Source organism: Pyrus communis, chromosome 3, assembly GCF_041283825.1.
Source record: "Pyrus communis isolate YQ-2024b chromosome 3, ASM4128382v1, whole genome shotgun sequence".
In the NCBI taxonomy this organism is placed as follows: Eukaryota; Viridiplantae; Streptophyta; class Magnoliopsida; order Rosales; family Rosaceae; genus Pyrus; species Pyrus communis.
The window spans coordinates 2198288-2471515 of NC_142567.1; the positions used below are offsets into that span (position 1 = coordinate 2198288).

Consider the following 273228-nt stretch of genomic DNA (forward strand, 5'->3'; position numbering starts at 1 on the left):
CTAGAAATTTAGAAAATTCAACAAGTGAAAATTCCAATATTCAAGAGATAAGACCGCGGCGATCCACGAGGCTAAATATGACAATAAGTGGAATGGCACCACCACGACGAGTTTCCACCACAGGAACCACCGCAATGGCCACCACAGTAGCCACCCACGATGAAGTTCATAGTGTCACCACCATGGCCTAAGTCGCGCCATCTAAGCAAACCCAAGCTGTATCACCCAAGGCTTACGGCACCAAGGTCATGGCCCAAGCCATATCATTCCACGCCCAACGCGAGCCCAACACGATGCCAAGCTGAGCCTAAGCCTCGCACTCGCGTGCATCACACGTCGAGCAGCACGCTCCCGCGATCTAGCCTGCTCCCATGGTTTCCCAAGCAGCCCAAGTCGACCCGAGATTATCTCAACCATCCGGACCAACCATCGAGCCGAAGACATTCTCACCATTTTTCTATGCGGATTTGACATTTCCTAACATAAATCTCGTGCCCGGAGTCTATCACCCTTCCACTGCTCAATGAGGCACATTTCTTCCAAGCTCTTCCAATCCGAATGACGAACAACACTTGTCCCGACAAGTCATAGAGTTGATGAGCGCCCTTGCACAACAGACGACCTTGGTGAATCAGCTCTTGCAACGCGCTGAGATCCAACGTGCCCCAGACAAGGTGTCCCTACGTAGGACGAGGGCAGACGAGGAACCTCTCTAGCAGCGTCCTAGCAAGCAGCCACTCAACCAGCCACAAACCGAGCATTCGGGCAGCGTACAATCCCGATTAGACCTTTGAGATAACGTATACTCCTGTCTCAGCGCGCAAATGAGCGTGCATTCTCAACTAGGCCCACATGTAAGTATACACTTACGGTTGGGACCACACACCGGTGATCAACATGAGCAACCTTTTAGGCAAATCGTTCATTTGCGACTAGGCTAGCAATGAGCAACTTCTATATCTCATCGAAGTAGGTAGCACGACAAACAGAGAAAAACGGTCACTTAACCCGGCTCAAGTTCAACCGACAGCTTGCAAAGAATTCCCTTGCCTACTAGGAATAGACCACATGCACTGTCGCAGTGGCATAGACAAGCCGAGAACATAAAAGAGCAGCCTAGACCAGCAAATCAAAATCAAGGACAGCCAAAAGCTCTGCTACCCCAACAAAGGCAAATCCAACAAAATGTAGAGAGACTCCTCAACGAATGATTACATGATTTCCAACGAAATGAAATGGCCGATGAAGCACTACAGCAGGATATGACCAACATGAGCAGGTCACCCTTCATGGACGAGATCGAGCAGGTAGTGCCTCCACACTAGCTTAGCATGTTACACTTCACATCTTTCAAAAGAGATAGAGATCTGGAGAATCACTTGAAGCACTACCGAAGCGCGATGGTCTTTTATCAGAACAACGATGCCCTTATATGCAAAATATTCACCACTACCCTATAAGGCGAGGGGCAAAATTGGTTTCACACCTTGCCACCATGATCTTTCCGGAATTTTGATGATATTTCCTTGGTTTTCACCAAATAATACTCATTATACCGCTCGATCAAGAAAAAGTCTGACCATTTGTTCAACATGAAGAAAAACCCAAAGGAGTTGCTTTACGACTACGTAAAGAGGTTCAAAGCAGATAAAGCAAAGATCATCGGATGGGACGACTCAATAGCAAGTACAGCATTTTAAAAAGGACTCCCAGCAGACCACCCACTGTTCGGAGAAATGATCATGAAAGAAGACTTAAATCTAGCATATTCCTTTGCCCTGGCAGATAAACATGCACTTTGGGACGAGAAATAAGCTTTAGCTGCCATAGTCTTCACCACTTCCTTGGTAGCCTTGGTATATCTGCATCATAGCAAACATATCAGTCATTTTATATTGGGTCGTATTCTTCGCAAAGGAACTTGGGCAAACAACTTTTCTAAAACCATCAACAAACTTGGTACAAGCGTCTATGTCTTCAAGCATATCTGGTTTCAAAAGCACACAGATCTCAACAACCTCCCCAGAAGCAGGCTTAGTGGATTTTTCACAGATACCCACGCGAGTAGTCTCCTCCTTCCTAACAGGTGAATTAGTCTCAGTAGCAGAGGAAGTGGGCTTTGGCGCCACTTTAGCAACAGAGTCTGCCTTAGCGCTCTTCATAATAGCAAGCATCCCCAAAGGTGAACCAAACTTAGCTCCCAACAGACGTCTTGGTACAGATTTTGGCACTGGGGGCATGACATGACCTTTACGCTGAGCAATCCTATCAGCAATCGTACTAGCCATTCTCGACATGGTAGGCGCCACATGCTCAGATCTAGCAGCCTCATTTTTCTTCTCATTGGAAGAAGTCATGTCGATCACAAGCCTCTTGGCAGCAGGCGGACCCTCATAAGCAGCGCAGGAAGTCTTCAGTTTTTCTCAACCGGCATCTCTTAAGCAGGCGGGGAATATCTATTCTTTCCACCTTCATTCATAGTAGGCTCCACGACAACGTTCAGACAAGCCAATGCATCTGCCTTGATCCTCTTTACCTTCTCTCTCAGGAGCAGCCCACCTTTCTCTTGGCAAAGAGGATTAAGCAGTCAACGTCATTCATAGTACTTAGCAGGAGAGCTCAACCCATACTGGCATTTCCCTTATTTTTCTCTCAGACCAGCAGGCAGAAAGCCTGCATGCCCAGCATTTCAGCAGCCCATAAGGCCCGCGACCTCCTTGTTTCTCTCAATCACCGACCTGGCCCGCATCAGGTCCAAGAGCCCAAAGGACATGAGTTATGCGACTCACCTAGCACCTCGCCCCAATGCCTCAATTCGCAACCTCGGCCGCACAACTGCCCTTGCCTTTAGCCAAACCAAATAGCCCAAGCAATGGTCATTGCCATAATATTTCCTCAGCCTATGCCGAGCCGACTCCTGGCCCCTGCCAGTCGACGTGCTACACTACCTTGACGACTGACCCATGACAACATTATCCAAGAAGAAGATAAGGAATTTTTTTTTTTTCTTACCTCGGTGTACCACGGAGAAGACAAAGAAAGCAACAAAAGACAATCCTTTACACGGGTAAGTATAGAAGATTGCTAGGGCCGGGAATGAATATCCTCTAGCTTTCTCTATCTTGCAGGGTAGAATAAATTGTTCTCCAAAGTTGATTTAATAATCCACTTAAGGTGGACTTAAATAGGTTTTGAGAGAAATTTATTTCTCTTTCCTAGAAGGATCTAATTTCCAATTAAAGAGAGAATTTACATCAAAATAGGAAGCAATCCTATGTTTCCTAGAGCAAGAAGATCTCTACACTTGCTGTCCTTTTCTACGAGTAACCCAACATGTGTGGGGGCACTTGTGGAGTCAAAAATAATCAAGAGGCGACACGTGGATTTTTGGATGAAAAGGACAAAAATACCCTTGTGGCATATCGGGATTCTTATGCGCGAGCAGCGGGCAATTATCCCTCAACCAAGTCAAAAGTGCCCAAAATAAGTAACAATTCAAAACTTATTTCATCCATCCTCATCAAATCCTCTCCACAAGGTAACTCCCAAATCTTTCCATTTTTATTATATTAATTAGCTAATCCATTAGGCAATTATTCTATTAATTGGCTAATTAATTAGTTAATTATTCAATTATACCCAATTAAACACAAATCAAGAACCGGGCCAAGTGCCCGGTCCTCTCTCACCCAAGATGGCCGGCCACTCCCCTATAGAAGGCCTCACATTCTCTCCAAAACTCACTTCCAATTCTCTTGTTAAAATTCTCTAAATTCTCCAAACATTTTTCCCTCAAAATTCTAACTTTGGCATCGGAGGTTCTTCAGCCAAAGCGCCCCCCCAAATTCATCGTGGGCGCGTGATGTGACATCCCACATCACCCAGGGGAGTGATCCTTATTTGTATATTCCCATCCCTACCTAGCACGAGGCCTTTTGGGAGTTCACTGGCTTCGGGTTCTGTAGGAACTTCGAAGTTAAGCGAGGAGGGGCCAGAGCAATCCCATGATGGGTGACCCACTGGGAAGTTGCTCGTGAGTTCCCAAAAACAAAACCGTGAGGGAATGGTAAGCCCAAAGCGGACAATATCGTGCTACGGTAGTGAAGCGGGCCCGGGAAGTGATCTGTCCCAGATCGGGATGTGACAATTTGGTATCAGAGTCTAACCCTGGTCGCGTGTGTGCCAACGAGGACGTCGGGCCCTTAAAGGGGTTGGATTGTGACATCCCACATCGCCCAGGGGAGTGATCCTTATTTGTATATTCTCATCTCTACCTACCACGAGGTCTTTTGGGAGCTCACTGACTTCGGGTTTTGTAGGAACTTCGAAGTTAAGTGATGAGGGGCCAGAGCAATCCCATGATGGGTGACCCACTGGGAAGTTGCTCGTGAGTTCCCAAAAACAAAACCGTGAGGGACTGGTAAGCCCAAAGCGGACAATATCGTGCTACGGTGGTGGAGCGGGCCCGGGAAGTGATCCGTCCTGGGCCGGGATGTGACACGTGAGGCTCTTGGCCTTGACCTAAGGTGTTATTTGTTTTGTAGGTGCAATTTTATCCAAGAATAAAGAGGAAGAAATTTGCATCCACAATTATAGTGCAAATTTTGCTTCATGAAATAAAAGAACCATGCAGTCACATGTAAAACAAACAATCATGCCATCAGTTGCCAAATTGAACAAAAAACCTTTATAATTAATACACAGCCTGACATACTAAATGTTATAATACAAGTGGTTTGAAATTTTGTTTTTTCAAGTGTCTAACCACTTGTATTATGACATGTAATGTGTCAATAACGAAAAATCTCTCGTCATTCACACATGAGCATATGAGATGTTATGATTAATTAGTTTTCATATTTATAGACACCGAATTTTGGTACACCTATTGAAAAATGCATAAATCAATAACGAAAATAAAAAGAACAATGCAAGAAAAGAAAACGGGAGTGAAAATCACTACCCTTGAATTATGTTGATATAAAACAAGAGAGCAACACAAAAAACTTAACTTGCATTTCAAGTATATGTAAAACCCCAAATAAATAAATAAATAAAACATAACTTCTATTCATTCTTCCAAGCATGCAAGATCAGTGAGAACCCAAAATCCTGCAACTGATTATCTCTCAACTCCTGAGAGGAGGATGACCAACTCAACACAGAAGGATCCAGAACTGGCAAACCAGTCCATAACTTCTTGCTTTCATCTGCTGCAACATTGATGCAAGTTTGGAACATGAAAACTGCATCTCCCATCGGATTCCCAAACAGCCAATTGTGCACATCCCAAAACACCTCAACTTTCATCCCATCTACCACAATTGTGTGATTGCCTCTAAACTTCCAGTTCAACCTCTTTACCTGCATCAGGAAATTTGGTTTAGGTCAATAAATATTTTCATAACTCGGGTTTTTGTGCGTAAATGTTTTATTTTCAACACAATTATGATTTTAGAACACATTTAATTTATTTGTAACATACGAAATAGTGTTGATTGACTGAACCCTAATTTTGAAAATGTACCTGCAACACAGTCTTGCTGTCAATGCTGATTACAAGATATGGCTCATGGAGGCCCCCGGCAGTTTCACACTCAATTTTCAAATCATGGATTTTGCCCAAATCACAAAACTGTGCCTTTGCTCCATAAAATTTTTTCCCAAAAATGTGCTCTCTTTTCGCTACGAATTCGGCTTTGGATTTGGATTTGAACTTGGAATTGGACTCAGCAGGGCTTTTGAAATCCTCCCTCCTCAAGTCCCCAAGAAACAGAACCATTTCTTGATCAAACATAAGAGCTAGATAAAACTTCTCCAATGGCTCAGGTCCTGAACCAAATTTGGCATTTGTTAAATCCCAAAAGATGTCGATTTTCGTAGAGTCCACCTCCAAATTCTTCAACCCTTTCCTCTTGGAGAAAATCCATGGCTTAATCTCAACTCTGCAGAGGCAATGACCGGCTGCATCATCGATTTCGATGGCGAGGCTTTGCCCCATCAGATTCTTGGTCCATGTCACAGTGATCAAACACAATCTGCTCTTTAATTTGCATTGGTAGACGCAGGATACCAAGTTCTGGGCAGTTTTTGTGGCTCTCGACGAGGAAGATGATGACGAAAAATCTGCAATTTGAACCCCATTTTCACCAAAACAAGAAGGGAAGTCCCTCATCGTAAGCATCAATCAACAAAAAGATGAAAACTTGCAGACGTATGTTATGCCAGTTCGCCAGGTAGCGTGTCTGCTCTTTTGCACCCAGTACAACCTCCCTCCCGGTAAACTAAAGCTGTTTAGAATCTCGCTTTTGTCGAGTAAACAAAGATGGCTGATTTCTTTCTGATTCTTTCGAGTTCTGCCAATAATTTGAGGTGAAAAGAAAGAATGCAGCCGGCAGAAAACTGGGTTACACAGAGAAAATGATTCCTACGCTGGTTGGCAAGAACAATTTGTCCGCCACTACAACCGAGTCTGAATGCATGCAACTTGAGGTGAAATGAAGGAATGCAGGCAGCAGAAAATTGGGTTGCGAAGAGAAAAGGACACCTACCTCAGAAAATTCAAATTTGATATGAACCTAAGCGCCCATCATTCAAATTTTCCAACTTGCAGCTTAGCTTCAGAAAGCTCCATTTTTTCCTCTGGGATTTTGCCTTTTGAGGTCCAGAAAAAGACCCAGAATTTCGATAAGAATTTGAAAAACTGAATTGATAGAGAGAGAGATGAAATCACATGGGGAGAGATTAGAGAGAGAAAAATGGAAAAAGAAAGGGGGTGCAAAAGGGTTTGGATTTTGCTGGGAAAAGGTTGGGTTTGCATAAATGACCAAAGAAAAAGGGTCTTTTTCGTTAATGGGCAATTGGGCACTGTTTTCTTTCTTTGTCCATAATTGAAAGAATCATGAATGGGACCCCTACCCTCCTCCCTTTAACTGACTTTACACATGCATTGCATTTTTGAAGGAATTCGGATCCTTGTCGGATCTATCAATCTTGTCTGTTCATCGTATATTATGCGGTCAGAAATTATTTTAAATATTTTTATTCAAAATTAAACACAAACAGTACTTGATAAAAACTGACCGCACGATGTACGATGAACATATACGATTCACGAATCTCTAGTATCCTCACCAAAATGATCCAAAGAGGATCTTGTTGGTTTTTGGAGTTGAAAATACAAACAACAAATACTCGAAACACAAACTTGACTTAGAGTAGCGTGTTCACTTCGTTGTTTTCAAGTTTGAATAACAAACACACCAACACTTAGAAATTTTCGTCAACATGGAGTTGTTAGGGGGATAAATTCAGCAATGCCTCACAACCTTATGATTTTGTTTTAGTCTATGTTCACAACTTTTAATTTGGTTACGAATCTCGTAATCTTTAAAAATGTGTCAATTTTCAATCTATCGTATGAATTATCATACTTTTTTGTTGGCTTTCTCCATTAATAGATGAAAATAACTCTTAATTTAACGAAAAAGTTAAGGGATTTGACTATAGAGGGCAAATTGGTTGTCATCTTTGTCAAGTGAGACAAAGAAAGTTTCTTTAGCAGAGATACAGCAAAATCAAAAGTTGTTTTGTTAAAGTGAAAAAAAAAAGGAAGAGACAACATAATGAGATATTTACATGCTTAACTTGATGTGATGAATTAGTTATGCCTAACATCTATCTATTCTATAATATATAAAGCCAGAGCCCCACTTTTTGGTCACGGTTTCGACAAAAAATAATAGGACGAAATTGTCCCTCAACCAAAAAAATCAAAAGGAGCCTAATATAATATATCAAATAATACATGGGTAACTTGGTAATTTGGTTATTATAAAATATAATATAAATATAAGTGGGAAGAGAGAAAAGAATAAAAAAATGGAAAGATAAGTGAAAGTTAACGGTGCCTATGTGAAGGGAAAAAAATATAATAAAAAATAAGAAAAATCATGAATATTGTGTTTAAACATTTTAAGAGGCGTGTAATGCTGATTATAAAAAAAAAAATCTTTCGGACGCGGATAATAATGTGATTAAATAAGTTGTCAAATGACTATTTTTTTTTTTAACAAACTATATTATCTACACCAAGGGAAATGAGATGGGCTTAGCCTCACAACGGGCTAGCAATAATGTGATTCAATCAGTTGTTTATTAAATATTATTTTCTTTATAAAAAAGGTATTTCACATGCAAATATTAATGTGTTTAAATTAATTGTCAAATTATTATTATTATTATTATTATTTTTTAACAAACGATATTATTTATACTAAGGGGATAGAGGTGGGCTTAGTCTCATAATGAGCTAGAAATAATATGATTCAATTAATTGTTTATTAAATATTATTTTCTCTATTCTTAATGTAAATTCTATAGAAACCGGCTTTATTATGTGAATTCAGCTGCTTTAATTGGTTTATGAGGAGTTTCTTCTGGTATAATCTAAAATTATTCACTTACTTCAAATATTTGACTTTTCTTTTGTCAATTTACGCATATAAATACATTTAAAATATGTAAGTCATGCGTAACGCACCGTGATTCAAAAAATGTCTTTTCACGCTCGTGAATGCGTGCATAAAGGCTAGTTATATATAAAGAGAGAAGAAAAGGTGAATGGTGTTTTGGTGTCACCAAGCTTCAACAAAAATTAGTTGGACAAAAATGCCCCCAAAATAAAAAACTTCAAAGGCATCCCAAAATAATGTATCAAATAATGCAGGGGCATTTTAGTCATTTTAATAGTAGTTTTTTTTTAATAATAATTTGTGTGTGTGTGTGTGTGTGTTTTTTTTTTTTTTTTTTTATAGTTAGTAACTCACAATAGGTTAGCAATAATGTGATTCAATTTCTCTATTTTTAAACATGTTCAAAAAGTTTTAAGAGGGGTGTAATGTCGGTTATAAAAAAAGGTCATTCGCATGCGGATAATAATGTGATTAAATTAGTTGTCAAATGATTGTTTTTTTTTTACATGTTCAAAACATCTTACGAGGCGTGTAATGCCTGTTATAAAAAGGTCATTCGCACGCAAATAATAATGTGATTAAATTAGTTGTCAAATGATTGTTTTTTTTTTTTAACAAATGATATTATCTACACTAAGGGGGAGTGGCATGGGCTTAACCTTACAATGAGATAGCAATAATGTGATTCAATCAGTTGTTTATTAAATATTATTTTCTCTATTTTAAACACATTCAAAACATCTGAAAAAGCGTGTAATGCCGATTATAAAAAAATCTTTCGCACACGAATAATAATGAGATTAAATTAGTTGTCAAATGATTTTTTTTAACAAACGATATTATCTACACTAAGGGAGAGGGGGTGGGCTTAGTCTCACAATGAACTAGCAATAATGTGATTTAATCAGTTGTTTATTAAATATTATTTTCTTTATTTTTAAACATGTTCAAAACATCTTAAGAGACGTGTAATGCCGGTTATAAAAAAAAGGTCTTTCGCACGCGGATAATAATGTGATTAAATTAGTTGTCAAATGATTGTTTTTTTTTTTTCTTCAAATAAACGAGGTGGAATGGGTGGGCTTAGTCTCACAATTGGCTAGTAGTAATATGATTCAATCAATTGTTTATTAAATGCCTGTTATAAAAAAAGTGTTTCGCACGTAGATAATAATGTGATTAAATTAGTTGTCAAATGAATTTTTTTTTTTTTTTTAACAAACGATATTATCTACCCTAAGTGGGAGGGTGTGTGCTTAGCCTCACAATAGGCTAGCAATAATGTGAATCAATCAATTATTTATTAAATATTATTTTCTCTATTCTTAATGCAAATTCTATAAAGACCGATTTTATTATATGAATTCAGCTGTTTTAATTGGTTTACGAGGGGTTTCTTCTAACATGATCTAAGATTATTCATTTACAGACATAGATCCTCTCCGGATCTAATTGTTTTAATCCTAGGGATCCATCAATCCGGACCATTGAAATTTAATCCAATGACTAAAGTTATTATAACTTTTAAAGTGGGCTCTTGTTTGTGTTCATTAGATTAAATTTCAAAGGTCCGGATTGATGAATCCTTAGGATTAGGACAATTGGATCTGGAGAGGATCCATGTCCTTCATTTACTTCAAATATTTAACTTTTATTTTGTCAATTTACGCATACAAATACATTTAAAACGTGTAAGTCGTGCTTAGCATACCGTGATTCAAAAAATGTCTTCTGCACGCGCGTGACCACGTTCATGAAGGCTAGTTTTAATTATTTGGTTTCAATTTGTTCTCACCATCAATGATTTCAAATAGTAAAAAGCATAACCATAGGCTATTTTATTCTAGTTTTACAATTTATTCTTATTTCCCGTTGTGTGCACAATTCTTTATGTATCTTGAGTATGGATCTAGGTGTCAACAACAATATGAGCTCGTTTGAAAGTGCTTCTAAGATAACTTAAAGAGTTTTTAGATAAAATGTTTTTGGTTTCAAAAGCACTTGAATTGTTTTTCCAGAATCACTTATGTATTTTACTTAAGAATTGGTTCTAAAAACATTTTCACAAAAAAACACTTTCAGTTATTTTAAAAGTACTTCCAAACGAATCCTACATCTCTACATTTTTGTAGCACTTTTCATATATCTCGTCATAGTATGCTACGTACCAATCTCTCCATAATTTAGTGTTTCATAAGAATACCGGATGCCGACTTACGAGCGCTATGGGGGAGGAAAATGAAGGGTCTATTAGTTGTCATAGGAGTCCAAGCCTTCCCTATTGCGGTGCCAAAACTGCCTATTTTAATTTAGGAACATTAATAAAAAGAGCATGAAAATTTTAAGTTTTAATCAAAAGGATAAAAGGTGTTGTAAGTGAATAGTTCCAGGAATGATTTTTTGGAGTAAAAATGCCATTTTTTGTAAAAATAAACAGTATCGAAAGTGTTTCGTTAAAACTCTATTTTAATTTAGACCCATAGTTATCATTTGCTATTTGGGTAGAAATCTAAGCCAAGGATTACACAGTCCACTCAACTCCTTCCTTTTTTTTTTTTTTTTTTTTTTTTTTTCCTCTTTTTGGTAGGCATTTTGGTTGGTAGGAAATGAAGAGGTCCATTTGATAATCATAATAATTATGGATGTTGTGGCAGTGATTAACTTGGTTTAACACAATAAATTGTAGCACCAACAGTTATGATGATTTACTCATACATTTGAGAGGCTTGACGCCCCTTCTTGAGTCATGACACATGTTCTATTAAAAGATGGGCTGATGATATGGTATGGTGTCAGTAACGCGTCACTTGACCAATAAGTTTAAAGAAATTCAGTTTCTGGTTAGTTAAAGGAGATTTCATATTCAACTCACAGTAACACGATGACGGTATTTGAATGTCGTTATCTGACATAAATATGAAAATGAAAGGGTTTGTTGATGACTTGGTGAAGGGTTTGCCCCACCTTGAACTAACTGATTGGCCTAACATAGTCTATATAAGTCTATATTAGAAGAAATTTTTTAGTGGCTAGAACAGGGCCCGTAACACCAAATGTTGTCATAATACAATTGGTCGGAAATTCTTTAAGTTTCTAACTAATTGTATTATTACATGTAGTGTTTCAGGCCTTGTTCTTGGCACCCTAAAAATCTCTCCTAAATTAGGGATGGACCTACAAAGAAGTTCGTACAAAAATGATAGACCATTCAAGCTTAACAGAAAATCATTAAGATGTTGTATGCACTCATTTTTCTATCTTACTTAAGAGAGCAGCAATTTTTATGAAAAAAGTTATCATTCTCCCTCTCTGTATCTTTCTCTCTTTCTTTCTCTGGAGCATGCGTGATGAAAGGGAATTAAGGACTTACTGTATGTAATCAAGGCAATTTAGTACCTTTTTTTTTACCTTTACTGGTACAATGAATGTGCATCCACCTTTGAGATCCCAGCTGCATGCATCCAGTTCTGATTTCTAAAGACGGGGTTTTGGATCCGAACTCGACGATTCAGGTTTGGGTTTGGAAACCCCAAGCATCGCGTCCTGTGACTAGATTGCGGTGCATATTTGTAATTTGCTGACGCAGAGTTGCGAAAGAGAGGAAGGAGAAAAAATATAAAGAAAATTAATGAAAATAACTTAAAAATTTTAAGTTTTAACAATAAGGACAAAATAAATAATAAAATAAATAATACTAGAATTTCTTTTTAGTGTAAAAATGTGATTTTTCATTAGAATGAACAGTACCATAAACTTTTCGTTAAAACTCTAAAAAATGTAACCCTATTGGCGAGAACGAGTTGGGTGACGGTAGATGTCGGCTAGGTCCAAGGTTCGAAACGTGAAACATGTAACCGAAAAAATATCCTGCAATTCCAGTTGTGTCATGACCCCAAATAGATTGTATTTTTCTTTAACCTATTGACCACATCACGATTCATGAGCATCCAAGCAAAGTTACATACACAAATCTTAGTCACCTTCGATTCAACCGGAAAATTAGGAGTACAAACCGTCAAAGAAATCCGACTGCACACTTGTGCATTCGTAAAAGTCTCCGGTGTCGTTTAAATACAGAGGTGTTGTTTCCAAATTTGCTCACATCAACATTGTTACATTAAGGCTTTAATGCTATACAGGAACGGTGAGTGTGTGTTTTGTCCATCATTGAAGTCCAAGTTGGAATGCTCGAAACTGTGTCCATCCGATGCTGTAGGAACGATGCTTGTCACGCAAGAAACATGTGATTCCAACAGTGAGCTTCCGGCTTTTAAATTCTCTGGGTTCCCCAACTTCAGATAGGTTTGATATTCGCCGGACCATAAGTTCCAACTGCACACAATTTGAGATAAACAGGTGAAAACCTATTACATAATGGTCAAGAGAAAAAGAAAGCATCGGATGTAAAAACATGCCAAGAATCCGGGTTCCTGAGCTATTTTTTGAAAACAGGGTTCATATCAACACGAATTCTTGATAGAGCAAGAAATTTCAAGGAGGAACCTAATATGATATGATATGATTTTCTTTTCATTTGAAAAAAGTACATGAAGAAAAAAAGAAAAAAAAAAAAAAGAGGTAAACAGCACAAACATCTTCCTTGTAAAAACAGCATAAACGTCAAAACCAACCAACACTTCCCCCTCAACTACCCAAACGAAAAGGGGGAAAATAAAAGAAGATTCAAACAACGGAAAGTCAAATTTATATGAAAGAAAAGCATAGAAACCGTAGTAAGCTCCATGAAAATATGAACTCCAACAGACCATGCTGCAAAAAAGTTACAGTTCTTTGCACTGAAACCAAACTTTCATCGAAACTTGTGTATTATGAACTCCAACAGACCATGTTGAGCAGAAAGACGCACCAAAAACCACCACTCAAAGACAATGTACTTAACACTATTACTATTACATGTCCCTAATTGAAAGTACTTAAACAAATGACCAGCCACATGTATTCTGATATACCTATAAAATGTCCCTAATTGAAAGTACCGATACTTGGAATCCAATAGCTAGTACTTATACATATGACCAACTACATATATTCTGATCTTACCTATTACATGTCCGTAATTGTGAGTACCTATCTATGCCTGACATTTTGAGCTATCTAGGCTGCCTCCGTCTCATTCAACAAGTAAACAAAAATTTAAACAGATATCTACTCCTAGTTCAGTGATTGCATTTTTAATACTGAAATCCCCCCAGTTCAATTCTTCCTCATGCACGACTTATCAAATTCAAAACGCGAAGTACAAGCTCCTTCCTAAACATTTAAATTCTCTGCCATCACATGAAAATCTACACAGAACTCCAACAAGACGTGGCAAGTAGTCATCAGTTTCTATATACATTAGATCTAACAAACTCCAACAAGATGAAGGGAACGAAAACAAAGAAGCAACATTCCGAAGCTCAAAACCATCAACCACAAGAGTGACTGTTTAGAATCTGTAGATTCAACTTCTCGCAGTAGCGAACAGTGGAGTTTTGCAGGGATTGAGAACTGAGAATGCAATCACTAGCTTGGTTGATTTCCACAATTTGATATCTAATGCATTAAAAAGTTAATATCCTTAAGCACCAAAATACTAGATGCTAAACAAAACAAAGCATCCAATTCAATACTGCTCAACATCAACTAGTAACATACATGACATAATTCATGAAATAGCGAAAAAGAAGTAACATCTCAGGTAAAAGTAAACATACATGAAACTAAGTATCAGCAAATTCAATCTCTTTTTCCTTCCCCGAAAAAGGGTCGTGAGTAGGCCCAACATCCTGCCCAATATGGCGCTGAACCAGTCGCTGCAAATCCGCCAAAACCTTGTGCTCGCGCTCCGCTTTCTCCTCGTAGTTGAACATGGCCAAAGCCTGCTTATCCTCAGCACTGTAAACCTAGTTTTCCTTCCTAATACGAATGGCATTCATTCTCTGGTGCCTACTACCACTCATTACGTACTCAAGATTCTCAAACTTCTGAATCTCGTCAGCCGAAAGACCCACTTCTCCTCTCCACGGAATAAGTTTCCCCTGCTGAACATATTGTGCAATGGCATCACCTTCACCAGGCCTAAGAGCCCCACCATAACTAATATGCCCTTCAGCTCTACGCAACGGCATTGGCCCAACCACTGGTTCATTGTCCAGTGACAGCATCTTCTGAGCCTCGAAAATATGAACTCCAACAGACCATGCTGCAAAAAACTTACAGTTCTTTGCACTGAAACCAAACTTTCATGGAAACTTGTTTATACTAGAGCAGAAAGATGCACCAAAAACCACCACTCAAAGACAATGTACTTAACACTATTACTATTACATGTCCCTAATTGGAAGTACTTAAACAAATGACCAGAGACATATATTCTGATATACCTATAAAATGTCCCTAATTGAAAGTACCGATACTTGGAATCCAATAGCTAGTACTTATACATATGACCAACTACTTAGATTCAGATATTACCTATTACATGTCCGTAATTGTAAGTACCTATCTATGCCTCACATTTTGAGCTATCTAGGCTGCCTCCATCTCATTCAACAAGTAAACAAAAATTTAAACAGATATCTACTCCTAGTTCAGTGATTGCATTTTTAGTACTGAAATCCCCCCAGTTCAATTCTTCCTCATGCACGACTTATCAAATTCAAAAAGCAAAGTACAAGCTCCTTCCTAAACATTTAAATTCTCTGCCATCACACGAAAATTTATACAGAACTCCAACAAGACGTGGCAAGTAGTCATCAGTTTCTATATACATTAGATCTAACAAACTCCAACAAGATGAAGGGAACGAAAACAAAGAAGCAACATTCCGAAGCTCAAAACCATCAACCACAAGAGTGACTGTTTGGAATCTTTAGATTCAACTTCTCGCAGTAGTGAACAATGGAGTTTTGCAGGAATTGAGAACTGAGAATGCAATCACTAGCTTGGTTGATTTCCACAATTTGATATCTAATGCATTCAAAAGATAATATCTTTAAGCACCGAAATACCAGATGCTAACAAAACAAAGCGTCCAATTCAATACTGCTCAACATCAACTAGTAACATACATGACATAATTCATGAAATAGTGAAAAAGAAGTAACATCTCAGGTAAAAGTAAACATACTTGAAACTAAGTATCAGCAAATTCAATCTCTTTTTCCTTCCCTGAAAATGGGTCGTGAGTAGGCCCGACATCCTGCCCGATATGGCGCTGAACCAGTCGCTGCAAATCCACCATAACCTTGTGCTCGCGCTTCGCTTTCTCCTCGTAGTTGAACATGGCCAAAGCCCGCTTATCCTCAGCACTGTAAACCTGGTTTTCCTTCCTAATACGAATGGCATTCATTCTCTGGTGCCTACTACCACTCATTACGTACCCCAGGTTCTCAAACTTCTGAATCTCGTCAGCCGAAAGACCCACTTCTCCTCTCCGCGGAATACGCTTCCCCTGCTGAACATATTGTGCAATGGCATCACCTTCACCAGGCCTAAGAGCCCCACCATAACTAATATGCCCTTCAGCTCTAGGCAACGGCATTGGACCAACCACTGGTTCATCGTCCAGTGACAGCATCTTCTGAGCCTCGAAAATCTCCTTAAACTTCAATGCGTCCGCATTACTCTCATCCTTCATCACCTCCTCTTCCACTAAAGCAGCAGCCTTAGCATCAACCTCAGAATCCAAACCCTTCTCCTCCGAATCCGATTTCTCACTCTCCATTTCAGTTTCCAACTCTTTCTTCTTACTCCGACTGCGAGACTTTCGCTGTTTCTTCTTCTTCTTTAAATCTGAACCCTCACTTTCACTGTCTTCGCTCTCATCGGACTCGCTACTGCTACTACGCCTGCTTTTCCTCTTTCTTCTCCTTTCTCTTCTGCTCCTGCTTCTCTTACTCCTACTTTTCGACTTCTTTCTCTGTCTCCGATCCTCCTCTTCATCCGATTCATCATCGCTTTCACTCTCACTCTCCGATTCGCTATCACTATACTTCGATTTCCTACTCCTACGCTTCGAACCCGAACTCTTCTTCCTCCTCCTCGACCTCAAATCCTCCGAATCCGATTCAGATTCGGACTCAGATTTTTCCTTCTCTTTCTTCTTATCCTTCGATTCCATCTCCTCTTCCTCGCCATACCGTTCCGAAATCTCATCAGCCTTGCCCACCAATTCGAACTCATCGTTCTCAACCCTAGGCGGGCTGGGAGTCAATTCCCAAATACAAAACTTCCCTGATTTCCTCATCTTCTGCCGCTTGAGCCTTCTGTATTCCTCGAAGCTCAGCCCCTTCAGCTCCTCGTCGGACTCCTCCGCTTCCGACCGCCTCCCCCAGTCCATATTCCCTCCCCGCCCGAATTTCTTCGGCAAAGAGTCCGGCCCCCCATTAGCCCTAGGACTTCTTCTAGGGTTTGGGTAATCAGGCGTGCCCGAGCGATTTCGGTGGCGTCGGTTGTCGCGTCGGTCGTAGTCCTCATAACTGGGGCTCCGACGCTGGGCCAAAGAGTCTGGGCCTCCCCTGTTGACCCTAGGACTTCGTCTTGGTGGCGAGCCCGAAGGGTTTCGGTGGCGGCGATTGTCGTAGCTTTCGTAGCTGGGGCTGCGACGCTGGTAGCGGTTGTCGCCGGAGGAGTCGGAGTGCCGTGGGTATCGCCCGTTCTCGTGATCGGAACGCTGTCGTCTGTCGGGGACGTGGATGGTGGATGATGGCCTCCCCATCAGAGAATTTGAAGAGGGTCGGTAATGAAATTTCTGTTTCGGAAACATCTGGTACTTTGAATCTAATATTAGGAAAAAAAAAAAAAAAAAAGCTTGGGCTGGGCTTTTTTTGTAATTTTATGGGCCTTAAAAAGCCCGACTTGTGATTATTCGCCGGCCCAAACATTTCAAAAGATGGGCTCTACCCCTATATAAAAGTTGCACAGTCAAATTCCGAAACCCTAAAAACCTCTCATCGCCGCCTCCTCCGCATACGCGCAAACCTCTCGCACAGACAGTCCCATCCGAATACAGAGCGGAGGCGCAGAGAGAGAGAGAAGAGACAGACAACCATGGCCGATACCAAGGCAGTAACGATTCGTACGAGGAAGTTCATGACCAACCGCCTTCTGTCCAGAAAGCAATTCGTGAGTCTTCTATCTTCTACTAGTGTACTTTCCCTGTTTGGTCAACTAGAAAATGCAGGAAAACGAGTTAGAACATTACGCGGATGTGTATTTTTTTTTTTTTTTTTTTTTTTGCCTGTTTGGTTGATTTTACGCTGTGTTTTTGTGTTGATGCAGGTCATCGACGTTCTGCATCCTGGTCGACCCAATGTCTCAAAGGTGTGGTTTCTTTCCTCGAGCTTTCTGGTTCTTTCAATGGGGATTTGGCTCTGTTTATTTGATGTTATTGCACTAGCTAATAGGAAATGATGAAATTTTAAATCACGGGTTTTTTTTTTTCAGTGGGATTTGATTCTGTTTATTTGATGTATTTGAACTAGATCTATTTCTTTTATGGCTTTTATGTTTATGTAAGGTAGGTAGATTGCTTCTCTTTTCTTTTTTGTTTTGTTATATTGTGAAATTAAATTCATTGGAGAGATGGGAAAAGTACAATTGTAACAATGGTGCAAAGAAGTGTTGATTGAAATGGGTTTCTGTTTCTTTTTCATAATGAAGGCAGAGCTGAAGGAGAAACTTGCGAGGTTATACGAGGTTAGGGACCCAAATTCCATCTTCGTATTCAAGTTCCGCACCCATTTTGGAGGGGGGAAGTCCACTGGCTTCGGTTTGATTTATGATACCGTAGAGAATGCCAAGAAGTACGAGCCCAAGTACAGGCTGATCAGGGTAACTTTATCTTCCTATCACCCATCCCATTGTGTTACTTGCAAGTATTGTCATATAGCATATACGTGTGTTTAACCTCAATTGTTGTTCAAAATGTGCATTAAATGTATCTTTATACTTATCTGTTATTGGCGGTTTGCTGTTACTGTGTTGGATTTGGGCAAATCCAATAGGTATTGGGGTTGAAACTGGCAGAGAGAGAGAGAGAGATTAGGAGAGAGAAATATGATCTTAAAATAACAATTCTCGCATGTGAGCTTGATACAAAATCCCTGTGAGGCCATTCGTTAACTGTTGGCGGCGGTGCATCTGTCTGTTTAAGTCTGCTGATTTAGTCAGTATCAATTCCCTATCATGGTTTTTAGAATGTGTTCATACTTCATATTGTTGAGTATAATGTGTTTTACAATTCCTTTTGGTAAGTTATGATACTATGTAGTTTCACAGTTTATAGGCATCTTTCACTCAAAGAATCAGTCATTAGTTTGGCATGAAATACATATGCCTCTGAAAGGTCGTTTGTTGGACCTTATAAATTTTGAGATCTCTCCTGCTCTCTCGTTCCACACACACACATGTTTGTCTATTGCTCTCTCAAACTTGGCTACTTGTGCAGAATGGACTAGATACAAAGGTTGAAAAATCAAGGAAACAACTCAAGGAAAGGAAGAACAGAGCCAAGAAGATTCGTGGAGTTAAGAAGGTAACAATACTGTCATTGTTTTGTCCTGGTTAGTGTTAGTAAAATGTGATGGTGGTAGGGTCAGGGATAGTGTTTTTACCTTAAGCACTGGGTAGACCTTGGAAACACTGGTACTCGAACCTTGTCATTGTTTTCTACTCGAAGTTTTACCCTGAACTTTTCTTGAGTTGGTTTAACGTTTTCAAATGTTATATGTGCAGACAAAGGCCGGTGATGCTGCCAAGGCAAAGAAGAAATGAGCTTCTGCATGTTTTGGGATCGTATGTGTTCGCAGGTGCAGGAAGGTTCCGTGTCATCAGCCTTGCTGCATCTTGTTATTTCCTTTTGTTAGCGAAGCATGAAATTTTGGATGTTTTAATTTTATCAAAAACGTTATGATGTTTTAGTGAGTTTTGCGGAGTGTTACGTATGTTCTAACTAGTCATTAAGGAAATTTGAAACTTCACCCTACCATGTTTCGACTTATGAGTGACATTGAACTTTTACTCGTACAATTCTCAATTCGCATGTTTATTTACTTGGAACGCGGAAAATGGATTTGAGAAGTTAGGAATACGGGGGAGAATGAATTCGAATAGGATCAGTTGTTCCTCCTAGTCGATATAATTCTTTGTGTCCAATGTTTTCAATTTTAGCACCATAACTTGAAGTAAGTTTTGGAACTAACACTATGTTTGGGTGAAGAAATTTAAGATTACTAAGGAATTTAAAAATGACGGAAATTGAAATCACGAGATTTTATTTTCCAGAATTTGTAAATTTTCTTGTTTGGTTAACCTAAAAGAACAATGGAATTGAATACAGAATTTGTTATTTTTAAACTCTCAATCATAGAAATTGAGAAATGACATCTATTTACATGGAATTTGAACTTGGGATTTGGATGTCCCAAATTCCAAGTTTTTTTTCCATGCGGAAATTTTAAATTTCTATGCTTATAAATCCAAACAAGAGAATTGGTGCCTGTTAATTTATAAATTCTGACTTTTACCAAAATTCCATGTTTATTTCCCTCATCCAAACATAGTGTAAATGTTCGACTCTTGGAGGAAATGTTTAGTTGGGTAGCTTGATCTACTAGGTCGGTGTGCATTGGAAGTTGTACTCACGTGGATGAAGCATTGGGCCGTGTTTCTTTATGAGAGTGTCTGACCAACTAGTAGGGCATGCTTCTTTATGAGGGTGCCTAAACAGCTGCGCTGGTGTACATTAGAAGTTTACTTACGTGAGTTTGGATGGGACCAAATACAGCAGGTTTTGTTTCTTTGTGAGAGTGCATGACCAAGCTGGATAATCAAGCTGCTCTACCTGAATTTACTCATGGTTTATGACTTTCGTTGCGTTTACAATCACATATGAAATAAAAAGGTTTGTAAGTCTCACGATGCAATCCACATTCGATACAAGAACAATGATGAATTAGAATGATGGAGCAGTCAATTCTCAATTATTAACTTTTATTTTTTGACGGTTTTTTTTTTTTAGTACATCGATATTTTTATATTAAAAAAATGACGAATTCGACTAAATCACGTAATCGGCAGCTTAATTTGTTTTGATTTAAAGTAAATAAAAATGTCAGTGGTGTCACTATTTTTCTTTCCATAATCCATTCATTTATCAATTTGCTGTGTAATTAAAGGCATGACCATTTCATTGAACCACGTACCATTTTATCTTAATCTCGTAGGTTTACTTCCCATGTCCTGCCAAACAGAAAGGATTACTTACCTTAACCATGATGTGAATGTCTTTAATTCACACAAAGTTTGTCTTTATCGTTAAAATTCAAGTCTCTTTCATAAGTTTTCCTAAAAAACATAAAAAAAAAGGGAGCAAAGGACATTGGAAAGTTGTGTTCCTAACTTGACCGGAAGAGTTGTGAGTTTGTTTACGTTTGCGTCGACAGCGATTCACCAAAATCCGTTGGATCATGTCCTGTAATACGCGAGCTTCTAGGAGAGTGCGTGGGAGTGGACCAATAGACTCTGTCACCCACCAAGCAAAAGGGCAAAGCATAATTAGGAAAGTAAATAGTACCATAATTGACTTTTTAGTGTAAAAATTTGATTTTTCGTTAAAGTGAACATTATCGGGAGTTTTTCGTTAAAGTTCCTTTTTTTTTTTTTTTTTTTTTTTTTTCTAAAGAGACTAGTTGGTGACTCTATCACTACAATTCACTATTTCGGAGCCAGAAAGACTCACATAAACATTTTAGCATTCCTTGACTACCATTGCGTGAGTCACCAACGTTAAGAATCAAATTCATAACACGTTTTGTGGAATACGAACCTAAAACTGGAATGGCGTAATAGTCAATATATATGTGAGTTGTGTCGGTTACATCAAAGTTTGAAATTCATAAATTATGATACTTTAGAATTTTGTATTATTTAATGACAAAAAGGGGCTAATACCCAAAAATTTGGAATAAACTCAAGTATATTGATTGACAAATACTTCCTAACGTAATGCTTCAACTAAAAGGCCATACGAATGTAGCTTGTTTTCTTCACGATTTATATAGGGGTGGGGCTAGCCACACTACCCTTTTTATCTTTCACATATTTTTTCATTTTCGACTTTCGCATCAGTGAATCAAAAGGATAAAAAAAAACAGAAATTAACAAAAAATACATGAGAGATAAGTAGAAATATATGGATAACACCACCATTTATTTACTGGCTTTAGTACAATTGTACATAGTTCTCCGGTATGTCATGCCTCATGTTTATGTGATGGGAAAAAGATTCTCGTTAGATTCTTTTCTTGAGGATTTGAGGGATCCTGTAATCATATTCGTTTATCATATATTGTACGGTTAGAAATAATTTAAAATTTAAAATTTAAAATTAAATATAAATAGTACCTAACGAAAACTGATCGTACGATATACGATAAACGGATATGATTACGGAATGCCCCAGATCCCAGGATCCTTTTCCATGCTGATGAGCATGAACGTCCACCTTGGGAATTACGTGCATGTCTAAAAGTACTTCACAGGATTAAAAAAAATCAATCCGACAACATTTGACATAAAAAGTTAAAAATATTTACGCCTAATTGTGTTATGTTGCATGAGTATTCAATGTGTTTCTAATAAAAGCGATCTTGGGTTTTCTACGTAAACATTCTCAAATGGAAGACCTAGTTGCCTTTTTATTTTGCATGGTAGATGCATGGATGTATTTTGTTAGTTTTATTATTTGCACACTCTCTTTTCTCTCTCCCTTCCATCATTCTTTATTTAGGCTATCTCCAACTGAAGGCTGCCCAGATGACTTGTTTTAACTCTCTGGCCCTTCAAGATATTAATATTTTAATCAACAGTACATTATCATATTTGCCTTCATCTCCAATCAAGGGTCAAACGGTCATAGGGCTCGTTTTAGCCCTGTTACAAAAAACCGTTTCCAACCAAAGGTCATAGGGCCAAACATAATCTATTATTTAAAATTAAAAACTACAACAACTTAAATTTAAAAACAACAACAACTTTAAATTTTAAAACTACGACTTAAATTAAAAAACGACAAATAAATTTAAAAACTACAAATTAATGGTGTAGGAATGGTGAAAATTTTGTGAGGAATGGTGAATGAATAGTCTAGGTATTTATAGGAAAAAAAATTAGAATTTTTAAGAATTTACAAAAAAAAAAAAAAAGCATTCATGTCGGTTATATATGACAGGATTGATGTATTTTCTGGCCAGCCCTTTGGCCCTTTCAGACTCCATGGGGCCCTCTCAGATTACACGAGCCCTCTGGCCTAACACTTGGTTGGAAACGATTTTCGGACTATTTTCGACCCTCTGATCCTCTGGTTGGAGATAGCCTTATACAACTTCTAGATTGAATAAATCAAATAAAAATCAAGAGAAGAAAAGAAGAAGTGCTAAAAACATTAACGTTTAAGGCTAATAGTAACAGACTAAAATCCATTTAATCTAATTTGACCAATAGTAAGAATTCAAAAGTTACTTCAAATCTTCAATACAAAGGAGCATAACTCAAAAGAAAGATAATTAAGAGCATGTTTAGAAGTGTATTTTAAACGTTTTTAGTGAAAATATTTTTAAACTAATTCTTAGTAAAAATGTAAATGTATTTTTGAAAAACGCTTGAAGTGCTTCCTATAAGAAGCTTGTAAGAAACTTACAGAAAGCACTTTAACATTTTAAATACTTTTCGAACCAAAAACCATTTTCTGTAAATTGATACACGACATAATACTCCATGAATAACAATTGAACATCCCTCCTTTTGAACGACAAGGTTTGACTCATAAGCTACTCATGTTTTTTTTTTTTTTTTTTTGTTCTGATATTTTTAAAGATAAAAAAAAAACATTTTGACCGTGTAGATATGAATTAATTAATAGAAAAAGGTCCTATGAGAAAAGGACATAGGGCCATGTGACCAAAAAAAGAAAAATAAAAAATAAAAAAGCAATTTTCCAATTGGGATGTAATTTATGGAGGGAAAACCACAAAATCCCCCGCAAAAATAAAATTAAAAAAAAAAAAAAAAAAAAAAAGCAAGGGAAAGCTTTTCTCTTAAACCTTGCAAGCCCCAAGGCTCCCTGTCTCTATCAACAACTCCTACTCTCTCTCTCTCCTGTGTCTTTCTCTCTACCTCTTCCTCCCGTTAAACTCCTTCAATTCCTTCCCCAATTTCACAAAGCGCCATGGCTGAATCGCTGAAGCTACTGTATGACGTGCCGCGCACGTGCTCGTGAGGGAAGCATCAGAATATCTCCGGTGTCTTTGCTTGCATTGACTGGGGGCTTCGTCAACCCATTGTCGCGGTTGGTGATCTGGTCAGTCCGTACACGTTCAAAAACATCACTGATTTCATATATCTATGTATGTATATATTTTTAAATAAATATTTTCTTGAATTTTTGGTTACAGGGTAGGGTTAGTTCTTGAGAGACAAGCTTTCTAGCTGTTGGGTTTGTGTAATTAAGTTCAAAGCTGAAGTGGGTTTTCTGGGATTAGGGTGTACTGTGAGAGATGTTGAGATCTGGGAAGGTAAGGGGTGAGAGGGATAAGCAAATTGGTGTTCAGATGAAAGGGGATGAGTTGAAGCAGGGAGGTTCGGATTCCGGCGGGGAGAAAACCCGGCATTTGGTTTCGGGTGGGGCGGAGGAATCTGAGAAAGAATTGGTGGGGGAAGGTGGAGAAGATGGTGATGTGGGTGGGAATGAAAATGGTGGAGCAACTGAGAGTGGGAAGAAGAGGTGTGTTGGTAACGGTGAAGAAATTGGTGATGATAAAAAGAGAGTAAAGGAAAAAGAGGCAGATGGTGAAGTGCGAAGTTTCGGGCGGGTTTTGCAATCACGGTCAGCGGCGAATGGAGGGGGTGATAAGGAGGTGAATGATGGGGAACTGGTTGCGGAACATAGAGAAAACGATGGGACTCAGAAACAATGTAGTGAGGTTAACAACAAGGGGAGGAAGGAAATGGAGGTGGATGGTAAAGTGCAAGCTATTGGTCGGGTTCTGCGGTCACAGTCTGCGGTGAGTGGAGGGTATGATAAGGAAGTGAGTGATGGTGGTCTGGTTGATGAAGGTAGAGAAAATGACGAGTCTCATAAACAACGTAGTGAGGTAAACAATGAAGGGAGGAAGGAAATGGAGGTGGATGGTAAAGTGCAAGTTGTTGATCGGGTTCTGCAGGCACAGTCAGCGGTGAATGGAGGGCGTGATAAGGGTGTTCTGGTTGCCGGAAGTAGAGAAAGTGATGGGTCTGACAAGCAATGTAGTGAGGTAAACGATGAAGGGGCTGATCTGTTGGGCCAGAGTGAAAATGTGGGAGTAGGTGAGATTGGGAAGAAGAGGAGGTGGGGTGATAATGGCGAAGAAATTGATGATGATACTTTTGAGGAAAAAAAGGTGAAGGAAGATGAGGTGGATAGTAAAGTGCTAACTACAGTTAGGGTTCTTCGGTCACGAGTTGTGGTGAATGAGGGGTGTGATAAGGCAGGGAGTGATGGTAGAGGGAGTGACGGGTCTTGCAAGAAATCTTCCAAGGTTAATAATGAAGGGGGTGATCAGTTGGTTGAACGGTTTACGAAGAAGTTGAAAGGCAAGAGAGGGAGCCCACTCAAGGTTGAAAAGGAAGAAGGTGATGGTTCGGGTGCTGGGCTACATAAGATGAAGAATTTGAAACGCAAGCGTGGGAGACCTAAGAAGGTAGAAAAGGAAGAGAGTGATCTGTCAGTTGGTCAGTTGAGAAAGGAAGAAGGTGATGGTTCGGGTGCTGGGCTACATAAGATGAAGAATTTTAAACGCAAGCGTGGGAGACCTAAGAAGGTAGAAAAGGAAGAGAGTGATCTGTCAGTTGGTCGGTTGAGAAAGGAAGAAAGTGATGGTTCGGGTGCTGGGCTACAGAAGATGATGAATTTGAAACGTAAGCGTGGGAGACCTAAGAAGGTAGAAAGGGAAGAGAGTGATCTGTCAGTTGGTCGGTTGAGAAAGGAAGAAAGTCATGGCTTGGGTGCTGGGCTACAGAAGATGAAGAATTTTAAACGCAAGCGTGGGAGACCTAAGAAGGTAGAAAAGGAGGAGAGTGATCTGTCAGCTGGTCGGTTGAGAAAGAAGTCAAAATTGAAGCACAAGAGACCACTTAAGGTGCAGAAGACTAATGTGGCTTTCAAAGGAAAGCTTGCTAAGGAAGGCAATATGGTTTTGAGATCACATGAAAGAATCAAAGCGAATATGACAACTAATGGTTCATATCTGGAAAGGAGGATTATTGGGAAAGAGCTGGATGTGAAGGCCTTTTCTCCAGCTAAAACGGATAAAAAAGGAAATGATTTGGAGACTGAGGATAGTGAGGATGGAGAAGGAAGTAATGAATGGAAACAGAAACAGAAGGGAAATAAAGGACAGAAAAATAAGCAGAAGGGTTGGGATGGAGATAGCGCCAGAAGTAGGCAAAAACAGTTGGTGAGAGATAAGATAGTGGATCTAATTATGCGTGCAGGTTGGACCATTCAATATAGGCCTAGGAATGGCAAAGATTACAAGGATGCAGTGTACGTAACTCCAGCAGGACAGACTCACTGGTCAGTCACCAAGGCTTACACAACTCTTAAAGTGCATTGTGAAAATGGTGAAAATAATTCCAAGTTTTGTAAGCCTGGCTTCAAATTTACTTTGATACCACCAGAGGAAATCGACATGCTAGCAAGGATACAAGTCGTGAAAAGGGTGGGGAAAAAGAAAGGGAAGAAGGGTGAAATTAACAAAAAACAAAAGAAGAAAAAGGGTGGGAATACAGTGGATGGAGTTACCGAAGAGAAAAAGAAAAAGAAATTGGGTAGGCCATTCAAAGGGAAACGTTTGCTTCTTGAAAAGGATCATTCAGCACGTGCAGCATGCAAGGGAAGGCGAAGTTTATATAAGACAAAAAGTAGAAAGCGATGTGCTTTACTGGTTCGGAACTCTGAGAATGCCGATTCAGATGATGATGGCCATGTACTATATGACGGGAAAAGAACAGTACTTGCCTGGATGATTGATTTGGGAACCCTATCACTTAATTCGAAGGTGAAGTACATGAACAGGAGAAAGACACAGGTGCTTCTTGAGGGTAACATTACTAGAGATGGAATTCATTGTGGTTGCTGTGGAGATACAATCTCAATTTCAAAGTTTGTAACCCATGCCAGAAGTGATTACTCTGAGCCATTTAAACATATATATCTAGACTCAGGGTCTACCCTTTTGCAATGCCTGCTTAACTCATGGAATAAACAGGATGAATACGACCGTCGGGGATTCCATTTTGTGGGTGTTAACAGGGAAGACCCAAACGATGATACATGTGGAATCTGTGGAGATGGTGGGAACTTGATTTGTTGTGATGGCTGTCCATCAACATTCCACCAAAATTGTTTAGAGATAAAGGTACGTTTATGGTGCCAATTTATAAATTGTTCTAACTACATGGATAAAGTGCTATTTAGATTAATTTAGAGTAGGCTGAAAGCTCTTAAGACAGCTTGCTTTCTATCCAATTCGATATTTTTATCGGAATTAAGTGCTATTTCAATGTCTTTAGTATACTATGAGGGGATAATTACTTGTTTTTGCCTTCAATGCTAAAGTTTATACTTTCCGTTACGTTGCACTTATTCTACAGTAGCATTTATGGAATTAAGAATTGATTGATATGCCTAGAAACTGAAAATGTTTATGTTTCTGGTTTGTTTAAGAGCAGATGAGAACTCTATTCTTAATTTTTGCAGAAGTTCCCCTCAGGTGATTGGCATTGTGTATATTGTTCATGCAAATTTTGTGGGATGTTTGGCGGTAATATATGCGAAACCGATGGCAATGACAATGAAAATGTAGCTGCATCAGCATTAATTACCTGCCATTTGTGTGAGGAAAAATGTATTAACTCTTCCTCCTATCCTTTTTCGTCTTCCTGGGTTACGTAAATTTAGTACATTTGGCAAAATTTCATGGAAAACGTTTTCTTTTTAGATCACAAATCCTGTATTCAGGCAAAGGATGCTGTAAATGATGATGCCAATGATCCATCCTTCTGCGGCAAGAATTGTCAAGAGGTATTACATTTGTGATCCATTGCTGTAATGTTAGCTTGGATTGCAGTATTTGTGTAGGCTTTGGTGCATGCCTTCGTATTTTCATGTACTATTTATAGTAGTAAAATGATATTGTGCTGCATGCATTCGTGATCTGCATGCAACAAGGGCTAAAGGATTTGACAGTTTGTCTCTTAATGCTTCAGTTGTAGGAAGATTGCTTACACTATTTTTAAGAGATGCTTACAAAGCATTATTTAGGTATTTAGGAATTTTTAACAATGCATGCAGATTTAAATGTTCATTTATTTATAAATCTGAGTTGTTTTCAATTTTCAGTTTTAAGTTTGATGAGATATATAAATTCTTTTGATCAATTTCTCTACCCATTTTGTATTGTCAGTATGTAATTAATAATGTTTTTGTCATACCAGCTATTTGCGAGTCTTCAGATGCTTCTTGGAGTGAGGCAAGAAATCGAAGATGGATTTTCATTGACTCTGATTCACCGATCTGATACGAGCTCAATTTCTATTTGTGACACACCACAGATAGATGATTGTGATTCAAAGCTAATTGAATGCAATTCCAAGCTGGCTGTTGCATTTTTACTAATGGATGAGTGTTTTTTACCTATGGTTGACCACAGAAGTGGAGTCAATTTGATTCATAATATTCTGTATAATCGTGGGTAAGCATACTTTAATCTGCAATTTTGTGTGTGTGTGTGTGTGTGTGTCTATGTGGATGCCAAACTACTTTTGATTGGTTTGGAATAGTTTAATGTCTTTGTCTTGAAATAAGTACGATCGGTGTGCAATATGTCACTGCAAACATATAACTGATGTTCATGATATATGATATTTCGAGTTCAAGGTGGTTGCTGTTGGGATTATGTACCTAGGAAAATTTTTTGGTGCTTGACCATATGAAAATCAATTTCTGTTTCTAATCGTGTATATCTAATTTTATGTAAAGATCTCTACGTAATTTACTTTGTCCTTTTATCTTCTATGTCGCTGTACTTTTTGCATTCAAACAAGTTTGAAAGAAGCTTTCCTTCCACGTATTGCAAATTGTCTCTTCGACTTTTTGACATGTAGAAAAATAGACTTACCGTTACTTATTTTTTAATTTTCTATTATCAGGTCAAATTTTAGTAGACTGAATTATAGTGGTTTCTTGACTGCAATTCTAGAAAGAGGTGATGAGATCATATCAGCGGCATCCATCCGGTATGTTACTGCAAACATATCACATTTAATCAATGCAGAATTTCTAGTTCTTGTGGTCAAGTTATTCTGAAAAATATAGTTGACATGGACTGCAAACTAAGTCTTATTGTAGAACATTTCAGCCAAATGAACAATAAATAAAAAAGAAACATTGAGCTGTACAGGTTGGTTTTCCTTGTATCTTTTGATAGCTATGTTTTTTGTAAATGATGCCAAAACTTTTGGATGTCTCTCGGAGTCTTTCTTCCAACCATAACTTTAGTAATTAGCAGTCAGCACTGGTTTGGAATTCTAGTTTTCTTAGAATTTATTTTCTGCTCTTTTACCTCTCCCTGCAAATTTCTTAGAAGCAAAAGATCAGAATTCGAACTTTAGATTTTGTCTCGTGACACAGAATCGAGCGCAATTGCGTTCTAGGGTTCATATAGCCGACCCCACTTAGTGGGAAAAGGCTTTGTTGTTGTTGTTGTCTGTTTTTGAATTCTGATACTTTCACCTTCTCATTGCTAGAAGATTTACTGTTAAATAATGGTTGTGATCATTCTTTAAAACCCTCTCCCCTTGCTGTTTCTTTATTATTTATCCATAAACCCTCTCGTGATTGGGTTACATGTTGCTGTAATCCTAATCGAGTAGAATTGCTTTTACGAGTTTGTGTGCTTTTTGCTCTATGTTCTGACACTATGTTGCTGCTTGGTCGATCAGGATTCATGGGAACTATTTAGCAGAGATGCCATTTGTTGGGACCCGATATATGTACAGGCGTCAAGGAATGTGCCGTCGGCTTCTAACTGGAATTGAATCTGTATGTTCGTTGCTAAATAGAAATACATTGCTTTTTTTCTTGTCCTCACATTTGCTTACAAGTCAGTTTCTTCTTAAATTTGAAACTCTGTTTTTATGCGGAGATATCTTATTAAGGAAAATCATGAATTTTCATAATCTTGCAAAGAATCATAACTTTCTAGTTCTTTTGTGCCATTTTTCTGATCCATGATTAGGCTCTCAGCTCGTTGAATGTTGAAAGATTGGTTATACCTGCAATCTCGGAACTCAGAGAAACATGGACTTCTGTTTTTGGTTTTAAGCCCCTTGAAGAATCAAGCAAGCAGAGGATGAAGAGCATGAACATATTGGTTTTCCCTGGTGTAGATATCTTAGAGAAGCCAGTGTCGAAGCAGTTAACAGAAGCAAATATGATTCCCGCTGAAGGTATTTATGAAATCAGCAGAGACGAGCATGCGTGTGTTTGGCACATCTTTCTGTCAGTTGTATCTTCTTATTGTATAACTTACGCTGAATTTGCTCTTGTAGGTGTGAGGTCCATTGAACTTGAGCATCAGCAACTCGAGCAAGAGGTTTTATGTGATACTAATGACAAACGTTTGGTTGCGTCTGGAATTGAAGCATCTGCACCCTGTGGAAATGAGGCAAATGATGAACTTACTGATGTTAAATCCTATACACAGCATCAGTGTGGTGTTTCTCAGGATAATCTAGAGGAGAAAAGCAATACAATTATGATTCCTCCTCAACCAACGTGTGATATTCATGAACAAACTGAGGAGGTCAATGAACACCAGAGCTCTGCTTCAGTTCCTGATGTAGGGACAGTGCAAGTGGACACCCAACATGTCCAGCATATCATGCTTGAAGTCGAAAACAAATCTTTGACATCACATCATAGTAGTTCTGTTAGGAGCCACAATTCTCATGACGAAGGATCCATTTGCCGCTCTACTGAAAATAATACCACCGAGCAGCAGCACATAGGACTTGAAGTAAGGGTTTCCGATGAATTTACTGTCTGCCATGATTCAGCGACTACAACTGAGGCATCTCATGAGGCAAGTGACCTTAAGCATCAGGATTCTCTAAGTGTGCAGGTTGCAGGATCTATTTCCTGTCCGGATGGAAAGATGTTTGAGACTTGTGAAGCGGAATGTAACCATCCTTCTACTCAGCATACACCTGCAGTGATAGTCGAGGAGCATCCAGAATCTATCAAGTGTTATGGCTCTGAAATTCTGACCGAAACTAGTGAGGTCGCCAGTGATGTACTTCACCCAACTCCCCTGTTGCCTCACCAGAAAGCAGATGAGCTTGAAGGTAACAGGCTCAACACTCATAAAGTTGCAGATGGGTTTGAAGGCAACGGGCTCAACACTCGTAATGTTGCAGATGAGTTTGAAGGCAATGGGCTCAACACTCAAAAAGTCGACACTGCTCTCACATGTGGACATGCCAAGTCCCCGGAGGTTACTGATTTGAATTTAACTCCCGAGGAGTCTCAGAACACAACATCCATAAAGCAATCTGAACTCGATTCTCAGACAAGTCCCACACAGTGCAACTCGAGCAATACGCCTGTTGTGGCTCTTCACTGCGCATCCGGTGGGGGTACTTCGGGGGCGGTTATTCTATCAAATCAGGCTAGGTGATATCTTATCTCGATACACCGACAGAAGTAAAGGCAGGAGGCTTTTTGGTAACAGCAGAGTCTCCAACCGAAAGAGTAGCAGAAGTATTTTGGCAAAGGGTTGAAAACTGTTTTTATCGCTTGTTAGAAAGCAACCCAGTTTTTGGTTCCTTCGACTAGCTGAGAACTTGGGAGTAAATATATAGGTTTTTTCGGGAAATGATTCATGCACGCCTCTTTTTACCTTCTGCACGCCTCTATTTTTTTCTAGCCACTGGATTGAATAAATCAATGGCCCGATTTTAGAGAACTGTGCGGAAGCTGCGAAAGAGTGTTCATCAATCACTCCCATTTTTTTTTTAGCATTTTATGGCATCTGGGCAGTGGCAGGATAAAAGTGCCCTTTGGTGGGTTGTATAATTTTTGGCCTCTAAGTGTAGTGACGTTCGAGGATTCATACAACCAACGTCACATAGCGGGGTAAGGTTTTGTTGTTGTTGTTGTTTGGTGTTCATTGTATTATCAAAACATGCATTGCTTCAACCCTGAAAAACCAGCCTATCATTTTTGTATAGATCTCTTGCTATGCATTGTTGAAGTTTGCTTTTGTTGGTATTAGTAAAAACTTGTAGCAAGGAGAGATTCTTTGGCGCCACCGATTGTATGCGGTCGTTTTTTATTTCAACTGTTCACCCAACGAGACACATGATTATGTATAACTAATTAAACATTAATGTGGTAGCATTGGCTTTGATGAAAAATTCTTCAAACCAATAGTGATATGTAGTGAGTATCTTGGTATGTATTTTTTTACCTCTTCGTCCTTTCTCGTGTTTGTTTTTGTGCACTTAAGTTTGAATCCTTATTATAATCAAGATTAATTTATGATAATATTGCTTCTATTAAGAAAAAAAACTTGATAAACAAAACCCCTTATGGAACAAGCTATCTTTTATACAAAATAACATTTTAAACTACTTTAATTTACGTCGAAAATGAATTTCAATTTTGTCATCAAGGAGAAAGACTTAATTTGACCAAGTACAACCACAATGGCATCCTTGTCTAATTACACACAGTAATGTGTAGTGAGATCAACATGTCACATTGTGTTAATAGACCGGGAAGCTACCGTATCTCATAATTGAGAGGATAGACATGTTACTAAACTAACTAACATAACTCACGTATGTAATAAGACGTAGCCTTAATTAATGTTGTTGGACATTTTATCAATTGGGCTTGAGATAAAAAGAACTACAACAAAACATGAAATGGGCTAAAATATTTACATTGGCCCAGACCCACAATTGGTGGGTATATAAAATCATTTACAAAACCCGCGGCGCCCATTTTTAGGGTTTCGCTCTGCTTCGCTTCCGTCTTCACGGCACACAGAGGCGTAGAGCTGTTCCAAAAGCTTCAAGATCCGAAACCCTAGCCATGGTCATCTTTCTCTCTCTCTCTTCTTTCTCTCTCCTTGCAAACCCTAATATTTAAAATGTTTGATAATGTATGAAATTAATTTGTGTGTACGTGAATTGGAATTTGCTGCAGTCTCTGGTAGCGAACGAAGAGTTCCAGCACATTCTGCGTGTGCTGAACACGAATGTGGACGGGAAGCAGAAGATTATGTTTGCCCTGACCTCCATCAAAGGTATCGGCCGCCGTTTCGCCAACATTGTCTGCAAGAAGGCAGACGTCGACATGAACAAGAGGTGCCCTTTCTCTTCAACTCCCCTTCTCCAATTTCATCTGATTTTATGTGGGTATTGGAAATTAAGTTGCTTTTGCGTGCCATTAGAATTTAATGGAAAAACGAAAACTTAGAAGTGATTTTTTATAATAAAACTCTTCAAGTGCTTCCTGGAAAAGTACTTAGAAGTGCTTCTCGAAGAAGCATATAGCAGGTGCATCTCCAGAGTGCTTGTACGACCCAGAATGTCTTTCGAAACTGTACTGCCAATCATAGGTAGAAGCTCTTTTTGTTGTCGGAAAGCACTTTAAGCCCAGAAGAAGTCCCAAACAGACTATTAGATTAGGTTTAGTGAAACTTTGGTTGTGCATATGCTTATGGTTGCATTCTAAGCACTTTTATAACCATATAGTTGGGGTGCTTATCGTTTTTGCTAGACATTGTAATCTTCTGACAAATTATGGGAGTTTATTTTTCCCTTTGAATTGTAGAATTCGTATACATGCATAAGTTCGCAGTCTGAATTTAGTTGTGGTAGTGAAAGTGCTTGTGGAGAAGCTAGTTTATTGTTGGAAGACTTATTTCAGCTTTGGAAATTATGGGTTTAATGTAAGTGATTCATTGCAGAGCTGGTGAACTGTCTGCTGCGGAGCTTGATACCCTCATGACGATTGTTGCGAATCCTCGCCAGTTCAAAATTCCAGACTGGTTTTTGAACAGGAAGAAGGATTACAAGGATGGGAGGTACTCTCAAGTTGTTTCCAATGCATTGGACATGAAGCTGAGGGATGACCTTGAGCGCTTGAAGAAGATCAGGTTTGTTATTTACTATTAAGTAATTGTCACCATTTGTGTGCGTTTGGCAGTTGATTTTGATTGGGTTCTTATGTTAGGCTGAGGCCCGAGGACAACCTTGGCTTGCTTTTGCAGCTTTTTAAATGTTATTGAGTTGATAATTGTCTGTACTGTGGCAGAAACCACCGTGGTCTCCGTCACTACTGGGGTCTCCGGGTGCGTGGGCAGCACACCAAGACTACCGGTCGCAGAGGAAAGACCGTTGGTGTCTCCAAGAAGCGATAGAGTCTGCCCTTGCATTTTCCATTTCTTAAGCTCGTTGCGTATGTTTACATGTTAGCTTGAGAACTTTTTGCTTCTTGAGTATATCTGAGAATGTTTTTGAATTCTGAAAATGCCATTTTGGATTTGTTTCTGGGATTTATTTTCTTATTTAAACCGAAGGCATGTTTTCGTTAATTGTAAGTTCACTAATTTCCATAGTGAAGGTTTTCAAGTTTATATTCTCAAATGCTCCGTTTCTTGTTTTTCTTATCTCCCTTGCATTTTTGCCGGCCTTGGTAATTTAATCTTCATGAAACCGCCATATAATTGGTTGTATGCGTCAATTCTCTGATCTGTCTTATCACGTGGCTAGTCATATGTTAAGAATTGAAACAGAGATGCCCGTAAGTGCGGGCTTCGGCTTGGGTTTGACCTTGGTCTGTATTAAGCTGTTCGTTTTATAGCTGGTGTGTTTGTATGTTGGATCACTGTGGTTAGAGTCCTGGTCTATCTTGAAGACATCTGAAGCCCTTAACATAAAATCAGTGGGCACAGCGTGACCCTAAAATTTTCTATATTCTGGCTCCGCCACAAAAAAAAAAAAAAAAAAAAAAAATCATTACTACTATGTTCGTTTGGTGGTTGCTGGGTTGGAGAGATTTTCTTGCAACTAAAATAGTCTTGGCGGCATACTTGCATGTATTCGGAAAGTGCACAACCCATTCTAAAAGATGCTTGCTGCATAGTGCATCTGGTTACAAGGGAGTTTCTCTTCTCTGGACGATATTGGTAATGAGTCTAGTCCATTCCAATCCAATAGGGTTAACTGCTCTTAGCCAATTGGGCTACAAACCCCATTGGTTTATGACAATTCTTTTTGGGAAAGGAGGTAGCAAGTGCAATATACTTTAAATTTTGATATTAAAAGTGGAGAATAAATTGATGTGCTTGTAATGTTTTAATCTTAGTTCTTGATAATAAATTCAATGGTGAGTGGCGATAATGATAATGATACTACGTTAACACGAGGTCCTTTCCGACCCCAACCGGCCCAAGGAACACATGCCCAAAGAACACCGGTCCAAGGAATACAATGCTCAAAGGAAGAGGCCAAGACTTGACAAGATTAGGAGGACAATTCGGAGCGCTACAAAAGACTGTTTAGTGGTCCAAATTGTCTATCAATAATGAGGCTAAATGTTTTCCCAAAAAGTACTTTTCGACCGTCGAGAGCAAGTTGATGTACTGACAACTTTATAGTAAGAAGTCCCAGGACATAGGACATGTCTGCTCAGACGTCAACTCTAGCCAAGAGAACGAAACCCTATAAAGGGACATAAAAGGTTGACAGATAGGGGGCTTGGGTGCAAATTCACCAACTCTAGAGCTGAGCAAGGCGCTTGGTATGTGTTGTCCCAAGAAAGCATGCAAGTAAACCTGAATGGATGTCACTTTGTTGTCATGTGCTATAAAGAATCGAGGGGCAACTAGCATGTCAAGTCTACGTATTTGGCACATTAAATGCAAAGGTAGGGAAAGCTTGAATCCAGGGACTTGTGATCATTGAGTGCCTATACAAAGAGGATGAATACTCCTTATGACAAGTCCAACAAATTGAGAGAAAAGAGGTAGTGTTCATCTGAGCGCTATTTATAACCTCTAATTCAAAATATACGAGAAATTTAGTTTATGTAATCAGTTTGAAGGATAAACTACTTAAACATCGTTGTTCAGTTCTTATTATTCTAAAGCCTGAGCCCACTAAAAACTGACACACGACCATTTTGATTTTTGTTGACCTCACTAATTTTGAGCGCCAACAAATAATAATAATACGATGCATCTCATCTGTCCTCATCCTTCAAGTTGAAGCATAAACAAAGATATTTGGGCAGAATCATTGAGGTAAAAAAAATAGAGACAAAAACAAGATTCCCTGATTTCTTTTTGCGCTTAAGACTTTGCCAATCAAACAGACCCACCTCTGAGTCTGCACCCCCTCTCTTATTCATAATAATTTGTCTCCAGGTGCATCGTTTAATTAATTTAATCCCCACCCCCACCCCCTAAATCAGCATCAGTTACTGCCAATTAGACTTCGTGATTAGAGTTTATAATGTTCTTAATCAAGGATTAACTTCTGATTGAGTATGAAACCATGGGCTCACAGAGGATTTGCTCTTTAAAAGTTAGAATTCAAGTACGGACCTCCTTTTGTGGTTTGTGTTGGATGGAAGAGTATTTCAATATTTTAGTGTGGCTTATATGATTTGTGATGTATTCGGTTTAATGAATATTATTTTGGAAGCAATCCTATTAGTTAAATGATGAGATTTGGTTATTTATTTTGTTATTGTGATAGGTGATAATTAATTATAGGCTTCATTAGAAAATGAGTCATCTCGATTGTCTATAATAGTGTACATACTCATTTAAGGTATAAAAGGAAAAGTTTTTATGGAAATGAGAATGCAAAAATCATTGCTTTCTTATTTTACTTTGTGGGAATTAATAGATTTACAAGAAAAAATGATCATGTTGCTTAAAAGTGAAGTGTGAGTCCACATCAAAGCATATCAAGATTAAGAAATGTTACCGAGCAGTTATATTATAAGGTGATGGGGACTAAACAAGCATAAATAATAGCAATGACATGTTTGTTTATCTTTAACAAAATGTTTTAGAAAGTAAAATCACTCTTTTCAAACTTAAAGTGTAAGAGCGACACATACTTCTCTGACCAACTTGAGTTAATGCACATTTGCCAATATGTAAATTAGATTAGATGATGGAGAGCGGATCCAAAATTATATTGAAATGCACAAATTCGATAGCAAAATCTAAGCTTTGCATATTTGAGTTTTGATGTTTATTTTGGACTCATGACTTCTCGTTTTGAAGAAAAAGCGCTACGAGTCTAACTTATAACTATGCCATGACATTTAGACTTTTAAATATCGTGCTCCACTACATGTCGTTTTGTTACTTTCTGAGTTGGTTATCTATTTGTACTTCTGTCTAGGGCTACGAGGCACCATATAAGCATCTCTTAGGGTGATAGGGTTTGTAATCTTTCATATTATTTAATTAAGGGTAATTTCAACATTTAATACATGAAGTTTTTTTCGTCTTAGAGTCATACCTAAAATGTCAATTTTGGGACAGTCTCATACATCCGTTAGTCTGGCTGTCAAGTTTTCCGTTAACTGATGACGTGATGCCCAGATGTCAATAAAGGTCCTACGTGAATATTAAAAATAAAAATAAAAATAAAAATTAAACATTAAAAAAAATAAAGAATTACAAAAAAATAAAATAAATAAAAGGTCTTCTTCCTCGAACTCCCTTCTCCCTCCCTTCTCTCCTCTGCACCTACCCAACCTCTGCACATCCATCCTTCCCCCTCCCTCTTTGACTCCACCTACTCAACCTCTTCGACGGCCCCGTGACCTCGAAGGAGTGGTGATTGACTGTGAGCGGTGATACTCTTAGATCTCGGGGCAGAGATCTTGAAGCTATGGGGGCGTCGATACTCCCAAATCTCGGGGCGGAGATTTTGATTTCGCTGTGCTTGGTGATCGACATTGCCTTCTCCTTGGTCCAGTGGATGTGTGTTTCACAGGTTAAGCTCTTCCTAGGAGGCCCAAGTCGTCCTCGAAACTCAACAGGAGGCCGGAGTCGCCGTTGCCGAGCAGGAAGTACTTCTCTGCGTGCTGCTTGGGAATTGGAGTTGGTCTGATTCGTTGGGGTAGACGGCGTCGTGGTGGTTGAGGTTGAAATTGAGGGTGGCGGTGGGGGTATGGAAATGGGTAGAGGACATGGGGAAGACGAAGGTGTTATGCGCCTTTTTATTACTTTTATTTAATTAATTATTTTATTATTTTAATATTTTTAAAATTTTAATATCCACGTGGGACTTTATTGACACGTGGCGCCTAATCATTGTTTACATGGACGCCAGTTAACTGGAGACTTAATAGCTAGACTAATGGATGTATAAAACTGTCCCAAATTTAACACTTTCGGTATGACTCTGGGAGGAAAAAAAAACTTCATCTACTAAATGTTAAAAACCACTAAATTTAAGAGTAGTAAACTGAGATTTACCCTTTAATTAAATACTTTGAGGTTTTTTCAAATTTTCATGTAAATTCCATTTTTTCTTGTGCCTTAAGGTTATCGTTGAATGCATTTTTTTTTATTTATTATTTTAAATTTTTTATTTTATTTTATCACGCTGCGTTAGAAAGTAAAATTCATTTTAATTGTTATAAATCCAATCTGTCTATTTCATTAAGTAGATGGAGGGTGCAGCATGAAGCCACGAGTAGTTGGACTTGAACATGCATGGTTGTGTCTTTGCATACCACAAAAGGCGACAAGAGAAGCAGTAGGCCCCCTCAGCACATGTTTTTCTATCGATCCAAGTTAGGGGTATTGCTATTTTCTACTTGCTCCTATATACACACAGAGAGGCCGACTTAACCTAATGGCCATAGCTAGCCAAAAAGTACTGGAAGCAGGCTCGCAGGCTTTTTAGGTTGAACACTTGAACCCTCGTTGTCAACTGAAGGTGTGTAAGATGTTGAATTTGGTGAGTAGTGAGTACCACTGTAACTCTGTCTCCACATGTGTAGGTTGCACCATGATCCACATTTCCCAAGAAGTTTAACTTTATCATTAGCTTTCAACAATAATTGGATGTAGTACTTTATATAGTGTTACATACGCGTAATGCTATTTACGCATATTTTTATCGTTTAAATTAAATAAATAAATAAATAAAGAAAAAAAACTTTATTATTTATTTTTATTGTCTAAATTACTTATTAATAGAATCTTTTTTGTTAATCAAATAATAGTGAAAAGATTACGTAATCTTCTATCGCATGAAAAAAAAAAACTAATGGCCAATAATGTAATTTTACAAAACCAAATTTTGTTGTTTTTTTTATTAAAATCTAACCTATAGCCTATAGGCTATAGGTGATGAATTTAGCATATATCTAATACTAAAAAATAAAAAATAAAAACCTCTCATCCCCACTCTCACTCCCACGTTCTCTCTAACTCTCTCTTTCCAATTTTAAAAATAAAAAATAAAAAATGTTCACACACACAAAACAAAGACGTATGCTGGTTTAGAATAATAAAACAAAAAATAAAAATAAACTAACTAGTCAATGTTATAGATTTTTTGTGAGAAAATTAGGCAATGGTCATGTCAAAATTCATTTTCCTAACAACTCGAAAATATACACGTGGAAGTTGAACTACCCAGCTTCAAACGTTTAATCAAATCAGTCCTGCTCTCCTAATGTCTTCATTTTGAGGGACATGACCAAATGCATATTAGCCACAATATTGTATTAATTTAGATTTAAAGTCTTAAAATATTTGACAATTTAATAAAGAAAACCAAATCAATTTAATGATTTGATAATAAACATGTTAATCAATACTTATCTAATAATTCATTTATTAACAACTATGTCTTTTGGTTGACAATTTCCCTAACATTGCACTTAATCAAAACATACAATTGGAATGTAAATTTTTGGGTACATCAGAGAGTTCAAACCCATGCTATAGCCTATTCTTATTCATCATCTTATATATATGGTTCATTGTTGGACTAATCTCAACATTAAAAATAATACTAGATCATGCTTTATATATTGACGGTTTATTGTCGATTTAGTGTCCCAGTTCCAGTTACTTTTTGGATAAAATTTTACAACCAGTCAGTCATATATACAGCTAAAAACAGCTAATCCTAGAAACAAGGACAAGGACCAGATACTGGAGAAGAAGAAAATGGGGGGACAAGATTCAATAAGATTTGTCGATTGAAAACAACAAAAAAAAGATGGACTGATCGACTTCAATATTATACATAATAACAAATTCGGATATTTTTTAATTTCCACTGAATATTGACAAATAATGAAGTCAATATTATAACCGTTTAATTACTGACTAGACGCACCGTGAAACCTCACAAACGCCGGCGGTGAACTCCGGTTCTAATTCAATGCGGGCGCCTCCGCAGGGAGATGGCATGAGGCTGACGAGAAGATCGGCGAAAGCGCCGATAATAAACTTGTGAGTGCTCTTAGGATTCAGCGCAAGATAGCACAGGAGGAGCTCATGCAAAAACTCCCAGTTGGATTTCTTCTTCACGTCCTCCGAATCTGGCGTTCTCTCACGCGCCTCCACCATCTCCTGCATGGACCGCAGGAAGTCCCGATATGGATCGGGGGAGAATGTGGGGACCGCCACGCTGTGGTTGATGAAGAGCTTGCGGTCTTCGGTCTCGGAGGTTGATGTTTTGGAGGATGATGAGGTGGCGGCGAATGATGATTGGTCGACAATGGAGTTGGAGAGGCCGGGAGAGGAGAAGAAGAAGCGTCGGGAGGCGAAGGCGGTGGCAAAGTCGGGGGCAGGGGCATCGGTGTTGGAGTAGTCGTCGGGGGTGGAGAGGAGGGAAGAGCTGAGGGATTTTGAGGTGGTGGTGGTGGAGTCGAACAGCGTGGATTTGTCGTCGTAGAGGGAGTTGAAGTTTTTAATCATGGACGTTGATGTGGATGCGGTGGCGGTGGCGGTTGGTAATGGACGGCTGTGATCGTTGTCATCTAGGGTTGTACTCATTGGTGGCCGTCGGATCTTTGTGAAGCAAAGATTTAGGTTTCTTCCCAGTGTGTTTTGCATTTTTTCTCACAACTTAGAAGCGACTGCAGAGAGAGAGAGAGAGAGAGAGAAAGCGTGTGTGAGAACATTGTGTGAAGTCTTTATATATAGTTGGTGCCTTGGTGGTATGTAACTTGTAGTTTGGGTTCAAAGCGGCGACTGGACAGCCGTAAGAAGACTCTATAAGCTTGGAGAAATTTTTTCATGTAATTAGAACACAAGTTGGTACAACACGTGTCATAATATAAGTGAAGCGATGAGTATTTTTTAGCGTGTTTCCGTTTGTATCATGAAACCATTAAATTCATATCAAACCGCAAGACATCTGTTAAACCGTCAAAAAATAAAAAGATAATTTTAGTAATTTCTTATAGAGTTCACGTAAAACTTTTGATTGTCGTACTATTCCCCAGCTTCCTCTCTCCTTTTATGAAGTACATTTTAGCAGTAGTTTCGGTTCATGTTTTTCTTGCATCGAAAATGGATTAAATTTGATGTTGTTACTGTGATGCTATCATCTTACGTTTCACGTTATAGTATGTGTACTTATTTGTTATATATATATAATTAATATCAATCATTTTGCCATTAATACTGTAATTCTTTCGTAGCGTATAAACAACATGAAATTGTGACAGATGTATTTGAGGAGGGATGGAGGAGTAGTACGTAGGCCGCATTTACTGAAAATTGAGGAGCTTTCACATCATGGGATGGGAGAAATTATCTGTATCAAGTTGAGATAACGCAGATCAGCTACATGAGAGGAAGAAAGAGATTGATCAACAACGCTTGGATTTCCTTATCACTTTTTGATCTTCCAATTAGGACCTCTCATATTACGGGGTCCCATTTATGTAGTAAACTTTCCTGCAACACAGCCTCATTTGTCAATTATCTTTTTTCTTTATCTGCCCCTTTATCGCGTAGTAATGTTCTTTCAATGTGAACATGTAATGTATAATATGCATATTCTGAATATACATGCAATGTTCAAATGTTCTAAACTACACTAATTTAATGATCGAGAAAATTCAAACTTGCATGCAAGTGGGATGAGATTGTTTGGGCAAACTCTGTTGTATAAACAAATATTAGTAAGGATTATGCTTAACTGTAGCAAAAACGAGTAAAGTATAGGATCATCGGAAGGACCATGTATTCATCATATAAAACCTTATATATGTTCTTGTATATTTCATTGTTTCTCCCTTTTTGGTCCTAGAATACAGAGGTCTCATAAGATAAATACATTATCCGTACGAGATCTTTTTATCTCATTTTTGCTTATAATAGAACGGAATTCTTGTTAAGAAAAGACTTGTGATGTTATAATTAATTATTTAATTAGTTTTTGTGCTAAGTTTGAAGAAAAATATTGAGTGAAGTTGAAGATTTTAAGGAGGGAATAAATCGGCCGGGGGTACGAACTCACATATGGATGTAACGAATGCTCCAACTCCAAACCAAATCTCAAAATAGGGCAGACACCATGCACATGGTGGGTGACACATTTAGTCACAGAACCAACTAATGTATTGCGTAAATTCGTGTTCCAAAACCGTATCCGCCATTTTTCTGGTAGCAATGTAAGAAAACTAGCGCTCTTTCCTTTTGTCAATATCCATATGAATTATTAGCTTCTCTTTCGTCGGTCGGTACAAAATGCAACCTGCTATCCGTAGCCTGAGCATGAAGATCGATCCATGATGATAGATGCATGCAACACAGAAAAGTTGTGTCTAAAAAAGAAATACTTTCACTATTTTTCAACGGGAGAGAAGGACATTGCACTGCCAGAAAACAAAACTAGCCGTGTATGAATGATCAACATCACCTGAGGTTTGTACACGATCGCTAGTAAAAGGTTAACTATTAGTGTTACATTAGTTGGCCAGTCAGTGGTCACTTTTATTTTTTTATTTTTAATTTAGTTAAAAATAATGCTAAGTAGATCGACTTTTTAAATTAAATTTATAAATTATATAATGTGTGACCAATAAACAATAAGTACATTTATTAACACTTAAATAATAATTTAATTATTTCCAACCATATCATGTGTTTTAAACAATTCGGTTTAAAATTTTGATCTCCTTAACATTACATGTGTAGATTATTATTTTACCCGAAATGTAAATATTTGGCATTCTGTTTGTTTAATAACCATAAATGGCTTCTCTTCCACAATTAGGATAACTGACCACTTGCTTAAATTTCTCCAAATCTCATGTCTTTAATTTCAGAGTTCCACGAGGAATGCCATAGACCCTACTAGGGTTTATTATTCGTATATGGACAAAATTAAGTTACAATGACGATCAAATTCAGAATTTACTGCATGTTACCTAATATTTATTAGATTTAACTGCAGTTACTTTTCTTATATACATTCATTATCCGTCAACACATATTCTTACTTCTGTCTGCTAATTGGGTTAAATATAATTTGTTTCCTGTCGAGTCAAAATAATTGATATGAACCCCTCTTTCCTTTTCCTTTCTGCATTCTGACCTTGTGAGGTGTGGTGGTCATCAGGATATTATAAGTAAGCCAGAGTACATAATAAACTAAGCCTATTTGACACGAAGCATTCAATAATTTATACACGCATGATCTCTTTTATTAGAGAATAACTTGCATGTGACACAAAAATATACTGTAACCGTGAGGTATCGTGTTAATAATACAGTGGGATGTAAAGGAAATCTCAAAAAACCACCGTGTCAATATAGACCTATCATAACGTTTCTCTCATTCTACTGACTTAAGGATTGTGCGAAGCAAGGAGGCAAACACAAGAAGATTACAATAGAAGCAATTTCAGTGGAGGTTCTTTTGGCATACAAGATCTTGAGATCTTAGAGATACCGTGGATGTTTGCTGGATCAAACTATGTTGCCAAAGCCAAATACCAACAGCCAACCAAGCCATATGTAACGGGCAACAGCAAGAGAAACTTCCTCAAACAAGAGTACAATTATTAGTATTATCCGATCCTCCTAAATTATTTGGTTTTATTATAAATGATTCATCTACTTGCTGCTACACCCTACAGAGTGTCTCACTCTTCTGCCACTAGTCTTGAACTTCAGTTTTGTGCCTTAGCTCAACGTAGACGTGCAGTTGACTAGAATAATATACTACCCAATAATATATACTCTGATAAAAATCGCATCTCACAATACAGAGATAATCAAAGTTGACTATAACAATATGCACCGTCAAATATGACTATTAGTCAAATGGATTATAATTGCATTTACCAGCATAACATCATAAAGTTAACATTTCTAACAAAACAAGAGAAACATGTTGACATTAAACGAGATATTTACATAACAAGGTTGATTTTTTATGTCCACATTCTTGTAGAAACGTAGTAGTACAACAAAAGTAACCGCGACTTATCCACACAGAAAACTTTCAACCCATATTCTTACGCCCAAACTTCAACATGCATCCGTATATGTACAATATTGAAATAGTAGTAATAAGTTTATCCCCCATTCTGGTTAAGCCCAGCCGTGCCGCCAGCGATTCAGCAACTCCGCCTGGAGTGGTGGCCATATTTGGACTGTTACGTATCTCTGCTCCTATCACCGCCCTTGCATCCTCTCTAGTCACAGGTTTGTCCGCAGGCAACTTCTCAGTTGCATCCTGCATTATTTTCACGAAAAGAGAAACGAAATTGATTAAACCCCCTAGAATGTTAAACATAATTACTGATGTACCATATTAAATGTTAATTTGTACCTCTAACACGTCACCAAGTTTCGTTTTATTGACGTCGCGCGGGTTAACCGAGGCTGCATACTGAGCTACAGCCGCCACACCTCCGGGTGCTATCTCATTGCGTCCAGTGGCTCTCATTTCAGCAGCTTGTATTGCAGCGGCGTCGCTTTGTTCAATTGGTTTGTCTCCTGCCGTCAAAGCACTGGCCTCCAGCGCTTCACCAATCGTAATTACATCTCGATCAAGCGCTCCTCCTGGAGATGCCATTGGCACCGGTGGCTCCACATATTGGGCCACAACCTTCAAACGAAGGTAACCAATACATACAGTCATATACATATGCATAAACGCTCACTTTGTTGTTTGAAGCCAACAACGTTCACTATCAATTAGATGTTCCAATTCTTGTATTCTTAAAATATATATAGTGTGAGACAGAAAATAAACACAACATGTAAAATATCTGAAGATAACATATGTACAAAGTTAAAAGAAAAAATTGCAACTTATCTGTTGAGGCCCAACGGGAAATTAGAGTAATTACATGCGCTTATAAAGAGTTTTAGCTATTGTCAATATCCCTAATTAGTTTTATATCGACAATTATATATACAGAAAGAGTTGAGTTACTCTTGATACTCGACTTTTTGCGATTATCGTATTAGAGCAGGTTAACTTCTATTATATGTGAAAATCCCGACATATTTGTCTGTGATACACATAAAATGACATGTGACATGTGCTCTTTATGTGCTTAATTACGAACTAAGACTCCTTTCTATGTAACCAATATGGTTTTACGTTGGAACTAGATCAAACGAAAATAAATTGTAACGATACTACAAATTGAAATAGAAAAATATATACCTGTCCAGCAACTTTTTCAGTGACAACGCGGTTGCCATCGGGATTAATTGTTTCAGTAACGGTGACACCTTCCTCTCGGGCGACTTTAGTGGAGTCAAGGTGGCCAACAAGGCCAAAGCGCTCGTTGTACGTAGCTGCCGACTGCATGACAGCAGCTGGGCCACCCCTCGGATTCTCTCCAAGGACTAGGTTTTCAGCAGCTTGGGCAGTGGCGGCGTCGCGGGGCGCGACGGGCCTGTCAGCCAATTCGCCGGAGACATTGAAGACGTCTCCGTATTTTATGGGTTCCTGAACCTCGGACTGGTCCGGTCGGCGTCTTTGTGGCTGTCCCTGGCTCATGTTTTGGGCTTGAATATGACAGATTATTAGGTTACTTAGAATGTTATTTTACAAGTAGTGCAAGTATAATGTACGTTCCAAATCAAGCAATATATATATATGAAATTTGTTGTGGAAGGATGAATATGTATGAGTACGGATTGGGATAAGTGAGAACTGGACAGCAGGATTCTTCAAGTATACAGGTGGCGGATGGAGAATGAGGGTTTTGGATATAGCTCACAGGTGGACGCCATGTTTCATGTTGAACACAAACTCCGGCGACACTTGGACTTGGGTCGGTGTACGGCTTTATACTACTATAAGAGCTTTGACACATGCCATAATTGGCCTCGATAAGTTAGTTAGGGCAACTCTTGTAAGAATAAACTAGACTTAAAAGATTAATACACTAGCCAAGAACACAAGGATTAATCAACTAAATCACAATCCTTAAATTATGTATGTAATATAAGTGTAAGAACTGCAGCAATTATACCAACGCATACCTGCAGACATGTTCATGGATGAAGAAGCCATGAAAACCTACACACAACCTTCTCTTCTCTGCAAAACTCAATGCTCTCCAAGTTATAGGTAATTAGAACAATAAGAGCATGCTTTGTGAGAGCAGGGGCTTGTGGTTTTATACTACAAGACCTGGATTGCCCTATAACAATCCCACAAGGAATACAAGATTGCATTCCTTATATCAGTATGAGTCCTATAAACGAGCAAACACAAGAGTCCTCAATATACCAATATGATTGGATTAACTCTTGTCAACATGATTTAGACTTCTTTATAATATCAATTATCCCAAGACTTGTAAGAATCATACTCATACTCTTACATTCTCCCACTTGAGTATGATTCATCACAACAGAGAATCATCTCAAATTATTATAAAGGTGATCACAAAAATCGTTCATCAACACACTAGTACATAGACACAACCAGCTTACATAAGCCAAAACAATGAATTTATAATTACATCTGCAACACAAAATACAGATTTAACTTACAAATCATAATGTCTAGTTCATGTTCATAGCAATGTATCTAAGCTCAAGAGTAAACCAAGACGTCTACTCCCACTCATATAGCCCAAAATTAATATAAAAAAATACCAAACATTCTTGACAGTAAGCTGTCAACTTAAAATTATTCATAATTGTTTGAATAAACACACCTATGCATTTTAAAGTATTGAACTTAAGAATCTTTTCTGTTACATCATAGAATTAACTCAAAAGTCACAACATACTTAATTTGCACTTTGTAATTATGTGAACCAATATAGTAAAACCAAACCAATTTGCTCCCACTCATCTAGGCCATACTTAACACAAACAAGTTAAGTACAAGTTAATAGCAACTATATTAACTAAAGTCATTCCAATACAATGAATGACTAATCATAATTCATATGGAAACCAAATTCATTTTCTTTTGAATGCTAACCGACATAATAGGACCCTTCTCATTACTCAAACAAATTAAGTAACACAAATAATTCAACCAATTGCTTCAATAAAACCAAAAACTGGTTTTTAAGCATCCAAATGAATTATAATGGCCGGCCTAAATACTCTTAGCCTTATGCTTACATTCAAACATACGGTTCTCCCACTTAAGTATAAGCAGAATGTACTGCACAGCCAATAAAGAAACCAGAGATATGAACCAATTGGTTCCTGATTCCTCACCAATTGCATAATCTTAGTTTAGTCATATACACCTAAACCATTATACAAACAGTCTATGTATCAAAAGATAGTCACAATCCATTCGGAAAAACTTATCTCACATAAACCCAAACTCACTAGTTTCAACAACGATCAAAATCTGAATTGCAAGCACAATATTTTTGCATTCAATTTGATCCTAACTAGTTCAATATCCATCGAGCAAGATCAACTAAAATTTGATACTGTTTGGACATAGAAGCACAAGTTATCTCGATTAAAACGAGATAATCAAGATCTCAACTTTTTAACAATATGATTTACATATAATAATTCTTTAACAAGATCGACATGTATCATAATTCAATCTAGTCCAAAAATCAATTGCAAAAATACTAATTGACGCTTCAAAATCTCAAACAATTCCAATCAATAGAAAACCCATAATTTGTCAAAATTTCAAAATTAATATCTTATGAACTTTGAGATCGCATCAGATATGAATTAAAGGATACATACCAATTAATCAGCAAATTTTCATTAAGAGTAGCGGAAGTAAACGAGAAACGAAAATTTCAGAGCAAATCTTGTCAATCGATGAGTTCCACTATCACAGCGAAATAGAATGCATTCTTGCCAACAAGACTTCACCAAAACAATTTATATCATTCCATACAAGGAATAAGTACAAGAACCTTCACATGTTTTCGGTTATACACTGCAAAGATTGACATTTATCGAACCCAAAGATTCCAAACTCCATCATTCATATCTACGGAAAGCCCCCAAAACATATTATATGTAGTCTAACCAAAACTGGGGATATGAATTACACTCATAATTTTAAAGTCATCATTATGGATACTTGTATAATCTAATTTTGCCTTCTTTTATTTTTATTTTTATTTTTTTTAAATAATAATTCAAACCAGACCAATGCATTGTAACTATATGTATCATAAATACAAACAATGGCATCGAAATCCATTAGTTTAATATTAGAATCGCTTGATCATTAAGCATACTTGCCCAGACAATATCAATTCATGGAGTACTTGTGCAGTCAGATCGATTCCATTCCAAATTGATATTCATCATATATGTCCCAAAACCAAACAGACAAAAGAGAACGATAGGTGTTGTATATGAACAAGTTTTATCCTCCACCAAGACTAATTTAATCAGAACCATAAACTCTTTAATGAAAAATAAAGAGTATACATAGACTAAATGTTACACTAATTTATTTATGCAGCAAAATATGATTTCAGACATCTCACATAAATCACAAGTTGGCATCCATAGGGATTTCGAGTTTAATCATGCCCTCATAGTATATATACAAATAATTAAACAGGCATACTCGAAATAGCAAAAGCCCTAATTCATCATGTTCAAACACATCACACTATAATCATGAATATAAGAAAACAATTAATCATGCATGATACAATGAACTAAGTTACCATCACTGGATTCATATTCGTCAACCCGATTGCAATTCCTCGGCTCTAAATCAATGAAACAAATTATCCATCAATGCCTGAGACCCATCCATGCGGATTGCCATCACTTCAAATTCCCATCGACCCCATATCATTGAGAGTCAGCAATAAACCAATGTCTCGCCTCCACTTCTTGTAATTACTTCCCCAATGAGAATAAGCACACTTGCAAGATTAAGTGAAACTGCAGACAATTGAAATCTCAAAAGAAGAACCAAAAGTTCTTGATTTCAATCTACTTTCACTTAATACACACTGATATGAACCAACTTAGTCATATATATAGATTTTTCATTATGAATGAAAAGTATATATAGATTAAACAACTCATTAGTAAGAGACAACTCTCAATGCAGATGCAGATTTCAATTTCAATTAAAATAGGAAACAATAAAACAATAAATGAGTCAATACCAATATGAAGAATCAGAAAGATAACACGATCTTCGTTCAATGATTTTTAACAACATAATTAGTTGATCAGAATACAAGTTTATTCATTACACTAATAATACAAGGAGGATTAATAAACCAAAATCATCTCAATCTGCAGACATCATAATCAACACAGCGGAAGCAATAATTTCAAAAATCAGAATTATGATGTTTAAGAGAGATGTATACTGCTATATTACTATACTTATCATCAAATAAGCAAGCATGAAAAGGTTTTCTCAACCCCATATTGAAAAAACACGAGTTTCTCCCTTTCCAGACTGATCACAGTCAAAAATTGAACTAAAGGTTATTTCTTAAACGATGTTGTACCACTCGTCTTTAAAAACCAATTAAACAGACTTGCTCTTCAAACCAGTTCGTTTTTGCAATTTTTTAGGAACCAATTTATGATCGAATTTAGTTGTAAAATCCAATGGCTCTAATACCACATGAAGTATAAACTAGACTTAAAAGATTAATACACTAGCCAAGAACACAAGGATTGATCAACTAAATCACAATCCTTAAATTATGTATGTAATATAAGTGTAAGAATTGTAGCAATTATACCAACGCATACCTGCAGACATGTTCATGGATGAAGAAGCCACGAAAACCTGCACACAACCTTCTCTTCTCTGCAAAACTCAATGCTCTCCAAGTTATAGGTAATTGGAACAATAAGAGCGTGCTTTGTGAGAGCAGGGGCTTGTAGTTTTATACTACAAGACCTGGATCGCCCTATAACAATCCCACAAGGAATACAAGACTGCATTCCTTATATCAGTATGAGTCCTATAAACGAGCAAACACAAGAGTCCTCAATATACCAATATGATTGGATTAACTCTTATCAACATGATTTAGACTTCTTTATAATATCAATTATCCCAAGACTTGTAAGAATCATACTCATACTCATACTCTTACAACTCTTACACGAGGTGAGTTACAACAAAGTCGAGTGTTATGGATGACACAGTCGGGCACCGATTTGATCACTCTCAAGACACAATCACATCACCAGTAAGAGTGTATTTAGTTTTGATTGTCAATTCAAAGAAATATATAATTTATTTCATCTTAGGAGAAGAAATTGCGCTCTTGACCTAATCTTAATTGTTTAGTGTCTAAAATTTTGGATTTGGAATTTGGAATTTTGGCTTTGCAAATAAATATTTCCAAGATCTCGAGTGAAAGTGTTCAATGACAAAAAGTTGATGGTTCCATTTACCATATCATACATAATAGGCATCCAAAAAAAAGTTAAAATGTGATGCAGAAGAGAGAATTTTCTTGGAACATGAAATCAGTGGAAGTCTATTTTTTCTTTGAGTAAAGTACAAAAAACTATCTCAACTGGTGTCACGACATTTTCATACCTTATCTTTTAAAATTGACAATGTCCTACCACATCTTTAGAATTTGTGTCAATGTTCTACCTTCCGTTAGCTTGGCCGTTTATTTTTTAGTTAAATGCTGACGTGACTTGATCCGAACCTATTTTTTATTAAAAAATTATTAAAAACAAAAAACAATCATTTTATATTATTTAAATATTAAAATAATAAAAAAAAAGTACATAAAAAAAACCTCTGCTTTCATCCCTCCCCCCTCTCTCTTCCCCATCTTCCTCCAACCCAGAAAGAAGAAGAAGAGGAAGAAGAAGAAGAAAAGGAAAAAAAAAAAACCCAAACCAATCCCAGTTTGTCCCCCCTCCCCCCACCACAAACCTAACCCCCTGCAACCCAGAAAGAAGGAGGAGGAAGAAGAAGAAAAATTAAAAAAATTAAAAAAAAAATCCCAACCCAACCAGATATATATATATATATATATATATATATAGGAAACCCAGTTCGTCCTCCCCCCCCCCACCCCCACCCTGCAGAAGAAGAACAAGAAGAAGAAGAGAGAAGAAAAAAAATAAAAACCCAGTTCGTCCGTCCCCCCCCCCCCGCACCCACCCTCTTCCCTCCACACCCATTCCCCCCCCCCCCCCCCAAAAAAAAATTTCTCTGCGCCCAGGTTCTCAACCTTTGGAATCGGGCTGGCGAAGGTTTCCCAATTCCACCTCAACGGGATCTGGGTTTTTTTTTTTTTTTTTTTTGGGTTGCAGGTAGTGGGTGCGAGGTTGGGTGCAGAGGGTGGGTGCGAAGGTGGGGAGGTTGGGTGCGGGGAGAAGTGAGGGTGGGGAACGGGGAAAACAAATTGGTTTTTTTTTTTTTCTCTCTTCTTTTTTTCTGGGTTGTAGTTGCAAAAAAAGGGAAGAAGATGTAGATGGGGAGAAGAGAGAGAAGGGGGGAAGGGACGAACTGATGTTGGTTTTTTTGTTTTTTTGTTTTTTTTTTTAACTTTTGTTTATTATTTTAATATTTAAAAATATTAAATGATTTTTTTTTTTTAAGTTTTTAATAATTTTTAATAAAAAATGGGTCCCGGATTAAGTCACATCAGTATTTAACTGAGAAATTCACGCCTAGCTAATGGAAGGTATAACATTGACACAAATTCGTAAGATGAGGTATGACATTGTCAATTTTAAAAGATGAAGTATGAAAATGTCGTGACACCAATAATTAAAGTAGTTTTTTATACTTTACCCTTTTCCTTTTCTCCTCCCAAGACTTAGCCTAGTTTAGAAAGGAAATGGCCACATTTTGTATTCCCTTGTCAATTCAACAAGAAAGGATAAGTCATTTTCTAAGTGCGTGGCTTGCACAAGGTGGGTGGTGAGCAAGCCAAATTAAGGGTCCACAACTTTCATAGCAATCGCATCCATATTTTGTGAGTGGGTGATATTTATACGTATCTTTTTTATTTTATATTTTTTTAAATTTTTAATTGTCGAATCGAATTAATTGAAGATAATTAAAGAACAAAAATTAATAATTTATGTGTTAAAAGTACAAATAGTGTGTAGATAGCACCGCTATGTAATAAAAATAGAAACATTTTGATGATAATACCTTTTTAATATTCGATCCACCAGCATCAATCCAAAGAAAAGTGAATCAAAAGATAAAGATGAAGGTGTTTATGAACTTACCATAGGCAAATGTACGAAGCACATGAACAACCCGACGTAAGTAGAGTGTAAATTAACCAAGTTTTTGTACGTAATAACATTGGTCTAATTTTTCTTCATTCAAAACGATGCTTTAGGTGTTTCTGACTATGAAAGTGAGTTTCACAGACTATTGTGAAAAAATAAAATAAAATAATTGTTTTATTTAAACACAAAAAAACAATACGTCTAAATGATGTGGAGTTCTGAGTATATTAAATAGCGCGTCGGCAATTGTGTTAATTTTGTCCACTTACTCAAAATAATATTACTCTTACTGTAACTTGACCCTCAATTGTTTTTTTCTACGTCTTAGGTGATGAGCTTGTCAAAATTTTTAGATACAATTTAGTAGTTTACTATCAATCAATATCGATATTATTGTGGGTGTAAATTTCTGTTTTCTTCTTTTTGGACGAAAATGTATCTGCAAAACAATTAATACTTTTGGTTAAGACCAAAAACCTCACACGCCCACGATGAATGGGGGCGCCCCGGGGGGGGTGTGGGGGGGCTTTAGCCGAAGAACCTTCGATGCCAAAGTTAGAATTTGAGAGAAAAATGTTTAGAGAAATTTGGAGAACTTTGCGAGAGAGTTAGAATTAAGTTTTTGGAAGAAATGGGAGCTATTTATAGGAGTGTGGTCGGCCCCTATTTGGAGAAAATGGGTCCGGCCACTTATAGTGATTTTTGGGTGTAATTGCAAGGTATTATGTCAAAATAATATCTTGCAATCAATTAGGAAATTATTCAATTAATTTAGGTAATTAATCCTATTTTGAATGAATAATTGAAGGTTACCTTATGAGGAGGATTTGATGAGATGAATGAAATATGTTTTGAATAAATACCTATTTTAAGTACTTTTGACCTTGATTGAGTCATGATTGTCCGCTGCATGCGTGTAAGAGTTCCGGTGTACCTACGAAGTTCGAACCCATGTCATCAAGAAATGACTCAACTCATTTCCACCCATTATACAAGAGATTTAGCATACGCCTCTACAGAGCCTACTATTCATACTATGATTAACTTCATGTCCGCATGAAGATAATTTAGAAACTCATCACATATGAATATTACAACATTCATATGCAAAACATATTGTAGCAAATAACAAATAATTTTGAAAAATTGATCTCGAAACGTTCATATGCATTATTATTAAGATATTCCAACTTGAAAGAGAAGTATTAATTATTGTACAAGAATTAGCCTCCCATTTTCTTCACCCAAAACCTCTTCTTCGGAACTGTTACAACCAGTTTTTCCCCAGTACACGTAGTCCTGGCCAACTCCGGTCTCGTCGAAGCCGGCAGCCGATACCTCCAGAGATCAAGATCGTCCACTACTCCTCCGTCCAACCACCACAAATCACTACCGTCCGTTTTCCTTATCACAGTCTTTGTCACTCCGGAATAAATCTCTGTCGTGTGAGCCCGCACAGCAACGTGGTCGCCAGTTATTCGTTGGGTGGTGGGCGACTGCACATGCGTGGGCATGGAGACGGAGAAAATGAAAGAGTCAGAGGTTTCTTGGATGGAAACGTCGGCGTTTGAGTGGAAGGGGAGCTCGAGGACGCTGGCGAACAGGTGGGGGAGTCTCCGGAGCTTCTTTGGCGGCGTGGAAGAGGGGTGGACTTTCTTCTTCATGGGTTACTGGCTTTTTTTTATTTTTTATTTTTATTTTTTTGCAGCGAAGAAGATGAAGAAGAATTTGGATTCAAGTTTGTTCACAGTTCGCTTCTTGCAGCTCAATTGCAAGGGTGATAATTTATTGAGGGAATTTGCAGCAAGTTGTGAAAATTGGGCCCTAAAAATGCTCATGTTGTTGTAGATTAAACATAGAGCCCAAATGGATTGTTTGAATCCAATTTTTAGCTCGCTAAAGAACCCTTAATATCACTTTCGTGGTTAAGAGGATTTACTCTTGTAATTACATCTAAGATCTTATGATCGAATCATTTCGTTACCCGTTATTATTTGTATAAACAAAAACACATACAAGTTTTTTTTTATCAATCTTAGTTACAAGTTATATCTCCATCCAAATTTTGTCCAATTTTATCCATCCAAAATAGTGAAAGTCATTTAAAAGTATTTAAACTTGGTTAAGCCACTTTGTATTACGATAGAGTGGTATTTCTTTTTATTTGCAAGTGAGAGATCTTGGTATTTCTTTTTATTTGTAAGTGAGAGATCCTAGGTTCAATTCTCGCAAAGGTGAATTTGAACCACATTAGCGCTAGCTCATTGTGAGACTTAGCTTACTCTCCCACCCCCTTAGTATAAATAATATCGTTTATTCTGAAAAATAAGAACACCGTGGTAACCTTTAAACCATTCTTGAATTAAAGTATTTGTTTTCAATTTGAATTTAAAATAACCACAAGGGTATTATTAAAACTTTATTTTAACTGTTTTTACCACAATAGTAAAATTGATATAAGACCAACACCATAGAAAAAAATGGACAGAGATTGTACCAAAGATCGGTTTAAGGGACACTATATTTAATTTTTTTTTTTTTTTTAAAAGAAGATATTTAAAAGGAACATGTCTTGTTTGTCACCTACCACTACTATTAACTGCAAAAGGAATTATGAAAAGATTATGAGGAAAACTAACGAAAAGTTTAAAAAACTTTAGTTTTTAAAAAACTGTTGTGCCCTCGTTTGAGGGTGCCATGATTGACTTTTCACTCTCTGAAGTAAAGGTGCCAATTGGCAATGGAATATAAAAAAATGGAGAAGTGGGGTATCGATCCCCATACCTCTCGCATGCTAAGCGAGCGCTCTACCATCTGAGCTACATCCCCGTTTTGATTATTGTGTCACATTTATAATTATTCAAAGGATAACTGTGGTAATTTAGGAATATTTTCTTGGGAGCTTTCCACTTTTGAAACCCACCCACCGAAGCAAAGATCCCCGCACAAAGATTGTCTGCCCTCCCATTTCTGTTTGTGTGGTCACGATTAAACCACGTCAATATTTTATATTATTATTCATTTTTGTCTTATTATCTTTATAAAAAAAATAATATAAAATATTGACGTGACTTAACCGTGACCATACAAAACAGGAGGGCACAGAAGGACACCGGAAGTGAGAGGGCAAACAATCTTTGTCCGAATTCCCCACTTTGGGATTTTATTGGTTGGGAAAAAGAGAAAACCCCAAATCTGCTTTTACTTTTCGCTACTAACGGGTCTAAGTTGATAACCCTTTCTTGAACTGTTCAGATGTTTCAGTTCATTAAGTTTTAAAATGTACCAAGCACATGCTAGTGCTTGGATACGGTTTTCCGATTGGACAATATTTTTTAATTTTCTATTTTTCTTAGTCCATGCATATTTTTGTTCATCTTACACACACCAAAAAAAAAAAATCCATCCTGCTCTAATTTTAAAATATTACATTACAAACACTAAATTAAAACGCTAAGCTGACGCTAAACGTTTTATACATAAGTTGTATTCTTATTGAAAAAATGTTAAAGAGAAAAAGAATGTGGAAACTACAATTTTTGTTATTGGAAGTGTTATTGGCACACCAAAAATCTCGTTTTATACTCTTCATAAGTTTATTTTTCTTTCTAAATATAGAAAATTTGAAGTGTAAAATAAAAATTTTAAAGTACCAATAACAATTATCTTTTTTAATACGACAATATATGTAAAAGATTAAAAATTTAAATTAAAGCATGCATTATGATAAAAAAAATTTAAAGTCATAATAGCGTAAAAGATTAAATTTATAATTTAATAATAAAATAGATACTACTAAAGTTGGAGAGCAAAATGCCTTCAATCGTGACATTATGTGACCGACCCAAAAAAAAAAAAAGCAACTTTATCTTCAAACACAAGTTTGACAAGACATCAACTACGATACTTTCATTTTTTATATAAACACATGTTTCGAACCATCAATCTGTCAAGATTGACGTAATAAGACCGATGGAACAATAAATAAATAAAACTATTTTTAGCGACAAATCTTTGTTCCTCTAGTCAATTGTGGAATGAGATTCTTTTCGAATTATTTTTGTGAGGATTTCGGAGATACTTATATTGTGTTTGGATTCGAAAATACGAAATGATCCGAGGAAGAAGGTTTGGCTGGCCTTACATTGATTGATAATTGTAGGGTCAAGCTGGGAATTAGTAGGCCCTTCCTGCACTGCTGACTTTGATCGATGATATCTTATCGAAGAACCCGACGGCCGAGATGTCATCAAGTGAGGAGAAGGGAGGAGCTGCAACTCCTTTTGATCATCTCCTTCCATTGGAGATAAAAAAGAAGCAAATGAAAGGTTTTGAGTACAGATATGACTAATGCAAAATAGCTTGTGTGATATTCCAAAAGTTGTGTGCTATACACGCAACCCAAGCATGCCCAAATTACCATCATGCCCATATTTAATGTTAATTTTTGGATTATTCAAGGGGATAATGGAACTCAGAAAGGTAATCTAGAAAGTTAAAAATACTAATTAAGATAGTCGTTGTCTATTTATTATCAAACAGTCTCACATGTTATATTATTTCAAAATTAATTATTTAAAAGAGAAGTCAAGGAGATTAATCAATCAAAAAAAGGCATAATGGGTAATGAAAATAGGTAACGAGGATATTTAACATATAATTTGAGAGATATTCTCGTGTCAAACTCTCTCACATGTTATATTCTAAGATCTGCCTTAGACATTTATAACCTTCATTCGCATATAGTTCGATAAATGTTTTATGGTCAAACAGTCTTACATATATCCAAGAAATGTTTACTGTTCAATCCATCTATTTGTCAAACTCATCTCATTACTGCTTGTTGGGAGTATTGCGGAGGAATTGGATTAGCTAACCTTCACATGTGTTATCGTGAAAATAATAAAATGACTGATGGCAGAATTAGGCTATGAGTTTGACATTGGTCTTCATGTATTTTATGCTCCTCCTCCTCTGGTGGATGCATTGATCTTTGAGGATGCAGTTGGGTTTCCTCAAACCCGTTTTGTCAATAGTAATTGTTGTTCTTCGGTCCCTTGACCCCCAATTTACTAAAAAAACATATCTAGTAAGAAAACGTTACTCCACATGAGTTTTAAACGTCCTACTCTTAAGTAGAAGGGTATATTGGTGAATTTACACAATTTTAGAAAGATTTGAACAACGGTAATCCCAATGTCCGTTGTAGAAGAGCCAAACCCTATGAAAAAATAACGGATCACGTAATTGGGGTATGATTTGCCTTTTTTGTGTTCATGTGGACTTATATGGAATGGTATTTCCTTTTTTCCCCTTTATTCTTAATATTTAATCTCTTTGACTTTTTCTTTTTGGAAGAGATGAGTAATCGAGATTCTCCTTGAATTTATGTGTTTAAAGTTTGAGAATTTAGAGATTCGAACTAATGAAGAGAGAGAAAGAGGGACTTGGACTCTTAGTTCGTGCACGGTAGACATGCAAAATGCATTAATAAGAACAACGCAATTTAAAATAAATAGTCTGAATTTCTGAATTCGTTGTATCTAAATACAGAGATCCGAAAAGAATTGCAATTCAAAAACAAGGAGGAAAGGGCGTGTAATAATTACAGTCGCAAGTGCGTTTAGGTTTTGGGATGGGCTTTTTGTTTTCCTTACATTTTTTTTTAATTTGTTTTTTGGACGTGGATTTATAAGCTTTATTGGTAGGCCCAAGGTTGCCTCTTGTTCCACAAAAGCGACCCACTTTCTATCTCGGCAGCTCACGCTTCGGGCAGATTGGCCGTGGGGATGGGCTCACCCTCAAAGTGTGAACCATGAGATGAGGACCATGATTGGGTCTCTGATCCTGCCACTTGAACCGTTGGATCACCGGGTCCCCCTTAGAGACCCCTCTTATTGTAACATCGTGTGATTGGGAGGTTCACCGAAAAAATGGTGGCACGCAGTTGAACGCACAACTTTGCTTTACTTTAGTACTTTATGTGACCGACCCAAAAAGATGGACACGTGTAGGTTGCCAAACCCATTACACAACAAGTCAAAAAGTCTCCAACAGCTCTTTTTATTTATCTTTTAATTTTACTTTATCTTTTTGTCCCCGATATTTTTGCCACCCATTCGTGGGTCCGAGCTTTTTGATTCATAATTATCCAGGTTCCCCAAAATGCCCTCATCACTCATCAGTTTTTATTGTGTTTTTTGATATAGTTTTTAAAATAAAAAAAATAAAGAAAGAGATTTAATTAAAATTTGAAATCTCGAATACCACTGTTTCCATACAATCAAATTTAAAGCTCTCTTGTTCAAAAAAAAAAAAAAAAAAAAAAAAAGAGAGAAAAAAAAAAGGAAGCTCTCCAAAGCCGAAATCAATAAACAATACTACCAAAAATATTGGTTCGCTATAGCAAGGTCAAAGTCAGCTAAAGTATTAGCTACACAGTTTGTTTCCTTGAAGATATGATTCCGCCTTTTGCAATGAAAATCAGAGGCTAGCCATCTAATATCATCCACAATTGGTTTGAGATGGGCACTACCTGAATCACTAGTTGCTTGGAGTCCCCTTCCACTGTTAAGTTCCTAAAACCCTTACGTCGGACATACAAAGGACCTTCTTTTAAAGCAATAAGAAAACTAAGTCAACTACTTGCATTGTTTACAGACATGCGTAACTAAAGACGATACTAAGCATTTTCTGTAAATAAATGAAGTTAGCGTCCAAAGTTGTACTGCTGATATATGTTCAAATGTAGTTACTTCAGCAATCTTGAGGATCCTCAAAGCAACATTATCAGTTTCCCAAAAAAAAAAAAAAAAAAAAAAACAAGCAACTTTATCTTCAAACACAAGTTTGACAAGACATCAACTACAACACTTTCATTTTTTACATAAACACATGTTTCGAACCATCAATCTATCAAGAGTGACGTAATAAGACCGATATGACAATAAAAAAAAACTATTGTTAGCGACAAATCTTTGTTCCTCTAGTCAATTGTGGAATGAGATCCTGTTCGGATAATTTTTGTGAGAATTTCCGGGATTCTTAAATTATGTTCGTTAATTATATATCATATGATTAATTTTCGTCATATACTATTCATATTTAATTTTAAATAAAATAATTTTTGACTGGACGATATACGATGAACATACATGATTTGAAGATTCCCCAGGATCCTCATTCGTCAATTATGCTTGAAGCTATGACATAAGTTCCAATTTTTTTTGAACAAATGATATTATCTACATTAAAGAGAAGATGGTGGGTTAACCTCACAATAGATTAAGCATTAATGTAGTTCAAATTTGCCTTACCAAAAATCAAATTTAAGACATTTCACTTATTAGTGTAGCAGAATACTACTATATTGTGGTACTAAATGGCTACGTAAGTCATAATTTAGGATTTGCATAATCACAAATGATTCTTGTTCGCTCAAAAGGGCAATTGCATAGGGTATAATAGTAAATACACAAATGGGCTCCCGTAAATCCAACGAAAACCAGACCCACTTGTTTAACTATGCTAACAAGACAGTTGTAGTGTACATTTCTTATATACAATGCAAGAACTGTAGATAGTCATTTCAGATTTGTGCTTTCTTCTTCTCTCTTTTTTCCTCTCTCTCCTCTTCGGGGCTCAATTCCCCACTTCATTCCGATCCCCAAAAAATCAGTTTGCGAGAACCAGTAGCAGAGCAAAGGAGAGGTGATTACTGCCTCTGGTCCAAGTGAGAATTTTCTCGCTCGATTTGGTAATTTCCCATCACTTTCTAGAGAAAATAATCATGGGTTTTCATTTTGAATTTTTAATTTTCATGGGTTGTGTTTTTCGTGTTTTGGGTAATCGTTTTTACGCCGTTCTTGAATCTAATTTTCAGTTTTGATATTTTGATTTACAGAGAAATAGGTGATTTTTCTGATCTGAATCTGATCCGGATCTGGGTCTTCGATTGGACTGACTTTCCGTGCGATTATTACCGTAAATTTGTAATCTTTGAGCATTTTGAGCCCTGGGGCTGAGTTGTAGAAGTGGATCTAGTCGTTTACTCTGAAAATCGGACTGACTCGGCCGAGTTATACTCGTTGACTCGCTGAATCTTTGGTAATGGAGACTCTTCATGTTGTGGCGCAGCATAAGAACCAGTACTACAGCCGGGGGAAGCCACACGGTCCGGGCAGAGTCGGCCCCTCGCCGTCCAAGGGCTTCCGAGGGATCAATTGCCGGACTTTCCATTCCGGGTCAGGTATGCTCCCTACCCCATCCAAGGCTTACTCTACTCCTGTATCCAAACAGAGAGCATGCTCTGCTTCTCCTTCTCGTAGGATAACTGCACCTAGTCCAAACAAGACGCATACACCTAGTCCAGTTTCACAGTATGATAGCAGGACACCGAGTAAAAGCACCCCAATTGCTATCGATGTCAAAAACTCGAAGAAAGGCAAGCACTTCAATGGAAGATTTTCATTTTCTGAGCTCTGGGCCGGCCCGGCTTACTCCAACTCTCCCCCACCGAGTTCGTTGCCAATTCCCAAGTTTTCAATCCGTCCCAAGAGAACCGTGTCGCTCGAATTGCCCAAGTCGCCTGCTGACATCGAAATGCACCACCCAATTGCCAAGTCTGCACCTGCATCCCCATCCAGGGAGCATGGTGGGTCTGCTGCTAGAGATCTCTTTGACAATGCTGACTCCGCGACCAAGACTCTGCGTCGCATTCTGAATCTCGATGTTGACGATGAATGAATGGCGGATGGAGCACTAGGCTCCTGTAAATAGGTTTAGATTGTTTATAGAATGAATAAATTGGTTGGTAGACTTGGTAGTCTTGGGTTGTGATGAGTGTATTTAGTTTTCTGTGGTGTTGCTACAAGTTAAAGTCATGGTTGTGGTGGGTTAACGATCTCTGGCTGTTGGATGTGGAGTTGGTATTGGGAGATGAATGGTTTGTTCGGAGAAATTAGCATGGTATGTGTAATACGGGATTTTCGACATGGATGGAACTGACCCAAATTTTTAAGGAAGCGGAAGGAAATATTGGTAGGCTTGTACTTTCGAAGCGGATGGTTGTCTGCACTATTGAATGCGGGAGATGAATGTTGGGAAGAATTGGCATTGAATGTGTGATATGGGATTTTCGACATGGAACTTAAATGAATTTTTAAGGAAGCAGAAGGGAAATAGTGGTACAAGGCTTACTTTTGAAGCGGATGGTTGCCAGCAATCTGGGATGGGAGGGATTGTGCAACTTGTCATTACATATGAAAGCAGATGGAAACTACATTAGACTTGAATGTTCCAATGTAATCCCCTCACAAGTTTGCCAATTCTTGTTAACCCTTTTAGAGTTAGGTTTAGGTGTCTTGTTTCGTTTACTGCGTGTATACTGTAGAATGTGTAGTGATCTGTCCATACAGAACTCTGTAGGTTTCTATTGGTTTCGTTTTTCTTCTGCATTGCGTCTTTGCTTCCTTAGGATTTAGAGTTAGGGTCCTTATAAATAGTCTAACATTGGTTAGTCTCTTTGTTCCGTAGTTCAGGATTGTCCCAATAGCTGCTTAGGTAATCTTCTTTCATTAAACTCTCTGCCTTTGTTGTTATAGCTTCGTTTGCCTTCATATTCAACGTAACGTTCTTTACTTCTGATAACAATCTAACCTCTTTAAGTACACTCTTATCAAAGGGTGTTCCGCCCCCTCCACCATCTTTTCTGTTTTTTAAGAAAGAAAAGAGGGAAGGGGGAGCGATTGTTCATTCGTACTTCTGCTTCATTGCTTCTTCAGTCTTTAGGGTTGGTCAATCTGTGGTTCTGTCCTGTAAGATGTCCTGAGTTGTTCTTGTAAATGAAATGTGCCGGTCATGGTCTTCACATCGTTTTCATACCTGGAGGTTGTTAATCTCGCCCCGCCATCAACAAGGTAATAAATCTGTTTTCCAGTTCCCTTTCATTGTTTTGTTTGCCGACTATTCTTCTATAGTTTGTTTCAGTTGTAACTAATATCTTGTTAATGCGTGTGAAACAGGGTGCAAGTTGGGAAAGTATTCCGGAGGTGTTTTCGTTAGCAGTTCATGATGTAGTCCTTTACGCGTATGATGGTTCCTTGGTGAAGGCAAATGCAGTTCCAGCATATCATCACTTGTGTTGAGGAATGGATGATGTGTGGAAAATCTCTCTGTCTTGTGTACCGGGGATTCCATCGATCGGACAATTGTCTTTGTCGGGTGGAGTATTGTAGCGTTGGACAAATATGTGGTCGCCATTTATATCGTCTACTTAAATTTCAATGTTGAGTTTGTTCTTCTGTTGTCTAATTTAAACTTGGATGCTAGCTTGTTTATCTTCGTCTTTCGGATTCGTACTTTAATTTTATGGAAGTTAACATTATTTATCTTTACAGTTTTTATGTTTGCGAATTATGTGCTTTGTTGTTTGAAAGCTTATTACTGCGCTCGCTGATTCGTACAGTTTCAAGGGTTTGAATCTGCGAGTTAGTGATGTTTTGTTGCTATGAGAATTTGAAACTTGACACTGTTCACAAAAAATTTCAGTCCGAATGACTGCCTTCTGAGAGATTTTGGCAGCCCTTCGGGAAGATTATTGGGTACGGCTGCCAGTGTCACAACCCGCTGCTTTCGAGTCCCATACAGACATTTTGCGGGACTCGACATGAGGGTCGTCCAACTGGCAAATTGTGAAAATTCACCCATTTAGTTAAACAGTCTCGCAACTCTAATTGTGCAATGTGCAAACCGGTTCGTACACAATTGCGGAGGTTGTCAAGTTAAACAAGATTTTAACAAAACGGATTTTCGTTTGAGCATCTCCTACGAACCAAGCTATTGGTGCTCTTTCCATGGTTGATTTGTCTTATCAACAAAGTATTCGAGTATTAGGAAAGCGACTTATGTGAAACAGGGATGCTGAGGTGGGCGGTATCTTAAACATGTTATGTGTGTTCAATGTATGATGTGCGGCCACTTTAGAGTCTCGTTTCATGATAGTTTTTCAATAGGGGAGTGATGGCAGTACCCTTTCTATCATCTTGCACACTTTTGTTTTTTATTGTTTTTTGTCTTGGTTTATTGATCCAATCCAAGGTGTGAAAGGAGAAAGTGTGTTTATCATTTCCCTTCTCGATAATTTGTATGCAATTTGCTTCTCTGAATTATTACAACTGAGTGTTCTTTTCCTTTTCCTAGTTTTTTTCACTTCAATCACTGCTGCTCTGTGGTCCAATTTTTCACTGTGGTATAGGCGTGGAACGTGAACAGAAGAAAGGGATGAATGCCAAAGCCAAATTTGACAGACAGCCATCCTTTTTGTTCGATCCCTTTAAGCACCCCTTTGGCCTAAACTAGTCTTCTTTTACCTCTTCCCTCTTCCCTCTTCACATCTTCAAAGTGCTTTTGGCTTTTCTTGGTAAGCTGGCCTCATCATTAGCTTTGCTCACTCATGCGAAGAGATTCTGTCTTGCAACCGAGGACATACTCTATTGTTTTTAACTCTATTATATACTTTCATCTCGTGATATTAGATATAGGTATAAAAAGATATTTTATCGAATACACTATAATCTCTTCATTTATACATCTGTCGTTAGCTTTGCTCATTTACACTGAGAATCTATTGTGTAACCTAACTACCTAAGATATACTGTATCCACCCACCATCCATCCACCACAAGTTTGTTGATACAAGGAGGATATATCTTCAGATGTACAACGTAGTTTCTGTACTTATACATCCATCACAAGTTTTGCTTACTCACACAAGAACTTATATTGTGCAACCAAAGATATACCTCTCATTTAATACATCACCACATGATCATAGACGACGGAAAAATATGATATCCCGGATACGCAGCAGAATCTCTCAATTTGTATACCATCATGGTATGATGGATGATGCAAGCAGAGAAGTTGGTAATGATAGGGCAAACTAATGTAATAAAAATGACAGTAAAAGTTTCGATATTTGGGACTACCTTCTGCAATTTGCATCACGGTTCTCAACTGCTACCGATATTTAATTGTCCGGGCCATCGAGTAAAGTATAATATTGGTCTGCAACTTTGGATCTATTTCTTCTCTATTTATTTTAACTTTATCCCATCAAAATGTCGCCACTTTTTAATTATTCTGATTTGTTTATTGGAGATGAGAGGACCTCATTGTTTAGAGTCTAAGGGTTTACCATTCAAAAGAGAAAGAACATGGATTCTTAGTTTACGTGAGGTGAGCTATTAGAATGAGTTAACGGAAACTGCTAGTTTTAATTTAAGTAGTTCGAATTTTGCTGTCCTTGGCCTTTTAGACAATAAGATCGGAGGGGATCCCAAGTCTCAACTCTGTATATTGTACAGTTCAAAATATCATGATTGATTAGAAAAAACAAAAGTTTGGGCAGGTTTTGAGTCTTTCATCCAAAGCAGGTGGGGAGGAGAAAATTCTACATATAATCGGGACGTCGATATTACAAGTATATCACTCGATGTCAGGTAAAAATGTTCAAATACATAACAACTCGTGATAGTTATGAGGAATTAGCATCTCGATTGCATGTAAGTTTCACTTAAACAGAAGAGTAGCAAAGACAAATCAAATAATTTATTAATTAAATAAAATCAAAACTCTACAAACTTACAATATCTCATCCTCTCTTATTTCTATCTGCAGTGGAGAGGGTAAAAAAAGGCAAATACAAAACTTAAATAGCAAAACCTTACATTTTTGGTCTCTTTAATCAATCATTCAAGAACAACTCCTAAAAGAATCATCCAAGTTCTGTGCTCCCAACTTCATCCAAGAGCATTTCTTGGTTGCGGCATTCTCGACTGCAAAAAGCCTTCTCACCTCTACACGAGACATTAAACAGACAATGAATCGTTATTTGAATAAAACAATCGAAAAAATGAGTTAAGGGTAGGATACACACAACGGCTATAAACGTTTAATTAAAAGTAGAATTAGAAACACTAAACAAACAATAAGTTGTATATACACTTTTTGTGATTATTAAGAGCAGCATGCAATCCAATATCTTTTTCTTCAAACATGAAACTTCTAATAATTGACTAAGAACTTGTTTGAGACGTCTTTTAGAAGAGCTAAAAGTGTTTTTTGACAATCAAAGCACTTTTGATTACGCTAGACAGGAAAACTTATAAACATCGTAGTAGGTCGTAGAAGTGTGTTCTAGGATATTCTTTTAAGAAAAAGCACATACAAGTGCTTTTAATAAAAAACTTACAAAAGCGCTTATGGACAGAAATACTTGCCACAAAAACAGTTTCAAAGTAATCATCTGAGTAAGAAAGGGGCCATTGAAACAAACCTGTAAATGTAGATGTCAATCTTCTGCTCAAGATTCTTCTTGCATGTGTAACAAAAGCTAAGAAAATTCTCAGAACAGGAGCTCGACTGATCTGACAAAGTATAGTAACTTTCCACAATGCAGTTATCAAATATGTGAGTCGTTCTCGGATTCGCCCCACGAGAAATCACACAAGTGTAATCCTCAGAAAGCTCCATTTCACTTTTCTCACTCACACAACCACACCCTGAAGCCGAATTCGAACCCGAATTCAGGTTCTCTGTTTGGGTGCCTGAGTTAAAAGTTCCAGTTTCTGAAAACTGGGAACTCTCAGTCTTGGGGATTTGAACTCTGAGCTTAGTGCCAAACAGGACCTTACGGCTACTGGGTTTTGAATTTTTGTCTTCAAAGTTTTCATCTTTTAGTGTTTGAAGCATAGCAAGGCCAATGCCCTTGGCCTCAGATTTTTCCCATAAGGGTTTGTTTCCGGATTGAGTTTTTGGGGTTCTGGGTTGGATTTGATCACCCGAAAACGGGCTTTTTCCGAAAGCAAATGGCTTGGTAGCGTCAAGAATTGAAGTTGGGCTGATAAAATTTGGATCGTTTTCAGAACTGCCCCTTATTGTGAAGGCTCTGAACCTTGGAGAATCGAAAAAAGATGGGATGTTTGAGTAGTTCCTTTGAGTTGGAGATGGTTGAGAATCCGCCATCAGAGGTTGCTTGCTGGTCACTGCTCTGGATCTGTTCCTCAGCATTACTTTGCACTATAGCAAATGATCAAATTAATCACCGCAAAACAGGGAGAAAAAAACAAAATTAATCCGAAATATGCATGAGAGATGGTAACAATATTCGAAAAGCAGTAATTGGGAACTTACCCTAATAGTCCGGCTATGGAGCACCAAAGGTAGAGCAAAATTAATCCAAGATTGCCATGAGAGATACTATAGCAACAACAAAGAAAATACATATGAGAACTTAGTAGTTACTTCACTAGGTCAATAATTCGGCTATGAAACAAACGTCTGGCTCAAAAATCACTTTGAATTTGAAAAGTAGAGTAAATTAAAGGGTCTTTTTTATTTTCAAGGAAGAAAAAGGAAGAAAGGGAAGAATCTCAGAGGAAAAAAATGTGAAATGGGTTTTTGCTAAATCTCAGTGGCCTCCATGGCTGAAAGCTTAAAAAAAAAAAAAAAACAAAAACAAATTGAAGTGGGGTTTTTTTTCAGTTGGAGTTAACTTTTTGGGGGATTGGAACAAAATTGGGACTCAAATTCCCATCATAACAAAGGGCATGCATGCCATGTGATCGGGGCAGGGAAATATAAGAAGAGAGCAGCTCTGCGATTTGCAGCACAAGAAGTTCTCTCTCTCTCTCAAAAAAAAAAAAATTCACCTTTTGCTTAGTGGGTTTTGCATCCCATCCATCGACTTCACTTCCTCTTTATTCAGTTTTCAATTCCTGTGAAAAAAACATCAGGGCAGGAATTTTCAACTTGGCCAACAGAGAAAGTGAAAGATGAGAAGGGACCAGACCCCATGTTTTAAAGGGAAAGAGAAGGGTTGGGTTTAGTGAGCCTTTTCTCCTTTTAAAGAGTGAGAAACAAGATCTTCCAAAAAAAAACAAAACAAAAAAAAAAAAAAAAAAAGAGTGAGAAACAAGATACAATTTTTAGCTGGACTGGTCATGTCATTTATAAGACAATTATCTAAATATAAATGAGAGGTTGTAATCAATGGTGAATTCATAATTTGAACATTGGGTGGTCCAGATTAAGGTACATTAGACGCTAGTCGAGGAGCGAGCCGACGTCTAGCGCCTATGCACCTAAATGAGGTCTAAACAGGGACTTAGGCATATTAGACGGATTTAATTAAATTTATTATATGCCATAAGCGTCTAAAACTATATTTGTATTGACAATTTGAGTTTATTATTCTAATTAGGTATATTATTTAACATATGGTGTCACATCCCGGCCCGCGGCGGATCACTTCCCGGGCCCGCTCCACCATCCGTAGCACGATATTGTCCGCTTTGGGCTTACCATTCCCTCACGGTTTTGTTTTTGGGAACTCAGGAGCAACTTCCCAGTGGGTCACCCATCATGGGATTGCTCTAGCCCTTTTCTCGCTTAACTTCGGAGTTCCTACGGAACCCGAAGCCAGTGAGCTCCCAAAAGGCCTCGTACTAGGTAAAGATGAGAATATGCATTTAAGGATCACTCCCCTGGGCGATGTGGGATGTCACAATCCACCCCCCTTAGGGGCCCGAAGTCCTGTCGGCACATTTCCGGCCAGGGATTAGCTCTGATACCAATTGTCACATCCCGGCCCGGGACGGATCACTTCCCGGGCCCGCTCCACCACCGTAGCACGATATTGTCCGCTTTGGGCTTACCATTCCCTCATGGTTTTGTTTTTGGGAACTCATGAGCAACTTCCCAGTGGGTCACCCATCATGTGATTGCTCTAGCCCCTTTCTCGCTTAACTTCGGAGTTCCTACGGAACCCGAAGCCAGTGAGCTCCCAAAAGGCCTCGTACTAGGTAAAGATGAGAATATGCATTTAAGGATCACTCCCCTGGGCGATGTGGGATGTCATAATCCACCCCCCTTAGGGGCCCGACGTCCTCGTCGGCACATTTCCGGCCAGGGATTGGCTCTGATACCAATTGTCACATCCCGGCCAGGGGCGGATCACTTCCCGGGCCCGCTCCACCACCGTAGCACGATATTGTCCGCTTTGGGCTTACCATTCCCTCACGGTTTTGTTTTTGAGAACTCATGAGCAACTTCCCAGTGGGTCACCCATCATGGGATTGCTCTAGCCCCTTTCTCGCTTAACTTCGGAGTTCCTACGGAACCCGAAGCCAGTGAGCTCCCAAAAGGCCTCGTGCTAGGTAAAAATGTGAATATATATTTAAGAATCACTCCCCTGGGCGATGTAGGATGTCACATATGGCATACTAAAATATCATAATTTTTACTTTAGTAGTGAATTTGATGGTCTGCAATGAAAGTTTAAGTGACTATGAGTTCATAGTACGTTACGAAATATTTTTCAAATTTTTTATGAATTTATAGTGAATTAAAAAACTAACAGTGTTAAACCTTTGATATAAAAAGTATTATTTGAGTAGTATACCATATCTTTATTAATTAAATACTAGGTGGCACAATCTGATTGGACAATAATTAAAAAAACAAAAGAGAAAAATGAGGAGTTGGTCACATGAAAAATAGAGTCTTTCTTCTACCAAGGTTTAAGAACAATAGAGCCATGTGGTTCTTCATCTAAAATTAGATTTTTCTTCTTGGTTTAAAGTTTCTATTGCACAACATTTGCACATCCATGATGATCTTCTCTCTCAGCATATGCTTAAACCGTTGGATGGTCATTGAAAGGTCCTCACAGACGATTCTTGGGCTTTCGAGGGGTCCCGGGACCACAACATACATGAGTGAATCCACCCTTGGTTGTAATGGACATTTGTAAAATTGATGAAAGTCTTGAATTGGCCAATTATATCTAGTTCATCGGGGTAAAATAGCTAAAAAGATAGTTCATAAAGGAAATTGACAATTAGGTTATAGACTTTGAGTAATCCTCTGTATCTAGTTTAAGAGTAATCGACAATAAAAGGAGTAACTTAACATATAAAGCAAAATTCCTTAATCAACCAATGTAAAATTCAGGACTCTTACAGATTTCCTATATTTTAATATTTTATGTTTCACCGTTCGGATACGGTCCTCATGATAATAAAAAACTTAAAAATTACTTGCGAATGACATGATCAAACTGCCATATGCCAATTTTTTCGAGAAACAAAAGGAGGCGTGTGCATGAGAAATTGTGGTTTTGACCACACAGCCTCAAAACCCAGAAATTCCATTTTTTTCTTCTTTTTAATAAGCTTCTTTTTGTAGTTTTCTGATATGATTAGCTTTCTCTCTAATAAAATAGGCATCCCATTTCTCAAACAGATAGAATTTTGTCTTTTGTAAAGAGTCTTTGTGAGTGTATTTTGTCGTGGCTGGCTTGGACTTTGTGTGAAAGTCTCTGTGTGGACTGTGCAATTAGGAACGCAGAAATAAACGCACGCACTCATAGGAAATGTTGAGCTCATCCCTACGTTTCTGATTCATTTTTTCATATATATTCACCATGCAAAATTGTTATATATTTAATATTTTGGTAATTCCTATGCACAAATTATTGGTGCTATTTCTGGACTTGAGAAACAGTTAGTGTAATATCGGATATATCTTTTCTTATTACGTGATTAAAAACGTGATTACAACCTGTAAATCATGAGTATATCATTATTTTATTGGAAGAATTGCAATTAGTAAGGCGGAGTCAATTATAGGCTTTTTAGGGATCGATTGCGCGAAAAAAACATTTTAAAACTTAGAGTTTGAAAAAGCTACTGACTAAATTATCATTCTACAGTTGGACACAACATGATGGCACGCGGCTAAATACTTACTTCAACTCCAACAATCAACTACAAAATCATATTTCGAAAAATCTAAAACTTAGATTTAAAAAAAAGCTATTGACTGAATTATATCCAAGAGTTGGACAAAACAAAATAGCACACGGCTAAATACACTTTTCAACTCCAACTATCAACTATGCTTGGCTTTTCTTCTTCATTTCAAAATCATTCACCGAAATTAACTCGCTTCACTCAAATCTCTCCATCTAACTTTTTTCCTTAATCTCTCAAGCGGAACGATCGCTAGCACTTACCTACCGAATAAGGAAACTTAGACAATAACCACCAAGCTTTTATACTTTGCCCAATCAAAGAAAAAAAAAAGTTCTGAATTCGCCAACGACAATTAGTAGGTTTCGTAGTAAGACCAACCTGTTGTATGATAAAATCACTTCCACGACTCATCTTCTTGATTAACCTAGATTAGGTTAAAAATTGGGAGAATACCAAAATTTCATGAAGCAACAGTTGAAAAGATTTTTTTTTTTTAGTACATCGATATTTTTTACACTAAAGGGAGGGAGAGTTCGGCTAAGCTACACAATGAGCAGCCGAATTTCGTATTAAATTTGCCATCCACGAGATTCGAACCTAAGACCTCTCACAAGATCATAGTACTAAATGACAAAAGTTAAAATACTTTCAAAAGAAGAAGTTTTATACATACGATAAAATGAGCATATCACATGTGCTACATTACTTGTGTAGTACACACTTACTCTTCTTTGCACATAATTAGAAGAGTAATGCAAAGAGAACTCTCTCAAAGTGAGACTCTTTATGGACTTTCTGTTACCTCATAGTTTAATGTCAATTATCGTGTTAACATTATAAACCATTGTGCCAAAAACATAAGGTGGCAGAAAGTCTCACTTTTAAGAGGGTCTCCATAGCATTTCTATAGTTAGAAATATTAATCCATTCATCCTTTAGCGGATTTCGAATTTTGAGTTTAGTCTAAAATGTCCGGCCTTTCCCAGTACTATTTAAATGTCTTCAGTTATATGTTATCTTTGAACAATTTAGCTTTGGGACCCCAGAGTTTACAGAGTCTGGAACTTTCAGTTTACTCCAATAATAATCAAGTTTTTATGGAGGCCATGTCCTCGCAACATGAAAAAGTTGGTCCAGAATTAACATGGTAAATGTATCCTATTCTTGACTTTGTTTTTCCTACATTTCACACTCTATTTCTTGATACAATATTTAAAAAATTAGAAGGTGCGTTTTATAATTATCTCGTTTTTAATTTTTGTGTTGATAAACAGAAGGAAAATACATAGAAAATGATGGATGAAGAATATTGAATGAAGAATTTTGGGAGAGCGGTGGAAGAACTGTATAAGAAAAAAATACAGTGAAAATTAAAACAAAAAATAAAAAAATATTAGATTTTATTTTCATCCATTCCTCTTTGTTTCTTCCTATCCCTCTCATTACCTTCTTCACCTATCATTTCCCCTCATATTTTTTTATATTTTTTTTAGTCTCAAGCACGTATAAAAAGTAAAAACAGAAAAGTTATCAAACGAGCTAAATTGATTAGGTTCATCTACTTTGCCGTATTTTTTATGTTTCTGTATTATATCTGAGTAAGCATTCGTGTAATTCACCCCACTTTTTCCTTGACTTGAGAGATCAAATCTTAGAGAAGTTACACAATTATATTTTTATATACAACCAACGGTGCTCATTTCTATAAGGATTTTTAACGAAAAACTCTCGGTATTGTTCATTTTAACGAAAAATCACATTTTACACTAAAAAGTCAATCCTGGTATTATTCACTTTATCCTTTATTTTGTTCTTATCGCTAAAACTCAAAATTTTCAATCAATTTTTATTAGTTTTCCTTGTTCTAAATGAGTTTTTCGACTAAGTGATACCAGATAGACAACGCTAATTATCAAGTATTGTAATTAGTACTTGTCATTTCCATTTCGGTTTTAGTTTCAGAACCGCATCAAACCAAATTGCAAGAATTTTTTATTTTAATTTCATTTAAAATCGCATCAAATTGAACCATGCCTATTGCCTACCCCCTCTGTCAATTCCGAAGAGGGGTGGGGACTCTGGGTTTGGCCCAATTATGTGATTAGGGTTTGTGGGGATTGCTTGTTTGTTAGCTCTCGAATAAGTGACTAGTGGGGCCCTTCAAAATTAAAATGGGCGTGGCTAGAGTGAGTGGGTGGGCTCATTGAGAGTAACGGGTAGCGAGAAAATTTTCGCTTTTTTCTTTCGCACCGGAGGAGACGTACAAACCGATCCCAACTCCTTTGCCGTTGGTTACGTAAACCTGTGGGGGCCTTTGACAAAAGAAACATAAAAAACTGTGGGAGCCGTTTTGTTTTTTCAAATGCAAAGGTTTTGAGGTGAGCGATTGGCTATAGAACATACGAGGTGAACGATAATTTGGTATTGAATTGGTATTCGTAATATTTAAATTTAAGATATCTTATTTGTAAATAAAGATGATTCATCTTGCATTGGTTTTCCAATACAATAACAGCCTCACCAATTACCAACTTGCCATCGTCCTCATTGGCAATAGAGGTGGACTAGGCGAACTTGTTGAAAGTGATCATATCATCGCCTAGTGCATCTTTATAGTTATTATCATCATTGGTGGTAGAGATGCAATAAACGATCATGACGGATGCGCTCATATCATCATCGAAAAACTATTGTTGAATATCACTAGATTGTAATGTTAATAGACCTGATCATTAACTCTACTAAAAAAATCCATCTGGATGTGTATCGTGAACCCCACTATGGACCCGGGTCGAACACTTAGGCCTAAGTTTTAAGTTTCAGTCAAAATGTGGGCTCTATAGTGATACAGGACTGCACTCGGTACTTTCTAACTCAAGACAAAGTGGTGATATATGTAACTAAGAAATGGGAAACAGAATCATTACTAATTGTATAAGTGGCTTTAATAATTTGCTTTTCTTGACAGCTCAGATTTTTACCGAAATGACACAACAAATAGGAAAGCAAACAAAAGGTTGTTTATGCTCAAATAGTTACATTCGAAAAAGAAAAAAAAAAAAAAAAAAAAAAAAAAAAACTCAAAAGTGCTTTTAGAAAAAAAAAAAATGATAGAATATGATTGTCAATATGAAAATCTCATTTATTGGTATTATACGTTCACTTGCCTTAAATGAAAAAAACGTTTTGTGAGAAGTATGTGTAGAGTTGCTTATGCTGTTTTGAATCCATAATTTTGAAAAGAAAAAAAGTTTTTTTCTTTTGTTTACCAAACACAATTAAGTTCCCAACTTTTCTTAGAAGCTGCTTTAAAAAAAAAAAATATATATATATATATATAAGCCATCCCAAACCAACGAAAAATGTGATACAAAAATTGGCATAAGAGGAAATTGATCGTGTAACACATCTCTTACTACAACTGTGAAATAGTTGTCGTCTTTATGATTTGCGATCTTTGACCACCCTAAATACGAGATATTTTTGGCGTCATTAGTTAAATTTAACTATAAATTTATCTTTACATCTTATAATAATTTCTTCGAACAGAAACGTGATAAGAGAAATAGACGTAGATTTTCTCTCAAAGCCTAACTCTCTCTCCTTCAATGATATGAAAGGAGTAGGTGGCAATATGTAAATGCAACACACTCGAGGCATCGTCCAAATGCAGGGATGGATAACGAACCACTCGAGATGTCTTGATCGATGGGGTTAAAACTTACGATAACAAATGAGCCCGCTGCAATTGCTATCAAACAAGTTTCAGTCACTTTCACCGTTGCCAAGCGGCATTAATATGATCTCAAACAAGAAAGAAAATTTTCATCGTGTTGAAAATAGTCATTCAACACCAAGTGTTATAATATAAATGATTAATTTTTTTTTAAAATATCTAACCACTTGTATTATGATATTTTGTACACGCATCATGTTCCCGACCCACTAAAAAATCTTTCCGAATAAAATAATGTTGTAAGTCAATTGTTTTTTGGTAAGCCTCAATTCTATAGAGAGAAAGAAAGAAAGATAAATACAATGCATATTTGGTTTATTGACTTTGCTCAATTACTCAAGGCATTGATAATTTTTTCATGGATAAGATAGGATTATATTGTTGGCACCAAGTCGACTGATTTGGACATTTCATCATCCGCGTAAAAATAGAGTTTGAAAAAGAAAATGAAAAACTAGTTACATTTTAAAGTCTTTGTTTTATGTGACTTGCGGGATTTCAGTTTTCTTATATTGCATCATTATGATTTTAAAATTATTTCAATTTATGCTTTTTGTCTCTTTTGATCATATGATCCTTCATTATATTGTTGACGTGACAGAAGTAAGATCTCTTGGTATGCACATGTGTGATTGATTTGTCATTTTGAAATATGAAACATAGAGTTAGAAAAGGCGAAGCTCCAATTTATGTCTATGTTGTGCAATTGCGGCTTCCACCTCAACTCCCATGTTTGCTATGTCATCAATTTAGAATGACCAGACAATCAAACAAGCGAAAGATACAAAGTGACACAATTTCAGACCTCCATGATGCAATGTGAGAAAATCTAAACCTCGTAATTAACCGCTTTTAAAAATTACTCCAAACTTAAAAGGCGTAATATAATTAGGCAAGAAGAAAAAAAATGTTATTGGATTAAGTAAATGATTAGTTTAATTAGACATGATTATGTGATCCCCTTGACGTCTTCCATTTGTTTTTGCGTGATGATTTGTAATGACCACGTGGAAGGAGAGAAATGAAAGAGGGCAATGAAGTGGAAAATGGGGTCCAAATTTGTCTTTTGGTGGAGTAATGCATTAGGATAATCAACTTTGACTAATTAGGATAATCAACTTCGATTAATTAAGATAACCAACTTTTCGAATAAGAATAAAAGAAGGTACTTAACGCTTTTGGGGTTTATTAAGATGATAATTACAAAATGTTCAAAACACCTGGTGGATACAGTAGACAATTCCCGGACGGATTTGTCTGTCTGTATTGTGATTGTGAAGACCTAATTAGGTATTGGATAAGGTGTTAAATTTTCACCTATGCGTTCTGAATTCAGAACTTTTCTTCCTCCCCAAAAAGATCAAAGAATAAAATAAAACCACTAACTCGATTAAAATTTAAGGAAAGAAACTTACATGTCACATGTGAAAAAAGATAAAATATAATGGTGTATTACAGACATTTCGTGACAGATATGTTAATTTTTTCTGCATTGTAGTCAACTTCAAAACCATTATGTTTATATAAAGAAGCATGAATGTCACACGAGAAGAGAGACGGACACAAGGTGTATTACAGACCTTCTGATGGGTTAGTTATTTCCCTATGTGCGGTAGCGGACTTCAAGACCATAATAGAGATGAACAATAAAGGTGAAATAATCCAAGTTACGAGTTAAATTAGAGGGTAATTAGTACAAGAAAAACATCGTCATTTGTATTTTTATTGAAATTAAATTTTAATGATTTCAGGTTTGATTTATTGTTTTTCTTCTAAAGTCAATATCCAAAACATGTTTAGGCAGGATTTGATTAAATATCGATACCAATAATCTTCGCTTGTAACTGAAAAAAAAATGTTGACTTTGATTTTTTTTTTTTTTTTTTTTTTTTAATAAACGATATTATCTATATTAGAAAGAGGGATAAACTTAACCTTATAATTGACTAGCATATGATTCAAACTCGCTTTTGACGAGATCGAACCTAACATCAAACTTATAAGTGAATATAAGCATTATTAGATCGTAGTATCAAGTGGCCGTTGACTTAGATTGTTTGACTTAAAGCAGATACAAGCCCTTCATTTGCTGTGGTAGGTCCATAGTCTGTATTTTGCGGGTAGTAGGTTGTACCACACAGGATCCACTATATTGCACACAAAATTTATGGCATTGGAAGAATTGACCAAAAAAATAATTTTTCAAGAAAACTTAGGAACGGGGCGGCTCCCATCACGTTATAGGTAAGTCAAACTTTCACAAATGCATAAGGGCCGTGTATTTTGGTCTCAATGATCCCACATTGGTTTCAAATTGTATAAGAGTAGCCCTACTGAAGATTCTCTACAAAACTTTACCAGATAACAATTACTGTAGTTAAAAGCAATCACTTGAATACAAACATGAGAGTAGAAATCCTCTCCTAATCTCTATGTCGGAGCTCAAGGATCCAAAGATCTAGGCTATTGAAGAAAGAGAGATTCAAACCCTTGGTTTGTCCGAGGTGAGTTAGTGGATTAGACTGTTAAACTAGAAACTTAAAATGAATGGTTCGAATCTCTAGATCCGTTGGTTCCAGACACATAGATCTGAAATGGATCTCAGTTGCAAACGCGGCTCAAAATTGTTGACTTTGAGTTGATTGCAACTTGCAGAGGCGCAGATTTTCTAATCTCTCAAAACAATACAACCATTTTCTTACAAAGATATGAAAAAAATAAATATATATGGAAAGGGAATATGATGATACTATTGTAGATTGATCTATATTAATCTATATTAAATTAACCCGCATTACAATACAACTTTACACACTACAAGAACAATACTAGATACATTAGACACTTTTTATGAATGTCAACTAAGTATCATAAGTAAATTACTTCCGGTTGTTCAATCATTTGATCACCAAAATCATTTTTTGATAAATGATTACTATGAGTTAGACTCAATAGAATTTGATCAATCATTTTTTCTGTCATTAAGGTAGAGATCTGAACCAAGAATATGAAAAAAATAAATCCCTAGGGTTACACAAGCTAATAGTAATACAAGTAGTTCACAGTAGGCCTTCTCAAAACAGATTTCTAGAGGAGCTTTTGCCGGTTTTGTAATCCCATCACTGCTTGAGTTTCTTATCATTTCTGGTTCTCTTTCTAAACTCTCGATTCTCCGTAGAGTACTGCTTTTTTATTAACAAATTGCTCATGGATGTTTTCAAAGCCTCAGCAGCTGTCAAGAAAAAGTTATCGTCAAACGACACTCTTCCCTGCAGCTTCTCGAGCAATTTCTCACCTCCGGGGATCTCAGCGTCTTTCAATACAATTGGCCCATGCTCAACTGAATCAGGACTGGTTTCCTTAACGCCAGAGATAACCTTGATACGGGCCACACAAGGGTACTGAGAATCATGCAAGTTAGAGGCACCCGTTACCATCCACAATAATCCTGACGATAAGCTAGTTCCCAAGCTTGTAGGAATAAAGGCATCTCCCTCGATAGAAACCACCTGTTCGAATCACACGAAATGTCAATGTCTACTTGATGTGCGTGTCATGATAGATCTTCAGCAATTTAGCTCCAAGGAGCTATATTTCATGCTAATGAGGTAGTTAAGACTTAGGATAAAGGTGTTAACAGGAAGGGCAAATGATAAAAATCAATGGTAACGCTATGCAAGATGTAAAGTGTATAAAGAAGAAAAACTCTTGTGAAGTAAATTCAACTACAACTGCCTGATAACAGGTCAGCGTGTACTTTTGTACGGATGTGTACTTACAGTTCATATTACTTAACTAATCGAGGTCCTTACCTTGGCGACATGGAGTGTTTTAGCAGAAAGATCACAGCTCAATAATGTTATTCCTTGCAAACTACAATGGAATATCAAATTGAGGATCAAGTAATGAAATAAACAACCGCACAACGAAAGAAGAGATAAAGTCCAACAGATAGAAACTTGCCTTTGAACAGCCACTGCAACAAGGGTGCTATCTGGGATGGTGCACAAATCTGTAACGGCCCCATGGCACTCTTCTATTCCATTGGACCCTAAAAGTCCTGCCTTCAGAATGAAATCAAGTAAACAGCATGCCAACAGAAAAATTACAAGACTCTCATAGTGCTAGTAAGTATCAGCTAGAGAAATAGGAAAATTTTAGCCGAACATGCTAAAGTATTTCAGAAACAACAAAAAGGTGAATGGGAATCCCAGGAAACATAGAACTATTGAAGTACCTTTTCTCTGATATCAAATGTGTTTAGGAGAGATCCTGAGGAAATATCCCATAGACGAACCTGCAAAATCAATGTGGATCAATTAATCTACCGTACACAAGATGCATGTGGAATCAATTCAAAGACCATGAGTTATTACGATTGCTTACTGTCGAATCACCACTTCCAGAGACAAGAAACCCCTGGGGGCATTCCTGAGTGCAAACAAAGGCAAGGCATGAGACAAACCTGCCAATAGATGCATGAAAGTGAAGATAAGTGAAAATTTAGTAACCAGAAGATTTCCTAAACATGTTTTAGATCGAATTGCCAAAATTAATAAGAAACACTGAGCCCTGTATATTTAATTTCGAGTTCACTGCATGTTTTGTGCATATCGGGTTGAAGTTTAAAGGAAGGACTTGACTAAGTACATAGCAAATACGACTGTTTGCATAATGCTTCTTCCTTTATCTATATAGTTTCTCCGTTGTCTTATAACAGAAGAGATAGCCACTCACTCTGTATGACCAAGGGAGAAACTTTGTATCTCGTGAGCTCCATCTAAAGGCTTCTTGGGAAACACTGTAACCTGCCAAAAGAAAAATCATGTAAACTATGTGCAAATGTAGCTATCAGATTATTCAAAAGGATTGTAATGTTGGATTACTCGAATTTTGAAATCCCGGTCAGCACTAACGAAAAATCGTCCATCTGGTGAAAATTCCTGTCAAAATTACAATGTTAATTACTACTCATCTCATGAATACCATGCGGTCATAGAAACAATGTTCACCTACGATATAAGAACCACTATTATCTACGTGTGAGTAAGATACAAAGAAATGCCGAGCAACAGAAGACAACTCACCAGGCTTGTTATGATGCTACAATAGTGAGAAAGCAGTGGTGCCGCGTTCTTACTAACAGAAGCTTGATGTCCATCAGACACATCCACATCCACAACCCAAACAACCCCAAACTTGTCAGCAAAACAAACATAGGAACCATCATTGCTTACGGCAACTGCACTCACTCTTTTCTCTGAGCACCTATAACAAAAAAAGGCGGAAATAATATCAGATGATTTCGTTGATATGATCCTCAATACCATTCATAAGATTACCACAATGTCATGGGTGTTTCAATAATTTTTATTTCTATGATGAAGTTTGAATAATTTACACAGTAGTAATGCAGCGCCAAGATTCAGTCGACCAAATCTTGACGGTTTTATCATCACCAGCCGACACAAAAAGCTTCCCGTCTGCTTCGTAGCGAATGGCTCTTATCGAATCCTTATGAAGAGGACTACCAGAATTATCCACCAAAGAAACCGCACAACCCCCACTGTCACAAAACCATATAATCAAACAGTTATTTTGCCGAAATTGATTAATTTTCTCATAAACTCACATAAAAAAAGCCAATTAACTACATAAATACAACAAGAAACTGAATTAACAACTTCCAATTTTCCTGACAAATTAATCAGAGCCAAACAAAGCTTAAAGTTTAAAACTTGACCAAAACTGACACTGTGTTCAACATGTACAATTGAAACTACACAGAGACCGTCGACGTTTCAATCTTCAGGGACTCACGATTGAACCGTGTTGTACTTCAACGAGGCCAATTTTTGAAATCCAAAGCAACAATGCACAGAGACTGGGGGGAAATTGCTTACCGGAGGTCGAAGACGCGGAGGTCCGACCCGACGGCGACTGCGACGGAGCTCTGGGTAGGGTGGACTGCAATTAAGGCTGGGGCCACCTCAGAATCCTTGTTGGTCTCTCCGTTTTCCATCGGAGTGTCCTCCATTGTCGCTCAGAGATGGCTCTGGTTCGCGCTCGTACCAAGTTTGGGGTTTATCTTTTGGGTTTTGTAAAAAGCCCATCTAATTGTATTTGGGCCCAATGGCCCAATAGAAAATAATAAATATTCGGTTTGAAAAGGGTTTGATTGCAAATTTGCAACTACGTAATTGTTTGGATCACTTCTTGAAGGGTTGAAAGTGTTTTCATCGGACTTTGTTAGGCAGAAAACTTTTAAGCGTTTGTTTGGAGAAGCACATAAATTTTAATGAATTTTGTGACATTTCATAATAAAAACACTTTTAACAAAAGAGCTTTTGAGCATAATTGATTTTAACAAAATCAGTTTCAAACGAGCCTATGATATTTAACTTTAGTTAGTCGTGTAACTGGCGAAAGAAACTTTAGTAGAGTAGCTCTCTCATGGAGCGAGGCTAGTGTGTGGCGGTAGGCAACTCTCACACGGAGCGAGACTGGTGTGTGGAGTTAAATGAAACTAGAATACAGGGGAATGAAGTGGCTAGTGTCCCTATACCCTAATTGGCATCGTGTTGGATCAACGTATCATAATTATAATAAACAAACAGACTATGAAAGTGGGTTGAACAACATAGGTTTCCCCATCTAGTAAACATGAATGAAAGAAATTTAAATAAGATGCGTACATACATTAAGATTCTTTGTTCAATTATCCGGGAAAGAAAACAAAAGAAAACAAGTGCTTGATCCATGAGATACTTCATATAATTCTTGTACTGCTAAACTGTACCTCTTCCAATGGCGCTTCGGCCTTTTACCGTGCTACCTTCGAATATAGGAGTTCCGAGGGGAACTCAAGTCGTAACATGACACAACGCCGACCGGCAATAACAAAAAGGCAGCTGGCATATGGCCAATTCCTTCTAGCAGGAATGAAAAGCATCAGGAAGAGCACCTACGAAACAACAACAAATAGCGACCAGAAATGAGACCTAAATTCTCAACTGTGCACAACCATAAACACTTCCTTTGCACCGTGTCATTGGTGCTGCCTGGTGCCAAGTTGGTCTTTCACCTCCAATCGTGAGAACATCAACGTCTGATATTTGCTTGATTTCAGATGTCCCATGTTCAGAGAGGATCACCCCACCAATCACATAAATTTCATCTCCTAGCCCAGCCATTGCAAACCCAACTCTGCCACCAAACTCAGAAGCCGAAACCAATACCTTCACTGATTCTCTGTCTTGCCTGGAGATAACTCCATGGCTCATCACATAAAGTGCACCCTTAATGACTGTCATTGGACCCTGTTGCCAACCATAATCCTCTACCGTCCATTGAAGCCCCACATTGTTGAAGACTTGCACCGTTGATAAACCCCTGTGCAAGACGTACATCTTTTCTCCAATCACTATCCCTGAGCATGCAGCATTATGAGATAAATGTAGATCAGGAATTGGAGCCCACACATCGTTGTCAGGGTCATACATTTCTGCTAAAGAGATTGATTTCCGACAGCTGGTTAAACCCCCTGCAACCACAATCTTTCCACCTAAAACACAGCATCCAAACATTGCACGAGGAACAAGCATAGATGCACGTGGGCTCCATCGCCTAATTACAGGATCGTATGACCAAACCTCATTGGTTGAAAAGGTACCATGGTCACCAGTCTGTGGGTCAACAGCATCACTGCCACCACCAAGAACAAACAGTTTTCCAGCAGTTGAGACAGTGCCGAAGTTGGAAAGGTTTTTAATTTTAGAGGGGAGAACAGGGAGTGTAATCCAAAGGTCTCGACGAGGATCATATAGCTGCCATAAATTATCTGGTTCATTAGCAGACACGCATAATAGATCCTCACATGAGCCAACTTCCTGTCGAGCTCTAAAAAGTTCAGCACTATGAATGGCAGCTTGCCAGGAACGAGAAACAAGCTCCAACTTGGGATGGAGATAGAAGGGAACCCATGCAAGGCACCTAAGGGCAACAGCGTCGGGAAGACCTTCTATCAGTTGTTCAGACATAATAATCACAGTTCATCTGTTTCAGATGATTCTTCACTGCTGATTGTAGCCACGCGAGCGCAGCACCGCAAAACAACCTGAAACAACAAAATATGAGGTTATGCCGAGAAGAGAATATTCATTTCGAATTTTCAAGATCAAAGTTTCAATGAAGGTGTATTAAGATCAAAGAAGGTGCACAATAAAGTTCAATGTATTTTCTATCAAACTTCATAAGTAATCCGCAAATAAATGCGACACGTTACAACAAAAACTTTTAACAAAACCTCAACATTTGAAATCATCTCGTCAATTGTGTTGCAATTTTCAATGCCCTTATGTGCATATACTGCTACAAAAGACAATCACAGTGTAACATAATCTAGAAAATGAAATGGGTCTGATTGTCAATCACCAAAGTTATCACCGAGCCCCAAAACAAAAGATAAAAAAAAGTCATCATTTACTAAAAGCATCCAAATGAGACTGCTAAAACATCCTGAAGGACCTTTACATTTGAATCCCACACTGCATAAATGACAGCATAAAGAGCATAAAACGTTCATCAATTTTCAAAATGTCAGAACATAATGTGCTTCATTCAAATGCATGCTATCATGTAAACTGAATGTCATAGAAAAGGCAGTTTTCTCAACTAGAAAAGAGAGAAAAGGAAATGTGGAGCAAGAAAATAAACCGTGATGCTCAAAAGAAATAGGAAAAGACATAACAACTAAAACAAAATAACATAAGGTAAAACTAATTCTGCACAATACAGTATAAGAAAACAAACGCCAAGCTTAGAAATCTAAGCCACAGAGATTTGTTAATGTACTGATATCGTAATATAGCCAAAACATAGCTGCATATGACTGCTCTCTGTTACTTACCAGTTTTAGTGAGACGTAAACAAAACAATTCTCTTCCCTATGCAGAAATCCCTACAAAAACAAAAACAAAGACAAAGTTAAAAAATTTGAACTTTGAGGTATAATAGCTTGTATAAACGATGTTCAAAACATTAAAACTAATAAGTAATTACAGATATCTCACAGTACAAGACTACCCGCATTCAAATACATCAGACAAACTTATAGCATTTCAAATAAACTTCTTGTCGGTCCGAAAATTCTCACTCATTCAAGGATACACCACTGTCAGCTATGGCATAACTATTTGGCTTAATGTGGATTTACACACTAAACGAAAACGCATTGGTGCCAATCCGATCAGACTCCATCTAAGAATGACCCAGGACTCGTTCAACCAAATTGGTATGAACTCACATGCATTACTACTTATGCAACAAAAGCATGAAAATTTTGATTTCAAATTTCAATCCAAAAAACAGAACCAATCAGATTCATGCACCAATTGATGCACAAAGCACACAACTTTGAATCTCAATCCCCACTATTACACTAAAATTCTTGACTTTTAACACAAAACCCACCTCCAATCCCACATAACAAAAACTGGGCAATCAATAATTTCAGTACTAACTAAAAATTTACCACAATTCACCCAAAATTATGGTAAAAAAATGCAAATTACAACTGAAACCACTCTAATCACATATTACAATTTCTTTTTCCTTGCCCATGAGAGAAAGGGAGAAAGATAGAGGGAAAGTGGATGTACCTGTAACAAGGGAACCGGGTGAAGAACACAAAGATTGTGCTTTGCTGCTCAAATTTGTAGAGTGAGAGAGACAAAGAGGAGAGAGAGAAAGCGAGGTGGCGTTTGGTTTTCTTGGCTGAGAGGATGACTTATCAGAGCTGTTATTTTGTGCGTGCTATTTGTCTGTAAGGCAACGCGAGAGAATTCGAGCGTTATAGCGACGGATTGGAAATTGGGGAATTTTCTGTGTTCTTTTCTCTTTCACTTAACCCTAATAACCGAATAAACATTTGTGGGTATTCCTAATTTCCTAATTCCGGTTCGCTTCTGATTTCCTTGGCGCTTTGCCATGGCAATTTTGTTAGTTTTGGTTAGGTTGAAACGTGCATGGCACATGCTTTCAAAATCTTACCAAAAAGATTAAAACTTGGGTAATGGCATCCACTTACGTTATTCGTGCAGTACTTTGCAGGAAAGTATGGGGTTTTTTTGTACTTTTGTTTATCGAACTCTATGATTGTCCCACAAATTGCGAAAGCTGCTACAATAAAGTAGTTTTGTCGATCGTTTTTATAGGGAGAAATCTTTCAGTGTGTCAAAAAAATAATTAGGTATATCAAATGTTTTTTTTTATACGAGCTTGTGTTTTTATGTGGGAGAACTTACTTGTTATCCAACTTACGATTAACAAAATTTTACCGTTCAATATTTATGGATTGTCTGTTCACATGAGCAACAGACTACAGTGAGAAGACAATAGGAGAGAGCCAAGAGTGATAGAGAGATCAAAAGCAATGTTTTGGGGTTTAGCATAAAGGTTGTAGATAAGTTGTTGTAACCGACTTATTAATAGTGCAGATATTTTCTCAAGAGAGATCACACAAAAAGTAGGGTAAGTTTGTTGAACTTCACTAAATTCTTTGTGTTTATGTGTGGTGTGTTTCTTTTATTTTTCATATATTCCCTAGCATTATTTTATAAATTTGTATAACAACGAAGATCATCGATAAACAAGATCAATTAAGAGATATTAAAATCAACGGAAGGTTGGATGCATTCATGTTTGACTGCAGAATAAGCCTTCCTTCCTTGGCATAGGGGGCACTGTGACGATCGGTCGTTTGCTGCGTGTCATGGAGCAATTTGACGGACCTACAAAAGTGCTTTTGTAGAAGAGAATTTTAGCATTTAATTTTGTGATTAATTTGCTTAAAGAACACGATTATATTGGTCAAAACTCATATTTTGTAGAACATTTTATCATTTAATTTTGTGATTAATTTACTTAAAGAACACGATTATATTGGTCAAAACTCATGATTTTGTAGTTGATATGGTTGTTCTTTCATCTTCAGGATTGAAATCAACGTTTTACTGGTGACAAGTTAATTAATCTGTTTGCTTCTTTTGGTACAAGCAATGATTCCAGTACTTGGTTTGTATTGTACATGGAAAAGTAGAACTCAGTGCCTGTTTTATTTCAATTACATAAGCAGATAGATAGTGAAACTCACGTGACAACAAAGATAGACACGAAGAGATATAACTCATGTGATAACAAAGATAGACACGAAGAGATATATAATCAGAAATAATGTAATCCATATATACTGAGCAATATACAAACCAGAAATAACGTACACTTACTGCTATTTGCTAATATAAAAGATAACCAATTCCATCCTTAACCCTCGATAAATTTTACTGTGTAACCGATGATATCCCGCTGTGTATAAGAATGAACACCAAAAGCCTACATTATGCAAAAATTGGACAACAACATGGCAGAAAAGCTTAGTAATTGGATGTGGAAGTTGAGGCATATGATGCAATGAAGAGCAAGAAGAACAGAAGAGAAAATGCCATCTTGTTAGAATTTCCATCTGAAGACCGCATATGTGTTGATGGCACAGTTTTAAATCCACTCCCTGAAGGAGAAGTTGGTGTTCCTGAAGAAGGAGAATCTGCTGGAGTGGAAGACCCTGAAAAATCGTGATTAAAACTTAATCAACAAGTTTAATAAACCCTGCACAATCACAAAAGATTAACAGTCATGTTGCACTCCTGTGTTATAGAATTACATAAACGGATAAACCGGAATAATAATGTTATTCACGAAAGTGAAAACACTACGGACACACTTTCTAATAGAACCGTATTAGGAACGTGGTTGGTTTTGTGTGCCTAAAATGCAGTACACAAAAGAGAATTGGTACTCAGAGGAGTACAAAATGATTTTTTTTTTGGAATGACAAGAACACTTCATTTTGTATACCCAGCAGCTAATTGGGGGACATTGCAAGCAGAGGGGAGAGCCAAGGCCTGAGTCTGATTGATGTTCACACCAAGTGAAGAAGAACTCACTGAGAACCTCACAGAGGCAATGTGGCTGAGAGCTGACCACATTGGAAAACTGTGAGCAACATGAGGAAGATGGGGATGATGAGTTTCCTGTTACATAATTAAGGCAAACGGACTTGCTAATATCACATCGGTGCAACTTGAAGATTGAGCAACAACGATGTCTCCTTCCCACAAAGCCATACAAAGGCCAAAGTTAGCACCATGAATTCAATTCATTAATCCTCCTCCTAATTGCCATTTGCAAATGAAATTAAATAATATTTATGTGAAATTTGAGAAATAAGGAGATGTTTGGTGATGGGTTTATCTGGGTTTTGTGTAAGCAAGAGGGGTTTGGGATTTGTATATATAAAATGGGGAATTGAAGGAAATAGAGGCAGCTGGTTTTCTTTTTTGTCACCAACTTTTCCGACTTTGCAATAGATTTTTGTTATTTATTAAACTAAAAATTTAGGAGGGGTTACCACTACGATTATAATCTATCTATAGTAGAAGATTTTGCGTTCAACTATCACACATGACAAGTTCGTTACTAATTTATTAACTAGCACATTATGTGACTAAACAGTCCTACCCCATAATTAGTTTAAATATTAACTTTATTTGTGTAAATATAAATATATTGTTGTATAAAATAAACAATAAAAATTAAGGAAAACTAATGAAAATGATTTGAAAATTTTAAGTTTTAATGATAAAAACAAAATAAAGGGTAAAATGAATAGTACCAGGATTGACTTTTTAGTGTAAAAATGTGATTTTTCATTAAAGTAAACAGTACCGTAGAATTTTCGTTAAAACTTTCTAAAAATTAAGAGGTGCAAGGAAATCTTTGGACCACATAAGTGATTTTTCTTGAACATGATGTCGCTTTAAAATGGCCCAAATGGGAGATTAAGATCAAGCTTTGGGCCCTATACCTATAAAGGGTTGGGATTGTGTCTACAAAGTCGAAGCATAGCAAAGTAAAAATCGAGTACCGCTAAATCAAATGGTCATCTTACATTAATATCAATCAATACTTGGTTAGTGGTTACATTTTCTTTTTATTCCTATTTTGTTTTTGTAGTTTTTTTTTCTTACAATATGATATTCAAAATTATTCTAATCTATGAAGAGTGGTATTTTGCCTTCATTATCAAATGGTAAAAGTACAAATAAATGGTATAAAGAGAAACACACAAGTACGAATTGTGATCTCCATCGTCAAGATTCAAGAGAGAAAATTAAAAAATGATCAGCTCTTAGAGAGCACTCAAATGAAATGAAATGAAAAAAAAAAATGTAGTGAAATATTTGTAGAACTAGATCGCATGCTCCAAATATCTGCAGACAAGAAGACTCAAAATTTGGCCAGAGAAGAAGCACATGACATGACGAAAACGAGGAAGAGCACAAAGTGAAAAGGTGCTCTGTCGACGCTTCCGTTGGATGTGTTACCGTCGGTGGATGGTACTGTTTTAGACCCTCCTCCTGCATTAACACATATCATATTATCAGTATATATGTCGAGAAGTAAATTGACATTGTGACAACATAACATAGCAGACCGTTAGAGGATACAACATTGCTCGATGCATGTCTATTTACTGAATATATTTTCTACCTGAAGCTGAAGGAATGTCCGAGGCCGAAGGAGAAATGGCACCTTCAGGAGTTGAAGCATCTGAAGGTGTTTCATTGGAGGAAGCTGCTCGGGAACTTGCTGTAGGAGTTGATGAAGTTGAAGGTCCATTGGCACCTGCTTCAACAATAATCAAATCAGCTCCAACTTATTTGTATTGTTGGGTCAATATACCTAAATAAGAGTAGCTATTTTGGCACTCTTAGTTTAACTTCTGACACTTCAAATTAATTATTTTATAATTTATATATTATCTGCATTCATTGTCGAGTGCGAAGAAATAAACTGAGACTGCAAAAATCACTACTAAATAATTTCAACTGACCACATTGGCTAAGGGGAGGAGTTTTCACTTTGCAAGCACCGGGCAAAGACAAAGCAAGTGTTTGGTGATGCCCAATGAGGCGCCGCCACCGTTGAGTAACGAGCAAAGGCACTGTGGAGAAGACTGGACAACATTGGAGAGCTGTGATCAGCAAGAAGATGAGGGGTTTGATGAGTTTCCAGTAATGAAGTTGAGGCATGGAGCCAGGCTTGTGATTGAGCTGGTACAGCTTGACTGAGCCATGGCTCCACCCAATAGCATGGACCCAAGGACTAGGGCTAGAGCGATCTCAATCCCCTTGAATGACATGGCCAACTGGACTTGTTTAAAAATAATGAGAAGAGATGGACTTGGTGATTAAAATTTTAAAAGATGTGTGTGTAATTTGTATATTTCTGATTTGGGTTTGAGTGAGGAAAGACAAGGGATGGGATGGAAATTATATAGGGAATTCTTTTTTCTGTAGAGACAATAATTAAGATTGGTATTTTTTGTCAAAAAAAGATTGGTGTATTTGGGTGGCCAACTTCAACTGAATTAGTGTTTGCTGGCAACTAAAAATAGCTTTTTAATAAAATAAGATAATAAATTGTCATTAATTAATAATGTTCATCCTACTAGAATATAATAATAAGCATGCCCAATGATATGCTCCAAAATCAGATTACCTACCTTAGTTTTTGGAGCTACCCAGTAACAACTTGATATGTCAAGTATAAAATATTCATATTTGAGGGGAACACGCCATATATAATTGAATAAAATTTACATAATTTGATCATCAATTATCCGGTAAATGTTTGTAACTCAAGTTGTTAAACGTGCTTATCTCTACACTTAAAGCATCTCAAGTTGTTAAAATAGTTTACTACTGAACCAGAGGATCTATATCCCCCAATGTGTATGAAACCAATGGTTTTGATTTATACATTAAGGCATAAATCAAAAGTTAATTAGGGAAACTCTCGTAAAAATTTATACCACTTTATTTATTAAACACTTTTCGCAACAGTATGAAATCTCTCTATTTTTTTAGGATGGGATTCTCTCCCCTTTCTTTTTCCCTTCACCACCCCACTCTTCTCTTCCTCCTCTCACAGGTTTTTTTTTTTTTTTTTTTTTTTTTTTTTTTTTTTCATTCTTTCTCTCTCTTCAAGATTTACAAGATGAAATCTTGAGCATTCAAATATGAGGGAAAGGGAGGGAAAAAAAAAAGGAGAGAGAACCTTGTCTTTTTTTTTTTTTGATAAAAAAAATCCTTATCTATTTTTTGGTTTCACCTAATCTTACATGATATCCCACTTGAGATCGACCCAGTCGCACACCCTATTGAATGAGAAATTTTTCTCCGTGTTCAGAATACGGAGTTGTACGCTATATGTTACCATATAAGTAGAAGGAAGTTTTTTTTTTTTTTCAAGTCGAAGGATTTTTTTTTTTTTTTTTTTTTTTTTCAAGTCTGTTCCTCTACTTAACATATGGCATATGTACACACTGAAAAATGTCTCCTTATTGAATATCTTCTCGCTAACTAGAAGTAAAAGAGAATGCTATAAGTAAAAAACGATTCGTCCAAGTAGGAAAAATAACTAGTTAAAGTTGTTGAACTCCAAAACCGACTATTCATTTTTATATTTTCACTCGAAACCTCTCTATTTTATCAGCTATAAAATACCTCCTCAACTTGAGCCAAACCCAACTAAGTTCTAAATCCCAGTATTTCAATTCCCATAGCCTTCCATTGAAGACAAAATCATGGAATCATTCAAGGATTGTCGATTAAGTCTAATCCCAATTACCCTCCTAATCATTTCACTAAGATTGGTTAATGGGCAGATTAGTACACCATGCACAGCCACAATGATAAGCAGCGTCACTCCATGCGTAAATTACATCACCGGGAGTACCAGCAACGGCGGATCACCGACAGCCGGATGTTGCAGTTTGTTAAAGTCGTTAATGGGCACCGGCATGGACTGTGCCTGTCTTCTTATAACTGGTGGTGTTCCTGTCCAACTGCCCATTAACCGAACCCTCGCGCTTTCTCTTCCTCGAGCTTGTAAGATGGGAGGCGTCCCACTGCAATGCAAAGGTGCGTACTCACATAAGTTTTTATTTATTTTTAATTGTGTTATACTTTAGGTGACAATAATTCACTTGTACAAGAAATCTAATTTTGCGATTTTTTCCTTCTCAATCTGCAGCCTCTGGTAGTCCTCTACCTGCTCCAGGTATGTTCAAATTCATGTTATTCTAAGAATGTAAAAATTTAAACCTCGTTTGGTGTTGAGACAAGACAAGACTAATAATCCATTAAAATGGTCTCTCGTGTCTTATTCTCGGTTAACTTGTACATATTAAGACTAGACTTATTAAATTGGGCAATTGTCCGACATATTGTGACTTACACAACCCATCTAGATTGGGTGAGACTTTGTAGTCCTGTCCCGGGCACCAATCAGGTCATTTCGCAATGTGCCAATGTGTTAACTAGTACTTGAACTGGCAGGTCCTTCGTTACTAGGGCCAACTCGTCCACCAACAGCTTCTTCACCTTTAAGTCCAAGAGGTAATATTTATTGATTACTAGCTAATTTTCTATTAAATTTCAAAGAAGACTTACTCTTTTTTATGAAGGCTATAGTACTAACGTTGATATCTTGGAATTGATGGGCAGCTTCTAAGGCAGTTGCATCAGGTCCTGCACCAGAATCTGGAACATCCGATGATCTGCAGCCAGCATCTCCATCAGATGAATCAGAAGCTCCAACACAAAGTACCCAAGGAATCGGACGACCACAGCTGACCCCATCAGCATCGAGTTTATCTTATGTTTCCCCACCATCAGTCCTACTGATAATGTTGGGAATTATGGTTTTCAATTCTTACTAGTTATTGCTAGTTACCTCTGTATCATATGCATATTTTTATGGTTTAAGATCTTTAATTTTATATCATGTTGATCGGGATCGTGTAAGCTTGATAAAAATTGTTACCTTGGCTTATTAGATGTTTAATTGTTTGGGCTAGTGATTGTCGTCTAATACGTGATAGCTAATCAATTGTGTATAATGGCGAATTCATTGTATTTTCCTCTTGGGAGCCAGATTGAAGTCCGCATGCCATTTTGAGGCATTTTGATCTTGCCGCTCCATGCTTAAGGAAAACATCAAAGAAGAATTAGACAATTTCATGTTCAACAATGGTGACGTGGACAATTGCATAAACTTGACCAACCCTATGCAGATTCCGTCGTGTATAATCAATATAACATAAAAGAGAAACCCTAATCGCAGTGAACCATGCATGTGCAAAATATGTCACCGGACACGCTGGGGGCATTTTGGCATTTTGACGAGCTGCTGAGGTCTTGCAACCAACATTTTTCTTCACATTTCTCGTCATACCGTGTATTATTAATTGCAGCGATAATCCGCTATCACCACTTTGCATCTCTTGACATCAGTAGTAGCTGCACATATATATGACAAGTTAATTTGGCATGCATGGATATTTGCTATAGGACGTCGAGAACCTAGTAGTTACCTGAACACAGAAGAACAAGAACGATTAGAAAGCTGAGGAGTGAAAAGGATTTGGCCATCTTAAACATTTAAAATGTAAGTATTTTGTGAGCAAAAGAAAACCTACAAATAGCTATGAGCCTGTGAACTTGTCTTTGTATCACAATATTTCTTGACATACATCGTAAATTAAAAATAAAAATTAATGGGCAAATCTATAAGGATCCATTCCTTTTTAGTTGTGAATCACAATTTGTCACGTATACATAAATAACTCACAAAAAGCACAAAAAGAAAAAGATTTGTATATATGTGAAACTGTGATTTAGCTGCAAGATGAATGTATTCTTACAAGTCACCAACAATGTATTAATGATTAATGCTGCATAGGAGATAAGGAAAAGTTAAACAAGCACATATTATAGCGAGACCTACATGGTAAATTACAAATAAACACTACTAAATTAGCTCCTTCATGCAAGGAGTCATTCCGTCTTACATGTAAATCAAGCATATTTGTCACGTACACATAAATAACTCAAAAAAAGCACAAAAGGAAAAAGATTTGGATATATGTCAAACTGTGATTTAGTTGCAAGATGAATGTATTCTTACAAGTCACCAACAATGTATTAATGATTAATGTTGCACAAGAGATAAGGAAATGTTAAACAAGCACATATTATAGCAAGACCTACATGGTAAATTGCAAATAAACACTGCTAAATTAGCTCCTTCTATGCAAGGAGTCATTCCGTCTTACATGTAAATCAAGTGTACCAAGATAACTCCAATAAGCACAAAAAGAAAAACCTAAGTATACTCGCCTAATTGCGATTTGTTTGAGATGCATGCATACGTGTTGCATAGGCTACAAGGAGATGTCTAACAAGCACAACCCGATTACTTCGCTGATGTTGCCTATATAGACGGATTTCTTTCTGTTTTCGTTAATGAAAATCACTTGGTCGCTTGTCGTTGTGGTAGTACCAGCATAAAACACCGTCGTTTACAACGGCGAAGCTATAGGTTTTGATAAAGGGGTGGGCTAATGGAGGCAATCGACCTTTTGTATTCCAAATCAAAAGGCAAAGGCATGTTTTAGTATAATCAAGGTCAAAGGTACTTCCAACCTAAACCTGTCATGCATAAGTATACTCCTGGAATTTTGGGAAATCCATCTCAACTTCACACTGGAGTATCCTCATCTACAATCACGTGCCAATTGTGTGCTCAACATGGACACGGTGCGGCTAATTGTGTTTACAGAAACACTGGTTCTTCTAAACCTTGTCAAATTTGCAACAGGATAAATCATAGTGCTGTCACTTGCTTATACAGAAATAGGAATTATACACCTACACCACATATGACTGCTATGCGTGCTAGTTTCCCTGGAGAAAATCAAATGTATGCAATGCCTTCTCATATGTCTACTGTCTTGCCACCTTCTATTCCATCTCATGTGCCAAATGCTATGTCAAGCTCTATGTCTGCATCACCATCTGCTCCACAAGTTTGGCTCACAGATTCAGGTGCTACAAACCACATGACCACTAATCTCATCAATTTGTTCTTGGCATCACCTTATCCACTGAATGAAACAGTGCAAACAGCTAAAGGTGAAGGTTTGCAAGTGTCCCATACAGGGAATTCAGTCCTTTGAACTCAAGTTCATCCTCTTAAGTTGAATTCACTGTTATATGTTCCAAAGTTTCATAACGTACTGTCTATAGACTTTGTTTGGACAATAACTATTGGTTGATTTTCGATGCATTTTGCTTTTAGATTCAGGACAAAACCACATGGAGAATTCTATTCAAGGGCCTATGAAATAATGTGTATCCCATCTTTCTCTCGCTTCCTTCGGTCCATCACCAAAGCATCAAGCCCTTCACCCAATTGCATATTAAGTCCAAAGTGACATAGCAGACTTACTAAGTCATCCCTTCAAGTCAATACTAGCTCTTATACTTGTTAAGTACAAAGTGCCAGTTGTGAAGGATTTCTTACCTACAATGTGTCAAAGTTGTTTAGAGGAAAAATTTAGAAAACTTACATTGTGTCAAAGTTTTTTTGTTTTGTAGTTGATGGTTAAATCTCGGGTGTTGGTTCTTTCTGATTGCTTTGTGCATGTTAGAGATTAGACTATTTGTACTTTGACAATCAAACTTTATGAGTAGATCGACTTGTCTAATCCTTCATCATCATCATTTATAAAAATAATAAAATAAAAAAAAAATTTCTAACCACACGTTATCTACTTGATCTTATACATTTCTTCTTTATCTCTCTCACTATTCTTTCCCACTCTTACTCAATTATCCTCTCTTCTGTTAGGAATGTCGGTACTACAAGATAGAGAATGCACAAAGTAAAGTAGAAAATGGACAACAAGAATTTACGTGGTTCAGCTACCTCCACGGAACATTAACAATCAATCTTCACTATATGAAAATGATGAGTACAACAAGTGTAGTCTTACCAAGCTAAAGACAAGACTTAATGGATATAAGAAAGTATAACACACATTTTCTATCACTCTCACTCTTAAAATAGGAACTCTATCTTTAGACTTGATCCTTTGCTACTCACACTATTGCTAGCAGCACCCACACACCTATTTATAGGTGAATTTTGCCGACTTAACCCATGCCCACCAACTTGGGCTTTTGATAGTAAACTCTCATTTGTTACAAGATGCTAGAACTTTCTAGAGAGTTAAATATGCATGCACCACCAGACTTAAACTTTGCTAGAAGTATCTAGCACATGCATGCTCTTCATGGGAACCGACTTAACACATGCTAGAATTGTCTAGCATGCTCCAGTCATCTCGCTTGCTTTTTAGAATAATTTAGAACATTTATCATGGGCTGGACCATACACCAACATCTTCCTCGTACATTCTCCTCATATATTAAACAAAAATTAAAACGTAAACACTAAAAATCAAATAGATATCAAACATGCTATAGATATTTTGTTTTATTTCTTTCTTATTGATAATCCATGAAGAGAGAGGAAGAGAATCTAGCACGGATATGAGCATGAGCAATATAACATATTTCCAATTATGGGAAGCTTATAGATTTCTTGGCAAATTCCCTTAGTTGCGGGATACTGAGGAAATCTAGAGATACATTTCTCAGTGCATGATTGACTCGACCCTGGAATTTCACATTTGACATCTTCTAACGTTGAACCGCAAGTGCCTTCATCCATCGGTCTCGTTGCCACCAAACTAGAAGCTACAAAAAATTGAAATTGAACATATTATAAGAATACATTTTTTCAAAGGAAGAAAAAAAAAAAAAAATGAAGTATACAAAAGTATACCCTTCCCATGTGCAGATAATTTGTTAACGTTACCTGAACCAAGAAGAACGAGAATGACCAGAAAACCAACGAGCGACAATGTATTAGCCATCTTATATAACTTTACAATACAATAATATTAGAAGAATAGAATCTTACAAGGAGCTCTTTACTTGTCATTTCTCATTCCTAATTGTATTTATAGGCTTGAAAAGCGGGTAGGTTTAAGGAGATAAATATGGTATTCGACGTTGCTCCAAACACAGAGAAACAAGGTGTTAGAACAAACAGAATCAGATTACCCTTTGTTTACATTAAGAATGTCGCATATATAGGTCAAACACAATCCGATTACTCTCCTTATTTTGTCAAAAAGGAAAATGAAAATTCTCCCTTGTTTTGGCTAATTGCAATCAGACCGATATTGCGTATAATCTAAAGGTTTACAAAGAGAATAGTGCTATTTATATATTCTTGTTAAATGGGACGTGCGTAAAGAGAAGAATTGATCCTTATAGACAACGACCCTCATATTTTCCATTGAAAAATTAGAACATGACCAATTAAGCGCATATTAGAACCTATGTTAAATGGGACATGTGCGGTGTTCTTTTATCTTTATTTAGAAGTTTTGTCTCACGCATTTTTTTAAAGAAGGTTTTTAATACTAGTGTTCAACGCCGAAGTTCGTTTTAGCAGTGTATTATTTTTTGAAGTTTGTCTTCAAGATGAGTGTTTTATTTTATCTTTTGTTTATGCTCCGTAGTTATCTTGAGGCAATGTGTCCTTTAATTACGAACAAACTTTTGTTTATTAAAAAATACAATAATTTAGAGAGAGAGAGAGAGAGAGAGAGAGAGAGTTCTGAACCAGGTACGTATAAATGGATACCCAATACCTTATCCACTAAAATACTCGTGCGAGAAAGATGTTAAAGACTTGGACTTTTAGATTGTGCAAAGAAATTCATTTACATTGTAAAAGTATACTAAAAATCATAAGATATCTACGAAAGAAACAAATTCATAGAAATCTATAATACAAACGCATATAAACGTGTGAAAATCTATAGAAAATTGTTCGAATCTATTAAAATTATTTAAAATCTATCACTTAATAAAATTCTCTTAAAACCCTATGAAATCCAAATTAACTACAACCTATAAGTATCTGAATAAAACCGACCAAATTCATGCCAAAAAATACGTAAGCGACATCGCATTAGTGTCTTTCTTGAGCATGTTGTCAAAGAATTGAATCTGGGCCCAACCTGAAGCCCATAGAAATCCTTCTCTTCGCTCCTCTTCCCCTAGATCCTTTTCCAAACTTCGTCTTCTTCCTGTTCTTCCGAGCTAGCTCTTCTGGGATAACTCCACCGACCGTGCGGACGCAGACGCCGAGTTAACAGTATGTAATTTCGGTTTTTACTCTCACTGAGGTGAGCTTATTGTTGCTCGTGTAATAGTTAGCACCTGCTTATTTGGATTTACTCGTTAAGCATACAATGCCCACCAAGCGTTCAACGAAATGCCTCAACGCTTTTTGACAAGTGGGAACGCGTTTGGAAACTGGGTTCTTTGCTTTTTTACTTGGAAATCTAAGTTTTGCTATGAACAATTGTATTTAACAGGAAAAATTCGATGCACCCACTCGCTGATTTTAGGAAATGGGGTTGTTTCTTATGCTGTGAGATTTAATGTGAGTGTTATGCTAATCTTCCATTGAAATATCGCATCTTTTGGTTGTAATGTTTGTTTTGGCTTCTGCAGATATCTGGGTTTAATTTGAAATGGGTTGGAAGGCGGCTGAGAAACTCATTAGGCACTGGAAGATTCTCAGAGGAGATAATGTGAGGGGGGAATGTGTATCATTTTCTTTGTGCCTCTTTCTTTATCCATTATTTATTAGTTAACAGTTTTTCTAATCTCATTTACAGGTGATGATAACAAGAGGCAAAGACAGGGGCGAGACTGGTGTCATCAAGCGAGTCATTCGCTCTCAGAATCGTGTCATCATAGAGGGAAAAAATCTGGTATCGTTCTGGCCCTATGAATCCGTTTTATTCTGGTCACTTCAATCAGATTGAGATTGTAGATGATCTCTATCATTATCATCAGAAATGTGTGATCATGTTTTTGGGTGTGTGCTCATTCCACACGCGTACTGTTAAGCAAATAGAATTGGCCAGTGTAATGTGGGTGATAGTCTGTCGACAGTATACTTATTTATCAAAAGTATCTTTAATGGTTGGAAGGTCCTCTAATGATCATGTTGGTAGTGAAGTCTCTATCTTGTGCAATGCATATGGAATGAGTCCTGTTGTGTTGAAAAAATCCATAGGTTTGAAGGATACCATTCAGACGAGAACCATGTAGCATATGATGTTCAAGGTTCCGATGAATTATGTGGATTTTGGTTGCCACTGAACAAGTACTCTGTCGTTGCAGGTAAAGAAACATATCAAGCAAGGCCAAGGTCATGAAGGTGGGATTTTTACTGTCGAAGCGCCTCTCCATGCCTCAAATGTTCAAGTTGTTGATCCAGTGACAGGGTAAGGATGCACTCGTCTTAACATTATGTTTTAAAATTCGTCAAGTCTTCCTCCTTTGTTTCACTCTTGCAGTGTGGTGATCAAAATCTTCATCCTGCAGGAGGTCTGTTAAGGTTGGTGTGAGATATCTCGAGGATGGAACGAAAGTTCGAGTATCTAGGGGATTAGGCGCGTCGGGATCTATAATCCCTCGTCCTGAGATATTGAAGATAAGGACTACTCCAAGACCTACAGTTGGTACGTATCTCAAGTCCTGAGATCTTATATTCTTTTGTTGCTACTTGTGAACACATATCTCAGTTTGCCATATTTTCCGCTGATAATCCAAACAAACTTTGGTTGCAGCTGGCCCCAAGGACACTCCGATGGATGTCGTGTTCGAGAAGACTTACAATGCTAAGACGGGGAAGGGCATGCCTGAACTTTGAGAGAATGAGTTTCCTACTATCATTCTAAAGCTCGGAGGGTGGATTGTAGCAGAAAGAAATGGGAGCATATTAGTTCTCGTATGTTTGGCGAAAATGGTTGAGAAGTTTGTGTACTGAACTTATGCTTACATTTTGTTATTTCGTTGGTAGCATTGTACAAGCGAAATGGTTTGATTGCTATAGGATTGAATGACTTATTCTTGCATAAGGAACATCTCACATCGCTATACTAGTACATGGATCCCAAACAATGGATAAAATTGTGTTTAAATAGTGCAACACGCATTTGGATATGTTTGGCAAACAATCTTAAAGGAGATTAGAAGATCATTTTTAACGCTTTCTGGAGAAACACATTGCAGATGAAAAGCATTGTGACCTTTTTCTCAAGTGGCTATGTTTTTAGTAAAAACGCTTATGAGCATAGTTATTAAAGAAATCATGAGCTAATACAGATAATGAGGAATCAACTACGTTACATTATGTGTGACGATATTAATATTAATATAATTAAAAACGTATATAAAAATTTAACTCAAATTTATAGTTAAAAAAAACACTTGTTCTAATCAACATGATTACACTGATCTCAGTAACGGAATTTTGCAAGCTATAGTAGTGAGAGAATTCTCTGACAAAGAAAAAAAATTAAATAAGAAAGAAAAGAAAAAAATGGAGGAAGTCAATAGATAAATTGTTTGGTAGCTAGAACCTTACATGTCCGTACAGGCGACTGCCATGTGATTCACATGGACATGGTGAGCGCTGCAGAAGACACCGATCAGACGTCGCATCCTTTTTGCATGCCCACCAAAACTCCCCAAATAAAAATCCCCCGACCTTTTGTCAGTCCCAAGCAATTGAAGTACAACGCAAAACAATTCAATGCAAATCCAAAACCAGAAACCGCTGCTACAAAAGCTTACGAGGCATACCAAAGTAGTCTCCACTGGAGCTCTGGATTGATCTAACGATCGGCACGTAAATCGGACACTCGTCGCCATGCATGGCTTCGATCCCACTTCCTTATCCCATAATCCCTCCATATTTATAGAGGCACCTGCGTTCATCATCTCCATCAAACACAAGATCAAGCAAAAAAATAATTTCTGCGTTATTAGAAAAAAGCCATGGAGTTGAAAAGCAAGGTTTTCATGGTTTTATTGCTGTTGTCTGCTTTTGTTCTGAGTGCTTTTGCGGCCGCTGTGGTTTTGGAAGATCCGGAACTGAAGCAGTGCCAGCACCAGTGCAAACACCAGCGAGGGTTTGATGAGAGGCAGAAGCAACGGTGCGAGAGGAAGTGCGAGGACTACATTAAGCCGAAGAGGGAGCAGGAGGAGCAGCGGCGGAGGTCGGAAGGCGGAGGAGGAAGAGGAGGAGAAGGGGGAAGTTTTTACACAGGAGAGAGAGAGGAGTTCGAGGGGCGAGGGCAACAACAACACCAGCAACAAGGAGACGAGAATCCTTACTTCTTCGAAGACCAGCATTTCGAGACGAGAATTCAAACCGAGGAAGGTAGGGTTCAGGTTCTGCAGAAATTCAACGAAAGGTCTGATCTTCTGCGTGGGATTGAGAACTTTCGAGTCGGGTTTCTTGTCACGGAGCGTCATGCATTCGTTGCTCCGACTCATCTTGATGCGGATAGTATCCTATTTGTTTTCCAAGGTAAGTAGGTCACTTGTTAGTAATTCTTCTAATTATTGTGAATTACTGGAATCCCAGCCACATAATCCATTTCTTTTCTTTTTTGATCAATTTTTTTTACCTTGTTTATTGGAATTAAGGCCGACCAACAATTACTACGGTGAGGGGGGAGAAGAAAGAGAGCCACAATCTTGAACGTGGAGATCTCTTTAGGATTCCAGCAAGCACCCCATTTTATGTGCTCAATAGAGACGAGAATGAAAAGCTCCATATTGTCGAACTCTTCAAAACAGTCTCTACGCCCGGAGAGTACGCGGCGTTTTCACTCATCCGGAGGCCAAGACCCCGAATCCTTTTTCAGAGCATTCAGCCCCGAAGTTCTCCAAGCCGCTTTTAAGGAATAACATACTTCAACTCCGTTCTGTTGAATATTTGTGCTTTATTGCTAATTTGGTGAGTTAATTATGTTTGTGCTTCTAATTAAACAGACGGATATGAATAAGTTGGATAGGCTATTTGGGCAGCAGAGGCGAACAAGTACAGAGAATGAGCCAGCAGAATGGTCACGGCGGCGGCGAAGGCATTTGGCCGCTGCCTTTCCATGGCCGTGATGAATCATCTTCAAAAGATTCTTTCAATCTTTTCAAGAAGCATCCTTCTCATGAAAACAAATTCGGCCGTCTCTTTGAAGCCGATTTCAACGACTTCAAACAGCTTCAGGAGTTTAACCTCGTCGTCTCATTTGCTAACATCACCCGGGTAAGAATATAAGAATATAAGTTTATAAATTCATCCCTTCGTGTTTTTAGTGGTTTATTTTTGTATATAAGTCGATTACAGATTGACTTCTTTTATATAAGCTTATAATCAATCGTGTTTTTAATCACTTATTCTTGTATGTGTTAAACTGTGATTTTTTGTACGTGTCAATATGTGATTTTGCAATTCCTACTTACACATGACTCGTCCTTTTTTGTACGACTTATTTCTAGACATCATACTTGTCGGCATAAATTCGTCTTTTCTTTTGTGTTTTTAATTGGTCTAACTTATTCTTTACATCTGTTTCAACTGTGATTTCACTAAATCACGCTTTATAATAAGGTGAACAATGTAACGGTTAATATCTTTAGGGTAAATTAATAAAAATATATAAACATATTATGAATTATGCGGAAAAGTAACTCAATTTGAATCACATTATTACTAGCACATTGTGAGGCTAAGCCAACCTCCTCCTCTTTAGTGTAGATAATATCGTTTGTTCAGAAAAAAAAAAAAAATAATAATATTGTTCATGATTTAATTACAAACAAATAATAATTCTCGTGGCATCACAAGAATACATCTACAAAAGATCCAAACAAACAAATAGTTCTTAGAACAAGAAACGCTCCTTTATACCGAATGACTTTGTTTCGTCGGGTCAACTGTGTTCGCCAAGCGAATGCTTATATTTCGTCGGACAAACCTTTAAGTGATGGATTTTCCGCTACAAACTTTGTGCCATGGAATGTCTCGTCAGCCGAAGACAAAATTTTGGTCTGAGGGTTTTTTCTGCAGTGGCGGCTAGCTAGCCATGCATGAATTCCTCTTTTCTAACATGACTCCTCAAGAATAGTCGCAAGAAATTGGAGTTCCTTCAATTTTTCCTCCAAGTCCCCGTCACTGCTCCTCAAGAACTGGATGGGTTTCTCCAAAAACTTGCTAACTATCTCTCTGCTCAAATCTTGCACTGTCCTCCTTTCTTCGTCTGATAGTTCTAACCCTTTCGTTTTATTCTCGAACTTCTGGGTCTCCAAATCTATGGCTCTCTCCGCAAATGCCTCCAACCTCTGGATTACAGCAGCAATTTCTTTCTCCTGTCCTCCAAAACACTCTTTCTTACTTCGCTCGGTTTTCAAGAGAATGTGAACGTCCAACCCAAACAAACTTTGGTAATCGCTAACAAGTTTATGTTGCGTGGGCTCTTGAAACTCGACTCTTTGGAAAAGGGTTTGTGGTTGATGTGTTGTGATGACCGAACTGGCCTTACAAACAAGCTTATGGCGACGATGGTGTGGTACAATGGAGAATGGCATCGGCAGAATGGCCATTTTTCCTTCTCTGGTTGCAGGTGATTTTTGTAGTTATCGAGTTTGTTGAAGTACGTAGTAGCTAATTAGCTAGGGTTTGATATGGTAGTAGCTTTGCTAATTTGCTAGGGTTTTAAAGGGTATAAATAGGATTAGAGTCGGTCACTTGACCGAAAGAAAACCAACACAAAAAAAGATTAGAGTCGGTCACTTGACCAAAAGGAAAACCAACACAAAAAAGGATTAGAGTCGGTCACTTAACCAAAACGAGTAATTATTATTTCTAAATGGCTCACTTAAATTTAAAAATAAATAAAAATAAAATTTGTTTTGCAAAATAAATAACAAACAAAATTCTTGTTAAGGATCTTGCAACTAGCTAGTGTTACTAGCAACTGACTTTTAATATAGTTGGTTAAGAGCATTTGTCCTTACCTTCAATTCGAGGTTTCATATTTGAATCCCTTCTTGGTAATTTAAATATATTAATGTAAATTATCCTATTATTTCTATAAAAAATAAAAAAAATAAAAAATAAAAAGAATAAAACTAAAAACTAGCTAGCACTACTATTTTGACAATGTTGATCGCTAATATATTGATACTATAATTTGTTTATACCATAATAAAAAAGAATTGGATTCTCATTAGCACTACATCTTTATTTTTTATTTTTTAGAGATGAATGCGTAACTGAGTTTCTTAAAATGCTAAAATTCCTAATAAAACCATTTGAGATTATTTCTTATTGATATCATGAGAGAACATAGACCATAACCTAAGTCTTGGATGTGTTGGATCCGTACAGAATTTGGAGCGACCCATATAATGTGATTATTTGTTATAGTCATAGTACTAGGATAAAATAGTACTATTTGAGAGCATCAATCGATTTCTGCATACTTATTTTCTCTTCCTACTCCTGCACACTATTTTTAAATATTTAAATTACATTAAGTTAAAAAAACAAAAAAAAATTAGATAACACATAAAGAAACGTGTCTTTAATTTAAAGAAAATGGGAAAAAAAAACGCTTTTCCTTTTTTTTTTTTTTTTTACCTTCCCTAAGCCTATCCAATTACTATAAGCCCACCTGTCCAATAAAACGTGCATCTACTAACCTCAGCTCGATGACCAGCTGGAGAAATTTTTAGTTGCGATGAGAACACGGATGGTACATCACGTGTTTTTATGCAACAGGTGGAAAATTTTAATTTTTAAGTTATTAATCTTTTAACACATATAATCTACGTGGTGTACCACCTCATGTATTGGTCACATTGAAAAATCTCTTCACCAGCTGCTGATAAAGGGACTCAACCATGTGTCCCACTTCAATGCCTTTGCTTGCTTGCTTCTCAAGGTAGAATTTCTCGTTATATTTGGTAGTGAGTTGAGGGTAAATTTTTTGTATGGTTAAGATGCTTTCTGTGAAAAAGTTTAGCCGTCAGACAACTTTAGTTTGCCCATCTGTTCTATATCTTCTACTTGTTGCTGATGCTAGTTATAGTGTAGCTCGGGTCTCGGAATCTCATCTTCGAGCTTATTCAAGTGTCGGGTCAGTTTTTGGGTTTCTTGGCTCTTCTTCTTTGGCCAAGTCAAATGTCCAACATGATAAACTTACACCTAAAGAAAGCTTCTTGTCGACTATGGCGGGAACAGTGTTCTAAAAATTGCCCTAGACGGCGCCTAGGCGTTTGGCGGTGGTCTCCCGATCCGATTTGGGGGAAATCATTACAAAAGTCGGTGGGTATCTAGGTAGCCGCCTAGGCGCTTGCTAGGCGCTCTAGGCACTCTAGGCGGTGCTCAAGGCAGTTTGAAATTCTTGCCAGCGTTGAAGGCTCTGCAACTATTGTTGTCTCGAACTTTCATTGGATCTGCAACTCTAACTCCCGCATCTGCATCGAAACTCCCATCTGTGTCCGCATTTGAATATAGCCATGGTTGCTTTGCTAAAGGTTTCTAGAAAAAGAACGAGAGAGAGAGAGAGAGAGAGAGAGAGAGAGATTGATTTATGGGATTTTGTGTTTCACGGGTAGATAGGAAATTAAAGTGGGAAGATAGTTGTGGAAAAAAATATGTGGCTATCTATTTGCCACATTTATGTCACTAGGAATAAGAAATTTATTTTTATATAAAGAAATAAGGTTGTTTATTAAATGAAAAGCAAAACCCAATCTTGATCAAGAAAAGAAGTAAAGCCCAATAATAATTAAAATATGTAGGCTGAGTAGATGTTATAAAACTAACATAAAAAGCCCTAAAATTTTTACAAATATACTTATATTATATAATATATATAATAAATATACATAAATCCGCCTAGACCCCCCGCCTAGCCGCCAAGGTGCTAGGCCCCTGCCAGCCATCCGACTAGCTCCTACAGTTTTTTAGAACGGCAGGAACAATCTTGGTCCAAGCTCGAGACCCGGCTAAACTAACTGTGGAGATAAAGGATGCAATTGATGAGCACAGACTAAGTGATGCTTGGAAGTTGCATGAGCAGCATATGCAGATGGAAGGGTTCCCTAGGAAATCTGTTATGAATGAGCTCGTAAAGAGTTTAATGTTCAGTGGCTGGAGAAGGCTTATGGGTTGGTAGAACATGCTATTGAGAAAAGCAAACTGAATTTGTTAGAGAAGGAGACGCTGATTTATCTGTCTTTTGGTCTTGCCAAAGCCGGATTACCTATTCCTGTGTCAACTGTTTTGAGAAAGATGGTAGAGATGGAACAATTTCCCCCTGTTGCAGCTTGGTCTGCAATATTGGCTTACATGTCTTGAAAAGCTCAAGGGGCTTACCTTGCTGCAGAGTTGATACTCGAGATAAGGTACCTATTCCAAGATAACAAGATCAACCCGCATAAGGAGTGTAGTGCACCTTTGATTGCTATGAAAACCAATACTACTGCTTTCTGTTGAATTGTAATCTTGTCTTGGCCCAAAGATAATTGATCCAGCCCATACACAAAGAAAGATTCATGCACATGCTAGAGAATTCTAGCAAATTCAAGTTGGTGGAACGCATACATAAATATCTAAGGCTTTTTGTAGAAAGATCTAGAATCTTGTAAAATTGTGTGGTTGTTAAGCATTAGCTAGAAAGTTCTAGCAATGCCTTAATTGGCAAACCTTGCCTATAAATACGTGAGTTGCTAAGCTTTGTGATGTAACAACCAAGAGAGGAATTAGTGAGAAGTGAGAGTGCCAAGTGAGAAGTGAGAAGAAGCAACAAAGTTTCTAAGAGTGTTTAAGTGTTTCCTTTTGTACTAAGTTTGTGTGAGAATAAAAAATTTGTATAACACTTTGAGTGTTCTTTCTTTCTCTTGCCTATCAAATTCTGCTGCATTACATTCTCTTTTGTGAGATAAACATCTCCAAAGTAGTGAAGCATTTTTAAACCCCAACACTTTCAACATCGCTTTGGCTGGTTGTCTCATGTTTGGGACGACTAGGAAAGCCGAGCAGCTGCTTGACATGATGACTCGATTGGAGTCAAAACTGATGCTAATCAATAGAAACTTTAACGATACATAGATGAAGCGCACAACCTTACAGATATCCAGTTTCGGCAATTCTGCAACTGCTTGTTGACGTGCCATTTGAAATTCGGGGATCTAGATTCTGCATCCAACATGGTCTTAGAAATGCTAAGGAAAGCAAAAGTAGCACGAAGTTCTCTTGCAGCAGCAACACTGGTATTTGATGCCGCTAGAATGGGCAACAACCCCGCTCTTGGACCGGGGTCTGTGTCCGGGCAAAGTTCTATCTGTGGAGAATCATGTGATTATGAAGATAATGGATTAATCAGTAGCCGTTTGTTAACCTTCGAAGAGTTTTCTAGGGATAGAAATTTCTTGAGACTCGAGACTGAGGCAAAGGAAGTGCTCGGTGAGTGTTAGTTGAAGATCCAAGTCGAATTGGTAACAACTGACCGTGGTATCCTTCAGCCAACTGAAAAAATATTCGTAAATTTAGTCAAGGCGTTTCTGGAAGCGGACAAGACCAAGGATTTGGCAAAGTTTCTTATAAAGGCAGACAAAGAAGACTCCCCAGCATCCAATGACGATTCAGCCTTGGTTCATGTAATTAATTCGTGCATATCGCTTGTATGGTTAGATAAGGCGCATGACCTTCTTGATGAGATGTTCTTGGCTGGTATAAGAACAGGTTCGGCTGTATACTCCTCTCTTTTAAAAGCGTATTGTCAAGCAAAGCAAGTGAGAAATGGAGCATTGCTTTTAAGAGATGCTCGTAAAGCTGGGATCCAGCTAGACTCGAGCTGATCCAATCGAGGGTGCTTCAAAATGATACACAGGGAGCTCTGCACTTGACAAAGAGATGAAAGAGGCTACGATACCAAAAGCCGGCCATCAGGAGTTCAAGAGGTTAGTACACAAATGTGCAGGGATGGTGAACCTAAGTTGATGGTAAAGCTCTTGCGGGAAATCTAGGAAGGGCAGAAATCCGGTTCTGGGGTTCACGACTGGAACAACGTAATCCATTTCTTCTGCAAGAAAAGATTGATGCAAGATGCTGAGAAGGTGCTGGCGAAGATGAGAAGCCTCGGGCACGCCCCAAATGCACAAAATTTCCATTCTATTGTAACTGGTTATGCTGCTGTAGGAGGAAAGTATACAGAAGTGACGGAGTTGTGGGGCTAGATGAAGTCCATTGCTGCTGCCACCTCAATGCAATTCGATCAGGAGCTCCTGGATTTGCTTCTTTACATATTCGCGAGGGGCGGATTTTTCAGCCGAGCAAATGAAATTGTGGAGATGATGGAGAAGGGGAAGATGTTCGTTGATAAGTACAAGTACCGGACGCTGTTCTTGAAGTACCATAGAACAAGTTACAAGGGCAAGGCTCCCAAATTCCAGACAGAATCCCAACACAAAAAGTGGGAAGCTGCATTGGCGTTTAAGAATTGGGGATGATGGAAAGCTGGAAACTATCTTTATTTGCTTCATACATGCCTCAAATTCAATCTAATGAAGTTAAAAATGTATGATTTGCTTGCTTAAATGTGTTAATTAGCTATTTACTCAGCAGCAATCCACCACTGATAGTCTGATATAGTCCCTAACTTAACTTTCCAGTCAGCAAGTGTGAGATCTTATAACAAAAGGCATCCATGCATTTAAGAATAAAACCACTCAACTTTTTACATTCTTCGACGTATTCTATTAATTCACGTATTAATAATAGATACACGACTTCACTTAATATAGTATGAGTAAATTAATAATATCATTCAACGGTGTGATAGTTACATTGAAAAGCTTTTTGATATTAAACCAACTACTCACTCATGCTATAATGGATGAACTAGTTGCATTATGTTAACCTGTTAAAATCAAGAATTCAAGAAAATCAATTGCCAAAATTATGCATAACGTGTAAAGAAATTGCCAAAATTATTCATCCTAAATTAGACCATCGAGTGAAAAATCTTTGTTGACCTTGCTTTTACAACTAAAACTACGCCGTTTCACAGTGTCATCCAACAACCTTTTTTAATATAAAGACTTTCATCAACAGAACACTAAAAGACTGGATTAGAATTGCTTTTAAAATAACTGAAAACACTTTCTGTTACAATATTTTTGAAACCAATCCTTAGTAAAAATCTAAGTGGATTTGAAAAGGCACTTTAAATGTCTCATGCAAGAAGCACATACCTGGTGCTTTTTCCAAAGGAGGTGGATTGTCTGCCCTCCCATTTCCATACTCTCCCCATAGCCTCCTGTGACGTGTGGTCACGGTTAAGTCACATCAACATTAATATTAATTTTTTATAGAAATAATAAAACAAAAAGTAATAGGAATATAAAATGTTGACGTGACTTAACTGTGACCACACAAACAGGAGGGCATGGGGAAAGTATGGAAATGGGAGGGCAGACGATCCACCTCCCCTTCCAAAAAGCACTTAAAGTGTTTTTAGAATCGAAAATCACTTTCACCAAAAACGCTTTCAGTCATTTTAAAAACACTTTCAAACGATTTCTGATTGGCATGCCACTCTAATTAGCTCAAATTTAAATTCAAAATGGCATAATATTGTATTATAATAATTACTAGCAAAGAAGTCCACGCTCCGCTGCTAGTTTGAAACTGTGAACAAAATTTAACACACTCATTTCTAAATTATTCAAAAATAAATGAAAGCAACTGAATCCACATGATATTTTATCCTTCGCAAAGGAATGAAAAAGTTTTTGTCTGATTTTTCAAATTGTGAGATGTATCAATTATCAATTGTTGTCTGTGTCTTTGTACTTCTCATTGTGAGTTTTTTTTGCTTATTACTCTGAATTTTTCGTAGTTTGAAATTTGCAATGATCAACAAACATGGGATATGCCTATGTGATTTGGCATGAACTAAAGAATGGTTTGCAATTAATTAATTTCACTCTGATGCATATCATTTGTATTAGTTTCATAATTTGGAATTAGGAATAACAGTTAAACAGGGCCTTGAATTACATCATCAACCAAAACTTTCTCCTTTTGCCTTCTGTGACTTTTTTCGTTGCTTGCTGCAAATGAATGGATTTGGAACTTTGAACTAACAAATTAAGCAATTCAAGCTTATTATATACTCTTAAAAGGTTTAAGAGTAGATATAAAATTAATTAATATTAAATCAAAATAAATAGATGTAGCTATGTGTATTTTCAGCAATATCAGACATTCACTCCCATCATAGGGCTTAAATCACATTTAAAAATAAAAAGAACACAAACAAAGTTGTGCTTTTAAGGATCGAAGTTGTATACTCTATAACATAGGCCATATCCACATAAATAACGGAGAACATACGAAAGCTTTAGAATATTATTTTCGGGCACTAGAGCGAAACTCATTCTTACCACAAGCTTTTAATAATATGGCCGTGATCTGGCATTACGTGCGACCAGTTGGAACGGCTTCTTCTCTTTCTACCTACACATCTCAGAGCTCATACACATGCGCATCTCACTATGTTACACGAAAGCGCCGCTTTCTCTGGAGTGTTGTCACACAGCTGCCCACCTAGAAGAGCCACTCGCTCTGTAGTGTTGTCACACAAGATAAGCACGCCGCCCGCCTGCTGGCCGGGCGAATCAAAGTTATCTTCCGATCAACTGTCCACCCAGTCAAGTGCAAAAAACACAGTAGAATCACGCAACGCACGCCGCTGGTGTGCTTCCTGCCCGCGAGGAAAGAAAGAAGAGCAACAAGGTTTAGTTCAGATTTGACTGTTTGCAGCATAGGAGCGGATTACCCAAAAACAAAAAACAAAAAAAAAAACTCCGTATACAACTATGTAATCCACACGAATTTGTGTAAAAGGACTTGCCTCGGGGATGAAGTAGTCCGTCCTCTTACTGTACCAACTTGAAATACAGAAACCCGGTACTATGGCGGCGCAGGAAATGCACAAACTCTTCCTTTGTAAAATTACTCATCTGCATTGCAATCAAAATCAATCCCAAATCGAAAGAAACAAAACAAAACCGGTAAAAGTCTCCACGTTACACACACAATGCACTCAGAAAACCGACCGTGCTTTTTAGAAGCCGAAGACGAAGATTGATATAACAGATTTTAGAGTGTTAATTATGTCATACATATATACATATATCATGTATAGACACTGAGCAAACAAATTAACCATACGAAAATATTTATTCTAAAAGAAGCAAATATAAATCATGACAAATATATATACCTAGATTCTTAGGATGTCCGCCATAGAATCCATCCGCATCGATCTCTCGAATTTCCTGTGCAGCTGGTACAGGCCGATGAAATACCTTGTTGACAGCAACAGAAACCAACAGAGAAGAAGGGAGAGAGAGCAAATGCCAGAAGACGCTGCGATGGCCGACAGCTGGAGAGGAAGGGCAAAAACGCAAGCGGTGCAGACTGCAGAGGAAGGAAGCGGTGGAGAGGAAGCAACGAAACGGTGAGAAAAGAAAGGTGTAGAAGTATCCGGACTTGGATGAAGGGCATATCGTTTGATGGTGTGAAAACAGTTCGACGTCTGCTTCCAAAAACCACCGAGAAAAGGAGAAACGACAACGCACAACACAGACACACGTGTTGATATGGGCAATTTCGTAGTTGTTTGTTCGTACACTCTTAAACCTCCAAGTTCTCTTCTCAATCTTCCCAAATCCCTACAATCTTCTATCTTCAATCTCAATGTCGGCAAAGCGCTCGCGGAGTGGCGGCTCGTCGAGCTTCGACGACGCCGGAGTGTCCAACCACCACCTCCTGCCGCCGAAGCCGCCGTCCGAGGGCTCCGATCCCCGGCGCCACGTCCGTGCGGGTTTTGGTAATGGCGCGAAGGCTTTGAAGCCGTCGCCGGAGGCTGAGAAATCTCCGCCTTCGGTTTTGAGGATGTCGTCGCCGGAGACTGCGCGGATGGGACGCGCGGCGCAGGTTGACGAGTTCCTTGAGCAGTGCTTCTTTTGTCACCGGAAGCTACCTCACAACGAGGACGTGTTCATGTACGGGTAAGGTTTCTTCACTGATTTCGTATGAGATTTCTTTTTGTTTTTAAAAATTAGCGTTATAGGAGGAATTTCATTGTGTAAATTTTTTTATCTCCGTTTGGCTGCTGAGAAAATCAATGAAAAATTTGCGTTGTAATTAATTTATAAGTCTTCTTCTTCTATTGTTTTAATTGTGCATGTTGCTCTTTTCCTCACTACTCAGGTGATATTTTTCTTTTATTTTTGAAATTATCGTTGTAGTAAAGAATTTTATGGTGTAATTGTTTGATCTCTGTTTGGCTGCTGAGAAAATCAAGGAAAATTTTGAGTTGTGAACTTGAGATATATAATTCTTCTTCCTATATTTTAATTGTGAAAATTTTTTCTTTTCTCTTTTACTTTCTTTTATGCTTCTGTTTTCCTTGTGGAATTATCATCATTAGTACTATTTTCGCTGTGTGATTGGGTAATTTCTGTTTGGCGGCTGAGAAAATCAAAGAAGTATAGTAGAAAGGAAAAATGTTTGAGTTGCAAATATGATTATGATTCTTCATCTTCTCCTATCCATTCTGTTGTTTGAATATACTTGAACTTCGATTCTCCGTCAATAGACTTGAACTTCACATTACTGCAGAGTTGTTTATATGCCTGTGGCAGCAAATTAACTGAAATTTGATGTGTTCTGAAAATTCCGTGGCGCGATGCAGACCCTTTCGTGCCTTTTGCTCACCCGAATGCCGTGACCAGCAATTCAACATGGAGAATGTAAAAGACCAACCAAAGCAAGTACGTGTTCAATCGACTAAAACCATGTACAGCATGACAAACAATGTGAATGGCTGAAGAAATTAAACTAGCTAGGCGCTACCCAGGCCGCGCATGACAGTCATGTTTTTTGAGATTGGCACGCGCTTCCGGTTAGCAATGGTTTTACATTTAGTTTTTCACATTCTGCTTCCCTTTAGGTAGTGTAAAGCTTTACTGGTTTCTTTTAGGGATCATCACAGATGAAAGCACTAGGTTTTTATTTCGAAGGATTAGAATTTAGAATCGTTGGATATATTTCGATGCTTTGTTTTAGTGGTTACCGTGGAGCTGAAACATACTGGAGCTTAACTGGAGCTTTGCCCAAATAGATGATCACTGAGTATATTGTGCTACTAACTTTTAGCCTGCCTTCACTTTACCTTTTTAGCTAAAGATTTGAAGCTGTTAATCTTCTTAGCTATCTGAAACTTTAAACCTAAAACAGGTTATCGATGTTTCTTCCGGTTTTCAATGTGTTTGACGTTATATTTATCTGTTGTAAGGACATTTCCATTCATCAGCGTTTTTGCTAGGAGTGCGTTTATTATAAACACGTTGAAGTTTTAAAAAAGAGAAATTCATTAGTGTTTAAAGAAGCACGAAACCAGAAAGTGTTTCTATGACCCAACGACACTTCTTTATTTTTCTTAGGCCCTTTTTGGGAAATGACACATGCCGCTTCACAGAAGAAACATCTTATGTAAGACTTCGGAGTGCAAGCTGGAATGGAATTTCCGTTTCCTCCATTGGAATTCTGAATCCAAATCTGAAAATTTCCGAAACTGAGCATTTTAAAAATAGATTGGATGGTAATTATATGTATTTCCCTCAATTTACTAAGTTGGATACGGGATCCATATTGCCTAATATTCTTATAGCCCACGATCCTCCCATCAGGTTTAATCTTTTGTAGAGATTTATGGCCCAATGAAGTGTATGCATTGGGCTACTGTGTTCTAAAGCCCAATTACTGTGTATTTTCAAGTCTTGGGTTAATAAGTTCTAGAGGGGGGTTTCTCTAGTGCACATTTGAACAAGAGTCATTATTACTTAAATGTGCACTAGAGAAAATTCAAGTTCTGAAGACCAATTTGAAGTTTGAACAATTTGAGTTGATAAGTTCTAGAGCCCAATTATTATGGATTATGAAACCGTTTCTATAACACTCATCACGAGATTCCCCCAAGGACGAGACTCAAAGGAAAAGTATGATGATCCAGGAAACGAGTGGTATACTCGAATGTTTAGGTTCAATGTAATTAAATTTGGTTGTCACAAGGAATATATCTGTGTTTCTGTGACACTTATCAAGAGAAGCTTTGAAGGGCAAGACTGAAAAAGAAAAGTATGAATAATCATGAAACGACTATTAAACTCGAATGTGTATGTTCAAGTTTACATGTAAGTCTGGTTGTCACTAAGTCCATGGACGAATCCACATAGGGCCTCAGAGGCTGGAAAAAAACACAAGGCATGTTCTTTAGGGTCCATTCGAATGCTGATATGGAACCTTGTGTGTTCACTAAGTGTTCGACGAATTGTATGATCGACAAGATGAGTCGACATCACTTGGCATGGATCTAGACAGAATGTAATGTGAATCATGGCTCAGCAAATGACAACAAGCACACTAATGTTTGACAAAATGCCCCACTTAGAAAATTAAAAATAAATAAACTTCTTTCTATTTTTTATCAAAAAAAAAAACTTGGATGTTTTACACTTGGACTCTCGAAGTTAGTCTCCTAGATCTACAACTAAGTCAAAAGGAAGGACTTATTAAGTTATCCTTGTTAATTTTGTGATCAAAAGGAATATTTTCAATCGCAAAATGTTTAGCTCAAACGCGTACTTAAATCCAAATCATTTGCTACAACTTCGAAAATACGAAGGATAGTATTACTAGCTCATTATGAGCTTTAACTTACTCCTCAACCTTTTAGTATAGATAATATCGTTTCTAAAAATAAAATAAAAAATCCAAAATCATTTGCAGAATTATTAGAGCCAATGACAGAGGTAAATAACGAGTGACATCCTTCAAATACAAGATGTGGGATTTCATCAAGAATCACACAAGATGCCAATTAGTTATTAACTAATTAATTAATTAGTCTCCAAATTTGACACTAACGATGATATCAGAATCACAAAATATTTGTGGTCAGTGAGTAATTAATCTCTGCCTCTGTTGACTGTTGACCGTTGGATCATCGCAAGCCCTCGTGTGCATCTGACTCGCCTCTGACTCACTGAGTCGCCCTGAGCAGCATGCAGCACTGATGCCTTGTACAACAAGCAATGGACAATGCCTTTAAGTTTCTCCCAAAACCCTAATTAGTAAAAAGTTCTTAAGTAATTAACCATGACATCACTCAAAACGTTACAGTTTTGTACTTTGTATGATCATATGATCGTCCTATCTATATCTAGCTTTAGATTTTATTAGCTTTCAGAAGTTATCTCCTGAAGACCCGAGAAATTGCCACTTCCATGTTTAAGACCTAGTTTTTCTGTCGATACTTCCAGAGAATAAGTAAATGCTGTCTGTGCTCAAAATTGTCAAATTTCACTTTTTTGGGTTTAAAGCCAAATTATGGTGTAGAGTTATTAAGAAATTAGGCTAAACTTGCATCAAGATATTTTGAATGGCGCCAAGTTGACATGTTTGGCGGCAAAGGAATACTTTTCCTTTATGGTTTTGGCGGTGATACGTTGGATTTATTCCAATGTAAATCAAATGGTCTACAACATAAAATAGGAATGTAATGTAGATATTGTGATTTGATTTTCTAAAGATATCAATCTTATATTAGTCTTGTAATACAAGTAAGATTGACAAAGTTCTTAATTTTATGTGATTATGATACCTAACTGATAGGCTAAAAAAATGGAATTTGGGATTTCTTTATGGAAAGAACCTTAATACCTTAGCCAGCATAAATACTAACGTCTCTGCAAACCCTAGATACACAACAAATGATTCCCATAAAGTAGTTGTATTAGGCTAGGTGTTTTGTAGAAAACCTTGGTGTTGCCGCAACATACATCCTCTCTACTTGGTCTCCAATGGCTCTCCTCCCCACTTGGTCTCCAATGGATATCGCTTCATGATTAGGTCCTTGTCTTGTGTTTTAATTATATAACCACTGCTTGGTTTCTAATGGCTATCGCTTCATGATTAGGTCAGCCAACACTCCTTGTTTTGTGTTTTAATTATATAACCACCGCTTGGTCTCCAAGGGCTATCGCTTCATGATCAAGTCAGCCATCTCCTTGTTTTGTGTTTTGATTATATAACCACATAAAGTTTACAGTGGAATGTTCAGCAAGTGGCTTTGTTTTGCCACTATGGTTTTGATCTCTATATAAAGAAAGTCAGTTCATGAAGTTGGAGACACTCAAAACAGTCAAACAAATATCTCTAGAAAACCAACGTAGGAAACCTTTAATTTCAGAACTCATTTTTGTTTGAAAGCTTTATTTAATATTGCAAGCTCTTTCATTTCTTTCAATGAAAGTCAAACCACTCTTTCAATTTATCATAGTTTTGTTGTCTTTACAAGTATTCCTCTTTAAATCTCTCTTTTTTAATAGCTACTGACATTTCAAATACAAGTTCTCTCTTTAAACTATTATTGTCATTTCGATACAAGATCTCTCTTACTATTGTCGTTTCGATACAAGTTCTCTCATTATTGTCATTTTAATACAAAGCTATAAGCAAATTTTCTCTCTCTTTGAATCATAGCTTGAACTCTTTGTGTCAAGACTTTAATTCACCATTTCCATATTGTGATTTATTTCTCTACATAAGCAAAATTCTTGACTTTAAGGTAAAAAAAGAATCTAAGTTGAGCCACTCTCAGGTAGTGGAACAATTTTTTGTTTGGGAGTCAAATAGCACAATCTTCATCACTTAAATATTGTCTACTAACAGTAACTAGTAGTAACACGTTAACTATCTCTAATTTCATGTTCAATTAAATTTCCGACCTACCCACAAGACCTAGGGCGAATCTAGAGGGTGAACAAATGCAGATTAGGGTTTAGGATTTAGTGCGTCACACACCTTATTATTCTGAATCGATCCTCCTCTCATTGTGTTTTGGCATTTTGCTGTCTTGATTCGTAAAGTTGTTTACAATATTCATCGGTTTTAGGGTTTCTAGGGGTTTTAGGTTTTCGAAAAGTGGGGAAAGTGGATTTTTTTAATGTACATTGTAATTATAAACCAATAGTTTGATGATGGCGTGGGATGAGTGGGGTTTTGAGGTCACAACTTTGACTGAGTGGGAATTTGTAGAAAAAAAACTCATGCTTAGATAATGCCCTCGTGCCATCTTCAACTTCAAGCGTGCGGCAAATATTGTCAGAATTTCTTGGACAAACCTCGCGTCTAGAAATGCTTCATTTTAAAAAGATTGAATTTTAACGAAAATTTTTAGGTATTGTTCACTTTAACGAAACATCATATTTTTATAATAAAAAGTTAATCTTGATGATATTTACTTTATCCTTTATTTTGTCGTTATCGTTAAAACTCAAAATTTTCAAGTCTTTTTCATTAGTTTTTATTTTAAAAAGGTCCCCTCCTTGTAAGGAGAAAAGGTCTTGTTCTCTAATTTGACGTCATTATGTCGTACCAATGTTGAAATTATAATTGTTTATTTTCTTTATCATTATCTAAAAATTATTTAAAAGAAAATCATTCTATTTGAAGACCTATTAATGGGAAATGAGAATCCGACTATGACATTTGTATAGTAAAATGTTACATCGTTAATGAAGAAAGAAGACTTTCCTCATTTATGAGGAGGGGAGTATTGTTATTTAAATTTTTCTGAAACCCCTTCAGAAAAGCAAAAGGGAAGATGTAGCTAGCATGCATTTTTTTGTATAGTGAAATGCTGCAATGTGTAGTGGGGAATGAGACCTAGACCACGACATTTGTATAGTGAAATATTGCAACGTTAATGGAGAAAGAAGACTTTCCACGTTTATGAGAAGGAGGGAACTATTTTCATTTAATTTTTTTTTGAAACCCTTTCAGAAAGGCAAAAGGGAAGAAGTATAGCTAGCTAGCATGCATTTTTTGCCACTCTTGAATCTGATACTGTTTAAAGTGATACAAATGTGGTTTCAGATAAGGGTACTGATTGGTCATGTGCAACATACATATGCAAAGTCATCGTTTAGATTTGTACGTATAAAGGAAGAATGAAAGCTACCTAGGACCACATGCTGCAGCTGCATGAGCTACCAAGTAAATGATCGAATCTGTTGTTGCATTGCAGCAGGCATAGTGATCGTGACAAAACACTGAAATTACAATGATGTATATATATATATACACACACACACACACATCATGCAGATGCAGAAAATATATGCAGTTGGGTATCATGATTACTACTAGTACTCCTTATGATGCTTTTAAGATATTGGAGTCGAATGGATATATATATATATATATATATATATATATATATATATATATATATATATATATATATATAGACACGCACGCATCCATGTAGCATGGTAAGAGAAATGTTAAGAAGAGACTCTTTATGAATTTTTTACCACCTAACAGTTTGATGTCAATTCTGAAGCAATAGAAAGTCTATCGAGAGTCCCATTTGAGAGACTCTCCTTAGCATTCTCTGGTATGGTAATTAATTTGAATAGGGTAATGGTTTTGACAAATCTGAAACGTAAAAATATTGCACCTCTGGCTCTAGACCAATATAATATCCAATAGAAAGAATATTGAATAGAAAAATATTGCACCAATAGAATATCCAAACCCTAAATCCTTATATGAACTCGAATTGTAAAGAGATCTTTTTAAGTACCGGGCATTCAAGCGATCCTCTACATATCATAATATAATTGGAGAAAATGATATATTTTTTAGTGTTTCTTTATTTATTTTATGACATGTAGAGTAATCGCTTCAATACCAGGTGCTTTGAAAATTTTCTTCAAATTTTGGGGCCCGGCTTTCATCTACCACTACCCAAGGTTCTAAAAATTGTTAGGTGCTAGTCGGGCGGCGGGCAGAAGCCTAGCGCCTAGGCGGATTTATGTAAATTTATTATATATCTTGTAAATAAGTGCCTATTTACACCTAAAAAAAAAAAACTATACTTGTATGGATAATAAAAGAATGATAAATTGCAAAAATAGAAGTAGAAGACTACATAAATTATATACATCTAAAAAGTTCAATATTTAAAAAATAGTAAGCATATAATAATAATAAGGATGATTTGGATGATAGACCAAATTCTTCTTGTTTATGAATCATGATCTTTATATTGGATTAGACATAGATTAAATTATTTAACCTTATTATATCTAGTTTATTTCTTTTCTTTGTATGTATCCCCTCAAAAGTGCTCCAATTCGTTTTGTTGATGCACAAAATCGGCGAGGACTTTGGTACAACAGAAAGTGTGAAGTTTGTGACATTCGCTAGATTGCTCTGGTCATTAGTGTGGATAAGTATGTAAATGAATAGAGATAGGGAAGCAAACAACACAAGATGTACGTGGTTCACCCAGATTGGCTACGTCCACGGAGTATAGGAGTTCTCATTAGTTGTGAAGGGTTTACACAAATACATAGGTTCAAACTCTCTTTTAGTGAGTTCTAGCGAATAGTTTAGTACAAATGACATTAGGGGTTATTGTGGGAGAATGATCCTCTTTTATAGAAGAGAGTTTCTAGCTTTGTTCTTACATTGACACGTGTCGTGTTGTGATTGGCCTTTGATATCGACACGTGTTGCGCTATGATTGGCCTCTGATACCGACATGTGTCGCGTTGTGATTGGCCTCCTGGTTGGAGGAAAAGTCTTGTAGGTCCTTGACGGTATACTGTTGACCGGTGCTTAGTAGTTTCGGGATTGGTCAAGTATGGTATACAAACACGTTTCACTATTGGATGAACTTGTAGTAAATCCATCATTTGCAAACTAGGTGCACCATTTCCACAAGTATACCATCATGAAACCAAAAAAGAAAAAAGCACACAATTAATAAAAAATATATAAAAAAAACCGCCTAGGGCCACCTAAGACCACCTAGGGCCGCCTAGCTTCTAACCGATTTTTCCAAACTCCTTGCCCAAAATTAGGGCGGGGCTCCACCGCCCAGTGCCTATGCGATCGCCTAGGCCAATTTTTGGAACAGTGCCACTACTAGAGTCTAGTTATAGCTACCAAAACAACCATTTCATGCTATGCATGCGCCATGTGCTGATCACATGCTAAGGTGCCACTGCTACATCAGATATCTCTCACCCATGAGAGATTTTTCATTGTGACTGGAACACAGAATGGTACACCATGTGTCACTATATCAATGGTGGAATATGTGTGCTAAAAAGTTAATAACTTAAAAAATACAATATCCCACCACTTATATAAAAATATGTGATGTACCATCCATGCTCCTGTTACAATGAAAAATTTCTCCTCACCCACGCCCGAGAGACTGATTCGTACCGGTGCTCCGGTGACTTCCAAGGCTGATGTGAGACTCGTCTGTTTAAAGCAACCAATGAGGATTAGATACAGTTCCTTGGAGAAACCATGCATATGCACCACCATGTCCCGCCAGGTATAAAGAGATCTGGACGTTGTTGTTGGGTTGCACTTGCTCCATCGTACTTTGCAGTGAATTACCATAAAGTCATCAACTAATTTTGAAGAGCAACATAAATAACAAAGACAAATTTGGAGAACTGAGACGTGAAACCTGAACACAAGACTTTGTCACCACCGCTTGGTAATTAACAGGACCCAAAACCCAACGCAAAGCAACAGTGTTTAATCAACTTGACCTGTTAATTAAATTTTTAGGAGGGAGGGAAATTAAATTAAAAAAAAAATAGAACTGATAAAAAGGAAGCATAGACAGAGATCAGGATGTACGTACGTAGTACGTACGTAGTATGGTTGTGTAGGAAGGGCACATTTCCTCTTTAGTCTTCCTCAAAACCCGTCTAGGGTTTGGCGGTGTCTTAGACGACTCTATGTCCTTCAAAGCAATATAATTCTGTTTGCTTCATAAAACAGAAACCAAATGTGTCACTCCCTCAACCCCACTTGGATTTTCTGCCTCCCCAGTCCCCTCTTTACTATTAATCACTTCAACAAAAGCTCATTAAGTTAAGCTTAGTGTCAAAATTCAGACATTGACTTATTCAAGTTAATTAGAATAGTGCGTTCTTCACTACACCTAAATTTGAATCCTCTTTTTTGTAGTTTTGAAAGTAAATTATCACTTGTATCACAATCTTAGTACTAAATAACTCTAAGCACCTTCATTAATCCAAAAGCAGAAATCCTGGCCAAAACTGAGAACCAGGAAGCCAAACTTAAAAAGTTGATCAAAGTAAATTCCTTGCCTCACTGGCCATGCACTGCGTTGTTGATGCGTGCAGCTTATGCTCAACTTTGTCTTGGAAGTTGGAAGTTAAGAATTCATTGAGATTTGTGCAACACTTCAACTCTGCTGTTTCTTTTCTTTCTTTTGATATGAATGAACTCTCTGTAGATGTACAAATTACAGAGTAGTAGCCTACAGTGATGCGCTACACATGCGCCAATATTTCCTTGGACAAAAGAACAATGCTCAACTCATTTCCGCTATAGTACAAGGAATTCAGATTTTCTCCGAATCTCAATGTTTGGAATCAACGGATTAGAAAATTTGGGCCGTTCAAGAGAGCAAGAGATTCAAGTTGTTCAAGGACTTGATTTTGTATGAATTTGATCAGTGAGATGAGCTAATGAGGATGGTATGATTTAAATTAAGTGGTCCGAATTCTCTGGTCCGTCGACTCCAAACACATAAATCTAGAAAGGATCTGAATTCGAGTACAAGAGTACAATGTGTGCAAACATATACAGAAACAACTCGTCAAATGTACAAAATAAAAGTTTATATGTATTAAACTGTAAGTCACAAGTACGGAACTCATTCCCAACAAAGAAACATGAGTAAATTACAATTTCATACCTTATGTTTGGGGTCTATTTCAATTCCTTACAACATCTTTAAAACATTTCAATTTCATACATTTACTTATCATTTTATTTCAATTTCATACATCCGTTAGAAAATCTGTTAAGTAAATCGTTAAGTGATGATGTGGCAAATATAGGGTCCCCATTTGTGCTGACGTAGCTGCCACATTTATACCACGTGGCTAAAAGATTAATAAAAATTTAAAATAATTATTTAAAGAAAAGTTAATATAGAATAAAAAAAATAAAAAAACCCAACCCAGATCCCCTTTGTCTTCCCCATAATCCCTACCCTCCTACCCTACCCCCATCCCCCATTCCCCATCACCCGCAGCCACTTCCCTCCCCACTGCACCTCCATCTCTGATGAGAACCTTCCCGCCGAGCTCTTCCCCCAGTATACCGGCAAAGTAGCTCTGTGTTGGAGCTCGTCGAATCGACATTTGGGGTTCATTTTTCTCCAAACCTAGCAGAGTAGTGGCAAAACACCTGGTGCTGACAGAGCCACGTGTCATCTGCTCCCTTCCTCTTCTTTTCAAAAAGTCATCCAAACGGCACAACAATAGTAGTTTCTCAATCCCTTCCTCAAAAACCTAACAAAACAGAAGAGTAAGTTTTTAGCTTACAATGAAGCCCTCATCGCGGTACATCGTACGATGTGCGTTCCTCGACCTCTTCGCACTTCTCCGACCCGTCGTCTTCCATAGAGCTCAAGCTCCCCATTTCCTCACTTGCCGTCGTCAAATCCAAGCCCCCGAATCCCAAATCTCCACGATAGTGAAAAAGTTCATGGAAAAGCGGTCGACTTCCAAGCCCAAGTCGATTAACCCGACAGGGCTGGTGATTCCGTTGGATCTGATCGCAGAAGAATTGAAAAACAGGCTAAAAACGGGTTGGGTTCGAATTTAGCCGCGCTGGGTAGGAAACTGTTTAGGAAAGGAGCGGGAACGATCTCGTCGGATAAGAAAAATGAGGTGAAGGCTTTGGCTGAGGGAGAGAGAGTGGTGCGAGAGAAAGAGTGTTGGGGGGGTGGGAGGGTGCGCACGGGTGGGGATTATGGGGAAGAAGGGGATCTGGGTTTGGGGTTTTTTTTTCCTTCTTCTTCTTCCTCCCTCTTCTTCTTCTTCTTCTTGCTGCTGCAAGTTTTTTTTTTTTTTTTTTTTTTTTCTTCCTCCCTCTTCTTCTTCTTCTTGCTGTTGTAGTAGGTTTTTTGGGTTTTGGGTTAGGGATAGGGATGTGGGTCGCTTGGGGGGGGGGGGAGGGGGAGGGGTGGAGGTTTTTCAATTTTTTTTCCTTTCTTTTTTTGAGAAAATTCAGGTTTTAAAAAAAATTAAAAAATTATTTTATTTTTCATGTGGCAGACATTTGGCAGTCACGTGGCATATATGTGGCAGCCACGTTAGCATTTAACAGATCAATGGATGGAAAATGTAACGAATGTATTATTTTGAAATAAAATAGTACTTAAGCTATGAAAGTGAAATGTTTTGAAGATGTTGTAAAGAATTGAAATAGATCTCAAACCTGAAGTACGAAAATGTAATTTACCCGAAAAACATTGTATTCTCCAACTCATGTTTCATAATAAAAAACAATATTCCAACAAAAAGTCATCTTCTAGTAAAAAACAATATTCCAACAAATAGTGCATGTTATTTTTACTGTATACTTTAAAAGGTAAATGTATAACAGCAGCCAGAAAGAAAAGAAAAAGGTGAAAAAGAATCATAACAGGAAGCAGGGAATCTCCATGACTTGAATGATGTGTCCAAGTCGACAAATCCTGTGGGGCTTTCAATTGCCACATGGCAGAATTTGTAGGCCACTTTTTTGTCACCTCGATCAACTCCCTTTTACATTCCCCACTCCGGCTTCCTGTAAATGTGCTTGGTAATCATCTTGGAGATGGAGCTCCCCAATAATGGGGTAGCTTGACCAATTTTACAGGAGAAGTGCTATGAAAACTATCTTAATAATGACACTTTGTATGAAATTTTTATCGCCTTATGTTTTTAGCAAAATGTTTTATGATGTTGGTAAGGAAATTATCATTAAATTATGAGGTAACAAAGAGTTTATAGAAAGTCTCCATCTAATAGTATCCTTAGCATTTTTCATTTTACATAAGTAGGCAGAATGATACTTAACTATTTAATTCCTTTGTGAAATGATCCGACCAACCACGTAATCAAAATGCTGCTTGTGAGAATATGAGGACAAAGTATCAATGGTGAGTAACCAAACCATGCAAGGGCTTATAAGAGGTTAGGTTATTCCCCATATTACTAATTACTTTTATGGTGGAATCTCAATTTTTTTCATCATTTATAAGTTTTTCTTGCAACTTAATTAAATTTGTATTTTGATAGTCACTTGAGCTTTTAGTTCGATTTTTTATAAGTTGATATTATAAGTAAACTTTAATGGCAGATAATCACACACTACTTTTATCTAACTAGTCCAACTCATATCGACAACTCTTAATTCAATTTTAAGTCTTTTGACTCATTTAAAATGTTACAATTCTCTTGAATTGTCAAATATGTTCGATTTTACATCAAATTAAAAATGATTTCCATTTGTTTTTATTGGTGGAAAACTAACAAAATGTATGATAAATTTGAAAACTGAAGATAAGTTTTGCGCACTTTTAAAGAACTAAGGAAGATAAACAGCTAAAACTGAAAATCGAGAGGGCAAAATGGGAAAATGACACAAGCCTAAAACCAAACTGACAGTGTCCGGCACGCGCCCATTGAGCGAGTAACAGAAGAAAGGTAAGTAGGTTTAACTGGAGCACGGAAAATCCAGTGAGACGGAGACGGGTCTTGGTATTTGGGAATGGGAACAAAGGCCGTTTTCAAGCGCGTGGGTTTCAGTTAAATTTTGACCTTTTTCACCTTTCGGTAAAAATAGAGCACACTTTCAACTCTGTAACAAAGTTTTATGTGAATAAAATGTCAATTCTAGTACTCACAGTAGTGGTCACTACTATTAATTAATTTCTTTTTATTTTTACTTTTATTTGGGAATAAGTACCTATTAACTTCTTTCTCTCTTTTTTAGAGTTCGTATATTTATGAGAATGAATTGCAGACTCGTATTATACATAACATGTCTTGGGTTTAATTACTAAAGCTGATGAATCACATGATATTAAGCAGGATGAGGTTGAAATGAATATTGAGTTTTTTAGCCCATAGAGTAATCGATTGATATGATGAAACCACCAACTAATCTCATTTTAACGGAAAAAGTGAGTGTCTGTCATCCTATTCCCATGCCATGATATTCCTCCATAGTCCTTACACATACAACAAAGAATACCAATGTAGTCGTTTAGGTTAAATCCATAGATGAGATATCGACAATTAAACAGAGAGAACATTTGCGTTCTACAAAACATTCATGAAGTGCAACATAAAAAAATCATTTTCAACTCAAAATAAATTGACATTGTGAGTAAAAACTTTAGCTCACATGATATTGAATGAGATTTGGTTGTTTTTGTTTTGGTTTGTTGGAATTTAAATTATATACTTCCGGAAATTTAATTTGTATTATAAAAACGTGTATGTACAAAAATGGGTTGTTGTTGGTCAATAAATTGCACCATCTCTGCATACGCAAGTCTGAATTCTGATCTATCAGACTCTACCATAAGTACAATTACTTCCTACTTTTCTCTGTATTGGCACTTTAAGTTGTGGGGGTTTCCATGTCCTATTGATTTATTCGATTTTTACTTTACGGTTACTTTTTTAAATCACAGTTTGATACATAAATTGGAATTTTTTGTTTTTTATGAGTTTAATGAGTAATCTTTTTCACAATGAGATTGCGATTTAAAGATCAAGTTCTACAACTCCTCATATTTAACGAGTCAAACAATATTATAATTCCAATCGAATAAGCATAATTGACACTAGATCATTCATTTTTTACCAACTAGATAAGAAAATTTTCATGACATAGGTACACCATTACCACGACATTCCTTGTCAATGATATGAATATGTATAAATAAATGATATGAATATGTATAATTATTTGTCCATACAACGTTATATTATTTACACAAAATACGACAAAAATAATGTAGCCGTGTCATCTAAGTTGCTTGCTAGCTTGGAGGCAACATTGACCTTGATTGCATGGAGAAGACTTGAGGATAATGTAGGTTAGAAGTTGCCCTCACGAATCAATTTGTTTTTTCCTATTCTGGTGCAACCATATGACCCTAAAGATTGGTAAAAAAAAAAAGAGCAAAAATTTAAAATTATTTGTTCATTTGTGTAGGCAAAACCTTAGATTAGAAGCAAGCAACAGAAAAAGAAATTTAGGTTTTTAGCCAAAATATTTTTAAGATTAGTATAACTTCTCATCTTGCTCATGAAAATTAAAAATCAGTAGAAGTAGTCCAAGAATTTATATACCATCAATTATTTTGATTTTTCTTTGAAAAATCTCCATTACATTGAAAAACAAGTGAGGAGGTTGATTGAACAAAAATATCATCAATTTAACATAAATTTTTTCATTAAAGGGTCAAAATAAACAAACTAAATGACCACTTTTATAAATCTTCAATCTCAAAGTAAAGAAATTATGACAATTTTAAAAATCTTTTTGACAAAAAAAAACCAAATTTTTTTTTAAAGCAAACGGAAGATGTTCAATTTCTTCCATTTTATTCACAAGTAATGAGTATCCATCACATCTCCCACTTCTTTTTCTTTATCCAGTACAAACAAAATATATTAAAAAACTAAGCTTTACACTAATGATTTTCTCCTCTACTTTTTTTCCACTGATAACTTCATGAATTTATCTTATTTTTTTATCCAAAAAGATTTGTCAACAAATTTGATGTCAAACCAACTTGACGCCTCCGAAACTAGGTCAGCTCTTCCTACAAAAGAAATCACGAAGTAGTTAGTTAAGATTCTTATCTTATGAATGCTTTCAACTCTTTTACAAGATAAACTTACACATAACAGAAATATTATTGTAGTAATATTTTACGTCAATCACGCATTACCATGCGTATTTATTAATTTCTAACTTAAAAAGTTTATGATTAGCTTAATATATTACCTCAGTGAGGTTCATGCTGAATATTCAACAATTTTATAAAGTCAAAACCAACTTTCAATTTCCATAATCTTACCTGATTACCAAGATCACTCAAATACAGAAACTTCCAAACTTGCCAATTGAGAAATTTGGGGATGAAAAGAACTAAAACCTGCAAACGTGTGGGGTTACTTAGTAGGTGTCAACAAAATCACCCTAAATTTGTACCTGCCTGCTCTCCGTGTGATGAGGAAAAGTATGGGGAGAATTAGACAAAGAAGAAGGTAGGCAATTGCAGCCAAAAAATGTGAAAAAGGAAAGAAAGTGAGAGGCCAACCTTCTTTTGGATTGTGGGCAAAACAGTGTCTTTATCACCCCCATCAGCAGTTTTTGTGCCCACTTGCAATTTGGGGGACCAAAAAATTTTCAACTGATAAGAAACAAGAACAAGACAGAGATCTTCTCAGCAATACAACTTTAATCGGGAAAGAAGATGGGTTTTATGCCCATGCTTACAAAAATATATGCGCGGTACATGTTCGATCTTTTCATCAATGCATGACTGGAAGTCAACTGATGACTAATGGAAGGGTTCTTAGCATAAAGATTCGGTCTTTTTCATAACAACAACATTTTTTTGTGTGGTAAAGAAAACCCTTTGCTTGTGTTATCGGTAATAATGATGTGGGATTGTTTAAAATGAGGGAAGATGGCGAAAGTTACCTGAATGATTGAGGAGGTGAAACAGGGTTGGAATTCCTAATAATTTTGCACTTTGTGTTTGTAGGATTTCCTGTTTACAGAGCGTCGAAATTAGATTCAATTATAAAGTGACGTGTGAAAATACGCAAGGAAACCATATCATAGAATGTTACCTTATGTAACAGTGCAGTAAATTCTGATTCAGATGTCCTCAGCTGAGCATGTAACAGTAAATTATCAGAAGGGAAGGGCCACCCTTCAATAGAAATTAAGGCCGGTGTATGTATGAGAATGTGGCAACAGCTCCTCTACCTCGATTCTGGAACTGGAACAACTCATGCTTTTTTTTATTCGGCTTCGGTTAATGGACTCAACCTCTGCCAGGAATACGCCGTAGACTGGCCTATGATCTGAGAATCTCGACTCCCCACGAACATAAGATAATTGATGGAGGCCTCTTCCATACCATAATATACGATCACACCTTCACATGCAGATAGCAGATTTAGATTTTCATAAATGCACAAAAAACGAAATGTTTTACTAAATGCCTGATAACTTTTCCATGTTTAATTACTCTCGAAAAGAATTCTACTAGAGATTTGTTATTACCATGCTGGAGTTCTTCGCTTCTCCTTGGTGTGCCTATCATCACCTGCATACCGATCTGAATTATTTAAATACTTGTAAGTTGGAGGGAAATATATCCTCCCTTCATTCCAACCCTCAAAAACGCGTCCTCTTCTTTGCTCTATTCGTAGCTGAGAGTATAAACCATTAAAATTTCAGATACAAGCCATTCGAAAGCAAGTCAAAAAAGACCACGACTCTTTTTTTTTCTTTCCTTTTCTTTTTGGGCCCATGGGGGTACACAAGACTAACACATTTGAAAGAAAAGCACAATGCTTGTAGTGGAATAGGTAGCACACCTGGTCATTCTCTAACAATGCCCTCCAGTTGCGCATCTCAACAAGAGCTTTTGCAGAGCGGTAAGAAAGGGCAATGCGATAATTCAAATCCCCAAGCCAAATAATTCGACTGCACAAGGAAAATAATATTTGAACTTATTCACTCTAAGGCTAGTTTCTTAAAAATTATCAACTTCAAAGAGAAAGAACAGCAAGACTTAGTACATAAAGAAACTCGACAAAAGGGGGACTTACTCATGCTCTAGTATAGTCTGAGGAGAGTTTTCGTCTCCCATGCCATGAACCCAGGGAAACCTTGTCTTTCTAAGGATCTCCATGACATCAGAATTCCTACGAAGTTCATCCCCTTCCTTCTGCCCCGAGGTCAGATGAGTACAGATGAAGCAAAAGCTTGTTTGATGCAAAGACATGCTAATGGAAATTGAACCCTGGAAAATTCAAGAGAATGAAATTGCTGCGTCTACTAGAAAGTCAACATATATACCGTAGGAAACTATTGTACCTTATTTCCGAGATAGCCCATTAATCCTCTTCCAACACAAGACACTTTCAAATTGCGAACATCATCTCGCAGATCACTTTTTACCCACACTGTCAAAAATATACCAACCATTTGTTTGCTGGCAACTAAGCAGTATCTCGAGTGGCCTAGCTGTCTATCTCTATCCTCCATTGAGAAAGACCCACTGTTGGACATTGGTGAATAATGTGTCACAACAGGTGAATCACCAGGTACATGCTCATCATCAGAGGAACCCCATCTGTAATTGGGATCATAATCACTTGGTCTGTGCCCAAACATAACCTGATCACAAACGCTGAATCGCCTATCATGTCTGGGTTGTGGCATTGATATGTCATTGTCCATTCTCATGCTGCGGCTCAAGGATTGGAAGGACCTGCGGTGAAAGAAAGAGGAAGCCTTCTGCCTAGTTGATCCCTCAAAGTCCGCATCTAATTCTACAATCGGATCAGAAACTGGTGAAGGTGTATGGCAAGCACCGCTTGTTCCAGGAAGATTATTTAGAGTCTTCCTTATAAGAGCTAGCCACTTTTTAGCTGGCCCGATGTCTTCCGTGCCTAAAACATTGCCAGCATTCAAAGGAACTATTTCTTGAAACCTGGAAACCAAAGGGATTGATGAGGATTATATTACCACAAAAAACTTTGCACAGATTAGAGAGAACATATCTATATATGCAAGAACATACCCAAGAACATAGATATCAGCGGGAAGAGAGGTATGAAGCCAATCTTCGAGATTCAAACAACTTGGAGGAGATTTTCCAGCCACGTTCCATGTAGCTACAAAGATCCTGTGCCCCGTTGAACACCAATACATATTACAAACGAAGAAAACTTAGCCCGAAAATTTCGGATTAAATCTAATCATCCACAAAGAAGAAGTGCTTAATTACATGACAATTCTAGTTTCATTTTATACCTATAATTATGTACATCTGTAACTTGTGATGCTTCCATATCAATCTTACCCCGCCGGATTCTATCCGAATGCCTCTTGCTCAACCTTTCTGTGGATTTAATTGGGGTTTAAGAGAGGATTAGTAAAAAAATTAGAGAACCGGCCATAAAATTAGGAGATTCTAAACAAAAAATATGATTGTCTTCTTATGCTAAGAATTTTGTGGTCCAAAGCAAAAACTGAACCTGTTTTACTTTTCTTGGTTGTGCATGCCTCCCTCTCTGAATAGTTGTTCCTCCACTCTCCATCACCACCTGAAAAAGATAGCCCCATAAAGTTGTTAAAGCTGAGCTTTTTCCACTGTTGATACATTCAGATGATTCAAAAACCACCACAAGAAAACAAAAACAAAACAATAAGAACAATTTTCAAGTTACAAAATAAATGAAGAAAATATTAATATTAATAATAATTAAAAGAAATTGTTTCAGAAAAAGAGGAAGAAAACAAATGGCTGATCTTGAAGCTGCAGAGTCCATTAAAATCTCAACTTTTAGTACCCAAAATTGCAGTGATGCAGATTAGAGCAATGCAAGAGTGTTCAGAGCATAGAAGAATCTAAAAATGCAGAGAAATCCCATTTTTCATCTTGATTAAAATCCAGGATTCCCAAATCAGAAAGCCCAAATTTTTTATAGAATCCAAATCAATGCTTGTACGTGACAATGACCTCCATAAACGGCGTCGTCTGCATCGAAGTCCTCGGCTTTGCTCTTGATGTTGAACCATTTTTTAACCAGTGTCTTGGGCCATGAAAGCTTCAGAAAATAGCACCAAAAAAAGTCAGCAATCTCAGAACAAAAATGCAGAAAAAAAATTGGAAAAGTGGTGGCAATTTATCAAACCTTGCTTTTCTTGCAATTCTCATCTGTCATTGTTTCACTGCTTCATAAATGGATATCTGTACTTACAGCAATGAATGCGGACGGAGAAAGAAGAAGAATACCAACAAAATCAAAACCCAGGAAGAAAAATGGGCTCAAAAGCTCTAGTTTTTTCAGGGAAACAATGGGAAAAGCTCACTGATTTGCTTAGAAGAAGAAGAGAACAAAAATGGGTAGTGGGAAAATCCCCTGTTTTCTCAAGTAATGAAGGGAACCCAAGTGGGCATTTTATTTTCCCGGCTTCCAAACAGAAAGTTAAAAATCCAAAATACCCCACTGGGTACTTTTCTCCTGCACTCCCTCTTCTGCGTTTGGAAGGAGAGAAAACAGAGGAAACTCAAAGCGGAAGAAACAGAGAAGGACACAGCCCTTCTAAGGATAAATCAAGACAATGCAGGATTCCTAGAGAGAGAGAGAGAGAGGGAGAGACTGAGAATGTGGGAGTTATCTGTGAGAAAAACCTCGTTATGGGTACAGAGCAAACAAAGTATCGAATTTTGAAGAGAGAATAAAGTGGGGTGGTACAAGAGTGAGAGAGAGAGAGAGAGAGGTTGGCTCTGTGTGTCGAGAGGCTTTTTACCCCAAAATCCAAGGCCGACTCAGCGCTTTGCTTGGGGACTTGGGGAGGGGGCACTCAGGCTGTGACTTTTGTGAGATTTTTTAGTATGATCGGTATATGAAATGATACATTATATGTTATTATACAAATGATGAAATATGTGTACTAAAAAGTTAATAATTTAAAAAATAAAATTTTTCATCATTTTTATTAAACCACGTGATGTACCACTTGTATTTCGGTCACAATTAAAATTTTCTCGTGACTATGGATTATATTTGGCCACCCACTCACACCCAAATTCCCTACAATGCCCTCTGCCAAGCTCTCTCTCTAAATTCTTCCCTTTCTCTCTCTAAGTTAGGTTTGATCGAAACCCTGGCAGTTAAAGAACCCAACAAAATAAAATAAATAAAAGAGCATAATGCATTTGGGAGTTCGTTACAACTCATGACACAACTCTGATTGGTTTGAATTACTCCAAATTGCCAATGATACCGTCCGATTTTATATTCCGGTTGTAAGTTTTTTTTTTTCACTTTTCTGTTTGACTTGTGAATATTTTTTTAATTCAACGATGTATATTTACACTAAAGGTGAAACATTTGGACCAAATAACACAGTGAACTAGTCGACGAAAATCAAACCGAATATCTCTCACTTATAAGTAAAAAAAAATTCACTGGCATTAAGTGATACTTGTGAATCATATGTGGTTGTGTTTTCACAATTGGTAAGAATGTTTGGAAGACTATTTATTTAAGGTCAAGAATGTTGCCCCCAATGTGGGTTTTGTGCTTGCTTTGAGACAGCCATAGCCATAAGTTTTTACAGGGTTTCATAGAGGTTGTATTTTTGTAAAACAAAAAGGGGGTTTCTTCTCCAATGGATGTTCATTTCTTAGGTCTGGGAGATTGGAAGAATGTTTGTGGTCCAACTTAAGAAGCATTGCATATTTCTCCTCAAAACCTTCAATGGTTTGCTTTTTAGTTGAACACTAGGTTACATTGCCATGCCAAATTGAGGCCTTTTGTACTCCATCAAGACTTGTGTCCATGAGGACCAAGGCATTTGTCCCAATTTTGGGGTTTCAATTTGGGTAATTTCAACTTGCTAATCTGCAAGCTCACATTTCATTTTTTGGATGAATGTAAAGTTTGTGTCTTGAAAAATACCCCTTTCATAAAAAGACTCGTTTACACAAATATAAGATGAGAGATTTGTGTTTTTTAGGGATAGAGAGTTATTTGATTCTTTGATATGGATGAAAAAAGAAATCCTGATATAGATATAGTGTTCAATTGAGTGGTAGCTGTTGTCATTGAATGATTCTCTTTGAACGAATTCGATTTGTTGATCGTACTCCTCAGGCTAAGTGTTTCACGTGTTAGCTGGTCCCTTGATCTGCGTAAACCAATGTTCTAAAAAAGGGCCTAGACGGCCGCCTAGGCGCTAGGCGGTGGTGACCCGAGGCGTTTTCTTGCAAATCGGTTGGAAAAATAGGTTGGGCTCTAGGGCGGCCGCCTAGGCGGGCTAAGCGCTAGGCGGGTGAGGCGGCCCTAGGCGGCGACTAGGCGGGCTAGGTGGCTAGGAGGTTTTTTTTATTTTGAAATTAAAAAAAAAAAAAAAAAAATCCTATCTACATTACTATGTTTCCTTATTTTCCTCCTATTTTGCATTTTGTGTGGTTTAAAATTGGGAACTTATTGTACATGTGTTATCCTACAATACTCCTCACTATGGTTCTATGACATATATGCTTAATGTGTTTTTAAATTTTGAACTTGTTGGATACTTTTGTGCATTTTATTATTCTTTTATTATCTTATCTATGGATTTCATACAAATTTAATTTTTTGTAAGTGTCAATATGCACTTATTTACAAGATATACAAGAAATTTACCTAAATCCGCCCAGGCCACCTAGGCGCCCGCCTTGACCCTGCCTAGCCGCCTAGGCGCTAGGCACCAGCCCACGGCCCAACTAACACCTAGCGTTTTTTAGAACCTTAACGTAAACCAAATATGAACACTCATCGTTTACGGCATGGACTACTAGGGTATCTAATCACATTCGTTCCCCATGCTTTCACACTCCAGCGAGGAAAACGGGGCCTGCTCAAATGTTGAATAGTATACCGCAGTCATGATGTCTCACAATATATAGACCCCATTGCTGGTAAGTTTCGAGCTACCAATTGAATATGGTTCTCATTGTATTGTATTTGTGCCAACACATCACAAGTATACAAGACACAAATCAAATTAACCGCTCAATATTTCAGATTATACACAAGGACACAAGACAGAAGCCAAACTAGTTCACACTTAGTTCACATAAAGGTAGGATCTGTTAGGCCATTTGAGGGTCCCTAATCGTAGCTTAACTCATTAATCTACAACCCACGCGATCTCCTAAGTTTTCGCACGTATCGATTATCATTGTTTTATGCCTATGCTTGAACAAAGTAATTTCTTGGATTAAGCTGTCTGGGCTTGATTTCTTAATTGACTAATCCTCAACACACATGCATGCTACATGTGGGAGACTGTCTTCTTCCCCTATTAAAGTACTTAATGTTCATATTTTAAGGTTATTTGCAATTGATCTATTAGCATATTGTTTAATGTGTTTAAGGACTAACTAAACTATTAAGCTACACAGCTAAACACACCAATGAAAAATACAGAATCTTCATTTCCCAAATGCCAAATGGGAATCCCTCACAAAACCCCATTGAATCCACTAGTCTAGTGAAACTACCCTCATAGCCAACCAGTCCAAATATATGTTGTCAACGACTTGTCTAAAACACATAGAGCTGTCGTACAAAAGGCTCACTTTTCTACCAGCATGGCATTTGGCAAAATGTCTTTCATGTATAGTCATAAATAGAGGTATGACTGTGACATTGTGTTTGGCCGGTGTTGAGTCTCACACTAAAAAGTACCACGTCAACCTGTGTTGTATGGGTGATTGCTTATACGTAGCCTCACTAGTTACTAGTTCTATTGAGATCAATGTAGTGCCGAAACTAGGTCGTGACAAATGGTATACTAGAGCCAACCCGAGCACATAATTTCGTCGATATTGAGTCTCACATCGAAAAAGTACTGAGTCAACCTAGGCTATATATATAAGCGATTGCATGTAGTCTCACTAGTGATTGATATTGAGATCGATGCGCTGCCAATATGCCAACTGATTCATGATATATGGTATCAAAGCCAATCCGAGCGTTTGCAGCTGTTGAGTCTCACATCTAATTAGTATTGGGTCAACCTAAGTTGTATAAGTGATTTCATGTAGTCTCATTAGTGACTAGTTACTATTGGGATCGATACATTGACGAAATGACAAATAGATTGTGACAGATAATATCAGAGCTAACCAGGACATGCATAATTCACTATGGTGAGAAACTGAGTAGAACCGTAAACGTTGGCTAATGCATGTCACGATGGCAGCACCCTGGGATAGTACAAGAAGTATGAGAAAGAGCAAATGCTAAACTTATGAAAGAGTTATGGGCAAAAGGCCATGAAAGAAGACACAAACTACCCTACAACTCGATCGAATTCTTTTCTTTTTACTGCTGGAGAACTGTTTCTTTTCTTTGACTCACAAAAATATTTCATCAAATTAGTGCGATCAAAGAGGACACCATATAATTGGATTCGATTAATGATTTTATAAATGTGGATATATGACTTGTACCTTATCCTTTGGCAAAACGCTACGTAGAACATCCGTCCGCAACTTCATATTATTAGAGGAAAACTTAGGCAAATTGTACATGAAATCGATGGACACTCTCCCCTCTCTTCCTTTGTAGGTACTTCACGGCCGGCTGTTGTAAAATGTAATTGCTCGCTCTCATGTCCCACCATCATTAGTCATCAAATTTTGGTTAGGGATAGTGGTTTTCTATTAAATTATCAAAGAGACGGGCTAAAAGCTCACTTCCAACAATACTAATATTGTCCCCAACTTGTTAATTACCACATGCACAATCCGACAGATGTGAGATTTGATCATAAAAGGTCTTGATATTAGTTGACGTGAGATTAGGATATTTAAACTCTTCTTTTTTCCCTCATCCTGCTGATGTGTGTGAACATTTCACGCTCTTGTTTTCTCTTTCTCTTTAATTTGTTTGGCAAATACCGCATAAACTGATGGTAATGAATTTTACTTTAGAAGTTACAATTGTTTCTTTAATTTAGAAAAAGAAAAAAGATGATGATTTTCTCACTCTGATCATGAATGTAAGATAAATATTCCACCATTGAAGTTATTGGTTATGTATGAAAGATTATCTCTCGATATTATTATCCCAACTTTGATTCTGATTCGATAATGATTTTAAACTCTATGTTCACAACTAACACCCAATAAATCTGATGCTAAAGTGATAAAGAAAAGGAAAAACTCAGGACCTCTGGTGCTAGGGTTTTGAAAAACTCGTCCATGCTTGAAAATCAAACGAGTAAACATCATAGATAGACAAACGAGGCAGTCAAAGGGATGATCTTTGATTTGATTTGTACTTTGGGCAAAGTATATATCTTCTTCTCTTAGTTGAGAACATGATTTTCTTTCTGTTTCTTTTGCTTTTTTAGCTTTGAAAAACCTTCTTAAGGCACCCCCTCCATCCTCTCTTTTGCCTAGCTACACAGCTTCGTAACCAAAAATTTGTGTCAAAATTTTGGCTTTTTTTTTGTGTTTTTGTGGGTATCTTTTGTTGTCATTCTTTCCATCTGCCAAAAGAAAGAGAGATGTATTTCCAAAGCACACCTCTGGGTTTGGGCTTCAAGTACTTCTTCTGATGATGTGGCTTCTGATGTAGACTCTCTGTCCTTCGATTCTCCGACATGTAATTGTACAATTATTATACATTACATGACCACATAAACTTTATATCAAAAGTAAAACTAGCTAGTTCTTAAGCTAAAAAATTGTCCTCGTGTATACAAAGTATAAAGGCTTGAAGCTCAATCCACAAGGGTTTTCGTTGGCCCAAACACTTTCGTGGGAATTATCGGAGATATTCTTGAGTAGAAAAGCTTCCATGCTACATTATTTGTCTGTTCAATCCTACACAAGAGTGGCGCATCGCATTAGGGTCGAAATCGGAAATGTGTGGGACTCAAATGTACGAGGCACTCATATATATTTCTTAGACGAACGAGTGACGTAGTACAAAAATCTTATTCAAGAATCTATCCGATAATTCGAGAAATATTAAGATCAATTAATTACTTAACTATTGCGAGCTGATTGTTATCTTTCTTACTTGCATACCTTATAAATAATGAAGGGTCGAAATCAGTCCGTGTGCACATGCTCAACTTAACCCTAGCACTCATTTACAACCAAATGAGCCAGGTAGAATCATTTGCTCATCAGATTAGAAAGTTTGCTAACAAAGAGGCCCCTATTAGTCACAAGAGTGGCTCAAGGTTCTAGTAGTACAATGACAAATATTTTCACTCAAAAAGGAAGAACACATCACAAATAAAATACAAATTGACTTGTTGACTTTGATGTGAAGTTTTTCACTTTTGGGTGGAAAAAGGGTAGTGCTATTCACACTTATTTTTACCTCCTCTACACCTTTGTTAAATTTTGTCCATTGTTCTTCTTCAATACATTTGATTCTACAGCAAAAAATTGAAAGAAGTATATGAAAAGTAAAAACGAGTGTGTGGATAGCACTACTAGTAGGGAAAAAAAAAACAAAAAACAAAAACCACATGCATTGCATTAATTTTTCATCCACTTTAGTGTCCTGGCTAAGATCTTGTCACTGTCTTTGCTTCCCCTTTCACTTTCCTAGCTTTTATCACCATGATGCAATCCATGGTGTTTTTTGCTGCCCATCAAATCTTTGCGGTCTGTCCATTTCATCATTTATTTATTTTTGTCTTCCTTCCAACCTTAGCAATGTTGGCTTAATCTGCAGAACTGGCTCTAGACTTCTAGTTAGAAATGCAAATTGAATTTTACCTACAATTTGTTTTACCAATGTAGGCCTTAAGCCATAAAAGCTAGATACAGAAACCTGCAGAACTTAACATGTGAAGCAATCCAATGTACCATATGATAAATCCGGCATCAAAGCAGTTAGGGAATGATGTAATTTGAATTTTCACGACCACATATGTACAAGGATAATAATTTACAAGCATCAGAGTGCATATGTCACATGTGCATATAACGACAAAATATGTATAGTATTAGTTCATATTTAATACAAATGCATTTTAGCGTAAATACAAACATGATTGTAGATGCTTGATCGACAAGTCCATTATTCTCTAGTCAAATATAGATTAATCTTAAATCATCAAATCGACAAATTCAATTGTTAGATCGACATGTTCATTCTTCTCTAGTAAAATATAGATTAATCTTAGCCTATCAATTGGCAAATTCAGCTCCTCCATAGGTGTGTTCCAAAGGCAATCCAATCACTACTGTATTCTGTATCAACCCTTAATGATTAAGCAGGAATATGTATATATAGCTGAACAAGTAAAAGTAGTACATTTTTCAAATATTGTGTACAAATGCTAATAAATTGCTGGTTCGCTCTATGTTTACAAGTAAAAGGTAATTGGAGTAAAAAGTGATTTGTTAAAAAAAGTAATTAGAAAAATAGTTCGCTCTTTGTATATATCTGATTCGTCACCCTCCCTTGGCGCCCCCGTGATATCAACTTGTCCCTCCGCATGTAGCACTGGCGCGGGTGGGGTTGGTGGCGCGGGTGGTGAGGGGAGTGGACTAATTGCATCGGGCGGCAGCGGTATGATGTCTTCAGGTGGTGGTGGCGTGATAGGTTCAGGTGGTGGTGGTATGATTGGTTTTGGTGGTGGTGGCATGGCATGATTGGCACAGTTGGCGGCGAAGGCAATGGTTTGATTGGTTTCGCTGGTGGCGCCGGCGGAGGTATGATTGGTACAGGTGTTGGTACTGGTACTGCTGGTGGTGGAGACGGTAGTGGTACGACAGGTGCCGGCTGCAACGGTGGTGGCATGATTGGTGGTGGTGGAGGGTTAATTGGAGAGGGAGATATTGGGGTGGGTGTTTGTGGGGTGGGGTGGGGTGTGTGGTGGGTTGGCGTTATCTTCAAACAAGGCACATTAGGCACCGTCGTTCCGACTGAAGTTCCTTCGGCATTGTTGCAAGACGCAAAAATCATCTTATCCCCCACCGAAGACTTTATATCAATCTGATCCATCACAATATTATAACAGCCACCCGAAATCTTATCGCAGTCGAACTTAATCACCTTCTGTAGCGGAAGTCCCTTCGAAATTGATGTACGTCGCATCCCCCCACCACCGCCGATGACTGACTTTTGCAGTTCTTGTCCCCATTACAATAGTATTGATCAATAACAATAGGGTTTTGAGCTCCATCAAGTTTGATCCTCTCAAACGTTATGTTTCTCGCGTACCCGGAGCCATCCTGCCACGTCTTGATCCTTGGCACCGTTTATAATTCTGGTGAAACTACAATCTTTCACTTAGATATTGTCCACTTTCTCAGTAGTTCCATCTGCTCCTAAACTTCCAACACTGTTTGCGAGAGACAATTGAGGTTTATATCATGGACAACATCACAATAATCCATTGGTCGAATAATAAAACATACATGTTGCATTAACATGACAAGAGACTATTTTAGTCATTCGAATGTGTGGGGACATACCTAATTCCATGACCTGGTCCGCATGCAAATGTTGGTAATATAGAGAAAGGAGCACCCCGGTTGATTACAATACAATCGTCGCTTGTTCTGATAAATGAATCTCGAATGCTGACCTGGCTTGAGAAGGAGATGTCAATAGTGTCAGTGTTGGGACTGTTTTCTGGCGCATGAATGTTCAAATGCAAGACATCCACACTGTCACAACCGTTTGTACCGATATGTGCTTGTGGGCTGTTCAAAAAAGTGAATCCGCTGAGCTTAAGGTTCAAACAGTTGTTGAACTCAAGTGCCTTTTGTGGTTTGCAGTTGTCGTTGTCCCCTAAGAGCTTGCGCGATCTTGCGTCGTATTAGGCTGTGCTCCACCAATCAGAACCCTGACCGTCGATCTTACCCAAGCTGTTGACCATGAGATTTTCAACATTAGAAGAACTTAGCCAGCTACCCGACTAACATTCTTTCCATGCACCACGGTTAGGTGCCAACCCGTTACCTAAAACTTGAATATGCAGACTTTTTGGCTTGCATGGACCTTCAAATTTAATAGGTTGCAACATGAACGTTTTGCCCTCTGGAACAAGAAGCGTCAGTACACCGTCCTTATCACCGTTACATATGTCACCCCATGCCTTCACAAAAGCCAGGGAATCATCGGTTCGTCCGTCTCCAACATCACCGTATTTGGTTATGTCAAATATTTTTTGGCTATGTGCGATGCCAATAAACAGCGGCCTAGTGAGGAAGAAGAAAACTAAAATGCGAACGACTGTGTTGAACTGCATTGCTTTCAAAACAACAGAGAAGTGTCTCAGATGCTAGAAGAACACAAGGATTGTAAACACTAATTACAAAAATGCAGTGTTACTATATTTACTTGGAATGTTAGTTTTGTTCCTAAATACAATTGGTTTTGGTTAATTTCCATTGAAACTTGGTACGGAGGGAAATCCTCCTACCGTTAGGAATAGTTTCCTGCTGTATCCCGAACCCACCTATCAACCACAACCACGACAAGGCACCGGAGAGAGACGGTAATTAATTTGGAAGCATGAGTAAGAAACTAATATAAAGGAAAGCACTAATTAATTCTACCTTAAACCCCACAATCATGCAGGACACATCCAGTCATCAGGTTGCTCGAAATTCGTAGGCATATTTTCATGTTACAATTGGAATTGGCTTTAGTTTACTTCTTGTAACTTGGAGTCGGATGTTCCATCAAGGAAATCAAAGTGTTAGGTTTCCTGTTCTTAACAATCTGTCGGACCAAAGCTTCGAAATCAAAGGTTTATTCATGGCCAATCCTCAAAATAACTATTACGAAAAGTGATTCTAACTTTGCTCTAATGTGAGAGAACGCAGCTCTTATATGTGTTTAAATGTTTCTATGGTTGGTCGTAGTTTTAACTAGTTTTAAAGACCTGTAGGTGTAGCAAGCAATTACCAAATAAGAATAGTATGAATTTATGCTTAATAAAAACGCAATTATAGAGTAAATACAATCGTAACTGTAAACTTTAGATTGACGAATTTGTCATTGCTCAGTAAAGTGCATACCATCATGTGACATCCCATACTAATGATATAATGAGGTTTAGACAAAACAATTTAAGCGTCTTTCTTTTATTGACACAGAACGCCAGTGTACCCAGGCCATGTAAACCCTTTCTGACTATCGTGTCACTTTCTGAGCTTCTATCACCATTCTAATCCATATAATTGTTACTTGCTGCCCATCAAATCTTTGAGGTATTTGTCTATTTCATCATTTATTCATTTTTCGTCTTCCTTCCAACATTAGTAATGGTTTGCCTTCGTCTGCAGAACTAGTTTTAGTTGGAAAAGTAAATTGAATATTTACCTACCAATTATTTTACCAGATGCAAGTTACTCAAGTTCAAAGCATGTGATACACAAGTTAATCAAAAAAATAGCTGATGCAACAAGAACCGTCATCAGTGGACAAAACATGTAGTAGTTTATATGTAGATTAGCACTGCCAGAAGCTCCACTTCCGGTGTAGATGGTTGTTGGCCTCGTAGGCTCCGTCGCTGAACTCTGTAGACAAGGCACGTTGGGCACCGTAGTGCCGACATAAGTCCCTTTGGCGTTGTTACAAGTCGCAAAAATCTTCATATCCCTCACCGCTGGCATTATATTAATCCTATCCATCACAATATTATGACAGCCACTTGAAACTTGATCGCAATCGAGTTTAATCGCCTCCTCCGTCGCAGAAGTGCCTTCAAAATCGATGTACGTCACATCCGCCACCACCACGGCCGACGACTGACTTTTGCAATTGTTTTCCCCATTACAATAGTACTGATCAATAATGATAGGATATTGAGCTCTGTCAAGTTTGATCCTCTCGAGCGTGATGTTCCTTGCATACCCGGAACCGCCTTGCCACGTCTTTATTCTTGCTCCGTTTGTAGTTCCAGTGAAACTACAATCTTTCACATATATGTTGTCCACTTTATTACTAGCTCCATCTTCTCCCAAGCTTCCAACACTGCTTGCAAAAGAAAATTAATCTATGTTAACATATACGGCATCACGATTGGCATCGAATCGGTCATATTTATTTAACAGTTAATGGAAGATAAGAGAACAGAGACATACCTAATTCCATGACCTGGTCCGCAAGCAATGTTGGTGATGGAGAGAAAGGAACACCCGTCGCCAATGGAAATACAATCGTCGCCTGTCCTGATAGACGAAACACAAATGGTGACATGGCTCGAGAAGGAGATATCAATACCATCAGTGTTTGGACTGTCTTCAGGCGCATGTATGTTCAAATGCGATACATCAGCGTTGTCACAACTATTTATACCAATATGCACTTGCGGGCTGTTTAGAAAAGTGAGTCCGCTGAGCTGAGGTTTTGGCAGTTCTGGAATTGCAGTGCCTTCTGTGGTTTGCAATCGTTATCCCCAAGAGCTTGCGCGATCTCCCGTCGTATTAGCTAGTGCTCCACCATGCAGCCCCCGGCCGTCGATTTTGCCTGAGCCATCAAGCATTAGGTTTTCGACATTTGAAAAACTTAGCCAATCCTCCGAATCGCATTCTTTCCATGCACCACGTGCAGGTGCCAACAAATTTCCTAGAACTTGAAGGTGAATGTTCTTTGTATTGCATGGGCCTTCAAATTTTATATGTTGCAATAAGAACGTTTTCCCCTCAGGCACAATAAGTGTTGGTATGCCATTACTAGCTTCACTAATTCCTTGACATAAATCTTTCCATGCATTCACAAAAGCTGGGGAATCATCCATTCGGCCGTCTCCCACAGCACCATACTTGGTTATGTCCAGTATTTTTTGGCTATGTGCGATGCCAATAAACAACGACAAAGCGAGGAAGAAGAAAATTAAAATGTGAACGAGTGTGTTGGTGATCGACATTGTTTGCGAAACAACGAATAATTCCCAAAAATTTGAAACTATAGCTTTCTCCAAGCTAGAACAATGTTGATCGTTGGAGTAAACAATACAGTGGTTCAACATGTGTATATATACTAGCAAACTTACTTTTTATGAGTAATATGTGTTGGTATATGGTCCAGCCCATGATGAATGTTCTAGATTATTCTAGTAAGCAAGTGAGGTGGCTAGAGCATACTAGACAATTCTAGCATGTTATTAAGTTGATGAAGAAGCTAGAGAGTACTAGCTTCCTTGGTTGCAAATGGAAAGATCTAGAAGCTACAATTTTGTGGTTAGTCTAGAATTATCTAAGTTAGAGGTTGGTAGAATATTCTAGAAACTAGAAACTAGTAGAATGCCAAGCCCTCACCTATAAATATGGGTGTAGTGTTGTAATCAAGTAACCAAGTGTGAGTAGCAAAGGATCAAGTCCAAAGCTAGAGTTCCACTTCAAGAGTGAGAGTGAGAGTGCATTGTGTTCCACTACACATTGTGATTAAAGTTTAGAGTGATAGAAAGTGTGTGTTATACTTTCTTGTATCCATCAAGCCTTGTCTTTGGCTTGGTAAGACTACTCTTGTTGTACTCATCATTTTCATATAGTGAAGATTGATCGTTGTTCCGTGGATGTAGGCATAAATTTTCGAACCACGTAAATTCTTGGTGTCCATTTTCTACTTTACTTTGTGCATTCTATATCTTGTAGTACCGACATTCCTAACAAGTGGTATTAGAGCCTGGTTGGCTCGTACTATGAGATGGAAGGAAGTGGCACTATGATCAAACTCACCAACTCCAATTGGGTAACATGGAAGCCAAGGATGGAGGACATTCTCTATTGCAAGGATCTGTATGAGCCAATTGAAGGAGATGCCGCTGAGCCCAAGAGCATGTCCGATGTCGAGTGGAAGAAGATGAATCGCAAGGCAATTGGCACAATTAGACAATGGGTGGACGATAGTGTTTTTCACCATATGTCTAACGAAACCAATGCCCGCGAGTTTTGGAGGAAGCTTGAGTCCTTGTTCGAGAATAAGACCCCAGCCAAGAAAGCCTTCTTGATCAAAGAGCTCATCAATGTGAAGTAAAAGGATGGTTTAAATGTAACAGAACACTTGAACAATTTCTAGAATATCATCGACCAGTTGGCTACTATGAACATGACAATTGAGGATGAGCTGTAAGTACTCTTGTTACTTGGATCTTTGCTAGACAGTTGGGAGACCTTTGTGGTGAGTGTAAGTAACTCAGCTTCTAATGGTGTTCTTACTCTTGATAATGTTAAAAATAACATGCTCAATGAAGAAACAAGGAGAAAAACTTCTGGCACAGATAGCAGCCAAGTATTTGTCACAGAGAACTGCGGTAGAAGCAAGAGTAGATGGCCTGGAGGTCATGGCAGGAGTCCTAGCCGATCCAAGTCAAGGTTCAGGGGTGCATGCCACCATTGTGGCAAAGAAGACCATATGAAGAAAAATTATCTAGTTTGGAAGAGAGAGCAAAGGGAAGGAAACAATCAGAAGAAAGATGATACTGGCAATACCACCGTAGTCCTATGTGGTGATGTACCAGAAATATTGTCTGTTGGTGAATGTCTTCATATGGGTAATTCTGACAGAGACATTGAATGGATTTTTGACAATGGAGCTTCCCTTCATTCTACATCCAAACGGGAGTTATTCAATACATGTGACTTTGGCATAGTGAAGATGGGGAATGAAAGCTATTCCAAAATTCTTGGAATTGGTGATATTTGCCTAAGAACTAATCTCGGTTCCCAGTTGATGTTGAAAGATGTGAGACATATTCCTGATATACGTCTCAATCTGATATCCATCAGTACCCTTGATCAACAAGGTTATTATCACCATATTGGCGAAGGAAAATTGAAACTTACTAAAGGCTTAATGGTGGTAGCAAGAGCACGACTTTGTTGTACGTTGTACCGATCAAATGCCAAGATTTTGAAAGGTAAGTTGAATGATGTGGATAACTCATCTTTAGACTTATGGCATAAGAGGCTAGGCCACATGAGCGAGAAAGGCCTACAAGTTCTAGCAAAGAAGTCTCACATTCCCTTTGCCAAAGGTACATCATTAAACTCTTGTGAGCACTGTTTATTCAGAAAACGATGAAGAGTTAGTTTTTCTATTCCATCTACAAAGAAAGGAAATTTGTTAGATCTTGTTTATTTAGATGTGTTTGGTCCCATGGAAGTCGAGTCACTTGGAAGAAATAAATATTTTATTACTTATATTGATGATGCTTCAAGAAGGGTCTAGGTGTTTTTGTTGAAATCCAAGTGGAGAGGGAAATTGGGAAACCTCTCAAGTGCCTTCGTAGCGACAACAGTGGCGAGTACACATCTCATCAGTTTACAGAGTATTGTGTGAAACATGGCATACGTCATGAGAAGACAGTTCCTGGAACTCCAAAACATAATGGTGTTGCTGAAAGAATGAACCGAACCATCATGGAGAAAGTCAGGTGTATGCTGAGGACTGCAAAGTTGTCTAAGCAATTTTGGGGTGAAGTTGTAAGGACAACATGTTATTTGATCAACCGATCTCCATCAGTACCATTAAGTCTTGATGTTCCAGAGAAAGTATGGACTGGTAATGATGTGTCTTACTCTCATCTGAAAGTGTTTGGTTGCAAAGCTTTTGTGCATGTGCCCAAAGAGCAAAGATCGAAGTTAGACTACAAAGCTACACCGTGCATCTTTCTTGGTTATGGCGGTGAAGATTTTGGTTACAAATTATGGGACCCATACTATAAGAAGTTTATAAAAAACAGAGATGTGATCTTTTACGAAGACCAAACAATTGGGGATTCGGATAAAGAGGCATAACCAGATGGCGCAGTCAGAGGAGTTGATCCATTAGCTTTAGATGAAGAAAGTCACGGTGACATCCCTGAAGCAGCTGCCAATGAAGTGCATGCAGAACTAGATAATGCTGGAGCCTGATCAAGATGAGCCAGACCATGAAATTACTGATCAAGGGGAGCCTGAAGAGCAAATTCAAGGGGAACCCAATCAGAGGGAGCCTCCAACCTCGCAAGAGAATGAAGATCAAGTCAGAAGATCCAGCAGAAATCGAAGACCATCTACCAAGTATTCTTCATCAGAGTATATCATGATGACTAATTATGGAGAGCCCGATACTTATGAGGAGGCCAGAGCTCATAACGATAGTGACAGATGGATGAAGGCAATCGAGTCAGAGATGGATTCCTTATTAAAGAATGATACCTATGAGGTAGTGGAGCTTCCAAAGGGTAGAAAAGCATTGAAAAATAAGTGGGTGTTCAAATTGAAAAGAGACAACAAAATGACAAGATACAAGGCTCGTTTGGTTGTCAAAGATTTTGGTCAAAAGAAAGGAGTTGACTTTGATGAGATTTTCTCACCAGTGGTGAAGATGACTTCTATTTGAATTACCCTTGGTATGGCAGCAAGCATGGATCTTGAGCTCAAGCAGTTAGACGTTAAAACTGCATTTCTCCACGGCAATTTAGAAGAGGAGATATACATGGAGCAACCCAAAAGCTTTGAAGTCAAAGGTAAAGAAAATTTGGTGTGCAAGCTGAAGAAAAGCTTATATGGTCTTAAGCAGGCTCCAAGAAGTAGAATAAGAAGTTCAACTCATTCATGGTGAATAATGGGTACAAGAGAACTCATGTTGACTCTTGTGTCTATATCAAATAATTTTCTGGAGGTAAATTCATCATTTTATATCTTTATGTTGATTGTTGGTCAAGATGCTTATATGATTAAAAGGCTTAAAGAGAGTTATCTAAGTCCTTTGACATGAAGGACTTAGGGCCAACCAAGCAGATTTTGGGCATGGATATAATTCGTGACAGAAAATCCAAGAAGTTGTGGCTGTCAAAAGAAAAGTATGTTAAACGGGTGCTTGAAAGGTTCAACATGAAAGCAGCCAAACCGATAAGCTCACCTTTAGCCAATCATACCAAGTTGAGCAAAGAGTCGTGTCCAAAAACATATGAAGAAAATGAGAAAATGGCAATTGTTCCCTACTCTTCAGCGGTAGGAAGTATCATGTATGCAATGGTGTGCATACGGCTATATATTGCTCATGCAGTAGGTGTGATGAGCAGGTTTCTCATATATTGGAAGGGGACTTCTAAGATGTGTTTGTGCTTTGGCAGTTCTAAACCAATCTTGGAAGGATTTACAAATGCTGGCATGGGAGGTGACCTGGATGGTAGAAAATCTACGTCTGGGTACTTGTTTACTTTTGCAAGGGGAACCGTCTCATGGCAATCCAAGTTGCAAAAGTGTGTTGCTTTGTTCACAACCGAGGCTGAATATATAGCCGCTACGGAAGCATGCAAGGAGTTATTGTGGCTGAAGCGGTTTCTCCAAGAGTTGGGTTTGAAGCAAAGTGATTATGGCGTTTATTGTGATAGTCAAAGTGCTCTGGATTTGAGCAAGAACACTGCATATCATTCACGTACCAAGCACATTGATATTCATTATAACTGGATTAAAGATGCTATCGAGAACAAGTTGCTGCAGCTGAAGAAAATTCATACCGATAATAATTCTTCAGACATGTTGACAAAGGCAGTCACAAAATCAAAGTTGGAATTCTACATTAAGGCTGCTGGGATGGACTCCAGGTAACTTGGAGTCATGATCGGAATTCCTCCCTCATGGACTGGAGGGGGAGATTGTTGGTATATGGTCTAGCCCATGATGAATGTTCTAGATTATTCTAGTAAGCAAGTGAGGTGGTTGGAGCATGCTAGACAATTCTAGGATGTTATTAAGTTGATGGAAGAAGCTAGAGAGTACTAGCTTCCTTGGTTGCAAATGGAAAGATCTAGAAGCTACAATTTTGTGGTAGTCTAGAATTATCTAAGTTAGAGGTTGGTAGAATATTCTAAAAACTAGTTGTAGTTTGTAAAAGGAATTAGAAACTAGTAGAATGCCAAGCCCTCACCTATAAATATGGGTGCAGTGTTGTAATCAAGTAACCAAGTGTGAGTAGCAAAGGATCAAGTCCAAAGCTAGAGTTCCACTCCAAGAGTGATAGTGAGAGTGAAAGTGTTCCATTACACATTGTGAGTAAAGTTTAAAGTGATAGAAAGTGTGTGTTATACTTTCTTGTATCCATCAAGCCTTGTATTTGGCTTGGTAAGACTACTCTTGTTGTACTCATCATTTTCATATAGTGAAGATTGATCGTTGTTCCCTGGACATAGGCATAAATTGCCGAACCACGTAAATTCTTGGTGTCCATTTTCTACTTTACTTTGTGCATTCTCTATCTTGTAGTACCGACATTCCTAACAATATGTTCCTTAAATTACAATTGTTTTATCCCATTTAAATATTGGTAGCAGAAGTTGTAGGAATGAAATACCCTTGAATTGTTAGAACAGGAAACCTAACAATTTGAGGATCAAACGAAAGAGATTGCCGGATTAAACTGGAATACAAGTCGTTTGCGACGAAACGCGTTTGTCATCTCCACCCAAAGGAAATTGCATTACTGGTACTGGCCTTGAGGCTCCTCGAAAGAACGGGATTCTGGCTTTCGCAGGAGGAGAGCACTGATCTAGCTAGCTTATCTAATTTCAAAGCAGATGTTGCAGGAAGGAAATTGCATCAAAATTGTTAAGGTTTAGTGATAGCAAAGTGTAACAACCATTGAAACCAATACAAATAAAATATACGAGCAAAAATCCATAACCAATTCCACCAAATTGAACTCTATTTATTTGAACAAGGAACGACGTTGTAAACTTTTCGCGCCAACCTGATGCAGTCCAACCAGTGCAACATCTCCACATTGGGGTCTCTCTCGATCACGACGTCCGACACCGTGATCTGCGTAACGCCCCTGTAGCTGGTGATCTTCCCGCGCACTCTGGCCACCACGCCGAGCTTAATATCGGCAACGAAGCGCATTGCGTTTTGGGCAATAAGTCGAACATCTGGCGGGCTGCGGCGGGAGAAGTAGAGGGAGGAGAGCTGGTTGAGCCAGAGAATGCAGCTGACGCAGCCGGTGCCGTCGTCGATGGTGAACCTGAGGAACTTGTTGGGTTTGAGGTCGCGAGAGGTGACGGTGCCGACGGTCTCAGCGCGGGAGAGGAGAGCGCCGTTGCGGGAGAAGGAGATTGGGTCCGAGGAGGAGGAGGAGGTTTGGGTGAGAGAGTTGAGGTCGAAGGCCAAGAGTTTTACGTGGGTGTTGTATAGTGAATGCTCCATCGGTAAAGAGATGAGAAATTTGAGAAAAAGTGCAAAATTGGGTACTCCCAATGCAGTTAAGGAGAGAGAGAGAGAGAGAGAGAGAGAGAGAGAGAGAGAGAGAGGGCGGAGGCTGGCGGCCGGAGGGGAGGAGGAGGCTGGGCTTTATGGGTTAAGTTTGTTCGCCGCCATTGATTCTGAAAAAGCTATCTGCAATTCCGCAAATTTGGGAATCCTGTTCTTTCCCGCTCTTACAACGACGAAACGAAGCCCAAGACATGCCGTCGGGGTTTATTAAACTTAACTGCATGTTTGCCCATAAATCGTAGGGATTTTTCGTTTTGGTCCTTTTTTTTTCATCCCAAGTTGATATTTTTGACAAACAATAGCATTAGCGGGGCTAAACTGTTAATTGTCAAGGAGGACGATCGATGGGGATCGAAGACGTACCAAATTGATAATTTAACAGTTGAAAATCTGTCTACTAAGGAAAGAAAGTGGCTACTTAGTAGTTCATAGAACTACATGATCACCTTTTGAAGGCGATTTCGATAATTCATCTACTTTTTCAAGTGTCATTCACTTACTCTTAAGTGACAATTACAGCGCTAGAAATTTATAATAAAAATCGCACAAAACCAATGAAATCGAATATGTCAGTTTGATTTTAGAGTTGTTTTCCTATTCATCACTAAAACTTATTGAAATTGAAAATTATTTTTTCACTTTACGAATCAACTAAATTGAATTGCGCCTACCACTAATCATGTCAACATTTATAAAGTTTTTACTTTTTTTTATTTTTTTTTTTTAGTTTTATTAGTTTTATTTTTTTATTATTAATCAATGTGAATTCATATAACTAGATAGGTAAGACCAACTCATGTGCCACATGAACACACTAATAGAAAATTCAATGAAAAGACAGTAGAATGACTAAATTAATTTGTAGGTTCTATTTTTAGTAACCAAATTGATGAATTTTTTATTTCAGAGATTATTTTAATTGGAGGTTTCAACTTCAGGGACCAACCGTGATTAAAAAAAAATAATAATAATAAAAAGAGCTTCAAAACTTTGAGTTTTAATAATAAGGACAAAATAAAGAGTAAAGTGAATAGTACTAGTATTGACTTTTTAGTGTAAATGTGATTTTTCGTTAAAATGAACAGTATTAGAAACTTTTCGTTAAAATTCTCTACGAAAACCCTTTTGAAAACGATTTACCAAAATTGGAACAAGCACATAAGGACCAAATTGGAACAAGTATCAAAGTTTAGGGGTCAAAAGCATACATGTGCTTTGAAAACGATTAATGGGCTTGAGTAGGCACATAACCCGAGTTGGAACGAGAGCGACCCGAACGATCATCCCGTTCCCTGGTTCTCTACGGAATCCTAAACCTAAACCCCTCTTTTGAATATTGGGGCTAAATCAATTTCCAATCTTCAATAGTCCTACAAACCCTAATTCGAAGGAACCCGACCCAAATTCTTGCCCAGCATGAGAGCAATTCCATGGAGTGATAAGGAAGGAGATTCGGATTCCTCATCCGGGGAGTCATCAGATTCACCACCCTCCAAGAAAACAGCTTCACAAGGTACATATACATACACATTTACAAATACATATACATATATATACGTATATTTGTATATTTACTGGTTTGGGTTTTGTGTGTTGTGATTTTTGTATTGAATTTGTTTTAGCTGGCTGCATACTCTGTTATTTTCTGCAGGGAAATCTGGGAAGCCGAAGAGCAAAGTCGTGGACTTTGAGGCACTGAAGCAACATGGCTACAAAGGTGGGCCCTCGGTGCTGGCTGTGCCGCCACCAAGAGAGCCGGAGCAGGATCCGAACTGGTCTTGGGCTACCGGCAGGGAGGACGGTAAGGACAGCAAGCCCGGAGCCAAGAAAACCGAGGAAGAAGAAGAATCTTATGAACAGCGACAGAAGACGAGGGCTGCATTGGCCTCGGGAGAGAAGCTTGAAACTGCGCTGACCCGGAGCGATAAGCGAAACCTGTCCTTCTCGCAGAAGGAGAAGAGGAAGAGAGAGATCGGGCAGGCAAGCAGGGGGAAGAACTATGTTGAAGAAGAGAAGAGGTTGCTGAGGGAGAGTGGTGTTTACTCTGGTTTTGATGCTTAGGAACTCTATGTACTGTAATTTGTAATTTGTCATTGATTTTCCCTTGGATTCGAAATGACACTTTCGACGAAAAATTTCTGGGTTTGTTCAAGACAATCTCTTTCACATATCTTAAATGCATAACTGATCGTATTTTTGCAAATCCGAATGAAAGAGTCTGCGATAAAATTAGCTTATAATGTACACAGGAGTCGAGTGTTCGATAGGTAAACTGCTCTGGTTAAGCTCACACAGTTACATCTAAACAACTGAAAACTCTTGGTGTTGGGTAAAATCCATGCATGTAAACATCCACCACTAGAAAGCCAAAAGAATGACGCAAGCATCACGCGATATGACCAAATTGCTCGATAGATGGTTACATACAGGAAGCCTTCTCGTAGTCTTGCTCGACAGATGGTCAACCGTCCTCTCTTTGTGAAGCCAATACGGTTACTGCTCAGGTGGAGATGTTGACCTATTGGGAAGAGTCCTGTATATTGCTCTGATAGTATTTGGAGTTGTTCTGCAACAGCCTCCAACAAGGGAAGCCCCTGCTTCACACCATTTGTTTACATACGAGACAAAATCTTCATCTGAAACCCCAGTGTTTTGCTGCAACGCGGAAAAAAAGAAAAGAGATCAGAAGAGTTGGTGTCTGGACAAGAATATCACAACTACAGAATTCCCGCACTAATTCCACCTTCTAGATAACAACAATATTTTCACAGATAATTCTATCGAAAACACGAGACAACCATAGAAGCTTCACTTACCACCCACATCTTTCTATCTGGATCATAGCTTTCACCACTATTTGGGTACACAATAATTGGTTTTGTAGCCACCTGAAGGATTTAAACATGAAAATAAGTACAGGAACTCCAAACAGAGTAATGTACAATTGTAATTATTCCAGGAAGCCTACAAATTGGAAATACGTCAGAAATATAGCATATGAAAATGTAGCAGGATATGTGTAGTTTGTTGATTTTTCATTGAACATTAAGAATTAGAAAATCTCAGAAATTGAAACAGTAAATACAGTTTAAAGTCACCGGAGGCGATTTTATTGCTGCTCCAACAGTTGGTCATATAGCTCAGTTGAAGCTTTTATTGTTTGATCAAGATAAGGAACGTAAAATAAATTTATTCAAACGCAATACAAATAGCCTAAATGATTATACCTGTGTAATTAATGTTAACAGTCCATGGATATATCTAGGGGGAGTGCAGTTGATTCCAACTGCAACAACTTTCTTGCATGATTCAGCAACTGTGGCGCATTCAAGGAGAGAATCACCACTAACAACATTGATGCCGTCTTTAGAGTTGAAAGAAAACCATGCAGGAAGTTGCATGTTTTCTTCTTCCAAAAGCTCAGCATAAGCCTGCATAAACACTGAGCATGATTAACCGGGGGAAAAGAATAAACACCAAGTTAAAAGTCCAGACCAAAATTATGTCAAGATATTTTTCCTTGAAAACAAATTAACATACATCTCGAGTAATAGCCCCATTTTTACTAAATTTCATATCTTTCACTTTCGGTCACATTAAGTGCTTACCAATTAAAACATTAGCCACCTAATTAAATGTTATCAGTAAGCAAGTCTAGTAAGAAGCCTAGAATAAAGAAAAATTGGCCTGTCAGATTTCCTCAACCAACAAGGACAAGAAGAAATTAAATGCTATCAACAAGCTTGCGATCATTACCTGAGCTTCCAGCTTATTTGGAACTGTTTCAAATGCAAGTAGGTCAGGACCTGATTCTGCTAGGATTTGGACCCTTCTCCGATGAAAATCTTTTAATCTTCCTAGCGTCATAGCCTCACCATAATTTCCACTGCCAAGGGACAGACTCAAAATATGAATATTAAAAAGACATTTCAAGTTCAGAAAACAATAGCCTTTTCATGCAAATAACGGCAGCCAAGACTATCTAACTTCATCTTTCAAAGCCTTCTCTGGGATCAAAGGAACACATTTTCCTAAGCGAAAATCCTACTCATATTACGTCAACAATACAGTTAGAGGACCTGAGACTGTTTACATGCGAGGTACTAGTACCAAAGCCAACAGGAACAATAGCTGATGCAATGAATTTTTATAGCAGAACTGACTCACCTGTACTCAGACCCATCAGCCAAATAAGCGCCATAGCTCCCCACAGATGCCGCAACTAAGATTGGCCGACGCTTGAGAATTCTACCATTTCCACTGTCAGCAGAAGAGCATTGAGTACATCTGTCGTAATAGATATCTCGTGCCTCTTGGGCAATTTCAACACTTTTCCTAAGCAAAGATTCACTCTCTTCTGTAGAAAAGCCTTTGGCCTTGAAACCTTGAATGGTGGCCTGCATAACAACTAACACTTTCAGTTTCAAGAAAAAATATAAAATGAGAGAGACATCATCAGTTACCGGGATTACCTGATACGATGCTGTGATTATGATATCTGCACCAGCTTCAAGGTAATCAAGGTGTACCTGCTCCAATACGCAACAAAACAACACGGTACATGGTCCTATTAGTTAATCAAGTCTACACATGAATTGCATTTACATAAATCAATCTCCATTCTTTTGATTTCGTCTTCACAAAAGCTGAATCCTTTACACAAGAAAGAAAGCAAATGTTCAATCCTGCCTGACTTATCGATAGAGAAATATACAAATTAAAGTTGCGATTAGTTCATAGAAGTCGCATTCCTCACTAAATACATGATCAAAGCATAGCAACGAGTTTCCTTCTGATCCAAACAAAATCAGCAAAATCTGACAACCTTTGGTCCAAATTCATAGATAAGAACTAAATTCCCAACAAAAATCGAATGGTAATTCCTAAAAAACAAAGCTCAAAATTGTCTACAACCAAAATGTCCACAGCAAAATTAGCACTTGAGAAACCTAGCAAAAACCCATTATTCTGCACATATCTACACTCACCAGAGTGCAAAACAAAGCAAATTACATTCCCAATACAGCATTTCTAGAGAGAGAGAGAGAGAGAGATGATGATACCTTGCGAATGAGGTGAGGGGAAGTGAGGAGGCATTTGGCGCTCCAGAGAGGATCGTTGAGGTCAGCGCCGTGGCGTTCGAGCTCGGTGGAAAGTCCACCGTCGACCACCGCCACTCCGCCTGCCTGCCTGAGTAAGTCCCTCATTAACGACGACGTTTCGGCGCTGCCTCTGCTGCCCATCCCGCCGTCAACGCAACCACCACTATCTGAATGTGGGGAGTGGGTTTTTGTAATTGTATTTGTTGGGAAACCGGAAAAACAAACTAAACCCACCGACACCTGGCTCCCCCTGTTTTTGCTCTTTATAGCATTTTAGATGCTCAAGAAATAAGAATTACCTATTTGAAATTAGCACCTCGACCCCTTAAGTTTTGTATAATACCAAAATGTCCGCGGGTGACGTTATATTTTTTGTTCTCGTGTTTGAAAACGCTTAAAAATGGGACGAGAAAATTACTATTTTATCTTATTGTTATGTTATGTTTATACGGTAACAGATGTACACAGTTTCGAAACGTTCTAATATATCAATATAATATTATGTGTAGTATTTATTGTTGGTTAATTGTCATGTCAATTTGCATGCGTGCTTCATGTGGATATGGAGAAATTTTTTCATGTGCCAGGCAAACAACTCAACACATTAAGTGTCATAATATAATTCGTTGATTTTTTTTTTTCAAGCTTTCAACCAATTGTATTATAATACTTAGTGTATGGGGCCGTATGTCTGATACACTGAAAAATCTCTCATGGATATGGTATGGGGATGATCATGTAACAGCCCGTCTCGAAGTTTCTCAAAACAAAAGGGCATTTATGTAATTTCACAAAAAAAGAGATATTTTGAAATAGGTTTACTTTTGGGTCTTGTTTGGTGTGCCCAAGGGGCCCACCTTCGGTTTTTGTTCCTCGGCCCAAAGCAACTCAGGTTTCTCTCCCCCTCACTTTTCTTTCTTTCTCTCATCTTCCCCACAACTCACTCTTTGTGCTCTCCCCTTCAGCGACCCATACCCACCCACAGCATGACGGCGACGACACCACCAACCACTCCCCTTCCCCCGATGAGCCTCTCGACATGGGAAGGAAACCAAACCCAGGCTCCCAGCATAAGCCGTGGTTTTCAAACGACATTCCTGGCCAACTTCGACCATCACTTGGGAAACAAAAGGTATATTCATAAACTACTATTGGTGGTCTTCAATTTGGTGGGTAGATTGTAGGTTAGGGTGGAGAATCGGGGTTGAACAGAGCTCGGGAAGCTCCAGCCTCCTTTTTCGTCGAAACCAATCTAAAACCTGGTCGATCCGACCCAGTAACCCAAAACCCGAGACCTTCTAGGCCAAGCTCAGACCCATTGAACCCAGGCCTTTGGGCTGTGCAAACCCGGGCCTTCGGCCCACTAAACCTAGCCTAAGTCTAATAGCCCTAAAGTCCAAACCCAAGGCCTCCGGCCTTATTTGAACCCAAACCCAAACCTAGGCCCAGGCCCAACCTTGCAGCCCAGACCCATTAAACCCTTGGCCCAAAACCCTCAACCAAACCCAGGTGGAACCAACCCTGAGTGCGGGTCGACGTCTGCCTTGGCCAGCGTGGGGAGCACACACGCCTGCACTGGAGGTACTGTGCTCTAGCGTTGTCTACGGTGACCCAAAATGGTGCGTGGCGGCGCGTGGAGGTACCCAAGTTCCCTTCTTATGTTTTTCGACGTCCTGAATCCATTTATAACGTCCGTTTTCCGAAATTCAATTGTTATGATAGAGTTTTATTAATTGGTACCTTTATGTACTTAGGTGCAATTGTTTGTGGTGTTTCTGTCTTCGCTAATTTACATGGCTCTTCGACGAAGGAGTATCTGTGACTGGACCCCTTCAAAAATGCATATTTTACTATTAGAAATGCATACATGAAAAGCATGATTTAATGGTTACGTTTTATGAAACGTTTATGAATAAATTGGTTTCACGCTTTATGAATTATCATGCTTTATTGACTTTACATTCTTCGTATTATGTATGATTGATGACTATATACTATGAACATGATTTAAGATATGATGTTTGAGTTACTGAGCTCCGTTGAGATATATACACTTATATTTTGGAAAGATTATGTTCAATGATTTTTGTGCTTATCTAGTGGTCACTATATGCCTATAGGCAAATGATACTTCTATATATGCCTTCAGGTGAGTGTTGTATGAGCCTACAGGCGATTGATACTCACATATGCCTTCAAGTGGGTGATGTAGGAGCCTACAGGCGAATAAAGAGTTTTGAATGAAAAGTTCTATATGCCTTCGAGTGATACTACTACCACTATTTAGCACACTGTATATGATATATGTTTTATTGAAGGTTTTACCGCATGCTAGGGTTTTCGGAAAATCTATTACATATTATACTATTGAGTTTTCATAAACTTTGGGGGTTAGTATGTTGTTCAATAACTATTCAGTACTACTTATATATATATATATATATATATATATATATATATATATATCAACTTGGTCCACTAATGTTTTGTTTTGCGCCCCTTCAGGACTTAGAATTCAAGGCGTACAATCCTGCGAGGCGTACAATCCCGGCGTTAAGGCACTCCCGCATCGACATCTTCTAGTCCTCTCGGTGTAGGACCCATTCCTTTGCTCATTCAATTTTATATTGTTCCTTTCTAGTGTCTCGGTTTAATTGTATGTTCTGAACACGTTCCTCGATTGCTTCTCATGCATGTTAGTATAGCTTCGTCACCTTTGGGTGTCGGCCAACACGTGCCTATCCTGGTATCTGGAGGATATCAGGGTCGGGCATGTCAGATCATAAGTCCAAGTGAATTTTGGGATAAGCATGGGCAATCCAATAGCCAAAGAATATCCTCCAAATTTCATATCCAAAGATCCCTAAGGCCCCTACACAGCAAGTGGAAGTGTCCCTTGGGATTCCTAGTGGAACAATAGGTAGATACGCCTTGCGCCACAAAAAAGTGCAAGCCAATTTGATTTTGGAATTTCTAGTGGTTTCCTCTCTTTTCTTAACTTTAAACAAGAAAGAATTGCCCGTCCACTCCTCATTTTCTCTCTGCAGGACGTCCGTCCTTTCTTGATGGACGGATTTTATAGCTATAATGTTGATATTTGTATCCCTTATATCAATAAAGTATGTTATCGATGTGTTACTAACATCGTATCAACAATTCATTCATGTCAAAAGAACCGAATATTCTATTTAGAGAATAATCGTGTCACATTGAAATAATTTCCAAACCACGCACAGAAAAAACACCAAACAAAACTGCCGGACCTTTTTCTATGGCTTGCAACAAAAAATTACAGCACAAATTGCAGAAAAAGTTTGAATCCCAAAAGAATTACATTAATAAGAATGAAGAGGGAACCACAAACAACAATATGGCTTTTCAAAAACGTTGTTTGTGCATTATTCAGAGATGTGTGCCTGCAGTCTAGCACTTAACTGGTAACCGGTTTTAGGTTTTCCTTAATTCGCACTGCACAATCTATAAAACTATGTTACACGAAACAAAGAAGGTCATGGACCGCGAGGTGTGCCGAAACAGAAACAGCCGGTGGACTGGTCTTCAGGTATCATGCCGCCTCCCTTGCTCGTATCTATTGCATCCAACAGCTTCACTACCGCTTCCATTTCAGGGCGTTTATCCGGGCTTGCATCCCAACATTTCCGCATGACACTGGCCAATGTGCTCGAGCAACATCGTGGAATCTCTGGTCGTAAATACTGCCATCACAGCATAAAGTATATAAGACAGAACATGAAGAAATAGTATACGTTACAAGTTACAACAAACATTTGGTGATCGACATAACTTAAAAACCAATGACAGACAAAGAACTTGAAGAATTATGTGCAACGACAAACCAACCTGTCGCACTACTGCAGATGAGACATCGGCAAAACTTAGATTAGGTTAAGGCATGTCGCAACAATAGATTTCCCATAAGCAAATAGCAAAACTATAGATGTCGCATTTCCTGTTGTATGGCTTGCCATCAAGGACCTACAGAAACCTTCATGTTAAATTCTGATCCAGTTTGCAGGAAAGGGAAAGATGGAGAGTCGAAAAAGAGTGCTTCAAATCTTTATAGAACTAGATTTTGGAAAGAATTATACCTCTGGTGCCATGTACGCAAGGGTACCAGTCTCCCCAGTCATGTCCCTCGGGTTCTGAGCTTCTACTCGAGCAACGACAAATCAGCAACTTTCAATGTTCTACGAGTATCTAGCAACATATTTTCTGCTTTCAATTCACGGTGTACAATTTTCTTCGAGTGAAGATAGCTCAAACTGAGAAAATGGAACACAGAACCAAATCCTTTAGCTTAAAACCCAACAACAAATCGAATAAAACCAATCACAAACATAAAATGAACCTGAATCACCCTTTGGAGAGATCTAAAGCAAGTTGAATCACAACCTTAAGGGCAAGTTTCTTTCCTCTATTCCTGATCAAAAAGTTCTTTAGCGTCCCACCAGGAACATACTCAACAACAACGCAACAAGCTCTGGAAGGAGGGCGATTGTGAATATCGTTTGATGTGTTTTTAACAGGGATTTTAAGATTGGAAGTTCCCATTGAACTCCGACAAACTGTCACAGATACAACCGTTCCGGTTTAAATGGATAAATCTCAACTGTATGAGAAGATAATAGCACACAACCATCATTTAAACCTGGAAGATGTCATTTTCACAATATTTCTAAAATCCAAAAATTGTTAGGACAGCAAACTGCATCAAAATTTTCATCTGAAACCATCACGACTTTATATCATGCATGCTGATACGAAGAATCAACGTATATTAGTTTTACCTTTGGAATATTTGGGTGGTCAAGCTTATGCCAAACAGCAACCTCTTGCAAACGACGCCCGAAAAGCAGCAGTTTGATCTGCTGTGGCAATACCATCCTCCCCCCAATCCAATATCTTCACTATAATATCAAAAATAGCAGCAGGCCATGAGAAGAATATTGATAAAAACAAAGACATGATCTCCTACTGATTGGGGTTTCATTTTACACTGTATTATACAACGCTGATTAGTGATTCATAAGACTTGCAATACGCACGACCGCTGTACGAAATATTTATGTATTTGATATTTTGTATCTATACGTAGGCAAGCACTCACGTGCACTGCTTCTTTTCTGCAGTGAAGTAAACCCTGAGTCTAATAACAGTGAAACTTCGAAATTTGAGTCCACCATGCTAAAATCATTGCCAATAGTGATAGATTGATAGTTAAGATGTCTCAAGAAATAGATTAACAGTCTAATATACGATCGCTATAGCAACGTCCTGCTAATACTTAAGGCTTGTTTGGGACTACTACTGTCTTCTGCAAGAACTGCAGAAGCGCTTCTAATAAACACGTTGAAATTCTTATTAAAAATCAAATTGCTTTAGGGCAACTCCACCCCTAAAAAAAAGTCCTGACACCCAACCCATTTAATTCACTCAGTGAACAGTGATAGACCTCAATAAACAGTAATTGGCCAAATGCATCTCCACCCCTAAAAAATGCGCTGACACAAAGTCTAAAAAATAGTTGGCACAAACGATCTCCACCTATTCAAAATGCACTGTCATCCAGTTTATTTAAAATATTATTTAATTTTTTTTATAAAATAATAAAAAAATATTTTTAATTTCGAATAAGAATTTTAATCAATTTTAAGGACCCCATCTCACAAACCAAAAAAAATAAGAGTCTACGTAGAAATTTGGAGCCTTCAAGAGAAAATGAAAGCAGCACTATCGCATCATCCAAAACCATCACCACCAACATCCACATCGGTCTTAGCCGCAAGTCCCAGATCCACTTTGCAAATTTCTCATCGGTGATGGCGTAGGCTTTACAACCCCGAAGAAGCCAGGGTCCCACCTGCTCTTCCCCTGCCCACTCCTCCTATCGCCAAGGCAAGCTGCCTCTTTAATCTCTGTGTGTATCTGGTGATTTTGTGATGAATTTTTAGAATTTTCAGGTTGAATTAGAATTGGGTTTTTTGTGCAGTTTAAGATTGTTCTGTGTCAACTGTCGATGACACTAGATAAGGAGAGGAACATTTCCCACACTCGGAAAGCCATCGCGGACGCCTTCGCAAAGGGAGAAAAAAAATATTCGAACGCCCTTCGACGTCACACTGGCGTTAGCATGACGTCAAATGGGCTGTCCCATGGGACTGTCGATTATGAGCAAGCCTATGGCCTGGCTTGGGCTGGGTGCCAACCTATTAGGCTAGGGTGGAGCAAAAATAGGGAGGCCAATCCATTTTTTAGGTTGGGGTGGAACTGCTCTTATGGAAAATGCTTCTACCACCTAAATGTGTTTCAAGTTTGTTTTATGAAAAACAGAGTCAAAAGTGCATTTGGTTATCAAAAAGCACTTTTAGATCTCCTAAAAGCAATCACAAAGACCCTTAACACTATATGAAACAATTATAACTGACGGATCACCGTCTACCAACTCATCAAAATGTAATTTTTCTCAATTCCATTTCATTAACCACTAAATTAGGTTTAAGAAGTCAATAACATGGAAACTTAAGGTATGCAAAAAGTCCTGCACATCATCAAAATTGCAACAAAGAAAAAGAATCGAAACCGAATTGAAGCCTTCAGAGAAATCAAAGTACCTGCAACATCTTGGCCGTCATAGGCTCCGCGGTACACGGTGCCATAGGTTCCATGAGCAATAACATGTCTTATATCCAACTTAGCCAAATCAATCTCCCACTCTTCCATCTTTGCATTCACTTCCCACTTCCTCTCCCAACCCCTACTCAAGTGCTTCTCCAACTGGACATCCCAGCTCTTGAAATCAATCTTATCGGCCCGAAAAAACACCTCTTTCTCAACCCCTCCTCCCACATCCTTCCCCTTGGAACCCAAACTACTCGACCTTTGAAGTCCCTCAACTTCCTTTTCTCTAAACTTCCCAACTCTTACTCAAAAATCGAACTTCAATGACCCAAAACAAAGAAACCCAACAACGAACACACGATTTCGACACAACCCATGAATCAAAACACACCCAAAACTTGTTTGTGCTGATCAAGTTCAAAACTTTTAACGCAAGCAACCGCCAAATCTCAAAACTCCACACCTTCACAACATAAAAACTTCCTTAAAACCTCCGAAAACTCGATTGAATTTTTGAGAAAGGAAAACGAAACCTTGGAGCTGAAGAATCCCACCAAATCGAGAAAAACAAATCAGATGGGAAAAAAGGAAGAAAAAAAAAAGTTTTGGGTATCAAACGAGAGTGAGAGCCAATAGAAAGAGTGGACAGAAGCGTAAAAGAAAAAATCAAACAAATATATAGGAAAATTTACGCACGGTTAAAGCAGTAAATTTCTGGATCAGGTAAAAAATCCAAGCTTGATTTCGGAGTTTATTTACCTTCCTTTTTTACTGATTGACCGGAATTTTATGATTTCGTTTTCCTTCTTCAGATGGTCCGTCCAAATATATGAATCTTCGGTAAAATCAACAAAAACGCGGTTTTGTTTGATCCTAAATCATATATGCGCCGCCTAATCTTCACTCCATCGAATAAAATCATTTTTAGTATTTTGTATTTTTTTTACAATTTTAACTTGTTTTAGTTTTCATTTATGTGTTCAAGCAAGGGTGGATGCATATTGGGGGATCAGGATCCTCTCCTGAGCAAAGGGTGAGGATCCTCCTGATCAAGCTTGGATTTGGCTGCGGGTATCGATGAGGCACGGTTTATTTTGGGGCAAGATTTTGGATGGATCGACATGCACAGTTGCTGTTTTGGTGGTTGCAGTGGCGGTGGTGGCGGACGAGGCAGCGGAAGCGGAAGTTTCTGGGTTTTCTTTTGTTTGGGTCTCAACTTTTGGTTGGGCTGCTGTTCTTTGTTTGTGTGTTTCGTTTTTGGACCTTTGTGTTGTATATTTTGACCATTTGTATTGTAATGTTTGTGGTTGAATATATGTTGCCTTTGTTCCAAAAAAAAAAAAAAATCATCATTCAAAATTTAGGGACCAACAACACTGCCCCGAGGGTATGATGATTTCTCAAATCTGGGCTTATGTTCGAGATCATCTTCATCAGACAATTCAAGGCCGATTTTTTGCTTGAAGTGGTGATGATGTGACCCATGCCATATATGAATGTGCTTGGTTTGATCCTGCAAAACCCTATTTGAAATCAACAAATTAATGATGGTAGAACTCCAAAAGAACAGAAATAAGAAAGTGTAATTCTACGTAGACCCTCAAACAGATGCATGCAGATAGCGGCATTTACCTTGGAGTAAACAGCTAATCTAAAATCCGTGATTACACCATCAGCTTCAACTCTTAAATCGTGGTTGCCTATACAAGTTGCTTCGACCTGCACACACTGGGAACTGTCTTTTTCTGTCTGCACAGACCTGTAGAAACTTGTTGAGGGAATGAGTCGATGGAACACAGACAAGAAACAACTTGCACATAAGATACTATAATGCAAAGTTGAAAAAATGGCCAATTAGCGTAAGACTTCCTCAATCAGAAAGCTCCCATCTGGTTTATAAGTGGTCAAAACCTTCAATAACTTTGAGCCAGTGCTATCATATTCATTATCCTACTCAGGTTCCATTGTATGTCTAGCACAATGATGGACTGTGAAAGGGGAAGAAGAATTCCATATGGAATGTATAGCTGCACGAAAGGATTTCCGTTACAACTCTACTTTTACAATGACAAATCTACACGATAATACAGGAAATGATCATTACAGCTGGAGCTTCTTCGATTATTTTCCGGTGTCTTCTCTGTAAGCTGCAATCTCTTTCATATAAAGGTAGAACATTCCCATGTTTGTCCCCAAAGATCTACAATATCAAACAATCACAAAAAATCAAATCATATGGTTCTACGTCAATTCATGTCATGTCACGTTAAATTTAGTTTTTCGGTAAGAAAACATTTTTATTATCTTTTTAAAGTATTATTTAGACATGTTGATATAAAGCTCTTATGATTTCGTGTTTTTGTCACGGCAAAGGGTCACAATCCTGTGAAGGTGAGCTAACTCCAAAAACTCATCCTCAATGTGAACTTAGAAAATTATTATAATATTTTTTGCATTTCTTTTCATTTTTTAGTTGTTGAGGATAATTCAGTGCGTGGGATGGGATGGGTTTGGGCTGCATTGGGCTAGTTGCGTATTAATTTGGGGCTTCATTAGGCTTCTAGAAACAAGTTTTTGCTCTTTCTGACAAATAGTCGTATGTGTACTTAGAATTCAGAACCTCATCCAACAAAATGAAGATTCAAGCAATACTAGGAATCAGAACCTCATCTAAAATGATATGACTAGATAGGTAATGAATTAAGATATCCTTATCTGGTCAGATCATTTTAGAACAAGCGGACCATTTATGATGAAGAAGATGGTCGTTTTATTTTTATTAGGCCTTTCACAGTCTGAAAAAATGAGTGTGCTACCAATAATATAAGAATTAAATTTCTATAATGGGCTGAAAAAGTTTTGTGAGAGTGATTCTTAGTTTTGAGTTCAATATAATTTGTTTTTTTTTTAACAAACAATATTATCTAAACTAAGAGGGGTGGGGGAGTGGGCTAAGCATCACAATGTGCTATCAATAATCTGATTCAAATTCGCCTGCCTTTGGCGAAAATCGAACCTAAAACCTCTTAATTTATTGAACTAATGAATATGATACATATACAACAAATGACAAGAGCGAGAAAAGAGGTAACCAATCATAAAATAGAGAAAATGAAAAAGTAGACAAGTTCCACACTAATATACAAAACTCACCTGTCAAACGCACACAACTATGGCAATGGCGTAATATGAATCAAAGTTTCGGTGCTTGATTCTTATATATAGATATCACGCTCACGTAACCATTGTAAAATGCCTAGTTGATAGGGTGTTGAGTTTTTACCCATGCTTCCCAGGTTCAAAACTCCCTTTGTTCTAAATTATTGTGATAGTCTCGAATTCTTCCCTCTCTTCTTAATAATAATAAACTTTAAAAAAAAATTTACCCATGCCTCTCAGGTTCAAAACTCCTTTTGTTCTAAATTATTGTGATAGTCTCGAATTCTTCCCTCTCTTCTTAATAATAATAAATTTAAAAAAAAAAATTTACCCATGCCTCCTAGGTTCAAAACTCCCTTTGTTCTAAATTATTGTGATAATCTCGAATTCTTCCCTCTCTTCTTAATAATAATAAATTTAAAATAAAATACTTACACATTATACACAAATCAATGATTTGATATAGGATGGAACATTTATAAGAATATTAATAATAGTGGGTCAATTAACTTTTTCTATTGAGCAAAATAACAAAGGTTTGATTGATCAAGAAATGACAAAATGCAAGGACTAGCTATCGTCCCAACATGCAACAACCTTAGCTATTATTTCTCATGGAAATCGATCGTTTCTGTGTCATCTATCAAAGCTTGTGATTAAGATGGAGCACATGCATCATCACCAGCCTCACACTTGTCCGCACTTTTACCTAACACCATCATGCCCTTCGCAACTATATGATAAAAGCAATTTAGAATCTATAACATGTTGCATTGCTGGTTAATTACCAATCCATATATAGATATAGATATATATATATATATATATATATATATTATATACATCTATCTTGAATTTCCTTCGTCACAACATTTTTGAGAAATGCTGTAAAACAACCAAAATTCTATTTTAAAAGTTATATTTAAATAAAAACTTTAATAGATGTTGTAAAAGAATCTCTATTATAGCAAAATGAATAATCACTCTTTAAATTTATAGTGCAACTATTCACTTGCTAAATATTAGAAAAATAATAAAACTCAAGGGTGTACCCTTGAGCCAAGAAGAGAAGGTTGTTCTAGAAATTGAGTGGGTTGAGTTTGAAGTGTTAATGATAAAATATTCAAGGTTTGTTAAATTACAGAGTGTTAATGAAGATAAATAGTTAAATTGATTAGCTAAAATAGTTTTTTTAACACTATTCATTTGTTAGGTTAACAAAAATTTAGATTTTCTCTTGAAGATGCTCTTAATGTGTATATATACTTTCAAAAGGGCCCATTTAGCGCTCACTTATTGATTTGTCTTAATAATGTGATATTGTTGCTAAGCAGTATAATTTAGTTGTTAGATACTTTTTGTTACGTCTAAGTGAAAAATCTTAATTTTAATTTTGTGAATAATGAGTGTGACATCAAAATGTTAAAATAATGATGTTAAAGTAAAAAGTGGAGTACTTCCCATGTAGGGTATGGTGTGGGTACGGTTTCGTTTTGGTGGCTGTAAAAGTTTGCACTTTGCATGTAGGCTTGACGCTACATTTGTCTTCCGGTCAGCCCCAGAAGCTCCCAATCACATAGCGCATCTTGCTTGCTTTTTCTCATACACTTCGTTCAGCCTATTCTTTACAAAGAATTTTGCTAGGAATAATCTCATATATAAGTAAGTTTAGTCTTAATGTGTATCAACGGCTGACAGTTATTCACTAATACATAGGTAACTAATCTAAACATTAATCATACTTAATCTTTATCTTTGCATCAATATCTTAGAATCGCTTACTAATTACATGCATTAACCGCTGACAGTCACTTACTAAAATATAGACGTCTAATTTAACATAATTCTTCTTCTTCTTCTTCTTCTTCAAAACTACGCTTATTTCTTTTTGCATGCATTAACGGCCAGAACTCACGACAATTCGCTAACTAACTCATAGGTGCTCTCCAAAAGCATTATCGATCGATCTTATTCATATCATTATCTCATTCTTCTTGTAGTAATTATATGATATCCTAGAGACATATAGAGGGTGTGTGTACATGCATAACTGAAGCTTTGATTTGTAGGGTTTTGCTTCCATAAAAGTTTTGTGCAACCAACGTGGCTTGGTGACTTTGTTTCAAGTCATCAATTGCTTTTGCTCACAAAAAAAGCGGATCAAAATTTCTGGAAAAAGCAAAGTCCCATTGCGTTTGCCAGATTTCTATATCCCTAGCTATTGTTTAACTTGCAAGAAGAGACTCATGCTCTGAGTTACACTCCAATTCCAACAATGCATGGTGACCCTAACGTAGAAAACACCCTCTCTCTCTCTCTCTCTCTCTCTCTCTCTCTCTCTCTCTCTCTCTCTCTCTCTCTCTCTCTCTCACATCAATTTAAACCTTCATTCTTGACTATCCTTTTAAATTAGATAAATCCTTTTAATTAGTATTTGATTGTTATCTAACGGTCAAAGCCTTCAAGGCTTGTTTTTGGTGTGGCCTCTTTTGGGGGGCTGCTAATTCTGGACACCTTTTTTGAATCATTTATAATAATCCATTATCCCTTTTTGAAAATAATTCATTTAAAAATATCCCTTTCGGCACAAGAGTCTAAACAATATCACTTCCCACTAATTTAGACTTTGAAAACCCTAGCTACCAACAAGAATACATGATAATCAAACCTAAATTTGAAAACCCTAGCTACCAACAAGAATACATGATGATCAAACCTAAATTTGATCCCTTTTCTAATCTCTTCGTTTCTGCCAATTTTGCATAACTTGTAAATAATTCTATGTTCATAAGGCAACAAACTACATAGTCATGGTAACCATCTCTATTTTGATTGATGCATCTTTATTCTCGGAATTTAGGTTAATAAAACATTATCAATTTTACGGAAAGAGTTGAACTCTCATTTCTCTCTCTCTCTCTCTCTCTCTCTCTCTCTCTCTGAATGAAAACATGAGTTTTGTTTTCGATAGTCCAGCTTACCAAATCTTCACTGTTTGATTTTTTTTGAGTCAAATTTTCACCTTTGATTCTCAAACCTGCTTAATAATTCTGGACTATGAAAGAAAAATTGGAAAACATGTATGAAAGGAAAAAAAAAGTTCGAGAAAAGTAGATTAATTCTGCTAATGGAGGCATATGCATATCAATTATAACTATTGATGGGTGGACAACTACTTTTTCAGGTTCCTTAACTAGTGTTATGATTAAACCACGCTTGAGCTCTAACACTCTGAGAGTTTGATAAAATTTTATAGAAACAAATAAATTAATTTATAACCTTGTTTCAACTTCATATATGAACTATCTGAGAGTTACATGCAAAACCAGTTGGTAATTACAAGCGATAATATTAGTATTTAAGTTACACTAAAGAATGTACAAAGATTTGAATTTGAGACGAAGTAAGTTAAACTCGATTGTAGTGCTCCTAGTTGTACTCGTTATTTTTCTCTTTAATCTTATTTTTTGGTAGAAAAAAAAAAGTTAAAAAAAAATTATTTACTAAAATAATCAACTACTTGCAAATACTTGATAAATTTCTTACCAACTCTAGCATTGTTGTTTCATAAGGGGCCATACATTTATAGAACCAATGAAATTAAAAAGTGGGTCAATTATTTGTTAATCATTTCACATCTTATGTGTTTCTCAGCATCTAAACCATTTAAAATATGATTAGGAGACGTGTTAAAAACGTAGTGTTTCCTACTAGCGTCCTATTTATTTGTGTATCTTAGATGTAATGTTTGGCATGCAACACAATGTCACTCTCTCAGTACTTATAAGGATAGAGGGTGTGGACATAACTAGAATTGACAATTAAAATTAATACCATCTTTTGGTCATTCTCTTTTACTAATCAATTTTCACACTTACTATCACTGGACTAACCCAATGATTTACGTAATATCACTTTTCTTATCCTCACTAATGCATACAAAACAAATCAACTATGTTACAACAGAACTGTTATTCATTTACCATAAACATATCAGCTCGTTTGTGAGTGCTTGTAAAATAACTGAAATTGTTGTTGGTGAAATTGATTTTAGGTTCCAAAAGCACTTCAAGTGTTTTTATTTTTATTTTTATTTTTATTATTTTTTTTTTTTTATGTAATAAGCACCGGGTATATGCTTCTTATAGGAAGCACTTCAAGTGTTTTTCCAAGATCCAGTTGGATTTTTACTAAGGGTTGATTTCAAAAACATTTTCAGTCATTTTAAAAGCATTTCCACGTGAGTCTTATGTATCGTTTTTAAAATAATATAAGTTAGTAAGAGTTAATAGGTTTTTTTTTACAAATGATCCCTTATGTTTTGTCAACTCATTAGTTTGGTCCTTGATGTTCTAAACTCATCAATTTCATTTTCATCGTTCATCTCTTGCTTTGGTCAGTTCTTGTCGCCTAACTGCGTCGACTCATTAGTTTAGTCCTTTATGTTCCAAACTCATTAATCTACATGGCATCATTTAATTGACTTTGTGGACCCTATATGACTGCCACATCAGCACACTAATAATGGATTATTAACGAAGGTGGACAACAAAGACAATATTAATGACCAAAGCAAGAGATGAGAAACGAAATTGATGAGTTTGAAACATAAAGAACAAAACTATGAGTTGACATAACATAAAAAACCATTCGCGATAATAATCTGAGTTTATTGTAGTTCGAAGTTCAATGCCTAGTAGAGTTGCTATAAAAATGAAGAATAAGGATCCTCTCCGGATCCTCTTTGTGAGGATTCAGAGAATCCGCGTATTTTGTCAGTTCATCGTACGTCGTGCGGTCAGAAAGTATTTTAAATTTTATTATTTAAATTGAACATAAACAGTTTTAAAAAAAAAACTAACGACATGATATATAATGAACGGATACAATTTATGAATCTTCGAAATCCTCACAACGACGATCCGAATTCCAAAATGAAATGTTGGGGTGTATTCTTCATGAAATACACATGGTCCTCCAATCAGAAAAAAGAACAAAAAATACACGCTGTCCATTATATGGCGAATATTAATAGTCCGTGACGAATGACGACCGTCCTACCTTTGCTGCCGCACCGCCCTCCTTTTGACACTGTCGTTTCTGCCAAGTACTAGAAAGATTCTCGTCTCCTTTCCCTGACTATTTACCATAATGCCCTTTCATTTTGTTTACAAAATATTTTCTTAATCAAAATTATTACTGTTTAGAAATTAGAAACCATAAATAAATCAACGGCTAACTTACCCAAAAATAAAAAATAAAAAAAAATAACGGCTAGTAAGTCCGTTTGTGGAGAGATTTAATCATTTAAAGATGAAAAATATGTGTATCATATTAGATTCTATATAAGCACCTATGCATTTATTTAAGGCAGATTTGTTTTTCCAAATATGCAAGGAAAAACAATAATGCATATGCACCTTCGTGCATGTTCAATCTCTAATGTTCCCTCATTTTCACTCACATTTAACAATTTAACGTACCAATGTTATCATTTGTAAAAGAAAAACTACAATATATGATCTTAATAATACTAGAATTCCAACTTGTGTCTTGAGTTTGACAAAAAAAGTTGGGAGTGAGCTAAAAGTTGGAAGTTCAAGCATGGAAATCCATTTTTTTACGTTGTTTGGCAACTTTTACTCTAAAAATTAGAAATTGACGCGCATAATAATTTACTAGAATGAAATGATCAAATTTTTGAATTTGATAACCTTAAAGTAGTCATATATTCTCCAAATCCCACCGCACGTAAAGATAATGCAATAGCCTCATTAAGCAAATAAAATTGTATTTATGCCGTTTAAAGTCAGCAGATTCGGTTAAAAAAAAACAATAATGGTTAATTTATGGAAATTACTTTGGTCTAAAATTTATATTGCTTATTAGACAACTTATTTGCCACATAGTATATAATATGAAATAAGGATGATATGCATGGTCACATCCAACCATCCTTTTGTCTTTGTCTACAATTTTTAATACCTCATAGCCATATCTAAAATCCCTTTTCTAATCAAGGAGACAACTAAGATGTGTGTGATAGAAGCAAAAGAACAATGAAATAATAAAATAAATATGGAAGCCTCATGATAATTTGTCAACAGAATCCTCTCCGGATTTTCTTTGTGAGGATCTTGAAAATTTGTAAATCGTGTTTATTCATTGTATATTGTGCGGTCAGTTTTTTTCAAGTACTGTTTGTCTTCAATTTTAAATAAACAAAATTAAAATGATTTATAACCGCACGATGTATGATGAATGAACACAATTCACGGATTCTTAGGATCCTCACATGGAGGATCTGGAGAGCATTCGGATTCAATAATTTGGTAAAGAAATACTAAAAAGACTCTTTTAAAAGCAAGATTCTTTATAGATCTCTGTTAATTCATGTTTTTTGCATGATTATTTATAATATTGGCATAATTAACGTTAAATTGTTAGATAACAGAAAATTCATAAAAAATTACACTTGAAGAGAATCTCCTTAACATTCTCATGTTGGTAACACCGTCTTAAAAACATGCACAAAATCATAGTCAAACATCAACAAACCCCAGGAAAAAAAAAGCATTTTTGATTTTGTAATTGCAAGGGTATTTTAGTCGTTTCACCCGCTCTCAGTCATTCTCTTGAGAATGAGTGGGTTTTGTGGGGTTTTACTATCAGAAAAAGAATCGCATATAATGATTTTTCCAAAATCAAAGTGAAAAAATCCAACAAAAAAACCGAAATTGGAAACAAAAATCCGAAAAATAATGGATTAGAAAAGCATTAACTTTAGCTTTTACCGTTTGTTATGCAGTCGCTGTTTTTATTGTTTCCGGCCTCTCCACCAACCTTTATCTTTGTTTTACTTCCTCTTTAAACAGTAGAAAAACCACAGCATAAAAGGCAAAAGCAGGACGCAGTGAGAGAGAAAACAGAGGAAGCAATTTCTGAGACGGAGACGTAGCGGTCTAACAACCATGGGGTGAGAAAAGAGTAAAGCAAAAGCAGCTGGTACGGGAAGTGCTTTTTTTCGCTGCTGCTGTTTCTATTCACAAACGCTGATTAAGGAAGAAGAGAAGTTGTTTTGATTGATCGTTTTTGCTTCTGGGTAATTTTGTTTGATCCTGTTTTTTTGCCTGCTGAGAAAATCATGCCATTGTGTGTATCTTCATGTAAGAATGCGTTTTGTGGTTGATTTGGGCTTGATCCTCCTACCATGACTTTGTTTAACAAAATTTTCAATTTTTGGTTTCTGGGTAATTAAAAGTTTGATCCTTTTGTTTTTCTGTAATTATTTTCTAAGGAATTGGTTTGGTTTTTAATTGTCATGGATGATCACTGTAGTTTTTTTTGCTTCAAAGTTTGGTGATTCTATTAAGCTTGTGAATTTGTTGATTTTTTTTACTAAATTCTGACCTTCTGTCTTTTGGGTTTGTCTTTGATCAGGTATTTTTGTAGAAAATTATTTCATATCAGTCAATTTAGCATGTGATTTCGGACCGGAGTTTTACTGATCAGGTAATTGCTTGCTTTTTGTGATCTTTCTTGTTTATTACATGTTCTTGACAATCTGATCTCACCCACCATGTTGTTTTATATTCTAATTAATCTGGTTTTTAATTGTGGATTTTGGTGATTAGGCGTGATCGTGTGAGAAGTTGAGAGTATACGAAGCTTCATCCCGAATTACTGAATTCTGATGGTTTAGAGCCTAGTTATCAGGCCCCTTGTTGAGTTTATTCATCTTGGTTTCGGTTTTTATTCGTTTGTGGATCGGAAACAAAATCAGTATCGAAGGTGGTGCTGTTATTGGCCAGAGTTATGGCTACTGCGTCGCAGGCAGACTCTAGACGCAAGTATTCTTGGTGGTGGGACAGCCACATAAGCCCGAAGAATTCAAGATGGCTTCAGGAAAATCTTACAGGTATACATTATATAACTGGTTTGGTTTGCTGTGTTTCTCATATATGTGGAGTGAAGCAATGCTCTCGCACCGGACATCATAAGTTTTTTTTATCATGTCAACTGCATTGCATATTGTGACATGATTTTTACTTCTTCCTATCAAGAAATGTTCATAATGAATAACGAAGTCTCTTTTCCTAAACTGTTACATCATCAAATATGGATTATTGGATGGCTAAGAAGTGGAACTCGGACCTTATTTAAGTTAGTTTGAATAGTGTAAATATGTATGTTGGTAAATTCCCAATTTCTGTTGTTGACTGCTCGATGAGACGTCAGTGTGGTAGTACCGGGCTTGTAAACTGCAGTGATCCTGATTTGTTAACAAGATGATCACAATACTCGCAGTTTGATTTCATGCATCTTTCCAGTTGATATTTTATCTTTTCGATTTTCTGTTCATAACAGCAATATTGTTCTCTCTCCCTCCTCCTCTCTTCTATGTATTAGATGCATACAAAGTTAATTATGTTTTAACTTCTTGAACAGATATGGATGCCAAAGTCAAACACATGATCAAGCTCATTGAATTGGATGCCGATTCCTTTGCTAGGAGGGCAGAGATGTACTATAAACAGCGCCCAGAATTAATGAAATTGGTAGAAGAGTTCTATCGAGCATACCGTGCATTAGCTGAGAGATATGATCATGCAACTGGGGCACTGCGCCAGGCTCATCGAACCATGGCAGAAGCATTTCCCAACCAAGTTCCCTTTGCAATGGGAGATGATTCACCTGCAGGTTCCTCTGCTAGTGAGGCTGATCCCCGTACACCTGAGATGCCACACCCAATGCGGGCATTCTTAGACCTTGATGAATTGCAAAAAGATGCTCCGGGAATCTCCTCATCCCATTTCCTCAGTGTCAAAAAGAATGGAGCTTACACCAATGAATCTGACTCTGGAACAAGCAGAACGGGCTTGAAACAGCTGAACGATCTATTTGGGTCTGGAGAAGGAAGGGCGAAAAAAGGCCTCAATTTTCATGATGAAGAAGAAAAAGACCGTAGGCAGGACAATGAGACCCATAACATCAAGGCTCAATCATTGTCCGAGTCTGATCGACTGGGTAAAGCAGAGACAGAAATTTCAAACTTGAAGGAGGCCCTTGCTAAATTAGAAGCCGAAAAGGAAGCTGGCCTACTTCAGTACCAACAGTGTTTAGAGAGGTTAAATAATCTGGAGTCTGAAGTCGCTCGTGCACATGAGGATTCCAGGGAACTGAACGAGCGAGCCAGTAAAGCTGAAGCTGAAGTTCAAGCTTCGCAGGAAGCACTTGCTAAATTAGAGTCTGAAAGGGATGCTAGCCTTCTGCAGTATCAGCAGTGTATGGAGAAAATCACTAATCTGGAGGACGGTATCTCTTGTGCCCAAAAGGATGCTGCAGAGCTCAATGATCGTGCGAGTAAAGTTGAAACTGAAGCTGGAACTCTAAAGCAAGATCTTTCAAAGGTCGTAGCTGAGAAAGAAGCTGCACTTGCACAATATCAACAATGTCTAGAAATGATATCAAATCTGGAGGAAAAAATACTGCATATTGAGGAGGATACAAGAAGAATTAATGAGCGAGCTGTTAAAGCCGAAGATGAAGTTGAAACCTTGAAGCAAGCAATTGCCAAGTTAAACGAAGAGAAGGAAGCTGCTGCTCTCCAGTACCAGCAGTGCTTGAAAACCATATCTACTCTGGAGCATAAGATAGCTAGTGCCCAAGAGGAGGCCCAACGGCTACACTCTGAAATAGATGATGGGATTGCAAAGTTAAGGGGTTCTGAAGAAAAGTGTATTCTACTGGCACAATCAAATCAGACGCTCCAATCTGAGTTGGAGTCTTTGGTGCAGAAAATGGAATCTCAGGGTGAAGAACTGATTGAGAAGCAGATCGAGTTGGGCAGACTCTGGACTTCCATACGAGAAGAGCGTTTGCGATTCATGGAGGCTGAAACTGCTTTCCAGACACTGCAGCATTTGCATTCTCAATCCCAGGAGGAACTTAGATCTATGTATTCTGAACTTCACAATGGAGCTTTAATTATGAAGGACTTGGAAACGCGTAATCAGGTTTTGGAGGACGAAGTCCAGAATTCGAAGGAGGAAAACAAGAGGCTGAGTGAGCTCAATCTGTCTTCATCCATGTCAATAAAAAATCTGCAAGATGAGATCTTAATCTTGAGGGAGACAATTAGAAAACTTGAAGAGGAACTCGGACTCCGAGTAGACCAAAGAAATGCTCTCCAGCAAGAGATATATTGCCTGAAAGAGGAACTCAATGGCTTGAACAAGAAACACCAAGTTATGCTAGAGCAGGTAGACTCAGTTGGCTTGAATCCAGAGTGCCTTGCGTCATCTGTGAAGGAACTGCAGGGTGAAAAATCACAGCTAGAACAGATGTGTGAGGCTGATAGAAGTGAGAAAGCGGCACTGTTAGAAAAGTTGGAAATCATGCAGAAACTTATGGAGAAAAATGTTCTTTTGGAGAGTTCCCTTTCTGATTTGAACCTTGAGTTAGAAGGTGTTAGAGGGAAGGTAAAGGAGTTGGAAGAATCATGTCAATCTCATCTGGAAGAAAAAGGTACAATTGCTGCTGAAAATGCCGCCCTACTTTCCCAGTTACAAAGTATGACCGAGAACTTGAAGAAATCATCGGAGAATAACAAAATTTTGGAGAATTCCCTTTGTGATGCAAATGCTGAACTTGAAGGCTTGAGGGTAATATCAAAGAGCTTAGAAGAGTCCTGTCTATTGCTTAATAACGAGAAGTCTGGTCTGACCAAGGAGAGAGAAAATGTAGTTTCTGAGTTGGGCGCTACTCAGCAAAGACTGGTAGGTCTGGAAAAAGGATATACAGAAGTAGAAGAGAAACTCTCTGCTCTTGAGAAAGAGAGAGAATCTGCACTTCGTAAAGTGGAAGAGCTACATGTTTTCTTAGATTCTGAGAAACAAAAACATGCCAGTTTTGTTCAGTTGAGTGAAACCCAGATGGCTGGTATGGGATTGCAGATCTCTCGTCTCCAAGCAGAAGGCATGTGCATGAAGAAAGAATATGAAGTGGAACAAGACAAAGCTGTGAACGCGCAGATTGAAATCTTTGTCTTGCAGAAATGCATAAAAGATCTGGAAGAAAAGATCTTGTCCCTCCTGGTTGAGCGTCAAAAGCTGTTGGAGGCATCCAAAATGTCAGAGAAACAGATTTCTGACCTAGAGCATGGAAATCTTGAGAAACAGGTGGAGATTAAATCTTTTCTTTTGCAAACGAAAGTACTGAGAATGGGGCTGTATCAGGTGTTGAAGACTCTTGACGTGGAGGCAAACCTCAGTTGTGCAGGAGAGGTTGAGCAAGACGAAACACTTCTTAACAACATTCTTTTCAAACTTCAAGAGACACAAAATTCTCTCTCTGAAACTTGTGATCAAAATCAGCAGTTGGTTATTGAGAAGTCAGTTCTCATAGAAATGATTGACCAACTAAAACTAGAGGCAGCAAATCTTATGAGAGAAAGAAACACCCTGGACGGAGAGTTCAAGAATCAGTCTGAGAAGCTTGTGGTGTTACAGAGTGGGGCCCAAAGACTTGAGGAGAATAATGAAGAATTGAAGTTGAAAGTAGAGGAGGGAGACCACAGAGAGCAAGTGTTGAGGACTGAAATAGATGATCTGCATGAGCAGTTCTTGGACTTGCAAAGTGCATACAACGATGTATTGGAAGAGAATGGCAAGATGCTTGTAGAGAAAGGAGCTTTGACAAAGATGGTATCGAATTTGTGGGAAGAGAATCGTGACCTCGAAGAGGAGAAATGTGTCATGTTTGGTGAAACGATATATCACAATAACTTTTCACTTGTTCTCAAAGATTTTATTTCAAGAAAGCTGCTGGAACTAGAAGAGCTCACTGACTATTTAGATAAACTTCATCTTGGAAAGAATGACCTGGAAGATAAGGTAAGGATATTGGAGGGGAAATTAGAAGATACACGGATGGACAACTTACAGCTCAAGGAGTCATTGAATAAGTCCGAGAATGAGCTGGAGTTGGTTAAATCTGTTAATGATCAATTGAATGGTGAAATTGCAAATGCAAAGGATGCGTTGTACCATAAAGAAAATGAGCTTTTGGAAATACATCAGGCCATCAGTGTGCTACAGAATGAGAGGCAAGAGTTGCATGCGTTAGTGGAGGACATGAATGGTAAGTATGGTGAGGCTAAGGTGGCACTACAAGATCAAGAGAAGCAAATTCTCAAACTCTCTGCAGACAATGAACTTCGTATCAAAGAGACTGGCAACCTTTGTGTAGTGAATCAGGAGTTGGAGTCAGAAGTGCAGAAAATGCAGCAAAAAGCTGAAAAAACTAAAATCAAAGAGGAAGGTTTGATCAATGAACTGCAAAAGGAAAGACAAGAGATAGAAATGTGGTTGTTTCAGGCTGCCACATTATTTGGCGAACTGCAGAGTTCCAACATTCGTGAAACATTGTTTGAAGGAAAGATTCGCGAGCTCATTGAAGCATGTCAGATCCTCGAAGACGGAAGCAATTCCAGAGGCATCGAGAACAAAATTTTGAAAGAAAGAGTTTGCGCATTGGAAGACGAAAATGGAGGGCTACAAGCTCAGTTGGCTGCATATATTCCAGCTGTCATCTCTTTGAAGGAGTGTATAACATCGCTTGAGAAGCATATACTTGCAGACACCGGTTCTCATAAACTTGACGCTGAAGAATCAAAGGTAACTTTTCATGTCCATTTACATATTACCTATGGAAATTGAAAGTTTCAATTGTCACGAGCCATTATTTGAACTCATGCTTTATCATCAACATTCATGGTTTATCTCTGGCAAGTTTTACGGAAAGTAAGCCGGTTTCTGTCTAAAGACATGGATTGTTCAGCTTAAGACATGATGACTTTGTTTTATAGTTCAATGGTGGATATCATTTGAAATAACATATTTGTATCCCACTTTATCCAGGATGCCCTTCTGCATGCTGAAAGCTCTCAAAGGGATGGAGATCAAACAGCCACAGTATCAGATGGTGTTTTGGACTTGCAGGATTTACAAAGAAGAATTGAAGCTATTGAAAGGGCAGTGGTGGAAAAGGAAGGTCATGTTCCTGCAAATCAGGTTCGTGACACTGTGAAGAAGCGTGAAATATCTGGATCAGGGAATGAAGTTCTGACAAAAGACATCGTTCTTGATCAGATATCGGAGTGTTCATCCTATGGGATAAGCAGAAGAGAAACCATAGAGCCTGATGCTCAGATGCTTGAGTTGTGGGAGACCAGTGACCAGGATGGCAGCATTGATTTGAGGGTTGGCAACTCCCAGAAGGTGGCCACTGTACCCGCTGACCAGAGTCAGATGGAGGCAGGAAAGGAGCACAATAAAGGACATCCCTCTTCTGAATCATTGGTTGAGAAAGAATTGGGTATTAACAAATTAGAGCTCTCTAGGAGATTTACACAGCCCCGTCAAGAAGGGAACAAGAGAAGCATCCTAGAAAGACTTGATTCCGATGTGCAAAAGTTGACAAACCTTCAAATTACTGTGGAAGACCTGAAGACAAAGGTGGAGATTACTGAGAAGAGCAAAAAGGGCAATAATGTGGAACTTGATAGCGTAAAGGGGCAGCTGGAAGAAGCCAAAGAGGCCATTACGAAGTTGTTTGATGCCAATCAAATGTTGATGAAGAGTGTTGAAGATGATCCTCCGTCCTCTGCTGGATCTTCTGGGGAAGTACCAGATGAAAGTGGGAGCGTGAGAAGGAGGAGACTTTCTGAACAAGCAAAAAGAGGGTCGGAAAACATTGGGCGGTTGCAGTTGCAGGTTCAGAAACTGCAGTTTCTTCTTCTGAAAATCGATGGCGAAAAAGACAGCAAAGGATCAGCTAGAATCATTGAGCGGAAGAAAAGCGTTCTTCTACGTGACTACCTCTATGGCGTGGGAAAACCTGTCAACCAAGGGAAACGGAAGAAATCGCCCTTCTGTGCATGCATACAGCCCCCAACCAAGGGAGATTAAAGCAATGAAATTTCATTAGTTTACAGTAAAATGATGAGGCACTAGTTTTGCCTCATTGTCCATAAGTTTTTTTTACTTTTTAGAGCTCTACTTGTTTTGCCATATTTTAGAGAGAGAGAGAGAGACGGAGAGAGAGTATTGGGTCTTGGATTAGTTTTGAGATCCTGCTGTACATTTCAGGCCCCATCTTCTATTCAAAGGAAACCCACTCTGATGGGGTTTGCTTTTTTTTTTTTCTCCATGTTTTTTTCTTTCTTCTTTTACATAAAGAGAACTAGCAGAGTATGAAAATAAAATCTTTTATTGAATCCTGTTGTTCGGTGTATACATTCTTTCTGCGTTACAAGTTCTTGTATAGATTCTAACATTCTCCAGAATCTGGCGAGATCCTTACATGTAACTGGGAGAGTATCCCCCTCGGCTTGTACCACTCGTCACATGAATTGTTACACCACAGGGTTAGAGGAATATATGCTTGGTTTCACTCGAATTTTGTCTGCGGCTCTACATGTTACTTGCAGTCTATAGTACAAACCCTAATACATGCTCAAGGAAAAAGGATCAAAGTGACAGCAGAAACAAGCTTTTCCTGACAAACAATGACACTGAAAAACCAGGCAAGAACAGATTCTGTAAGCCTAAACGCTTTAGTTGCTCCTTGAAAGGTACCTATAGGCAGCACCTGTTCGATGGAGGCTATAAGCTTCCAACTTGAACTCATCTAGACCAGACTTGGTTGAATAAGATTCAAATTGGTGTAGCAGTCTGCTTGCCGTGCTCCCGGTGTTTGATCAAGTTATCCCTCGATGTCCTCCCCAATGGATCAACTTGCTTGCAGCACTGTTCTCCATATCCTGAGTCATGATGGCCGGATAAAGCAATATCCGGGTCCAATATATCTCTACTGTCGATGATTATATTGTGAAGCAAACAACATACCAAGATAATGCTTGGAAGTTTTTGCTTGTCAGGTCTCCACATAACCTTGCTGAGGATTCTCCAAGTGCCCTTCAACTGTGAGAATGCCCTTACTGCAAGTGACCTTGCAGCCTCATGCATGGCGTTAAAAGCAGAAACGGAAGGCAGAAGGCCATTGCTTTCAAAAGTAGTTATGAGCCAAGGAAGCAGAGGATAGCTAGCCCCGCCAACTAAGTACTCTCTAATCTCTACTCCTCCAGATAAACTTCTAACATCTCCATTCAAACGCTGTCCACCTTCACAGAGCTTGTAAAACCCAGAACACTTCAACAGTCTAGACGCAGTCATGCCCCCAGGCCAACCAGTCACAATATCAAGAAATCTCATCTCGTGGTCAACAATTCCCTGCAAAAGCATGCTGTAGTTTTCCTCCGAGTCACACCAATCATCTGATGTTTGAACCGTAGGTAGGGTCATAATGATGTGAGTACCATCTATGGCTCCACAGCAATTCGGCAATCCAAAGGATGCTTCAAATTCAGACTTAATCTCTTCCATTCTATTCGAATCAGGCCACTTGAGGTGGTGCTTCGCGCGCTCTTCCAATGCTTCAATGAATCTCCAAGTCACCTGAGAAACTGTGGACTGGCCGACCCCAAATGCAGCCCCCACTGAGACTTGAGACTCCCCGGATGCTAACCTTCTCATGGCGATTGCAACCTGTTTCTCAACACTGAGAAGCCTTCCTTCTATTTTGATGAGCCCTGATGGCGGCCTCGACACCAGGTCTTCTCTTACAAGTGAACAAATGTAATCGAAAGTCTTTTTCGAGACCCTGAAGAAAAACTTAAATCCTTCCTCCTCATCATTGGATACTGAAGAACCTACACACGTGAATTCATCGGAAATGCAGAATAAAGTTGTTATCTCGGACACTTCAAAACCAAAATCAACTCTTAAAAATCTTTACTAAAATAGAAATCAACAATTTCCCTACTCCAGATTCCAAACCAAAATCTCTATTTCCTGTCTAGCAATAAATTTACCACTGTACCACCCTCCTTTAAGACTGTCATATAAGTATTCAATAGCTAGTTCTCTTGTAACGGCCACCAGAAATTTACCACACTTGCATTTTTTGACAAGACGATATATATTCTAAACCACTCTAATTTATGCAGAAGTGGGCTAAAGCCCTTTAAGAATGTTTTTTTTTTTTTTTTTTTAGTACATCGATATTTTTTCACTAAGGGGAGCTAGTTTTCATGTAACGGCCACCAGAAATTACCACAACCACTTGCATTCTTTGACATGGCGATATATATTCCAAACTAGTCTAAATTTACGCAGATGTGGGCTAGAGCGGAATGTGCTCCCCTCATGCATTCAAGTTCGAATCCCCTTCCACACATCTTAGATTAGCATAAACTATAAAGTAGAATATCACTCGTATAAAAAAAAAAACTACTCTAATTTAAGGGAGGGGAATCCGAAGATAATTGGACTAACCCACATCTGCGTAACCAGGCGCATTTTCCGGCGCTGGTCTGAATTCTTACCATTTCAGTGATCAAATTCATGATGCTAGCTAACTTGAAAACCGCATTTTACAGATTTTGAGCTGTAATTATGAATAAATTTACGGACCTTAACATTCTAGAACAAATTTTGAATAAAACCCACATCATTATTTCTCTTGGAATGCAACATTTTCCAGTAAAAAAAAAACAGGAAATTAAGAGAGTAACTGAAGAGTGAGTGAGCTCAGTGGAAAGTAAAACCTGCTTGGGTTGAAGAATTCTTGTGCCAGAAACTATCCCACCAATCCGAATCCACGGCTTTCGCCTCAGCCGGAACCACCACGCTCTTGCTTTTCCTCAATTTCCTGTCTTTCTTGCTTTTCTTTGATTTCTTCGGAGGCGCCATGAAAGGTAAAGCTCTGATGGTCTCAGAAAAGAAGTGTTTGGATGGGAGGAAAGTGATTGAAAGTTAATAAATTGGAACTGTTTTCTTCAGCTCCAACACATGCGTTTCCGACATTTGATGACTGAACCGATTTCGAGCTGGTGGTGTTTCTCCATATCTCGGTAGGAACAGAACGGACACGAATGTTGGTGACCAAATGTCTGTGGGCTGGTTCGACTGTGGATGAAATTTGGACATTTAGTTGGTCTTGGGTTAAAGCCTAAAAACAAGCCCAATAAATTTCTAACCCAAAATTTTGGTGTGAAAAATACAGTGCATTATCGAGGCTTCATCGGCATGAATTGGCTAGGCTTTGAATTCTAGTTCATTGTTTAGTGCAACACTATGATGGACTGCAATGGACTTGATCCATTTTTTCCTCGATTTTCTTGTAAATAATCAGTTAAGGCTAACTTTAGACCAAATTTTCAGTTAAAATCCGAGATTCAGAAAAATCAAAGTACTCATGTTTCAAATTCGAAGTAAGGAGGGAGAAGAGGGAATTACCTTGAACAAAGAAGAGAAAGTTGCAAAAAAGAGGAAAAGCAAATGATGAAATCAGCGAAAGGGAAGCGCAGAGAGCTTGAACAAGAGAGAAGCTCGACTGGCTTTGTAACCCACCTCGAGCGAGAGGTATGATTCTTGTCTTATTTTGTACTCACATCCTGGACCCAAATCAATTCATGTTACATTTTAGCGCATTAAACATGGGTTAGGTTACAAGTCCAATTTAAATGAAAATGATTTTTCCTAACCAGCCCACCAAACAGACCAAAATAAACCAAAACCAATTGTCGTTAGGAACGAAGAAACATACGTACCAAAAAAAGCTAACGATTTCATGTGTTTCGTAGTTTAGAGTGGAAAAAGTTTGAACTGTACTTAGAAGCAGAAACCCTAGCAGTTAATTTGGTTTCCTTCCTGCAACGTCTGCATACTTCCAAAGCGACAATTGGAAAAGTCAAGATAAACGTAAATCCAATTGGAATGCAAAAACCAATTGTAACTGGGGAACATGGCAGCCTGAAAAAAGGTACGTTTAGTTTACTAGTATATAATGCTGCTGCTCCTCCCTCTGCCTGCATGCTACCATACTATTACTCACTTGCATTGTGATCTTCTATCTAGAGAGAGAAAGTGAGAGAGGGGAGAGAGAGAAGAGAGATGGCGAACAAGAATATACTTGTTAGCTTTTTGATTTTGTGCCTCGCTTCATCTCAGTTTTTTGATATTGGACACAGCCGACCCACCCCAGTATCAACTGCATCATCAGCCAAAACCACGCCCGTTGCCATGCCAACTTTGCCGCTCATGCCAATTATTCCGACGCCCCCCATCAGTGGTACACCAATAACACCCGCCACGCGCTCCATTGCTACGACACCCCCGGCCGTCACGATTACACCAGTGACGCCATCCACACCCTCCATCGTAACGCCACCCGCGCCCACCGCGGATACACCAGTGACGCCCGCTGATCGTCCGATTGCTAGCTCACTGCAGCCGGCTGCAGATAGCCCTGAGACGCCCCATGCTCCCTCTATTGCTCCGCCACCGTCACCAACTCCACCAGAGACTGATGCCTTGCCATACCCATATAACGACATATTGGACTACTCAAACAGCGCAGCTAAACTGAATATCAGTCACTCTCTTATTTATCCATTGATTATGTATCTGTTTCATCAACTACTTTTTTTATTACAGGGTTTTCTTTTTTCCTTTTTTTCTTTTTTTGAGGAAACTTTTTACTTTGTAAGCATAATAATAATCTATTTCTGAAGCCAACATGATCCTCTCCGGATCTTTTGATGAGGATTCTGAGAATTTGTGAATCGTGTTCGTTCATCGTACATCGTGTGATTTTTGTCAAGTATTGTTTATGTTTAATTTTAAATAAAAATATTTAAAGTAATTTCTGACATCACGATGTACAATAAACATATAAGATTAATGGATTTTCAGAATCCTCATAAAGAAGATCCGAGGAGAATCCGGAATAATTTTGAAGCTAGCTTGGCAACAATGTGATTAGAATAATTTTGAAGCTATGCAACAATGTGATGATCTTAGAATCATGCAACATTCTTGTAAAGTTGTAATTGAGCTTAATAGTTTTCTTTAATTTTTGTTGAGAGTGTAAATTAGACGTCTGAAAGTTAAGAATTAATATAGTAAATAAATAATAAAAAAACATATACAGAATCAGAACAAGGTGTAAGAGCTAGCTTTATTTGTATATTTAAACAGTTATGACACTCCAAACATGACACTATAAGTTAAAGGAAAGTGTTATTGGCACTTCAAAAATATTATTCTACATTCCTTACAAATGTATTTTTCTTTTCAAATATAGAAAGTTTGGAGTGTAGAATGATATTTTTGGAATGCCAATAACAATTCCCAAGTTAAAAATACTATAGATTGTACCTAGAGCTCACCTCTTCAAACAGAGTAGGATTATCTCTCATCCTATTACCATTCTCTTCCATCTCATCCTCTCACACTCTTCCTTTTGTCTTATTCTCTATATAAAAAATTCAAAACAAGATGTAGACGTGGCGTAATCGCAACCGTTTAAATAGAAGGGGATGAAATGGGAGAGATATTAGGAGGGAAGAAAATCATACTCCCTAAACATGCTTATTGCACTTGTGTCTCTGTTTCCAACAGCTGCAAAGGGATCAATTTTGGATGAGGATCCTCTATGTGGGAATCCTATGAATTCTCATATCATGATCGTTCATCGTACATTGTGCAGTCAGTTTTCATTAGGTATTATTTATGTTTAATCTTAAATAAAATAATTTAAAATAATTTATGACCTCGTAATGTACAATAAACGACTAGAATATGAAGATCCTTAGGATCCCCATAATTTAGATCCGAAAGGGATCCAAATCCATCAATTTTAGGGTGATTAATCCTGCTCATTAGATGGTGTCCCAATATTTTCATTGAGGAATTAATTAGTGCGCTGCTATTATTCATTACCAAAATAACATATAGTAAGCTACTTTCCCCTGTTTAGATTTTATCCTATCTTCCTTATCATTAATCCACCTTGTAATCCTGAAAACACATGTAGCACTTTGTGTTATATATTAGATTTATTGTTATAGATATAATGTTAAAGTGTAATTTTGTAAATCATAATATTAGATTTAAATCCCTTACTATAAATAAAAGTATTGTGTACAAAATAACACACAACCTTACACACACTAAAAACGCATCTCTCTCTACTCTCTTTCTCACGCTCATCTCTCCCCCTTGTCAAATTAAATAAGCCACAACATATATATATATATATATATATAGAGAGAGAGTAGGATTCTCTCTCTTTTTTTTTCCTCTCATTTTCTCTCTTTCTATTTAAACGGTTACGATTAAACTACGTTAACATCTTATATTAATTTTTTTATAAAATGATAATGATAAAATAGAGAATGAGAGAGAGAGAGAGAGAGAGAGAGAGAGAGAGAGAGAGAGAGAGAGAGTATAGGAAGGGTCTTACTTCTTCGTTCCAACAATTATTAATGCCATTAAGGAGATAATATTCTTTTTAAGCCTAGCTCAATCAATCAAAACCTATCACAATGATAATCCTACAATCAAGGGATAATGTTGATTTCTTTAATTGTAACTTGAGGGTTGATTTGATATGAAAGTAGGGACTCATTTAGGAAGTAGTGTTTTTAAATTCTTGAAAGCGTTTTTAAAGAAGAAAAAAAATTAGATTCCAAAAGCATTTGAAGTGTTTTTTGCAATAAGCATCGGTTGTGTGATTGTGCTTTTTCAAGATTAACTTGCATTTTTACCAAGTATTGGTTTCAAAAATATTTTCGTAAAAGCATTTCCAGTCTAAAAGCTTGCTGTTAAATTCAGTGAAGAAATCTTTGGTTTTAGCAAGGAGAAATTGACAAAACACACAGAATTTTCAGCGTTGCTGCTACCGCAGTGAAGATTTCATTGATTCATTCACATTGGATTCCTCCGTTGGTGTAGGACAAGCTTATCAACGAGCTGTCCAAAACACTAACAGCTGTTAATTCAATCTAATCCTTACATCACCTATCCTATTTTGTATTTAAAAGGAAAACAAGCCGTTAGACTCTTAGGCTTCCTTGCTGGCTAATCCAAAATCAAGAGCCCAAAATTCATATGGTTCCAATACTTGCATAAATCATAATCGTCAGACTTATTTCAACAATCACGTATAAATGTTGTTCCAATTTTATCAGATGCTCCCGAAGGGACAACAATAAGGTCATTTCTAATCGAATGAGGGTCAAATGACTCATTTTAGCCTTATAGTTCTCTAAAAAGTTAATATTTTAATGAACAGTAGCATGCTATATTTTTTTTTCATCTCCAACCGAGGAGCGAGAGGGTCATAGGCCAAACATAGTCTTGTGAAAAAAAATCGTCTCCAATAGAGGGGACCAAAGGGCCATAAAGCCAAATATAATTTATTATTTAAATTTAAAAATTACAACAACTTAAATTTAAAGACTACAATTTAAATTTAAAAACTACAATTTAAATTTAAAAACTACAACTTAAATTTAAAAACTGTGAAGCGTTTGATGCAATGTCAGATTAGCACTAAATTTTAATTTTTTTAGATTTAATTATAAAAACTAAATTTCACATTCTGATCTACATAATTAGATTTAGATCTCCTCCAAATTCGTTTTTCTTTTACTTTTTAAATTAATGAACTTCAAGATAATCACGGTAATTCTAATATATTACAAAATAAAAATAATAATAATAATAATAATAATAATAATCAAGTTCATCAATTTCCCTTCTTCACGCCTCTCCATCTCTCTTCATCTCTCTTCATCTGCCATAGCCTGGTTAATCCCATCATCATCCCAATTATGAAAACAAATAGTTGCAGACCTATTTTCTCCTAGCGATCTGCAGATTCGAAGCAAACCACGACGCCCACCCTCCTCCTCCATCCACGATTTAGCAACCCCGATCTGCAAATATGTTTCCTCTTCTTCCAGCATTCTCTTCGAAGCAACCAATTTCCGTATCAATCTCGTAGAGAGAAAGGGGATACTTGTTCTGGATGAAGCTCACTCAATGATCGATGGCTTTGATGAAGAACAATACCTGGCTCTCACCAGTTCACTCAAATGAGGCGTCGTAGTGAGAGAAGAAGGCCATCGGGCCAGCCGCTGGTCTGATTGGCTGGTTTTGGGGCCACAAGTTCTTTGGCTGGAGATGACCAGCCCGCTGGTCTGATTGGCTGGTTTTGGTCCTATAAGGTTCATAAGTTCTTTGGTCTAGCCTTTGTTAGAGACGGTTTTCGTGTCATTTCGAGTTATTTTCAGCCCTATGATCCTTTTGGCGGATCGTTGAAGATGCCCTAACATATAAATGGACTATTCTTATTAATTCAGGCTCACAAAAATGAATCTATGTAAAGTTTTGTTTCGTTATGAGATTTACATTATTAAAGACGAGAGATGGAAAAAAATTAACGCTTCCAACTTCCCACTAATTAAGCAACCAAGAACATAAAACGATGAGTCTAATTTCTCATTTCAATGAGTCCTCATCATATTTTACGTACACTTCACATTGCTTTATGTGATACATAGTTCTAGCCATGCAACTCAGACGTTATTCCATGCGCCGGGTTCTTGATCTTTAATTGGGTCGGGTTTGGTGGTGTGAAGCATTAAATTGCATGCTGCAACTGCCTCTGCAACTGTGAGATAAATCCATTGCTGACCTATTCTCTCGATCAACTCCGACTTGTTCATCTTCTTCATGACCTCACCTCCGGGGTTCGCCAATACAAGCTGATTGCATAAAACGAAACACAGTGTCAGATTTAGTGTTCTTTGTATATTAAAACTATTATTGATAATTTAATAAAAGGAGTCACGATAAGAGAACATAGACTATACCTGAAGTCCCCTTCTATCAATTAGCTTCTTAACTTCGTCAAACATGCTAATTCCACTTGTGTCTATGTTAGCAACCGCTGCAAGGAATCAATCATAGGGTGATTAGTACCATAATTTACCATTAATTTCTTTAAGGGAAGTGATTAATACATGAATATTTTTTAATAATTTCCCTTACCACTCATATCCAATATCACATACTGTAAGCTACTTTCTCCTGCAGATTTTATCCTATCTTCCTCGTCATTAATCCACCTTATAATCCTGAAAAAATATAGCAGTTTAGGCCAACATCAAGCTTTAATTTCCTATTAATTACATGTAACACTGTTACTTTTCAGTTGTAAATTTTAAGTACCTTTCTCTTAAGTAGTTGGTATTTGCAAAGTAAATGGGAGCATCAATCTCAAGTATCAGAATTCCAGGAATATTGCTTGCACTTTGGTACTGGTCAACATTTCTGTAATCCATGGAATTCGGAAGGTTTCCAAGAACAAAAGTCCTAGGCCTTGCCACAAACAAAAGCACCCTCATCACAGATATCGCTACCTGCATAAAGAAGTCAAACCATCGTAAGTTATTGACCTGTTGTTACCGTAACACAATAATTTTTCATTAGCACAGTCTAATTTCAGTGTGACATATATTAACACGAACCGCTATGACTAGGCCGATTTCAACGCTGCCAAAAACGACGCCAATGTACGCACTCATGCAGATGACGAAGTCAAACTTGTCAACCTTCCAGAGGTGGATTGCGGCTTCATAATCTATAAGGCCGAGCATGGCGGCGATTATGATGGCAGACAACACAACAAGGGGAGTGTAGTGGAACAATGGTGTGAGGAACAACAATGTGAACATCACAGCAATTGCCATGATAACGTTTGACATTGCCGTCTTGCATCCTGCATTGTAGTTCACTGCTGATCTGGAAAATGGCCCTGAAAATTATTGAAGAAATTTCATGTGATTAATGAGAGGAGATAATTAAGCATATGAATTTAATTAAAGGGCTCTTCACAAATATTGATCACAATTTCATCGTAAAAAACACTTACAAACACCGGTTGAAGTAAAAAAAAAAAAACGTTGAACTGAATTGTTATTGTACTCAACTATTATGCCGTTTGAAGTTAATAGTTGATAAATGATTCGTTTTTTTCTATACTAGTATACATGCATGATTCTAGAAGTGTTTCTCTTCAACCATAACAATCTCAGGAGACTACACTAATTAAGTAATTAATACCTGTAGTGAGGTAGCAAGAAGTGCAAGAACCAACAACGTTCATCATCCCAAAGGCAATCATCTCTTTGTTCCCATCAATGTGGTAATTCTTGAACATGGAAAAGCTTCTCCCAACAGCTATTCCTTCCTGTACATAATTATCATAAAAAATTCCATAATCAATTTATTAATTACTTTAAGCTATTAATTAATTATGGTGATCAGTCGTGTTAACCAATAATTAGTACAGTAATCAAGGATTTATTAAGATATATATATACACACACTTACAGCCATTGATATGATGCCCGTGATGACGCCAGTTTTAAAAGCTGTTGTGAGATAAGGAGACACAAACACAAGGTCTCCAAACGACAATGGATTAATCCCCTTCTTCAACTTTCCTATCTGAATATATTCACCAGAAAATGCAGGCATTAATTAGAAACCTTTTTTCATTGTGTAAAAAACAAAAAGAAACAAAATGGAATATTTATTTTACTTTTAAATTCCAAAGGAAATGAAAAGGAGGAGGTGTTGAGTCTATTGACCATGACCTAGCAACCAGAACCGTCACATAATGACATGGGAGATGGGGCAAAGTTAAGGGTCCACCCAGTCACTACCCAATGCTATTATTTGTGGGGAGTCAAATACTGTAGACGATACAGTTCGAACAATCATTTTTGGGTTTGGCCCAAGATTAAAATTTGTGAAGGGCTTAAACCATCTCTAATTTTTGGTCTAAAATCTAAAATTTTAAGCTCAAAAAATTTAGATTTTAACTCAAAAATAATTTTTCTGCTTCAATCATTTTGGTCTAAAATTTTAGCTTCAGATTATTAAAAAATGAATTTAGACTAAACTTTTTCTTAAAGTAACTTTTTTAAAATAAAAAAATTATGTAGAGCATCCTAATTTAATTTTATGAACATTTTAACCTAAAAATATTTAAATTCTGACAAATACTGAAAAATTACTAATCGACACTATGAAACACGTTAAACACTATGAAAAAGTATGAAACAAATGAAAGTTTTTTTTTTTTTTTTAATTACTTCATCCATTAAATTTAAATTTGGACCGTTAATTTTTTTTTAATTTCATTAAATTAGATCTTAACCATTAGATTCAACGAATTTATAAATATAAAACAAAATAAAATATACATATATGGTGGGCCAGCCCCATTAATGTTGGGCTAAATTTGGCTTCAATTTGAGTTTTAGGTTTTAGGCCACATTTTAGCCTTGGGTTGGATTGGTTTTTTTTTTTTTTGGGGGGGGGGTGAAATAGAAATGGAAATTTAAGTTTTAACCCATGGTTAGAGAAGGCCTTATAACACATGGGGTGGGGAGGTAGACCTACTTTGTATTTGTTTATGGTGGTCCAAACTGTTCCTAATGTCTTCTGCACATTAAGCCACTCTAGGTGGTGATCACGGACTCCACGTATGTGTTTGGGTGTTTGCACTTCTCGTCATGTAATGTGAGATATAAACAGATATGTACGAGCGTATACACATAATGTCATGATAAAAATTTTCACATAAGAGAGATGATTTTCCATGTATGCGTTCATATGTATGTGATTTTCATCATGTGAGATGTAGACACACAACTATACACACCTAATGACATAAAAGAATCTCGTGCGAAAGAGGAGCAAAATATATATGGGACGGTCTCAACTCTCATGAGCTATTTGTGTCTTTGACCGTTTTAACTAGGTCTCAAGAGAGACTGACACGTAACGCTATACGACTATCCTATGGAAGTTTTTTTCTTGTGAGGAGAGATTTGAGTTACGTGTTCCCTTTAGTTTGATGCGAGAGCTCACCACTTGAACGCCGTGTTTATCGGCATGGGTGAGATAAACCAGAACGCTTCCCAAAACTACTGACGTCAAAGGTGCCAGGGCTGAGATCCAAAAGAGCTTTGGTTTCTTCTTGCTCTGCATTATCATATTGTCCAACATATAAAGACAAAGAAACTATATGAGCGCATTAGGATTAATTTAAAAATTCACTTTTCTTACTGTTTACAAGTTACAACATAAACAAAACTAGGGCAATAATTCTAATGACAAAGCCAGAGAAAGAGTCCAGACAATGGTTCGTTAGTATATATGTTATTTTAAAAGTTCACTTGTCATGGATTAATTAAATTTTGTTATTATTTAATTAATCCTAGTATTACTTTAACAAGGTGCATGCAGATGAAGATGGGCCGGGGTCATCATCTTTGAAAGTTTTTTCACTTGATGTTGAAAGTGGGAGCAGGTTAGGGCTGAAAAAAGCAGAACTTTTAAGAAGAAAATTTATATATACCTAAAATTCGATTTCAAACCATGAAAAAGTGACATGCAAAGCAGTTTCAAGAAGTGTTTTGATTAGGACGCATGTATCCCATCCAGTGATACTTTTCTATAAATTATTTAAGTAATGCCCCTCTTAATCCAATCGAATTATACCTTCTTTTTTTTTTTTTTTTTTTTACATTCAATATTTTATGTTATTTAATTTTCCAGTCCAGCAGGCATATAATTGCGTGGCAGAAGAGAGCTTAATTTTCTATCAAGGTTAATTAAAACATGACAGATATAAAGAATAAGCATCTGATGTATAAAACAAATAAGTAAATGAAATTAATAAACAAGAAATTAAGATATGGCCGGTTCGATTCACTTACAATATATTTTGTGGTGAGGAGGAAGAAAAGAAATATACATCCCAAAACTCCGCTTTCCCATCTCCACTGCAACAACCATCAATCATTGTTAGATAGAAATAGAATTATATATACAATTAAAAAACCAAAGATGCAAACTTTCTTGCTGAAATTCTTCTATGCCTATTGTTATTTCAACACATCATATACCTTTTGAAATAAAAACACTTTAAACTTTAGAAAAATCCCCTAAACTTTTTCACTTTTTTCCTCAGCATGGCCACTCTAGTTGGGTCAAGAATCGAACTCATCTTATGATGACGCAAAAAAGAGTTAAATTCCTTAATAACATTTTCTCGTGAGTATATACAAATAATATTATCTTCATAATAACTGTCTAAGTCATATATAATTAGTCATATGTGCCAAGATATATCACGTATGACTTTAAAAACAGTATTATATAGAACCTTAGCGTTAAGATTCATTAATCTCCACTCATCTTTTTCCATTAATTGAATTAAACATGTAGAAACGAATCAGTGAGTGTTTGCGGTTTATAGAATTGTGATATTGGTTTATTTGTATGGATAGAAAAGTGCAGGGAAGGGACAACAAACCTCGTGTGTTTGGCTGAAAACAGAGCGCATAACTGACACTAAATCGGTCCCACGGGTGAAATGGTCAAGCCCTAGAATTCCTTTTAGCTGTTGCAGGCAAACCACTGTTGCTGCCCCCGCCATAAACCCTATTATCGTTGCATGTGATAAAAAATCCACAATAAACCCTAGCCTGCAATAATCCAGTCGAATCAAATTATATATCAATATAAATATATATATGTATATCAATATAAATATATATATGTATATATATATATATATATATATATACACAAAAAATTTGTAAGCAAATTTGCGGCCTCAGCTCTCCTGTAAATATATATTATAAATGACAGAAAAATAAATTCGGATTATAATTCTTATCTTCTTTCTATCCTTATCATTTTATTTTTATTTTTCCAATCTATATAAGCTGGCAGTGATCGATCACTATCTATGCAGGATCTTGAATACGATCTGTTACAAAAATGAGCGTTATTCTGATCGAATCTCACTAGTCTATATTGAACTAGGACAAACTTAATTCTCCTAAAAGACAAAAATACCAGAGAACAAGCACAATTTGAGATTGTCCTGTTGTTCCACTACAATTAATCATATGTTATTCTGTCTTTTTATGAAAAGTTAACAAGTTTGCTTCTAACCACTCAGTACTACGATCTGGTGGTATTCATCTTCGCTTAGAAATTAGAGGTCTTATGTTCGAATTTCGTGGATAGGGAATTCGATACCAAACTAGGTTGCCCATTGTGTGACTTAGCCGAACTCCTCCTCCTCCTAATGTAAAAATATTGATATACTCACACACAAAAAACAAGTTTGCTTCTATTTTTTTTGTTTAACCATATGATATTATCTATCCTAAGGGGGAGGGTGTGGACTTGGTCTCACAATGGACTAGCAATAATGTGGTTCGAATTCGTCTTTGGCGAGAATTGAACCTAAGACCTCTCACTTATCACAGATGACAAGAGGAATACCATTAGACTGTAATATAAAAGAATCATTAGTAATTGCTAACCTCAACAAACCCAAGGAAGCTTGGAAAACTCCGGCAAAGAAGGTTGCGGTGAAGGCAAGGTGAAGATAAAGGGTAGGATTTTCTGCAGCATTGACCTCAGCCCCCAGCATTGAAGCTGTGAGAAGTGAGGCCACAGCCACAGTCCCCACAGCCAAATCTCTTGAGCTCCCCATCATGGCATAAATCAATGGTGGAACAAAGCTTGAATCTGCATTAGTAATTATTTTAATTAATAAACAAATAAAGTTCAATAATCTATCACAACCCAACTCGCACATGACACATGTGACCTATAATTGCTATTAATCCATTCACGTTAAATTTGGAGAAAAAAAGGATAAAATAATTCCGACAGTATTGAGTTCTGGGTGCAGAACGAGAAACTGGGAGCATGAATAACATGAAGGAAAAAAGTGACTAATTCTGTTATAAAGGCTACTTACATAGGCCAAGAATTGGTGGCAAGTTAGCAAGCTTGGCATAGCTAATCCCCTGAGGGATCGCGAGGCTAGCGATGGTGATGCCGGAAATGAGATCCGATTTCAAGAACTCGAGCGTGTAGCGAGGCGCCCATTCGAGGATTGGAAAGAAGTACTGGAAGCCAAGAATGAATTTTCTTGAAGTAGGTTGGTTCTTAAACGGCCTCAAAGGGTCATCAGGAAAGAAGGTCTCCTTGAGAGAAGACTTCAATGTTTTGATGAAAGGTTGAGGTGGTGGGATCTCTACTCGGTGTAGAGAGTCCTCCACATTGGTTGAAGGGTACGCGTAATCAGTACCCATAATAAAATGAAAGGGAAGTGATCTCCAAATAGCTAGCTAGGTACGAACAAATTAACGTGACACAATTTGTAAAAGTACTGAATGGTGTACGAATTTGGGATATGCTAAATTTGGAGAAGGATTTGGGGAATGTGGTGGGAAGTTGGGTGAGAAATCAAGAAGTTGTGGGAAGTATTGGGAGAGGGAGAGGGAGAGGGAGAGCAAAGCTGATTGTTAAGACTGAGAGGAGTGATTGCTTGTGGCAAATATATACAAGTGGGGGAAGGTAGTGTATGATTAATTTTCTCAATTTTTTTTAAGAGAATGCGTTGGGGGACCGACGATGGGGGTATTGTATTAGTGATTAAAGGGGGACATGTTTGTAGAGGTTTTCAAATATGTTAGCTGCACACCTCATGCTCTATTTTGTTCACTTCTGCTCAGCTGAGAGGAGGAGGCAAAATCGAGGAAGCTCACGTATGTAAATATTATGGATCTTTTCTTCTTTTTAATTTTTAAAGGATTTTTTTTATTACAAGTCATAGTGTCACTGTACACTACACGAATAAGAAGAAAGGAGTGGTTTAACTCTTGAACAGGAATGAATTGAGGAGAAATACCTTACACATCTAGGATTTGGATATGCAAATATGGGCGTGGCCTACTCTTTGTTTGCCACTATGGCATCAATTGTGAAGATGTGGTGCACTGCCACTGGTTGTTCTAGTATATATCTATGAATCTCTGACATGGATCCTCTCCGGATCTAGTTATCCTAATCCACCTAGTCATATCATCCAGGCTATTGAAATTTGAGCTAACAGCTAAAGTTATTATAACTTTTAAAGTGAGCCCTGTTTGTAGTCATTTGATCAAATTTCAATGATCCGGATGATTTGACTAGGTGGATTAGGACAAATGGATCTGGACAGGATCCATGTCCATGAATCTCAATTGTTCTCAACACGTGTTGGCTTAAGAGTGCTGATTAGTTTGTGGAATACAGTTATTTGCACGTAATTGGCATGCATCCAATTTTGATATTCTCAGATGACCTAAATATTAAGGTATAACTTTTGGCATGTTTACCGACTTAAAAATATAGAGAGAAGTTATGAATATGAGAAATCGTTATTTTTTTTTTTTGGTCAAACAATAGATTTTATTAGATTAGATGTTAAATTAGTCATCGACGGAGTTTGAACCCACGCCATTATATAAGGGCTCAACACATTTTCATCACTATAATAAAGGGTCACTTGTAAGAAATCGTTATTAGGGAAAGAAAGAATGGTAAGAAATCCACTATTCCACCTAATTAATTATTCTCTGTTTTTTAAGTATTACATGTGAGAGGACCATCTCAGAAATTATGAATTAACATAATTCTAATTCCTATTTCTCGTATATAGTAATTAAATAAACATGTGTCATAAAACTTATGATCTCATCAAACTCATTTCGTATTATCTCTAGCTTATCATATTTATCTTCAGAAGAAAATTGACGTATTGGTCCCTAAACTTATCATAATATAAAGTAATGTTTTTTTTTTAGTAACACTTCAACTTAAAATTAAAGGATTTAAGAGGAAAAAAGGGACTGAAGTGTAACGGGATTACACAATGTGGAGTAATGATTTTTTTGAGTAACACTTCAACCTAAAACTAAAGTTCAAGGTCCAGCTCACAATTTTTAGTTTAGTTCCAATCAAACTAAAATTAAGAACCACTGCTCTAATTTCCCCTTATCTTCTATATATGGATCAATGTCAAACTTTTCAATTATTAAGATAAGCAAGCCTTCACAACAGTTTCATGGTATGTACAGAATAACTCGGCTGGTTTGACTGGATTATTAATAATAATCTTCTTAATTCAAACTCAAGAGTGCCTAACATTGCTTGATTCTTCTAGTGTCCATGTTAATGTATATTCATGTATGGAGCAGTCAAATCATCAAAGTTGGTAATCAACCTTCTTTTCTTTTTCGTTTTCGGCGGACTGAGAAAATCATTCTTAATTTGCGCACTTTGATAATTACCTCAATGCTTACGTAGAATCTTGATTAATTACCTTCCCTTTTTAAGTAATTGTATATGTCATATAACAAAACTTTTTCTCTCTCTGAATATCCTCTCTCTCATCTCATGTGAAAACACATGACTCCCAATACGTATCAAGAAACGATGGTTCCTTTCCACGCATTCACTTTTACTATTTACATATTTTTCTTAATTTTTTTTAAAATAGTTAATAAAAAAATAATTAATAAAAGTATGTGAGAAATAAAAAGAAATATGGTAATAGTGCTTTCTATAAGAAAATAAGAGGATTTTTTTTTTTTTTTTGTCAACCGATACATTTGTTAGATTAGATATTAGATTAAGGAACTGATGGAGTTTGAATCCCACGCCGAGATATAAAGACAACACTCATCTCCCCTACTGTGATAGATGGCTCACTTGCAAAGGATACTTCTCTTTACATGCACCATCTCCAATGGTTGGGCTAAAAGCCAAATATTTTAGCCCGGAAAGTTTAGCTTTTAGCCCAGAAACATCTTTTCTGCTCCAACCGTTCTAACCTAAAATTTTAGCCCGAGATTATTAAAGAATGAATTTGGGCTATTTTCTTTGTTAAATTACTTTTTTTTTTAAATAAATAAATATGTAGACGATAAATTAATTTTATGAACATTTTAATCTAAAAAAATTTAAATTCCAAAAAATATTGGGTGGAGTCCGTTCCGATTTATAGGCTAAATTTTGGGGGGAATTTGGCCTTGGTTTGACATTTAGCATTTAGCCCAAATTTTTCCCTTGAGTTGAATTGGGTTTGAAAGAAATTTGGTAATTTAGCTTTTAGTCTACCATTGAAGTTAATCTTACGTCGAGAGTAATATTTTGCACTGAAGACTGCATATACTGTTTACTGCTCATTTTAAAATATTGTATTAAAGAGACTATTCACGCGTCGTGTCCAACAATCACAAATCAAGTATTTTTCTGAAACAAAATAAGTTAGGCCTTTGATATGAAGATTCACCTTGTCGAGTACCAGACGAAACCCATTGGCGAATTTGCCAACTTGATCCAAAAGAGGGTCGATCATTCTCAGTCACAAATTCATTGAATAAATCAATCAAATATAGGGGTCAAATTTGAATTCCTCTTCAGCTGCTGATTACCTGCGTAAAGCATTGTTGACCCTAATAATTACAAGACCTACGTGGCGCGCAGGCCGAGCAACTAGTGAGCTAACTACGTCCTTCGGTTGAATGCGGGGCGTGCCAACTCGTCGGCCGAGCTCGGCCGAGGAGTACAATTTGTTGATGTCGCTTGGAGCGCGTCGTTGACTTCTGTATCTTGCGATTGCGACCGAGGAAGGAACGCTCTCGGTCTCTGAGTTCTACAGCCTGAAGACAAGGCTGCCAATTCTGCGGAGTTCAATAATCGTCGGAGCCCGATTCGGTCACCGTGATTATATTCGTGAGAGTATAAGCACGTCGAATCGAGACCAAGGTGTATGGGCACAGGTACTCGAACGTGATGTATGTCTTGATGGTAAACGTAGTTCGGCCGTCGGAATGCCGAACCCTGAAACCTACTTGCGAGTATCCAATCATAAAACCACTCGGCGTCCTGTACGCCGAGCAATGCGATTCGTAACACCTAACTATGCCGAGAAAGCTTAGCAAGGTGACCTCTGCCAACAAAGGTTCGAAAACCTTTCTTGACCGAGACTTGGATAGATAATCGGTCGACCTCGACGCAGTGCTGTTTATCCAAACTGAAGGTGCTTCTCGGTCGGCTGATTCTGCGGCAGCAGTGCTGTTTATCCAAACTGAAGGTGCTCGCCGGGCGCTTCCACAGTGCTGTTTATCCAAACTGAAGGTGTGTCGGCAGGAAAAGAAAAGGAAAAACTCAAGGTGTTTGAGAGGTTTTGCGCAGGGCAATTGTATGCTGATTCTGAAGATCCTTTTCTGTTGCATGATTTCTTGTATTTATAGTCCCCCATTCCTTGAATCTGACTCCGATTTGGATCGGGAGTCCTTTTCCCAATTCGCCTCTTCCTCGAACAATCCTACTCCTACTGGGATTCTGAATTTTCCTTCTTTTCGGGACTTCATTCCTTGCTGGTCGAGAATCCTAATTGCATCAGGATTTCCTCGACCTTTCTATTTATCCGGATTACCTCTGATGGGATTTGGCCGACCCTGCCAGCTGGCCCGGGCCTTATTATTCGGCCCATAGTATTTATCATCTCCTTGGGCCGAGCACATCCTGCTGCTCGGCCCAGCAATAATATTTCGGGCCCAAACATTGCCCCCTCGCTTCTGAGGTCGCCGACTGTTAGCTCTTGGTCGGGCCTCGACCTTGAAGAAGCGAAAACGTTTATTGCTTTTTTGAACTTAATGACCATTATTCCTGCGCATTTATGAAGCATGATTGCACTTTTCTTGCTGCCCCCAAAGCGTGGCCACGTGTCGATTCTCCGCCGCTCTTAAAACTTTCAATCGTGGGCCTCGAAACCGTGCGCTAACTGAAACGTCTCATCCTTATTAATGCCTTAAAACTGGCGTCGCACGCAATCGTGCGTCCTGGATTTTCGACTCCTCGATCCCCTCTTCGCAGTTTCCCAAAATATCCGAAATGATTGAGCCTTTCCCGGTTAAATTTCCCCCCAATTTGAACCAGTGCCTTTTGAATCCCAGACGTTTGATATTCATCCTGAAAGGCCTATAAATACCCATATTTCTGCCATTTGCCTTTTACGCTTTCAGAAATTCTAAAATCTCAAATTCCTCATCCTTGTTCGTTCAAATCAAACCTTCCAGTTCTTCTGCAATACCTTCTTTTCCAGAAACATCTCTTCTCCACAAATGGCCTCCTTCATTTCAAAGTTCTCTGATGAGATCAACAAGTGCAAGGATTTCGTCGACCGGAGCGCCGTCAAGACGCTACGATTTGAAGAAGACATGGCCACGACCCACCAAATTCTGGGTCCCCTTTTTAGAGACACAGTGCCGTCGTCTGTCACTAACCTGCTCAAGGAACAGTGCCTAACACCCCTGCTGCAGGGGTTCGACTGGTCGAAATGGACTCTGGCGCGGCCTCAGGGAGCCTGGCCGTCGACTACTGCGGCTTGGGCTGCCTGGGTCGACCGGATGAGCACATTCTTCTCCAAGGAATGGAAGGCTTTGGGTATTTATGATGCCATCATCCTGTCGACCATGGAGATCGCCATGGATAAGGAGCTGCTTATGGCGGCCCTGAGTCTATGATGTTCGGCCACCAACACCATGATCCTGCCTTTCGGCCCACTCGGCCCCACAATCCTTGACGTCTCGGCCATCCTTGGGACTTCCCCGACCGGCCTTCCTATTGACGCTGCCCTTTCCGGATACCCTTCTCCTCTCGACCTGAAGGCACTATTCGACGAAAGGGCCGTCGAGACGCTAAGCCGGGACGACCGGGAGCCCTCAAGGGAAGAAGTTCAGAAGCTGCACAAGAATTTCTTCAACTATAACACGCTCATTCTTCACTTCGCCGGCCGAGGCGAAGAAGGTCTTAGGAAGGGAGAGCACGAGGCCTTCCTCTTCTACTGGTACAACAAATTCATCTGTTGTACCAGGTCAAATAAATGCCTGGTGGAGAATATGCCGGTGGCCCAGGCACTGGCTAATGGTCGCTTGCTGGCGCTCAGTCCAGCCATCCTCGCCAACCTCTACCGCTGCCTGGCCGAGGCGACCATTGGCAAGATCGACCCGCACCAGAACGGACCCCTCTGGGTGTTCCAACTCTGGTTGCAGGTCTACTTCTCCACCCTTCGACCGGAGGTTCCTGCCTTCCAGCGAACGGCCGCCCTCGGCCTTCAACTGGCCTCTCGACCAGCGCCACCTCACCGGGCAGCCGAGGTTTTCAAACACTTCCTCAGCCTCGACGTCCTCTCGGATGACGAGTTCTTGGTGTGCCGGCGCCAGGAGTACCCATCCTCGCTTAGACTCCCTACGGCAGCATGGGCCGAGTCTGAGGATGCGGGCATCCGCCAGTGCTGGGGGTCGTTTGTCTTGGCTCGCGACCTTCCTCTTGGTTGCGATGCTCGCCGAGCCAGCTGGGAGGTTTATCACCCTCATTTTCTCGCCCGGCAGCTCGGCTATCTTCAAGGCTGTCCAGTCCCCCTGCTCGCCTCTCGGTCGCTCCTAAGTCGGGGACGTCTTACTGGTTCCTCTGAAAGGGAATGCAAGACGTCAGACCAGGAGTTCCAGGAGAAGTGCAAGAAATTTCAGCTTCGGCCGACGGTTCCTGAGTCTTTGGGAACTGACACCTTCGGGGATTGGTGGGAGGAATATACCGGAGACTTCTTCGGCGCCCCGGCCGAAGATCTGGTAAAGAAAATCTTCGGCGATCGGCCCAGATCAGCATCCTCGACTCACCCTAAGGAGTCGGCCCAAGGTAGTATTTCCGTTTCTTTCCTCCTTTTGTTTTATTTCTCGTCCCTGTTATTAATTACTTTGCTCCAGGGGGTCGTGGGTCGAAAGCGGTCGAAGTAGTCGCTGCGGTGCCAAAGGCGAAGAAGCTAGTGCCCAAGAAGGCAATCCTTGTCACCGAGCGAACGGTGCCTTCCAAGCGCCCCCACCGAGAGGCCGAGCCTGCGGAGGAGACCCCTCGCCCTTCTAAACGTGTCAAGAAATTGGCGAAGAAGGGCGACCGGGAAATTCATGTCGTTCCCAGTGATACTACTGGGACGCCTGCTCCCGCCGGCTCTCCATCTGTGCCGGCAGCCGCGGCCTCCCCAACCTCGAATCCTCCAGCCGTTTCCCCGGCAGATCCAAACGCCGCACCCGTTCTAGCTTCGGAGTCGGTCGCGGCACCTGAGGCACCCTTGTCTCCACCGGTCGTTTTGGAGGTATAATTCTGTTTTCACTTGCTTCCTTAGGTTTCTGATCGTAATGCTAACTGTTCTCTTTTTGTTCAGGATGTGGAGAGCGAGAGTGACGAAGTCCCGCTGCAACGCCGCCGTCGACCAGTCAACTCTCCTCCCGTCCATCCTCCTCCTGTAGTCGAGGTGACCGCTCGACCACGTCCTACTGCGGCGGAACGTGGCAAGAGACCCATGGTCGATCCTGAGGCCACGGCTGAGTCACCGATCCACCCGCAGGACGAAGACCCTCCCATTCCTCCACAGGAAGTCTCTTCGGCCTTTGTAAGTATTGTTTCTTTTGTGTTTTGAGTTTTTTGTGACATTGTTTTTGAAACGATATTAAATGTCAGGTGCCTGAACATTCATTTCACCGGCAATTTTACGCGCCGAGGGGCGTTGTCTATATTTCCTGGCCGCCGTCGTGGCCATCAAATGTAGATAAACTCCATCGGCCGCGTGAATTGCGTAGGGGTCTAAGGCACTGGGCTCGGCCATTAAGCTCCCTGGGTTCGAGCAATGACCCAGAGGGCATGGCCGAAGTCTCCTCTCAGCAGGTCTAAAACAATCCCCTTTTTTTTTATGCACCATATCACGCCTTACTTTCCCTCACATTTTCCTTTTATGCGCACAGCCATCGTGGGAAGTGGAACTTGACGCTCTGCTTCAAAGCACGACCGGGGAGATCGGCTCCTCTGCAGCTCCGGCCGAATCGGCAGAAGACACGCCCGCCGAAGTCTTCGTGAAGCTGCACGAAGTCCTATCTCTGACTGCTTCCCAAGCTCTCCGGAGCAAGGGCCTTGACTCTGTTGGGGAGTGTCTTAATGACCTTGCCAGCGGTGGTCACCTGAGCCCGGAGGGCATCTCTTTCCTGACCGACCTCCTGGAGCGGACTCGGCAACACTTTCTTATCTTTGAGCGTGCCCTACAGGCCGAGGACGATTTGAAGGTGGCCAAGGTTGCGCATGAGGCTGGCCGAGTAGAGATGGAGGCTTTCAAAGCAAAGAAAGCAAAGCTGACCGAGTTTGATCTCCAGATCTCTGACCTCCAGCGTCAGATTTCTGACCTTCAACGTCAAAGGTCGGCTGCTGCTTCCGAGCTTGAGAAGGATTTCGAGGCTAACAAATCTCGGCTGACGGCCTTCGCTGCCGGCGCACGGCGTATCCAGCAACTGCAGTGCAACAAGAAAACGCGGCAGGCTGAGATAATTTTGAGCGAGGCGAAGTGGCTGGAGCTGAAAGCTGCCCTTGAGACTTACCTCCCCTCGACCCCTTAGGAGTTCATCATTGTATTTGTACTTGTAATGATTTTCTGTTATCAATACAATGGTCGTTTTGCTATACAATGGTCGTCTTGCTCTCAATACAATGGTCTTACTCTTGCATTTCCCATGTAATTGGATAGTACTTCTTTAAAAACTTTCCATTAATCGGTAATTTGTGAACTGAACCCGTCCGATCTCTTAGATGATATGCCCCCTTGCCGAGGACTTTGTGAACGATGAATGGCCCTTCCCAATTTGGCGACCACTTGCCAAATCTGGGGTCTTTTATTCCAACAGGCAACACAGTTTGCCACACCAGTTCTCCCTCGCCGAACGTTTTTTGTCTTACACGATGATTATATGCTCGCTCGGCAATTTTCTTTTGTGCTATCAACAAGTTACCCGCGTCGATTCGACTTTCTTCCAAGTCTTCTAACTCTTGTCGCATCGCTTGACTATATTCAATACTGCACAAATCATTCTGCTCAATTACTCGCAACGAGCTTATACTCAATTCGACTGGTAACATAGCGTCGTGTCCATAAGTCAACGCGTAGGGAGTGGTTCCAGTAGCCGACCGGGGTGAAGTTCGGTATGCCCATAATGCTTCATTTAACTTCAAATGCCACAACCCTGGTTTCTCTTTTACCATTTTTTCAAGGATGCCGATCAACACTTTATTGCTTGCCTCGGCCTGCCCGTTTGCCTGTGGGTAATACGGCGTAGATTGCTCCAGTCGGATATTCAAACTTGCCGCGTATTCCCTAAACCTATCGGCCGTAAATATAGTGCCATTATCAGTTATGATCGTTTCTGGCACGCCGAATCTGGTCACAATATTCTCTTCTACGAAGTTGCATACTTCTTTAGCAGTTAATTCGGCGTATGACCTTGCCTCGACCCACTTAGTGAAATAGTCAGTTGCTACCATTATCCACGCGTGTTTCGCTGCCCCTGATGATGGCGTGATTTTGCCAATTACGTCCATTGCCCAACCCCTGAACGGCCAAGGTTTAGTGACCGAGTGTAGTAATTCGGCCGGGGCTCTCTGTACAGGTCCATGAATTTGGCATGGGACGCATCTCTGTGCATATTCGATACAATCTTTTAATATATTGGGCCAGAAATAACCGTGTCGTCGGAGCAACCAACGCATCTTTCGTCCGGACTGATGTGCCCCACAAATTCCTTCATGTACCTCGGCCATTACTTGGGTGGCCTCTTGTGGGCCGAGGCACAATAGTAGTAACCCGTCCTCGCCCTTGCGGTATAACTCATTTTGGTACGACACGTAATTCGTGGCGTGGACCTTCGTTCTTCGGTCATGTTTCCCATTGGGGTTATCGAGGTATCGTAACATCGTCCTTCTCCAATCATCTGGTTCTACTTCGACAACACATATTTCCACGGGATCTCCTCGTTCTAGCAAGGATGGGAGAGACATTACCCTTGTGCGTATTACGTGTGCGCGCTGGAGAGTTTGCCGATTAATCAAGGCTGGGTATGAGCGCAGACTTGTGACTGCAATTCGGCCTAGCTTGCCCCCCTTGAGTTGTGCTCCGGAGGCGATCTGGGCGAGTTCGTCGGCGTCTGTGTTGTGGATGCGTGAAATGTGTTCAAATGTGATCCGTTCGAACGACTCGGCCAGGTAGGTGGCGACCATGTGATAGGGCGCTAAAGTACAACTCATGCAACGAAACAGGCCGTTTATCTGGTTAATCACCAGTTCGGAATCACCGAGGACGAGAACGCGGGAGGCCCGTAGATCGTGTAAAACGTGGAGGCCGATAATGAGGGCTTCATATTCGGCCTGATTATTGGTGCAGCTGAAATCCAACTTGAGGGAAAAATACCATCGGCAGTGGTCAGGCGATTGAATTGCAATTCCCACACCCGCCGAGGTCGAAGTGCTGGAACCATCAAAATGCATAGTCCAATGACTATCGCGCGTGGTGATGAAACCGATGTCGACGTTGTCTCCCTCAGAACCATAAGGAGAAGGGTGTTGGGCCAAGAAATCGGCGAGAGCTTGCCCCTTGACGGCCTTTTGGGGTACATACTGAAGACTGAACTCGGATAACGCGAGCGTCCATTTCCCGATTCGGCCTTTGACAATAGGCCGAGTGAGCATGTATCGAATTACGTCTGTTTGGGCGATGACCTGCGTTACTGATGGGAGCATGTAATGCCGAAGCTTGGACGCAGCAAAAAACAAAGCTAAGCACAGTTTTTCGACAGGGGAGTAATTGAGCTCTGGTGAATTCAGATTTCGGCTAAGATAAAAGATCGCTTGTTCACGCCCTCCATTGTTGTCTTGAGCGAGGAGACAACCAATGGATTCAGTAGCTGCCGAAATGTATAATTTCAAGGGTTTGTTGCGACATGGTGGAACGAGCACGGGTGGGGTTGAAAGAGCCACCTTGATTTGTGTAAATGCCATTTGATGTTCTTCGCGCCATTCAAATTTGTCGGTATCCTTAAGTTTCAAGAGCGTAGAGAATGCCTTCATCTTACCCGCCGAATTGGCGATGAAGCGACGGAGGAAATTTATCTGCCCGAGTAACGACTGGAGCTGCTTCTTTGTCGTTGGTGGTGGGGCGCTAATGATGGCGCGAGCTTTATTTTCGTCGACTTCGATACCGCGGTGGTGCACTAAAAATCCTAGGAAATTACCGGCCGAAACACCGAAAGCACACTTGGCCGGGTTCATCTTGAGGTTGTTCTTGCGCATGCGAAGGAACGCTTGCCTCAGGTCGTCTAGATGTGTTTGAGGACGTTTGGATTTCACGACCACATCATCGATATAAACTTCGACGATTGTACCGATTAAGTCGTGGAAGATCATATTCATGGCTCGTTGGTATGTGGCGCCGGCATTCTTGAGGCCGAAAGGCATGACGACCCATTCATAAGTACCAAGTGCCCCCGGGCATCGGAAAGCCGTCTTGTGGACGTCAGCTTCGGCGATGAAAATCTGGTTATAACCCGCATGACCGTCCATAAAAGAGAGCAGTTCATGATTAGCTGCGGCATCAATTAATAAATCTGAAATCGGCATTGTATACTCGTCCTTGGGAGTAGCCAGATTTAGATTACGGAAATCGATGCAAATGCGAAGGGCACCGCTTTTCTTTAACACGGGGACGATATTGGCCAACCATTCGACATACCATGCGGTCCTAATAAATCCGGCTTTCAGAAGCCGAACTAATTCTTCCTTAATGCCGAGCTGTACTTCGTTCGAAAATCGTCGAGGAGGCTGTCGAAAAGGTTTACACCCCTCCTTGATGCGTAGCTCATGCTCTACAAGGTTTCGGTCGAGGCCGGGCATTTCATGATAGCTCCACGCAAAGCAATCTTTAAATTCGTGGAGTAACTTCCGTAGTTCGACCTTCATGGACGGTGGGAGTAACGCGCTAATAAACAATGTTCGAGGATCCTCGGCCGTGCCTACGTTAACTTCCTCCAACGGGTCCTTGACTTGAGGCCGATGGTCTTCGAGTTCGGCCGGCGCAGCCTGAACTTTATCGAAAGAAAGAACGGGGCCGTTATCTGCTTCGGCCAGAAATTCGATTAAATTGACGCCCGAGTGCGGTTGCTTGGTAATGGCGTACCAATGGGCCAGCAGACGTTCCATTGTAGATGAAACCGCGGCCTGACGCCTTTCTTGCGTGGTGTGCTCAATCATCGGCGTTGGTGACTGGTTTGGCAAGCCAAGTCTCGCCGAATCCTGTTGGACAGTCTCGGCGCCGACCTCAATTACTTTCTGTACCGAAATTCTCGTCGGCCGCCCATCCTCGTTAAGGCCTTGGAGGGTGATGTAGCCGACGTGATCATCGTAATAGCGAGCCTGAATCATGTTGGTTTCAAATGGCTGGTTATCGGCTGGGTGGACCACGACCGATTTGCCATCCCAAAAGATGAGGACTTGGTAGAGTGATGACGGAATGCAACTGGTTTGGTGGATCCAGTCGCGACCAAGTAATGCGTTATAATCGGTCTTGGAATCAATGACAAAGAAAGCTGTCATATGTTGACGACCGGCAATGCTAACTTCCAACGGAAGTACGCCTTTGGTCTGAGACTTGTCACCGACGAAGCTGCTCATAGTAATCCCTGACGGAATGAGTTCACTATCAGAACGGCGTAAAGCCTTCATGACGGAGATTGGCATAATGTTGACTGTGGCGCCGCAGTCGACGAACACCTTAGAAATGGGGAATCCTTCGATATGAGCCGTGACATACAACGGCTTCAGGTGTTGGAGATTAACCGAAGGGGAGCGGGGAAATAGCTCGGCCAAAGCTGCCGTAAGGTTGTCCCCGCTTCGGTTTTCTCTATCGTCGTCGTTTGCGACGAAGTCTACTTGCGTTGCTTCCTCGGTAACTACGTCCCCGTCCAAGAAATTCGACTGGTGGGTACCTGGCTGGAATTCGGCTGGTAGGACGTGGACCATACTGATCTCCATATGTTCGAGAACCGAGGGACCCATTGGCTCGTGGTCATCGTCGTCTGCAGAACTAGCCTCAGTAGTAGTTGGCGGAACATCCTGAATTAAACTTTTGAGTTCCTCGGTAAGAGCCGGTATCTGAGAAGTAGGAACCAAATCGAATGTGGGTGGGCGATTTCCTTCGACTATGTTGACTGCCGAAGATTCATGTTGATCCTTGGTTACACGGGCTCGTTCTTCATAGGCAATACGGGCGTTCCTCGTGTCTAGATACGTATCCAACCGTGCTATCCGTTGTTCCTCGTCGGCCGTGAGGCCGAAAAGCGATACAGCCGAGAAAACTTCGAAATGATAACGTAAATGCTGGAGGTCTTCAAGCGAGAAGGGTAATTCGGCGGTGTCGATATCTGTATAAGGATCGACCTCAAAACCCAGGACCCGAGCCTCCCGTATATGTTGAAACCGAGCTTTAATGGCTGGATCAGAAGTTTTCTGGATAATTTGCTCGGCATCGGGACAAGTCAGCGCTAAGTCGAGGGCTTCCTGACATGCCTTGGGGAGTCCGTACAAATCATTTGCGGAGTATTTCTTATGAAATTCTCGCATGTATTCCATGGATGCACCGAGGAATGGAGGGTGTAAGTTGCGCCGTATTTTGATAAACGGCTCGCGCGGTGGTAACGGAGACAGTTTCCTTTCGGCCTCTTGTGTAAAGTACTCTAGACGAGCTCTCGTTTCCCCAGGCCGGAGAAGGATCTTAATACGTTTCTCAGCCTCCTCAATGGTGGTTTCGAAATTAGCATCCGCTACTTTCTTGCCTTCGGCTAACTCGGTCATGATAGTCGGGGTTGGCCGTTCGCTACTATCTTCCACGGCCTTTTTTGGTTGCCATTTGTTGGCCGGGCTGGCCTGCGCTTCTCGTCGCCGAGCCATGCAATCTATCCGTTGACGACGACGTTTTTGGGATTTGGACAACGCCGTATACAAACCTGTCGGAGAATTGTAACTGTACCAGCGTTGATCCGATGTCCTTGGTGGTTTGAAAGTTTTGCGATCAACTGGCGAGCCCGAACTGTTGGCATTGCGCGAATAATAATCCTCATTGTAGAAGGGTGCGGCGAAGTCAAGATGCCGCCTGACCGAGGTCTGTTCTTTCGGCTTTACTTGTGGGCCGAGTCGGTCGAACACTTGACGTCGTGGACCTAATCCCTTTGATGACGCCGTAGGGGCCGTTGGTGGGGTTGAAGATTTCTTCCCAGGTTCAACTGTTGTTTTACAATGGTCACATAAAACCTTCGATCCACAAGTTTCGTCGGAATTTGACCTCGTCATCGGCTCATCGGCGGGTCGCACCGATTGTTCCGTTGGTGGTGCATTTGAAAATATATCAAGCTTTAGTCTTGTTTGACCATTCCTTTTACGGATATGCTGCACCGGGACATATTCGGCCTTCCCTTTGTTTCTGGGAAGGTGAGCATCCACCATACCAATCGTTGTGGAAGGGAAAGGATTAACATCGACCGCCATCTTTTCCGGAAATTTCAACTTTCCTTTTTCGATCCAACTTTGAATTGTGTCCCGGAACACAACACAATTATTGGTTGCATGCTTATTAGAATTATGATATTTGCAGTATATCTTTCCTTTTAATTCATCGGCCTTAGGGATAGTATGTCCCGGCCGAAGCTTGATGATTTTTGCTGCCAATAATTGATCGAAAATTGCATCAGCCTTGGTGATATCAAAAGTGTATACTTTTGATGACTTACTCGTTTCCTCGGTGGCCAAACGGGTTTTGGCGTCTTTGGTATTTACTTGCGCCAAGGCCTTGCAAACATAGGGTTTGTCTATTATTATCTCGGCCGCATCCACACTAACATACTGAGGGTCTTCACTTTCGGCCGATGCATAGCTCACCGTGGGGTTCTTATACAACGTCCCCCGGGATGGTGACTTGGATATCTTTTCTTCTCGGAGCAGATACTCATATTGTTCGACGTGTTGAGCAAGTTCGTACATATCTCGAATATTTGCCCCCAGAAACTTCTTTTTGTACTCCACGTCTAATCCGTTAAGGGCGATCCTGACGAACTCCACCTCCGGGAGTGGTACTCGGCACCAATTCCTGGCCGACTTAAACCTTGTTAGGTATTCCATTGGAGATTCGTCAGATGCTTGAGCCATCCTGGCCAACGACGATACGGACATCTCCATCCCTGGCCGATAAAATTGTTCATGGAACTTTTCGACCAACTCTTCCCAACTTTGCACGGAGTTGGGTGGAAGATTAATGTACCAGGCGAAAGCTGAGCCTGTCAGTGAAAAGTTAAACAACCGTAGTTTGTAGAAATCGCTATTGACGTCCCCACACTGCGCTGTGAACCGAGCCACATGTTCTAGTGAGGATAAAGATGATTCTCCGACGAAGAGGCTGAAATCGGGGATCTTAAATCCTCGTGGGTATTCAAACCTTTCTACATAAGCTGGGTATGGATGGATAAATTTTGGAAACTTCGGCCCTTTCTTCAGGGCCGAGTCAATCATTCTCTGGACTTCGGTGATGTTTACGGAAGCGGCTTCTTCTCCCTGGCTTGGTCCCTCGGCTCTATTTCCTGGTCCTCTTCTTTCCAAGAGGACTGGTTGTGGCCGAGCGGACCCTCTCTCGGCTGGGATGGGCAAATTCGTCGGGAGCTGCCGAGGCTGGCCGACCTGGCCATCTTCGAAGGCTTTACTAACCAGTAGTTCAAGCATTCTGGTCTGTGTATCGCTGTTACTACGTATTGCGTCTAGCAAATCATTCATCTTCTGACCAATCGACTGCTCGACCTGACGATATTGTTCATCTAGTCGTCTCCGAAGGAATGTCCTAGTTGGTGGATCGGAACCTTCCCCACCATCGTCATCACAATCTTCCACAATCCCTTCCATGAACATCCCAGCTGTTTGATTCGGGACTGCGGGGTTGTAAGGTTGCCCGCCGAGATAGACCTCATTCTCTCGGCGTGTTATACTTGTGGCCTCGGGCGGCGCAATTATGATCGGATTTTTTGTAGAGTGCAAATCCTGCCCAAGGCCTTGCACTGGCAAGTCAGTCGTTGACTTTCCCATGGTTGTTTTCTGCTTCGTAGACCGTGTCTCAATGGTCATGAACTCCGAAGGTTTAGCACAAATGGTCCCACCGGGCGTGCCAAAATGTTGACCCTAATAATTACAAGACCTACGTGGCGCGCAGGCCGAGCAACTAGTGAGCTAACTACGTCCTTCGGTTGAATGCGGGGCGTGCCAACTCGTCGGCCGAGCTCGGCCGAGGAGTACAATTTGTTGATGTCGCTTGGAGCGCGTCGTTGACTTCTGTATCTTGCGATTGCGACCGAGGAAGGAACGCTCTCGGTCTCTGAGTTCTACAGCCTGAAGACAAGGCTGCCAATTCTGCGGAGTTCAATAATCGTCGGAGCCCGATTCGGTCACCGTGATTATATTCGTGAGAGTATAAGCACGTCGAATCGAGACCAAGGTGTATGGGCACAGGTACTCGAACGTGATGTATGTCTTGATGGTAAACGTAGTTCGGCCGTCGGAATGCCGAACCCTGAAACCTACTTGCGAGTATCCAATCATAAAACCACTCGGCGTCCTGTACGCCGAGCAATGCGATTCGTAACACCTAACTATGCCGAGAAAGCTTAGCAAGGTGACCTCTGCCAACAAAGGTTCGAAAACCTTTCTTGACCGAGACTTGGATAGATAATCGGTCGACCTCGACGCAGTGCTGTTTATCCAAACTGAAGGTGCTTCTCGGTCGGCTGATTCTGCGGCAGCAGTGCTGTTTATCCAAACTGAAGGTGCTCGCCGGGCGCTTCCACAGTGCTGTTTATCCAAACTGAAGGTGTGTCGGCAGGAAAAGAAAAGGAAAAACTCAAGGTGTTTGAGAGGTTTTGCGCAGGGCAATTGTATGCTGATTCTGAAGATCCTTTTCTGTTGCATGATTTCTTGTATTTATAGTCCCCCATTCCTTGAATCTGACTCCGATTTGGATCGGGAGTCCTTTTCCCAATTCGCCTCTTCCTCGAACAATCCTACTCCTACTGGGATTCTGAATTTTCCTTCTTTTCGGGACTTCATTCCTTGCTGGTCGAGAATCCTAATTGCATCAGGATTTCCTCGACCTTTCTATTTATCCGGATTACCTCTGATGGGATTTGGCCGACCCTGCCAACTGGCCCGGGCCTTATTATTCGGCCCATAGTATTTATCATCTCCTTGGGCCGAGCACATCCTGCTGCTCGGCCCAGCAATAATATTTCGGGCCCAAACAAGCATATAAAAGTGTTACTTTTTCAAACGTCTTACGTCTTTTTTTTTTTTTTTTTTTTTTTTTTTTTTTTGGTAAAACGTCTTACGTCTTTATGTTCTGCTGACTTGTAAGGACTAAATTGATGCTACAGCACTATCAACTACTGCACAGTAGATCGACAATTAACTTATATTTTTATAATAAATATTAGGATAAATTACATTTTATCCTTTCAGGTTTGATGTCGATTTAATTCCTTATAATATTTTTAAAACATTTCAATTTCATAAATTTACTTATTATTTTATTTCAATTTCATATATTCATTACAAAATTAGTTAAGCGATGACGTGACTATCAAATTTATGTCACGTGGTAAAATAAATAAATTTGTATGCATTAAAAATATTATAATAATTTATCCAATTAAAAAAAGAAGAAAAAAAAGAAGAAAGAAACCCATCTTCTTCCCCGAGCACACCCATCCCATCCCACCCCACCCCACCTTCAACCTGCAACCCCGCCACCCCCACTCCACCCCTGCATCCCCACCAAACCCCCCCACAAACAAACCATCTAGAAACCCATCTCCCACCCCACCCACAAACACCTGCACACCGAATTTGAAAATCCGATCCCAAATCAAAACCCCACCCACAAACACCTGCACACTAGCGTATCTGGAAGCTTCTTGGGTTTCTTCAAGATCGAGCTGCGACAACTTCACGGTTTCTTTTTTTTTTTTTTTTTTTTTTAATAGGATAAATTATTATAATATTTTAAAGGGTATAAAAAATTATTTTTTTGCCACATAGTACAAATTTGGCAACCACGTCATCACATAACGAATTTTGTAACGAATATATGAAATTGAAATGTTTTTAAAATGTTGTAATAAATTAAAATCGACTCCAAATTTAAAAGGATAAAATGTGATTTACCCTAAATATTATTCGAGGTTGCGTCATCTTTTGTTTTGATCAGCTATTTCCAGACAATAATTAAGTAGATGGGTTTCAACGAGGGGCGGCAAATTAATACAAAACAATATTACTGAACCAAAATTCTAGTTGGTGATATACACACACACGATGAAGAACCAACATCTTGTGTTTGTGACAGTATCACGGGTATGAGAGTGTGTCCCAGAAGACAAAGTGAGACAACTAATTAAGGTTATCTAAAGAATTTAACTATCCTCTCATGCATAATAACAAGCCTATGTCCAACACAATACTTTGACAAAATGACCCTATATATGTTGAACTGCATTATATATTTATTTTATTTGCCCCTTAGGCTTTCCCAATAGCCTAATAAAAATTAATTTTGATTCTAATTTGAAAAGAATCCATACCCTTATGGTGGGTTTGAGAATTTGATTTTTATGAGTGTGATTCTAATTATTGAGTTCAATATATTATTGAACTCGTGAGCTTGATTAGGAAGTAGATGAGTCTCATAATTAATAGATTGAATTATGTATATCAAACTCATACTAGTGTAGCAATCTTGTTATAGAAATCAAGTTAAAAGTGTCTGATTCTTATATATAGAAATCAATCACACTTAAACTAATCTGGAAGGCGATATAATTAGTAATCTCATAATTTGCTTATAAATTGTTTTTATTTCGTGTGAATCATTGAAGTGGATAAACCAATCAAACATATCAATTATTAAGAAGAGGAATTGTTTACAATGTCCCATTATTGACTATATTATAAATTTTGTTGAGCTTTATGGGATTTGTAATGCTTGTCAGTGTTCGAGTTTTTTAAAAAGTAAATAATTATGATTTAGTAACAACTAGAAATTTCATATAAATTGTCTTTTGGAGCCGGTAACTTTTTCTCAACAAGGGCCAAGGGGATAGAAGGGGATCTTGATCTATCTGTGTCAAAATTATAGGACAAGGCCAATGTTTTTTAAATAATTGTGTACCATATAGTGAGCTGCATCATGGCTGTACGTTCAACCTATATTATGACTTCTACCCCTGAATGGTTGTACACTCATGCACCAATAGGGAAAAATAAAATAAACATTTTTTTATCTTTTTGATTTTTTTTCTTTTCCAAAAGCTCCATTTGTGTAAATTTATCTTACGCTGCCGGTCACAATCCCAGCTAAAAAAGGAGAAGAAAAGCATTATATAGCCAACAGTCGACATTCCGTTTTTCACGTCAAATCCTATAATAAAACTTCAAAAAGGGAGGCAGTCTATGTACCCAAGTTTTGAACTTTCTTTTACAAAAATATTATTTTGTAATTCACGTTTATGTAATGTGTGCTCTGAAAGTTCTAGTGGGATTACAGACTTTTTATTGAATTGCCACTAATTTATTCTTTTATTTATATGGAATTATGGGTGTGATATCCATAAAATATATATATAGCCGTTGACATTGGACAGCCTTTAATCCATTGAGAAACCTATATTTTGCATGTGCGCAGTACCTCCGCGCACGTTTTTGCATGCATTTATGTATTCTTCATTCATTCGTATATCTAATTGAGGGTTCTAAGAATCAATTATAACACGTGTGTGTGTCTGGTCCTAGCCCTGAAGGTTCGGAGTCATACTCGATATTATCTGCAACAAATAAAATGCAGAGTCCAGATTATACATAGGTCATGCATATTATCAGTTAAATATTAACTAAAATTAATTACATTTTCTTACAGAAAAATGTGACTTATATGAAATTTATTTATGTAGAAGAGCTGTTAAGAGGTCATTATTTACAATATAAAACGTGATAATTGAGATAATGCAGGCCAGAAAATTTATAAATAAAGCTCGATGAACATGAATGTGTTAATTTAATTGGCAGAGTTGACATTTTGCTGACGAATTCAGTTGTTAATTAAGTTACCAATTAAGTAGTATTTTCTTTTTCAAACTCATCATTTGTCTGCTATTTTTCTTGAATCATTATGTTGATATTTTTTGTCATCAACAGGAATCAAATCCGAGTTCACACTTCGAATAGATTGTTGTTGGAATCTTTCTGTCAAGAAAAACCTGCCCAAGTTACAACCTTCCTGGGCAAAAACCTCACAATGCCCTCCATGAAACGTCTCTAATTAATAAATTAGTTATAATTTCTTTCGCTTTCGCTTTCAATATGTACATCTCTATGCTTGTCGATTACAGTCTGGTGCATGTTTTTTCCACGTAATTATCAATTCCGGTATTACAGTTTAGTGATATTTCTTTTCACTTGTAAGTGAGATGTGTTTTAATTTCACTTGTAAGTGAGATGTGTTTTAATTTTAACTCTCGTGAATAGTGTGTTTGATATGGTTTTATTGTATTCATCTTTTGTGTGACTTAGCCTGAATTACTGGATCAATTCCTTAGACTAAAATAACGTTGTACATAAAAAATTAAAAAAGAATAGTGTAACCACGGATAATGTTTATCCTAATTTTCATCTTCTTATACCTTTCAGCTCATATTGCTTGAATTTAGAAAGAATTTTTAGCTCCACTTCACCTTACTTAATCGTGCCATGTATTGTGAACCTGGTAACTGAGTATCAAATCCGAAACCGATAGGTGAAATGAACATCATTTCAAATTTCCATGATTTCATATTAAAGTTACAATAATTGAAGGCGAATGCTCCTGGGAAGTTGCACTTCATTGTCCTTCGATTTACCATTCGGATATGGATTAGGTATCCTTTGTCTGCCTACAAAGGCTGCACAACCAACAATGGAGAATGCATTCTCTTAAAAGCATTCTCATATATATATAGTTAACTTCGAATCTGTGCCAGCTCTTCTTGTCATATGCTTATGTCGATGCAATTGCTAAGTTAAACTGCCGTGAAAGAAGTGCTAATTATATGTGGGGGCGCTAACAATGACTTGATGGAACCTAAGAGGGATAAATAATATAGGCCTTGAATTCATGCAGCTGTCTTCTCCAATTCAACAACAAAATTTATATGCAAAGTTTCAGAAGATAGTTTTTTTTAACTGTGGTGAGAGATACAGGGAAAACGATATATATTTCTGATTGCATGCTGGAATTTAGATGCATATTAAAATATAAAAAAAAAAGTAGAAAATAGTATTATGTTGGGAACAACTATGTAATAATTTGAACTATAATTTAATTTTATCTTATAACCTGCATTATTGGTTGACTTCATATCATATCTCCATTATTGGTGGATTTCATATCAAATTTCTGGCAATGATCGAGTTTCCAATAAAATAAAAGGTGAGCATGATAATGTCTTCAAGGGGAGCAGAATTGGTGGCTACAGATGATTTGCTTCATCGGACCCGGTGGCATGCATACTTAGAAACTCCTATGGCCTAAAATATTTGTACCTGGATTATGGTACAAATCCTGCTCCAGTCCACAAACCCTCCATTAATTGAGTAACAGAGAACATGTGAAAAATGAACAACAAACACCCCCCCCCCTCTCTCTCTCTCTCTCTCTCTCTCTCCAAATGTGGGAACACTGTTGTTTGCATCACAAATATCATTGAATTCACAATTTTTTTTATTGAGTTTAAAGGTCTCATTGCAGTCTAGTTGTTGAGGAGAGATTTTTTATTGTGCTGGAACACAAAACGGTATGTTTGTTATACAAGTACAAGGATATTTTCTTTTCAAGTGTCCTTACACTTAAAAATGACATATGACATATATGCTTATGTTCCGGGCACACTGAAAAATCTCTCGTTGTTGAGATAATTGTAATTTCATGTTGTGAGAGCATTATATCTGGCCAGGTATATATGTACAAGAAAGGAAGATAGGCCCCCACAAAAAAGAATATATGACCACTCCAATGAAACCCGAAAGCAATATATCCTTGAACAGGGCAGGAATATGCAGTTGGTGGTGAGACCCATTTTAGGGTTTGGGGTGGAAAAATTGTGGCCTCAAAGTGCTGCCAATATTTCCTTCGACTTTCAGAAATAAAGTGCAGAGAGGTTGAAAAGGAATGTATGGTGCCAATACTCTCCTTAATTGTCACATCCCCGCCTGGGCCCCATCACATCTCGGGCTCGACTCCACCGTAATACGATATTGTTCGCTTTGAGCCCCCACCATGCCCACACGATTTTGTTTCTAGGAACTCACACGAGAACTTCCCAGTGGGTCACCCATCTTGAGATTGCTCTCACACGAACTCGCTTAACTTCGGAGTTCCGATGGAACCCGAAGCCAGTGAGCTCACAAAAAGTCTCGTGCTAGGTAGAGATGGGAATATACATATAAGGCTTACAAGATCCACTCCCCTGGACGATGTGGGATTTACAATCCATCCCCGTCAGGAGCCTGACGTCCTCGTCGGCACACTTCTGGCCAGGGATTGGCTCTGATACCAAATTGTCACATCCCGGCCCGGGCCCCCACCACATCTCAGGCTCAACTCCACCGTAGCACGATATTGTCCACTTTGGGCCCTAACCACGCTCTCACGGTTTTGTTTCTGGTAACTCACATGAGAACTTTCCAGTGGGTCACCCATCCTGAGATTGCTTTAGCGCGAACTCGCTTAACTTTGGAGTTTTGATGGAACTCAAAACCAATGAGCTCCCAAAAGGTCTCTTGCTAGGTAGAGATGAAAATATATATAAGGCTTACAGAATCCACTCCCCTAAACGATATGAGATGTTACATTAATTTCTTCAAGGTTCACGGAGGCAATTGATCAAAGAACGTGTGGTTCTATAAAAAAAAAAACAGAAGAGTTCAAGAGATTGGAAAACATGAAATATATATATATATATATATATATGTTAATAGTGTAATTTTGTTCATAATTTCATGGATAATTGTCCTCTCAAATAATATTACTTTGTAATGGCTTTATTTTCTTAAAAACATAATCATTTTGTTTATTATGTATTGTTCACAGACTCCATCATGAACAGAGATTCTCATTTCAGCCATACTAGGCCCATCAATCCAAATCCAAATCCTCTTTGGATCTAAGGATCCTGAACTTAGGGATCAATTGATCCGGCCTGTTAAAATTTGATCTAACAGTTATAATTATTTTCACTTTTAGTAAGATCCCCTGTTTGTAATCGTTGGATTAAATTTCAATTAGCCGGATCAATTGATCCTTAGGATCAAGATCCTTAGATTCGGAGAGGATCTGGATCCCACCAATCCATTGCCATATCTCTTGCTGCTTTTCTGAAAAAAAGTCGGCTTAAAATCCCCCTCAAATTTGTGCCTATTTGCCACATCCTATTTACATTTTTTTTTTTTTTTTGAAGAACACATCCTATTTACTTTTTCTCTATAAATTGGATGATAGATGATAGATTGCTGATTGACTTCTTATATGGAATGATTGATTAATTGTCACACACGTAATTAACAATAACTCGTTAAATTCACCAAACAAAAGTACGCATGTATTTAACATTGATGTTTGATTGGTTTGCAAGAAGAAACAATCCATTTCATTACAAGCTATCTTTTGAAATATGAGTACTAAATCCAGAATTTCTCATAAAGTATAAATGAGTAGGAGCATCGCGGCTTAACGTGACATTATAAGGGGGTTTTGAACTTTAATTTTTGAAAAATATTGAATTTAATTAAAATTTGGTGTTAGATTACATGTTGATTCTAGTCATTTGAAGTGTACTTTAATTCAAATTCAATTTTTTTTTAAATATTTAACATGTATTTTATTCAATGACACCCATGAAATATTTGAATGTATTAGCTGTCACATCCCGGCCCGGGGCGGATCACTTCCCGGGCCCGCTCCACCACCGTAGCACGATATTGTCCGTTTTGGGCTTACCATTCCCTCACGGTTTTATTTTTGGGAACTCACGAGCAACTTCCCAGTGGGTCACCCATCATGAGATTGCTCTAGCCCCCTTCTCGCTTAACTTCGGAGTTCCTACGGAACCCGAAGCCAGTGAGCTCCCAAAAGGCCTCGTGCTAGGTAGAAATGAGAATATACATTTAAGGATCACTCCCCTGGGTGATGTGGGATGTCACAATCCACCCCCCTTAGGGGCCCGACGTCCTCGTCGACACACACGCGACCAGGGTTAGGCTCTGATACCAAATTGTCACATCCCAGCCCGGGGCGGAACTACTTCCCGGGCCCGCTCCACCACCGTAGCACGATATTGTCCGCTTTGGGCTTACCATTCCCTCACGGTTTTGTTTTTGGGAACTCACGAGCAACTTCCCAGTAGGTCACCCATCATGGGATTGCTCAAGCCTCACTCTCGCTTAACTTCGGAGTTCCTACGGAACCCGAAGCCAGTGAGCTCCCAAAAGGCCTCGTGCTAGGTAAGGATGGGAATATACATATAAGGATCACTCCCCTGGGCGATGTGGGATGTCACAATCCACCCCCCTTAGGGGCCCGACGTCCTCGTCGGCACACACGCGACCAGGGTTAGGCTCTGATACCAAATTGTCACATCCCCGCCCGGGGCGAATCACTTCCCGGGCCCGCTCCACCACCGTAGCACGATATTGTCCGCTTTGAGCTTACCATTCCCTCACGGTTTTGTTTTTGGGAACTCACGAGCAACTTTCCAGTGGGTCACCCATCATGGGATTGCTCTAGCCCCCTTCTCGCTTAACTTCGGAGTTCCTACGGAACCCGAAGCCAGTGAGCTCCCAAAAGGCCTCGTGCTAGGTAGAAATGAGAATATACATTTAAGGATCACTCCCCTGGGTGATGTGGGATGTCACATTAGCATACACATTTTAATTTAGGGTTGTTTAGATATAGGCCTATACAACTCATATATCTCGGATAAAAACCCACCTATGAATCAACATCCAGTAAAAACCCAAAATTTAAATAAATTGCCACATAAGAAAACAAGTAACCTATTAATATAAGTTATTTACAATTTATGCCACAACTTTCTATAATTGTTCTCATACAACCATTATTAGCCAACCATTATGGCTAACGTTTTTAACAATTTCTTTTACCAATCTAATAATGGATTAATATAATGCATTACAATATCTCTTAACTATATAACTTTAGATAAATTATTTTGCGAACACATAAACATACATATGATAGTAAAACATAAAATAGAAGATACATTTTTTGAAAAGTTAAATTGTAGGTAAATTATATTCATACGAAAACAAAATTGTAGATACACTAGTGTTGTTAAAAAAGGTAAATCTTTTATGTAGTATTGTAGATACATTATTGTCATAGTAGGTAAATTAGTTTCATATAAAATCAAATAGTAGGTAAATTATATTCATACAAAAATAACATTGTGGATACATTATTGTTAAATAAGAACAGGTAAAATTTTATTCTAAAATTTGAACAATAGGTACATTATTTTATTGATAAATATTTTAAAAGATAGACTATTTCACTAATGTATATATATTTAAATTGAAAAATGTTGTTAAGATTAAGAAAACTTGCCAAACTAATTCCTATATCAAATTAGAAGCAAAATTTATGGAGTGAGAGAAACATGAATCAACCAAATTAATTACAAAACGTGGAAATCTTGAATTCTCATATAACATGCAATGCATTTAGAATATTAGTACCTTTTTTATTTTTTTTTATTTTTTATTTTTTTATTTTGGTAAAATCATTAATCCTCCTTAAAATATACATATGTTTAATTGTGCACATTAAACATGCAAAAAGGGGTATCTTATGTCACATCCCACCCCGGGATCCACCACATCCCGAGCCTGCTCCACCACCGTAGCACGATATTATCCGCTTTGGGCCCCGACTATGCCCTCACGGTTTTGTTTCTGGAAACTCACACAAGAACTTCCCAGTAGGTCACCCATCATGGGAGTGCTCTCGTGCGCTACTCACTTAACTTCAGAGTTCCGATGAACTCTGAAGCCAGTGAGCTCCCAAAAAGCCTCGTACTAGGTAGGGATGAGAATATACATATAAGGATTACTCCCCTGGGCGACGTGGGATGTCACAATCCACCCCTCTTAGGGGCCCGACGTCCTCGTCGGCACACACGAAGCCAGGGTTAGGCTCTGATACCAAATTGTCACATCCCGGGCCCGCTCCACCACCATAGCACGATATTGTCCGCTTTGGGCCCCGACTACGTCTTCACGGTTTTGTTTCTGGGAACTCACACGAGAACTTCTCAGTGGGTCACCCATCATGGGAGTGCTCTCGTGCGCTACTCGCTTAACTTCAGAATTCTGATGAACTCCGAAGCCAGTGAGCTCCCAAAAGGTCTCGTACTAGGTCGGGATGGGAATATACATATAAGGATCACTCCCCTGGGCGAAGTGGGATGTCACATCTTAGGCATTCGAAAAATTTAAAATGTGTAAAGTCAAACATAATTAATAAATTTGCTTATGTGGAGTCTAGTCATTGGGTTTTATTCGAGTAAAAAATTTATGTCAGGTTTTATATGAAAGAAATTGAGTTTGAGGGGTTAAAGTCATATTTTCAATTTAATTTATTGATTTTGTTTAACCTCCCACACTTATATCCTTATACATGTATCTAAATGAGAAAACGTTAAAAAAAAAATAGTGACACATAAGAAATATGTAAATACATAAGTGTAATGAAAATATATTAAAACGCATTGATTTATATAAACGTCTGTTTGGACAAAATATATTTTCCTAACTGGCTAGATGAATGCCTTTTAAATCAACTAGCTATTTACTCTGCTTCACACCTTTTCCTTTCTGGCCCATCTATAGCTCCTCATTTCGGCCCTATTTGAACATGTTATATGAAAAAATCAGTTTACCTAAATGTCTAAATAAAATATATTACAATGAACGGAATAAAATTAAGATAAAATATAACTAATACATTACAATTGGGTATAAAAAGAGAAATAAAACGTCAAAATATAATTAATAAAATGAGGTAATTAAATTAAATGTATCAAGAAACTAAAATTAGATTTTAATCTTACACAAATTTTTAATCTGAAGGTAGTATCTTTTGACATATCATGCAGCCAGACAAAAGCTAATGTGTAAAGATTGGTTCAATAAGAATCATACAGAATAAAGTGAAAGAAACTACCACTCCTCTATTCTCTTCTTCTACTTGGATATAGAAGCAGTGCTTATCTCTTGTCCCTCACCAAAACCCTTTTTCCACACTTTTGAAAACTGATTTTTTCCCGAGAAACAAACACACCCTTTGTGGCTTGCTGTGACCATTAGAGCACCCTAAGCGACATAGTGTGCACAAAAACGACATTTGCAGACGAATGTCGTCCAAGATGCAGAAATATTCTAATGGATCTTGTGGCTTCCATTTGCACTCCCTTAGCCTCTGCTGTAGGGCATTTCATATCTTGAGACGTTTCCAGATTGACCCTATCTTACACTTATTTCTACTACTTTCACAAACCAGCATGGATTAGAAAATCCAAATGTGTCTCTGTCCCATGTTTCATATTGGTCTATGTTGCGTCTTGGAATTTGGCCTCGTAAAGTGGATAACGACTTACTAGAGCGTGCTGCACCAATGAAATAAAATCAGTAAAATTATGTCCACATGACTTTATTTCATCGACACAGAACAATATGTGGTGGTGTATCCATACTATATAAATTATTCTCGGTAAAATGAGCATGAGAGCACAAAGGGCTCTCCATCTGGTCTAAACAACAAGAAAACAAATTAAATAGGATACAAGAACATTTCTTATAATTATATTATGAAACTACTTCCTTGTTATATGTAAGAAGTCATAGTTTGTCATGTAGGCATGAACTTTTCATTATATTCGTCAGTAAGTGATTTGCAAAAATTGAAGCTCGTGTTCGTTTTCTCTAATTAAGAGTGGTTCTATGTGCATTCAAGTTTCGTCTTTGTAAACCCTTATTTTTCTAGACCCAATTTACTGAACTTTCAAGAATAACCTTCTTTTAACTTTTCATGATATTTTTCTTTGGACACCCATATGCTATTTGAGTTTCAACCACCGGCACTGCATCCTCAGTCTCAGCCTTCAATTACTCGTTTATGATAATTTTATATATAGGTATATGGGAAGCCTTTAAGGTAAGATATATATATATATATATATATATATATATATATATATATATATATATATATTGTAAATGGGGATTAATTGTAGGGCTCACATCGCATCTAACTTTAATGATCTGAACCGTCTATTTTTCAAGTTGCACCTCATAGATCATCCTTGCAAAATATTAGCCAAATCGAAAATATTTGAGACATCTAATTGAATTCAAAGAAATTGATGCACACTTTATTCTCTAAGGAACATTGAAATTTCATCGTGATAATTAAATAGGCAAATGGTTTAGGATTAAATTGAATTTTTGCAAGGATGATCAATGAATCGAGACTTATACAATATACAGTTTTGATTGTTGAAGATCGATGTGAAGTGAGTCCCACAACTAATCTCCATTTTTTGAAAAAAAAATATATGCATCCCTTCCCTTGAATGGTCCCTGTGTTATAGTCATGTGGCCAATTTAGTTCCTGTGTTTTCGATTTGGTCTAATTTAGACCTCGTATTTGTCTCTATTAGCCAATTAAGGACATTTCATTTAATCTCTATTAAAATTTTCATAAGAAAAATTATAAGAGATATAATTACCCTTTCTCTTTACTATTAAAATGCAAATCAATGAGAAATAACACATATAAGAGATAAAACTTCCAATTTGAAAAATGATTAAAGATTGTGACATAGAAAAGAGAGGGTAACGTTAGAGGAGGTTGGGGAGTTGGAAGGAGAGTAATTTTTCTTTAATTTTTAATTTTTAAATATTTTAAAACAAATAAATAATTTTATAATAATTTGTAAATTTTTTTACAGAAATTAGATGAAAATGTCCTTAATTGGCTAACGGAGATAAACACAAGGACCAAATTGGTCAAATTAAAAACACAAGGACTAAATTGACCCAGTGATTAAAACACAAGGACCATTCTAACATTTAAGCCTAAAATTAATGAGTGTCCAAAAACGAAACTTGTATGTAAAACGGAATCACTCTTAATTAAAGTTGAACCACGTCCACCATCTTCTAGGCTTATTTAGCACATTTTGTGCTTGTGTTTAGGTATGTGAATAAATATTTGGCTTAATATTCATGTAGATGTAGTTGGAAATTTGGAATGTTTAAATGGGCTTATATACATGTACGCCATAAATTGCAGCAATGAACCCCTAAACCCTAAACCCTTGGGATTTTGGGAGGAAACAAAACATGCATGCTGTTTGTGTTGCCTTGTTGAACACGGATCGCTGAAACCTACCACTTGCCAGTATTCAGGGCAGAATAATTTTTTTGTTTGCGTACATTAGTAAGCAGGCCAAATCACCGATTATAGGATTTATCCTCTGAGATTTATCGTGTTTACAAACTCTTCTCTTTGAAGTTTTATTTTACTTTCACATCACCTCTGAAAGCTTACTTTACTGGTGTGGTTAATTACATAAAAATAAAAAACTTCATAAATAGATGAAAAAGCAAAACAAATTAAAAGTTCACATTAAAAACAAATTTTGTTGCGCACACATTGCGTGTGTGCCTGTTGCTAGTTTAGACAGATCAAATGAAACTAGATGCAAAGGTCTCAGTTTTACTTATTTCTCCCCTCCCCATTCGTATTAAAAATAAAAAACAAATCGACCCACCCTAACTCAGGATAAATTTTTTCAAGTGTACTGTATTCAAGCAGGTACTCTACAATAAGCGGAGGGACACAAAAAAAAAAAAAAAAGAAGCCATTTCCTTCACTTTTGTTATGACATGGAATCGTATCCCGACTCATAAACTCCCAATTTCCCCAAAAAGCCCACCACTATTCACTTTGGGCCTCAACCCACTAACTTGAACTCGTAACCAGGGCAGGCCTCCGACCTCCGACAAATTTGAAAAACCCGGCGAAATCCACTTTTGGGTTAAAAATGGAAAGTACCGTTCGACGTGTACGCGGTGGGCCCCTTTGGCAGTTTCAATTCCTTCTCCACCCACCCGTGCAGTGGGCCCACCCGATTTCCCCGGTCCTTCTCCAGAATCTTTTCGTAACCGAGGCCAAACCTGCCTCTCTCTCTCTCTCTCTCTCTCTCTCTCTCTGCAAATTTTGAACTTGAATTCTGCTTTCTTTGGCTTTGCTTTCGTTTTACTCCATTTGGCGCTCACCTTGTTATTCGATTTATCTGATGGAGAAAAATTAGGAAATTAATTAATTAGGAGGTAAGTAGGTGGAGGGCTTTTATCTGAATCTCCTAATTTTGTCCCCACTTAATTCAAATAAACACTCCAACTCCCTTTTTTTAAAAATTTTTTAGATAGAAAAGTTTAAGTTTTTAAGGAAGAAGAAGCTGCAGATTCACTCGTTCTTCGAGTTTCTTGGTATTTTTCTTGTTCTGGATTCTTGGGTACTTTTCTTTTTACTTCCTGTTACTGTTGATCCTACTTTTTCTTGCTGTTTTCCTAGTTTGTTTATGATGGATTGACGCACGTGTTCGTATTGGGTATTTGATTAAATTGCTGATTAAGCTTGATTAAGGATTGAATTATGCTTAATGGGTTGATGGGTTGTGTTTGCCATGGTGTAATTCATAGTTTACTTCCTTGTTCAAACTGATAAACTTGTGTAAGGGTTAAATTGTGCTTCATAATTTTACTAATTAGTGAATTTGCTTCATGATTACATTGTTGAAAGTTCACTAATTTTTGCTTCATGATTTAAATTGTTGTGTGTTTAGTTTTTCGGGTGCGGTTAATCTTGTTTTTCCTTTTTTGTTTCTTCATGTGTGGATTGTTTTTGTGCATTGTTTTTAGGTGTAGAAGTGTTTTATAGACACTGAAGAGTGAGACTGGTAGAATTTAAGATGGAGCAGTATGAAGTTCTAGAGCAGATTGGGAAGGGTTCTTTTGGTTCTGCTCTTCTCGTGAGGCATAAGCACGAAAAGAAGAAGTGAGTCTCCTTTCAAATTAGGTCTAGTATTTACTCGAGTCTGTGATAGATTTACTAAATTTTGATACATACTTACGTGCATAGGTATGTCCTAAAGAAGATCCGTCTTGCTCGTCAAACTGATAGAAGCCGGAGATCTGCCCACCAGGAGGTCGGCGTTCTTTATTTTTTGTTTACAACTAAATCCATATGCTAACAGTGTTAAGTAATACTGGAATGGTGGCTGTAAATGTTTGGAATTTAAATGGCTATCTTGGTTTGGTGTAATGCAGATGGAGCTTATTTCCACGGTTCATAATCCATTTATTGTGGAATACAAAGATTCCTGGGTCGAAAGGGTCAGTATCTCTTAAGAACATTTATTCTTTTTTCCACCATGAGTTGGTAGTTGTTCATGTTACTTTAATTCTTTAGTTCTGCAATTGAAGCTTGGATGCCTTTACTTTCAGGGTTGCTTTGTGTGCATTGTTATAGGGTATTGTGAAGGAGGAGACATGTAAGTTTTGCTTCTTTGTTAAATCGGTTCATTACTTCTTTAGGAATTATTTGATTTGGCCTTGTTCCCCGCCGCTCTTCTGACCTTTTCATGCTAATGCCTCTTGCTGTACAGGGCAGAAGCCATAAAAAGGGCCCGTGGTGTTCATTTCTCTGAAGAGGTTGCTATATTTGCAGTGAATTTTCCACGTGTTTTTTTAGATCTCCCAATTGTGTGATAGATGTTTAATCAGAATGTGATACCCCCAGTAATTTTTGTCTGTTACTTGAAATTTGGATATGAACAGAAACTCTGCCAATGGTTAGTTCAACTGTTGATGGCACTTGACTACTTGCATGCAAACCATATTCTTCACCGAGATGTCAAGGTCAGTGGCAAGTTAAAGGACAGATTAGTTTAGAGTTACAATTTCGAAATTCAACAGTTTTCTCTGACTTTTTCTTTTGCTTCAGTGTTCAAATATATTTTTGACAAAGGATCAAGACATCCGTCTGGGTAAGCTATAATTTATTCATGTTCAAGTTCGGTTACACATTTTTGATTCTCTCTTGGTAATTGTATCCTGAAATTACAATAATAATATGTAGGTGACTTTGGTCTCGCTAAAATGTTAACTTCGGATGATCTAGCTTCCTCTGTAAGTAGTTCAGCCAACACAGATAGTTTTGACTTTTAAGATTTACACCCTGGCTTATGTGTGATATGATATGTCTGCTCCATGTACAGGTTGTCGGAACTCCAAGTCATATGTGCCCTGAGCTTCTTGCTGACATACCTTATGGTTCTAAGTCAGATATTTGGTCTTTAGGTAAGTGTCCCTCTTCTTAATGAGCATATTCCTCCACCCAAACCCATTCCTTTTCTTTGTCCTTATTTTTAGCCATATACACATATCAGTATAACGTGTCTTGCAGGATGCTGTATATATGAAATCGCTGCCTTCAGGCCAGCATTTAAAGCCTTTGTAAGTTTGCTAATTTTCAGTAAGGAATGTTGTGAACTTTGTATTACCTTTTAGCGGTATTTTTGGCACTAAACAAGAATTATCTAAGGCTTGAGGAGTTGAATGGAAACACATGTACCTTTTTCCTTGATGACTTATGAATTTCGTTCGGACTACAGGATATACAATCTCTGATTAACAAAATAAACAAGTCAATGGTGGCTCCACTTCCGACATTGTACTCTGGTGCATTGTGAGTCTATTTCCTGCTTCGGTTGCCTGTCTTAAGTTCTTTTCATGATTGCAACTTCATTTATATATTTTATTTTGAGTTGAGTTTAGACATTGTCGGTGGAAATTTTGACCCTTTTTTTCCTTCTTAAATGTGTGATATTTAATATTTATTGAAAGCTGCTTCCGCTCTGAAGAATTTAGATTTATTTAATTGAAACACCTAACGAAGGAACTAAAAGCCATAATCTAGGAAACTTTGTGATGATGGTTGCTTAATGAATATTTGCATATGGTATTCAATGAATCAGAATGTGTTGATTGACAACATGGTTTCTCTATTCTCTGTTTTCTTCTCTTTTGCAGTCGAGGTCTTGTTAAAAGCATGCTGCGGAAGAACCCAGAACTTAGGCCACGTGTAAGTTTGATTTATTTGTTTTCCTTTGCCGACTACATTTTCGTTTATTTGATTCTTGCATGTACTAGTAGGTCATGTATGATGTCCATTGCATGAATGTTTGTTGAGTTACACGGCCTTGTTTATAGAAATGAATCATCCATTTACGTGGATTTGTTCACAACATTATCCATGTTTTGTCAGGCTGCAGAGGTGCTTGCTCATCCCCATCTTCAGCCTTATGTGCTTGAGGTTCATCTAAAATTAAATAGCCCCCGACGGAATACTTTCCCAGTTGACTGGTCTCAGTCCAGTTATGGGAGGAAAACACGATTCATGGAGCCAGAAACTAGTCCTGTTCGTACCAGCAGAGAGAAAAGACAGTCATTCAGCAATGATAGGACCTTAAATCCTAGTATTTCTGGAACTGAACAGTGTTCTCCATGTTCTAGTGTGAGGACACAGGAATTCCCGGGTTGTTTAAGTCATAAGTTCACCGAGGTATCTGTGGGAAGTACCCAGGAAGATTATGGTAACAGAAAGTCGGTGTCCACAAAGTACAATGTTGTTAATAGTCCACGAGCAACAACAGCAAAAGTTTCTGTTACTCCCAGGAAGCACATTACAAAGTCAAGAATTTCTCATGTCAACTCAAAACGTGATTCGGTAAGTCATACTACTAAATTAGTAAGTTGGATAAAACTCGGTGAGTTTATATATTGATTTTGACAACTTTGTTACTCTTATGATTGCAGCTTCCGGTGTCACATTCTCCAGCCAGAAAAACTTCCCATTCTTCTCGAAGAGCTTCTCTTCCGTTCTTGACAAGTTCTGCAGCTGTGCAAACCCCATATAGAGCCAATGTTGGTCCCCTTGGGATTATGGAGTCTCCAGACGTTTCTGTCAATGCCCCGCGACTTGACAAGATGGCTGAATTCCCCTTAGCCTCTTCTGAAGATCCACTCATTCCAACCCGTGGAATTTCATCAACATCTGCAAGATACCCTTCTACCATGCCGAACAGCATCAACTGCTCTATCACCAAGGACAAGTGCATAGTCCAGGTTGTAGACAGAACCATTTCCAAGTCCAGTACAATTGATGGCAGCCACGGAACTGCTCGAAATGGCAGTGAATCTCCTGAGCAGAACCCTACCACTGGTGTTTCGAGCCATTCATCTTCCGAGTCACGACAGCAGCGATTCGACACCTCATCATTCCAGCAACGTGCAGAGGCTTTGGAAGGGTTGCTTGAGTTCAGTGCGCGTCTTCTACAACAAGAAAGGTTTGATGAGCTCGGAGTGCTCTTGAAGCCATTCGGACCCGAGAAGGTTTCTCCGAGGGAAACAGCCATTTGGTTGGCCAAGAGCTTCAAAGAAATCGCGGCCTAGTTTGCATTCTCGCATTGCGATTGCTTTATCATGTACATTCCGTACGTCTTGGAATTCTGGAATTCGAAAAGAGTAGCTGTTTAATATCTTCATGCTGAAGGTGGCAAGATCTCAAAGTGAGTGGAAATTGTAGGATAACTTTAAAACGAGTCTTGAATGGTTTTTAGTTGAACGATGCTTGGCTATTCGGGGACGAGTAGAACCTTCTACTCAAAACGCTTTTTGTTTGAATCATTGAGTATTGTGTTTATGATCTGAATTGTTTATGTTAGGAATTACTCTGTAAAGATTATCTTTGCGAAAAATGAATTAAAATTAAATTGTTTAGTCAGTCTATTATAGTAAATACGTAGATGGATCGTAATGTTTTTATCAATTTCGTCCATCTGTTTTTATATTATTCGATCACTAAACGACTTTAGTTTTAATTGATTTTTTTTAGAGGTGATCTTTATAAAGTGATTTATAAAATGATTGCTTTTATAAACATAGAGCTCTATGAATTAGCAATGAACAATTTTGAGTAGCAACTCTAACTCACACTTTTAGTAGTAAATATTATTCATTTTTGTGTTAATTATTTTTCTTCTTTTTGCAAATTTTATCTCTATCTTCTTATCATGTGTAAGTTTCTTTAAAGTCTTCGTATAATATTTAATAGTACAAAACGTCACAATATTCGTGACCCAAATATATAACAACTTACATAATATGAACGCCGACATATAATAGGTACACCGTAACAAATTGTGCCTTATAAATCATTGTTTTTGTATATGAGTCCATGCCAACAGGTCGATTTTAATAATTTTCGACATCGTACTTTTATCCTTAATTTTTATTTTGACTGACCTTTATGGTGGTAAACGGATTGGATCCTCCGCGAGGTCGGATCATTCTGATCAGTGTTAATGGACTGTTGGATAAAAACAGGAGATTTTCTAAAAATTATTATAATTATAATCGTTGAATAAAAATCTAACGGTTTAATAACACAGATCAGGAGGATCCGACTAGTTGGCTCGAAGAGGTTCCAAATCCTTTGCAAGGCCACTTGTCGTATAGTGAACCTTACATTCTGTATCATCTTCCCCATTAACTCCGACCAAATTCGAGAAAATAAGACAGAGTCGCAGACGGACATGGAAACCGCCGAAGTCCTAAAACTCTACGAGCTCCGCTACTCCGATCTCGTACTCGTGTCGTCAAACGATGAATCATTGTCGTCGGCAGGACAGCTCGAAAGGGCGGAGTCGACGAGCAAAGCCATAATGGAAACCCTAGGTCCCGCTGGCCCAGGCCTTCTCGCCATTACCGGCGTCCCCAAATCCGCCTCTCTCCGCCGTGCCCTCCTCCCTCTCGCTCGCAAGCTCGCCCTTCTCAACCCTAATCATCGCAAAGGCATTCTCAAGGTATTAACTTTTTATTTTTCATAAAGAAAAAAAAGTTTATTTTTGTTGCAGGCTAAATTGCACTCGTAGCAGTTGTAATTACTTGAATTTTCACTTTCGTCCTTGTAATTTTTCCTTATTTTCATTGAATATAGGGGTCGATTGGAAAATGCATTTAAGTCACAAGTCACTGAAACTGCTTTTAGGTAAAATGCCTTTTTTGTTCCAAAACACTTTAAATGTCCTGCAAAAAGCACATAATTCAAGTGTTTTTTCATGATTAACTTGCAATTTAAGTTTTAACTAATGATTGGTTTAAAAAACTTTTTATTTAAAAACGGTTTTAGTCATTTAAAACAGCTCCCAAACGGGCTCATAGTTTCATTTCGTTAGCAATGTTATTACAATGTGTCAAATTGGGCACAAATCTCTCTGAGTTGAATTTTTCGAATGAGAAGATGTGGCGGATAATGGGATGGAAAAAATCAACTTAGAGGACGGATTACACTAAAGTGAAAACATAACCAAAGTATAAGGATGAACATGTCAAAATAAACTATATAGACGAAATTGAATATCCGAATGAACCATAGGGACTGCTAGTGCAATTTTGCCCCTTGTTTTATTTCTTGCCCAAGTAACTAAGCTAAGTGTTTGTTTAGGATCACAACTTGGGGAGTGATGTGCCTTTGAAAAACCCTGAGAGAAATGTGTGGTCTTTCGCAATGCAAATCAAATATTCACATGATTTTGATGAACCCGAATTGAATTCAGAACATGGATCCGTGAATGAGTTTGAGAATCTCGGAAATGGATTTAGGGAGTTGGGTTTTTGCATGATGGAGCTAGGCCTTAAACTTGCTCGAGTATGTGATCGTGCCATTGGTGGAAATGAGCTTGAGGAGAGCTTGTTGGAGTCCTGCTCTGCCAAAGCTCGTCTCATTCACTATCATTCACCGCTTGATAGTTCCATTCTTGTTGAAGAAGCAATGAGCACGAAGAGAACATCGAAAAGACCCTTCAATTCTAGCAGGAATTGGATTGGTGACAAATGCAAACAAGTTTCGGGGATTTGCTCTGATAACCTGTGGCAGCAATGGCATTATGACTATGGGATTTTCACCGTCTTGACAGCTCCGATGTTTCTCTTGTCAAATCATCCACAAGCGAAAGAAGAAAGGGATCAAGAGTATGCTTACCCTAATGGAAATACTTATTTACAAATATTTGATCCCAGAAAGGATAATGTGTTCATGGTGAAGGCCTCTCCTGAGAGTTTTATAGTTCAGGTTGGCGAGTCGGCTAATATCATATCACGAGGAAAGCTCCATGCCACCCTTCACTCTGTTTGCAGGCATTCCAAGTTCGAAAATTTGAGCAGAGAAACTTTTGTTGTGTTCTTGCAGCCGGCGTGGAGCAAAACTTTCTCTGTAACAGATTATTCCATGGACAAATCCTTGGAGATATCATCAGAGATCAAACAGGTTGATGATCCGGAACAAAGTAGGCTAACTGAAGAATTACAGAAAATTGTACCACCTCTGGCATTGCGGTTGAAAGATGGGATGACATTTGCAGATTTCTCGCGCGAAACGACAAAGCAATACTATGGTGGATCTGGTTTGCAGTCAAATAGATAAATGGGAGTGATTTCAGCACTCTGCCTTTTCACCTCCAACACTTCTCTCCTAAATTATGTCCGTTGATTGTCCTCTGAGCTATTCAATCTCATGACTAGAAAAAATAGAGGAACGATGGAAGTGAAAAGGGGAGTGCGGAAATTACTCCGCGTAGAAAAACTGTCCCTTGAATTTCTACAATGCTAATCGCTAATTGCTACTTAGACTGATCAAATACCTTCTTTCTACAAAGCTCTGTAACTTGGATTCTGATTTGTTGATCATGTTCTTCTTGGATGAATGCGAAGATTTAAATTAAGACGCTTTAATATACTTCTTGAATACTTTGCAGTGAGTACTGGTTCTCATTTCTTGTACCTTTGTTCAAAATTTCATGCAACACCAGTGAATTATGGAGTTGTTAATCTACCAAGAAAATAGCATTACAATATGCTAACTTTCGATGTGATTTACATCGCTGAAAATACAAAGATTGAATGCCTGTAACCTATTAAACTCATCATTCTCTGACTTTGTTACAAGTGAGAGAGAGAGAAATCAATTGCCTCTCTCTCTTTAGCTACTTAAGACCGGTTACTCGAGATTAACTGAAGTTCTAACATGTTTAGCTGCGTGTAGTAAGCTTCTGGTTGTTGTAGTTTTTGCCTATTCAACTTGTGTCTACTGATTCTGCAGTAAAGGAAACAGAATCTGCAGACTGGCTGCAGAAACAACTTGATGGAATAGTTTCAACCAGGCAAAGTTGGTACGGTGTTCCGGTCTCCATGTGTATAGAGAAGCACACACCAGGGGAATTGAGTTTGTTTATTCTTTTACCAATGTGACAATATAAATTACTCTACTCTAGTCTCTACGTCATGGATTTGAACTCAGAAATAATTGAGCAGGCATACTGTTCCGGCCAACTAACTTAACTTTGGAGATGAGATTCGAACTCGAGTATAAAATGACAGACACACTACTTTGACTAATTAACCAAATTCACGTTTTCACCCACTATTACTTAATTGAATATGAACTGTGGTGGGAAAATGAGGCGAAGGGAACAAATGCTGTCCCCTCCAGTCAACAGTCATGAGCTAAGAAACAAAAAAAAGCCTTACAGATTAAAAAAAAGGGGCTGCTTCTGTTCTTCCTTTCGATCCTTTTTGGTCAGATTTTTATTTTTATTTTTTTATTTTTATGAAAAGGGTGTTTATTTATACAGATACAAAAGCCAGATGATGACGTGAGCGGGCACGCGCATTTTAGCATAGGTCCCTCTCCAGTGCGCAGCTTTGGGTCTCAAAACGGTAGAGAGAAAAACATGGTTCCACTGAAATTTGTCTTGACCCCCAAACATGTCGGCCTCGGACGTTGCGAAGACCTTTGGCTTAAGGAACACAATCACTTAGGTCACTAATACTCAAGGATTCTAGCCAATTTTGACATCTAATTGATTCTTGTTATGTGCCTATGTCACCATAGAAAGTCTGCAAATCCCTCCTAAACATTGTTAATTGAGTGAAGTGATATGCTTAGTCCTGATGTGCATGAGATGATATGGTCGTTTATTTTTTACGTATGATATAAGCATAAATGATCAATATCAGCTTCCACGTACATTTTTAAGTATTGCTATATGAGTGGTAGGGTTAGTTTGCATGCAGACAGTGATGAATCCAGAAAATATATTTGGGTGGGGTCAATAAGAATAGTGCACGCATCACGCAAATTTTTTAGATGGAATAACATGCAAATTAACATTTCATTGAGATTTGGTAGGCCTGAGTTCATTTGCTAAGTCATAGTGCATGCCTGTCGACATATGCCATTGCCACAATTTTTGAGCGAGCATGTCGATTGATGTTAATAACTTCTGAACGAGCATGTCGATTGATGTTAATAGCTTTGGAGCAAGTATGCCAACAGATGCTAACATGTGTTGAGTACGACAAATTCCCATACGAATGCATATAAAAGCATGAGCCTAGCAATTACCTACCCATTGTCCATAGAAGCAATTCTTCAAGCAGTTAAAATGCAACTTTCAGAGGCATATCATATTTTTAAAGGGCAACCCATACCTCTTTCAGAATTTAGCTTGGGAGGGTCAGTATGAAAAATGGTGTAACTCATTTTTGTCCTTTATCAAAAGCTCCTTTGAAGAAAGATGATTAGTCACATGATCAAAGTAGGATCACACTAGAAGGGGGCTAAAAGGAATGAGGATCCTCTTTGTAAGGATCTTGAGAATCCTCAAATTATGTCATTTCATCGTATATCATGTGATTATAAATTATTTTAAATATTTTTATTTTAAATTAAATATAAATAGTACTTGATAAAAAATAACCGTACGATATACGATAAACGGACGATTGAGGAACCCCAGATCCTCCTGGGCCTAAAACTAAAAGCATCCCTAAAACCTCTTTGTGTACACATAATGTTTACAAAATTGCTATTTATTCCACTAATCTTTCACACCATCATAAGCTACGAATAAAGTTACGCTAAAATATTTATCTTTCCACGTGGCACCACAAAAGTACTTTAGCCGCATCTAATTTGACCAAAGACCTAATTTATTTATAGTAAAGAAAAAGGATAAATTCAGTTCAACAAAAAAATCTTAAAACCTTAATCCAACAGTCATATAGTTTTAAATTTGAGTAATTTTTGGCATACATACATGGTTTTTTAAGGAATACCTAAAAGAAAGACGGTTTGAATTGTTGAAATACATTAAAAAATAAACTCATACGGTTTGAATTGTTGAAATACACTACAAAATAAACTCATAAAAGTTGATGTAAAAAAAATAGTGTCACGGATTTGCCTCCTTATTATATTTTATAACATATATGTGTTTTGTATTCATATTATAACGAGAGTTACCATGTTTGCTCATTTGTCAAAATTTCCCACATACTTTGTATGAATTTTCTTCTAAAGTAAATTGCCAATTTGCCCTTTTAACTATCACATAACTTTCGATTCCCCCCATCCCCCCACCCGGGCGCGAACTTTTTAATTGGAAAACTAACAACTTAAACCCTTTTTTTTTTTTTTTTTGCCGATTTTCCCTCTACACAACATGTGAGAGTAGTTTGATCGCTTCATTCTTTAAAATAATTAAAAACTTTAGATTTCTAAAATATAAACCTATGCAAATATGTGTGATTCTATAACTTTTGTATCTGAAAGTCTAGCGAAGTGATATTTTTGTCCACAAAAAAGAGTAATATGGTGTGCACGTGATAAAAATTAACGTTAATAGTTCAAGAAACAAATTGACAGTTTAATCTTTTCCTCTCTACTTTTGTTATAAACTGTGTCGAAAATCTAACAGATAGATGAAAACATAACAACTGTGTGTGTGTGTGTGTGTATGGTCCAATATCCTGATCCCAAAATCCCTTTACGAAATTCAAACCCACCTCTTTCTCTCCACAACATTTCCACTTCATGGAAGAAACACTACCAATGTTAACCACTCGCCGGACTGACCAGAGTCCGGTCAACCACCGTGACCACCTCCCCAAAAGCCCAAGAGTTCCAATGGAGTTTCTCTCAAGGTCATGGAGTGCCTCTGCTCTTGAAGTCTCCAAAGCTCTGTCTCAGTCTCACCCTCCTCGTCTGCCTCCTTCATGCATGGCTAATTCCAAGTCCTCAACCAACTCTTCCTCTTGCACCACCACCGCAACCACCACCACTCCTTCCATTCCTGAAGACATTGCCGAAAAAGCAGAGAAGCTGCAGGCGCTTCCCGGAAACCAATTTTACTTTGCTTCCTCTGTCACTTCCCAGCTCGTCCTTGACCGCATTATGTCACAGTCCATGAGAGAGGTGCATACTTCACTCAAAAGAAACTTACCTACAGTGGGATGAAATTGTAACAGTATTCCAAGCCAGTAAAATAACATTTGCTTGAAATAATGTCACAATAACATTTCGGAAAGTTGTTCCATCAGTCGAGAAAACTTTAACTACAATAATTGTGACCGTATTTTAAACCAAACACATGATATTGCGTTATTAATGAGGAAAACCACCACAATAATATTCCGATGAGTTCTTTTCACTTTCAAAGTTTTCTTGTTTTCAATTTACATTTTTGGTCCTAATTTCTCTAGGGGTTTTGCAGGAATTGTCTCCATTGACATCAGGGAGGCTCTCACACAGCAGTGAACCTCTGAACAATGGTGGTTCTCTAGCAGAGACAGATAGCCTTCCAGTCTCTCCCTCCGATGAGTTCGACGACGTCGTTAAGGTCTTCTTCTACTTCTTCTTGATTTTATTTATTTAGATTATTATTTTATAAAATAGATATTAAACAAAATTCCAGAATTCTTGTCCAATAAGGCATACCAGGAGACCAAATGTGTCAATGTCCCTCAGCTTTCTCTGTCATACACACACCATCTCATGACATCTCTGTCCCTTCTACTCAGTAATTAATTAATCTTTTTTTTTTTTTTTAAGTTTTATTTTATTATTTATTAAAAATATTTTGATTACTACAGAAAAATACAGGAGATGCTTTTCTCTTTTTCTCTTTTCTCCCCTTTCAAGACAAGAAACTTTTTTTTATTTCCTTAAAATTCAGGCCATGGTGTCTTATCAACCAGGCCTTATTTTGTTGAAGTCAAAACAAGAAAAAAAAATAAAAAATAATTATAGAATAATAGCATTAGGGTTCATTAGTATTCACCTGTTTGTAAGTGCAACTTTTTAAATTTGATTTAACTTGATGAGTTCGATAAATAATTATGATTTGTAAGTGTAAGCTTTTAAATACGACTCCGGTTAACAAGTTCGATAGCTATATAACTGAATTGTTGTGTGAGTTACCCTAAATTTATTGTTCTAATATGATTGTATATGTAGTATATACGAAAGAAAACAATATAAATAGGGTGGTGCTATTCACTCTGTTTACCTTTTACACATTTACGTTAGTTTCTATCATTTGATCATTTTCAATTCATTTGGTCCAACAGTTGGAATTGAGGGGAATGTGTAAAAGGTAGAAACGAATGTGTGGGTATCTCAACAACACCCTATAAATAATGGGTACGCTATCCACATAACTATTTTTACCTCCCACCTATTCCTTGTTAATTTTTTTAATTTTTTTTAATTCATTCGATCCGACAGATGAAAATTAAGAGACGTGTGTGGGACTAAAAAATGATGTGTAAATAGCACCAGTCTAAATAATATCAAAAAAAAAAAAAAAAAAAAGTGAATAGACAAAAATAGGCACCAGGCCAGGCTTTGCCTTGAGCTCAAGGATAGAGAGATAAGATGGATGGAGTGTAAAATTGAGGAAGTCAGGTGCTTAAAATGGTAACCAGAGTCCCTTGCCTTGTCATGCATCTCTGCAGCTTTGCTTATTTTGGTTTCTTCCCTCCTTGTAAGTAAACCTGGCACTGATTCTAATCTTGCAGATTTCACGTCACCCTTCACCAAAATATTGTCCTAAAAAATCGTTTAGTCCTTGTAGTTTTCATGAAATTTCACCTTCATGCCTGTATTTTCGACATATTGAATTGGTACACATAGAATATTGCGAACTTGTTCCAATTCGAGGACATCCGTCAAAGTGCTATTTATGACTTACGTCCTTGAATTGGAATAATTCACAACTCTACTTTACTAAATTCGATGATTGAAACTACAGAAAGCGGGAATAAAACCCTTGGTTTTAGCGTAGAAAATAAACCTTTGGTATTTTTTTGGTTCATGGTTCTTTCATTTGATGGACTTGTATTGTGGCACGCAGTATTTTCGAACCCACAACAGCATACAAAACCTATTCAACGGCAGCCGTAGCAGCGCTGGAAATGGAAACAATGCCCCTAACGGCGGAGCCAAGACGGTGGGGAGATGGCTGAAGGATAGAAAAGAGAAGAAAAAGGAGGAGACAAGGGTGCACAATGCGCAGGTCCATGCTGCAGTTTCAGTTGCGGCGGTGGCTGCCGCTGTGGCCGCCACTGCTGCAGGCACGGCAGCTTCTTCAGGGTCAAGAAAGAACGATCAAGCAGGGAAGACAGACATGGCGGTGGCTTGTGCCGCCACGTTGGTAGCTGCTCAATGTGCTGAGGCTGCGGAGGCTATGGGAGCTGACCATGACCATCTTACTTCTGTCGTCAGCTCCGCCGTTAATGTTCGCTCTCGTGACGATATTACCACTCTCACTGCAGCTGCTGCCACAGGTACCATTGATTCCTAGCTCATAAATTACTACACAAAATAATCTTGCCAAATTTGCTAAAGATGTTACATTTTTTATTTTATCACATTGGCCAACTATTTGTTGCGTTAATTAGTAAGTGGTCGCATAACGTTCACACGCTAATGTGGGATGGTCTTAAAAATATTGTCCTTTCTATAGTGTTGTCGTTTGCTTCATATTTACTAATTATATCGTTGGATAGAATCTATCTTGTGATCAGAAATAAATTCTTAAGAGTTTACATGACTAATTACGTGATCTGGTCACGTTTTTTATGTAGGTACTATATCCCCGTGACATATATAACATATTTTTCACATTGATAACCTCTCACAATAATGCTATTTGGATATATTAATCTGATCACATTTTAGATCCTTTTCCTGGGGATCCTAAGGATCCCGTGATCGTAACCGTTCATCGTACATTGTGCGGTCAGTTTTCGTTAAGTACTATTTATATTTAATTTTAAATTTTAAAATGATTTTTGACCGTACGATGTACGATGAACGATCACAATTATAAGATCATTTTCCACATTACTGATGCATTTTTTAATAAAACAATGTGATCGATTTTGTGCATCTGAGTTGTACATCTCTGTTTGAGTTGCTCACCTTGCTAATCGGTAAATGTAGTACAAACGTCTTTTTAGATTTAAAACATTCTCTAAATAAAAAATTAAAGTTTAATAATGTTTAAAACAAATTAAAGTTTAATAATGTTTAACTTTTAAAAAATCTGTCTAATATGGCAGCTTTACGAGGGGCAGCGACCCTAAAGGCAAGGGCAATGAAGGAGGCGTGGAACATATCCGCAGTGATTCCAGTGGAAAAGGGAATGGGAATCGGAGTCTTCGCTGGTAAAGCTAACAACAACAACGGTGGTGATCGCAGCAGCGGCAGCAGCAGCTTTAGTGACGATCTTGTCCCTGTTGACCCTACGTTTCTTGGGGTCTCTAACCAAGACCTCCTTGCTAGGGGCACTGAATGATGAAATTGAGGTTCCACCATAAAACCAATTGGCTATATGGGGAGTAGCCCAAGACCATATAAGCACATAGCAAACCTTGTCCCTCACCGATGTGGGACAACTCTCAACACGCCCCCGCACGTGTGGCGGATTTTCAAGCCTACACGTGGACAACAACTGGGTGACGTGGAGCGCGTGTGGCCGTTTGGCTTCACACGAGGACAACCCGCTCTGATACCATGATGAAATTGAGGTTCCACCATAAAACCAATTGGCTATATGGGGAGTAGCCCAAGACCATATAAGCACATAGCAAACCTTGTCCCTCACCGATGTGGGACAACTCTCAACACTGAACTCCTCAAACGCACACGAAAAGGTATTTCAATGAAAATTAAATTTAAAAAAAAAGAAAAGAGTTTTGGTACCTAAATTTTATCTAAGTTGAACTATATGGTTTGCATTTTGCAGGTGATCTCCACTGGAAACTAGTGTCTGTTTACATTCACCGAACCGGACAGGTGAGACTTCGCCGTTAACTGCACTTTTTTCTCTCTTATATGTTATGTTGTCAGCACCGTCACTCCAACCCGTCAAATGAGGCAAAATTCCTTCCCAGTTCAGGTTTTTAATGATAAACTGTGCACGTAAATGGATGCAAAATCAACTTACTTGACGAATGAGACTAAAGTGAAACATAATGTAAATACGCGGTTGAGAATGCAAGAAGAAATATGATTGTTGATATGTTGTCGATAAACTTGACAGCACCTAACGTAACCAAAATCTTCGTACTATAGTCGTCACTTTTCATTAATCCTACGGTGAATTTTTATAGGTGATGCTGAAAATGAAGAGCAAACACGTTGCAGGAACTTTCACCAAGAAGAAGAAGAGTAAGCCTACTTCTCTCCTGCACTTTGAAATTGAATGTGAAATAATTTTAACGTAAACGTTGATTTCGGGTGCGCAGATGTTGTGTTGGAGGTGTGCAAGAGCATGCCGGCATGGCCCGGGAGACACCTGTTCGACGACGGAGACCAGCGTCGTTACTTTGGGCTGAAGACAGAAGCGAGAGGCATTGTTGAGTTCGAGTGCAAGAACCCGAGAGAACACGACGTCTGGACTCGCGGCGTTTCGGGGCTGCTGTCTATTGTCGCCGACAGAAAGAACAGGCATTGATGCATTATGTTAACAAATCGGTTGACATAGGATGCTGAAAAATCTGGCAGGACTGTGATTTCTGTTGCTTTCGGATAAATAGGGAGGTGTTAGGCACATGTAGTGTACTGTAGTGTAGGGGGACTAAGCGGAAAAGGTCTTGAGCAAAGAGAAATTTTTAGTTGTGGTGGGAACACAAGTGATACATTAGTAGTTTTAATAGGAGTGGTGAGAAATTTTATTTTTTAGGTTATTAACTTTTTAGCATACATATCCTACCATTTGTATAATGATATGTGATGTAACATTCCGTGTATCGGTCACATTGAAAAATCTCTCCTGAGCCAAAGCACTTAACTTTTGAATTCAGAATTTCAGAGGACATGGCCTGCTTTATGAAAAATGTATACATAGTCGCGGATTTGGATCCTCTCTTGAGCCCAAGAAGAGGATCCTCTTGACCAAAAAACTTGGGTCGTTGGATGAAAAGCTATAATTATTATAACTTTAAAGGGACCCCCTGTTTCTAACCGTTAGATTTTCATCCAACGGTCCAAGTCATTTGGTCAGGAGGATCCTCTCCTTGAGCTCAGGAGAGGATCCAAGTCCTGTAGTCGCAATACAATCCCGTTCTCCTAGACCCTATATTGTGTGATACCACACACCGATTTGAAATCTGTGCTTGAACACTGAATCGAGGTATACTGGTCGACACTTGAAATGTGACAAGTCATAAAGTGATGGTGATGTGGAAAATACGAACTAATTTAAACCAAAAGTAACTAATACTAGAGTGCGCATGTGAAAGGAATTCAATCTTTATCACATAAGTGATGTCAGAGTATAAGTAAATTGCAGTAAAAGATAAAGTAAGACCATTTATACTGAAAGAAGGAATCCTCCTACATGTCAGCTTTTGCCAGCAATCCTTGTCGTCACAATACATCTTGCACTAAAATCCGAGGGGCAAAAGATAAGGATGAGTGGGCTTGAAAGGAAAAGGATCCTTGCCGGATCATTTTCCTACGGATCTTAGGAATCTCGGAATCATGATCGTTAATCGTACATCATACGGTTAAAAATCATTTCAAAATTGAAAATTAAAAATTAAATATAATAAGTACCTAACGATCTCAGATTGCACGATATACAATGAACGGTCACGATCAATGGATCCCTAAGATCCCCAATAAAAGAATCCAGCAATGATCCTTTTCTGGCTTGAAAATAAAATTTTGTAAAACCTTTTTAAAAACGTGTAAGTCCTCGCCGTAAAACAAGATCTCTCACTAGAAAACAAGTATATGACTTTCCTATCATGATATGAGATACCATGTTTATCGTAGAAAAAAACAAAAAGAACTATTCTTATCACATTTGTACTACATCTTTAATTGAAATGAAACTCATATGCATTGTGGACTCTATCTCTATTAAAAAAAATGATACAAATATGGTAAGTATAGTATTACTCTAAAAAAAAAAAACCAAAATTTAAAAACCATGGTAGGTTTTAAGGCCAAGTGTCCGAAACCACCCGATTGAACGAGTTGTAAATTATTATGATCCTAGTTTGTCGGCATAAAAAAAATCTCGAGTGCCAAATATATTTATAGTGGCACACAGATTTGTAGCGTCGTATAATGGATCAACAATTTGAGTAGGGTCGCATGAATGATCAAACGTATGGTCTAGCATCCGGCTAATAGCAAAGTGATGGATTGCCGCCGTTAAAAACTTGCTCTTCAACGAACTGTTTCATGGTTAAAACTCTCACCCCCTCTTGAGGTAATTTACTGAGAAACAGCCAAAGAGTACTCAACTCTAAGCTCAGCTGTTAAAAAACATTTCATCCAATAAACCATATCATTTAAGGTAATTCCTTAAGAAAAATTAAGTATGTAACTACCCGGCACAAGCTTTTCTCATACAACAAAGGCTGAGAACTGCGATTCACGCGCTCAAACTAGGTTGAACGCGCCTACACAAGTTTTTCTCATAAAAACGGAGGCCAAGAACACAAGTTTTTCTCATAAAAAACAGAGGCCAAGAACTGCGGTTTTGGCGCTCTAACTAGTGCCCCTATGTTGTACGGTAGGACTTTCCGAATCCTCCTAAATAAGAGACTGACTTGTGGGAAATGGAGTTAACGCAGTCATGGTATCCCGTTCCAATGAAACAATAAAATGGGTCAAATTTTTTGACACATGATTTTCCCAAAAATAATAACACGAGTCAAGTTTTCTAATACATAAAATTGTATTATTAAATCTGAACATCAACAAAACAATAATATGAGTCTGGTTTTCTAACACATGAGATTGTATTATTAAATCTAAACGGTCAAGTTTTTTAACATATGATGCTCCAATAAAATAATAACATGAATCAAGTTTTCCAACATATAAGATTGTATTATTAAATCTGGACACCAATAAAACAATAACATAAGTCAGATTTTCTGACACATGAAATTATATTATTGAATCTGAATATAAGATTGTATTATTAAATCTGGACATCAATAAAACAATAACATGAGTCAGGTTTTCTGACACATGAAATTGTATTATTAAATCTGAACGTCGTCTAATTGGCCTGTAACCCGTAATAAACAGAAATTCTAACCCGCGAAGGAAAGACAGGAATTGAATTCAATGAAATAAGTAACAAAGGAATGACGCAAAACACACGGAATCTTCCATGAAAATAAGGTATTTATCATTGTACAATGAGAGGGTTTAGTTGTTTATGACATTCACAATTAACCCTAAGCAATATGTAATCACATTTGGCAACAAAAGAGACTAAGCAATCAACAACTTATTCTCATCTATCAGAAACCCTGAAAACGGTGAGAAGCGCGAGGAAGAGGTTGATGATATCCAAATACAAAGCGACTGCTGCCCAAATGTACTCGTCGTAAGAGTATCGCTTGATCAAGTTGTCCGTGTCGTACACAATGTACCCGCAAAATATGATCGACGCCAAGCAACCGTATATCATCACGGAGATCCTACCCAACGGGAACAAAATCTGCAACCAAGTAAGAACAAACAAACCCGAAAGTTCAAAACCCGAAAAAAGACATCAAATTCACAGTAGAGAATGACTCCATTGGATCGAGTAAACACAAGACATACCTGAATCAGAGCAAATACGAAGAGAACCAAAATAGCTCCAGACAAGAAGGGACCAAGAAAGTTGAAGTCGTGGCCTCTCCTTGCAGCCCAGAATGTGTACAAGGTCAAACCGATTACGACCACTGCCGTTAGAATAACCGACTCCAAAATCACCTTCCCTGTTTTAAATTCAACAAGTTACATAATCTCACAATATTATCTAATTGGCCACCAAAGTAGACGGCTAGAGACCACTCAACAAATCCCGCACCTAAAATCGCATGCCGGAAAGCAATAATGTCTATGCATCCTGCATCCTATTATAGGATTTGATCCCCACCCCTTAAAATTTAAGGATTTAAGGCACTAACACTATCAGTGTGTTGATAAAACTTTCATGAAAAATATCCGTTAAATAAGATTAAAATGACAAAAATATTCTCAAATTTTGTAAAATTATTTTAACACATTGTTTATCAAATCAAGATATTTTTTTTTTTTTTTTTTTCCATTTCAGTCCTTATTTAAGAAGTTTTTTTATATGAAATGATCAAAATAATTGATAGTAACCAGAGTCAGAAATAATTTCTATGGATTTTAAATTTCAAGAATCAAAATGAGGTGTTATGCTATTCTCAAGACTAATTTGGCTAAAATTCCATTACAAACTACAGAACCCCTAAATCAAATTACCAAGAAAAAATAGAGGAAAGATTATGAACACTTACCACTAGTAAATGCACAAGTCAAACCGACCACACATGCCAGTGAAAGGGTGAAAATTCCAAGTAAAAGGTAATTCACCGGATGCTTCTGGTGGTAATAATACAACGGGCACAGCACTGCGACCAATCAACAACAAATCAAAACCATAAATTTCACAGCAAACTCCCAAAAACCATCAAATTTTCAGAGGAATTCAAAGCGTACCGATGAAAGGCGTGATGATGAGAACAATGTAGAGAGCAAGGCCGGCGCCGGTGCTGACAAAGAAGTGAGCCACCGGCCGGACCGAAACGACGACGGCGGCGACAGCGATGGTGGCGAGTAATTGCATGGCAACGATCGCGTAGATTTTGCGGATGAAGGACCACCGGAGCTCGGGGCTCTCGAGCATCGTAGGGTAGAGCGGCCTCGCTCCGGCCTCCGGATCACTCTTCCGATACGCCTGATTCCACATCATATTCATCTTCTCTGGTTTGCTCAGATTAAGATCGTTATCCAGTGTTTGGTTGCCGGGATTCTTTGCGGGAAAGTGAGGGACGTTGTGGGGGTTTATAAGTAGAACAGAACTGCACCTTCGCGTGCAGTTAAGAGACTTCGCGACGGGTCGCGTGTACACGTATGCGGGATTGGCGGTTGCATTTGGTATTGACACGTGGCGCTCCGGAGGTTCTGGATGTGTCTCGGGTGGGCCTTTGTGGTAAAGGAATGTCGGTATTGGGTGACGGGTGCTGTGGAGTGTGGAGGTTTCGGTGGGAAATTTCATCGTTTTGGGATGAATGGGAGAATCTATGTGGAGAAATCTAGTTCGGCATATATTCTGGCACTATACAATTTAACGTTAATTATTAATTTAATATTATAAAATATTGTATAAAAAATATAGAGTGTCATGTCCATAAAGTGCTCTATTTTTAAAAGTCTCATTAGTGTTTAATTGATGTGGCAAGATGACTTTTATATTTCTTAAGTGTTAATATTAGCTAGCTAAACTTATTTATCAAATTTAACTTTTCTGCCAAAACTTCCAATGAAGTCCAAACTCCAAGTTGACCTTCCAATATGCGGGCCGCACCATCGAGCGAAGCCACATAATTGATTTGTGACAAATCTAAATTGAGGGACCTTAATTTGCAAGATAACAAGATGGGTTCAAGATACGAAAGAAACTATCGAAATACCTCTTGTTTTACGTCATTAAATAATGAAAGATTATGAGCCGAATTTAACAGGTTCATATGATTTGTCATTCAGTACTACGGCCTGGTAGTATTTCTGTTCACTTAGAAGTGAGAGGACTAAGATTTGAATCTTGTGAATGACGAATTTGATACTAAATTAAGTTGCCCATTGTGTAGTTTAGCCGAACTCCTCATTGATACTATATTAACAGGTTCATATGACATAATAACAGGTCCGCTTCAACCTATAGCCTAAGAAATAGGCCCAATTCGACCTAAGAAGAATAAAGAGGGCCCAAGATAAGAAAGAGAAATTATTGTCCGAATTCAATCGAGATTTGGTCTTCTTCCTAATTTTCTCTGTTGTTGGATTAGACCGTTGGGAATAATTGTGGTTGTAATGAAATTACTATGATTTTTAGGTTTCATTACATTTTGGTTTGATCTTGGAATCGCAACAGCATTCGGAATCATCGAGGCGAATTGCTCAACTTAGTGGTAGTCACTCTGAGGGTAGATTGGGACGATCCATGGAAAATGGCCATGGACACGGGGTTGACAAGCTCGGCCTCTCAAATGGTCATGTGGATGAAACTGACTTGATGAACGGTAAGGATGTGGGGACTGCCGAGCCTTTGATTAGCGGGGGTAACAACGATGATGAACAAGGGATTGAAACCCAAATGGTATCTACTGGTTCGGTGAATGAAACTGCATTGATTAACGGTGAGGCTTTTGGTACTGTGGAGAGAGTTGATTTAAATGCATTGCTGCATGAAAAATCTGATTCGTTGAAGAACCCATGTCAGCTTGGTGTGGCTCCACCAAATGAACAGATTGCTGCTGTTGTACCTGATTCACCAACCAAAGGATCCATCTCCATTTCTAATGGAAATGGTCTGGAGAAGACTGCAGTTAAAAGAATATCCCCTTCGAAGAATAGTATCAGCCGTTCGGGACTTCCCTTCTCTTTTCTAGAAGAAATCCTGCCCTAGAGAGGAGAGATTTTTTAATGTGACCGGAATACAGGATGGTGCATCACGTGTCACTATACAAACGGTGAGATATGTGTATTAAAAAGTTAATAACTTAAAAAATAAAACTTCCCACCACTTATGTAAAAACACTTAGTGTACCACTCGTGTTCCAGTCACAATGAAAAATTTCTTCTTGGAGGCAAGGAACTTTGGTCAAGAGAGGTCCCCTGTGGATGGCGAACCATCATCATCAAACACAGCAAAGATTAATGCGAAGCAAACAGGCGAGGATGTTCAAGACAAAGAGTTTCACAAGGGTGAAAGTGGAGGGGATATTTCTATAGTAATTGGGGACAAGGTTCAACCAAAATGCAAGGAACATGCTGTACAAGAAATGGAACGGCACGATGATGTAAATTCTGAGATGAACATGGTTTCAAAAGATACAAAAAGAAATTTCAATGAACCTTCTCAAGGAACCGATGTATTTCAAAGCATGGGGATGTTGAACATTCGGAGGAGAAAGTGGGGAAGGAGATGGTGGTATACCATGCAAAGGGAAGTCCAAGCGAGAAGGGTTTAGGTATATCTTAAAATTTAACTAACTTTTTTGAGCATCTCCAACCGATCTGCTACACCGTGGACTGTTTTGACAGCAAGAAGAGGTGTTATATTTTTTTGGTTGAACCGAGAGGTCAAAGTGTTGGTGGGTTGGCATCGCCTAAACTACCAATTTGATGCTGTCATATGGAGGCATCATTTTGTTTTCTTCCTTCACTGTATTCACTGTGTCAGTATTAAGTGCTAGCTACTTGCTTTTAGCAATAATAACAGTATTTTTATTTGGCATCTCGGTTAGAGCAAGATATTTACAAAATGTCAATTTACCGCATTTGGCATTTTATCTTTGACATTTAAGTACATGTTGTTGGAGAACTTAAGTCTAATTGCTACAATAAATCACATAGAAAATCAAGAAATAATTCATGCAATTATATATCACAATAATGCATGAGTAACCAATGTTAAATGAACATGATATAATGAATTAGAAAAATTGAGATGGTTCTAGTACATATCAACCCCCAAATTTCAGTACTCGAGCACATGCATTTGCTGACTGAGCTGTTTATTCGAAAATAACAATCTAGGATCCGAAATAACCCTCGAAGAAAGCCTGAAAATAATCACTGACATTAACCACTGATAGGCCTTATAACCCCCTCTTTATGTGCTAATATGTGCAGCTAATGTCGGTGATTATTATCAAGACGACCTTGAGCTTGAACTTATGCTGTAATGAACTCCACAGGTTCAAGCTTTGCAGGAGAACTATCAGGATCACCAACAATGGCAAGCAAATACCTATCATCACCATTCAAATAAGCATTCAGAAACGCCACAACAATCCCACCCACAGTCTTCCTCATTATCTCCCTCGGTCCTCTCCCGTTTTTACACATGCACCCCGACACTGCCCCAACCACGCCCTGTGGATCATCGTCCAACATGTCCATGTGACCATAGTCCTTCACAACAAAATGTGCACATGGAGGCTTGCACTCATAGAAGAACTCCTTGTGGTTCACGCCATCTGGGGCACAAGGTTGTGACATGCAAGCATTTTTACTTTCCGGTCCCAGGCCAGTGCCGATCACCATGACTGGAATCGAGAGGTCGAAAGATTGAGGGGAATAGGTGAGGATATGAGGACGTGTTCTGCAGTATCGATTTGCACCGGCCACAGGATCAATGCCTATTAAGACTGAAATTTTGAGGGACAGGGAAGTATTGGCACGCCCAAGTGCTATTGCAAATGCTGTTTTCCCACCTCTGCTGTGGCCTGAAAGAGCAAATTTGGTGAAGTCTGCTACAACATTTTCTGGCAGCAGGGGTTGGAGGCCTTTTGGCAACCAGTTTATGACTTTTGCTCCCGAGTCTACTTCTTCAGGTCCACTTGGAAGCAAAACCCCACATAACTAATCAAAATGAAAAACCAAACTCACACAATTAATTCTGTTGTCAGACAATGTATTAAATTGGGCCCTTATTTTTTTATTTTTATTTTTTATATTTATTTTTTTCAAATATCAATTTCTGAAATGATCAATTTTTCAGCATGGTCCATATTTGATTGCTATGGGGTCGACATTGTAATACAATGATTTGATTTTAATCAATTTAGGAGGGTGTATTCAATTGAAAATTTGAGAAACTTTAATGAATTTAAAAATTCATGGATTTTAATGGAGTTTAATTGATTTGTAGAGATTTCATATAAGGGGGAGTGTATTCAATTGGGAATTTGAGAGATTTTAATGGATTTATAAATCCATAGATTTTTATAGAGTTTAACTGATTTGTAAAGATTTTATGTAAAATTTTAATTCAATTCCCTCGAAATCTCATGGAGAGATGTGAGATTTGTGGATGCTTACACTACAAAATCTCTCCAATTCTCTCTAATTCCTCAACTTTTCCAAATTCTTTAAATTCAAATTCTAATTGAATACACTTGGAATATTATAAACTTCTTTAAAATTCTTATTGAATACACCTAGATTTCTAAAGATTTTAATAAGCTATCTTAAAATCCTGATTGAATACACATTAAATTTCATAGAATTACTTAAAATCCTGATTGAATACCCCTAGATTCATTAAAAGAATTAAAATCCCTCAAAATCTCAATTGAATAACCCCCCACCTAAAATTTTGATTCAATCCCTCGAAATCTCATGGGAAGAGGTGTGATTTGTGGATGCTTAAAATACACTACAAAATCTCTCTAATTCCCTCCAATTCCTCAACTTTCTCAACTTTCTCAACTTTCTCAACTTCTTTAAAATCAATTTCTAATTGAATACACTTGAAATGTTATAAATTTCTTTAAAATCCTAATTGAATACACTCGGATTTCTAAGGATTTTAATAAACTATTTTAAAATTATAATTGAATACACCTTAAATTTCAAATAATCACTTAAAATCCTGATTGAATACTCCTAGATTTATTAAAAGAATTAAAATCCCTCAAAATCTCAATTGAATACACCTCCTTAGCAATTCAGATTTGATTATGATTATTTTAGTCAATTTCTGAATTAAAAGTTTGTTTGAAAGTTCATTTAAAATGGTCAAAATATTTTTTAGATAATGAAAAGGAGTTTAAATTAAAAAAAAAAAAAGTTCTTACGGGCGTATATGGTTTCTAGAGAAGCATTTTCAGGCACTTATAACCCTTTTGGCGGAGTAGATAGGACCAAAAATCTCATGGACGGCAATTGTTGGATTAATACAAAATAAATTATTCTGAAATTGTATTGGACGTTAATATAGAATGGTAAGACAATATTACCTGAGGTGCTACAGCTATGAATCCATGTGAGGCTATGTGCTGGAGTAACTCCTTGTAGAAGTAGTTGCGGAGGTAGCAGCCGTGATGAAGCAAGATTACAGGGTAAGTGCCGGCTACCGTCGGTGTAACAATGAACAAGGGCTTTGGAGGTGCTGAAGAATCAAAGCAGGAAGACAGTGGTGTCTCCTCCGTGATGCATTTGAAGGGGCAATTTCCTTGATTAAAAACAGATGTAGTCGGTGCAGGCTGAGCAGCAGACTTATTTTCTTCCACAAGTGCCATGGAGCTCAATGCAAGTGAGTACTATGTAATGTGACCCTCGGTTCTTTCTAATAGTGAATCCAACGTTTGGCCAACAGCCAACTTGGGAGGATCAGTTTAGACCTGGCTGAAAAATTTGGAAGAAAAGATAAGTTTCATTAAATGAAAAGAAAAGGACTTGAGTAACACATGGAAAATGAAGGATTATAGTACCACTCCTGTCGGCTTGAGTGAAAGGGTCCAAATCCAAGTGGGGCTAATTAAGCCGAGGACCAAGGATTATAGTACCACTCCTGCCGCCTTGTGCGAGAGGCTGTGAGTATATTGACAACTGTATAAAGACATTATTCTCCTTTGCCTCCAATATGCTTTGAAATTAAAGGGTTATTCATTCTAATCCAACCCTCTTATACCAAATAAGACCTTTGATTACTTTCTGCAAGTATATTGACAACTGTATATATGTATATTTTTTTTCCCTATATAAGCTTTTTACATATGGTGATTAATCGTGACGGTGGTCAACTGCCACCTAGCGCCAGGCTTAGGCGGTGCTACGTTGAAATTTTTAACACACTGAATAGGAATAACCTAGATGGGGACAAAAATACCAACAAAATTTAACTTATTGTATAAACAACTTTAGACAAAAGGGATTGCAGATGAAATATGATCTTGTTATACCATATATACAAGAGCGACGAAGAATTGCTAGATTTGAACAAACTTAACTTGTATAAGACTGAAATCACAGTGCAAAAGTATTTTAACGAGGTAAGCCCCCCACTGGGGAAACAAATACTAAAGGCGTTGACTCAAACTCAAATTACTAGATTTCCTTCCATTTTCTCTTATTTGAATGGTCATAATTAAGTCACGTCAATATTTTATATTAATTTTTTATAGAAGGAGAAATACAAAATAGAGAATGTAAGAGGAAGAGATGGAAGAAGGTAAAAAAAGGAGGGGAGGGAATCCTAGTCCTTCCGTCTTCTCTGGACTCGTGATGAGTCAATATTATACTATATATTTTACTCTATTTTATGTATATATTTATTGGTTATTTTGATGAAGTTTTGATAATTTCATTTATATTCTAATGTAGGACATGTGATTTCCTCTTGAGCAAAAAGTGATCAAATAGATGAATTTTTGAGTGGTTTAAATTGGAGGATGTTCGTGAGTCTCTCAAATTATTCGTATCAAAGTTTCATATTTTTCTACCGAGCAGATAATTTATGACGATAAAATAAAAGTGCAGCGTGCAGTGCTATTAAATTGACATTTTGGGCTTATTTGGACATTTTGGTGTCCAAGATGGTCTCTTTTTGTGATGGGCCCTTTTGGAAATATGTTTTGGACATCCCAAGCCTTAATAAAAGAGTCATTTTGGGTCTGATTTTGGAAATATGGTCCTCATTGATACATTTGATCCACGTATTCGCAGGGACATGGGTAACATCTTTTGCTTTTGCTTCTTTGTTGCTTGCAGGTGAAACTTTCTATTCCTTGTCAAGCAGTGGGCGACCACAGCCTATAGAAAACATTGTGTTCGGTTGTGCTTATGACACAAAGAACATTACATTCGGTAGGCTGGAAGACTTCAAGGTCGCAGGCATACCATAACCACTCGAGGGAGTACGCGTCACGAAATTAGCCCTCCTTCCAGGCATATCATATTACTACGTGAATTTGTTGGGCATAAGCGTGCACGGACAAAAGCTTCTAATAGATCCAACGGCCTTTGCTATACGAGATGGAGGCTAAACAGGAGGGTGTTTCTTGGACAATGGTAGTACACTTTCTTATCTTATCACATCTGCTTTCAAGGCACTAATTCAGTTTCTGGAGATGTATTTTATGCGGTTTCCTCGCCTGGTTCAGAATACGAGTCCTACCAAGGCTAACTTCGATCTGTGCTACGAATGGAAACCGCCTCTAGGGTTCAAAGACTTGCCTACTTTGACATTTCACTTTAAAAATGCTCACCTTGATTCAAAACCTCAAGATGCATTCATAACGTTCCAGGTTGATCAGAATGTGGTTTTGTGTTTGGGATTCTTCGAAGATAAGGTACGTTCGCTTATCGGGTCATTCCGACAAGTAAATTATAGATTCATACATGATCTTAAAGGGGCTAAGAATTCTTGAGCTCAAGCTTTAAGGATACATGTCTCTCTTTTCTATTATGTTCTTCATTTTTGTTGAAAATAAACCACAAATTAATTCTCTTGAATTGTTTTGCAACTACATATACAAATACATCTTCAATTTGGATTTTATTCCTCAAAATTTGGGTTTATGCACATATATGTATACATATACATCTTCAATTTGGATATGATAATATAGATGGAGCCAGATGATTGATTTGTCACAAGTCTAAATTGTGGGACCCTAATTTGCAAGGTCACAAAACGTGTACAAGCTACGAAGGAAATATCGAAATACCTATTGTACCCCATTAAATGAAAAATATTATATGCCCAATTTGGTCTAAGAAGAATAAAGAGGGCCCAATATGAAACTTGCCTGCTAGAAAGAGATTTATAGTCCGAATTCAACCGAGATTCGGTCTTCTTCCTAAACTTCCAAATTTGACTCCTAATCCAACTCAGATTTTGAGTGGGATCCAAATCTGAATTTCCAAAATTTTTGGGGAGATGTAGTCAAACTAAGATTTGAAAGGATTTTAAAAGTGATAGATTTTATAGGATTTAAGAGGATTAAAAATTACTACAAAAACCATATGAATATTAAAGAATTTGAATGGATTGTGGTGGAAGGATTTGAAATCTTAGGGGGTGAGGTTGGATTCTTTTTAGTCTTGATTATATATATTTTTTGCTCTCAAATCCCACAAAATCCACAACTTATTGAAATCCTCCAAAATCTTAATTTTTTTAATACACTTAGATTTGGATGGATTTTAAATCCTTTAAAATCTTTTAATTGATTACACCTAGATTTGGATGGATTCTAAAATACTTTAAAATCTTTTAATTGACTACATTAAGATTTTAAAGTCTTTTAAAATCCTCTCAGATTTTAAAGTCCTTTAAAATCCTTTCAAATCTGAGTTTGAGTACACCCCCCTTACTCTTTCCTTGGTTCTCAAGTTATACCTACCATTAAGCCTCACAACTTCTTCAAGACCCTATTGCACACACCAAAGGCAAGCCATTTTTAGAGTTCTAGATGCTTTTTATAAGTTCATTCATTGAAACGTCGCTGAATTAGGTCTTAGAGGGTCTTTAGTTGGCATCACACCGGTGCCTCATTAGTCATTGAAGCTTATTTCACAAGGTACTCAAGTGTTTTTCGTAACTCTTATGAGTACTTTATATAAACATGATGGTGTGTCAATCACACCGTGTTCATTCCAAGTGTGTCAAGACTCAAAGCACTAATATAGAATGAACTAAAGCTTGTTATGAGTGATCCGTCGCTCTGAAGATGGAAAAAGTTAAGATATGTGTATGATGGACTATATTTGGTAGAGAAATGTTGGCAGGGTATGGGCTCTCAAGGTAAGCTTGTTTTCAATTTTCAACTAGACAAAATCCAAGATCAACCAGAGCTGGCTTGGAAAGAAGTGAAGAAGTCTAAAAAATTTAAAGTTCAGGAAGGCCTATGCGCTGATGATATTTCAGTAGGGAAAGAATCAATTCCTATCGGCGCTGTGAATACCATAGATGATGAAAAACCTCCACCATTTATATAAATAACTAGCATGATATATCCATATTGGTGCCGCCTGATTCCTCCCGAGGTTGTAGCTGTATTGCGAATGCTCAGAATCTGAGAAATGTTCTTGTGCAGTTGAGAACAACGGAAGTAGTTTAACGCAAAAGTTAGATGCAATCATAAGATAAAAGAAAAGTTGATATGTTGTAGGACCTTTGATTTGTGTTTTAGTTATGTCTTGGAGCCGGGGCATGAAATATGAACAGGTATGTGGTGACGTCACGTGGTGATCGATGCTAAACATATATGGGGATCGGGGCGTGACATCTTAACCATATTCTTTGTTAGGAGATTGACTTATTGATGTAATTTCAATTTAGGTCCATTTTTGTTTCAATTCAACACCCACTTGATCATTGGGTTTCATATTATGTCACATCCCGGCCCCGGCCCCCACCACATTCCGGGCTTGACTCCGCCGTAGCACGATATTGTCCGTTTTGGGCCTCGACCACGCTCTCACGGTTTTGTTTCTGGGAACTCACACGAGAACTTCCCAGTGGGTCACCCATCTTGGGATTACTTTTGCGCGAACTCGCTTAACTTTGAACGAAACCTGAAGACAGTGAGCTCCCAAAAGGCCTCGTGCTAGGTAAAGATGAGAATATACATATAAAGCTTACAAGATCCACTTCCCTGAGCGATGTGGGATGTTACAATCCACCCCCCTTAGGGGTCCGACGTTCTTGTGGGCACACATCCGGCCAGGGATTAGCTCTGATACCAATCTGTCACATCCCGGACTCGACTCCACCTTAACAATATATTGTCTGCTTTGGGCCCCGACCATGGTATTGTTTTTGGGAACTCACACGAGAACTTCCCAGTGGGTCACCCATCCTGGGATTGCTCTTGCGCGAACTCGCTTAACTTCGAAGTTCCTACGGAACCCGAAGCTAGTAAGCTCCCAAAAGGTCTTATGCTAGGTAGAGATGAGAATATACATATAAGGCTTACATGATTCACTCCCTTGGGCGATGTGGGATGTTACATATTACATAATTTATTTTAAATTCAAATTTTGAGGCAATTAATATTAATGTTGACCATGAACTATCCAGTTGGTGAATTTTGAATATAAAGGTTGGGATGGGGTTTTGGTGGTCATAATATTTCCCAATCTTCATTTTTGTTTTTTATTTTATTTTTGAATTTGTTTATTTATTTTTATTTTATCATTTTCACATTTTTTTAAAGTTATTTGTATTATTATGTTAGTGGTCAAGTGAGCTAAAAAGTGGGACCCATTGTTGCCACATGTACACTTAACTAAAATTAACTAGGGCTTAAGCATGTGACATTTGTAATGTAGAGGTCTTAGGTTCGATTCTCGCCAAAGATAAATTTGAACCACAGTATTGCTACCTCATTGTAGGTTAAGCCAATGCCCCTCTCTTTTAGTGTAGATAATATCGTTTGTGGAAAAAAAAAATGTAAGTGACATTTTTTATAGGTTGGGTACTTGTTTGGAATGTTTAAAAATGTTGAGACCGATTTGGAATGACTCTAAATGGTTAGAGGATTTTAGGTACTTAATCCTAATTGTTGCTAAGAAAATTGAACTCAACTCACAAATAGACACTGATGTATTGGTTTAGGACTTTTAATTAGATGCATATTTGGTAGTGCTTTAAAAAACTTGCCTTAGGACGCGAGTAGGCAATCTTGGAGGCAGGGTGAGAGCAATTTCGCCTTTATTTTGTGGGAGTCCGCGGAAAACTGGCCTAGCTTCATTAGGGTGTTCGATTGTGTCACATCCCGGCCCGGGGCGGATCACTTCCCGAGCCCGCTCCACCACCGTAGCACGATATTGTCCGCTTTGGGCTTACCATTCCCTCACGGTTTTGTTTTTGGGAACTCACGAGCAACTTCCCAGTGGGTCACCCATCATGGGATGTTGAGACCGATTTGGAATGACTCTAAATGGTTAGAGGATTTTAGGTACTTAATCCTAATTGTTGCTAAGAAAATTGAACTCAACTCACAAATAGACACTGACGTACTGGTTTAGGACTTTTAATTAGATGCATATTTGGTAGTGCTTTAAAAAACTTGCCTCAGGACGCGAGTAGGCAATCTTGGAGGCGGGGTGAGAGCAATTTCGCCTCTATTTTGTGGGAGTCCGCGGAAAACTGGCCTAGCTTCATTAGGGTGTTCGATTGTGTCACATCCCGGCCCGGGGCGGATCACTTCCCGAGCCCGCTCCACTACCGTAGCACGATATTGTCAGTTTTAGGCTTACCATTCCCTCACGGTTTTGTTTTTGGGAACTCACGAGCAACTTCCCAGTGGGTCACCCATCATGGGATTGCACTAGCCCTCTTCTCGCTTAACTTCGGAGTTCCTACGGAACCCGAAGCCAGTGAGCTCCCAAAAGGCCTCGTGCTAGGTAGGGATGAGAATATACATATAAGGATCACTCCCCTGGGCGATGTGGGATGTCACAATCCACCCCCCTTAGGGGCCCGACGTCCTCGTCGGCACATTTTCGGCCAGGGATTGGCTCTGATACCAAATGTCACATCCCGGCCCAGGGCGGATCACTTCCCGAGCCCGCTCCACCACCGTAGCACGATATTGTCCGCTTTGGGCTTACCATTCCCTCACGGTTTTGTTTTTGGGAACTCACGAGCAACTTCCCAGTGGGTCACCCATCATGGGATTGCTCTAGCCCTCTTCTCATTTAACTTCAGAGTTCCTACGGAACCCTAAGCCAGTGAGCTCCCAAAAGGCCTCGTGCTAGGTAGGGATGGGAATATACATATAAGGATCACTCCCCTGGGCGATGTGGGATGTACCAGATTGGGTGTCGGCTTTGTTTAAAAGTTGATGAAATCTGGAGGAAAAAAAAAGAGGATAAAATTTGGGTTTTTTTCTTCAATTGCAGAGAGTTTGAACAAGACGAAAGCTTTTGAAGCTTTTGTGGCTTGTTTCTCTAAAAAAATTTAGATTTTTTTCTCTTTCATGATAGCTTTTAATGTCATATTCTTTTAGTATTCTTTTTTGTAAGTTTATGTTGGTATACTAATGTATGGGTAAATTACAGAAAACTTACCTTTACTATGGGTCGAACTACAATTTCATACCTCGTATTTTAAACAATGCAATGTCATACCTTAACTTATGAATTTGTTGCAATGTCATACTTCCGTTAAGTTTTATGTCAATTTGGCTGTTAATGATGACGTGATGGGACTCATTCGCCACGTCATCTTTTAACAACCCTATTATTAATATTCATCATGAATTATTAATTTTTTATTATAAATTATTAATTTTTATTAATAAATAAATAAATTATTAACGTTTTATTCCAGTTGGAGAAGGAGTGGATCTTGCTCTTGCCACGTCATCATTTAACAGCCAAATTGATAGAAAATTTGTCACATCCTGGCCCGGGCAGGACCACTTCCCGGGCCCTACTCCACCGTAGCACGATATTATCCACTTTGGGTCCCAACCAAGCCCTCACGGTTTTGTTTTTGGGAACTCACATGAGAACTTCCCAGTGGATCACCCATCATGATAACGCTCTCGCGCGCTACTCGCTTAACTTCGGAGTTCCTATGGAACCCGAAACCAGTGAGCTCCCAAAAGGCCTCGTGCTAGGTAGAGATGAGAATATACATATAAGGATCACTCTCCTGGGCGATGTGGGATGTCACAATCCACCCCTTTAGGGGTCCGACGTCCTTGTCAGCACACACGCGACCAGGGTTAGACTCTGATACTAAATTGTCACATCCCGGCCCGGGCGGGACCACTTCCCGGGCCAGACTCCACCATAGCATGATATTGTCCCTTTTGGGCCCCAACCACGCCCTCACGGTTTTGTTTTTGGAAACTCACACGAGAACTTCCCAGTGGGTCACCCATCATGGAAATGCTCTCGCGTGCTACTTGCTTAACTTCGGAGTTCTGATGGAACCCGAAACCAGTGAGCTCCCATAAAGCCTCATGTTAGTTAGAGATGAAAAAATATATATAAGGATCACTCCCCTGGGCGATGTGGGATGTCACAAAATTTAATAGAGGTATGACATTGCAACAAATTCATGAGTTGAGGTATTACATTATAATGTTTAAAATATGAGGTATGAGATTGTGGTTCAATTCATAATTGAGATAGTTTTTTTGTTTTTTACTCTAATATATATATTGAAAAACTAAAAGATAAGCAGAAAGAATTTTTAATACTTTTTGTTTGATATATTTTATAGACCCAAAAAAACTCAAAACGCATCCATACTTTTTTAAGTTCTTAACATCGTTTATAGATCCAACAAAGCACGTGACCAACACATTTAAAGATAGCATAATTTTGTTTTCATTATTAAAAGAGTGTGAGTATATCGGCGTAATATTACATATATAAAAAAATTTAGGGTCTCACGCCTCAAGACTTTCGTCTAGGCAAGGTTATCCATGAAACACATCGCCTATACTTTTGCCTTTTACAACATTGATATTTAGTCAAGTTTAAGACATTGTTAAAGGAAAAGAGAAAAAGAAATGAAGAGGAAGCACCGACAGTTTCGTCTCTTGTTGGAAAATTGTACACCAAGTAAATTCAGGAAGCATCTAATACTTGCAGTGCTAGGTGATAAAAGTCATTTCCAAAATCAAGATCATTGGGTCATCTTTTGCTAGGTGATAAGAATGACTTGCTTATGTTGTACGTCCACAGCTGGAAACCGAAAAACGAAAAGGGAAGTTTGGAATAGCTGTTGTGAACTTTTTTGATGTTGGTATAGAGTAACAAGTGTAAAGGGGAGGTAAGTAACAAATTAAAGAAAAAGGGTGAAGAGAATTTTCTTTGTAATTTGGCAAGTGTAAAGGGTAGAGTAGAGAGTTGTGGTCACAGAAGAAGTATCTTCTTTTTGGAAACTACAGTACTTTACAAGTTAAACATGGTTTATTTGCCAGAATAAATATGTAGACAGACGTCAATGTTAACTGCTACTCATATCAGGAAGAGAAAAAATGGCTTCTACCGTGAACTCAAACAAAGAGGCAGGTTCTATCGCAGATGATGGCGAGATCAAGAGTATGGACCCAGAGAAGATTAAGAAATACTTGTTCCGAATTGCCATGCAAAGCAAGTGGGAAGAAGTTATTAGAACCTATGAGCTCAACGAGAAGGCTCGTGGGGCAAGAATCACCAAATCAGGTGACACAGCACTACACATAGCAGTATCCGATGGCCAAGAAGAACATGTTGAAAAGCTAGTAAAACTGATTACTGAAGAGGAGCTTAAAATTAAAAACGAGCGAGGGAATACCCCGCTCCACGTCGCAGCATGGATGGGAAACGAGACAATGTGTTTGTGCATTGCCAAAGATCATCCATCATTGGTCGGTGCTCTGAATGTAGACAATGAGACTCCTCTATTCTTGGCTGCTGCCTATGGTAAAAAAAATGCCTTCTTACGCATGCACTACATCTGTAGCCCCAATGGTCTCCCGAACTACAATTATTGTAGGAGAAATGATGGTGATACCATCTTGCATTGTGCAATTGCCGGGGACTACTTTGGTAATGATCCCTTAACTTGATCACTTCCATATCTCAGCTATATATTCCCTTATGATATGTAAATAAATAACAATGTGTACCTTGTTGGTTGACAGATTTGGCATTTCAGATAATTCACTTGTATGAAGATCTTGTTAATTATGTCAATGCGGAAGGCTTTTCCCCTCTCCATCTTCTGGCTACCAAGCCTTCTGCCTTCAAAAGCGGTAGCCACCTCAGCCGATTCCAAAATATTATTTACTACTGTGAGTACTAATACAGAACTATTATTGGTAAGATTGAAATATAATTACATGTATCACCCTACTCATTCTTCTTTGTATATATTTGGTAATTTGGAAGGTATTTATGTTGATGAACTCAAGGCGGAGCGATGGGATCCAGATAATGAGGGAATAATTAAGACATTCAAAGAGGAAAAGAATCCCAAATATCCAGAAAACTACCATACATGCATCAACTTCATTAGGTTGTTCGGGACACCAATTCTCAGCGGTAGGGGAATTCAAAATCAAATATCTCAAAATGCCTCAATTGTTTGAGTATTTCTCCTGCAAACTTCATGCCACCATAGAATTATAATCATAGCCAAGTGATTATAATTTAGACTTGAATATTTTATCTTCATAGTTCGATGTAATTCTCTTATGCTCACCACTAAAAAGTAAGTATTCATTTTGCAGTTATTCAAAACCATGCCAATCAGAGAAAAGAAACACAATCAGCAGGTACAGGGAGTGTCCCTCAAGTACAGAAAGGAGAAACAAAATCAGCAGATCCAGAGAACCCTGCAGAACCTAAAAAGCAAACTCTCAACACTTCAAATCCAGGTAACTTCTAAGGAAGGCATGTTGTGTAACCTTTCTACGTTTACACTTTATTATAAGGTGCTTCAAGAAGGATATATATATATATATATATATATATATATATATATAGTTTCCTCATTCTAGTAAGGGGAAAAGTCCTCCTCCCCTTTCACTGTACAAATGCCAATGAAACCGTTCATTCTCTTTATCATCGTCTAAAGATCAATTCTAGAAAACTCTTTTGATTTGGAGCCCGTATAGTCATCTATATGTATAAAAAAAAAAATTGACAAATATGTAACAAATATCTTCTTCAAGATGAACTGTTAATTTCTTTGAAACGGCCTCCAAATCGAATAGATTTTTCTAGCGACGATGATGATTAAAGAATGTGAACAATTTTGCTTAACTATGACGTTCGTACTGTAAAATGATATCTCGTTATAATGGTGGATAGAGACTTTCCTTTATTCCTTGAATAAGGAAAGTTTTGTCCCTTCAAGAATCAATACTAATATTATTATTTGGGTAAATCTCAATTTACTATTTTCAAGTTTCGTGGTTTTCAACATTTAGTACATGAGGTTTTTTTTCGTTCCAGAGTCATACCTAAAGTGTTAATTTTGGTACAGTGTCATACATTCGTTAGTCTGGCTGAAGCCTCTCGTTAACTGATGACGTGGTGCCCATATGGACAATGACTGGGCACCACGTGTCATTAAGGGGTCCATGTGGAAATTAAAAATTCAAAAAAAAAACCAAAATTTCAAAATTCAAAATTTAAAAACTTAAAAAAAAAAAAAAAAAAGAAAAAGGTGGGGATAATTGCCTCCTCTCTCCCTGTCCCTTTCTCTCTCTTCTGCAATTATTTCTTTTGCGGATCTAGGTGCAACGGAGGTGCAACTTTGGTGGTTTTGGCGGGTTGCTGCGATGAAAGAACAAGAGATGAAAACCCAATGAGTGGGATTTGGCCGTGGAGTGAAGAGATGAGCGGGATTTCTTTGGCCTCCACCTTTGTACCCAAAAAATTAAATACATTTTTCTTTTCCCTTGTTCTTTGAATTCCCTCACCTGCATTTTCACAAACATAAAGATCACACCCAACAACTTGATTTCCCCCACCACCGTCAAGTCCACCAGAAGTCAAAACCCCAAATCCCTAACCCACAATTCCAAGTGAGATCTTGAGAGGATAGAAAAGGTTGAACTACCGCTCCATTTCTTGCAATCTTCTTCCTAAACTTCAAGATCTCGTTTTTAAACTTTAGATCTCGGAGTCGGTGAGATACTCGTGGAGGTGGACGGTCTTGGACATGACACTGGAGACCTCGAAGTAGAGAATGTTGATGATCTGCTGGGTTTTGGCGGCGGGTTAGGATTTGGAAACTGATGATTTCTTAGAAGGTTAAAGAAGAAGAAGAGCATGCTTGAGATTGGAGTTCACCTGGTTACCTATCTTCAAAATCCAAGGCTCTGCAACCATTGCTACGAAGATTCGGAGCTCAAAGCAACTGGGTCGAGCCAAAAATCTGGGAGAAACCCGATTTCATGCGTGAAATGTTGGTACTCTTTTGAGCTCGCCGACTATGACGGTGATTAGACGGTCAGATTTTGCCGACGAAAGCTGGATTAGAGGAAGGAAAGCAATTGCTGATGGAGGAAAGCAATTGCAATGGAGTAAACAAATTTATTGGGTTAGAGGAAGTGCTTGTGAAAATGCAGGAGAAGGAATCCAAAGAACAAGAAGAAAGGGTGGATGTGAGGGGGAGTGGAAAAGGGTCAAGAAGAGAAGAAAAATGTGTTTTTTTTTTTGTTAATTAATTATTATTTGTTTTTGAATGGGAATTGTTATTTGTACTCCAAAATTCTCATTTTACACTCTAAACTTTCTATATTTAGAAAGCAAAATACACTTGTGAGGAGTGTAAAATGAGATTTTTGGAATGTCAATAACACTTCCCTTTTGAATTTCTATGTGGACTTTTAATGACACGTGACCTTCAGTCATTATCTATATGGGCACCACATCATCAGTTAGTGGCAGATTAACAATCAGCTTAACAGATGTATGAGACTGTTTCAAAATTAAGACTTGAGATATGAATCTGGGATGAAAAAAACTTCATGTATCAAATGTTGAAAGTTACGAAACTTAAAAGCAATAAACTGAAATTAACCCTTATTATTTTGTCACATTTGATAGGATTAGAAATCCTATACCTGTCTTACCTACCCTCCTAAATATAGGGAAGCAAATTAGGGTGTAGGGTTTAGAAATCTTAGTTTGTCGAGAAAATTTTATATATGCTGTTTGTATTCAGACCAGCTTCCAACCTAATCAGAATCTAGAATTAAAGATTATAAAAAAATGAAGATATGAATGAAGGGCAGAGTGGATTTTCATGATTTGGATAATGTCCCCAGTACATAGGACAGCTGCTAAGGCTATAGGCCAGCAACATTACAATTCATCTCTGCCATGTGACAGCAGATTAGAGTTTAAATCAAAATGCAAATTACCAAACTAGACATACAAAAAGACAGCAGATTATTGACTCTGACTCATGTAGGGCCAAAATCCAATGTTGATGCAGGTCAAGGACACCAAAAGTTTCCCGTAAACTACAACACCTGCTTTGAGTCTGTCAAGCTTTTATCAAAGGCAATGCTGATTGTACTTGGCTTAGGTAATAAATCCGTAATGAACTTTTCATTTTATCTCCTAATCTCTCTTATTTAGATACATAATTTTCTTTATCTAATCATCATATGTTGTTTAAAGGGTCTGCGCAGATAAGAAAGATAAGGGATAAGAAAGAAAAACACAAATGGTCTGTTCAGATCATGAACGAATTGTTAAAACGAGCTAGATCATATGAGTATGAAGACAGTGGTATGAATCCGCAGGCCCACAAAGACAATGATGAGACCAAACCTTATGAACTTGTTGACGGCCGCGCCATCTTCATGCTCCCCGAGGGCGATAGTGAACAAGGAACTGTGACTAGTAGCACTTCCCCATTGCCTCAACAGGAGGCTGAGAAGCCAAATAATGGTAAAGAAAACATCCCAGAAGGTATAATTGCTATTTAAATTGCTTAATTAGAATTTACGGTGGTATTCTTCTTTACTTATAAGTGAGAGATCTTAGGTTCGATTCTCACCAAATGTGAATTTGAACCACGTTATCGCTAGCCTATTATGAGGCTAAGCCCATCCCACTTCCGTTTAGCGTCGACAATATTGTTTGTTAAAAAAAATATCTTAGCTTTTATTTGTTGACATTTTGCATCACCAATTTGTTATAAGTATCTTATATAAGAAAATATTTTGAAAAGACTTTTTAGTACACTTGTGCTTTTTGCATATTTTCTTATATGCCACTAATTTATTACAATATGTTTAGGTACGGATATTTCGGTAAACTAGTTTAGTATATTATGTTTAAGTATGAACATTTCGGTACACTTGTTTAGTGTAATATATTTAGGTACGGATATTTTGGTACACTAATTTACTATAATATGTTTGGGTACGGATTTCTCAGTACACTTATATGTTTTTGTATATGTTCTTATGTGCCACTAATACATCATACTATGTTAGGTACGGACATTTTAGTACACTAATCAGTAAAATATATTATGGTATGGATGTTTAGGTACACTAATGAGAGGAAGCTAAACAATTAATGAATTAAAATACGTATAATAATAAATTTAAAACTTAATTTGGAGACATTAAATAATATATCCACTAAATATGAAAACAAAAATATAATATAATTTTTTTTTTTTAACAAATCATATTATCTACAAGGAATTGGGGACTAAGTTAACCCTCACAATGGGCTAACAATAATATGTGGTTGAAATTCGTCTTTGTCAAGAATCGAACATAAGATTTCTCTCTTACAAGCGAATAGAAATAGCACTAGACTGTAGTACTAAGTGACATATAAATTTGAATTAAGTACATGTTAAAGGACTAAAATCTTTTTCAAGAATTGAAGTTAAAAAATCCCCTTTGTTATATATACATCAAATGACTTGATAATTTCTAGGGTCATCAACAGATCAAAAGGCGGAGAATAAAACCCCAAGCGCAAGAGGGGAATCGCCAATACTGATTGCTGCAAAAAATGGGGTTACTGAAATGGTGGAGGAGATCCTTGAACTTTTTCCGGTGGCAATACACGATATGAACTTAGAGAAAAAGAACATAGTGTTGTTGGCAGTGGAACACAGGCAACCCCATGTGTACAAGCTCTTGCTCAAAAGAAAAATCCTGAAAGAAAGTGTGTTCAGTATGGTGGATCATGATGGGAATAGTGCATTACATCTAGCAGCAAAGTTGGGAGAGCATAAGCCTTGGCTAATTCCTGGAGCTGCGCTACAAATGCAATGGGAAATCAGATGGTATGAGGTAAGGATTCAAATTCAAAGAACTGAAATAATCAACCGATTAATCTTATATTTTTATTTTATATTTTCTTTTTCATCATACCATTTTATTTTATCTATGATATATTCACACACCAACTAAAATGATTTCTGTTTTTGCCGACATAAAGAGAAAATTAGGCAATAATATCTAACTATGATCAAACAAGGGACGAAAACCGAATAGTGAATTATCTTAACAATCACTCAAATACTATTGTTTGTACCATCTAAATTTTGTATTCTTTATAGAGAGTGTCTACACTAAGAGGCGGAAGGAGTGGACTAAGTCTCACAATGGACAATAATTCAATTCGAATTCACCTTTAGCGAGAATCAAACTTAGGACATCTTACTTACAAATAAAAAAGGAATATCACTAGATCGCAGAGCTAAGTGGCTGCATTCTTTGTAAAAATTAAGATAGTACATATTATGCGAAATTTGGAGAACATTTTTACTAATATTAAACATTTTAAGGTTTTCTTTTTACAAAATTTAGAAATATAGTCACAGTAAAAGTCCCCTTGAACAGTTCTTGAGCCATCTTGAGGCTCTTAAATATGTCTACAACTTTACTAGTTTTCAAAATTTCCCCAAGATAATTATAGATGAGAGTGAATAAACTATAGATGAAAGAATCGGAATAATTTCATTCAGGCAAAGAAAAATGATTAAAATGATAATAAATTAAGAGAATTTGACATTTGTCCCTAACTTTGACTTGATTGGAGCTTAGATTTTGAAACTAAAAATTAGTAAATATTGGTCTCTGAATTTGTCACAATGTGAAACCCTTTTAGAGAAACACAGTTTAAATTTTCATTCAAATAAAAGTTTTAAGGGGCAAATAAAGGACATAAGTTAATAACCAAGTTACCCAAAAAAATAGTTGCTCCACAATATGACAAATTTAGAGATTAATTATCATGAACCACTGCCTCCGATTTTCTCATAAATTAATAGTTAGAAAATCAAATTTCCCAATTGTAAACAAATTATTTCCTAATTTGCAGTTTGTAAAAACCTCCATGCCGCTACACTTCTTTGCCCGCCACAACAAGAAGGGCAGGACAGCAAGGGAAATCTTCACCGAAACCCACACCACAATCGTCAAGGACGGAGGGGAGTGGCTGACCAACACCTCCGAGTCCTGCTCCGTCGTGGCTGCCCTCATTGCCACCGTTGCCTTCGCCACCTCAACCACCGTCCCCGGCGGCGTCGATGAACGAAGCGGAACACCAAACCTAGAAAATCAGCCAGCTTTTGACATTTTCGCCATTGCCTCCTTGGTCGCTCTCTGCTTCTCCGTCACGGCCATGGTCATGTTCCTAGCCATTTTAACGTCCCGGTACCAAGAGAAGGACTTCGGTAAGGACCTGCCGAGAAAGCTGTTGGTAGGGCTGACGTCACTGTTCGTGTCTATAGCTTCCGTGTTGGTTTCTTTTTGCGCCGGACATTTTTTCGTGCTTAAAGATAAGCTCAAATACGCTACATTTCCAGTCTACGCAATCACTTGCTTGCCGGTAACCTTTTTTGCCATGGCGCAGTTTCCACTGTACGTTGATCTGATTTGGGCTACTTTTAAGAAAGTACCACAACGGAGTTACAAGATAGCTCCTCTTTAGTTTCAACATCAAGAGCCCCTATTTACATGGGGAGGTAAACTTGAGTTGCAAAACCATGTAACTTTGATTTAAATTTGTATGTTTTGCTTTGGTTGGCAATCGGTTGGAACTTGTGCTTTGCATACTTTGTTTTACATTCGTCATTCAATTAAGTTTTTAAATTTTATGGTTCTTAAGTTGTGTCACGTATTCAATCATTTTATTAATTTTTAAATTTATTTTTTAAGAGTGGAGCTATATTTTCTTTTCCATGGTCATGTATTTTTTTTTCCTGATCATATGATCTTTGTAATGTAAGAGGTTGGACAAATTGACATTTATAAGTGAAACAGTGATCTTTGTGTGCTCATCCTCTAAAGGAAGGATATGCTTTGTTTTACTCCGATTCGTAAAGGAAGATACACACTTTTTTTTCTTTGAGGATGGATAATAGCTAATTAAACGTTGAAATCTACCACTTTAAAAGTCTATGATGTATTCATGACAATTCAGGAAATAAAATATGATCTTAGAAAATAGATTTCTGCTCACACTGAAAAGACCTTTTTTTATTTTTTTATTTTTTATTTTTTATTTTTAATATCAAACACACTGAAAATACTTCTTTAGTAAAAAATAATTGACCGAAGACAACTTGTTCAAAGTAGCTATTGAGTATGTGAATTGTTGTTGGGACACGATAAAACGACTCCAAAGTCAAAACACACCACAAATAAAAGACACTCTCATTGTATAACGACCCGTTCCCAATTTTACGGTTTTTTATAGTTTTAATAAGTGAATTTACGAAAATGCCCTTCGAGGTGAATACGTTGACTTTTGTTGACTGCTGTGTTGTGTCACATAAGACTCATTTTCTTGTCATATCCTCGTATTACACGTCGGTACGGATACGTGGGAACAAGCGGAATGTAATTCGGAGTTATAACAAAGATTCTACGAACCTTTAAACATCGAGGGTATTTTGGTAATTTGCCATTTGAAACACATGTGGTATTTTGTCTGACCATTGGATGAGTGCCACGTAGGGCCACCCCCACTTTTCTGGAACACTCTCTCTCTTTCTTTTTCTTCTTCTTTCGTAGCTCTTCTCTCTAACTCTCTAACTCTCTCTCGGCTCTCCCTTTCTCCCGTGAAACAAACGACCATCATCACCAAAAATTTCAGCTTGTTGAACATCAAAACCACCATTATCTGCATTTCTTCACCACTATAAACCCAGTTTTGAGTCTTGTTTCATTGAAAATGAATCCTAACCTCGAGTTCGAAGAACAAGTTTTGGGCCGAGACTTCTAGGCGTGATTCAGACAATTCCCAGCCATCTTTTGAACTAAAAGCATGTATAAATCGATTCCTCATGTTGTGTAGATGAATTTTCATGTTTTGGATCGTGTGATTTGGTGGAGAAATGAGAAAGTTATAACGATTTAAAGTTTGCCCAGTTTCCGGCGACCTCCGCCAATTTTAAGGCGTTTTACGGCAAAATCACAACGAGATATCCATATTTAAAGGTACCAATCTCTTCCTCTCGTCGAGAACTATGATTTCTGTTTTTGAATCACTTGATTTCTGATAGGATTAAATACACACCACAAAGTAGCACACAAATGTCCTATTAATTTTCCTTATTAACACTAAGATTTGTCAATTGTAGCATATGAAAATAAGGGTCTTTCCCGCAGAAGATTGTTTTATCTAACTACTTAAAATGTCACAAAAACTGGGCTGCTGTCACTACTGACCAGCCACCGAAAAATAATTATTAGACCGACTTACACTTATCTAAAGTCTACGAAATTTTATATGCAGATACTAGACACACAGAGGCTACACTCACACAAATTTTTGGGATTTTTGGAGTTGATTTGCTATTTAAATTAAATCGAACAAAAACAGAACAGAGATAGATTTTTGAGTAGTTCGCAAATTAAGAAAAACAAGTTAGGGGAATTGCTATCCACCACCAAATAATCATGCAAACATGTTATGTTTCATTCAAATTCCTTTCATTTTCGGATGAAGATGCTCAAGTTGGTTCAATGTTAGAACCCAACCTATTACTCTTTCTTATGTAGTATGTTAAGAGAATGGCGTTTTCAACTTAACTTAGTCCCTAACATGCAATCTAGAATGGTGTGTTCATAGATTTAACAAGTAGAAATCATTAAGAACGAAAAGAGTTTGAGTCATCACAAGGCATCGTAAGTACTAGCGTTGTCTTACTTATCCTAGAAATTGATTCACATGTTAATCGCAATTAACAAGTACTACTCTAGAACATATGTAGGTTCTCATTCGACAAGGGCAGGCACACACATATTCATAGCATTAGAATCCTAGATATGCTTACTAATTATGCATCCATAGAAAACACAAAAAGAATTCATCAATGAGACAAGTAGTGAACCAATTTTCATCCATTCGTAAAAGTAATTCAAACGAAATGTCATAACAAACTTGCAATAATATTCAGGGCTTCAAAACAGCCCCTAACTACTAAAAATTAGTTACACATAATTCTCAAATTAAATCAAAAGAAAGACATGAGTTTGAGAAGATAAAACCGAGAGAAGAGAATGCCAAGATTTCCTCCTTCCTTTCCTTCCTTCCCCAACGCAGCAGCCTTTCCTTTTTTCCTTGCTTCCTTCCTTGTTTTTCTATATTTTTTTTCACACTTTTTCTCCCCCTTTGCTGCTGCCACCTGTAGCTCTTTTCTTTTTTTCTGCTGCCACAGTTTTTTCTCCATAACTCCCCCCACTAACAGCCATTTAGTGATGACAATAAGTGGGAGGAAATGTTAAAACAATTGTAACTCTTTGGGCAGCCTTTATGCCCATTACTCTCACTTAATTTTTCATTTCCTCTGATATTTGAATAAGCTGGCTTGTACTTGGCTGCATCAGTTTTGGCTGTTAGTTTTATGGGATTTATTGCTTTCAATGCTTTCTTGTCAGTTACAAACTGCTCAGCCTCCTGGGAACCTTTCAGTGTTAGAACGACCATAACTTTTTCTAGAAAAATGATATTAACAATCCGCGAAATGCTCCAGAAAATAGACATCCGTAGCTTTCCAAGCATATAAGGCTCATTCTCTAATTCATTCTGAGATGTCCGCAACTTGCTTCCAAAGTCAGCTGACCTGCACAGGCAGATTTGACGAATTTATTACTTAAAATTCCACTTGTGTTATTTTTCTTTTCTTTACTTGACAAATCCTACAAAACACAAAAACAAAGTAAATAACTCAAAAATATAAGGAACTAACTAAGAAAAGACAAGTGAATTTGATATAAAATATATATAAATATGAGCTTATCAATTTCGTTGAGTATTGACAAAGCTATGGACGTTGAAAGGTTGCCCAGAAATTCTGGCGAATTTCCCTGTTTTCCCGTGGACAGCCGTCTTTCAGGCCATTTTATGGCCATCTCCGGCGACAATTTGGACTCCAAGCAGGTATAATTTTGTTCTATCTAGCTTTGTTTTGGTATATTATGGGTCAAATTTGGTTGACAAACAAGTGAGATATGGAGTTCCAAAGATTGCCCAGAAAATCTGCAAAATCTGTAGAATTCGACGAAATTTTGTTAAGGTCCGCCACTTAAACATTATAGCAATTGACGATCTGACCGTTGGATCATCACTAAACTTTAATACGTTATAGTACGTAATATTTAAGGACCATAGAAAATTACAGATCTTCCCGAATCGGATTTGTAAGTTTATAAAATAAAACGTTAATTGCCACTTGAATTTGCAATTGGCGGAGATCTAGCCGTTGGATCGTAATGAAACTTTACTGTGTTGTTCTAGAAGCATAATGTGTATCTTTGGAAGTTACGGACTGAAGATCTAAGATGCGGATCTTTTGGATTGAGTTACGTAGGGTAGTGGACCCTACCGTCGATCTTTGACTGATGATTAACTTTTAATCAACGGGTCTCATATCATTCTAGAATGTCCTTGGAGATGTGTTTTATGTAAATTACATGTTCTATTAGTAAGGATTCTGAGACGTGGTTTGATATTTGTTCTAGGCGACGATCGTTCGAGACATTTCAATATTCGTGCTAGGGAGTATAGCGCGGACTCCAGGTGAGTGGGCTTTTGGTTTTCTGTATACACACACACACACACACATATACACATATACTTTACATTTTCCCAGAATTGTGTTAAATGGATTTACGTTTTTAAATGCCATGTCAATTACATTACATGTTAGTATATGCATTAGTATACATATGCATAACATTTGTTAATGTTGCGGAGGCCCAGGTAAGTTTCAGGTAAGTATATCATGATGATAGTGATTACGATGTGTATGGTTATGATTAGTTGTATTTAGTGCTCATTACCCTACACCCCAATGTTAGTGCTCCCGCCCGTAGCTAGGGCACAGTTCTTCACGTGATGTTCACCTCCCGCACTGCACGCTCACCTTGGATCCAAGTTTGGTGCACAGTCCTATCGTACAGACCACATTAGGTGGTTCCGACACGTAGGTGACTTGCGATTATTCGCACAATCTTCATGTGATCGTAGGACTTGAGCGTACTTATTTACACCCAGTCTTGTCGTACAGACCACATTAGGTGGTTCCGACTCTTTTGCAAAAGTTGATTGATGAGCTATAAGTTCAGTCGTATAGGTCATATTAGGTGACTCCGACTGACATATCATTTTGCTTTAAATTATATCACCTGAATTAAATGTTTACAGCTAAGGTACTTGACATGGTATATACTCGATTTCCATTGCTTTCGAGAATGGTTTCTAATTACGTTTGTAGTATTATTTTCTGGGAAACTGTACGAGTTTTACGGTGAGGGGTTATTATGTTTAAAAAGAGAAATGTGTTTTCAAAAACTTTGTTTTTGCCCACTCACATTTTCTGTTTTGCACCCCTCCAGGTTTTAGCTACTGAAAGTTCGTATCGACGAGCATTCTTAGCGAGTCTCAGTATAGGTGGCTACTTCTGAGGGTATAATCCTTACCTACTTTACTTATGCTCTGACGTCACGTATGAATGGGTTCATTCCCGCTCACCAGCGCACTGTGGTATTTACTTAGGTTTAAATTTATTCATACTTTCCACATCACTACACTTTATGGCTTTATCACCTTACAGGTGTCGGCCAACACAATTCGATTCGGAGTCCTAGTGGACATTCTGGGTTGGGGTGTGTCACATTGTCATTATCTTTCATAGGACAAAATGTTTCCAATGAAAAAACATATTTCTTTGTGTATACAACAGTGAGGGACTAATCATGTGATGTGTTTGATGTGTTGCATCGATTAAAAATAGTAAATCAATTAATAGTTATAAATTATTTATTTTTCGGTCATACTAACTGGTTTTTTTTTAGTATATTAGCATATTAAGTATGAATTGCAAACGACTCATTATTTGGTGTGTGCTTAGACTAATCAAATGGTATAGTAAAAAATTTAAATTTAGTGTATTAATGAATCAAGATGATATTTTCGAGTAGAGGTGGCAGATTAACTCATTGGATTGTTAATGGGTAACCATTAAGACTTATTTAATTTGGTTTCACCTTACACCATCATCATCACAACCAATCTCACACCTATATTGTGACGATACCAAATTAAACAAATCTTAACAAATACCCATTAACAACCCAATAAAATAAATTACTACCTTTCGATTACTTCGTAACAATACATTAGGTTACCAATGGAAAATCCCACATTAAGGTCAATAACGTTTTTGAAACTTGAACTTGGAACTGTACGCCTGTACCTCATAATTTAAACTAGGGCGATTGACATTCATCTTGGAAGTAGAGTGAAGGTTGAAGTGTTTTTTAAAGCCTAGGGTTCCCTACTTCCAGTCTTATTCCCATTTTTGTGTCCCACAACAATGGATGACATGGACCTGAGCGAATGTTCCCAGGGTTATTTGGTCATCTCATTAACTTATTTTATCGAGATTTTGAAGCTGAAAACGAGTTCAGTCTGCTGTGCGTAAAAAGCCTATGTCCACCCTCTTCCTGCATCCTCCTTGTGAAACTTGTCTTCTTAGTTAACAGAGGTTTGATCTCCCTGGCAATTTCTCTAGGGCAATTGCTCCCATTGGCATTCTTTATGTTTGGCAGGTTATTGGTTACCGTTGTTATCACTGTCCAAAAAAAAAAAAAAAAAATTAGAATCAGATTCCTTATTTTAGATTTTTCTAGATTAAACATTTGTTGCTTTCTAATTTTAGATTAAACCCTGTATTCTAGTTACATTCTTAATTTAAGTATTTTTTAAATTCATTTTTAGGTAAAAAAAAATGCAGTCAATAATATTAATTTATTTATTGCTATTTTTTTTTTTAATGGAATCCTATCCCTTTCTTAAATTCAATTATTTATCAAAAAATTTCAATATATCCAAATTATTTATAACTTTATTTTATACAAAAATATTTGTAACTTATTTCTTCATTATTGTAACTATTGTCATTATGGTTATTTCTCATTCTTTATATTAGTCTCTAGAAATTCAATATGATTGAATTGAAATGTACCATCATTCTTTAAAAATAAACATGTACCAACACAATTTATTCTCAAATTAAAACGTATCCATGATAAATTAAAATGCACTCATATTGAATGAAAATGTATGCTTACTAAATTGAAATGTACATAGGCCGAATTGATATGTACTCATATTCACTTCAAACGCACCAATAGGTTTTAGGGTTATACATAACTTGCCGTTAGCTTTTTGCGTACCAAAATTATGATAATATAAACTTACCAGTAGCTTAATACATATCTAAACAAAAAAACAAATAACATATCAAAATACCGTTGTAGCCTATTTTATTTGACAAGGCTAAAGGGGGCTGGCGGCAAGGGTAGAGAGATTGAGAGAGATGTGTTTGTAGAATTGTAGGGGAATGTATGTGTTATCCCTCCTACATAGTGCCTTTATTTATAGTAGTAAAAGGAGCGAAGAAATTCCTTCATCCCCAAGGAATTCAAGTTGTAATAGGAAATGATATCTAGAATCAAATCTAATCTAGGATTTACACAATCACTTATAAACTAGGAAAGTTTACAACACTCCTCCTTGAGTGTGTAAATTCTCAAGGTAGATTTAGCATCATGCAGAAGTTGAGGAAGTCAACTCGTCGGCACTGATTCTAAGAAACAACGCTTATTCTCAATAAGGTAGGAACTTGCACAAGTAAATGAGTTTTACTAAAAAAAACCCTACGGATATGGCAAAAACCCGAGCAGGGACAAAATCCATAGTCTAAGGAAAAATGTGTGGGAAATGCAAAGTCAAAAGAAATGTGTACAAGACGTCATCAGGGATATAACTAGCCCAAGGTGGGCGCCTCATTAAAACCTAGCTAGGTAGCAAAAACGTAGTGGGAAAAATGCTCTTAATCGTAAGGAAAAAGAGTACATTAACATCAAGCAAGTATTTTTCAGGATACTCCCCCTGATTTGACACAATTCCAAAGAGAAATAGCAATGTGACAACTCAGAAAGTTTACGCATACCAATTCCTTGAACAAGCTTCTAAAACGTCGCATTCGGTAATGATTTGGTGAAGGGGCCAACCAGATTGTCTTGTGAACGAATTTGCGTGACTTCAATTTTCTGATGCTCTTGTTGTTAATGTGAAAAAAAAAACTTCGGCACAATGTGTCTGGTGTTGTCTCATTTGATGTAACTCTTCTTGAGATGTTCGATGCATGTTGCGTTGTCTTCAAAGATCGGCATAAGGACATCTACGGCGAGGTAGAGATCGTAGGAGCTTTGAATATGGCCCACAATTGTTCTCAACCAAAAGCATTCCCGAGTTGCTTCATGTAAGGTGAGAATTTCAGCATGGTTAGACGAAGTGGCAATTAAGGTCTATTTAGTTGACCTCCAACAGATTGTAGTGCCTCCAACGGTAAAGACATAACCCATTTAAGAACGCGCCTTGTGTGGATCAGATAAGTATCATGTGTCGACAGAACCAACAAAGCAAGAATAGACTTGAGAAGCAAATGGTGCAACATCACTCGAGGATCTGTAAGGATAAAATAAGTCCAAATCCGTAATACCCTTAAGGTAACGGAAGATGTTTTTCACGGCAGTCCATTGTCTGCGTGTTGGTGCATTATTGTATCTTGCCAAAAGATTAACAATGAAGAAGATGTCGGGTCTAGTGCATTAAGCTAAGTACAATAAATTGTTTATCGCACTTAGATAAAGAACTTCAAGCTCCAAAATATCTTCATCATCCTCCTTCGGATAGAAAGGATCTCATTTTGCATATAGTGATCGAACGACCATAGGAGTACTCGAAGGCTTCGCTTTATCCTCGTTAAAGCACCATAACACCTTCTGGGTGTAGTTCGTTTGATGTACTAAGATTTCATCCGAACGGTGCTTTATCTCAAGATCAAGACAGTATCGAGTATTTCCTAGATCTTTCATCTCAAATTCTGACTTCAGGTGCGCGGCAGTTCTTGCGAGCTCTTCAGGAGTTCCGATAAAGTTCATGTCATCGACATATACTGCAACTATCGCAAAACCGAAATGTGACTTCTTAATGAACACACAAGGGCATATTTCGTTGTTCATATATCCTTGACTAGTCAAATACTCACTCAAATGGTTATTCCACATTCTTCCAAGTTGTTTCAAATCGTAAAGTCATTCGGGAATTTTCATATAGATTTCTGTATCAAGATCCCTATAAAGATACGCAGTTACTACATTCATTAGTTGCATACTCAGTTTTTCGGAAACTACCAAACGGATAAGGTAGTGAAAAGTAATCACATCCATAACGGGTGAATAAGTTTTGTCATAGTCAATCCTGGGGCATTATGAGAAGCCTTGTGCAACAAGACGAGCTTTGTAACGCATAATTTAATTTCTTCTCATTACATTTCCGAACGAAAACCCACGTGTAGCCAACGGGCTTCATATGTGGAGGAGCAGGAGATACAGGTCCAAACACCTTACGTTTCGCAAACGAATCGAGTTCGACTTAGATTACTTGTTTCCAGTTTGACCAATCAGTTGTATGTTGACATTCATCAACGGAACGAGGTTCAATGGCATCGCTCAACATGATCTCAGTAGCTACTACATATGTTAATGCATCGTCGACGATCATCTCATTTCTACACCACACATCATATAAGCTAGCATGATAGACCGAAATCTCATGATTCTCGAGATGAGGATTCGTCTCTTCAAAGACGCTTCAGTAATCTAGAATTTCCTCATGAGTTTGATAGAATGAGTAAGCGATAATTGGATTCACAGTAGGCTTTTCAGGTGTCTGTGCCATGGGTTTCCTCTTTCGGGGGTGTGAATCCTTTGAACCAAGAGGTCTGCCATGCTTTTGTGTAAAAGAGATGATTGGCTAGCCACTAATGTATATGGATTACCAAGATTGGCGTCTAGGGCCTCCAGGAGGGAAGTCTGTCGTACATATGGTACATCCATCTTTGAAGGCATATTTGTAGCTGGAATATATGATCTTGTCACGCGCTCTAGATCGGTGAAAACATCTGGTATGCTCTGAAGATCTAATATGCGCTGCACTTAAATTTCAGACTGAGCGGTGTGGGTTTCTAAATGAGACAAAGTGGGAGTCCTCCACGATAATTCGCGTTTTTCTTCAGGAGTGTTGACGTTCTTATCTCCTTCTGACGACAGGAAGACTGTCTTATAAAAGTGACAATTCATGAAATGAACAGTAAACAGATCGCCTATCGAAGGTTCTAAGTAACGAATAGTCGAAGGAGAATCATATCAATCATAAATTCCCATCCTTCGCTGAGGCCCTATTTTTTGTATGTAAGGACGGCGAAATCGACATATAAACTGCACAACCAAAAACGCACAAATGCGATATGTCAGGTTCGTATCTGGTAACCAACTAAAAGGCATTATATGGTTGGGTCGCAATAGGCCTCAAACAGACTAACATGGATGCGTGCAATATTGCATGGCCCCAAGCAGCGATCGAGAGCTTGATATATATGACCAACGATCGAGCAATCATTTGTAAGCACTTCATGAATGCCTCTGCTAGGCCGTTCTGAGTGTGAACATGGGGTATTGGATGTTCAACTTCAACCTCAACCAACATGCAATAGTAATCCAAAGTTTAAGATGTGAATTCTCCAGCATTATCCAATCGAATAGATTTGATCGGATAATCAGGGTGGTGAACCCTGAGCTTGATAATCTGAGCCAACAGTTTGAAGAATGCAACATTCTTTATAGACAAAAAGCACACGTGTGACCAACGTGTAGAAGCGTCAACCAAAACCATAAAATATCTAAATGGTCTGCATGGAGGGTGAATCAGTCCACAAATGTCCCCATGAATTTGTTGTAGAAAAATGGGAGGATTCGAATGAATCTTATCATAAGAAGGCTTAATAATAAGCTTTCTCATGGAGCATGTTTGACATGTGATTCCTTGAATCGAACCTAAACTTCAGGTTAATGGATGCATATGTGTTGATTTAAGGATACGGAACATCGTTGTTCGTCCAGGATGTCCCAAACGATCATGACAAAGAGTAATTTCATGCGCGGTCCCTAGATGTAGGGCCGGCCATATAGTGGTTTTCAATAGAGCGTATGGTCGTAGTATACAGACCACTTAGGATACGCTCCATCTTCTCTAGAATACGTTTCTGGCCATATTCGCAGGAAGTTATGCATAGAAATTCAACTCCATTTTCTACATGGGTTTCAACGTGGTAATTGTTATCTTTAATTATTGTCTCGTATATCTTTAATGCTCAACAACGTTCTTCTGGAATGTGGAGAATAAAGTGTCTCTTGAATGGTCAAAATAGTGCCATTGGACAACATTTACGAGTCTTTCTGTATCCTTCGATCAGGATGGATGAACCTGAGAGGGTTGTCAGAGGTGCATTCTTAGGTACGAAGTTAGTGAAATAGATGCGTTCACGCAAAACGGTGTCCGTAGTT

General features: G+C 38.1%; 31 protein-coding genes, 1 non-coding gene and 3 pseudogenes across 53 annotated transcripts; 15 read left to right on the forward strand and 20 right to left on the reverse strand.

Moving 5' to 3' along the window:
• Window positions 1–4935: 4935 nt before the first annotated feature.
• LOC137716311 (uncharacterized) lies at window positions 4936–6842 on the reverse strand. Its single transcript, XM_068455750.2, has 2 exons — window positions 5528–6842; window positions 4936–5364 (listed from the first exon to the last, which is right to left on the reverse strand). Exons 1-2 carry the CDS (start codon window positions 6182–6184, stop codon window positions 5068–5070), a joined length of 954 nt encoding a protein of 317 aa, XP_068311851.2. The 5' UTR covers window positions 6185–6842; the 3' UTR covers window positions 4936–5067.
• Window positions 6843–12436: 5594 nt separating this feature from the next.
• LOC137715963 (uncharacterized) lies at window positions 12437–17244 on the reverse strand. Of its 2 annotated transcripts, XR_015960444.1 has the most exons (3): window positions 15607–17244; window positions 14192–15446; window positions 12437–12806 (listed from the first exon to the last, which is right to left on the reverse strand). XR_015960444.1 is itself a non-coding variant. In XM_068455332.2 (2 exons), exon 1 carries the CDS (start codon window positions 17242–17244, stop codon window positions 15613–15615), a length of 1632 nt encoding a protein of 543 aa, XP_068311433.2. In that variant the 3' UTR covers window positions 12437–12806; window positions 15607–15612. The 2 variants fall into 2 exon arrangements, 1 of the variants encoding a protein (XP_068311433.2); XM_068455332.2 differs by lacking the exon at window positions 14192–15446.
• LOC137714640 (uncharacterized) lies at window positions 14198–14641 on the reverse strand. Its single transcript, XM_088690193.1, has 2 exons — window positions 14441–14641; window positions 14198–14356 (listed from the first exon to the last, which is right to left on the reverse strand). The coding sequence occupies exons 1-2, from the start codon at window positions 14639–14641 to the stop codon at window positions 14198–14200; spliced, it is 360 nt and encodes a 119-aa protein (XP_088546319.1).
• A 163-nt stretch (window positions 17245–17407) lies between the features above and the next one.
• On the forward strand, window positions 17408–19508 carry LOC137715469 (small ribosomal subunit protein eS24z). The gene is made up of 5 exons (XM_068454810.2): window positions 17408–17603; window positions 17760–17801; window positions 18141–18311; window positions 18928–19014; window positions 19215–19508. The coding sequence occupies exons 1-5, from the start codon at window positions 17529–17531 to the stop codon at window positions 19251–19253; spliced, it is 414 nt and encodes a 137-aa protein (XP_068310911.1). The 5' UTR covers window positions 17408–17528; the 3' UTR covers window positions 19254–19508.
• Window positions 19509–23522: 4014 nt separating this feature from the next.
• Window positions 23523–31831, forward strand: LOC137715765 (uncharacterized). 2 transcript variants are annotated; one of them, XM_068455109.2, is made up of 9 exons: window positions 23523–23838; window positions 23933–26935; window positions 27277–27424; window positions 27518–27600; window positions 28014–28270; window positions 28728–28814; window positions 29520–29619; window positions 29816–30026; window positions 30129–31831. In XM_068455109.2, the coding sequence occupies exons 2-9, from the start codon at window positions 24035–24037 to the stop codon at window positions 31253–31255; spliced, it is 4914 nt and encodes a 1637-aa protein (XP_068311210.2). In that variant the 5' UTR covers window positions 23523–23838; window positions 23933–24034; the 3' UTR covers window positions 31256–31831. The 2 variants fall into 2 exon arrangements, with proteins under 2 accessions (XP_068311210.2, XP_088546698.1); XM_088690572.1 differs by having other exon boundaries at window positions 23610–23842.
• A 708-nt stretch (window positions 31832–32539) lies between these two features.
• On the forward strand, window positions 32540–34227 carry LOC137715407 (small ribosomal subunit protein uS13z/uS13y/uS13x). Its single transcript, XM_068454732.2, has 4 exons — window positions 32540–32679; window positions 32791–32951; window positions 33557–33745; window positions 33904–34227. Exons 1-4 carry the CDS (start codon window positions 32677–32679, stop codon window positions 34007–34009), a joined length of 459 nt encoding a protein of 152 aa, XP_068310833.1. The 5' UTR covers window positions 32540–32676; the 3' UTR covers window positions 34010–34227.
• Window positions 34228–39791: 5564 nt separating this feature from the next.
• On the reverse strand, window positions 39792–40782 carry LOC137716634 (transcription repressor OFP16). The gene has a single exon (XM_068456076.2). The coding sequence runs from the start codon at window positions 40697–40699 to the stop codon at window positions 39968–39970; it is 732 nt and encodes a 243-aa protein (XP_068312177.2). The 5' UTR covers window positions 40700–40782; the 3' UTR covers window positions 39792–39967.
• Window positions 40783–43969: 3187 nt separating this feature from the next.
• LOC137716633 (late embryogenesis abundant protein D-34) lies at window positions 43970–50335 on the reverse strand. The gene is made up of 5 exons (XM_068456075.2): window positions 49811–50335; window positions 46109–48976; window positions 45282–45628; window positions 44436–44714; window positions 43970–44339 (listed from the first exon to the last, which is right to left on the reverse strand). The coding sequence occupies exons 2-5, from the start codon at window positions 46137–46139 to the stop codon at window positions 44106–44108; spliced, it is 891 nt and encodes a 296-aa protein (XP_068312176.2). The 5' UTR covers window positions 46140–48976; window positions 49811–50335; the 3' UTR covers window positions 43970–44105.
• Window positions 50336–53505: 3170 nt separating this feature from the next.
• Window positions 53506–53946, reverse strand: LOC137714639 (uncharacterized). The gene has a single exon (XM_068453801.2). It carries the CDS (start codon window positions 53944–53946, stop codon window positions 53506–53508), a length of 441 nt encoding a protein of 146 aa, XP_068309902.2.
• Window positions 53947–55038: 1092 nt separating this feature from the next.
• On the reverse strand, window positions 55039–55111 carry TRNAA-AGC (transfer RNA alanine (anticodon AGC)). The gene has a single exon. It is a non-coding gene; the product is annotated as a tRNA-Ala (tRNA).
• A 4717-nt stretch (window positions 55112–59828) lies between these two features.
• Window positions 59829–62670, forward strand: LOC137716632 (uncharacterized). Its single transcript, XM_068456074.2, has 3 exons — window positions 59829–60038; window positions 60186–62199; window positions 62305–62670. The coding sequence occupies exon 2, from the start codon at window positions 60392–60394 to the stop codon at window positions 61025–61027; it is 636 nt and encodes a 211-aa protein (XP_068312175.1). The 5' UTR covers window positions 59829–60038; window positions 60186–60391; the 3' UTR covers window positions 61028–62199; window positions 62305–62670.
• Window positions 62671–64869: 2199 nt separating this feature from the next.
• On the reverse strand, window positions 64870–67135 carry LOC137715366 (FCS-Like Zinc finger 8). The gene is given in 5 exon segments (XM_068454663.2): window positions 64870–65065; window positions 65067–65139; window positions 65619–66361; window positions 66476–66541; window positions 66994–67135. Coding segments are annotated over 3 exon segments (837 nt in total). The 5' UTR covers window positions 66353–66361; window positions 66476–66541; window positions 66994–67135; the 3' UTR covers window positions 64870–65035.
• Window positions 67136–76734: 9599 nt separating this feature from the next.
• LOC137716028 (uncharacterized) lies at window positions 76735–79912 on the reverse strand. The gene is made up of 10 exons (XM_068455417.2): window positions 79738–79912; window positions 79236–79400; window positions 78922–79102; window positions 78721–78777; window positions 78572–78642; window positions 78221–78299; window positions 78072–78131; window positions 77798–77898; window positions 77647–77707; window positions 76735–77343 (listed from the first exon to the last, which is right to left on the reverse strand). Exons 1-10 carry the CDS (start codon window positions 79869–79871, stop codon window positions 76954–76956), a joined length of 1299 nt encoding a protein of 432 aa, XP_068311518.2. The 5' UTR covers window positions 79872–79912; the 3' UTR covers window positions 76735–76953.
• A 580-nt stretch (window positions 79913–80492) lies between these two features.
• On the reverse strand, window positions 80493–84017 carry LOC137715996 (F-box/kelch-repeat protein SKIP30). 3 transcript variants are annotated; one of them, XM_068455383.2, is made up of 3 exons: window positions 83494–84017; window positions 82743–82793; window positions 80493–81950 (listed from the first exon to the last, which is right to left on the reverse strand). In XM_068455383.2, the coding sequence occupies exon 3, from the start codon at window positions 81871–81873 to the stop codon at window positions 80836–80838; it is 1038 nt and encodes a 345-aa protein (XP_068311484.2). In that variant the 5' UTR covers window positions 81874–81950; window positions 82743–82793; window positions 83494–84017; the 3' UTR covers window positions 80493–80835. The 3 variants fall into 3 exon arrangements, with proteins under 3 accessions (XP_068311484.2, XP_088546699.1, XP_068311485.2); XM_088690573.1 differs by having other exon boundaries at window positions 82688–82793; window positions 83494–83817; XM_068455384.2 differs by lacking the exon at window positions 82743–82793 and having other exon boundaries at window positions 83494–83817.
• Window positions 84018–86946: 2929 nt separating this feature from the next.
• On the reverse strand, window positions 86947–88175 carry LOC137714165 (non-specific lipid transfer protein GPI-anchored 15-like). The gene is made up of 3 exons (XM_088690216.1): window positions 87786–88175; window positions 87443–87577; window positions 86947–87309 (listed from the first exon to the last, which is right to left on the reverse strand). Exons 1-3 carry the CDS (start codon window positions 87982–87984, stop codon window positions 87179–87181), a joined length of 465 nt encoding a protein of 154 aa, XP_088546342.1. The 5' UTR covers window positions 87985–88175; the 3' UTR covers window positions 86947–87178.
• A 1328-nt stretch (window positions 88176–89503) lies between these two features.
• On the forward strand, window positions 89504–90754 carry LOC137714841 (uncharacterized). Its single transcript, XM_068453969.2, has 4 exons — window positions 89504–89877; window positions 89990–90016; window positions 90295–90354; window positions 90463–90754. Exons 1-4 carry the CDS (start codon window positions 89541–89543, stop codon window positions 90675–90677), a joined length of 639 nt encoding a protein of 212 aa, XP_068310070.2. The 5' UTR covers window positions 89504–89540; the 3' UTR covers window positions 90678–90754.
• A 5065-nt stretch (window positions 90755–95819) lies between these two features.
• LOC137716210 (uncharacterized) lies at window positions 95820–97814 on the forward strand. Of its 4 annotated transcripts, none has more exons than XM_068455624.2 (7): window positions 95897–96034; window positions 96258–96325; window positions 96397–96476; window positions 96564–96659; window positions 97075–97178; window positions 97279–97415; window positions 97524–97814. In XM_068455624.2, the coding sequence occupies exons 3-7, from the start codon at window positions 96417–96419 to the stop codon at window positions 97604–97606; spliced, it is 480 nt and encodes a 159-aa protein (XP_068311725.2). In that variant the 5' UTR covers window positions 95897–96034; window positions 96258–96325; window positions 96397–96416; the 3' UTR covers window positions 97607–97814. The 4 variants fall into 4 exon arrangements, with proteins under 4 accessions (XP_068311724.2, XP_068311725.2, XP_068311727.2 ...); XM_068455625.2 differs by having other exon boundaries at window positions 95929–96065; XM_068455623.2 differs by lacking the exon at window positions 96258–96325 and having other exon boundaries at window positions 95820–96034.
• Window positions 97815–98736: 922 nt separating this feature from the next.
• LOC137714887 (vicilin Jug r 6.0101-like) lies at window positions 98737–100117 on the forward strand (annotated as a pseudogene).
• A 2630-nt stretch (window positions 100118–102747) lies between these two features.
• On the forward strand, window positions 102748–106263 carry LOC137714638 (pentatricopeptide repeat-containing protein At1g03100, mitochondrial pseudogene; annotated as a pseudogene).
• A 3103-nt stretch (window positions 106264–109366) lies between these two features.
• LOC148697737 (uncharacterized) lies at window positions 109367–110928 on the forward strand. Its single transcript, XM_088690217.1, has 2 exons — window positions 109367–109833; window positions 110520–110928. The coding sequence occupies exons 1-2, from the start codon at window positions 109520–109522 to the stop codon at window positions 110653–110655; spliced, it is 450 nt and encodes a 149-aa protein (XP_088546343.1). The 5' UTR covers window positions 109367–109519; the 3' UTR covers window positions 110656–110928.
• A 13403-nt stretch (window positions 110929–124331) lies between these two features.
• LOC137716089 (type I inositol polyphosphate 5-phosphatase 4) lies at window positions 124332–129334 on the reverse strand. 2 transcript variants are annotated; one of them, XM_068455482.2, is made up of 14 exons: window positions 128695–129334; window positions 128520–128607; window positions 128035–128103; window positions 127811–127898; window positions 127578–127682; window positions 126869–127487; window positions 126601–126794; window positions 126367–126475; window positions 126050–126198; window positions 125611–125921; window positions 125459–125528; window positions 125073–125165; window positions 124830–124907; window positions 124332–124571 (listed from the first exon to the last, which is right to left on the reverse strand). In XM_068455482.2, the coding sequence occupies exons 1-10, from the start codon at window positions 128722–128724 to the stop codon at window positions 125696–125698; spliced, it is 1677 nt and encodes a 558-aa protein (XP_068311583.1). In that variant the 5' UTR covers window positions 128725–129334; the 3' UTR covers window positions 124332–124571; window positions 124830–124907; window positions 125073–125165; window positions 125459–125528; window positions 125611–125695. The 2 variants fall into 2 exon arrangements, with proteins under 2 accessions (XP_068311583.1, XP_068311584.1); XM_068455483.2 differs by lacking the exons at window positions 124332–124571; window positions 124830–124907; window positions 125073–125165; window positions 125459–125528 and having other exon boundaries at window positions 125642–125921; window positions 126050–126092; window positions 128695–128872.
• Window positions 129335–138893: 9559 nt separating this feature from the next.
• On the reverse strand, window positions 138894–140416 carry LOC137714637 (putative polygalacturonase At3g15720 pseudogene; annotated as a pseudogene).
• Window positions 140417–146056: 5640 nt separating this feature from the next.
• Window positions 146057–146920, reverse strand: STN1 (Nucleic acid-binding, OB-fold-like protein). Its single transcript, XM_068453869.2, has one exon. It carries the CDS (start codon window positions 146676–146678, stop codon window positions 146181–146183), a length of 498 nt encoding a protein of 165 aa, XP_068309970.2. The 5' UTR covers window positions 146679–146920; the 3' UTR covers window positions 146057–146180.
• A 1082-nt stretch (window positions 146921–148002) lies between these two features.
• On the forward strand, window positions 148003–148947 carry LOC137715274 (uncharacterized). The gene is made up of 2 exons (XM_068454537.2): window positions 148003–148257; window positions 148396–148947. Exons 1-2 carry the CDS (start codon window positions 148161–148163, stop codon window positions 148803–148805), a joined length of 507 nt encoding a protein of 168 aa, XP_068310638.1. The 5' UTR covers window positions 148003–148160; the 3' UTR covers window positions 148806–148947.
• Window positions 148938–152093, reverse strand: LOC137715273 (homocysteine S-methyltransferase 2). Its single transcript, XM_068454536.2, has 7 exons — window positions 151808–152093; window positions 151217–151273; window positions 150912–151141; window positions 150501–150630; window positions 149972–150175; window positions 149561–149632; window positions 148938–149399 (listed from the first exon to the last, which is right to left on the reverse strand). The coding sequence occupies exons 1-7, from the start codon at window positions 151985–151987 to the stop codon at window positions 149238–149240; spliced, it is 1035 nt and encodes a 344-aa protein (XP_068310637.1). The 5' UTR covers window positions 151988–152093; the 3' UTR covers window positions 148938–149237.
• Window positions 152094–155089: 2996 nt separating this feature from the next.
• On the reverse strand, window positions 155090–160513 carry LOC137743812 (serine/threonine-protein kinase 54). Its single transcript, XM_088690574.1, is given in 9 exon segments — window positions 155090–155562; window positions 155708–155842; window positions 155956–156129; window positions 156260–156423; window positions 156426–156432; window positions 156655–156703; window positions 156705–156774; window positions 158479–160008; window positions 160118–160513. Coding segments are annotated over 6 exon segments (438 nt in total). The 5' UTR covers window positions 158588–160008; window positions 160118–160513; the 3' UTR covers window positions 155090–155562; window positions 155708–155842; window positions 155956–156090.
• A 7937-nt stretch (window positions 160514–168450) lies between these two features.
• LOC137714869 (protein NETWORKED 1D) lies at window positions 168451–175925 on the forward strand. Its single transcript, XM_068454024.2, has 5 exons — window positions 168451–168746; window positions 169085–169156; window positions 169279–169562; window positions 170093–174321; window positions 174565–175925. Exons 3-5 carry the CDS (start codon window positions 169460–169462, stop codon window positions 175612–175614), a joined length of 5382 nt encoding a protein of 1793 aa, XP_068310125.2. The 5' UTR covers window positions 168451–168746; window positions 169085–169156; window positions 169279–169459; the 3' UTR covers window positions 175615–175925.
• Window positions 175898–179846, reverse strand: LOC137714870 (protein ANTAGONIST OF LIKE HETEROCHROMATIN PROTEIN 1-like). Its single transcript, XM_068454026.2, has 2 exons — window positions 178314–179846; window positions 175898–177416 (listed from the first exon to the last, which is right to left on the reverse strand). Exons 1-2 carry the CDS (start codon window positions 178456–178458, stop codon window positions 176362–176364), a joined length of 1200 nt encoding a protein of 399 aa, XP_068310127.2. The 5' UTR covers window positions 178459–179846; the 3' UTR covers window positions 175898–176361.
• A 4138-nt stretch (window positions 179847–183984) lies between these two features.
• Window positions 183985–191223, reverse strand: LOC137715612 (sulfate transporter 3.1). The gene is made up of 12 exons (XM_068454956.2): window positions 190418–191223; window positions 189975–190182; window positions 188951–189122; window positions 188352–188417; window positions 187501–187614; window positions 185953–186069; window positions 185683–185809; window positions 185088–185374; window positions 184789–184979; window positions 184609–184694; window positions 184431–184507; window positions 183985–184322 (listed from the first exon to the last, which is right to left on the reverse strand). Exons 1-12 carry the CDS (start codon window positions 190752–190754, stop codon window positions 184134–184136), a joined length of 1971 nt encoding a protein of 656 aa, XP_068311057.2. The 5' UTR covers window positions 190755–191223; the 3' UTR covers window positions 183985–184133.
• A 29455-nt stretch (window positions 191224–220678) lies between these two features.
• On the forward strand, window positions 220679–225397 carry LOC137715724 (serine/threonine-protein kinase Nek2). 5 transcript variants are annotated; one of them, XM_088690576.1, is made up of 16 exons: window positions 220726–220881; window positions 220977–221066; window positions 221473–221608; window positions 221693–221759; window positions 221881–221946; window positions 222058–222104; window positions 222219–222264; window positions 222391–222471; window positions 222557–222599; window positions 222692–222741; window positions 222831–222912; window positions 223019–223068; window positions 223227–223300; window positions 223645–223696; window positions 223880–224341; window positions 224431–225397. In XM_088690576.1, exons 3-16 carry the CDS (start codon window positions 221523–221525, stop codon window positions 225064–225066), a joined length of 1842 nt encoding a protein of 613 aa, XP_088546702.1. In that variant the 5' UTR covers window positions 220726–220881; window positions 220977–221066; window positions 221473–221522; the 3' UTR covers window positions 225067–225397. The 5 variants fall into 5 exon arrangements, with proteins under 5 accessions (XP_068311166.2, XP_088546702.1, XP_068311167.2 ...); XM_088690575.1 differs by having other exon boundaries at window positions 220740–220881; window positions 220977–221040; XM_068455065.2 differs by having other exon boundaries at window positions 220679–221040.
• Window positions 225398–226037: 640 nt separating this feature from the next.
• LOC137716398 (uncharacterized) lies at window positions 226038–228395 on the forward strand. The gene is made up of 2 exons (XM_068455845.2): window positions 226038–226478; window positions 227120–228395. The coding sequence occupies exons 1-2, from the start codon at window positions 226209–226211 to the stop codon at window positions 228095–228097; spliced, it is 1248 nt and encodes a 415-aa protein (XP_068311946.2). The 5' UTR covers window positions 226038–226208; the 3' UTR covers window positions 228098–228395.
• Window positions 228396–231461: 3066 nt separating this feature from the next.
• Window positions 231462–236706, forward strand: LOC137714120 (VAN3-binding protein-like). Of its 2 annotated transcripts, none has more exons than XM_068453405.2 (8): window positions 231462–231928; window positions 232227–232352; window positions 233868–234300; window positions 235078–235303; window positions 235643–235671; window positions 235764–235813; window positions 236131–236188; window positions 236266–236706. In XM_068453405.2, the coding sequence occupies exons 1-8, from the start codon at window positions 231548–231550 to the stop codon at window positions 236472–236474; spliced, it is 1512 nt and encodes a 503-aa protein (XP_068309506.2). In that variant the 5' UTR covers window positions 231462–231547; the 3' UTR covers window positions 236475–236706. The 2 variants fall into 2 exon arrangements, with proteins under 2 accessions (XP_068309506.2, XP_088546704.1); XM_088690578.1 differs by having other exon boundaries at window positions 235093–235303.
• Window positions 236707–239152: 2446 nt separating this feature from the next.
• LOC137714159 (protein LIFEGUARD 2-like) lies at window positions 239153–241030 on the reverse strand. The gene is made up of 4 exons (XM_068453436.2): window positions 240506–241030; window positions 240304–240417; window positions 239597–239754; window positions 239153–239489 (listed from the first exon to the last, which is right to left on the reverse strand). The coding sequence occupies exons 1-4, from the start codon at window positions 240762–240764 to the stop codon at window positions 239283–239285; spliced, it is 738 nt and encodes a 245-aa protein (XP_068309537.2). The 5' UTR covers window positions 240765–241030; the 3' UTR covers window positions 239153–239282.
• A 2451-nt stretch (window positions 241031–243481) lies between these two features.
• On the reverse strand, window positions 243482–246239 carry LOC137716062 (chlorophyllase-1). Its single transcript, XM_068455454.2, has 2 exons — window positions 245815–246239; window positions 243482–244435 (listed from the first exon to the last, which is right to left on the reverse strand). The coding sequence occupies exons 1-2, from the start codon at window positions 246094–246096 to the stop codon at window positions 243746–243748; spliced, it is 972 nt and encodes a 323-aa protein (XP_068311555.2). The 5' UTR covers window positions 246097–246239; the 3' UTR covers window positions 243482–243745.
• Window positions 246240–254746: 8507 nt separating this feature from the next.
• On the forward strand, window positions 254747–262586 carry LOC137716595 (uncharacterized). 9 transcript variants are annotated; one of them, XM_088690584.1, is made up of 9 exons: window positions 254773–255358; window positions 255454–255603; window positions 255701–255853; window positions 256042–256086; window positions 256135–256188; window positions 258738–258854; window positions 258950–259243; window positions 260231–260592; window positions 261626–262586. In XM_088690584.1, the coding sequence occupies exons 1-9, from the start codon at window positions 254806–254808 to the stop codon at window positions 262235–262237; spliced, it is 2340 nt and encodes a 779-aa protein (XP_088546710.1). In that variant the 5' UTR covers window positions 254773–254805; the 3' UTR covers window positions 262238–262586. The 9 variants fall into 9 exon arrangements, with proteins under 9 accessions (XP_088546705.1, XP_088546710.1, XP_088546706.1 ...); XM_088690579.1 differs by having other exon boundaries at window positions 254747–255358; window positions 256042–256188; XM_088690580.1 differs by having other exon boundaries at window positions 256042–256188; window positions 260243–260592.
• Window positions 262587–273228: the final 10642 nt, after the last annotated feature.

Coding starts and splice junctions, on each gene's coding strand:
- LOC137715765 (XM_068455109.2), top strand. CDS start 24,035: ATGTTGAGATCTGGGAAGGTAAGGGGTGAGAGGGATAAGCAAATTGGT. Junction 27,425..27,517: donor CCATTTGTGTGAGGAAAAAT/GTATTAACTCTT, acceptor TTTTCTTTTTAG/ATCACAAATCCTGTATTCAG. Junction 28,815..29,519: donor ATATCAGCGGCATCCATCCG/GTATGTTACTGC, acceptor TTGGTCGATCAG/GATTCATGGGAACTATTTAG.
- LOC137715724 (XM_068455065.2), top strand. CDS start 221,523: ATGGAGCAGTATGAAGTTCTAGAGCAGATTGGGAAGGGTTCTTTTGGT. Junction 222,265..222,390: donor GTGTTCATTTCTCTGAAGAG/GTTGCTATATTT, acceptor GGATATGAACAG/AAACTCTGCCAATGGTTAGT. Junction 222,600..222,691: donor GGATCAAGACATCCGTCTGG/GTAAGCTATAAT, acceptor AATAATATGTAG/GTGACTTTGGTCTCGCTAAA.
- LOC137716634 (XM_068456076.2), bottom strand. CDS start 40,699: ATGCAAAACACACTGGGAAGAAACCTAAATCTTTGCTTCACAAAGATC.
- LOC137714870 (XM_068454026.2), bottom strand. CDS start 178,458: ATGGCGCCTCCGAAGAAATCAAAGAAAAGCAAGAAAGACAGGAAATTG. Junction 177,417..178,313: donor GAATTCTTCAACCCAAGCAG/GTTTTACTTTCC, acceptor TCACGTGTGTAG/GTTCTTCAGTATCCAATGAT.
- LOC137714639 (XM_068453801.2), bottom strand. CDS start 53,946: ATGAAGAAGAAAGTCCACCCCTCTTCCACGCCGCCAAAGAAGCTCCGG.
- LOC137716595 (XM_088690579.1), top strand. CDS start 254,806: ATGGCTTCTACCGTGAACTCAAACAAAGAGGCAGGTTCTATCGCAGAT. Junction 258,855..258,949: donor GCTGATTGTACTTGGCTTAG/GTAATAAATCCG, acceptor TGTTGTTTAAAG/GGTCTGCGCAGATAAGAAAG. Junction 259,244..260,230: donor TAAAGAAAACATCCCAGAAG/GTATAATTGCTA, acceptor GATAATTTCTAG/GGTCATCAACAGATCAAAAG.
- LOC137716311 (XM_068455750.2), bottom strand. CDS start 6,184: ATGCTTACGATGAGGGACTTCCCTTCTTGTTTTGGTGAAAATGGGGTT. Junction 5,365..5,527: donor ACAGCAAGACTGTGTTGCAG/GTACATTTTCAA, acceptor TTCCTGATGCAG/GTAAAGAGGTTGAACTGGAA.
- LOC137714120 (XM_068453405.2), top strand. CDS start 231,548: ATGGAAGAAACACTACCAATGTTAACCACTCGCCGGACTGACCAGAGT. Junction 232,353..233,867: donor AGTTCGACGACGTCGTTAAG/GTCTTCTTCTAC, acceptor TGTGGCACGCAG/TATTTTCGAACCCACAACAG. Junction 236,189..236,265: donor TTTCACCAAGAAGAAGAAGA/GTAAGCCTACTT, acceptor TCGGGTGCGCAG/ATGTTGTGTTGGAGGTGTGC.
- LOC137714640 (XM_088690193.1), bottom strand. CDS start 14,641: ATGCTGTCACTGGACAATGAACCAGTGGTTGGGCCAATGCCGTTGCGT. Junction 14,357..14,440: donor AGTTTGAGAATCTTGAGTAC/GTAATGAGTGGT, acceptor GAGGATAAGCAG/GCTTTGGCCATGTTCAACTA.
- LOC137716062 (XM_068455454.2), bottom strand. CDS start 246,096: ATGGCACTTGTGGAAGAAAATAAGTCTGCTGCTCAGCCTGCACCGACT. Junction 244,436..245,814: donor TCATAGCTGTAGCACCTCAG/GTAATATTGTCT, acceptor CATTTTGATTAG/TTATGTGGGGTTTTGCTTCC.
- LOC137714841 (XM_068453969.2), top strand. CDS start 89,541: ATGGAATCATTCAAGGATTGTCGATTAAGTCTAATCCCAATTACCCTC. Junction 89,878..89,989: donor CGTCCCACTGCAATGCAAAG/GTGCGTACTCAC, acceptor CTCAATCTGCAG/CCTCTGGTAGTCCTCTACCT. Junction 90,355..90,462: donor TTCACCTTTAAGTCCAAGAG/GTAATATTTATT, acceptor ATTGATGGGCAG/CTTCTAAGGCAGTTGCATCA.
- LOC137715612 (XM_068454956.2), bottom strand. CDS start 190,754: ATGGGTACTGATTACGCGTACCCTTCAACCAATGTGGAGGACTCTCTA. Junction 189,123..189,974: donor GCTTCCTTGGGTTTGTTGAG/GTTAGCAATTAC, acceptor GGATTATTGCAG/GCTAGGGTTTATTGTGGATT. Junction 185,375..185,682: donor TTCTTGCTACCTCACTACAG/GTATTAATTACT, acceptor AATAATTTTCAG/GGCCATTTTCCAGATCAGCA.
- LOC137715996 (XM_068455383.2), bottom strand. CDS start 81,873: ATGTCTGAACAACTGATAGAAGGTCTTCCCGACGCTGTTGCCCTTAGG.
- LOC137714165 (XM_088690216.1), bottom strand. CDS start 87,984: ATGCCTCAACTTCATTACTGGAAACTCATCAAACCCCTCATCTTCTTG. Junction 87,578..87,785: donor TCCTCCCCTTAGCCAATGTG/GTCAGTTGAAAT, acceptor TTGTTGAAGCAG/GTGCCAATGGACCTTCAACT. Junction 87,310..87,442: donor GGACATTCCTTCAGCTTCAG/GTAGAAAATATA, acceptor GTGTTAATGCAG/GAGGAGGGTCTAAAACAGTA.
- LOC137716210 (XM_068455623.2), top strand. CDS start 96,417: ATGGGTTGGAAGGCGGCTGAGAAACTCATTAGGCACTGGAAGATTCTC. Junction 97,179..97,278: donor GTTGTTGATCCAGTGACAGG/GTAAGGATGCAC, acceptor TTCATCCTGCAG/GAGGTCTGTTAAGGTTGGTG. Junction 97,416..97,523: donor TACTCCAAGACCTACAGTTG/GTACGTATCTCA, acceptor CTTTGGTTGCAG/CTGGCCCCAAGGACACTCCG.
- LOC137715469 (XM_068454810.2), top strand. CDS start 17,529: ATGGCCGATACCAAGGCAGTAACGATTCGTACGAGGAAGTTCATGACC. Junction 17,604..17,759: donor TTCTGTCCAGAAAGCAATTC/GTGAGTCTTCTA, acceptor GTGTTGATGCAG/GTCATCGACGTTCTGCATCC. Junction 19,015..19,214: donor AGATTCGTGGAGTTAAGAAG/GTAACAATACTG, acceptor TTATATGTGCAG/ACAAAGGCCGGTGATGCTGC.
- LOC148697737 (XM_088690217.1), top strand. CDS start 109,520: ATGTCGGCAAAGCGCTCGCGGAGTGGCGGCTCGTCGAGCTTCGACGAC. Junction 109,834..110,519: donor GAGGACGTGTTCATGTACGG/GTAAGGTTTCTT, acceptor GGCGCGATGCAG/ACCCTTTCGTGCCTTTTGCT.
- LOC137715274 (XM_068454537.2), top strand. CDS start 148,161: ATGAGAGCAATTCCATGGAGTGATAAGGAAGGAGATTCGGATTCCTCA. Junction 148,258..148,395: donor CAAGAAAACAGCTTCACAAG/GTACATATACAT, acceptor TATTTTCTGCAG/GGAAATCTGGGAAGCCGAAG.
- LOC137715963 (XM_068455332.2), bottom strand. CDS start 17,244: ATGTTTCCGAAACAGAAATTTCATTACCGACCCTCTTCAAATTCTCTG.
- LOC137716398 (XM_068455845.2), top strand. CDS start 226,209: ATGGAAACCGCCGAAGTCCTAAAACTCTACGAGCTCCGCTACTCCGAT. Junction 226,479..227,119: donor ATCGCAAAGGCATTCTCAAG/GTATTAACTTTT, acceptor GTGTTTGTTTAG/GATCACAACTTGGGGAGTGA.
- STN1 (XM_068453869.2), bottom strand. CDS start 146,678: ATGGAGCATTCACTATACAACACCCACGTAAAACTCTTGGCCTTCGAC.
- LOC137715273 (XM_068454536.2), bottom strand. CDS start 151,987: ATGGGCAGCAGAGGCAGCGCCGAAACGTCGTCGTTAATGAGGGACTTA. Junction 150,631..150,911: donor GCTGATGGGTCTGAGTACAG/GTGAGTCAGTTC, acceptor GTCCCTTGGCAG/TGGAAATTATGGTGAGGCTA. Junction 149,400..149,560: donor CAGATAGAAAGATGTGGGTG/GTAAGTGAAGCT, acceptor TCCGCGTTGCAG/CAAAACACTGGGGTTTCAGA.
- LOC137714159 (XM_068453436.2), bottom strand. CDS start 240,764: ATGAATATGATGTGGAATCAGGCGTATCGGAAGAGTGATCCGGAGGCC. Junction 240,418..240,505: donor CATCATCACGCCTTTCATCG/GTACGCTTTGAA, acceptor GATTGGTCGCAG/TGCTGTGCCCGTTGTATTAT. Junction 239,490..239,596: donor TCGTATTTGCTCTGATTCAG/GTATGTCTTGTG, acceptor ACTTGGTTGCAG/ATTTTGTTCCCGTTGGGTAG.
- LOC137715407 (XM_068454732.2), top strand. Junction 32,952..33,556: donor GACGTCGACATGAACAAGAG/GTGCCCTTTCTC, acceptor GATTCATTGCAG/AGCTGGTGAACTGTCTGCTG. Junction 33,746..33,903: donor GAGCGCTTGAAGAAGATCAG/GTTTGTTATTTA, acceptor GTACTGTGGCAG/AAACCACCGTGGTCTCCGTC.
- LOC137714869 (XM_068454024.2), top strand. CDS start 169,460: ATGGCTACTGCGTCGCAGGCAGACTCTAGACGCAAGTATTCTTGGTGG. Junction 169,563..170,092: donor GCTTCAGGAAAATCTTACAG/GTATACATTATA, acceptor CTTCTTGAACAG/ATATGGATGCCAAAGTCAAA. Junction 174,322..174,564: donor TTGACGCTGAAGAATCAAAG/GTAACTTTTCAT, acceptor CACTTTATCCAG/GATGCCCTTCTGCATGCTGA.
- LOC137716632 (XM_068456074.2), top strand. CDS start 60,392: ATGGAGACTCTTCATGTTGTGGCGCAGCATAAGAACCAGTACTACAGC.
- LOC137716089 (XM_068455482.2), bottom strand. CDS start 128,724: ATGACAGATGAGAATTGCAAGAAAAGCAAG. Junction 128,104..128,519: donor AGACGACGCCGTTTATGGAG/GTCATTGTCACG, acceptor TATCTTTTTCAG/GTGGTGATGGAGAGTGGAGG. Junction 126,476..126,600: donor CAGACTATACTAGAGCATGA/GTAAGTCCCCCT, acceptor TTCCTTGTGCAG/TCGAATTATTTGGCTTGGGG.
- LOC137716028 (XM_068455417.2), bottom strand. CDS start 79,871: ATGGAGGACACTCCGATGGAAAACGGAGAGACCAACAAGGATTCTGAG. Junction 78,778..78,921: donor GTAGCATCATAACAAGCCTG/GTGAGTTGTCTT, acceptor TAATTTTGACAG/GAATTTTCACCAGATGGACG. Junction 77,344..77,646: donor AAACACTCCATGTCGCCAAG/GTAAGGACCTCG, acceptor TGATTCGAACAG/GTGGTTTCTATCGAGGGAGA.
- LOC137716633 (XM_068456075.2), bottom strand. CDS start 46,139: ATGGCTTCTTCATCCATGAACATGTCTGCAG. Junction 44,715..45,281: donor CTGAAAAAGTTGCTGGACAG/GTATATATTTTT, acceptor CTTCGTTTGAAG/GTTGTGGCCCAATATGTGGA. Junction 44,340..44,435: donor AACTTGGTGACGTGTTAGAG/GTACAAATTAAC, acceptor AAAATAATGCAG/GATGCAACTGAGAAGTTGCC.